The 281759-nt window shown below is 47.5% G+C and overlaps 13 protein-coding genes and 1 non-coding gene across 32 annotated transcripts; 8 read left to right on the forward strand and 6 right to left on the reverse strand.

Annotated features, from left to right (window-relative positions):
* The first annotated feature begins 2788 nt into the window (after window positions 1-2788).
* Window positions 2789-8297, forward strand: THUMPD3 (THUMP domain containing 3). 2 transcript variants are annotated; one of them, XM_058845422.1, is made up of 9 exons: window positions 2789-3096; window positions 3501-3578; window positions 4056-4586; window positions 5230-5360; window positions 5828-5897; window positions 6262-6377; window positions 6563-6673; window positions 6905-7028; window positions 7261-8297. In XM_058845422.1, exons 1-9 carry the CDS (start codon window positions 2890-2892, stop codon window positions 7390-7392), a joined length of 1500 nt encoding a protein of 499 aa, XP_058701405.1. In that variant the 5' UTR covers window positions 2789-2889; the 3' UTR covers window positions 7393-8297. The 2 variants fall into 2 exon arrangements, with proteins under 2 accessions (XP_058701405.1, XP_058701407.1); XM_058845424.1 differs by having other exon boundaries at window positions 6566-6673.
* A 581-nt stretch (window positions 8298-8878) lies between these two features.
* On the forward strand, window positions 8879-11523 carry VHL (von Hippel-Lindau tumor suppressor). Its single transcript, XM_058844870.1, has 3 exons — window positions 8879-9165; window positions 9670-9780; window positions 10159-11523. Exons 1-3 carry the CDS (start codon window positions 8967-8969, stop codon window positions 10350-10352), a joined length of 504 nt encoding a protein of 167 aa, XP_058700853.1. The 5' UTR covers window positions 8879-8966; the 3' UTR covers window positions 10353-11523.
* A 2316-nt stretch (window positions 11524-13839) lies between these two features.
* Window positions 13840-27881, forward strand: IRAK2 (interleukin 1 receptor associated kinase 2). Of its 3 annotated transcripts, XM_058844869.1 has the most exons (14): window positions 14102-14241; window positions 15361-15424; window positions 15560-15739; window positions 18197-18358; window positions 19013-19125; window positions 20508-20702; window positions 21135-21199; window positions 21625-21739; window positions 21995-22104; window positions 22482-22677; window positions 23393-23455; window positions 24475-24675; window positions 24841-25363; window positions 25636-27881. In XM_058844869.1, the coding sequence occupies exons 3-14, from the start codon at window positions 15607-15609 to the stop codon at window positions 25752-25754; spliced, it is 1995 nt and encodes a 664-aa protein (XP_058700852.1). In that variant the 5' UTR covers window positions 14102-14241; window positions 15361-15424; window positions 15560-15606; the 3' UTR covers window positions 25755-27881. The 3 variants fall into 3 exon arrangements, with proteins under 3 accessions (XP_058700850.1, XP_058700851.1, XP_058700852.1); XM_058844867.1 differs by lacking the exon at window positions 15361-15424 and having other exon boundaries at window positions 13840-14241; XM_058844868.1 differs by lacking the exon at window positions 15361-15424 and having other exon boundaries at window positions 13840-14241; window positions 20535-20702.
* Window positions 27882-28699: 818 nt separating this feature from the next.
* SEC13 (SEC13 homolog, nuclear pore and COPII coat complex component) lies at window positions 28700-35110 on the reverse strand. The gene is made up of 9 exons (XM_058844680.1): window positions 34972-35110; window positions 34682-34726; window positions 33622-33737; window positions 33045-33196; window positions 32375-32508; window positions 31405-31538; window positions 30845-30965; window positions 29907-30053; window positions 28700-29557 (listed from the first exon to the last, which is right to left on the reverse strand). Exons 1-9 carry the CDS (start codon window positions 34972-34974, stop codon window positions 29447-29449), a joined length of 963 nt encoding a protein of 320 aa, XP_058700663.1. The 5' UTR covers window positions 34975-35110; the 3' UTR covers window positions 28700-29446.
* A 30-nt stretch (window positions 35111-35140) lies between these two features.
* Window positions 35141-49398, forward strand: LOC131581978 (cullin-associated NEDD8-dissociated protein 1-like). The gene is made up of 15 exons (XM_058844678.1): window positions 35141-35426; window positions 37523-37666; window positions 38896-39050; window positions 39454-39577; window positions 40643-40899; window positions 41476-41581; window positions 42671-42816; window positions 42979-43271; window positions 43651-43792; window positions 44379-45884; window positions 46254-46349; window positions 47019-47188; window positions 47299-47463; window positions 47764-47871; window positions 48064-49398. The coding sequence occupies exons 1-15, from the start codon at window positions 35359-35361 to the stop codon at window positions 48289-48291; spliced, it is 3708 nt and encodes a 1235-aa protein (XP_058700661.1). The 5' UTR covers window positions 35141-35358; the 3' UTR covers window positions 48292-49398.
* Window positions 49399-49516: 118 nt separating this feature from the next.
* On the reverse strand, window positions 49517-51612 carry RPL32 (ribosomal protein L32). The gene is made up of 4 exons (XM_058844681.1): window positions 51298-51612; window positions 50628-50728; window positions 50274-50455; window positions 49517-49689 (listed from the first exon to the last, which is right to left on the reverse strand). Exons 2-4 carry the CDS (start codon window positions 50721-50723, stop codon window positions 49560-49562), a joined length of 408 nt encoding a protein of 135 aa, XP_058700664.1. The 5' UTR covers window positions 50724-50728; window positions 51298-51612; the 3' UTR covers window positions 49517-49559.
* LOC131582379 (small nucleolar RNA SNORA7) lies at window positions 50792-50927 on the reverse strand. Its single transcript, XR_009278326.1, has one exon. It is a non-coding gene; the product is annotated as a small nucleolar RNA SNORA7 (small nucleolar RNA).
* An 895-nt stretch (window positions 51613-52507) lies between the features above and the next one.
* Window positions 52508-56125, reverse strand: MBD4 (methyl-CpG binding domain 4, DNA glycosylase; the record flags this gene model as incomplete). Its single annotated transcript, XM_058844593.1, has 7 exons — window positions 52508-52714; window positions 52854-52957; window positions 53574-53723; window positions 53957-54091; window positions 54380-54454; window positions 54813-55609; window positions 55782-56125. Coding segments are annotated over 7 exons (1683 nt in total), but the record flags the coding sequence as incomplete, so codon positions are not given.
* A 734-nt stretch (window positions 56126-56859) lies between these two features.
* On the forward strand, window positions 56860-87041 carry IFT122 (intraflagellar transport 122). Of its 3 annotated transcripts, none has more exons than XM_058845321.1 (29): window positions 56860-56951; window positions 57195-57261; window positions 58399-58483; window positions 59284-59362; window positions 60107-60183; window positions 60622-60688; window positions 61481-61627; window positions 62302-62377; window positions 62897-63088; window positions 63775-63913; window positions 64509-64711; window positions 65147-65284; window positions 66008-66172; window positions 67029-67226; window positions 68788-68928; window positions 70639-70692; window positions 72904-73065; window positions 75734-75900; window positions 76781-76952; window positions 77532-77634; window positions 79141-79281; window positions 80270-80367; window positions 81246-81346; window positions 82507-82672; window positions 83639-83750; window positions 84141-84269; window positions 85111-85190; window positions 85788-85952; window positions 86618-87041. In XM_058845321.1, the coding sequence occupies exons 1-29, from the start codon at window positions 56911-56913 to the stop codon at window positions 86705-86707; spliced, it is 3555 nt and encodes a 1184-aa protein (XP_058701304.1). In that variant the 5' UTR covers window positions 56860-56910; the 3' UTR covers window positions 86708-87041. The 3 variants fall into 3 exon arrangements, with proteins under 3 accessions (XP_058701304.1, XP_058701305.1, XP_058701306.1); XM_058845322.1 differs by having other exon boundaries at window positions 85791-85952; XM_058845323.1 differs by lacking the exon at window positions 79141-79281.
* Window positions 87042-87911: 870 nt separating this feature from the next.
* RHO (rhodopsin) lies at window positions 87912-93477 on the forward strand. The gene is made up of 5 exons (XM_058844698.1): window positions 87912-90888; window positions 91816-91984; window positions 92099-92264; window positions 92497-92736; window positions 93157-93477. Exons 1-5 carry the CDS (start codon window positions 90528-90530, stop codon window positions 93274-93276), a joined length of 1056 nt encoding a protein of 351 aa, XP_058700681.1. The 5' UTR covers window positions 87912-90527; the 3' UTR covers window positions 93277-93477.
* A 2993-nt stretch (window positions 93478-96470) lies between these two features.
* LOC131581988 (histone H1.8) lies at window positions 96471-99647 on the forward strand. The gene is made up of 4 exons (XM_058844699.1): window positions 96471-96777; window positions 96857-96989; window positions 97067-97125; window positions 97203-99647. Exons 1-4 carry the CDS (start codon window positions 96496-96498, stop codon window positions 97605-97607), a joined length of 879 nt encoding a protein of 292 aa, XP_058700682.1. The 5' UTR covers window positions 96471-96495; the 3' UTR covers window positions 97608-99647.
* Window positions 99256-166504, reverse strand: PLXND1 (plexin D1). 2 transcript variants are annotated; one of them, XM_058844697.1, is made up of 36 exons: window positions 165069-166504; window positions 151274-151450; window positions 148253-148384; window positions 146413-146513; window positions 145616-145745; window positions 144906-145080; window positions 143327-143435; window positions 142471-142573; window positions 139634-139738; window positions 137775-137864; window positions 136848-136941; window positions 134311-134474; window positions 133722-133873; window positions 133540-133639; window positions 130431-130570; window positions 129956-130123; window positions 127980-128070; window positions 127577-127852; window positions 126542-126691; window positions 123595-123709; window positions 122498-122605; window positions 121710-121822; window positions 120433-120540; window positions 119761-119891; window positions 119193-119391; window positions 113142-113288; window positions 112265-112421; window positions 111962-112065; window positions 110942-111005; window positions 110036-110070; window positions 108843-108947; window positions 107918-108081; window positions 106356-106503; window positions 103270-103410; window positions 102380-102454; window positions 99256-101728 (listed from the first exon to the last, which is right to left on the reverse strand). In XM_058844697.1, exons 1-36 carry the CDS (start codon window positions 166404-166406, stop codon window positions 101612-101614), a joined length of 5826 nt encoding a protein of 1941 aa, XP_058700680.1. In that variant the 5' UTR covers window positions 166407-166504; the 3' UTR covers window positions 99256-101611. The 2 variants fall into 2 exon arrangements, with proteins under 2 accessions (XP_058700680.1, XP_058700679.1); XM_058844696.1 differs by having other exon boundaries at window positions 139634-139741.
* Window positions 166505-184315: 17811 nt separating this feature from the next.
* TMCC1 (transmembrane and coiled-coil domain family 1) lies at window positions 184316-260337 on the reverse strand. Of its 7 annotated transcripts, none has more exons than XM_058844818.1 (7): window positions 260209-260337; window positions 256455-256701; window positions 245720-245776; window positions 242380-242624; window positions 197782-198716; window positions 190745-190880; window positions 185521-188450 (listed from the first exon to the last, which is right to left on the reverse strand). In XM_058844818.1, exons 4-7 carry the CDS (start codon window positions 242581-242583, stop codon window positions 188136-188138), a joined length of 1590 nt encoding a protein of 529 aa, XP_058700801.1. In that variant the 5' UTR covers window positions 242584-242624; window positions 245720-245776; window positions 256455-256701; window positions 260209-260337; the 3' UTR covers window positions 185521-188135. The 7 variants fall into 7 exon arrangements, with proteins under 7 accessions (XP_058700799.1, XP_058700801.1, XP_058700802.1 ...); XM_058844819.1 differs by lacking the exon at window positions 260209-260337 and adding an exon at window positions 259523-260172; XM_058844823.1 differs by lacking the exon at window positions 242380-242624 and having other exon boundaries at window positions 260209-260336.
* Window positions 260338-260382: 45 nt separating this feature from the next.
* Window positions 260383-280311, forward strand: TRH (thyrotropin releasing hormone). Of its 7 annotated transcripts, XR_009278255.1 has the most exons (5): window positions 260383-261056; window positions 261681-261883; window positions 267998-268176; window positions 272056-272194; window positions 276587-276727. XR_009278255.1 is itself a non-coding variant. In XM_058844836.1 (4 exons), exons 3-4 carry the CDS (start codon window positions 277780-277782, stop codon window positions 279376-279378), a joined length of 759 nt encoding a protein of 252 aa, XP_058700819.1. In that variant the 5' UTR covers window positions 260444-261056; window positions 261674-261883; window positions 277755-277779; the 3' UTR covers window positions 279379-280311. The 7 variants fall into 7 exon arrangements, 6 of the variants coding, with proteins under 6 accessions (XP_058700816.1, XP_058700815.1, XP_058700814.1 ...); XM_058844836.1 differs by lacking the exons at window positions 267998-268176; window positions 272056-272194; window positions 276587-276727 and adding exons at window positions 277755-277975; window positions 278816-280311 and having other exon boundaries at window positions 260444-261056; window positions 261674-261883; XM_058844834.1 differs by lacking the exons at window positions 260383-261056; window positions 261681-261883; window positions 267998-268176; window positions 272056-272194 and adding exons at window positions 276858-276910; window positions 277755-277975; window positions 278816-280311 and having other exon boundaries at window positions 276628-276768.
* Window positions 280312-281759: the final 1448 nt, after the last annotated feature.

A 281759-nucleotide genomic window follows, 5' to 3' on the forward strand; every position in this document is an offset into this window, starting at 1 on the left:
ACTCACAGGTGCTGGTTACCATGACTCAGAAGGAAAGAGGTTACAGCATTTGTGTGCCACTGCTTGGAATGCACAACCCTGCTTCTAGGGACAAGAGCCTGAAACCGACTTCTTATCAGCTCAAAATATCAGCAATAGCAGGAGTGTTGAGCGGTTAATGCATCCTCTGAATGTGTGGTTTAACACGACAGATGTTGAGCCAACAAGGAGAAGAGTGACAGATCCTCAAGTCCCCAGAGCAGGGTCACACAGAGGTTAACAGAGGTAAATTAACTGAACCCTTTTGATATTGCAATACACTGTGCATCTTGTACATTCCATCCTAGAGAATAATTAAATTGACTTTATAAGAGGGGCAGTTTTTTGGGTGTGGAGGAGAGACTTTATAATTCCATTAGCCTCGGTTCTGGCCCCAAAGTGATACTTGGCAAGTCTGTTAATATGCAAAAGCCTCAATTTGCTCACTAATAAATTAGCTGTTAGGAAAACAAAGCTTCAGATCAAAGGCATTAGTAAAACACAGCTGCAGACTCTGAAGATGCTCAGCAGTGCCCATGGTAACTTCCCAAGGCTGTATATTCTTAGCATCAGAGGCATTTTGGACTCGGGTAGGAGCTAATCAGGTGTAACAGGAAAATACAACAATGCACACTGAAGGGCCACAATGAGATTATATAGTCCTGAATTGTGTTTCCAGATCTGTTAAAAATGACTGTAGGGTTTATTCGTTTTCCATTCTTTAAAGCTCATGCTAGCTCCATCAGCACTGCGAGCAATCCCAGTCTCCTGGCTGCCAAAGCAGACTCAGGACCATAAAGTTGTACCCTTGGCTGGAAGAGGAAGAAATCCCGAACTGTGCAACCTCTTCCCTTCCCCACGCAGATCCACTGAGGCAGCACAGGGAACTGGACCCCATTAGCCCTGTCTGACTGATCTGCAGTTCACACCACAGGCTGTCTACCCACACTTCATTCAGACCTTGCCAGCACCAGTTGAGGTTAAAATCCCATGAAAAATTCTGAATTGTAAACTACTTAATTGTTGCCTCCTTTTTTGTTTAATTATGTATGTAGGACTCTTTTCTTTACTAAGTTGTCTCAAAGTAAGCCAGAAGCAGATGTCAGGTCAGAAGCAGATGTTCTAGGTTAAAAGGTGACCTGAACAAATCCCCATGCTAACCCTTGTTCCTGCAGTAAATCTTGGGCAACCTTCTGAGCAGCAGTGAGGTACGGCACAAGAGGGAGTACCTCCAGCACCAAAGGGCACGCAGCTGGAGGACCACTGAGGAGGAAGTGGCATAGCCTTGCCACAGTGCCCTGAATGCAGAACCTTCCTCAAGAGGTCACAGGAGGGACGAGCCTGGCACCCTCAAATGCATCTTTCTCTGGAAAGCTTTCTTTACTGCTCACTGCATTTTTACTTTGGAAGGGGGAATTTTTGATTTCACTTCTCTGTGCACATATTGCAATACAAAACCACATTTTTAAAAGCAACATTTGGATCCAGGAAGCAGCCTGAAGACCCGTAGCCCTTGCAAACTCAAGTGCTGGATGGAATTTATACAACACATGCCTTTCACTGCATTACAACCCAGATCAGGTCACACCAAATTCATTCTGCAGCTCTGAAATGAACTCAAACCAAGCAGTTTTGCCAGGCAAGGGCCAGCTCGGGAGCTCAGCACCAGGACCCGAGGGGCTGCGGGGACACCCACACCCCCGGAATGCTGGGTTCGGAAGCGGGCAGTGACCCGCGGGCCCTCCAGCGCTCCTAGAGGGAAATGAATGACCCTGTCCCATGGTGGGAACACGGACAGACCGCGAGCCGAGCCCGGCCGAGGGTCCGACACCCGGTCCCTGCAGGGACCGACACCCGGTCCCGGCACCGACCGACACCCGATCTCCGCACGGACCGACACCTGGTCCCGGCACCGACCGACACCCGGTGTCCACACGGACCGACACCCGGTCCCCGCTCGGACCGACACCCGATCCCTGCAGGGACCGACACCCGGTCCCGGCACCGACCGACACCCGGTCCCCGCGGGGACCGACACCCGGTCCCGGCACGGACCGACACCCGGTCCCCGCGGGGACCGACACCCGGTGCCCGTACAGACCGACACCCGGTCCCCGCACGGACCGACACCCGGTCCCAGCACGGACCGACACCCGGTGTCCGCACGGACCGACACCCGGTCCCCGCACGGACCGACACCCGGTCCCGGTACGGACCGACACCCGATCCCAGCACGGACCGACACCCCATCCCCGCACGGACCGACACTCGGTCCCGGCACGGACCGACACTCGATCCCCGCACGGACCGACACTCGGTCCCGGCACGGACCGACACTCGGTCCCGGCACGGACCGACACTCGATCCCCGCACCGACCGACACCCGATACCCTCATGGACCGACACCCGATCCCAGCACGGACCGACACCCGGTCCCCGCACGGACCAACACCGGATCCCAGCACGGACCGACACTCGATCCCCGCACCGACCGACACCCGGTGTCCACACGGACCGACACCCGATACCCTCATGGACCGACACCCGGTCCCAGCACGGACCGACACCCGATCCCCGCACGGACCGACACCCGGTGTCCACACGGACGGACACCCGGTCCCGGCACGGACCGACACCCGATCCCCGCACCGACCGACACCCGGTCCCCGCGGCGCCGCCTCCTGCCCGCGGCCAGCGGCGAACCGGGAGCAGCGGGGCGGTGCCGCGCGGCTCGGAAGCGGAAAGGGCGGGCGGTGGCGGTGCCCGGGGCGGTGTGCCCGCGGCCCGTGGGTGCTCTGCTGGCCGTGGGTGCTCTGCTGGCCGTGGGTGCTCCGGTGCCCGGCAGGCCGGTGCGGGTGGGTGCAGCCCGGCATGGCGGAGGCGGCCGGTGACGCGGGGCTGGCTCCGGCCGCAGCCCAGGAGGGCGCGGAGCTCGCGGCCGTGATCGGCGCCACCGTGCCCACGGGCTTCGAGCAGACGGCGGCCGAGGAGGTGCAGGAGAAGCTGGGCTCGGCCTCCAGGATCAGCAAGGATCGGGGCAAGATCTACTTCGAGGTCCCGGCCCGGAGCCTGCCTCAGGTCCGTGCGGGCTCCCCGCCCCGCTCCGCCCGCCGCTGTTCCCCCTGTGGCCGGTTCGGTTCGGTTCGGTGCGGTGCGGTTTGGTTCGGTTCGGTTCGGTTCGGTGCGGTGCGGTGCGGTTCGGTGCGGTTCGGTTCGGTGCGGTTCGCTGCGGTGCGGTTCGGTTCGGTGGGTCCCAGCCCCTCCGGCCGGCCTGGCTGCAGCTGCTGTATCCGCCCTTGCCGGCGTTTCAGGGGAACATGAAATGATTGATGGGGATCTTAAATCAGTGCAGAGATGTAAACTGATAACTCCCGTGTGGCTAAAGGTGGCAAACCGTAGTCTCTGAAACCTCGACGTAACATGGCAAAATTCTAAGGACAGTAAACACCCTTTGTAATGTCTCACCTTTTCATCTTGACTAGGTCCATCGTCTGAGGTCAGTGGATAATTTATTTGTTGTTGTCCAGGAGTTCAGAGACTATCAATTCAAAGAAAATAAGGTGAGTCTGGGGTTTGGAGTGTTGTTTGGGTTTTTAATTTAAGAGAAGCATCAAAGTATTCTGTTTAACAAGTTTTTCATTTGTGATATTATTCCAGTTCCCTTCTTTGGGCTTGTAAATGGAAGTGAGGACATGTTGTCTAGCATAATTTCTGCAGTTAAATACTTTACACTGGCAAAATCTGGGATATGAGCTGATGCTATGTTTGTAGGTCACAGGCATAGGACAGTGAAGTGTCACTTTGGTCACTTAATACAGTGTTGTCTGTTTTACAAGATAAATCATGGAATCCTGTGAGTCTTGTGATTTTCCGTGTAATTCTGTTTAGTTAGGGCAAAATCCAGACAAAAAAACTGTAAGCTTTGCTTAAACATGTAGTGGATTAATGTTTAATAAACTCCTTTGAGAGTCAAAATAAAGGATAACTTTTTAGAGGATGGAATAACTTCAAAGCACAACTTTTTCTGTCTTTTCAAGGAAGATGCTCTAAAGGATTTGGAAGATTTGGTTAAAAAGCTGCCCTGGACTGATCCATTGAAAGTTTGGGAGTTGAACAACAGCCTGAAAAAGAAAAAGACAAAACGCAAAAAACACGGTCTGCAGAGTCCTGCAAGCAGAGAGAAGCTGAGTGATGGTGGAGAAGAGAGAGGAGCAGACCAAAGTAACAGTAATGACCAGGAGGACTGTGCCCAAAACCCTGTGGAACCTGCTGATGGCCAGGATACAGAGAATCCCCAAGCAGTGACATCCAGAAATGGGGTGGAGGAGGAGGAAGATAATGAGCAATCGGATGTGAAAGTTGAAGTGCAGGCGAGTTCTGAGAGTGGGAGCAAGGCTGGTGACGGTCAGACAGGTGAAGGAGAGGCAAAGGTGCTGAAGTTCCGAGTGACGTGCAACAGAGCTGGAGACAAACACAGCTTCACGTCAAATGAGGCTGCAAGAGACTTCGGTGGAGCTGTGCAAGAGCACTTCCAGTGGAAAGCTGACATGACCAATTTTGATGTGGAGGTATGGTGGCATGCCTTGGAAATACCAATGTTTCTGCAGTACAAATTTTTAGTTCTTGTTTCTGATGCTTAGAGATCCCCAAACTGCCTTCTGGAACTGAAAACTGATAGTGCTGAAATCAGCCTCCTCTGAAGTGTTCATTTCCCTGGCAACATTATGTGTGTCCTCTGATGCAAGCACTTTCCTTGCTGTCACCTTCAGTAAATCTTTCCTCCAATGCATTGTTTAATAGCAGTCTAAGTTACCAGGAAATGCTCCAAATGGAAGCTGGTTTTGAGGTGAAGGGGCCAGAAGGAGTTAACAATAATGTCAGGTGTTTATCTTCTGTCAGGAGAGAGCAGAGGCTGGAAGAATAAAACCAGCACCACATGCCTGTCGGTGATGAGGAACCACTGTTCTTGAGGGGCAGAAAGATCTACATTTTTCTTGCAGGTTTACTAAGGGCTGACCACTGCCCTGGAGTGAGATTTCATCTTTCTAGCTCATGTAGTCCCCACCACAAATATGACTTTTATTGCTGCTTTTGCAAATGGTTTACTGTGTCATGCAGGACTTACAAACCAAATCTTTTTAGAAGTATTTACTAGGCATTCTGTGGAAAGCTTCTGTTACTCCTGAAATTCACTTAAAGTTTTTTCTTTAGGTTCTTCTGAATATTCACAACAATGAAGTCGTGGTGGGAATTGCATTAACTGAAGAGAGTCTCCACAGAAGGAATATCACACACTTTGGACCCACAACGCTGCGTTCTACTCTGGCTTACGGCATGCTCAGGTCAGGGCAGTTACGTTGTATTATGCTCATTTAACAAGTCGTTTTGTTTCAGAAATTAAACCTTTTCTCTCCCTCACTGCTTCTTCAGAAGCCATTTTTGTTAATTCTGAAAGAAAAATAAATGTAAAACCCCTGGAGTTGCTGACATCATGTGCCTTGTAACAACAGTGGGTGTTTCCCAGCCAAGGAAAGTAAACAGTTGCTGTATTAGCCAAGTTTCAAAATAGTGAATGCATGAAATTCACAAAACATGTGAATGTGCTTTCACAGAATGTTTTCACATTCTTGAAAGAATTTCATTGCATTGCTGGTTATAAAATAGTAATTAACTGGTGGAAAAAATAATCACATAAAGTTTTTTGTTAGAAGGGTAGAATCAGAGTGATTAAAATAGTTCACTTTCCCTTATTTACAGAAATTTAGGTTTTTAAGACATTTCTCACAATATCTTTTCTTCTGTTCCTCAGACTCTGTGATCCCCAGCCCACAGATATCATAGTTGATCCCATGTGTGGTACAGGTGCCATTCCAATAGAGGTAATTCTTTCTTGAGTTTTTAAAACTTAATTAAACTTGTCTGTATCTGCAACTCAGTAATATGTGTAAGTCTTCTTGGTAGTGACTGAATAGTAAGCTCCAATCTCACCAATTTTTGAACAGATGCAAATACACTTTTTGTAAATGACCTCATGTTCCTTCCATAGGACATAGCAGGAAGAGACTAAATCCAAAAGTATTTTGAGCTTTAAAGGTGCAACATATAGCTGTTACAGAATTCTAAATTACCTGCCATCCACTTGCAGTCGCTTTGTTGTATTCTGCCACATTTGAGAAATTATTCTGGGTTTTTTTTCATTCAAGCAATGTTGATGCTAATGTTATTTATTATCATTTCCCCCAGGGAGCTGCAGAATGGCCCTACTGCTACCACATTGCAGGGGATAACAGCCCTCAGGCAGTGAAGAGAGCAGCAAACAACATCTGCTCCTTACTGAGGAAAAACGAGAGTAAGGACAGGTGAGAGGAGCCTGAGGGATTTACCTTTCCTGCAGTGTTGTATGCACAGAAATCCACTTTGCATTGATGCATTTGAGTGTCTGGTTCATATTTTCTTGTTTATTTTATTGCCAACATTCTAGACCTCCCCAGTGTAAAAACCTTCTGAGTGCTCTTGTCTGAGGGAACTGCCTTTGCTCTTGCAGCAGCAATGCCCTGGGCGTTCCCTTGGACATCATCCAGTGGGACATCTGCAACCTGCCGCTGCGCACGGGCTCTGTGGACATCGTGGTGACAGACATGCCCTTTGGGAAGAGGTGAGACGAGCTGGGAAGGTGCTGCACCTCGCTGCCGTGCGCTCCCCTGCGCCAGGGCTGCTTCTCCCCAGCTGGGTGCTGAGCTGGGCCTGCTGGGGATGGAGTCATCAACCCTGTGTTAAAAATGAGCTTGAGTAACTGTGGTTCCAAATGAGCAGGTCGATGTCTGAGACACCACCAACACAGAACTGGTGCCAGTGATCACAACAGGGATCTGAATTTATCTTGCAGGATAGGGTCGAAGAAGAAGAACTGGGATCTCTACCCAGCCTGCCTGATGGAGATGGGCCGGATCTGCACCCCAGGGACAGGCAGGGCTGTGCTGCTTACCCAGGACAAGAAATGCTTTGCCAAGGTTTGTTCTGTGAGAGAAAATCAAACCTATTTACACTTGAAAATACATGGAGGGAAAAATTGTAAGCTGTCATCATCACAAAAGATACTCCATGTACCAAGCAATAATTAGTAATCTTAAATTCAGTTTTGGACCTGAAAAGTCCTTTGATGTTGCTATCAGATGTGATACAGAATAATAAAAAATGAAGTTACTGTCTTAATGGCACTCTTTGTCTGTTTTTGGCTTGCAGGCCTTGTCCCGCGTGGGACACATCTGGCGCAGAGCTCAGACGGTGTGGGTGAACGTGGGGGGACTCCACGCTGCAGTGTACCTGCTGAGGCGCACCTGGGAGAGAGCAGAGGAGAGAAGGCCCTTCTGGTGAACTGTGTGGGAGAAGACAAGGGACGCCTGCAGACTGTTGAATAGCCAGCTGCTAAAGCAGATACCCAGGAGCATAGGTCTGCCAGTTTCAAAACCAACCAACCTGTGGAGACATTGGCACACAAATATTAAACCAGGGATCAACTTCAGAACTTGGGCATCAACTTTCCTTGGCTTGAATCTTCTCTTTCATTTTTCAGTTAAACATTTATTTCTTCTCCTTACAGTAGAAAACATGTTGAGGCAGCTCTGGGGGTGACAATTTATTTACCAAGGTGTGTCTTCAAATGCCTATCAGTACTACTAAGAGAGTCAGCTTAAAGGGTTCAGGGGTAGGATCTCTAATGTAGTTTTCTAATTTATACCATTGCTCAAATGTAAACTAATAATAAACCAGTATCTGGATTTTGTGGTCTGATAAGCAAATTCCAGTTGGCAAACAGTATGCTGTGCTACTGCTTCTCTTGCCTGTTACCTCACCTTAGGGCCAATTACCAGTAAATGTCTGATCCATATTTTAGTGTTCCATTACCATGGGTGAGGGGGTTACACACAGCCTTAGAAAACAGTCTGTAGTTACTATTTGAGGACAGAGATTCTTTTAGCAGTTATATTAAAAAGTTGAGGGTTTCAGTGTCTACCATGGATGCATCAACATGGCAATTTGAATTTCTTAGGTAATTTAACTACCACAGCTACACTGCCTCAGTATTCACAAAAATATTGTTGCAAATATTTTTTTCTTCTGTGACCATACTATGATTTCTCAGGCCTCTTACTCTGTTCATCAGGGGCTGAAAACACATTGCTGGTTTGCCCTTTCCATTACAGTGTGTTCATTCTAAGTATGTGTCATTGTTCAGAGGTGAATTAACAAGTATTAAAGTTTTAGAAGATTTGCATAAAGAGTTGAGTCTTAATTGTGTTCTTTTTCTGGTTCATGTCCAGATTCTCTAATATCTACTTAGTTTTTCTCAAATGTTACTGTTTTCATACGTGTGTGATAAAGATCACAGTGTTTGTATGTTTGTATTGTATTATTGCCTGTATACAGGGAACCTACAGCTGAAGGATAAAATGTTTTGGTACCCAGAGATCAGGAGAGGAAGGAACTGGCAGCTTAACTGTTACTGGCTGAGGAAGAATTGGTTTGTGGTGAGCCCAGTGCCTTAGTCACAAGAGCTGTTAAATGAGGCTACTGGGCCATAAGACGTGACAAAGAGCTGACAGTTCTAAGTGACAACTCGCGTGCCAAACGCCTGTTGCTTGCTGTTTTCCTCTGCTTGCTAGAACCTTGTTAAAGCTCCCTCACGGCGCTCTCCGCCCCTCACGGCTCGCTCCGCCCCTCACGGCGCGCTCCGCCCCTCAGGCGGGCCCCGCCCCTCAGCGCGCTCCGCCCCTCACAGCGCGCTCCGCCCCTCACGGCGGGCCCCGCTCCTCAGCGCGCTCCGCCCCTCAGGCGGGCCCCGCCCCTCAGCGCGCTGACGCCGGGGGCGGGGCCCAGCAGGGGCGGGGCCGGCTCAGGCCTGCCCTGGCGCCTGCGCGCGGCGGGGCCGGGGCGGACGCGGGGCCGCGATGGCGCCGCCGGGCCCGGCGCGTCCGGGGGAGGCTGGAGCTGTCCTGCGCTCCGTCAACACGCGGGAGCTCTCCGAGGTCGTCTTCAACAACCACAGTCCCCGCTACGTGCTGCCCGTCTGGCTGGACTTCGAGGGCCGGCCGCGCTGCTACCCGGTCCTGCAGCCGCGCAGCGGGCGCGTCATGCGCAGCTACCGGGGTGGGTGCGGCGGGACCGGACGGGACGGGACGGGACGGGACGGGACGGGACGGGACGGGACGGGACGGGACGGGACGGGCTGCGCTGCACTGCGGCGTCGCGGGGCCTGGGCGGCCGAGCTGGTGGCGGTGAAATTTACCCTTTTGCCTTCCCCCTCACCCCTTTTTCGTTTCTCTCTCCTTTTTCCCTTCTTCCACTTTTACCTTTCTCTTGCTTTTCCCTTTCCCTCTCCATTTCCTTTGCTTTTCCTCTTTCTTTTCCTTTTCCACTCTGCTTTCCCCATTTCCTTTTGCCCTTTTCTTTTTCCTTTTCCTCTTTCTTTTTTCCTCTCCTTTTCTCCTCCTTCCTTTCTCCTCCCCATTCACACCAGTGACTGGGGCCATGGTAGTGGCCTGTGCACATTGAGCTGAGCTGGAGAGCTTGGTCCCTTGTGAGCAGATGCCCTTCAGAGCCACTCATTAAAAAGTTCTATAATTGGCGCATTCCCCCCTTGTTCCGTGCCAGGGCACCTCTGGCTGTTCCGGGATGCAGGGACCAATGACGGGCTGCTCGTCAACCAGCAGGAGCTGTTTGTGGCGGCCCCCAATGTGACCAAAGCTGACATCACACTGCCAGGTAAGGGACAGGACCATGTGTGTCCTAGGGAATTCTGAACTTGGTCTCTTTGGACCTGTTAGGATTAGTGAGAAATGAGATCCTCATGCAATTAAACCTGCTCAGACACTGGAAGAGATGGTGAGGGGTTCTAGGCAGAGCTGTTGTATTGGATGGAACTAGTGGCAGACCTCGCCTTTGAAGGGGTCTCTGAGGGGTTTTCATGGGTGCCTGATGGCAGGAACCACATCTGTCTCCTGTCTGGAGAGCCCAGCCTGTCGTGGGTCACTGCTGCGGGTTGTGCTCTGTGCTCCCTTGCTCAGAGCAGCATCATCGGCACTGGAGCAGCAGCTGAGAGCCCTCATGACAAGGTTGTGTTGTGTTTGTGTTTAACTGCAGTGTTCACCCTGAAGGAGAGATGTCTGCAGGTTGTGCGCAGTCTGGTCAGCCCAATGAACTACAGGAAACTGGACATTGTTCAGTCATTATATGAAGAGCTGGAGGATCATCCTGATATTTGGAAGGATCTTCAGCGGCTTTCTCTGCAGAGGAATGAAGAATTGAGGAGCAAAATTGTGGAACAACACAATTGAGAGTTACTCACTTCATACTCCTCAGTAGCAAACCACTGAGTCTGAGCTGCGAGAGTCGCCAGGAGACTGATGCCTTCGTTTAAAGTTTCGAAACATAAACTCAGTAACTTTGGTGATAGTCAAATCCCAAACACTGAACAGCAGCTGGAGGCATGCCAGTTCTGATGGGTCAGTTAATTTCAGTATTGCAAACTGTAGGGTAACATCAGGGCAGCTAAATGGAAAATATTCATACAAAGTAACTTTCATTGTATTAGAAAGCAAATTACACCAAGGATTAATTTAGCCCAGACTAATGGTTTGAAGTGTCATCGGTTTTGTTTGAGTAATTTGTTTTGATGGAATTTCCCTTTCACATGTGGGCCACAGAGCATGGGGGGTTTGTACGTGAGGGTTTGCAGCAGTGCCTGAGGGTCTGACAAACACGACACCAGTGGAAGGATGATGTGTGACTGCTTGGAGGTTATTCTGCCTCCTGCCTTCCCACGTACAAAGCCATGTCCTATCCGCTCTAGGTCTGACATGTTTGTACTGTCATCATACCTCGAATGCCTTATTTGCCTTTGTCATAGGATTCTTGCCTGGCAGATCTCAGCCACACAGACCAGATCCTAGTTTTGGGACACCCTTGTCCGCTACAGCCGCTTCCCCAGCAGCCTGTACAGGGTTCATAGGAGGTAGATGCTTTAAGTTCTGTCTTTTCCCCTCGCAGTGCTGTAGTCCAGGTCATAGTAGGAGGCCTTTTCAGGGAGCAGGCAGCGCTTGAGCTGCCTGTGTCTTCTCAGGACCAATGGGAGCTGTACTGGCTCACACAGCCAGTTCACAAACAGGGCCATACTAGTGGCAGGCTAGAGAGATAATATTTCTTTGCCTGTATTCTGTTCCCACATCTCAGTGGAATGCGTGAATGCACACAGAGAGTTCAGAGAGTGCTACATGAATTGTCCATTGAGCAAGATGTGGTGCAGCTCAGGTTAGAAACAGATTGGCTGGAGATTGATTACAGCAAGTTATTTCTGTGAATATGTTTCCCTCCAGTTGTATATTTTGAGAGTAGCTGTGAAACCGAGAATCTCAATGTATTTTATAAGTATGGAATGTCTCCCTATTTGTAAACTTGTTTTTCTTACATGTTTGAAGAAATTGATCTTTGACATAAAATGGAAATGCATGCTAGCTTTCTGACTGTAATTCTGTCAGGTAACTCCCCAGTGCCTCTCTGTGTTCCTGTGATACTCTGACAGTTGTGGTTGATCAGTAAACAGACACTTCAGCCTGTTGCTGCAGGGCTGTGTTGTGGCTCTTGTGAGCTGTCAGCACAGCTTCAGGCAGTGTCTGGGCAGGAACGGGGCTAGTCAAGTTCTGTTCTTACCACCTCTCACACATCTCTGAGGGGAAAGTGAGCCCATGGAGGCCTCTGGAGCAGGCATGGGTCAGTGCCCTAGGGAGCCTGAGGGTCAGAGAGTGCTGTACTCTGCTCCTGACCATGCCTGAGAGCAGGTTCCCTCCTGCTGCAACGAGGCTGTGCACTGCAGTCAGCATTGCAGCAATGACAGACCCTGGCAGGATGCTGGCCTGCTCGGCAACTTTTCCTGTAACCTAACTGGTATTAGGTGTTGGGTTTAACAGTCTGTACGTGGCACACTCGTCCTGGGTATTTCTGAGTTGAGTGGGGTCTGTGATTCCTTGTGTTTCTTATTAGACTGTATTCTTCTGTTCTGGAGTGTTCCTTTGGATCAGAATAAAAGATTGGAGAAACCGCAGCTGGCTTTAACATGTGAACATTGGGAAATGCAGTCTCCTAGTAGTTACTCAGATGGGTTAGTAATGAGTAAAAGTTGTAATTTACTTGTGGCAGCTGCGTTAGCCCTGGTTTCAGTCAGCCAGCACGGCCTCGCTGCCGCCCTGGGAGCAGTGGTGAGAGCCAGCCCGGGGAGCGCGGTGTGCCAGGACCTTCTGTGCCAGAGGCAGCGGTGCTCGGCTGAGAAACCCCGGGGAAATAAATGCTGCTGACACGGGGCAGCATCCAGAGGCTCGGGGAGAACACACAGCACTGCCCAGTCCTGCCCACACCACGCTGGAAAAGAAAGGCCTGACAGCAGGAATATACAGGATTGTTCTGGACTCTGTTCGATTTCAGTTCCCCAGTAAAACCCTGCATCACCTGTAGCATTCAGAACAGAACTGAAACCAAACACAGTCGGATGTGTTGTTTCCCCTTGTTCCATGCCGAGGCAAATAGTTCAAATGGTTTCAAAAGTTTTTCCAGTACTCAAGGGAAAGAAGTCTTTTCCTCTTACTTTTATGTAGTTCTTTGTAACACAATTTCAGTCCCATCTTACATCACTTTCAGAAATGTTCCCATCATGAAGGCATTTAGGTGTGTGTCAGAGGGACAGTAAGCAGGGAAAAGGGAGGGGAAAACCCCATAAATGCAACTATTATTGTTGAACTGGTACTACTGATAAAACAGCTCATCCCAAGGCAGTCTTTGAGTTGTCATCTTTTAAATACACTTTAGGTAGTTTTGGTTATATTTTCCCATTCCTTGATCTTACAGCTACAACAATATTGCATTTTTCAGTTTTTCTTTGCCACAGCGGAGCTAAGAAGTTCCTGATTTCTGACACCAGGAGCATAGAAACTGCAAAAGTTTGAAATTTTTATACTGAAAACAAGAGTTAGCTGTACTGTAATATATATGCAAAGTACAAAGAAACAGTGAATTAAAAGCTGTCAAAACTTAAAGCACTTTCTGCAATTCATACAAATTTAGACCTAGGGCTAAATATGAACAACAAGAGCAGAAGGATAGAAGGTTACACTTACGTATCTGCTGGCAGTCTCTAGCAGAAGTATAGCAGGAAAACACTCCTTTTTGCCAGAAGTATTAGTAATATTTACACTGGCAAATTAATTAATTATACATTTTTATCAAAATCACGTTAAATAAATTTAAAAAAAAGACCCAGAAATAATTGTTGACTTTAAGAACATGTTTTAAACCTAATCCTTGACAAGCAAGATCTGTCCCTGTGAGCGCTTCTGAAGTTGCCCCTTCCTGCATACCCTACCGTAGCGCGTTTTCTCGGGCGAGCGCCGGTGTGCTCCGTGCCAGCGAGCCCCGGCCGGAGGAGCCGTGCAAGGAGCACCCTCCGGCTTTTCAGCGCGTTCTGTGCCGGTGCCGTTCCTTCCTCCAGCGCTGTGAGCTCTCGCTGCCCAGCGCTCCGGCCCCAGCCCGCTGCGGAGCGCGGCGCTGGAGCTGTTGGGGGTCCCAGCCCCGCTCGGGGCAATAAACACGGGCGGAGGAGCGGCCAGCGGAGTGTCCGGGGCCGTGGCTCTGCCGGGCTCCGCTGCCGGTGCACCCGCAGCCCGCTCGGCCTGCCGGCTGTGCGCAGCTCCCGGGAAAGCATCCCTGGCTTCCGGCACGTGGAACGCGTGATTTGGCGAGCGGGCTGGGGCACAGAGCAGTCACGGAAAGGAAAATGTGATTCGCAGCCGGGGCCTGACGTCGGGCGGAGCAGGAAGCGGCGCTCGGAGCCCGCCGGGGATCGCCGGCAGCGTCGCGGGCTCGTTCCCCGGCGGCGGCGGCTGCCGGGCTGGGACGGGCTGTGAGGGCAGCCCCGCGGACAAGAGGGAGCTCTGGGGGAAGAGAGGAGGGGCCGGTGAGCGTGAGTGCCCCTGGCCGCGGTCCCTGCGCTGCCGGTGGCGCTGGGGACAAAGGTCCGTCCGCAGAGGGACCGCGGAGCCATGGCCCTGCAGCAGCCGCCCCTCGCCCTCAGAGCGGGCTCGGCCCCGGCGCTGTACATCCACAGCATGCCCGCCTGGGTGCTGGAGGACTTCTGCCAGAAGATGGACTGCTTGAGCGACTACGACTGGATGCGATTCGGTGAGGGGCCGTGGGGCCGGCGCCGGCCGAGCCGCGGCGGGGCCGCGTTGGGAAGGACGCGAGGTTCGGGGGGCTTGGCGCTGTCCCCCGCGCTTCCCAGCGCTCGGCACAGCACGTCCTGTCAACAGGGAATTCCCGGGCACCGCTCTGGTCTTGCTTTTCAAACACAGGTGGAATGCCAGACTTCTGTGGTCCCTTGGCTTTTCCCGGGCAGCCGGGCTCCTTCCCCTCACTCTCCGCAGTCTTTCCCACTTCCCTCTCCACTCACACTATCCCTGGCCACTTCTCACTGCCTGTTTTCACAACGTCTCTCACATCTGCTCAGATGTTCTACTTTTTTTCTTTCCTCCTTCTCTTCATGTATATTTCCTCATACTTTCTGCCCCTGTTTTTCTCCGTCCTGGCTGTGTACAGTCAGTAAGTACAGAAAATATAGTCCCGAGTTATTTAATCTCTTTTCTGTACCCCAGTGCAAGCAATTGTAAATTGAATGTTTTCTTAGTGCCTGCCTTTCTTGGTGCCGTTCCTGCCATTTGACATGACTTCCCTAACTGTGCTGAATAAGCTCTTACCCCAGACGAACTTTCTGATGTAGTGTGGGATTCATCTCCCCTACCTTCAGATGCATAAAGCTGTATTTCTGGTGTCCTTCCAAAGCCAGCCGTGGTGAGAATTCGGGGATCTTTGTCCCCACACGAAGAGCAGAGCCCCGTGCCCGTTTCCTTCAGGCACAGCCCCTCGGGGACTGCAGCTCTGTGGCTGTGTCTGGGTGTGTGTGCAGCTGGGTTTTGGGTGGGTGGGTGAGCTGCGAACACAGCGGGGTGACGGGCACATTGTGTAGGGCCAGCTTGGGCACAGGATCCAAAAACAGCTGCATTTCCCTGACAGCTTTATCTGAGTGTAACACCCGGGTGATTCAGTCACTGTTCGGCTCACCACAGCACAGGGATTTAGGAATGAAGGTGGGAGCGCAGCCACTCCACTGACTGCTGTCACCTGTTCTGGGAGAATCACCTCAGGAATTTAGTCTAACCTTACTTTGGTACAAAGTATTAAGGAGAAAGATTACAGGGAAAATATGCTGAAAAGTGTCTCTGATAGAACAAAATTTTTTTCCAGAATAGTTGAAGGAAGAAAAGGAATAACTTACTTTAGGAACAGAAATTTCTTCATGTCCACATAGGTAATTTATTGTGATCCTTCCTTTTAAAGATATGCAAATGCAAAAGCAAACTGTGTCTCACACCTTAGCCTGCCCTGCTTGCCCTTCCTTGTTTTTTCTAGTATTTAAACAGAAATATCCATTCTCTCCCACCAGCCTCCTATGTGATCACTGATCAAACAGAGCTACGGAAAATCAAGTGCATGGAGAAGACCGGGATCAGCATCACAAGGGAGCTCATGTGGTGGTGGGGAGTGAGGCTGGCAACAGTGCAGCAGCTCCTGGACCTGCTGCAAGGGCTGCAGCTTTACCGAGCGGCTCAGGTCATCCTGGACTGTGAGTAGCTGCCCCTTCCTCCCGTGGCTCTGTGCTGCTCCTCACAGCACCCAGGCCCCTCCTAGGACATCTCCCTTGCTAGCTGAAGAGGCTTTTTGTTAGAAGTCACATCCCATGTCAAATTGTAAAATGTCTCCACTGATCGTGATTGTCTGCTCACTCAAGTGCAATTGGTGGTGCGAGGGAAGAGGTGACACAGGTGGACGGATGGAGAGATGGCATATTGCAGCCCCTGCCAGGATTGTGTCCAACCCAAGAGCAGGTTCCAGCAGCTAGCCCTGAACACAGACACAAGAGAGACAAACCCAAGCACCTTCCCTGCAGGAAAACACTCGCCATCCCTCTGTGGGTCTGGTTTGCTGCCTGTGGTGTGTCAGTATGGCACTGCTTGCACAATTTGCACCCGGTGTAGGTACAATGGGGCAGTATCTGCTTTCCCTTATGCTGCTGTCAGTTACCTTTATTTCTTTTAGCTTATCTCTGTATCTGAATATGCTTACTCAGGTGATCTCTCTTGAGCAGATACAGAGGATATGTTGCTTGTTCTGTTGGGCACTTCAGAAAACTAAGTGGTCCTTACATCACCATAATTTAATTCATTCTTATTTAAAGGAATCAGACGCAGCACAAAAGGAGATCTTTTGCTGGCAGATTACTTCCCAAAGAGTTCTACTTCCCTTCAGGAATTTCTTGCACTCACTAGTCCCACTTCTGAATGTCCATAATGATATTTTCTGTGTTAGTTCTTTAGCTGCAGTGCTGCCCTGACATGCAGGAAGTTGCAAAAGTCATGAAAAACCCTGAAAAGTAGGTTGAATAAGGGAAGTGATGCTAAGTTCTGAGACTTCTGCGTTAGACCATGTGAGGAAAAAAACAGAATACAGGGATTTACCTGCAGAATGCAGCGACTGTCAGTTTTGACTGTAAAATTCGGGATTTCATAGCATTCTAACAAAGGAACAAAAATACCTGAGTGTTCTGAGTTTTAATTTTCAGACCTGGTTTCATTCAGACCTGAATTCATAGGTGGCATTGAAGAAAACAGATAGAAACCTTAAACAGAACATGCCAGTATTGCTCTTCATGTACTGCTGTTGTTCAGCCTCAGTGCCTGAACGTGCCATGGCTTGGATTCTCTCCCACAGTTCAGAACCATGAGTTCAGTGGCTCATGGTTCATACAAGTGGCCCAGATTACAAACACTGGGCTTCCTCCTTATTCCAGGTACTGCCTGGCCTTTGTTTGTACAAGTAAAAGAACACAAAGCTGTTGTCTGATTTCAGATGCAAACAGAGGCCTGGCACATTTGATTCTGAATCAGCAGATAAGATACAAAGCTGTTAGAAAAGCAGGATAAGAACCACCATATAATAATATTTGGGCTTCTGTTTTTTCTGTATAAAAATAAAATATTAATTTGGATTCGTAAGAAAATGTTAAATGTATTGCTGATAAAAGGTGCCAGATAGAAGTTTAGAACTACAACCAGGAAAATGTTACCAGGGAGTAGAAAGCCCTTATATCACCCCTAGTGCACACTGTGCATTTCCAGGCTCCTTTTCAACCTCAGTTTTAAGAGCATTTTAAGAGATAAGAATTCACCTGCTTTGGAGATTTTGACAAACAGCATCTTGAACTTTTGTACTTTATTTCTTCCCATCCTAACTGTAGCCTAATCTCCTCTGAATAATTCCCTCTCAGCTGTACATAGTTTTAAGTTCCTGTACACTGTATCTTTGTACTTCTTTTAATCAGACCTCAAGTTGCTTTTTCAGGACTGACTCTGAGGTTTTGCTGTGTACAGTACAGGATCTGTTAGGGCTGCAATGAATCAATAATTCATCCTTAAAACATTCCTTATATATCAATAAGTTTGGAGCTTTGACCATTGTTTTGTTTTCCCTAGATTGTCTTTGGTTTGTTTCTTCCTGTTGCTAAGTGAAAGTATGACTCTTTCTTACAATACTCCTGTGTATGAAAGTTTTTCCTAGGAATGAACCTAGTCATGCCACTAAAATCCCACAATTGAAAATAGTCCTAAAATGTTTAACTGACTAAACCAAACACAATTCTGTCCATCTTCTTCTCAGTCTCATGACAGCTGACAAAGAACTCAGTGCCTTCCTTAAGTTGGGAGGTATTTGTGATTTGAGATCATTACCTAAAGGATGCTATATAGAAGATGATAAATATATTATTTTTGCTAATTTCTTCTTGTAAGAGACTCTGCATCTGTTGAATAGTTGTTGCTGGTATTTGTTTGAAGCTGTTCCTGTTAATTTTCAGTAGAAGTTAATGTCATGGGTATAGTCTCAATTTAAATACCGTCTAAATTGCTTGAATGTTCATTTTAATGTTGCTCTTAGTTTGAAGTCGGATGTCCTGACTAGGACACTCATTATAGTCAGACCCTATTTTCCCTGGTTATCCTTATCTTCCCTTTGCTCTGTTTTGAAGGGACATCGGCCTCTAACCTCACCAGCTCTGAGAAAGAGCCAGAGCCACCCAAACAGATCATATCTGTACCTCCCACAGAAGGCAAAAGGAGAGAGAAAGAAAATGCCATGAGTTTGTTGCCATCCCCAGACTCCTCCCAGCTGGGAGCAGTCCCAGCAGGCAGTAAGTACAGTACTGGATTCCAAATGTGCTCTGACATGAAATGACTGCATAGCCAAGGCTGCTGTGTGTTTGTGGTCAGGATAGTACAGTGAAGACACTGATCTCCCAGAGGGGCACAGCTGAGTGTTTGCTCTTTTCCTAGCACTGCTGTCTCCTGTTTATTCCTGGCTTTAGCACACAACCTCCTGGTTGTCCTTCCTTTAGCCCCCTTGGCCTTGAGAGATGCTGGCTGTATCTATTCTCTGGGGTCTCAGGATGATTCTGAGGTCTCTGAATGTCCTGCCCCATGTCCCTCTCTTCATTCACAGTAAATCTAGGCCAGCAGAGAGCTGGGCATGGTCAGCAGCCCCTCTGCTGGGAGAGCAAGGGAGAGAACCCCAGCACATGCTGGGGAGAGCATCTGCAACAGCACAGCTTTGTGTCCCCAGCCAGGGCAGTCATCCTGCAAACAAGAACCAGGAAGAGAGCTCCTTGTCTTCACACAGAATTTCACAGTTTGACAGATTGTCAAACTGATTGTCACAGATTATCCTTACTCAGAAAATTAAGAAAAGACTACCCCAGATCTTCATAATTCCTATAATAATAATAGTTAGTTAGTCACAGGTGGTGGTATTACAGAAATAAGGTGTGTTTTCAATGCTGTTATCTCAGTTTCAGGTGCTGTTTCTGAAGGAATCCTGTATTCCCTCCCTGCTCCACCACCTCCCCCAAGAGACCTTTTGAATTCCCTACAGTCCAATCCTCCTGTTTTATCGAGTGTGAAGGTAAATCCCCTTAGTGCTCACTGAGTATAACAAGGAAAATTGCCTTGATGACATTCTGTCTTTTTCCAGTTAAAGTTCATCCCTCTACTTGTACAAAAAATTGATGTAGTGAAAACGTTGAGCTTGATTACAAAGGGTTTGGACTGAATACAGTGCTAATGCTTCAGTTAGATTGCTTGTGGTTTACATCACTTTTTTTGCCAGTGAAGGACCAGTGAGGGAAAAATTTACAGAATTGCTTCCTGCATAGCTCAGAAGGGATAGCATACCCACAAATAGCAATTGAGTTTGGAGGACTCTCACATGTAGATATTACAGAGGACTTACGTTTCTGGTGCGATCACAGGACAGGACAGCATATATACCACTGATTAGTCAGAGCCACATACCTCTTTAATTTCATTGTATGCTTAAAATGTGGTTTCTGCTCAAAACTGGGCTAGTATTGAATTTAAGTCATGTTGTCCAAAGCCTTGTGTAGCTGACAACTGAAAATCTCCCAAGATAAAGGTTCCATCACTTCTCTGAGCCCCTGTTCCAGTGCTTAACCATTACAGTGGGAAAAATTCTCCCCATGCTTCTAATGATTTCAGCATGAAGTATCCTGTTCCTTCCTCCCTACAGTTCTCTCATCTCTCATCTACAGCCTAAGTAGATCTGTCCTGTCCCCAAAGTGTTTCCCAGATCTGTGGGCACACCTTAGTCCCATCATGGTTGTTCTTGGCCTGTTTTCTTTCGTTTATTTTGTCGGACGCTTTAAACCCCTCCACAATAACATGGTCCAGGAGTACCAGCCAGGAGAGAAGACTGACTCAGAGTGCAGTAGTTTCAGAGTTTCTAGAGAAGTTAGTGCTTTGTTTCCCTAAGTTGGGTGCATATTAAGGTTGTGAAAGCTGCATGATTAGGTTGCAGTGGTACTGTAATTATAGTTGGTGTTAGGACTTACCACACTGGAAGCAACAAATTATTGTGCAACTGGTGCTAGATGCTTCAAAAATAGATAGGAAGTTTCAGCCAGAGCATAATTACATTATGAGGGACCCAACTTTCTCATCCAACTGTTTCTTAATATATAACCCAACTATAAAGATTAATATCTTTCGTAAATCAGACTAACCACATAAATACATGGACTTTTAAACAAAACTGTTTCCTGGGAAGGGTGGAAATGCAGATCGTTAACTGATTTCAAGTCACTTCTACTATGCAAAAGTTTTACATCATCCCAACACATCAGTACAGGAATTACCCACACCCTGAGGAGTGATTGCATAGTACTTTCCATAGTTTCATTCAGCAATCACAGTGATTGCTTAAAACATGGGAAGGAAAAAGCATATGAATTATCATGAGATAAACTTATTTCTTCTACAAATGTGTAGCCTTGCAGCTCTTGTACTCCTCAGCAGGAGACGATGGCTGATCTCCCTAGCGGGAGTCTCCTGTGGACCCAGAGGGAAATTGCAAATGCCACAAACAGTTTCAGTGACAAGAACAGAATCTGTGAAGGTACTTTTGCAGATGTCTACAAAGGTCAGAGGAACAACGTGGTGTTTGTCATCAAAAGACTCAAAGAGGTAAGTACAGCATCTTTTTCTAGAAGAGGGTGTGTTATTGGCACGACTTGCCCAATAGCAGTTGTTTAATATTGTGTGGGGAAGGAACCAGAATAGCTACACAAGAGGAGAGGTAAAAAAGAAATTATGTAAATAATTAAACCTAAATTCAGAAAACACACATGATGGATACTTTACTCAAGTGAGTAGTTCCATTAACTGTATACATAGGAGTAGCCTGCAGTATATCTGCCTGCATTGATGATTGGATCGGGGGTGTCTTTATGGCAATTGTTCTAATTGCCAATTAATTGTTGCCTTTTATTAATGTTGCCATCAGTGGTAGTTGCCTGTTTCCTGCACTATCTTGTCATCTAAAGGCTACCAGATCTGTATAAATGCAAAGTCCTAGTAATTACTAATAACATTCTCTTGAATGTTTTCATTTTTCAGCTGGAATGCACAAGCCCAAATTCCACCCAGAGGTTCTTTCATACAGAAGTGCAGATTTGCTTTCGGTGAGTAGTTGGCTTTCAGAGGCAGTGATGCATATCCTGCTCATGGTCTGTGCTGGCTGTTCCATCAGCACTGGGGCATCAGGCACTGTTCTGGGCTGGGGACAAGCGGTCGTGTGCTGCCTGTGCAGGAGCCCTGGGCAAGCAGCACAGTGCCCGGGGCTGCTGCTGGTCCTGGCTGAGCTCTGCTGCCTTGGGATGGGGAGGACACAGTGCCCACCTTGTACCCCTGCTGCAATGTGATGGGCTCTTGCTCAGTCAGCCTCCTGCCATCTCTGCCCAGGACTGTGCTGTGCCTCCAGCTGTGCTTCCAGCTGCAGCACACCATTCCACTTGCCTTGAATTTAGGAACTTATTCCAGCTCAGGAATGTATTTTTCTGCATTGTTCTTACATCATTTGCAAATCAGTGCTGATCTGTGCCTGCAGGTGTTGTCACATAAACATTCTGCAGCTGCTGGGGTTCTCGGTGGAAACTGGATTGCACTGTCTGATATATCCGTACTTGCCCAATGGCTCCCTGCAAAACAAGCTTCAGTTACACGTAAGCAATAGCCTGGGTCTGCCACCTACTTGTGATTGCAAGTCCTCTCCTGGAATTCCAGGAAAAACAATTGCATCTCTTTGATTTCTGAGAAACAGCCAGAAAAAAAAGGTGCCCAAGTGCCTTGGCTGCAAGCACCAGAAAGGCAGCAGGTCTTCTCCTGGAGGTTGACTGGGACTCAGCTAAGCCTTTGCTTTTCTAAACTACCAGTGTCTTATTCCATTAATTTTCAACTTTTTCCTCCTTTCCTTGCAGGAAGATTCTTCTCCACTGACCTGGGAGATGCGAATTAGCATTTCTATAGGAGTTGTCAGAGCAGTGGAGTATTTGCATAATTTTGGAATTCTTCATGGGAATATCAAGAGGTGAGGACTTTGGCATATCAGCACTTCCTTGGTTACCTGGTAATTCAAAGATTTCTTTACCAATCATGGCTAAAGTTTATATAATTTGGAAATGCATTTGCAGTATTTTCTGCTGTGCCTTGTTCTGTAGGGCCTTTACCCTCTTTTGTTTGACCAGCGTCTTTCCTAAATGATGGAAGTAAATTATTTTGAAGTAATTTTTGGGTGCTTGTTTTTCCCCTTCTTGCTTTATAATATTCTTAATCCTTTCAGTCCTATGCAGGAGGCCAAATGTTGGACACTTTCAGTGCTTAGGTTTGAAAGTATAAAACTTAATCTTTGCCTCAAGATAAAGTAATGATTTGACCAATATTTTTATTTGTCTGTCATTATCGCAGCTCAAATGTCTTGTTGGATGAAAATTTTACACCAAAGCTTGGGCATTCTGGCCTGCGACTGCATTCTTCTGATAAAAAATCAGAATATGCCACGATGAAAACCAAAGTCCTACAAGCTTCTCTTACTTACCTGCCAGAAGATTTTGTCAGACATGGGCAGTTAACAGAAAAAGTGGATATATTCAGCTGTGGTGTGGTATGTTTCCTTTTTTACATGCTCTGTTTCCTTTTTTGATGCTTCTAGACAAGAAATTGAATGTAAGAGCAAGTACCTATATGGTTGTTTTGCTGGAAATTTCATATTATAGTTGCTGGCTCTATAGTGTGCTGAAATCCTGATTTTATTTGCTCACACTCCAAATATATCTCAGTTTGTGGCAAAATGAGGTGAATCTTTTGAACAAGAGAAACAAAAATGTTTCTTATTGTAAATAAAATATTACTGCTGATGGCTTAAAACAAATTAGATGCTCAAAATTCTTGCACACTCACCACATGAACTGCTACAAACATTGCTGTTTGTTTCAACTGTTTTCAACAACAAACCGTTCATTTGTAATTTCAGCTAAAATAATTGATAGTCTGTGATGTCACACATCTCCAGGTGTTTCCATTTAAGTAGGAAGTTACTCTGTTCTGTGTGATTTCTTATCTGCATTTAACTTTACTTTCTTCTTAATCTTTTTCTTATTCTTTCAGCATTATGTATTGTACTATAAAATCTGGGCTTGGCTCTGGAGGTTGATTTAAAGTCTCATAAATGCCCTGAGCTGGCATTGTTAAGTCATCTGAAGGAAAAATACAATATCAGAATGCATTGAAAGTTCAATATTTCTTTAGTTAGAAACTTACTTTTAAAAATTATAGTTAATTCTGAACAAATCATTTTATCTTTCAAATGCACTTTCTAGGTCTTAGCAGAGATACTGACCGGGATTAAGGCACTGGATGAAGACAGACACCCGATGTACCTGGTAAGAAAAAGCAGCAGTAATGAACAACAAGACAAATGAATGGGGTTGCTGTCATAAAAAAAAAATTAAATTTTATTTAAATACAATTTGATATTTGTCTGTTGTACATGTCCTGCAGAAGGGAGGTTTAGGAGCACATCCTGTTTCCATTAACATCAGTAGCCTGCCTGCCATTAGAGCAGAAGCACAACAGATATTCCCATTTCACATACCCATTCATGAGTGCTGGTCTGAATTGCATTAGGAGAGACTCCAAAATAAATAAATAAGAGACAGGGCTTTGTGCTGAAATGCTGCTGCATATTCTCTGTCTGCCAGGAGGAGGTGGTACAAGCCACAGTGAGTGGGGAAACCTGGGTAGGCAGGAGCTGCAGAAGCTCATCATCATGTTTATCAGGTGTTTGTCTTGTGCTCATGCCTGGAACTGATATCCTCACCAGTTTCCCAAGCTGAGGTTAGAGCAACATGAACCACTTGCACAAGCAGTCAGAACAGCCAAACTCACTGAATGCATTAAAACCATCTGTAAAGAAAGCAGCCTCCACCTGCATTCCTTCTAGGGGATGTGCTCATGATTTCTTGTCTGGCTGAAGCCTTGAAGGGGAGAGCAACAGTACTCCCACTATTTGCAGGCAATTCAGAGAGGTTCAGAAAATCAAGGATCCTGTGTTCCTGATTTCTTTAACATGTGTTATAAAGGCCTGTGTAAGAATGCTGCTCTTCACAGTGTTGGCTCTTTTTTTATTCCTATATAAATGAGCACAAGTGAAGAAGAGCTGGCCCTGCTTTAGGGAATTTGACATTGGACACATGCAGAGAAAGTCACTGGCCTTTTTCTCTCCTGTGAGAACAAACATTTCAGTCAGTTGCATGAACAGAGATTATTAAAGCTTTTCAGTCTGTGAACCAAGCATTGAGTAGCACTAATGACAAATACAGAGAGATTCTTAGAGATTCAGACAAAAGTAAATGCTTGTGTTCATTTTGCCTTCACTAATGCATCTCCTTCTTTTGAGCAGAAAGATATGATTGCTGACGAAATTCAAACAGCAAAAGAAAGCTCACACTCCAAAGTAAAAACTTTTGAAAAACTGGCTGCCAAGGAAATCTGCTGCAAATACCTAGACAGAAAAGCAGGGTACTTGCTGGAAGAGGTGGCTGTTGATTTTGCATCAGCCATCTGCCTTTGCCTGAGAAAGAAGAATTCAAACATAGCAGAGGTAATATTTTAACTACATGGCCAAGATTTAAGTCTCTTTTTCATCAGGGTATAAACCTACAACATTCATGTCTTGCTTATTTTTTTAAGTGTTGACATAGGGGAATATGTCTAAGCAGGAGTACAGGAATTATTATGCACTCACAGATTTGGTTGTTAAAAACAGGTACTTGAAATTATGGAAATGGCAGAAAACAAATTAAAAGAGCATTACATCTGTGGAAGCAGCACTTCTGGATTCTCCATGAACACTCCAGAAGAAACTGATGATGAGACAGCCAGTCTGAGCATGGATGTGCCTTCTGCAGCGGGAAATAAAGAGGAGAGCACCCAGGCAGCAATTCTGACCAGTGGCAGCCCCTGCACACCATTCATGGGAGCTGTGGCACCTGACACATGTGGCATCTACGTGTCACGGGTCCCTTGTGAATCAGATGAGTCCAGTAGCTTCATATGGAATCCTCCAGAAAAATCCACAGAGGAGTTACCTAGCCACAGCTGTACCAATTCAGAAAACAGGGCAGCCTGTGGTGACAGGATCATACAGGGAAAGCCTGCCCATGGACTGCAGGAGAGAAGCGTGGCGTGTGCCAGAGGTGATGGCATCCTGGAGACAGCAGCTGCTGCACAGGGCACCTGTCCACAGGGAAACACAGACCTGGATGTGTCACCTTCGTGTGCTCCACAAGGTAAAACTTACCATACTAGGCACAAATTACTCTCTTCTCCAGAACTGGTTAGGTTCCTCTTCCTCCTTTTAAACACAAATCAGTAAATCTTTTCTCCTTGGTTATGAATTTACTAATAAATCTAAAAAACATTTAGCGGTTTTCTATCAGATTTTTTTCCCAAGCCAGTTTTGTTGGCTGGTTGTTTTTTCTTAAATTTAAAATTATCATCTATTCCTTAGACAATAGATGCATTTTTTCCCTCAGTATTTGGTTTTGTTTTTGTTTTTCAGCCTTAGCCAGAGAGACATCTTGGAAAATACAGATAAATGATCAAAAAAAGAAGCTCATGGAAAATATTTTGCTGTATGAAGAAGACAAGTTAAACAGTTCCGAACTTTTTGAATCATAAATTGGATGGATTTTTAGCAGTGGCCAGCTCAGAAGAAGAAGTAAGGACTGTCTCCTTGTTAGAAAGATAGTAAAAGTGTACCTTTCACATAAGATTAGGTAGCAGATTTGGATGAGGAACATTAGCCCTGACTGAAGGAAACAAGAAGTACCACATGGAGAAGCACCAGGAAATACCTGTTCTATAGCAGATTAAAACACAGTCTCACTCTGTCCACAGAAATGCCTTCTGCCTTTTCATCTGCAATGGAAAAAGGAATGGCAAACACAAGTGCCAAAATAATTTGTGATTAATTTTTAGTGTGTTTCAGGAAGCATCTGTTGGTCTCACTAAACCACAGTCCCAGGAGTTACAGACCAAAGACTGCCCAGTGGCCAGGCAGCAATACCCTGTGTTGTTTTCCCACTGCATACAGCACTCAGGAGAGCCCAGAGTCACTGGGGCCGTCTTCCAGTGACTCTCTCCTGTTCCATATAATCCTAGTGCACATACTCAAAACCACTGCATTACCAGAGAGGGAGATTTTTATGCAGTGTTTAATTTCTCAGAATGCTGTACATGGCTTCATCTCGGTTTGAACTGGACTGGCCACAGGTGTAAGAAAATAACTTCAGCCACTTTCCTCTACTCTCTGAGCTTCTCTCCCACATACACATGTGACACCACTCAAGTCCATCCTTTCAGTTCACTCTTGGGAGCTCTAACACCACGTTTAATACTTCATCAGAGTATTTCTGGGAATTATTTTTTTCTAAGTGTCCTTTACATGGTAATGTTTCTCATTGTGTTTCACGTGGTAACTGTTGTATATTTTGGATTAATGAAAAGATTTTAATTTAAAAGAGCTTTTTTTTTTTTTTTTAATAGGACATTTGAAACATAAATTGTTGTATTTATTTTGGCAATGGGTCAAATATAAGCTAATAAGGGCACTTGTTGGTGGTTCCACACTCACCTGGCATTCTCAAAGGAATCCTTGTGGGTGTCCCTTGGTTCACCCAGCAGGAGGAGCCTTGGTCTCAGGCCCAGGGATCATATACAAAATAAAAATAGAAACTTGTACACTGGTGTATTTATGATTAAGTGAAAGCCCCCTTAAGAAAGTATCACATTTGTTTTTATGATATTTTTTATTTGTACTATTGCTAGCATATTCCACTTGTGTGCAGTCTAGAAATAAACAGGATTATTATGAACCAAAAGAATTATCAGAGTATGTAGCTCAGCTTACAGACAGGTGATCTGCCTTCTGAGCACAGGGAACAGGGCCTGATGTGCAAAAATAGCTGCAATTCACAGTGCAGTTCAGGAAACAAAAATAAATTAATTATAAGTAATTATTTTCAGTGGAATTGTGTACTAGTATATATTCCTAGCTTTACACAAAGGCCTCATAACTTCTATTTTTGTACAGTACCTAGTTCATTGTATGTATTATTACGAGCAAGTAAAAATATTTTAACTAAAGACCTGAGTACTGGAATTACCTACACATTTCTCAAGTTATTTTCTACACTAAAAACTGGTAACATTCCTTAATTATAAGTGCCTTGGATACTGTCTTTGTATTTACCAGTGTTTGGTTTTTTTTTATTTTACCAGAATCAAAGCAAGATTAGTACTGACATATGAAACATTGTATACTCAGATTTGCCAATAACTGCTTAATTCTACAGGAGATTTAATTGAGATACTTTATGGCGCTGAAAATGTAATATTGTTTTTCACGGGTATATTCTGGGAGACCCATGGTAAAATCCTCATGTCTTCTCCAGAAAGGAATGCACATGGATAGACTGCAGAGCTGAGTGGGGAAATCCAAGAGTTTTAAATTGAGAAATGTAGTTTGTGCACAGTTCTTTTTCACTAAAGTGCTTTAGAGGTTTTGTTCTCCTGTAGTCACCAAATGGAATTGTTATTCTTTGTCTTGTACCCTGATAGTTTTAAAATATTCTGAGGTGATTTAGGTAGTCTTACAGAGTTACCTAAATATTTACCATAACATACATAAGACACTGTGTGGTCTTACATTAGCACTGTTATGTAACTTTTCAGAAAACTTTTTTAAAAAATGCCAGTTTATGCATTACCATTTACTAATAGCTTTGTGAATAAAAAAACCTGGAAAATTCCCTTCTTTCTAGCCTGCTTTTTCGTGATTTATGGCACATAAAATGCATTTCATTCCACCTTATTTGGGCAAAAGCAGCTCAAAGTCACTTTGCTCTCAGTATTTATTAGTACAAACATGTTTATCCAGTCTTCGTTCACTGTCAGAGATCTGATTTTTTCCCTTTCTGATGGCTCTAGAGAAAAATTTCACATAAAATTAATTACAAAGACTCGGGGGATACAGGCGGGCCGGGGCTGAGGGGAGCGGGCCGGGGCTGAGGGGAGCGGGCGGGGCCCTTCCCGCCCTTTCCTCCCTTCCCGCCGCACCCAATCGCCGCCGCTGCCGCCGCCGCCGCCGCCCAATCAGCGCCCAGGGGCGGGGCTGCGCCCTGAGGGGCGGCGGGGGCTGCGCCCTGAGGGGCGGCCGCAACTGCAATAAACGTGCGGCTCTCGCTTTTCCGGCGCTTCTCATAAAACAGCGGCTAACGTTAGCTTAAAAATAACTTCAAAAGTGTGCATCCTTCTTTCTTCCCTTACGACAAATAACGGTGTAAGAACAGAAAAGGGAAGCTGGCACTGCTTACGTTCTCCCTGGCAATTGCCAAGACCAAAGGAAGAGCAACGGCTTTGTAAAGCCTTGTATTTTTGTAAAGCCTTTATTTCCCTGTGATGTACCATCACAGGGAAATAAAAAAAATCCACCAAAAAAAACAAGCTCTTGCAAAGCTAATAACATGGATGGGAAGATGTGACTGTGGCTTGGCTGAAGATAGACTTAAAACTGCCTTGAAAGGGCAGTCCTGTGAAAAGATCATTTAACACAGCACACCAGGTTTTAACCAATAGGATTTTATTCTGTCGGTATCTCAACAAAAAAAAAATCCAAACAACTGAGGTACAGTACAGAATTGTGACTAAAAAAAATAAATCTTCAAACCATGGTTTGATTTATTGATGTTGGTTAAATAACACAGTTTGAGATTATTGTAAAGCAGAAGACATGCATTCCACTACTCCTTTTCATCTTCAAGAAAGCAAAGAGACTTTCACCTGGCCAAGCATGTTATTTTCAGAAAGACACAAGTACAATGTCACTGTTACCAGCAGGGCTGGCTAGCACACTACCAGCTACCCTGAGAACTCCACCAGCCCTTTCCCCGTTTGAAACGAAGTTCTGGTCTTTGAGGGCACGGACTCTTTGTTCCCTTGCATAAAGGAGTTCACACCTCATTGTTTTGACAGCTTGCCCCTGTTCTGTTCAAGTGCCTGAACTCTGACCACAGCACATCCAATCAGATTTGACCCCTAAACCAGAAAAGCAGGAAATAATGCCTACAGTATCAAGGAGTAGTATCTGGCACAGTACTTGGCTATACTGTTTACCTTAAATTTCAGGGAATGTCAATTAAGGCTGATTATCAACATATTGTAGCCTCCCAGTAATAGAGTGCTCATAAAATTGGGTAATTGTTTCCCATGTTCATGTCCAGTTTAGATAAAATCAGTTCTCATCCAGCTAAAGACACACTGCAAATCAGGGACAATGATCACTTGTTGCAGCTGGAGTATTCCATTGTGCATCACTGCTCATTCTGCTGCCCTTCTGTCACAGCAGACACCCCACCTTGGCCCTTGTTCACGTCGCTGATACACGCCCACAGTCCGTCCACCGACTCCTTCCACAGCGTCACCTCAAAAACAGAGCAGGAACAGCTTTCAGCTTTAAACACATCCTGTTTCCCCTTTTCTTGTAGCTACCACAGCATGGATTTGCCTGTAGTCAGATGAGGAGAGTATGAATTGTCATACCCCACAAAATCAAGTTCAGCCTGCATTTCTGCCCTCCAGTAAGGACTCAGAATGCAGTGCTAATTTCCCAAAGGTTAGGGTCTTCCTGCCCTCTTGATTAACCAGAAGAAAAAATGTCCCCATTGCAGCAAAGGAGACTGTACAACAGCCTTGTGTTAAACATGTGAAAGCAGTCTCATCTCCTCTGGAAACAGGCTGCACAGGGGTAAAAGCCAAGGCAGCAGTACTCACTTTGTTGTCTCCTCCAGACACTGCAAGGATATTGGCAGTGATGGACCAGCTCACGTGCCAGACAACATCATTGAACTTGTGCAGTAGCTTTGGTGACCAGGAGTTTCCAGAAGCATCATCACACGTCCAGATAAACACTCGGCCATCCTGCAAAAGCACAGAGACCAAGTTGGCCGGGAACAAGAAACAACCCTGATTTGCCCTTGGAGCTACACTTCCAAATCACAGCTCAGACACCACGCCTTGATGTGTCTGCATGGTTTTGTGCTCAGCACAGCAAGGGGGCTGTCTCCTTGCTAGGTATAAAGGCAAGGCAGGAGTATAGCTCTGATGAGAAAAACTACCAACAATGACTTGCAAATACCAGAGAAGAGCCCCCAAAATACATATGTATCAGCTTAAATACTTCTCCAGAATGTGATTTTATTTTCCAGTCACATGGCAGGAGCTCACTAAGTAGTCTTCTTGTTATAAAAAAAAAAAAAAGATAGCATTTACAGATTAGCAGCAAGAACACAACAGTCAATATGAAGACTGAGGACATCAGAGCTGATTAAGAATGCCAGTTATTAGAAAACAATATTTTTAGAAGGAAGTTCAGTAAATTTGATCCCAGAACACTAAATTACAACATTAGTTGGAAGGTTTTCCTCCTAGTGAGACCATCCTGCTCATGATTTTCAAAACAGAAGCCAGTCTTTCCTATAGAGGCACACTCACACATAAACCTTTGTCCAGAAATGCTTCTATTTGGCTTCTGAGCCTGGAAGGACCAGGAATCAAAGGCTCTTATGCAGAGACCCAGATATAGCAAAGGATTGCCAAGAGGACATGTTACAGCAGCTCTACCCCTAAAATTCCTTTACTAGAGAAACAGGGAAGGAAGCAGATGGAAGTGAGCACAAGTGCCTGCCTCTGTCACTCCAAGGAAACCTCACCTGTGAGCAGCTAGCAATGGTGCTGGTTGGCAAACCTATGGATGGAGCCCAGGCCACATCTCGTACCCAGTCGCTGTGAGCCTCTAGCTTCTGCTCTTCTTTCCACTGACCCTCTTCTTCCCTAAAAACACAACTATATAGTCAGAAGGGTAGCAGCATGAGATCCTTCATCATCTCATGCCCTGCTCAGGAAGGCTTTGGATTGTAGCATTCAGTCCTTGCTCATCAGTACAATACAAAGCACAAGTGTTCCCCACTTCTCCAAAAATCCCTACAGCTTGAACTGACCTCCCCCCTTCCAGGGGACAGAAAGCAGCACAGGCAAAGAGGTTCTGACCTTCAGTTACTGTCAGATATCTGCTATGACCAAAGTGGTAACCAAAGACCATTAGAAAGCCACTAAACATCACAAACATCACTAAGTTTCCGTTTTTAAAACATGTCTCTAAAACAGTAATTCGAAGATGATACAATAGGGATGCTGAAAATATTACTTGAGATTCTAACAGGGACACTCAAAGCCTGAAGTGTCAGGTTTTATCTGGCCACATGGCACTTACTTCCAGATCTTGACCAGGTTGTCACAGCCACCAGATGCAAATCTTTTGATGTAGTTCGGCTTTTGACTGGAGGGTTGTTCTATAAGGCTCCCCGGTACAACAGCAGGAGCCCAGCTAACTGCATTACATCCAATCTACTTAATGAAAAACATCAATGTTAAGAGTTGCCTACTTTAATTAACTAAGATAGATAGATAGATAGACAGACAGACATATAGACAGATGGATGCTCCTGAGGGGGCGAAGAACACATAGCATACTCTCTATTGAGAGTGGGGAATAAGCCCATCTCAGAAAAACTGAAGTCTTGCACAATGCTGGATGAATATCGGATGAATAAGAAATCCAGATACAGCCTAGCCTCACTAAGGCACTTACTCAGAAAGCCTGAGGTAGCTAAGGGTACCTGCACACAAAATAGTCCATTAGATTAGAGATTATGATGTGTAAATAGGGGAGACAGAGACAGAAACTGCAAGGACAAAAGGCACACACAGCTGCTAAGATTTAGGAATACAGGAGTAGAAGGAACTTTTGGTCCTAAGCCGAATTTCTTTCTACTGGGGGCCACTGCCATTAGCTTATTATGTTCTGCTTAACAAAAATCTCCACAATCTGGGGAAAAACAGGAGTCCCACAGTTTTTCCAGCTGGTGCAGGTTATTCTTAGGATCAAGGCTATTTCTTACCAGGTAACTTTCAGCACTGTGTTTAACAATAATGACCAATAAATAGGCATTGCCAGTGGTGTTTAGTGAGCTTCATATATATATATACCTTCATCATATCTCCATTTTAGTGACTAAGAAGTACACCTGCCTACTCTGGATGAACTTAAACTATTCTTGGTTCTGGATGTTTCACATAATTTCACTGCATTTCAGTATTTATCTAGCCAAGCCTCTGAGGCATCACCTTGGTGTTATCTGTAGCACTGGCAACTCTGGGCTGCTCCAAAGGACCAGACTCACCGTGTGTGCATTGCTGATCTTTTTGACTTCCCACTGCCCATCACCCGTGTAGCTCAACAAGGAAATGGCCCCATCAGAGCTCCCACAGGCCAGAATCAGTCCATAGTCGTGTGGTGCCCAGCAGACAGAATTCACTGGGAAGGGCGAGACAGACCAGATTACAGCACCTACCTAAAACTGACTGACCAATTCACTGACTGGTACCAGTGGCACAGTCTCCAAAAGCAAGTGGCTTTGAAAGCTGAGAATAAGTCAAATTTCAGCAAAAGCCAGCCAATTAGCACTGTTCACTTAGTAACAGATCTGCATTGGGAGGGTAAATCATCTGAACAAAACAGTTTCCTTTTTAAAACAAAATACAGCATGATACATGTATTTTTTCTTACTGGAAACAGTATTTTCAAGAATTCAGTTCCCTGCCATCTTTATTTGAAAGCTGACTTATCTGTATAACAACACCTATGGACACATGGTATAAATCAGTAGTGGGTTATCCAGCAGTGTGACCTTAGGAAAATGTCCTGTTAGCGCTGAACAGATTTACTCTCTTTGGTTTTTATCCTTTTTGACAGAACCTCTCTTCCTTAACCCTAACAGATTTACTTCAGTCTTACCCAAATCCCCTCATCTCCCCAGTCTCCCTTCCCAGCTCCACTCTAACTCTCCATACCTGAAGAATCATGTCCTGTGTACTCGTAGGTCTTCTCCCAAGTGCCATTTTCTTCCTTCCAGATAATAACCTTCCTGTCATAGGAACAGGAAGCCAAGATATTCCCATACATAGGATGAGCCCAGGCAACCTGCCACACAGGACCTTCATGCCTGCAAGAAACAACATCCTTTGGACAAGCTGAGAGAAACCCCTTCCAGCTGCAGCTGCCTCACGGATCACTGCTGTGAATGGCTGTTCTGGGAGGGATTAGAGCTCTGACATGAGGAATGGGTAATGCCAGGATGGCAATGTTAGCACCCTGACACAGGGCTCTCACTGTCGCAGAAAACAATTCCAACTTGTATTAGTACATTTTACTTCTTGAAAATCACAGGTGCAGAGTACTAAATGAATGACCAAGCCCCATTGTGTTTCCCACTGGGGCTCTGTCCCCGCCCCAGCTCTGAGAAGTTGTTCAGCACAGTCTTGGAGGAATTCACCCTGGAATTCGACCTGCACTTTGTGCTGCCCAAGAGCAAAAGGACAAAGCATCAAGATTTTGCCCTGATTAACCTCTCCTGTCGTGACAGCTCACCCCCTCAGGTCTGCAATGAGGATCTGCCCCCCATTGCGGACATCGAAGATCTTCACGGATCGGTCTGAGGAGCAGGTCGCCAGGCGTGTGCCATAGTAATCCATCTGTGCATCGTGCTGCAAGAGAGCAGGGAGAGCTGTGCTCAGCACAGCCCGCTGACTGACCCCACTGCAGCACAGCCACCCCACACCCTACACCATGGGGTCCCAACAGTGCTTTAAACAATCCAGACATGCCACAGAAACAACTTCTTTCCCCAGCTGCTTCTTCAATCACTATACAAACGTTACACAGAAGGAATCCAGGGAATTATGAGCAGCAATCCACAGCATTTTCATGACAGGGAATTAGGCTGCTGACTAGTTATGTCAGTAAGCAGTGACCAGTTATGCATTTCTGTTTCTTAAAATGTAAAGTGGATGTAAAAACACTGCTCTTAATTCTATTTGCAACTTCATTATCACTGAACCACAGAATCTTTAAGGCTGGAAAGGACCTCCAAGGTCACTGACTACAGCCTTTGACCTTTATTTTACTACAGCCTTTGATTAGAACTTGTCACTAGACCAGAGCACTGGCTATCACATCCAGTCATTTCCTCCTGAACACCTTCAGGGATGGTGACTACACCACCTCCCTGGGCAGCCCTTTCCAATGCTTGAGAGCCTTTTCCATAAAGAAATTCTTCCTGAAGAACTAGGCTCACCTAACTGGGCTCCTTCCTACAGCAAATTACTCCCAGAAACATCCACGTAAAGGAAAACCATTTTTATCAGCTGAAGTTCTGTACCAGCAAATATACACATATCTCTAGTATTTCACAGAAAGGGGCAGAAACAAGCCCACGCATGAAAATTAAGATTTTAAATAATTTCTCTCTTTCCTCCGAGCCAAGTTTTCCTCTCCACACAGTATAAAATGGCAAGATCAGGATTTCAGACAGCATTCTGCATCCACCACCCCACGCATGTGCTCGGGCACATCTCCGCTCACGGAGAGCCCCCGAGCCGCCGTCAGAGCAGCCGCGGAACCGGGCGGAGCAGCTCCCCGCCACACTTACGATCATGTCCTCGTGGGACGTGTCCACGGTGTTAATGACCGACACCTGCGGGGAGAAGGAACAGAACGAGCTCATCGCACCAACAGGCGGCCCGCGGTCCCGGGAGCCCCAGTCCATCCCCGGCCGCCCAGCCGAGCCCGGTGCCCCGTATGCCGTGCCCGCTGTACCCCGTGCCCCGGACTGCCCGCGCCGCGGTGGGAGGCCGCACCCGGCTGCGCTCAGGCCCCGCACCGGGACGCCGCCGGCTCCCCCCGGCCCCCCGGTCCCGTCCCCGCTCGCCCCCGCCTCACCATGGCGATGGCGGCGGCCCCGCGCTGCTCCCGGCCCGGCCTCTGCCCGCGCGCTCAGACGTGGCACGCCGGTCCGCGCACAACCGGCCCCGCCGCGCCCCGCCCGCCTGCGACGGCGTTCCGCTCGTGCCGGGTTCCGGGGCGGCCGCTGCCTTCGCTGGGCAGGGAGAGGGGCGGGAGCGGGGACTGACCTGGCCTGCCCCGGGCACCCCGAGCCGAGCCCGCCGGGCAGCCAGAGGCACCGCCCGGGCCCGGACAGAACCCTTTATCGGCAGGGGCCGCCGCCCCGGCCCCAAAGCCGTCTGGCCCGGCTCCTCCCGCCGCCTTGGGGCCGCCCGGCACGGCACGGAGCGGGCGGTGACCCCGCGCCCCGCAGAGCCCTCCGCCATGGCCAACGTCTCCTACCACATCTCCAGCCTGCTGGAGAAGATGACCTCCACCGACAAGGACTTCAGGTGTGGCGGCGCGGCACGGCACGGGCCCTGCGGGCGGCAGCCGCCCGCGTCGGGGCCTGGGAGGAGGGAGGGGGCTGCCCAGACACGGGTCCTTCCAGGCCAGGAGCGGCTGTGCAGGGGACCTGAGATTTACATCAGTTTCAGTTATGTCACTTACAAGGTTTCAAGCTGACCGTGTCGTCGCTGAGGGGGGAAGGTAGAAAAGCCAACGGTGCTACCCTCCCTTGCCTAGATTGGTGCTTGATGAAAGTGGAAGGGGGAATAAATCTGGGCAGCTGGAATTCAAGTTGTTATTTGTTTTGTGAATAAAGAACATCGTAGCAGAAATGCTTCTAATTTGTTTTGATAATTTGTGAAATAGTCAGTGCATTAAAAAGGTTGAGTAGACCCCCGTGTCCCTAGGTGACGGATGCTGCACATACTGGCTCTGCTCAGGCTGCTTGGAGAGCTTTTTCTGTGTGATGGGAGGATGTGCCTCCCTAACAGGACTGAGGAGCTTTTATTTCTTTATGTCAGCAGAAAAGTTGACATCGTTTTTAGGGTTAGGCAGATGGCTCGATGTGTAAGGCACTCTATAAAAAGTAATTAAAACTGGCATGTATGAAAGATTTCAGTCCTGAGCATATTGTTTTCTCAGTACCAACCTGGAAGGTGATGTTTGCGCCACACTTGGTATTTTGAAATGTAAGAGAGGGGTTAGTAATAGCCTAAAAGGAGGTTGGATTTTGTAGAAGCTGCTGATGTTATCAGATGTTAAAACAGGTACTTTATAAAGAAGTTTGGGATGGAGCAGTTGTACAAACAGTTTGTTTAAAGAATTTGCAGTTAAACACTCCAAAGGAGATGTGCCCAACGCCTGGCACATGTCATGTGGTAGAGGTATTGCAGGGCCACTTTCCCCCCAGCACATGGCCAAACATGATCTGTCATAGGACCAAGTTTCTCTTGTTCCCCTCTCACAGATGGATCCGTGTGTGAGATCCCAAGGTCCTGGGGCAGGATGGCAGCAGGCAGCGAGTCCAAAGCTGGGTGTGTTGCCGCAGAAGGCTCTGTTCAGTCTGTGGCCATAATTGGTCATGCTGGTTTGACACAGCTGCAGAATGCAGCTGAAGAGCTCTTGCGGAATCAGAAAGAGATTGCACATTAACATCTTAGGGCACATCACTACCGTTTTCTCACTCTGGATTTCAGGCTGGCTATGGAACACCACAGCAGTCCCTCGTTCCAGATGGACCTCGTTGCTGCTCAGGAATGGGCTTGCAGATTGAAGCCTCAAACCATGAGGTGTACATGAGAGCTCCTATGTGCTGAATGAGTGACATCAGAGACTAATTTAAATAGGAGCTGTCATTTTGTAACAAGAGAGAAGGACTTTGTGGTTCCTGTTAGACATCCATTCTGTGTAGGGCTAACATTGGAAAGCAGCTAACACATGATAGCCACACTAAGATTTCTTAGAACCTCAGACTCCTCTACCAGCACCTTTTGTACTTTCTGTTCCTGGGAAAATAGATATTTTCCAGAATTTTTCAATATCCATTTTGTCCCTGTTAGAAAACTGTCAGTTTGGTCTTTGTTTTTCTTTCTAATCTGCAGTGATAAATACTCGATTGGTTTTGCTCACTGCAATCTAAATATAGCATAGTGCACTTCTGAGGTGTAGTTTGCATGGAGTCATGACTTTCTTTTTCATTTTTGAAAGTGATAGGGTTTGTCTATGTTTGGGGTCATACTCTCAGTGGTAAGTTAGCCAGAAAGAACAGAGCTAGGTGCATTCTTAGACCCCAGACTGCTTTTCCTAGGCCAGGTGAAAAATTGGTGAAAAAACCTATCGTGATTTTTATCTGGCATAGTTAACCATCTTCATTTAGTCACTGAGAAAAAATACACATGCTGAGTGCCACTTTTAGAGTTTTTGTTTACCTGACCCCAGTTAAGTAGTTATCTACTTGTAAGATAGTAATTTTCCTTTTTTCTTAGGACAGTGTTGTAAGTTACTCTTTGTTTTCATACAAGCACCTGTTGCCAAGTGATGCAAAGGTGATGCATTTGTGTCTGCACTTCAGCCAATCCACTTTTTCCCTGTGTCCTTTCAGGTTCATGGCCACCAATGACCTGATGATGGAACTGCAGAAAGATTCAATAAAACTAGATGAAGACAGTGAGAAAAAAGTTGTGAAAATGCTTTTGAAATTGCTGGAGGATAAAAATGGGGAAGTACAGAACCTTGCTGTCAAGTGGTAAGAGCCTAGGCAGTAATAACCATGTTCCCTGGCACTAATAAAGCCATCACAGATGGCAGAGAGTGTGTGAGAGCAGAACCTGGCCCTTGACATCTCCCTCAAAGCTCCTTTGGAAGGGACTCTGCCCTCTCTTGCAGGCGCTGCACTTTCTCTCTCTGCAGATACAAGGAGTGAGCACACAGATACCTCTCCAGCAGCAAGGGATGATTTTGGAAGTGCTTCAGTGTTCCTGTTATAAAACTTACCACACAGAAGGCAAATCCCTAAGATTTTATTTCTTCAGAGAGAAGCACAGTTTAAAACTTTGGTCATCAAGCTCTTGACCTCTCTCAGGCTTTGAAATCCAGTGCTGAATTTCTCCATTGTTCTTTGATAGCAATGGTACTAAACATGTGCAGCTCTTTTGGGCTTTAATTTCAGGTTTAATTTTTAATTTCAGATCCAAATCCTTCTCTTCAAGGGAGTTTTCATTAAACTTTATAATACACTTGGATTTTTCCCTGCCTTGACTTTGAGTGGAGCCTGTGCTGTTACTTTGCCTGTGACCATGCCCATATTTCTTTATCCAAATGAACAAAAGCAGTAGGTTCCTCTATTAGTGAATTCTCTGATAAAGGGATCCTGCTGCTGACATGTTCTTTCCCGTCTCTTTCCCCAGCATGGCTAAGTGGGCGTGTTCAGTCTAAAATGCCATTGAATGGCTCAGTTCACCCCAGGGCTCCAGAAAGGTGGGCCATTTAAAGACAGCTTTGGGTTCCTCTCTTTTTTCCTGCTGTGGATCCTCTTCATATTCCCTTCTTTTCAACCACATGCTGCTTCTGTCCCTGTTCCCTATTATCTTTGGCCCTTTCTTTTTGATTCCCACTGTCCTGACTTTTTTTGGCCCTGCTCCTGTCTCTGCCTGCTTTGGGTTGGTTTATTCTGGGCTTTAAAGCAAAACAGTTGGGCACTGAGCAGAGGACCAACTTCTCAACTTCTTTGCCTGTTTATCTCTGGTTGTATCTGCAGTACATACTCTGCAATCTTTCATCTATCCAGAGTGTGATAAAGAGGAGGCCTCAGTGTGGAACTGGGAATATTTCCTTTCTGTGCCTAAGGAGGTGCTTAGAGTGGAATGTCAGTCATTCCCAGATAGGTGGCCAGGATCCTTAAGGAGCAGTGTGACAGTCTGGAGGACATGGACAGTTGGATTAGGCCTTCATCCTGACTGGCTTCTCCTCCTGCAGCCTGGGCCCACTGGTTGGCAAAGTGAAGGAGTACCAGGTGGAGACCATCGTGGACACGCTCTGTGTGAACATGCTGTCAGACAAGGAGCAGCTGCGGGATATCTCCAGCATTGGCCTCAAAACAGTTATTTCTGAGCTGCCACCAGCTGCCACAGGTACACTGACTGTCCCCATTTGTCACTGAGGAACAGAGTCCCAGCCTTTGGCAAATGGGGGGAAAGGTAGAGTCCAGAGCCTAAAAGTTACTGATTCTTTACTCACTTGCCAGAGGACAACCTGTGAAATCAGGAGGAGGAACAGTAAAGCTGAGGTACCAATGGGATGAAAGATGGAATGAAATGAAAACTTGAGCTGTATTTGGAGCTATGCATCAGCTTTTCAGGGGATACCTGAGGCTCCCAGTGATAGGATTGTCCTCTGCAGCCATCTCATTATTTTGTCCTGATTAGATCTCCTAGTGGTGATTTCTTTTTTCAGTGTGCAAGGGAGTGAATAGTTCCTAGCAGCAAAAAGACTCCTTGTTAACTGACAGCAGGAAAAAATATCTCTCTCTCGCAGGTTCCACCATGACAGCAAATGTGTGCAAAAAGATCACAGCCCAGCTGACAGGAGCCATTGGCAAGCAGGAGGATGTGTCTGTGCAGTTGGAAGCTCTTGACATCCTGTCAGATATGCTGAGCAGGTACGAGAGGATTTCCTTCTGGCAGCTGTGCATAGAAGGGGACTGCAGGGATGTGTCCGCTTTTGATTTCTTTATTTCCCTAATCCTATTTCTGGGACTTAAAAACACAGGATTTGGTTGGCTGCTCCTAGGGAATATCTGGGTAGAGCAGGTCCCCAGCAGGGATGAGAGATAACACGCCGAGCCTTTCTGTGCTTGGGAATGGCAGTGCCTCTGGTGATGGATCCCACAGAAGCTTAGCTCACACAAACATGGAAGGGTGAGGGCAAAGCAGGGAGGCTTATTTTAGCCCTATGAGCCCATCATACATGCTTTTTTTTTTTCCTGGCTGCCTCTTTCTCTTGTTGCATAAGTCAGAGTGACAGTGTCGTATGTCATCTGCATGCAGAAATTATTAGCACACCCTTGAGTCATCCAGAAGGACACAGTCAAAAACTCCTCCATGATGGAGACAAATAAGCTCTCCCTGTGTTTACAGACCAAGTCAGTGTTCAGACCCAAATGACAAACCCAGCCTTGTCTGGCACAGCTGGGTCGATGGGGGGTGCCGCGACCTCCCGCACGTCAGCAGCTGCGTGTGTGATTCCTGCTCCTAGCCCTTAGAAAGGCTTTCGAGTGAAAACTCCAGCTCTCCGAGGTGACACCGAAGAAAGAGACAAAGCTTGTAATAGATCTCTCAGGAGGGTTTAATCATCAAGAAATTCCATAATGAATAGCTGGGGATACAGAGAAAACAGAGGGTTTTATCCCTGGGGGCTGGGGACAAGGCAAAAGGGGATAACCAGTGAGAAACAACTAACAGCTAAACAACTAATAGCTTACAACTGTGAGAGCTATTAACCAGGGCTTCTGCCCCACTGTGGCAAGCTGTATCTTAAGGGCTCTCTTCTTTCCAAGGGAGAACAGCCACATCGCTGCCAGATCCCTGGCCACTACACTTCTCCTCCCCCTTCCCACAACTTGCATGAAGTCTCCATAGCTGAAGGATTTTTAGATTTGTACTGCCAGGAGGGCTTTTTTCTGAGCCTTTGACTTTCACCTTGTGCCTTGTTCTGTTCACTGCAGGTTGGGGGGAACACTCTACTCATTCCATTCCTCCATCCTGACCTGCCTGCTGCCCCAGCTGACAAGCCCCAGGCTGGCAGTGCGTAAAAGAGCCATCATTGCCTTGGGGCACCTGGTCTTGACCTGCAGCGGAAACATCTTCTCAGAGCTTACAGAGCATCTGCTGGCAGAGCTGAAGAGGAATGAGTCTACATCTACCACCAGGACGTACATTCAGTGTGTGGCTGGCATCAGCAGGCAGGCTGGGCACCGCATAGGTAGGATGAGCAGCTTGAAATGGTGCTGGGAAATGTACATGCATTTTAGAGCAGTTCCTCTTAGTGGTAAAAGAAAAGTACTCATTGTTCTTAATGTATTAGTGGCTTGTGATCCCCTCTGTGGTTCTGGTCTGGTTCTCTGATCTCCACTGGGAAAGGAGACACCAGAGTATCGCTTTGACTTTGCTTTGCTAGTGACTAAGATCTTCCCCTCAAGATCTTGCAGCACTTCCCTGGTTTGAATTAACACCTCTGTGAACTAAGTCAGTGGATTCACCCCCTTTTAAATGACAGAGGGGATGGCCACATATTGCATTACTTGTCTGAAAGACCTGCCAGAGTTGAGATTGGTCCTAAGAGATCTCTAATCATAGCTCTTACTGTGACTGAAGTGCCAACAAGGTGCTGCAGTCAGGGAGCAGGTTTTACTGGGCTGCTGGCTCCTTGCCCATGAGGTCTGGGGCAGGAATGGTCTGCCTGGCACAGGAAAGAAGTGGCAGGTGGCTGAGCTGTCAGCTGCCCAGATGACTCAAGGCTAGAATGGCTTTTCATTGCTGCTTGCTTTGTTTTTCCCAGGAGAACACCTGGAGAAGATAATTCCTCTGATTGTTCAGTACTGTAACGTGGATGACGACGAGCTTCGAGAGTATTGTTTCCAGGCCTTTGAGTCCTTTGTGAGAAGGTGTGTGCCCTTGGGGATTGCCTCTGCACCATCCAGTGCATCTGTGTCCTCCTGCTGTAAATATCCATATGTTCAGCATCCTCAAGGAGAGCCTTCCTGCAAGTATTCCTGTTGGGAAGCCAGTTGACATATGAAATCTCATCTGCACATGCAGAGTTGGACAGGAATCGTGAGCTGCTTTACATCAGCATGCGAGGCTGTCCTTCTGTATTGGTTTTGCAGGAGTGGGAGTTTTCCCAGTCCTTGGAGTGTTCCTTAGCCAGAGGGAACCGCCTCACTCCTGGTTCATGAAGGGAGCTGAAGGCAGGTGAAGGGGTTGGGCAGAAGAGATGCTGAGCTGCAGCTCTCCTGTCGTTTGGTCAAACATTTACTGCTTGGAAAAGGAGCCCTGCAGAGCTGGTGAGGTGTTCTCCCAGGAAGGGAGGATTCAGCCAGGGTGTGCATGTGTGAATTGACACATACGGGTAACCAAGGCCCACCATCAAACCACAGCTGAAATGCCAACAGTAGATTTATTTCATTACCTTGCTAATAACGCTGGGTGACAGACACATGGGGACACAGGCTCTCTTAGGCTAAGTTATCCCAGCTGAGAGAAGGGCAAGGGGGCTCACTGCCTGCCTCACTCTAACAAAAGGCTTCCTGCATGTCTGTGAGAAGAATGTATTACTCTCCACAGGAATTGTACTCCTGAAAACATGCAGAGGATGAACAACATTAGGTATAATAAATGGAGTTGTCCCACACTGACATCTTTAGCATTCCCAGCTGCAAGGTTACTTTGAACAAAACTATTTCCTCCTCTTCTCCAAATCTTCTGCTTTTAACTCAGTCCTCCAAACATGGCGAAGGCAATTGATTTATTTATTTGTCCTAAGAAAAATTATTGCATCCTCCCCATAGGGGAATGTGGCCTTGCTTCATGCACAGCAGGAAGGAGCATCTTTTGTTTAACTCATGTTATCAAAATGTTCTCATGGTCTGTGAAGCACTTTGTGATCCTTTTGAGAGTAATAGTATTATTTGGATATTATTTGGATATTTAAAGCTTAGTCTCTGATTAACTCTTAAAATTTTCATTTGTGATAGGTGCCCAAAGGAAATGGACCCTCACATCTCGAGTGTGATGGGACTGTGTTTGAAGTACATTACCTTTGACCCAAACTACAATTATGATAATGAGGAGGAAGAGGAAGAGATGATGGAAACTGAAAATGGGGAGGATGAAGAGCAAGGTGCCTGCTTGTGAGGATGGCTGTGCTCAGCAGAACACGGGGTTAACATTTTTCCCGTTCCTGCTTTCTCCTCCTGGAGAGGGCAGCTCTGAGGATCAAGTGATCCTTTAGGTCCAGTTTTCTCATAATGCTGCACCTTGTTTCCCCTTGTGTTGTTTCTAGAAAGCGACGATGAGTACAGTGACGATGACGACATCAGCTGGAAGGTCCGCAGGGCTGCGGCCAAGTGCCTGGAGGCCATTGTCAGCAGCAGGCACGATCTCCTGCAGGACTTCTACAGAACTCTCTCCCCAGCCTTGATAAGCAGGTTCAAAGAGAGGGAGGAGAATGTCAAAGCTGACATCTTCAATGCGTACATCTCCTTGCTGAAGCAAACACTGCCTACCCAGAGCTGGCTGCACTCTTCCGATGCCTCTGGCAAGGATGACGTTCCCCTGACAATGCTTCAGAACCAGGTGTGTGAGCAGGGGGCAGCTGGGTTAAATTGCAAAGCAATGAGAAGTAGGTACCTTGAGAATGTGGCTGGCTGAAGGAGCCCTGGGGCAGGCATCTAGAGGGCCCCAGATCCACAGGGTTGGCTGTTTACTGGCCCAGGGCAAGAGTGCTGGCACAGGAGCGTGGGGGTACAGCCAGCACTGCCCCTCCACCAGCCCTGGCATGTGTGCAAGCTGAGGCAGGGTGGCTTCTGGGTGAAGTGTCTGGCTGGTGCCTTACTGCAGCTGTTGCTCAGGAAACTCATTGAATAAACTGTGGTAGAAATGTACCAGAGTGAGCCTCTGAGAGCAGCTGGGATGGCTGAGGCATCCCCTTCTCATTTGCTTGTGCAAACTGCAGGTTCCCAACATCATCAAGGCCTTGCATAAGCAGCTCAAAGAAAAGAGCATCAAATCAAGACAGGGTTGTTTCAGCCTTCTGACAGAATTGGCCAGTGTTCTTCCTGGCTGCCTGGCAGATCACATACCTGCACTTATCCCTGGTAAGCTTATCTGTGGTCTGGGGTGAAGCAGCAGGGTGGCAAAAATCTATTCTGAACATGTGCTTCTTGCCTGTGTGTTCCAGTTTTATTCCTGTGAGTTATTGTGCTCAGCATTAGGACAAACACATGATGTTCTGCTCTGTGCTGATGTGCTGAACAGCTCCCAGATGAATTCTGGCTTCTGCACTGAAAGCCGGGATAAAAACGTCAAATTCATTTCCTCAGTCCCCTGACAAGATGCTATTGGGAGGGCCTATTCCAGCCTCCTCTGAAAGCAGCTGGAATTGTGCTGTTACCACACTGAGATCAAAAATACAAATGACATTTCTTTTTGCAAGATGCAGGGGCATTTAAAAAAATTCTTTATATTGACTGATTCTTTAATCTGCACCACCACATTTTTCTCTAAGCTCTTTGGCCTGTGGGTTTATGAAGCATCCCACCGTTGGAAGGCTCAGGCCCTGCATTTGCTTTTGGTGTGATTGTATAGTGAATATGAGAAAAGTGTCCTGTGATTGTCCCTGGCTGGATCCATGAACCTCCTTCTTTGGGAAAAATATGACATAGTCTATTTTCTTCTGCACAGGTATTGTTTTCTCCTTGGCGGATAAATCCAGCTCCTCCAATATGCGAATTGACACGCTGTCCTTCCTCCACGTCCTTCTCTGCAACCACCAGCCAGAGGTATTTCACCCTCATGTCAAAGCCCTGCTGCCTTCTGTTGTGACCTGTATTGGAGACCCCTTTTATAAGATCACATCAGAAGCTCTGCTGGTCACTCAGCAGCTTGTGAAAGTTATTAGGCCTTTGGACAAGCCTTGCACCTTTGATGCCAAGCCCTATGTGAAGGATCTTTTCCCTGGTACTCTGAAGCGGCTGAAGGCAGCTGACATCGACCAGGAGGTGAAGGAACGTGCCATCTCCTGCATGGGACAAATCATTTACAACTTGGGAGACCATTTAAGCACTGACCTCCAGCCAACCTTAAAGATATTTCTGGAGAGGCTCAAAAATGAAATCACCAGACTGACAACAGTCAAAGCATTAACCTTAATTGCTAGTTCTCCACTTAAAATAGATTTGAGACCCATCCTAGGGGAAGGTCTCCCCATTCTAGCTTCCTTCTTGAGAAAGAATCAACGTGCCTTGAAACTGAGCACTCTGAATGCTCTGGACATCCTGGTGAAGAACTACAGCGACAGCCTCAAGCCTGCCATGATTGAGGCTGTGCTAACAGAGCTCCCTGTCTTAATTACAGAGAATGACATGCACGTGTCCCAGGTGACCATCATGTTCCTCACGACTTTGGCCAAGGTCTATCCATCCTGTATCTCCAAGATCAGCAGCTCTGTCCTTGCTGAAATCTTTCAGCTTGTCCACTCACCTTTGCTTCAAGGAGGGGCCCTGAATGCCATCATCGACTTCTTCCAGGCACTGGTACTGACAAAGACGGCTACCGTGGGTTACCCGGAGCTGATGAAGCAGCTGACAGCGCCCATTTACTCCTCGGCTTCGGCCGGGGCGTCGCTGCCGCTGCACAAGCAGGCGTATCACTCCGTCGCAAAGTGTGTGGCAGCCCTGTCCTCGGCCTGCCCGAAGGAAGCCCCTGCGACGGTGAACCAGTTTGTCCAGGATGTGAAAAGTCCCAAATCCAGCCCTGCTGTTCAAGTGCTGGCTTTCCTCTTCCTGGCAGAGGTGGGCCGCAGCACGAACCTCAGTGCCCAGAGGGAGCTCAGAACCGTCATCCTGGACGCGTTCGCTTCCCCCAGCGAGGAGGTGAAATCCGCCGCCTCCTACGCGCTGGGGAACGTCAGCGCTGGCAATCTGAAGGAGTACCTGCCCTTCATGCTGAAGGAGATCGGAAGCCAGCCCAAGCGACAGTACCTGCTGCTGCACTCCCTGAAGGAAGTCATCAGCTCCTCCCCAGCTGACAGCCTCACACCTTACGTGGAGGATATCTGGGCTCTGCTCTTCAAGCACTGTGAGTGCACAGAGGAAGGGACACGCAACGTGGTGGCAGAATGCCTGGGGAAGCTGACTTTGGTGAACCCTGCTGAGCTGCTGCCCCGGCTGAGGAAACAGCTGTCAGCAGGTAACGGGTAGGGCAATGGCCAGAGCGGGGAGATGCTGTCTTTTGATGGAAATTCGTTTTGTAAACTGCTTGTGGGTACAACAGGGAGCAAAGCCAGTTGAGAGGAGAGCAGGTAACAAGATGGATCTCTCTGCAAGGGGGATCAGAGGAGCACTGGTCCCCACAAGAGCAGGAGGGTGCTGGGAACTGGGACTACACAAGGAGATGGTGCAGGAGCAGATTCAAACACAGAGTTGATAAGAAGAATCCTCTACTCCCTTATCTCTGTAACACGTGTAACAGGACCAAGGGCAGAATATGTACTGGAGAGTTACAGCAGTGATTTTCTTTCTTGATTTTTCACTGTTTTTCTTCCCTTCTTCATTGCAGGCTCCCCACATGCCCGGAGCACTGTGGTCACTGCCATCAAATTCACGATTACAGACCATCCTCAGCCCATTGATGCTCTCCTGAAAGGCTGCATAGGTAGGCTGGTTTGGACAGGGGTGTGAGCTGGGGACATGAGAGGTTGGGTGTTGTTAGAAGCTCAGGGATTTTCCACTTCTGTATGAACCTCATCTAGTCCAGTTAGTTTTTATCAGTGTTTCTCAGCTTTTGGGATTAAACAGAAACACTGTACTGTGAGTCCTTGCTAAATGCATTGATGCCTCACTCTTGGCCATGTTCCATTGTTTTTAAGTTCTTCCTGCATTTAAACTCAGAATTCCCCACAAAAAGGATCTTCAAAAGTATAGCCTACATGAGTGTTTGATGTCCAGGGAGCCCACACATGAGCTGCTGTATAAAACTGGCCCTTCTGTGTCAGAGAACTTTGATCAGATGGGACTTAAGCAAGAAAAATCTCCCACAACTTTCTTGAATAACAAAGCTTCTGATTTGACTTTAGGGTGAGGTGGCTAGAGTCACACTGTTTTTATGCCCAAATGCAGGATAGTCATGTTTCTTTACTATATCCCAAATGGCGGGAGAGAAAGCATCTTAAATGGTTCTGACAGACTGTGCCACTACTTATTTTGCCATAAATGCTCTCATAACCAGCCTCCTTGAAATACACCCCAATATACTTTTTAAAATACTGCAAAAACGTTGCAGCCTATTGGCTGCAGGATTGACTGATGTGTTCTTATTTTACAGGTGACTTCTTAAAAACTCTGCAAGATCCAGACCTGAACGTTCGCCGTGTGGCTTTAGCCCTGTTTAATTCTGCTGCTCACAACAAGCCTTCTTTGATCCGGGATTTACTGAACACAGTCCTACCCAGCCTGTACAACGAAACCAAAGTGCGAAGGGAGCTCATCCGGGAGGTAACTGGGCTCAGCTGGGTGCCACACGGTGACTCACAGCAGCCTGTCAAGCCCAGATGGAGCTGTTGCTCTGCTCTTTGGTGACACTTGTACTGTTTGTCGTGGTTCAGGTAGAGATGGGGCCATTCAAGCACACAGTGGACGACGGCCTTGATGTGAGGAAAGCTGCTTTCGAGTGCATGTACACCCTGCTGGAAAGCTGCCTGGACCGGCTGGACATCTATGACTACCTGAACCACGTGGAGGATGGGCTGAAAGATCACTATGACATTCGGGTAGGTGCTGTGCCCTGACTGATGTCATTTTCTCTGTGGGGCCTGGGCTGCCATCAGGTTGTGTATGCCCACAGCCCCAGGCTGCTGCAGAGTCCCCAGGGCTGTTGGACCTTTGCAGACAGTTGCAGCACTGCACACACCTGGGCCAGCTGCAGCTCCAGCCCCCTGGCTCCCAGGGGTGCGTTTCCAGCTCTTAGCAGAGCCCCATGCACAAATGCAGAGGAACTCACGGCACAGCCAGGCCTGTCAGCAGTTGGGTACCACAGAGAGCCAACAGCAGTGTATCTCCCCTCCTGGCAGATGCTGACGTTCATCATGCTGGCACGGCTCTCGGTGCTCTGTCCCAGCGCTGTGCTGCAGCGGCTCGAGCGGCTGATCGAGCCCCTCCGGGCAACCTGCTCCACCAAGGTAAGAGCAGGACCATGCAAGGGCCCGGGCTGGGGCTCTGCTCCTGGCCTTCTCCCTCGGTGCTGCTGAGCCACCTACTTCCCTCACTTCCCCAGCTGGAAAATACTCTGCTGGTCTTTGTTACTGTGTTGGTTCTGTGCCTGTACTGGGCTTTTCTAAATGCCAACTGGAAACGGGGTTTTGGATTTGCAGGTGAAAGCTGGTTCGGTGAAGCAGGAGTTTGAGAAGCAGGATGAGCTGAAGCGCTCAGCCATGCGGGCAGTGGCTGCTCTCCTGACCATCCCTGAGGTGGAGAAAAGCCCAGCAATGGCTGAGTTTTCATCCCAGATCAGATCCAGTCCTGAAATGGCATCACTTTTTGAGAGCATTCAGAAAGATTCTGCTTCCCTCCCCACCTCAGAGTCAATGGATGTGAGCTAAGATGTTTTTCCCCACTACCCTCCTGCCCCTGGGATGCCCCAGCCAGACACCAGCTGGGTGGGGAGGAACAAATGCCTTTGAGCTGCTCCCCTGCCACAGCCAAGTCCAAGTCCCTGGGCAGCCACAGGAGAAACTGGGGATGGTGTGATATGTGACAGCTGGACATGACTGGCCTGATCCAGCAGCACTCCTATCAGACACCTCAGAATTGGAATGAGACCTGAGGTCAGGAATACAGCCTCATGTAGGGGAGGGGCTGGAAGAGGATTATTACATTTTTTTAGTCAGTCAGTTTTAAGGAGTGCACAAAACTGCAGTTGTGGTCACATGAACAATGGAAATTACTTCCTCAAATTCTCCTTACCACAGTACAAAGGCTTTTTAATCACTGCACATGCACTTTCTACCTTAAACTGCCCAAGAATGTATTTAGTGTTTAACTAAAAAACATGGCTAAAAACTGGAAGCCATGTCTTTATTAATGGGTTCATCCCACAGGCCTTTTGGGGAAAACTTGCACGTGCCAAGCTGCAGAGGCTGCACAGGGCAGCGGGGTTACCTGACACCCCCAGCCTCCTCCTGGGGCTTCAGTTTGGCATTTGGGCAATATGAAGCTTTGTTGCTTGGCTTTCCTATTTATAGTTTTGACTGCAAAATACCTCAACTGTCTTCCCCAAGGGATGATTAGTGACTGTTTCAGTGACAAATCCTGCTTAAAGCTTTGCTTTGCACTAACACTGGCTTCTCCCTCCCCCTGGAGCACCTTGGTGTTGGTGTCACCAGCCACAAGGGTCTACTGGTCCTGGTCACACACCAGCAGCAGCGCCAGTGGTCAGTGTCAGGAGCCAGGGGTGCAAGCACACAGCCCAGAGTGGCTGCTGTGCTCAAATTCTGCTGCGTGCAAGAGAAAATGCCTTAAGAGACAAAGGTTCTGACAGCTAACTGGAGGATGAGGCCATCATGACACACTGCCCTAGCCATGAACTGCTCTGTGCTTTCTTTTCTCTTTTGACAGAGTGGTTGATGTGAATAGTATTTATAGTGCTGTGTGAAAGGATATCTGTTGTCTGGGTGGTATAGAAAATAAAATACACTTGTGAAGCTGTGTTCCCAGAGTTCACTGACCATCACCATGACACTGCTCCTTGAGTGTCCCTGACAGCAGAGCCCTGGAGCCAGGCACAGGCTGCTGCCCCTCCTCTGCCCATGCAAAACAGCACCCGAGTTGGACTGACACTTTATTAAATACACCTGTGCTGCAGAGGCTGCTACTCGTTCTCCTCGCTGCGCAGTCTGGCGTTGGGGTTGGTGATCTTGATGGCGAGCTGTGCGGCTCTCTCCACAATCACCTTCCTGTTCTTCGAGGACACGTTGTGGGCAATCTCTGCACAGTACGACCTGTTGGGGACAGACAGCGCTGGGCTTGGCTCTGGCAGCACCCAGAGCCAAGGCAAAGCCCTCTGGAGCCATCCCACCATGGGAAAGTGTTGGAGCTGTCCTGCCAGCAGTACTTGGACACAGCTGAGAATGGGGGCACCACTGCATGGGCACTGAACCAGGACTGCCACCCCTCACCAAGCCTGACTCGCCTGGCCTGAAGCAGGAGCTCCCCTCCAGAACAGCTCAGCCTTTCTTGTGAAAGACTCAGTCAAAGGTAGAGGTTAATTTTTGCACTTACTACTTTATACTGAAAACAAGCACTGGGGCAGACCTGTACCCAGGGCAGACTTGTACCCAGGTCTGACCCAGAGCCCCAGTTCTGACCCTGGTTACCAGCCTGGCACAGCCTCGCTCACCACTGTCTTTGTGTATCTTTGCCACGGGGCTGAGACTGCCAGCCCCAAGGCCTCTCTGTGCCCCCACCCTCCAGTGGCATTGATGGAATCATGATGGCATCTGTGCTCTCAAAGGCAGTCACTTCCCTCATTTGACCCTGACCATGCCACCTCTCCCACGTGGGAGTACAGTCCCCATACACTCACTTGTTGCTCATCATCAGCACTTCCAGCTCTTTCACATTGTGGACCAGGAACTTTCTGAAGCCTGTGGGCAGCATGTGTTTTGTCTTCTTATTGCTGCCATAGCCAATGTTGGGCATCAGGATCTGCCCCTTGAAGCGCCGGCGCACTCTGTTGTCGATGCCTCTGGGTTTGCGCCAGTTGCGCTGCACAAATGCAGAGAACAGTTACAAAACGAGACCCCCCTGCACACAGCTGGCCTGAAGGCTGCACACGCTGGCCTCCACACTCTCCCTGCCCTGCTGGGCTTTCCTTCACCACCTACACCAAAGGCACCCCGAAAGTTCTTGTCCTTGGGAGCCTGCAGCAACTCCTCACCTTGATCTTGACATAGCGGTCGGATTGGTGCCGGATGAACTTCTTGGTTCTCTTCTTGACGATCTTGGGCTTCACGAGAGGCCTGAGGGCAGGCATGGTGGCTGCGGGACAGAGTGGGGTGAGCGAGGGGCATGGCCAAGGCGCGGTGCAGCTACCCGGGCCATGCGTGTCGCAGACTGCCTTCCCCCGCGGGCCACAGCAGGCCGGTGAGGGAATGGGTCTTCATCTGCTGAGGCTCTGCCTCCCGCCTCCGAAGCTGGCAGAGCACTGGGAGCTCTCCAGATGCGGTCCTGGGAGGTGGTGTGGTGTCATCCCCGCGGCCCTGCGATGCTCCTGCCCGGAGCCCGGCGCACCGGACAGCGACCGAGACCCTCCGGCTCCGCCCGCCCACGCTTCAGAGGCCCCGGCCCGGCTCATGACCGAGCGCTGCCCCGGGAGCGCGACCGAGGCGGCCCCGCCGCCCGGGCAGGGGCACGGCTGAGGCCCCAGCCCCGCCCGTCCGGGGTCGCCCCGGCAGGCAGAGGACCGGCCCCGGCCCGCGGGGGCCGCTTTCCGCGCCCCGGGGAAAAGATGCAGCGGAGGAAAAGAGAAAGGGAAGGAACGGGTCCATGCCAGAAGCGCCGGGGGCCGGATGGCCCCGATGGCCGCGGATGGCGCGGCCGGGACTCACCGGTGCCGATGGCGCGTCCACCGCGGGCCCGGCCGAAAGAGGGAGGCGCCCCCCGCGCAAGCGCTTATGGGACACGCGGGCGGTCCTGGCAGGGGCGAGTGGCGCCGCGGCCGCGCACACACGGCACCAGGCGCCGGCGAGGCGGCGCCGAGGTCAGGCCGCTGCCGCAGCGAGGTGGCACCGGGCAGGGAGGTTCAGTCCTGCGGGAGCGCCCAGATCGGTGCTTCCCGCCCAGTGCCACGAACAGCGTGCTTGCTATGAGGCTGGCAGGACCTGGTGGCGTCACAGCGCCGGCTGTGCCCGCCGGCCACTTCCGCCAGTACGAGCGGGCGGGCAGGCGCCGCCTGGCGGCGTGGCGGAGCCGATTGCGGCGGGTCCTGGCCCGTCACCGCCCCCGGGTCCCTTCACCGCCCCGGGTCCCTTCACCGCCCCCGGGCTCCGTCACCGCCCCCGGGTCCCTTCACCGCCCCGGGTCCCTTCACCGCCCCGGGTCCCTTCACCGCCCCCGGGCCCCGTCACCGCCCCGGGTCCCGTCACCGCCCCCGGGTCCCTTCACCGCCCCGGGTCCCTTCACCGCCCCCGGGTCCCTTCACCGCCCCCGGGCCCCGTCACCGCCCCGGGTCCCGTCACCGCCCCCGGGTCCCTTCACCGCCCCGGGTCCCTTCACCGCCCCCGGGCCCCGTCACCGCCCCGGGTCCCGTCACCGCCCCCGGGCCCCGTCACCGGGCTCCACAGGCCCCCTTCACCGCCCCCGGGCCCCATCACCGCCCCGGGTCCCTTCACCGCCCCCGGGTCCCTTCACCGCCCCGGGTCCCTTCACCGCCCCCGGGTCCCTTCACCGGGCTCCACAGGCCCCCGGCACCCCCCGGCCCCGGGAACAGCGCGGCGCTGCCCGAGGGTCCCGAGAGCGGCCCCAGCTCCCCGGAGCCAGAACCTGCCGGAGCGACTCGGGGCCCGGCCCTGGATGAGACTGGGAAGGCAGCAGTAGGTGGTACTGGTGGGTACTGGGGAAGCGCCAGGCCCGGGCAGGGGATCTGCTCCCCGCACAGGCGCTCCCCCTCAGCCCGTGTCCAGCAGCTCCGAGATCAGAGCCCGACTGCTCCGGACCTGCGGGCGGTAATGGGGGACACTGGATGGCCGTGCCCAGCGAGCCCCCAGTCCGGGGAGGCAGCTGCGGGCACAGAACTGCACTGCAAGAAGACACAGGCGCTACAAAACACGGACACGTTTATTAAAAATAAAGCAATGACTCCAGCCATGACATCATACAAATATTTACACCCAGAACTGTGAGGGCACCCGAGGGGAGGTGGTGGGGCCAGGTCACACCCAGCTCAGCTCAGTCGATGCTCAGACTCTCCCGGTTCTCCCACAGCCACCTGTGGTACACATTCAACTTGTGGTCCTGTGGCTGCACCTGAGACACAGGGAAAACATCGAGTATTTACTAAAACACCTTAAAATATCTCATGGCTCCAACACTCTGTTGGTTTTCCAGTGCCAGGGGTTCAGTGGGCACAGGTGAGATGCTGAAGGACCCAAAGAGCACCACCCACCTCCTTCCATTCGTTGACACAGAAGATTCTGTAGGAGTCATTGCCGTACTTGCCAATGCCGTGCAGCTCGATGGGATACCGCCACGCCTTGCTCAGGTACTCACCTGTGGGGCAGGGCACAGCACTCAGCACCTGCCCACACAGACCCTGCCCTCACTGCCAGGACACAAGGAGCAACCAGGAAGGACCCTGTGCCACTGTCACATGTCTTCACTTTGGCACATTTCAAATGAAAACCACAAGTTTTAGGTGTTTCCTGGTGAATGCAGGCCAGGAATCCCCACAGGATAATCTTAAAAACCTCTTCAACAAACCACCATAGGAGTTTTAATCATAATCTCTCTCACCATAAAAAAAATTCTCCTCTGCAGGTTCTGACTATAGAAAATAGCAAAATCAGAAAAATCCCAGCTGGAAGGGCGGTCTGGTCTGCAGGTCACCAGAGCAACCCTGAGCACACCACCCTACAACAGTGCTGCAAGAAGGGCTTGGAGCTCTTCAAGTTTCTGGTCTCCTGCAGAACACACCATGGCTGGCATTTCCTTCCCAGCTCAGACTGGGATCAGCAGCTTTGCTTATGTGACACCACTGGATCCCAGATGCTGCACAGAATAACTCACCAACCCACCCAACAGAGAACACACAGAGCAGCATTTGGATCAAAGCTGTTTGTCTTTTGCCAACATAACCAAGATTGTTCCAGATGTCAGGAAAACCCACCTGAGAACCTGATGATGGTTTTGGCTCTGAGTTCATAGAGACCAAGAGGTTTGAGCAGCTCTGACATCTCTTTCCAGTCTGCAGCCCTGGCTACCTCAGGAGAAGGATACTTCTTCAGGAACTCCCAGAGCACTGGAATGGCCATTTTCCCTGGTGAAAGAATCTTGTGAGCAGGAGGCTGGGATGGAGTTCTCCTTCTGCACTATCCATACACTTTCTCAAGTGAGCTTTTCCAAGGCAAGGTACTAACTACGGATTATTATTTCACAGTGACACAAGTTAAAATAAATTGATTCTTTCATTAATGCCATTAAAACTGGCAGCTGTTTCAGCCCTGTAACACCTCCCACCATTCACACACCTACTCCTGCTACTCTACTTACCTGAGGTTTTGTTGAGAAATATGGTGGCAATGAGAAGCTTCCATGGATCATGGAAGAGTGTTTCCTGGATAAGATTGAAAGGAGAACGTGGAGGAGTCCATTTTCTGAGGGCCTTCCTTCTGGGTGCGCTGGGGCCTGTACAGGGGCAACACAGGAATATTTATTAGAAAGGAAAAGACAGCTTTACCTATTTAATGAAAAAAAAAAATTAAAATGAAGATGTCTGAAGCATTTTTGAGAAGGCACTGTGCAGATGGAGCCATGGCAGTTCCCACACAGCCTTTGCAGGGCTGCAGGGGACTGTGTCCCACTTGGCACAGCTGCAGCCAGTGTCAAACTGCAAGGAATTTTCCACATCATCACTTGATCCTCAGCCATCCTATCCCTTCCCAATAAAAAAATGTATTTCCCTAAATACAATACCTTCTTTGCTGTATTTACTGGAAAAATATGGACTTGTTTTCCTTCTTTCCACTTGTGTTCGCGGGACAGACTCTTCTGTAAAGAAATAAAACTTCAGTGTTAGGCAAAAAGACCAGGTATTTTGCTGTCATGTTTCACACACCATTTCCACTCTATGCCATGATGGACACAGAAGGAATTCTTCTCATGTACAGAACACAGATATACCTTAAATCTCCTCCAGATTATTTTCTGACACTGTACAGCTTAAGAGCTTGGCACAGTAAGTTTCAGTTTTGAGTAAATCTGTATTAATTTAAATGCTGTTGGATATAAAGGAGATTTGGATGTCAGAGCAGCTTGACCTGAAGCAGAACATGTGGCCTCAACAGTCAGGAGAGGCCAGGGCACAAGGTGAGGACTGGGATCCCATTCTGCTCTCGCACACACGCACCTGGTGACATTCTGACTGCTGTGAAGCTTGTCCTGTCCCACGGCTCAGCATCCACCTCAGTGTCACATTTAACATCCTGCTCAGCCACATCCCCCGGATCTGGCACTTTCCCTGTCTCCAGTCCATAGGATTTCTCCTCAGAGCTGGCAGCAGGTGTATCACTGGAGCAGGGCCCCTCCTTTGGCAGGTGACCCAGCTCCCTCTGTGAGCCAGCCACTGACCTCAGCCGTGCCCTGGACACTCCTGACAGAGTTTTCCCTCTATCCACAGGGTCAGCACCCACACCCTGGCTGTCAGCTCCACATGTGTCTGCCTGTCTACGGCCCCTCTTCTTCTGAACACATTCTGTCTCCCATGTGTTAGAGATTCTTCTCTGCCTCTTGCTCTTGGCGTCCCCTTGGTTCCTCCTTTCTGAGCCCTTGCCACGTTTCCTAGCTTGGACACTTTTCCTGTCTTCTGTCCCCTTTCTTCTGGTTTTCAAACTCTCTGAGTTTGTGCCTTCCATTACTAAGTCTGTGTTTTCCACAGTAGATGCAGCATCTTCCAGGTGTCCATTCCCAGCCTGGATGTTCTGAATTCCAATCTCAGCACCACTCTGTGCCTGGAGCTCCTGCACTTTGCTCTGACAATCCTCCAGGTCAGTCCTCTCATCTCCTGTGCCATATCCCCTCAACCCTGAGCATGTGCTCCCTTGAGGAGCTGTGAAATCAAAATCTGCTGCTTGCAGTGTTGTCTCCCCAGTTTTCTGTAAATACTCCACAAGTGCTCGTTTTGACCTCAGCTTCTTCCCTTCAGGGCTGTGGTAGGAAAGGAAAGTAAATTAGCAATTACTTTCTCATTCTGCTGCTCTTTGCTTAAAAACAACCCCAAAACAAAGGATAAAACCAGTTTTGGGGGCGATGTCTGAGCACATTTATGTGGTCCTGCCAAGAAAGGCCGCACAGAGCTCAGTGACAGCCCCAGCCTCACCTTACGAAGTACACGTCGATCCTCCCGGCCGTCCTGCCCGCCCGCCTGCGGCTGCTCACCCGCTGCCACCCGCGCGGGACGGCGCTGGGCGCCGCCGGGCCGCGGTCCCCGGGGCTGGGTCCGGGGCTGGGGCCGGGGCTGGGGCCGGGCCGTTCCGCCGCCGCCGCGCCTCGACCGCCGGCCCCGGGGCTGCAGGGGAAGAAGAGCCCGGGTAAGGTCCAGCTGCTGGGGAAGCTCCGGGGACGGCAGGGCGGGCCTGGCCACGGACGCTCACACGAGCCCGGGGCCAGACCGACGCCGTTCTTGCCGCGCTGACCGGGTCCGAACCCGGCCCCGCTCCGCCCTCACCCGCCCGCCGCTCCCGGCGCCGCCATCTCCCGCGCGCCGCTCCCGTGACGTCACGGCACCGCCTCCGCGCCCCGCCCCGCGCGAGCGCGCCCTGCGGGACTGACAGCGCCCCCTGGCGGGTGGCGGACCCGCGGGGCTCGGGCGCAGGCGCGTTGCCCGTGGCAGCGGCGGGGCGGGAGAAGCGGCGGGGAGCGGAGCGGGCCCGGCCGTGAGGGGCGGTTCCGGACGGTGCCGGACGGTGCCGTGCCGAGCGGTTCCGAGCCGTGCCGAGCGGTGCCGAGCGGTTCTGAGCGGTGCTGCGCGGTTCCGAGCGGTTCCGAGCGGTTCTGAGCGGTGCCGAGCGGTGCCGAGCGGTGCTGAGCGGTTCCGAGCGGTTCCGAGCGGTGCTGAGCGGTGCCGAGCGGTGCTGAGCGGTTCCGAGCGGTGCCGAGCGGTTCCGAGCCGTGCCGAGCGGTGCCGAGCCGTGCCGAGCGGTTCCGAGCGGTGCCGAGCTGTGCCGAGCGGTTCCGAGCCGTGCCGAGCGGTTCCGAGCGGTGCCGAGCCGTACCGAGCGGTTCCGAGCCGTGCCGAGCGGTTCCGAGCCGTGCCGAGCCGTACGGAGCGGTTCCGAGCCGGGCCGTGCTGAGGGATGCGGGCCGCGCTCACCTGGCGGGACCGGGCGGAGCAGTGGTGAGCAGCCCCGGGCCCGGCCGTGAGGGGCGGTTCCGGACGGTGCCGTGCCGAGCCGTGCCGAGCGGTTCCGAGCCGTACGGAGCGGTTCCGAGCCGGGCCGTGCCGAGGGATGCGGGCCGCGCTCACCTGGCGGGACCGGGCGGAGCAGTGGTGAGCAGCCCCAGAGGGACCCGGCCGCTGCCGCCCCGCTCCGCTCCGCTCCCTGCGGCCGCTCGGGGCTGCGGGGAGCTCCCAGCGCGGGGCCGGGCCCGGTTCCTCTGCTCGGGAATGTGTGGGCAGTCACAGCCGCGCTCACTGTGCCGCTACCAGAGCCGGCCGTGTGGCACATCTGACGGGCAGGGGATCTGTTTCTATCTCCTGACACGCTCTTCTTGCTTTGTTTGTTTCCCTCAGTATTTACGACCTCGCGTTCAAGCCGGACGGGACCCAGCTGATAATTGCTGCTGGAAACAGGCTGCTGGTAGGGAAACCTTCCTGTCTTCTCTCCCTTACAGCTGTAGGAGCGTGATTTCTTCTGCATTAACTTATGAATATAACATATCTGAAATCCCCTTATCTCTGTCAGCGCAGCCTCACAGCAACATGCATATTAATGCAGGCCAATTCTAAACTGTTCTGAAGCTTTTAAATATTTCTTACCAAGTTTTAAGCTCTATTTCCAAAAGTAATGCGATTTAAGTTTATTTGTGTCATCTCGTCCTCCTGTGCCGTGCCCGGGGTTTGATGAACCTGGCCCGAGTCCTGGCACATAGAGCAGGGGCTGTGCAGATTACAATCTCTGTGACTCAAACCCAAAGCCGTGGTTTTGCATTGTGCTGATAGGAAAGATGTGGGAACATCCATCTCAAGCTGTCGGTGGCTCCTTGGGGCTGCTGCAAGAGCAGCTCAGGATCAGCTGTGCACAGATCCTGCAAAGTTTTCAGATGGGGCAGATGTAGGATCTGCAGGAAGGGGTGGATGGGGTGGAGGGATGATGGATGGATTGTAGAGGTGGAATTCATCACTGCAGGACAGCAAGTGTTATTTTCAGGGCTAACAGAATCACGTATTTGGTGATGCTCCTTGGCAGTAATTCATTGTGCTTAAACATCAAATGTGTAGAAAGATGTTTTAACAGCAAGATATAAAATATAAAAATAAAAGATAAAAAGCCAATAAGATGTAAAACTTAAGTAAAGCTGCCAAACGACCTGTTGAAAAATGTCCTTTGTGCATGTTATTTTCTAGTACTGACTTCTTTTTTTCTAAGTAAGTGTGACGTTACAGAAAGCTGTTTCTGTGCTAGAAAGTGTTTTGTCTTGTATGAACTGTATGAAATCCAAAAAGCAGACACAAAAGAAAGTGCATTATCTGTTGGCCTTCAGTAATTTTGTATCCCAGTCCTCACTCTGGAGGTGTTTTAGGCCAGGTTGGATGGGGCTTGGAGCAAGCTGGTCCAGTGGAAGGTCTCACTGCCCCATGGCAAGGGCATGAACTGAGTGAGCTTTCAAGTCCCTTCCCATCCAAATGTAGTTCTGTGATTCACTGAAGGTTTTTCTTGTGTAAGTTCTTTTGTTTGTATATTTGCATTGTTTTTTTTTTCTCCCCATCTGAACAGGTGTATGATACTTCTGATGGAACCCTAATTCAGCCTTTGAAAGGACATAAAGACACTGTGTACTGCGTGGCTTATGCCAAAGATGGTAAATAGCACCTTGGGGCACAGTTAGCCTGGTTTGTGAAGTGCATCTCTCCCTTTTGTGATTGCCCACTGAAGATGGAGAAATGGGGGTTGTTCCAGTCACAGCGTGTGAGTGCTGGGGGTTTGTTCTTTAGCAGGTGCTGGGGTTTATTGTCCAGTGGAGGGTGTGATCTGCTGTGCAGGTGCCACCTGCACAAGTACCTGTAAGGTCACCTGTCAACCTAAGAGCTGTGCTCCCACTGCTTTGGCTTTAGTGTTAGGTTTAGTTGGTGAAGTGTATATTCATGGGTAGCATGAGGAGAAGGCTCACCTCAGAGATTCTACTACTCATCTGCCTCTGAGTTTTATTCCTGTAATTCCTCTATCCCAGAACTTCCTGATCTCCTGATCCTTCATTTGTGAAGGACCTTCTCACTGCACTCTGCTTCCAGTTCTCTCGTGGTCTACGACTCTTGTTCAGTGGAACTCATTCTGTGGGCTTGGGAGCCTTCCTGCAGCTGCTGCTGTTTGGGTCATGGCAGTTCCTGTGACAGTACCAGTTTAACTTGTCACTGTTCCCATCAATCTCCAGCCCGGGGCTGGACCACACTGGAAGGACTGGTTACTGGCAAGGCCATGGAAGGGTGCAGTGCAGCCATTGGAGCTCCACGTGGCTAAGGAAGCACATCCAGGCACTCAGTGTCAGCCCTTTATTACTTGAGCCTTGTCGAGTTCAAGAACTTCTTGCTCTCTCTTTGATTGAGTATTTGGAGTGAAAGTAATTCTTGTATCTGTGGGATTTAAATTATCTCTAATTCCTAGGAAAGCGTTTTGCATCTGGCTCTGCTGATAAAAGTGTGATAATTTGGACTTCAAAGTTAGAAGGAATTCTGAAATACACGTAAGTGATGCTGTTCAGTTCTGTGCTTCAAAAGCCAATTTGATTATGCACTGCTGCAATTAAAGAGCACAAGCTGTTAGATTTGGGAGAAGGTTCACTAAGGTCAGAGAAAATGGGTGATAGGGGAGGGAGGAGGAAAAGAACAGCTGAAGTATCTGAATGAGGCAGGAAAGCAATTAAAGACATAAAAGGAAGTGGGGAACTCAGAAAAATCTGTGAATTTAGAGGGCTGACAGAGAATTAGGGAAACTCAGAATAGGTCAGAATAAAATGAAGCATAGTATGACCAGTCCTCTGTAATAAACCATAATTCTGGTTCAAAGATCAAATTAAAGATGGGCTTGGCACTTTTGGTATATTTCAGTCATCTGGCTCTGTTTTCAGTCAGCCCTCTGAAGCAACAACTTCATGGTCTGTTTCCTGACTGCACATGTATCAGGAGTTTCTGTTAGCTGGTCACTGCACAGAGCCTGCACAAGCACACTTGGTTTAGGATTTGGATATAACCTTCAGTCTTATTTCACAAACCACAGTTGCTGTAATCCTGATGAAATACAGTGAATTGTGCTACATGGAGACAGTTTTTACAAGGTTTAATACTGATTTACTTTACAGTAATAGCAGATTTACTTGATGTACTATAAACCAGTCCAATTATTTTGACATTTTCAGCTCACTTGCTGAAAGTCAGAAAAGGGACATTTAAGAATGATTTATTAAAATCTGATTGTAACTTCATTCCAGGCATAATGACTCTATCCAGTGTGTTTCATACAATCCTCTCACTCATCAGTTGGCATCCTGCTCATCTGGGGATTTTGGTATGTCTTCTCCCTTGAACTTTTCCATTGAGACAGTGAATTCCATTACAGCTGGATAGCTAAGCTAACCACAGATAGGTACAGCTCTGTAACTCCAGAAGACATGTTCATAAAGCTACCTGACATTTAGTGACACTGGATACTGATTTAAATCACTTAAACTCAGTGGGAAGGGACAGTGTAGCAAGGGGTCACAGGATCAAGTGTGCTGCTGTGTCATTGGATTTTTTTGCAGAGGCCACCTCTGTTAGTTAGATGGATTTTTCCCATTTTATAATAAATAATATGTATTTAAACATCGTTCTAGCAACTTTGATTGAAAAGACTTTGATGCCTCTAAAATCCCAACTGAGTCCCCTGACAGTACTAGTACTAGTTTCCAGTCTGAACACTGGTACATACTTACTTGTCATTGGCTTTTTGTTTTCTTTTGTCAAGGCTTGTGGTCTCCTGAACAGAAGTCAGTCTCTAAACATAAAACAAGCTCCAAGATTACTTGCTGTAGGTAAGTTTTAAGGGCTACCTGTGTAATTTAAGTTAGTTTCAATACAAACCATTTCAAGTAAGATGGAAGCTTTAAAGAAAAGCATATTTCCCTCCTTTTTCAGTAGCAAAGTCTTGGGTTATGCTTGTTCCTATTTATAACCAAATCCTTCTGAAGGTGTCAGAGACATATTCTGGTCTTGAGCAGGTGTCTTAGGTTATCTGTCCGTTGTTGTCTGTTCATCTGTCTTGTGCAACAACAATAAAATTAAGTTAGGGGAAAAATAATTGCAATTTTTGTTTGTAGTTCATTCCCTGTACTGTTGGTGTTTCCACCAGCTGAAGAAGGTATTACCTTTGTGGGGAACCTGAAGCAAGGGTTCAGGTTCTGTATAACTGAAGGCATTCATCTGACTGAAGAAGGGACCAGAATACACCCTAAGCCCCCCTCTGTCCTACACCAGACAGTTCTGTCCAATCATATTCTAAATGTGGCTTTTAAAGCATTTTGGTCTACTCCCAGACTGCCATCCCCAAAATGTATCTGACTTAGCACATGCTACAGATATTGCAGGCTTTAATTTATTATTTTACTTCTGTGTATTAGATAAAATGTTCTCTATGTAGAGCATGCTGTTGCTATAAATGTGGATTTAGATGCATAAACAAACCACAGGGTTACTAGCCACCTCCCAGAACTCCCTCTTAGAAATATGCTTTAATCTACCATTCCTGTGAGTGTGCTGTATGCCATCCTGCCTTCCTGCTGCTTGTTTGTAGTAGTTTACTCTTCAGTATGTATGTGTTTTCTCAGCTGGACAAATGATGGCCAGTACCTTGCTTTGGGGATGTTCAATGGCGTTGTCAGCATAAGGAACAAAAATGGTGATGAGAAAGTGAAAATAGAGAGGCCAGGGGGCTCTTCCTCTCCAATATGGTCAATTTGTTGGAATCCTTCCAGGTAAATAATTGCATCCTTCCTTTATTTCATGCTGAATAGATAATTCTTGGCTCATTGATTGTTCATTTTATCCCTGCTGGAACAGATTAATGCCATGTGTGTTACCTTCTTTAAGTGATTATGGTTTTGGCTTTGCTGCCAGTCTTCAACTGAATGGAGAACCTGGGAACAAGTTACCTTTAGATTGGCAAAGCCCTTTGAGACATCAAGTCCAACCATTCCCATAGCTCTGCCAAGGCCACCACTAACACCTGTCCCCAAGTGCCACATCCACAGGGCTTTAAATCCCTGCAGGAACTGGGATTTGACCACCTCCCTGGGCAGCTGTGCCAGGGCTAGACAACCCTTTCAGGGAAGAAATGTTCCCAGAATCCAACCTAACCCTTCCCTGGCACAGCTTGAGACCATTTCCTCTTGTTGTGCTCATGTTCCCTGGGAGCAGAGCCTGACCCCCCACCTCGAGCTTTGGGTTATTCCAGTAGGGGACTCTGGTGTTGATTTTGTGTCCCCAAGTTGTTTTCCACAGGTTTAAATGACAAACTGCCGTCCTTCCAGTTTGTGACTTTTAAAGAATAACATGAAGTGAATTCTGCTATTCTGCTTGGTTCTGTTGCTCTAAGAAATTTGTTAATAAATTGCTGTAGAATTACTTTTATTTTTTTTTTTTTTTTCAGAGATGAACGCAATGACATTTTAGCTGTGGCAGACTGGGGTCAGAAGCTTTCCTTTTACCACCTGAGTGGCAAGCAGGTATGTCTTGGAGAGTTTATTCAAGAGTCACAGGGTATTTTTGGTTCTATTTCATGTCCCACAGTCAAAATGTTTATATGCTGTTGCTTTATTCGTTACATTAAAGGTCTTCTGTTTTCCCAGCCTTTTAACCATTACTCCTTCAGCTGTTGTTTCTCACATATCAGCTCATCTGCTGTCTTGCAGTTCTTCCATTAAAGCCCTTACAGCCCTGCTGACTCCTGTGACATTGTTCACTGGTTTGTAGAGAATATCTCTGTAGGTTTTTTCAGCTGGTTAGAGGGGTTTTGTGAGCTGTTGAATTCTGAGCAGAATGGTTTGGGACTGGAGGGATTCTTGGATGTATTTTAGAACTGCCTTTGGGAATCTTAACATAGCCAGTGGTTCTGGGTATTGAGAAGCCATGCATGGAGGAGATTAATGGTATCAGTGATAGCACTTGTTGCCTTCAGGAAAGATGAAATTATCCTTTTGTTAATGTTTTTGATTGACTTTTTTTTGTTTTATTTTCCCTTGTAGATTGGGAAGGACAGAGTACTCAATTTTGACCCATGCTGCATCAGCTACTTTACTAAAGGAGAGTACCTCTTGCTGGGAGGTTCAGATAGACAGGTTTCTCTCTTCACAAGGGATGGAGTACGCCTGGGCACTGTGGGAGAGCAGAGCAGCTGGGTGTGGACCTGCAAAGTTAAACCAGACTCCAACTATGTGGTGAGTAGGGACATTTTTCTAACATTTTCACAGGGAATTTGTTACTTAAAGTAAGATCATACATTTTCAGCTGAGTTGCTTGGACATTCCTGCCAAGGCAGTAGAACCTCAGCAGTGTCTCAGGAGGTCCTAGAACTGCCACTGGAATTACAAATATCCCACAAAAGTAAAACCTGAGCTGTAAGAGATGTAAGGAGCATAACACCTGCTCTGAAGTGGTAAGGCGTTTGCTGCATTTTGATTGAAAAAGAAGAGGGAAAAATAATTTAAAATATCAGCTAATAACTAATGGAATTGACCTAATTAATTTCATGATGGGAAGAAAATGCCTACAGGGCAACTGTCAGCCCAGAATGCTCCACTCTTGAGTCCTGTACAAGCGGGAAGAGAATTAAAGCAAACTTAAAAATAAACAAACACACCTCCTCCGCAAAAAATCTAACCCAAAACCCAACCAAACAAAGCCAAGGCCCCCACCCAGGATGGTGGTCTCCATGGTCTGTGGGGAGGTCAGTCCTCATTCTGCATTGCACTTGTACCATGGTTAAATCTGAGTCAGCTGTAACTGGTGTCTGTCTGTTCACTGTGCAGCAAAAGGGACATGGTGTTCATATAAACACCACACACTCTGCCAGCTCTCACCTGTATGTGCCAATTAACTAAAATCATTCCCTTCTTGTGTTCAGGCAGTAGGGTGTCAGGATGGAACAATCTCCTTCTACCAGCTGATTTTCAGCACTGTCCATGGCCTCTATAAAGATCGCTACGCCTACAGGGACAACATGACCGATGTTATTGTCCAGCACCTCATCACGGAACAAAAAGGTAATTCCACACTTGCAGGTAGGCCAAAGCTTCGTGCAGTTTGTTTTAATTAATATCCCTCAGGACACTTGGAGTGTCTGCTGCATCTACCTGACAGGCTGTTGTCAGTTTGACAGTCAAACCGTGTGGAACAGACTGCACAAGGAGAGTGCAAACTTGGAGTGTGCAAGTTCAGCACTGACAAGTTTAATGGAAGATGTGGGGATTGGCAAAGAGACTGGGAGGGACAAGGGCTCTTAAAATAAGGTTTTAATCTCTGAAAATGAGATAAAAATACTATGTGTTATATTTAGCTTTTATTTTTCTTACTTGTAACGTCAAGCATTTGTGCTTACTTTGTTTCTTCATTTCTCTGGCTTTTTATGGCAAGGATTCGAAGTACTGCTCCAGAATGTGCTGTTCATAGAGGGTGGTAAACTGTGACAGGGATAGTAGATTACGTAGATGCAGAGCAGCAAACATGTCTGAGCAGGAATATGCTTGAATTTTAGAGGTGCTCTAGGGAGATTCATTTTTAGTGCATTAGTTCTTTGACTTCTGTATGTTATTTTTGTGTCAGCTTATACTTTATCATTTTGGTGTCTTTTGTTTCTAGTTAGGATAAAAGGCAGAGAGCTTGTGAAGAAAATTGCAATCTACAAAAACAGATTAGCCATCCAGATGCCAGAGAAAATCCTGATTTACGAATTGTACTCGGATGACTCTGCAGATATGTACTATCGGGTGAAGGAAAAGATTATAAAGAAATTTGAATGTAACTTGCTGGTGGTCTGTTCAGATCACATTATTTTATGCCAGGTATGTGCCTTAAAAGCTAGAGTAGTCCTGGGGTGTGTTCAGTGTTGAAGGCAGCTGTCCCAGTCCCTGGCTGGCAGGACGTGGCTGTGCTGTGGAACCTGCTGCAGCACTCGCCAGGGCAGCCCTGCTGTGCCCTGCAGAGCTCCGGTGACTGCTTCAGTAAAACAGGCTCTAGAGTGAATTTGATAAATTAGCACAGAATCCAAGGGTACTTTTGGGTGGAAGAGGACAGCTAGCAAAAGATTGGGGGTGTCTGTTTTTGTTTGCTCACAGGATTGGAAAATCTTAAAGAATTCACCCATTAAATTATTTGACTTTACAATTTCTAAATGTGGAAGTAGACACACCTGCTAGTATAGGTACAGACATCACACATCAGACACAGATTTTTGTCTTCACCTCCAGGCTATGCTTTATCTCTTCCTGTGTCCTTAGGAGAAGAGATTGCAATGCCTCTCATTTAGTGGTGTTAAAGAACGAGAATGGCTGATGGAATCTCTTATTCGTTACATTAAAGTAATTGGAGGACCTCCAGGAAGAGAAGGCCTTTTAGTTGGTCTAAAGAATGGTCAGGTAAGACACATCATGTCTGGTATGTGCCTTTCCACTGGAAATAAAGTGTGTTCTGTGCTCTTAGAGGGTCACTTCAGGAGCAGCAGGCTCTTTAACAATCTAGAATTTTATTTGACAGTCTCATTTTGGAATTAAAAATTAATTACTTCTGTCTTTCACATTCTCTGACAGTAAAATTCATACAAATATGTTTAACTGTGTCTAGAAGTCTGTGGGTTGTTAGTATCAACTGACAAAAATTGAATTCTTGGTGAAGAGAGCAGGTTTGCCTTTAGTGGGGGTTGGAGGTGTGTACTCGTCTCCTGATGACCACTTGTGAGGCTGTGGCTGTTCTCTGGGTGTAGTGCTGTCTGTTTCACACGCCAAGTGGCAGCTGCAAGTGTCAAACTGGAGTCCAGAGTTACTGATAGCAAGGAAGTTGAGATCCTGTGTGTCTTCTGTATGTTATATATTCCTGTATTAAGGAAATTGTGTAGCTAGTGGAGAATCCAGGGTGCATGACATCTGATTCGTCTGTGTAGGCTTGCGACCTAGAGTGTGTTGTAGCAGCCAGTCTGCTCAAGAGACCTCAGACTGGAAGCATTTCCCTAATTTTAGTGCAGTTTGGCTCTGAAAAAGCATGCAGTTTCACACTTCAGACAGCACTGAAGTTTTTACCCGCTGTGCTGTTTCCAGTTGCAGGGACAGAAATGTCTGGAGTGACTTTGTTTCACATGTGCCTAGATCCTGAAGATCTTTGTGGATAACGCGCTGGCGCTCGTGCTGCTGAAGCAATCCACGGCCGTGCGCTGCCTGGACATGAGCGCGTCCCGCAACAAGCTGGCCGTGGTGGACGAGAACGACACCTGCCTCGTCTATGACATCCACACCAAGGAGCTGCTCTTTCAGGTCAAAAATAACACTTGCTGGGGCTTTTTAAAAGGGGGAGCGGCAGGGCTGGAAGAAGTTTGGCGCACAGAACATCCCAAAAGAGTTGCTGTGCAGAAATTCATGTAACTCATTTAAGCTATTAATCACATCTTGTAGAATTTAACTGTGATCTGTTTATCAAAGATCCTACTCCACCCTCTCAGAGATGGTGGAGTAGGAATGAGAAGACAGGAAATCTATGTGAGCAGTAGCTGAATAAAGAGCTCTTAGACATGTGACCTTTTCAGTTTAATTTAGAACTCTGCCCTGCTTCCCTCTGAAGCACTGCAGTTAATGAGCATTTTAGTTTTATCATTAGTACAAACAGAATTAAAGCCTAAACATCTTTGTTCGTTGGGTATTCATAGGCTATAAAAGGAATCATGATAATGCTCTCTTCATTGGCAGTTTAGCAGTCACTTATTAATGTTGATTAAATGTTTCAGAAAACACTGGATAGCAAGGATGGAGTGCTGCAAAGATAGGATGTGCAACTTCTTTTGTGTAGTGGACTAAGAAAGGATCAATTAAATGTGCCAACTAGCAGTATGTTATTATGGAATTTGGTATTATGTTCTACAGATTGATTGTAGAGAAAACTAGTAAATATACATAAAAGGCAAGACAATCATAGCTGAGTATTAAAATGTAAAGTATGGCCCTATGAACCTGTTTAGGAATATTCTGGGCTTTAGGATATTGCAAATGTGAATAATCAGTGTGTGTGTACACATCAGGCTGTAGTGGGTCAAACACTCCAGCTGAAGGAGGCATGTTCCTTAGCAAAGATGTGATTGCCTCCTCAGTTGTAATCCTGAGATGTTTTGCTCATTAGGAACCCAATGCTAACAGTGTGGCCTGGAATACCCAGTGTGAGGATATGCTTTGCTTTTCTGGAGGGGGTTACCTCAATATCAAAGCGAGCAACTTCCCTGTCCACCAGCAAAAACTGCAAGGCTTTGTTGTGGGTTACAATGGCTCCAAGATCTTCTGCCTTCATGTTTTCTCTATGTCAGCAGTTGAAGTTCCGCAGGTAATCCTTTAATCTCATTAAGTGTTGCTTTATATCTCATAAACATGAATGTTAACAGGTGAAGAAGCTTTTCTGAGATTTACTTGTATTTCATTACTAAAACGATTGCAGTTCACACTTTCTTCATTGTTACTTAAGTTATATTGTGTGATCTATTTTATTTTTGTTTCTTTGGCATTAATTAAGCTAACTTCCTTTTTGCTGTTGGTAATTGTTGCTTCTGATTCTCCCTTTCTACTTGCAAATGCACATAATCTAATATAGTGCAGGCTTTACCTCCTGCTGGATTTTTACTGTGTTCTCTCTATATAACTTTTCCCCGTTGTAATTTCATTTTTCTTGAATGCATCAAATACTGTTTTATTGTTGCTTCATCTAGATGTCTTTAGGCAATATTTAAATGGACTATTTTAGTCTGAATGTATAGTACCTGTGTGGTCTTTATATTCAAAATGTAGGGATTGCCTTCCATAAAATGCTGTTTTCTGTGTCATGAGATGCAATAGAAGTCAAAAAAGACAAAGCAAAAAAAGAAGGTGGAAGGATTGTGACTCTGCATCCAAGTGTGTGCAGGATTTGCCTCTGAGAATCGATGAAGGCAGAATGTCCTCTGCTCATAGTGACTAATGGACACCTGTTACAGACCCTCTGTCCCCTGGGGCTCGGGGTTGCCCAGGGTGGTTGGCAGGCACAGACAGGATCACCTTGAACTCTCCTGTCTGCCTTTGGCAAGCTGGAGGCACCAAGCTGCCACAGAATTACTGTGTGCTATCAGAAAGGCAGCTGTTCCAAAGCTGTGCTTTTGGAGAGAGCGAGTACCAAAGGGTGTACAATTTTCAGATAAATTGATAAAAATAACGCAGAAATGGACCTGTGTCATGCTGGGTGCATCCTTTGGGTTGCAAAGGCAGGTTGTTAAGGCAGTGGTGCTGCAGTGCTCCCTGCTCCCTCAGAGGACACATCTCTGTGTGTGTCACCCTGCAGCACTGGCAGTGCTCTGCTGGGATTTCCTTCAGGGCATGTCCCCAAAAGCCCGAGTGTCTTTGGTACAGTCACAGCCTTGGTAGAACAGCTTTGGCCTCGAGGTTGGGGCAGGAGGGTCACTTTTCTTCCCCTGCCACTCCTTCCTGTGTGTCTGGAAGTTTCCAGGGATGTGTCACACCCGGCAGTGGTGCTGCTCCTTATGCTCTTGGCCCTTGAGAACTCACTGCTCCTCCTTTGCTCTGCTTTCACAGTACTGAAAAAGCTCAGTGTACGTCACATTTGGCATGTTCAATTCCCAGAAGAATTCACATTCTTAACTACTTCCTAATATTGCAAGGAACTGAAGATTTCAAAATGGATGCGTTTGGAATGTAATTAACCCAGCTTGTCTAAAGATATGATAATGATCACCCCAGAACGTTATTCTGTCTGTGTACAAAATGGAGATGTTTATTTTCTGGGCAGCTTGTAACGGCTGTGGTTAGAATATATTTTTTCACAATATCTGTAGAGAATTTCACTAATATATCTCAGTATTGTGCTTTCTGATGTGTTTTTCTTCTATGACAATCCTCAGTCTGCACCCATGTATCAATATCTGGAAAGAAAAATGTTTAAAGAAGCCTATCAAATTGCGTGTTTAGGAGTGACAGATGCTGACTGGAGGGAGCTGGCCATGGAAGCCTTAGAGGGGCTGGAGTTTGAAACTGCTAAAAAGGTAAAGCATTTATGTACCCATTTAGCAAAAAGCTTGGGTTTGATATTTATATATATGTGTGTGGTGTGTGTGTATAATGCATGTTTTATGACTGGAATGCAGGTGGTGTTCCTGGGTTACTGTCTTGCTTGTCTTTAGTGTGCCTTATTCCACAAACAAACCAGTTGTTTGTTACAAACTCAGGATTTCGAGACAAGGTTTTGAGCTGAAATCTAATGTATCTCCCTAAATAAATGGCACATTCTAAATCCAAATTTAGAAAATAGGAAGGAAGTGGTTTCAGCTGTAGAATGCGTTAATGGGTTTAGGGGAGCAGAGCTGGGAGAAGCTCGGCAAAGCCCGCCGGGTGGCAGCAGAGGATGCTCAGCTGCCTTTGGCCCCCGCCTTCCTTAGTGCTACCAACTTGCTCTTTTTCCCCCCACATATTTAATGTAACCTCCATACAAACGTGAAGATTTCCTGCTCTTTGTTATCTACCCATTAAGGCTGTGTGAAGGCAGTGGTGATGGGATAGGATCGTTTCAGTCCTTTTCTGTGTGGCGTGCCTTGCTTTGGGGAGTGCTCTATGAGTGGGCATAGACTCAAGAACTGAGTTGTCTCTGGCATAAAATACTTCCCTATTTTCTTTCACCACCTCTTCTCAAGTAGGAGAAAGCAAACTGAGTTCAATGTCATGAATATTGTATGAAAGACAAAACATTCTAAAAATATGCTGAGAATGGTCTGTAATGATAGGCATCTTTTAATAACAGACTTTTTTTTTTTAAAAAAAAGGAAATTAAATGCTTTCTTTTTTTTCTTAAGTGGAGGCATCAGAATAATTCCAGTCTCATGGATGTCTTTATGCAAATAGATACTTCTAAAAAGAAGTTTTCAGTGCCTCCTTGGAATTTTAAAGTAATGCCCTCTTAGAATTAGAGCGGATTAATTCAAACAAAAGCAGCTTCTTGACATTAAAGGCTCTCATAGTTCCTTGTCCAATCCAATATAAGCAGAATATTCTGTGCCCTCTTAAGTATTAGTTTGGTTGGAAGTCTTGAATGTGCAGCCCAAAGAGTTAAATTTCTGTTTTGTGATGCATGTCAGGAATAAGTGCTGAGCTGCTGCAACTTGCACGTGATTTTGCCACTTGAGACTTTGGGTTGCACATTTATCTCCATTTGCAAAGATATTACACTGTCTTACAGTACTTTTATCTTATCGTCTTCTTACTTCCTTTCCTCTCTCTGAGCTCCTTTCATGCTGGATTTTCAGAATGGTTTAAGAACTAGGAGCATATGCAGCAGGCTTTGACAATAGGATCAGTTATGTGCCTTTCCTTGTAACAGTTTCCTGAAATTTCCTTGTCTGTGTCACACCTCACATCAAAATGAAGAAGCTATAAAATAGGCAGAATAACAGCATGTAATATTTTAATTGACACTCTGTATTTCTTGGGGGACTGATAGGCAGGGCTCCCTGTCCCTGCTGTACTGCTCATGTCAGGGCAGAGCTGTTTTGGTTGTTCCTTGTCTCCCTTCCTGTCACAACTCAGGGACCACAGTCACAGTCAGAGCCCTTCGGGTTTGGGACTGCACAAACCCAAACCCAGCAGACTTCTGCCTGTTCTTTTTGCATTAAGACAGCTTGATTCATGCAGAATAATATTTGTGTTTTTCTGGGTTTTCAAGTTAATGCCTTTTACTCTTTTGTTTTAATTATTTTCAATAGGCATTTACCAGGGTACGAGACCTTCGGTATTTAGAACTGATCAGCAGCATAGAGGTAAGCCAGTGTTCAAGAAGGTGCATTTTCTTAAACTTACTACTCTGCCAAAATCAGTACTTTCTGTTTTGGAAGGACTTTTGTTTGGATAGTGCTTCTGACAGTTGGAGATGTGTTTGAAATGAAAAATCCTGATTAGTAGAGGTGACTCAAGTTCTAATCATAGGATTGGAACTTCATGGACCAGAATGTGGGTGTGGGGTGAGAACTTCTGAAACTGTCTTCAGGAGAACTGGAAAAACATTCAATATTCAATTAATAATTTGTAGAATACTACTGTGCTGACAGAGCTTAGTACAGAATACTTTATAAACATGAGTTCATTAAGCTTTCCCTACCCCCTGGAGGTAGGTAATTACTATTATCTCCTCCTTACAGAGACAGAAACAGCCCCAGTGAAATGAAATGACAAACTTGGGGTCTCATGACAAGTCTGTGACAACTGGAAATAGAATTTGGGATTCCATACTTCTGTACTGTGCTTTAATCACTCCTTCCTATTGTTTTCACACTTCTTGATAGAATTTCACTCAGCAATAACTGTCTGTCCTGAGCACTTGAAAATACACTCATCACCCTTGTCCTTCTGCAGAGATGGCAAGATAATGCTTGAGATCTGCTTGGAGATGGCATAAAGGGAATTCCTCTTCCTTGTGTTAATTAGATTTACACCTTCTCTTAAAAGATACATTCCCTCTTCATGTCTGCAGAGCTGTTCTGCTGCTGTCACAATGCCAGCTGGTTGCAGTGAACTTTTCTCTAACACAGGACAGAGGTCTGCATTCAGAGCCCCTTTTTCTGTCAGTTTTCTTTTTTTTTTTCTTTTCAAGGGTATAGGTAGGTGAGAGTGTTCTCTCACCAGTAGTAACCTTTCTTTTCCACATATGCTTCTCCAGATCTGCATTTATTGAGGATATTCTGGATATGTCATGTCATATTCTGTTTAATAAGAAAGAATCCCCCTAAAAATAGGCATAAACTTACTTTCACACATCCTGAAAGTGCTCCTTCTGCAGTGAGTTCTACATCCCCACTTACTCTAGCCTGCAGTGGATTGGAGTCCTTTAAGGCTTGTAGGGGTGTAACTAAACACACATCTTCCATTAATGCCATAGTTTTGTCTCAGTAATGACACTTTTCCTTTCCTAATTGATGACAGAAAAACAGTTGCCATCTCTATTTGGCAAGATTCTGTGGAGTCTTCAGAAAAAGGTGCAACAAGTCCTCTGATTATTCATTTAACTGAGTTTTTGGAGGGAACTCTGAACACCAGCTCAGTGTCAGCTCAGTCAGTGCGACCTGGGAGTGATGGCTGAGCCCCTTTGGCTGCAGAGGATTGAATTTGGATGCTCGTGGACTGTTCTTCCCCTTGCATACAGTTTTCTTTACAGTCAGTTCACAGTTACATGTTTCCATACAATGTGGACTAACTGCAGCAATAATTTTATCCCAGGCAGGGTAGTGGTGTGTGTCCAATACACAGGATAAGACACACACATGGAAACACACACACACCTGTGTGCAAACCTGTCCTGGGTCCCTCACAGTGAGGGTACTGCTGCAGTTTGATTCGTGTGAAGGGTTTCTGCGTGGCTCTGCACTACTGCTGTCCTCACAGTCCCTTCCAGGCAGCCAGAGCAAGCAGTTCTGGTTACCAGGAGAGCAGTACAGGTGCTCTGGTGCTGATCCAAATCCATGAGCTCTTGCATGTGGGGACAGTGGAGGTGTCACTGGTTTGTATCCAGAAGCAGGCTAACATACTTTCTGAATCTATTTATTGCTGGCAGTTATCCTCCTGTTTGTCATCCCACCTGCACATGTTGTTAATGTAGCCAAATTATATGCTGGGGAGATTGTAGGGAGAAAATCAAGAGCCCATCAGATGCCTTTTTCAAAATAGACTGGCATAATGATAGCATGTGTTCATTTTTCTGTGTGAAATCAGGAGAAGTAACTTTTCATCACTTTGGTTTGTATAGTGACATTTAATTTTGCTCTTCATAATTTTAATTAAGAAGGGATTTAATACTTTAATTATAAATTCACCAAAAATGTGGGAGAGGCATAATTATGCTATCCTGTTACAGGTTTTAATTATTAATAGTTAAAATCTAATCCTGAAAATCTAATTCCTCAAAGGCTATTTCTCACCTAGGTCCTGATCATCTGGAATATTTTCTACATCTCTCTTCAGTGTTTCTGTTTTTCCAGGAGCGGAAGAAGCACGGTGAGAGCAACAACGAGCTGTTCCTGGCAGATGTTTATGCCTACCAGGGGAAATTCCATGAGGCAGCAAAGCTGTACAAGAGGAGTGGCCACGAGAACCTGGCCCTGGAGATGTACTCAGACCTACGCATGTTCGACCATGCCAAGGTAGGACTGGCACCTGGACCCTGAAATTATTGATGTAACTGTTTCCCAAGTATGATCCTACAAAAGGTTTGGAAGAAGTGTGGGCTTTGAATTCCGATTTTATTTTCTCAGGTATTTGTTTGGGGGTCATTTGGCTTATAAGGGGAAATGTGTCTCTGGCCTGGGTGTAACGGTGGCATTTTCATTTAGAGTCTGCTGCCAACTCTTTTGGTGGACACCACCAGTAACTCCTGTGATTACATAGTATTATCCATAGTAATTTTCTTTCTTTTAAAACTAAAAATGCTGAGCTTATCATTTCTTCTTCTCTGTTATCTCATTTGAGAGTCCCTTTTTATTTGTTTGTCCTCCAAAGATGACAAGGTAGTACTCATCTTATAATAAAAATATATTTATGGGTTGGAGTAAGTCAGTTCTATATCAATGCATTTAAAAACTGTATAATATGCTAACCTAGAATATTTTTGTTTACTACAAAATTTCTTCCAAATATTGAGTGTCTTGGCATTTTTTAAAACTCTGTTTCCATGTAGGAATAAATGGAATATAATTCTAAAAAGTGATGTTTTTATATGGTGATAAGAAGCATTGCATGGCTTTTAAGTCTTTTGTGGTGTTTTCTTATCAAAATCCCTGAGAATGCATGCGCTGTTTAGTCTCATTCATCACTCATCAGAGCCCTGTTCTGACCAATCCAGGACAAAGAATTCACCATGACATGCACAGAAACTCTTTAGCAGAGATTCCCCAAGCCATGCTGCAGAGAGATCTTTTTCTTCCAAGAGCTCAACAGAAACATTTGGGGGCTTTGCTGATGTAAGCCTGACTTCCGCTATTTTTGGCTGATGAGTCTTTGTTAGCTTCAGTGTTTTGGCTCCTCTTGAACATAAATGTAATTCATACAGGAAAATGTTCCCATAAGTCTTTGTAAGAATCTTTTAATTCTTGGCTGCAGTCATGTCTAAATTTAACCAGTAGAGAGCAAGAGGTTTCATGTCTCCTGTACTTCAGAGTGACTCCATGCAGAAAAATTCAAGGTACTTTATAAGGCAGCTTCTTGTGCAGGGAGTGCACAGGACATGGGAGAACATGTAAAGCCTCCTTGTTTGCCAGTTATTTATCCAGGGAAAGATACATGAGGGAGGGTGTGTTTTTGTCATGTCAGATGCTGCCAGAATTACTCAAAGGGACCCACAGAACCTGGGTTCTTGTGCAGGACTTTGATGAGGTCTGGGTGGAGGGTCAAACTGGAGGCAGAGGTTGGGAGTCCTTTGATATCTGGTCACAGGCTCGTTATCACAGCACCAGATCGCTAATTACTGGCAATTCACAAAAAAACTCTTTATACTGTGGGAAGCTGAGCTTAGCTTTTGATTTTGGGCTTATTTTGGTGACCTAAGCTGGGAGATTGTTTGAGTTGACTCTTCAGTGCAGCGTTCCATATCCAGGGGCTGTCAGGTACCTGTGTGGCTGCTCCTGGAGCAGGGCTGTGCTGCAGGAGGCAGGCCTGGGGCTCAGTCAGAGCTGGCACAGGTGGGGTGCAGTTCTGGCTGTGGCAGGGAACTGCTGAATTGCAGTGGTGAAGCAGATCTGGTGTGTGGGTGCTCCCTGTAGAGGTTTTTGCCCATTTGTTGCTTTGGTTTTGGTTTTTTAAAGCTCAATCAGAATTTGCTAGAAAAACAGAGGATACACAGTTTTCCACTCCCTTCCCACCTGTCATTTCTCCTCTGTTCTGATTTTTCTTTTGATAGAAGCTGTTTAATGGGCAGTAGCCTGTTCTGTTAACAGACAAAATTGCCCTTAATCGATCTTCTGGTGTTGAAGGGGGGTTTTATATTTTTTTCCTGGCACATGATGCCAACAGATGTGAACCATATGGTGCCAGAGCTTTAGTATTGGCAGAAGAAGCTGAACTAACTATTAGAAATATTTCCAAAATGGTTGTCGACACAGGTTCCAGACTTGGTGTTTGCCTTTCTTCCAGAAGTCCGGGCAGTGCATCAGGGCACTCTCACTTTTGAGCAGCTGTGGTTCTGTCCTTATAAAATAACTTCATGGATATATTTTTTAAAATCTCTTATTTCCTGCAAAGACACTTGATGATTATTTCAGCCTTCAGTTGATTTGTGGTGGGGCATCCTGATGCCAGCATGTGATTAACAGGCTGTGCTGTTGTTAACTGAGCGTGGGCTGGTTGTCTTGGACAATGAATCCATACCTGCTTGGCTTGCAAGAGAAAATCTGAAACTTGGAACTGATCTGTTAGAGTTTTTAGATTAGTACAGTTTTGTTTTGGGAGGACCTGTTCCTGACAAGCCTGCAGAAATCATAACTTGTATCCACAGAACCAGGCTTAGCAGAAAGCAAGAGGGACGTTAGTGTTGCCTCTGAGGCACCAGCATTGTCTTCTCCGGGCCTGGCCACAACCTCCTGCTTTTTTTTTTTAATTCAGAGCTGTCTAAATAGGAGAATTGTCCTTGTTTCCTGCCAGTCATGGGGCCTTGATGATGAGCTGCTGAAGGCTGACTCAGTCCATGTTGCTCTCCATGGAGTATGTCTGTCCTTGGGAGGCATCATGATACTCATTTCAAAAGCCTTTATCTATTTTAGACTGTAATGACGTTTGTGACCAGAAGGTAATGCAGACTTTTGTATTGCACTATTGCAGGAATTCCTGGGATCTGGAGATCCCAAAGACACAAAGATGCTGATAAAAAAGCAAGCAGACTGGGCCAAGGATATCAATGAGCCAAAGGCAGCAGTGGAGATGTACCTCTCTGCTGGCGAGCACATGAAGGCCATCGAAATCAGCGGGGACCACGGCTGGGTGGATATGTAGGTCTTTTGTCACCTCAGAGATAATATCTAATAAAAGCTTGAATAAGATACTATGAATTCCACATAATTTTAAAAGAAGACCAAATGTATTTGGTATCTGCCTTTATATCAGATTGAGTAGCTGAAAGACACCTGTGACTAAAAATGTTTTAAAAGTTGCATATGTTTAGAGGGTAGGGCCATAAATATGTTACAAAAACAAATGCATTACAGCAGTGAAGTATGCATGGGTTTGTCTCCAATATGAGATTGTCTAAAATAGCCTGAATGCCTTCAGAGTAATTTTCACAGCAGTAGTTGTACCAGTTGTACCACTGCTGCTGTTGTCAGCTGTTTAGAGTAATCATCCAGAGGGCAGAGAAGTCACCTGGAGCACAGAGTCTTTAGAAATTCTGTGGCCACTCCTGTTGCTGGACATTTCTCATCAATGTAGGTGGCACTTTGGGTCATTTGCTGAATTGCCTTAAGATCTGGGCCAGGCCCCTCAGGCTGGCCTTGCCTCGGCTTTGCTGTGTGGCTTTGCTGTGTGGCACAGGGGGTGATATTTATTCAGGAGCCTGTTGCTCAGGTCAGGGTTGGGGAAGTGTGTCCTGTGCCACTGAGTCATGCAGGATGTGTTCCTCCTCCATCTGCACAGCTCTGCACAGTCTGAGATACAGAGCTGAATGTCAGCAAAGAGGGAAGGAAGGGGTTGGAGTTTGCAAATGGAGAAAGTTATTTGGAATGTTTACTGAAACTGTTTAAACGGTGTTGCATGATAGTACTATTAGGATGTTTATTAAATGTTAACTGATTAAAGGTGAAGTTATGACAATAATCAAAAGGCAAAGCACCAAGGCAGAATCTGAAACATCTGGCTTCTTTCTGCTGAGTCTAGGTTAATCGAAATTGCTCGAAAACTGGATAAAGCTGAGCGTGAGCCTCTGGCCAAATGTGCCTTCTATTTTAAGCAACTTGATAACCCCGGCTACGCTGCAGAAATCTACATGAAGGCTGGTGACCTGAAAGCATTGGTCCAGCTCCACGTGGAGACTCATCGCTGGGAAGAAGTAAGTGTGCCCTTAATTTCTGTTTTGAAAACCACTGCTTCTTACTGTCACTGGTTGCAACAAAAAAGGGGGGCAAATGTCTGGCTCCCCCAGGATTGTAGTGAGGGAGAGGCAGGCGGGCAGGGTGGGAGGCTTCTGCAGAAGGATTCAGAGTATTCAGTTAATTGTGTATGCCAGCATGTGTTTGGCAGTGGTGTGGTTTTCTGAAAGTGAATCTAAACTGCATTTATGGAGATACTCCAATTCCTTTAGAAGATGTATTCAGTAAAAATACAAATATTTTTTGTCTCTTGCAGGGAAATCTACTAAATTTCCCAGATAATCACTTTCAAGTCTTTCAGTTTCAATAGTCAGTCTGTTATTATGCTAAGCTTCTTTTCTTTTGTTGTTGATTGCTTTTTATTTTCAAACATGTAAGTTTCATACTGGAGAAAATATGAATTACACCCTCTATTTCTGTGTATATGTTTCATTGTGAATTTTCTTAGAGCTGAAGCATTGATCCCATGGAATATTTTAAACCCTTTAACTGTTTAAACTATGCACTATTCTAAGAATGATTTTTTTTATTTATATCAGGCATTTGCTCTGAGTGAGAAGCATCCTGAATTCAAAGATGAAGTCTATGTCCCTTATGCTCAGTGGCTGGCAGAGAGTGATCGATTTGAAGAAGCCCAAAAAGGTGAGAATGTCACTGACAGATCCCTGCTCACTCCACATTTATTCCAGAATATGCAGACTCTGCCCTGGCAAATTTTCTTATCAGTGGTACTCAAAACAAAATATAACCCATGTTTTCACATTGGTTTTAAAGTAACTGGAAATCTCCTTACTTTATAGGAAAATGTGACGGATCTATCAAAAATGATGGCATCTAAATATAAGTCCAGATTTTCCATCTTGTTGTATATCTGAATGTGGCATGTAAGAGGTATTTGGCATATAATCTTGACTGTTGTAAGATTTTTATCCCACAAAAATTCAGAATATGGCAGCCCTCTTATAAACGTGAAAAAGCCCTCTTATTACATGAAAAATGTAATTTCCCCTTCTATTTAGGTAATACTGGATTTGTGCAAGTCAAGTTTTCCAGTTTCTTTAAGGTTTTTGTGGGGTTTGTTTGGCTTAGAAGATTACATTGAACAGAAGTGTCAACTTTCGATCCTGTGGAAAGGCTTCAAAATTCAGCCCACAGACCATTGGAGAGACAAGGAGCTGTTGGAGGGAGCTCTGTGCAGTGCCTGGGCTCAGGTGCAGTTCCAGGTGCACCTGCTGTTCCTGAGCCAGCTGGGGTCCTGAACTGCTTGGCTTGGAAGGGCCCAGGCAGGGAAGGAGCTGGGCCTGATCTGCCTCCACAGCAGACGAGTTTGGCAGTGAGTGTTGGAGAAGCTGCTTTGGGGCAGGTGGGAGTTTGCCCTCTCTTGAATGCAGGTTAGAGGCCCCATTTGCTCCACAAAGCTCTGTGCTGCTGAGGCTCAGCAGGTGTAGCTGCCCAGACCTAGAGGAGCTGGAGGTCCTCATGGCACTGTTCTGGTCTCAGAACAGAATGTGAGGTCTGGTTCAAGCTGGGCTGGCTTCACTCAGGGGGCAGCAGTGCTGTGGGGTTGGGCTTTTTGGGCTTGGTTCCCCCTCAGCCCTGTTCCTTCATATGGAGACTGCATTGGCCAAATGCATGTTTGCCAAGTGAGACTTCACAGTGTTACCTGGTACATTACAAAAGGTGCTGCTGTTAGTAAATGACAGAAGGGTGTAGTAGCTGTAAAGTATTCAGCACAGTACTTTCAAAGTATTCATACACACCAGAGCACTGACTTCAGACAATTTATTGTAGTTTTGAGTGAAGTTGTGATTTTCAGTGTTTGGAGGTCACTGTTTGTACAGAGATCTAATCATCACAGCATCTTCTCTCTTTTCTATTTAAAAAAAACCCAGCAACCAGTATTACACATACTCCTTGAGCTCAAGAGCTGCTGAGACAGTGTAAGAGCTTCAAAATGCCTACAGGTTCTTCTCATGTTCCATTAGTGTCACTGCTTTCAAGGAGGAAAATACCGGTGTATAATCCCTTTTATCCTGCCCTGGACAGTGTTTGATATGAGCTGAATAGCCTGCTCTCAATTCAAAAACATTAATTTCCGTTAATTGATGTAATCACAGTGTAAACTCCCCTTTGTTTTGGGCTCTGTAGCATTTCACAAGGCTGGCAGGCAGAGAGAGGCTGTGCAGGTGCTGGAGCAGTTAACACACAACGCCGTGCTGGAAAGCCGATTTAACGACGCAGCCTATTATTACTGGATGCTTTCCATGCAGTGCTTAGACATAGCCCAAGGTGAGTCACCGAAAGGAAGCCTGTGTTTGTTACCTTATTGTGCACGTAGACAAACAGCTCCTGCATTGTGATAGCACTGCTGCAGCTGCTTCACTGCTGCCTGGCTTGGTTTGGGTTTTTTCTGCCGTGCATATCTCGGGCTTGTACTATTTTTGTAGTACCCTGTTTTTCCCATGTGCTAATTTAAAACAAATAAACAAACCAGCAACATCAGCAGTCATAAGACTCCTTCTGAAGTCTGGCTGGGATGAAAACCCTGCCTCCTGGGACCGTGTATCCTCCTGTACCTTCCCACCACACCTATTGTCTGGAGGGTTAATGTGCAAGTAAATAAAATATACTGGAGAGTAAGTTACCTCAAGTGTCTGAATATAGGTTAGGGAGGTTACAAATTATTTCTGCCAACAGGTAAAAACAATTGATTGCTAGCTGTCATCTTGTTTCCCAAGTGTATGTCACTGGGAGAGAGGTGTTAATAGTTAATAGGTGTAGTTTAGTGATAATGAATACAGAAGATTTGGAATACTGCCTTTTGCCGGGTGCTCTAAGTCCCTTTGGTTTTCATTCAGCTCATCTGTCACCCCTCAGGTGTTTGAGATGCACATTTTTCCAAACAGCTTAGTAGTGTATTTGGTATTTGTGAAAGTTTTAAAGACTAATTGTATTTGTGAACTCTGGCATTCTGGAAGAGGTTTCCAGGGATGCACATGTGCTGCTTTCCCCCTGTAGCTCAGCTGTAGCCTCTGGCTGTGTCAAACCCTTGCCTCATCTGTTCTGTGTTTTGCCATGCTTGCTTCAGGCCAGAGGTTTGCTCAGAAGAGTAGCAACTCTGCAAACACATGGCTTGCATGGGTAGAGGGACCATACACGACCTGGTGCACACCTCCTCGGGCAGTGCTGGTGCTAAAATCATAACAGGCTGTTTTCTTCCAGCTGGGTCTCACAGCCTGCTCTTTGAGACTGACACCAATGCCTTTGCCTCCCACAGAGAACCAAGGACAGCAGACTGAAATGTTGAAGAAGTTTCATCACTTCCAGCATTTGGCAGAAGTTTACCATGTCTATCACTTTATTCAAAGATACACTGTAAGATACCCACTTTAGAATTGTGTATTTATGCTTCCTGAGGTTTTCTCCTTAGGGAGTCCAGAAATAACTAGGCCTTTTCAGGAAATTATTGAATGTACATCAGTGATACTGTATAGTAACTTTATTTATTTAACTTTATTTCATTTTATTAGACAGTCTTCAGCTGTCTTGTACAAGAACTTGCTCAGCTCCTTAGGGCTGCAGGTGGGGCAGGGCTGTGCCAGTGCCTGACCTCCCTCCTGCCCATGGCCCTTTTTGCTGGTTGCCTTGGTTTGGTGCCGTGGTACCTGAGCCTGTGCTCCTGCACAGGCCAGGGGCAGTTTTTCCTTAGTCACTGGAAAACAGGGATGAACAGAAGAAGGCATGCTGGCTTAGGGATTTGCACAGGGTGCTACGTGTGTCACTGATGAGCAGTCACGAGTGAGGAGCTCCTACTAATTCCAGCAATTAGAGTTGTGTTGCCATCCTTGTTGGTGCAAGTATCTGTTGTAAAACATTGAGAGCCTTTTCTCTGTGCCCCTGCCCAAAAGAAGACTCTGTGCTGTGGAGTCTTTGCTGTCTACTCTGCTGACTACTGCAGATCTCACAGCGCTAGAGACTCTGCACTGTGGCTGTGCAGACTGCCCTCATTTCTAAATAACCTGTTAAAGGTTCTGTCTTAGGCACACTGATCTCTCTGTCTCTCTTCTGTGTGTATCAAGTATGATATTGGTGATAAAGACATGCAAAAACCACTCATTATGTTCTGTCAACACCTCTTTTCTCAATGGATGAAAGAAACACAGTACTAGAGATGCCTTGTGCTGTGTTGCTTACGGATGTAAGTTGTTGGTTTTCCTGCTTAGAAAAGTGTGTCTATGTTTTTTATACCACAGGAGGAGCCTTTCAGCTTCCACTTGCCTGAAACACTCTTCAATATTTCCAGATTTCTGCTTCACAGCTTAACAAAGGAGACTCCTTTGGGGATCTCAAAAGTGTATCCTTCCAGTACAGTAAAAAAATCTAGAAGTTATCATGTGATACATGAAAGGAATAACTGCTGTTGGTCCAAGGCAGGGATGTCCTGCAGGGAATCTTCAGTGTCAGCTGTTAGTTATTTTTAATGGGAACTGACTTTTGTCCCTTAGGAATAATCAGCATCTTCAAACTATTGTGTGCTGAGCTGCACTAGTTTATTTGTTACAGTTTTGGAGAGCCATGCAAATCAACTAACATGTAACTCTGTAAGGCCACCTGGAACACCTGCCTGGTCTGATGTGTCACCTGTGTCACAGGGGCAAGTTCTAGGACACCACACACTGCAACTGTTGGTTCTGAATCTTGATGGTATTGGTGCAGGGAGACTGACCTGAGACAGAAGTGGGGGAACCCAGGAGCTTTTGCTTTCCACGAGGCTGGTGTGGCCTGTCAAGCCAACATCTGCATGGCTTTGTTAGTGCCTAGTGAGCTCTGGGGAGCATTTCCTAAATGGGCTGTGTGAGCCCAGTGAAATGCACCTTTCTGGAAGAGATGCCAGAAGGTCACTGGATGCCCTAGGGAGGCCTTGTCTTGGTTTCACTTCATTTCTGGCTTTGGATGGGACGTTAGCTTTCTTTTTCATAACTTCCTCACTTACATACAACCTTTCATGAAGTCTTTGATAACAAGCCTTGTGGTCAGTAGGTGTAAACAGCAGTTTCTGTTTCACTCTGGTGAAAGGGAAGGACAGCACCTGGCTACTACATGGGGCACACTCTTTCAAATCACATCAGGTGTATTTACTCAGTGTCACTGGGTTACTTATGCTGTAAAAAATTTTTGGATTTTGGGTTTTTTTTATTGGCTGGGGGAAAATGCACACACTCCAAAATTACTGAAATGTTGTAAATGGAGTCAGAATATTTAACCATAGCAGCATTTATGTAGGGTCAGTCCTTACAAGGTCGTTCCTTACCTTGCTAATAATTGCCCACGGATGTTTTGATAGTCCTTTCACACATGTTTGTAAATGAAGTTCTGTAAATAGATTTCTCTGGTTAAAGCCTGTTTGAAGTCCCAGAGCTGGATATGCTTCATTGCACAACTTCCATGATTGGACAGAATATTGTGTTTTTTGCTAAATGTTGTATGTATTTTTATTCCTTAATTAAATTATAGCAATACATTATTGGCCCTGGCAAAGCAGAGTAAAGCTCTTGGTGCATATAAATTGGCTCGTCATGCCTATGACAAGCTGCATGGACTGCAGATCCCAGACAGGTTCCAGAAATCCGTGGAGCTGGGCAGCCTGACAATCCGATCCAAGCCATTCCATGACAGTGAAGTAAGCTGTAATGTGTTTCATGTTAATCATTAATATGTGGCCTAATCCTAGAATATGAGATCCTGTGTGCACAAAACAATCTGAAATACATTATTCATGGCTCTGTGATATAATTATGTTTCTGCTGGAAACACAGTCCTTTTATTGTTATTCTTCAAGTCAGACTTCCTTCTGCTCCTGAGAGCAAATTAAAATCAGCCCTCTCTTTGTGGGCAGCTTCCATCCTCTCTCTCCTCTCTTGCAGTCACCTTCCTCGCTGCCGATTAATTCTTCCAAGCCCTTTTCTCCCCAGTTCACGTGCTATTATTGTTCCACAGTCTTTGTTTCTCTCTCCAGCTGGAGGTCACTTTCATTTGTCCCACTCTGAGCACTCTTTCCCTCCTCCCTCCATCCCTTCAGTGACCTTCCTTCCGTAAATCTTATTTTAACACCTTTTCTTCTTTCACTGAAGTCTGGCTTTCTGCAGTGTTCTATAAAGCCATGTCTCAGGGAGTACTCACTAAAAATAAATTGCATTGTACCAGTGAACATGCACCTGGCCTCCTGAAATAATAGAAACACACCCTTTAAGAACTGCCTAAAATAACTCTGCTCTTGAAAAGAGAGGAATTAATTGGGGAACCTAAATTTGACCAAATCTTAGAGCAAAAAACTTTGCTTCAGTAAACTTCTCTTCAGCTTCTTTTTGTCCCTGTGTATTTGATGCAGAATTCTGCTTCTCTTACTGCAAAGGCAAGGTGAAAATTTAATTGTTAAAATGGTGAAGACAGCTATTTTTAATGGGAGAACTTGCTGGTTTGTTAAAAAGGGAAACATTTTCAGATGTTGAAGGATCTGATTTCACAGCAGTGCTTCTGCAGACTGGTGCTGGTGTTGTGTCGGTGCTGTCAGCCGAAGGGGCCCATATTTAATTGAAAACAAAGAGTGCAGGTCTGTGATTACCATGCTCTCAACCTGTCTTTTCAGGAGCTCGTGCCCCTGTGTTACAGGTGCTCCACCAACAACCCTTTGCTGAATAACCTGGGCAATGTCTGCATTAACTGCAGGCAGCCTTTCGTCTTCTCGGCCTCCTCCTACGGTGCGTTGGGACATCGGGTTTGCTCATGCTTTGCAAGTAGATAAACGTTAACAGAGTAGGTTGGTGCTTAATTTCTTCACCCTGCAATGTTGTTTGGCCAAATAAATGTTCCTTTACTGTTGTTAAATTGCACTAAGTGGGGGTTGTTGGCTCTCACTGCAGAGCCTTGTTTTATGGCCAGACACTGAAATGCATCCAGTGTTCTGTGAAGGTAAACACAATCCTTTCAGAAATTCAGGGGGTTTGGTTTGCTGTAATTTTATTGTAGTTAATTTGTTTCATGGGAGAAGGTGGGCAGAGCACCACAGGTGTGAAGGAGCACAGTATCTGCCATGAGGCATTCCCTGAGCTCCTGCAGGTCAAACACTTCCTGCCTTTCCCAACTTTTAGAGGTGCTGCATCTGGTTGAGTTCTATCTGGAAGATGGCATCACAGATGAAGAAGCTGTAGCTCTCATTGATCTTGAAGCTCCAAGAGTGAATAAAAGAGAGAATAAATGGCAAGAGATGATGAGTGACCGTATCCTTTTGATTAGAATTGGTTTAGTTTTCTTAGGGAAAAACGAAACGATTTTGAGTTTATTTTTCCCCCTAGATTTAAACCTTTCTTTTTGTCATATGACTTATGTAAGTACAATTGCATCTTGTTTCTTTGTCGTGTTATAGTATATATGGTATAACAACCAAAATATGGTTTAGCTAAACCTAATATTGTTAAGATGCTTTTCCATCAGGACAGTTTAGTTATAATCCTGTTCAATGTTTATTTTTAACAGTGAAATGCCATGCTGTACCTATTCTGTGTGAAGTGCTTTCTGACAAGGATGGGGGGAATCTGGAGTGTGTTGCTTCCAGTAACAGCTTCCTTTAGAGGCTGCTTTCTCTCAGCCAGGGGAAGTAGCACTTCACAACTGTTCCTGTTGAGATCTGGTTTGGAATGCTTTGGCATCCAGAGCTCCCAGTTGCTGGGGGGATTATAGAACATGAGATGTAGAGTACTGCACAAGAACACACAAACTCTGACTAAAGCTGCCCAAAAATGTAACTTCAATAGATTGCTTTCTTTGCTCTGTCATCTGTGGAAGGGTAAGAGCTGATGTCATGCCTGGCTGTGGTCAGTCTCTTCTGGCTGTTCTACAGCAGCCGCAGTGATAAACTTCCCCAGGCACTGGAAATCCCAGCAAGGCCTTCTTGGTACTTTTTGTAGAATGACCTGGGCACTGTCACAGTTTGAGATACTCTGAAGCAGCAAGGGCACTGATCCTGCTGGGGTGCTCTCATGCTGATTCTGTTGGTGCTGCCTATGGTAAGCAGAGCCAGTTTTACATGAATTCTTGTCCTTCCTTAAGACATGCATTCAGATACTCAGAGTCTGAAGCTTGATGACAATACAGATATAACTGAAGATGATGATCCCTTTACAGCAAAACTGAGCTTTGAGGTAAGAACTGTACATGTGTCTACCAACAAAAATTAATAGAAAATTTTACTTTACAAAGCTGCTTTTCTGGTGTGTATGTGGTACAAAGAGAGCTGCAGAGCAGGGAACTGGGAAGAGGGATGGCACTTGAGAGGGAAATGGACTAACCAGTTAACTCCTCCCTTAAGAACACAAACAAGACCCCTCAAAACAAACAAACTAAACAGCAAAACCCCCACAAAAACCCCCCAAACAACAAACAAACACAAACCCTACAAAACAACAAATATTTTAAACCAAACGCTCCTAGAATTTGGTTTGCTCACCATGCACTGGTACAGCAGCAACACACCTATAGAGCAGGCCTTACTGGGAGGGTTTCATAGAGACTGTGAGCATGGCTGTTACTTGCAAGGAATTGTGTTAAAGAGATAAGGGAAGCTCACTGGAAACAGATGTGGCTGGATGCTGAAGGTTTGGATAGAACTGACAGGGAGTTCGGTGGGACAAGGCTTGGGCCAGTTCTGCATTAGCTTCTTCTACTGAATTTTACTTTGCTTCTTACAACTTAGAAATGCTCCAAGGGCTTGTTAACAGCGCTTGTTTGTGCATGTGCAGCAGGGAGGCTCGGAGTTTGTGCCGGTGGTGGTGAGCCGTGCCGTGCTGCGCTCCATGAGCCGCAGGGACGTGCTGATCAAGCGCTGGCCGCGGCCGCTGCGCTGGCAGTACTACCGCTCCCTGCTGCCCGACGCCTCCATCACCATGTGTCCATCCTGCTTCCAGGTACTGCTCCATCCATCCACACCTGTCAGAATAAACAAAAAGCCCTGACCAAACCTGATGGGTGAAACTCTGCTAATCATAGAAACCTCATACTCTAAAATGTACTCAGCAAATTCCTGCGTGAGGCAGAGCAGTGAAACCCCAGCTCTGAGCTGTGTGAGAGACAGAAGAGCAGCTGCCTTGGGAGACTTGGCCATAGCTGAATTTGAGAAGTTGCCCTGAGAGCAAATCAGAGCCTCTTGAGCAAACCTTGGCTGACCAACAGAAGCTGATTTGGATTTATTTCCTTTTGCTCTGTCTCTTTGACTTGCAGCCTGGTCTAGCAAGGAAAACCAGTCAGTGACCATTACTTGTGGTTCAGTCCTGCTCCTGCCTCGCTCAGAAATGACTTTTTAAAATGCTGGAATTCAGTCATGTTTTCTTACACAACTGCCTAATTGTCCACCCTTTTGCAAAATGAGTTAATGGGTTTGTGCCTTCTCAGCAGCACTGGCAGAGGTCTGGGAAGTGCTTGCTGCTCTGTTCCAGGCTGTAGGACCAATTCTCTGTGATCCGTTCTGTGTGATCACAGAATATCTGTGATACTGAGCAGCCATTGAGCTCAGTTTGCATTTTCTTGAGCAGGGTACAGGCTAACTTGTTTTAAATATGTTCTTAATTAACAGATGTTTCACACAGAAGACTATGAGCTCCTCATACTGCAGCATAATTGTTGTCCATTCTGTCGGCGGAGAATAGATGAGTCAAACCAATGAAGAAAACCAGCCTTTTACCTCAACATCAGACTCCCCTGTTGGCTTGGCAAAACACTTCTTAGATCTGTAGAGCTTTCCTAATAACTTTGTTACGTCATCTTGTCTCATTTTGTATGTAAGAGTGGAAGAATCGTAACTATTTTTTAAAATGAAAATGTCTGGGTTTTGTGAATGTGCTCTGCATTTTCCAGACAAGCAGCAAGTGCCACAGAATTTTACAGGAACATTTCTAGGATCAAGTTCAACCTTTAAGTAATTGGTTTTTACTCCAGATTGTGCTCCTTAACACACACCAGTTGACAGATCTTCAAATAAATGGGACTATTTTTCACTATTTATTGTCTCAAAATTTGCTATAATACTTGTGCTTCTGATCTTGAATTTCCTATTCCTTTCTATTCCATTTAGGCAAGAGCAGCATTTAGAACCCTTCAAATACAATCTGAAGAGTTCCACTACTCTTGGCACTGGGGGCATCTGACAGCCCCCCTGAGGTAGGTGCTGAGTCTGTGTGGAATTCACCCTTTGAAGAGCAGCATGTCAGGCTGTGCACACCTGAGCTCTGTGCTGCTGCCACAGAGGGCTGTGCCAAGGAGTGCTGCTGAGCACGGTGTCCCCAGCGTGGTGTCAGTCCTGAGCTGAGCTCTGTGTGTAGTGGGAGGGGACAGACCTGCTGCTGCTCTCTGCCTCATCTGGAGGCACAAGACCTGGGGGGCATCAGTCCCAGGCAGTACCTGAGCCCCTACATTGGCTCTCCCTACAGGTCTGGCCAGGAGAAAGGAGAGCAAAAGCCAAGAAACTCCTGTGTTGAGATAAAGACAGCTTAGTAGCTGAAGCAGAGCTCTGCTTGAAAGTAAAGCGAAGCAAGAAGGAATTTATTCCCTGCTTCCTGGAGAGCAGGGCTCAGCATGAGTAACTCACTTGGGAAGGCAAGCACAAACCACAAATACAACATCCTCCCTTCTTCTCCCTTTCCCTGAGCTTTTATTTTGGAGCACAACATCATCTGGAGTGGCACAGCCCTTTGGCCAGCTGTCCCAGGTGTGTCCCTCTGTTCCCATTGCTGAGGGGCAGAGCAGGGAGAATGCTCAGCCCCGCTGCAGCACCAGTGTGTTCCCACTTCAGCCAGCAGCACACAGCACCCAGGCTGCTGTGGGGGAAGCAAACCCTGTGCCAGTGACAGCAGTGTACCCCCAGGCAGGGGACCACGGTGCCCATGGCCACAGGCTCGTTCCCAGCAGCAGGAAGATGCACGTGGGTGAGCAGCTCGGCTGGGAAGTGGTGCTGCTCTCGACTGGAAGCAGCAGCAGCTGTGGCCGTGTTGAGCTCTGTTGTGATGGCAGCCTGTCTGCTCCAGCCTGCCTTTACCCTCAGTGGGAAAGGCCATGAGCAACTGGCTGAGGTGCTTGGTGCTGGCAGGGCAGCTCCCACGGGAGCACTTTGCACGTGAAACGGGATGTCTGTCTGCGCCAGTTCCTCTGGAAAAGGAGACCCTGCAATCATTGCCGGCTTTCCGAGTCCCTCGGTGCTTCCTGACCAAGTTTGCTTGATTTACCACTTTAAAAACATTCTGTTCTAATTACAGCTCGTCTGCTTTCTGACTCAGCTGTCACTGTTTGCAGTGAAGACTCTGCTATTGACATGGATAAACAATGCTGTTTGAGATGGGAGCCAGGGTGGAATTCAGCTCCTTCTGGAATTGAGCTGGCTGTGCAGTGCCAGTGGGAATGAAAAATTATAAAACTTGAGAGAAAGGCACAAAGACAAAATGGACCAAGACAAAATGGACCAATGCTTTTTTTAAACTCTGTGAATGTAGCCTAGCTTTGAAAAGCGTTTTGGGCTTTTCTGGGCAGAAACACTCTGCATGTCTCATACATGATGGAGCTGTTCTAGTCCAGGCTGCCCTGTGCCATGGAGCCCACCAGCTCCATGCTGAGGAGTCCCTGCAGGTACAAGAGGTCCCACCACAGCACTTTGGTTGGAAGCTGTTGTGAGCAATTTGCCCTGTTCCTGTCTCTCAGTGCCTGTTTGTCCCACTGCTGCATCCCGCAGTGACGCACGGCAGCCCTAAGCTGTGCACAGCAGCTGCTGCCTCAGCAGTGACTTACTGCATCAGCTTAAAGTGTTTTAGGAAATAAACCTTTAATCCCTGCATGGCCAGGTACAAGTGTAAAGAGCTGCACTTGCAGTTAGAAAGTGGCACTACTCTGGCCTTGGCAACAAGTGTGAGAAATTAATTGAGAGGCACTTAGGGTGAACAGTGTGTGTGGACCTGCTGTTAAGGTGAAGGAAGGCCTTTGGGACTGTCCAGAGAATGTGGCCTGCATTGGGCTGCCAGCAAGGTCTGCCCCAGTCTGTGGTGCTGGCACTTCAGCTCCTTCCACCTTCCCCACTCAGAGGGCAGGTTTCCCAGCTTGGACTCTGCTCCAGGGAGAACACAGTGCTTTTTTCCATTAAACTTATTGCTAAGCTAACCTACAAGGAACATTGGTGAAAACTAGGCCAGGACTGGAGGAAGTTTATTAAGGCACAGAGGACATGAACTTCTGCCCACCTTGCACCTGTGAGCTCGAGCAGCTCTGGGATGTCCTCCTGCACTGGATGAGGCTCTGGCGTTCACCTGCTCCTGGCTGTGCTCAGCTCCATTACAGCCTCTGTCATCTGCAAAGGGGCAAAGCAAAGTCTCTGCGCTCACCTCCTGTACATTTTGTCCCACTGCCTCTGAAAAATTAAGATAACGTGTAACTCAGCTGCTGGTTGGCACAAGGAATGTTTCAAGCAAAACTGAGTGCATAGAGTGGTGAGTCAGAGAGACAGAGGGCACAGAAGGCTCCAGCAACAGCCCTGTGGAGTTTGATTATGCAAGGTTTGAGGAGACTGAGGTTGTCTGTCAACCACCATATGAAGCTGAGTGCTGGCTTCAGCTCTGAACGCCCCCATCAGTGCCCTGGTCCAGCAGCCTCTCAGCACCATGGCAGAATGATTCCCATCCAGGACAGATGGACTAGGTTATTTACTGGGTGTTACCAATGCAGGTGGCATGACCCAAATCAGATACAAAGACATAAAAGAGATGGCACAATTGGTAACCTGCCAGTGGGCTGAGTGTTTCACGGTGGTGGTCAAACCTCCACAGCCAAATCCTGAGTAGAGAGGTGGCTGGAGCATGTGGAAGAAGGTTTGGTCATGCTGCCTTCTGCAGCCTCCCACAGGGACTGGCAATATGTGGAGAGGGCTCTCCAGTGGGGACTGGCTGGTCTCACAGATCCACATTCCCCTGGTGAGAATGGGGCTGGGACACTCCTCTGCCACTGAGGGACCACGCCACGCCTGCCCAACCTGGCCCCCAAACCCACAGTCCTGAGGTTTGAACCACACATGTCCCTCCTGTTAGTGGGGAAGGGAAAGGAAGAGTGAGGCTGTGCAAGGGAGCTGCTGCCTGGTTTGAGCCTCTCCAAATGAATGATGCGGTGCAGAACTACCTCTTTTTATATCTGACCATGAGCCACGGTCTCCAACAATGACAGCGCTGGCCAGAAACTGGTGTCACCTTAACACCTTCCCAGGAAAGCTAATTACCCTGGGATGATTATGATTAATAATTCTCTAAACCCTAATCGTGCTGACACCAGTGCCTGGAGCTTACCTTGGTGGGGGCACTTTATAAGAGGTGCCCTGTGGAGGAGAGTGTAACTGGTTCTCCTTGGGGTGACAGCGAAGGCTGAGAGGTGGCAGGAGCTCAGTTTCAGAGACAATTTCCCCCTTGCACTAAAGAACTCCCAGAGTAAGCGCAAAGAGCGCCTCACGAACTGCAGCCATGAACGGGACAGAAGGCCAAGACTTCTACGTGCCCATGTCCAACAAGACCGGGGTGGTGAGGAGCCCCTTTGAGTACCCCCAGTATTACCTGGCTGAGCCTTGGAAGTTCTCAGCGCTGGCTGCCTACATGTTCATGTTGATTCTGCTCGGCTTCCCCATCAACTTCCTCACGCTCTACGTCACCATCCAGCACAAGAAGCTCCGGACACCTCTCAACTACATCCTTCTGAACCTGGCAGTCGCCGACCTCTTCATGGTATTTGGAGGCTTCACAACCACTATGTACACCTCCATGAATGGGTACTTTGTCTTTGGAGTAACAGGGTGCTACATCGAAGGCTTCTTTGCCACACTGGGCGGTAAGTTCTCCTGATTTTCAAATGTCTTCTGTCAGGAATTTCCCCAGATTTTAGGAGTGGGAGCAAAAACTGCTAAAATGATCTTGGAAAAACATGGTACCTGTAATGTCCTTGACCTGCTGCAGTTGTGGACTGAGGCCATTTGCCATGTTTCCAGGTAGGAGCTGAAGAAAGTGACAAGTGACACTATTTTTTAAAACTTTATTTTAGGAGCCACCTGCTCAGTATCCTGAGAACCACAGTGCAGCAATGAAAAGCAGCCAACACCAGATGCTGCAGTTGTTGAATTTGCACATCTCCTTGGCTCACTTTCTGACTTGAGAAATGACAACTTTGTTCCTCCCATTTTGCAGGGCTGAATCTGCCATTGGCTCTGGTGTGGTGCATGGCAGTACAGGCAAGCAGAGCTGGCTCTCCTCCCCATGCCAGCATGGTATGGAACCAAACCGATGTTAAACAGAAATTGGGTGTCTAAAAATGCCCTCCTCCTCCATTTGGCTCAGCCTTCAGCCACAGCTAGAGTTTTACTGGTTTGGTCCTTGTGGCACAGGTTTCCTGGGAAGCCGTGGGTAGTGAGGGGAATCCTGGCATGATGGGCACTGCATACTGGAGTGTGACCACAGGCTTGCAGGTGCGGGTGCTATCTGGGATGGATGGTGGGATCTGCCATGAATCTCAAAACACTGCAGCAAAGTGGTTCCTGTGGGGCAGCAGTACAGTGAGGAGGGGTCTTCTCACTCTGTCCCACCACATCTGCCCTTGACCGTTCTTCGTTTATCTTTCCAAACCCTCAGTGGAGATTAAGCTGCTGCCGGGGTTGTCCTCAGGAACATCAGTCTGAGGAAGCTTCATGCTGCTATCAGGGAGTTTTTCTTTTCCTGTTTCTCAAAGTCCCTGTGTCCCTTTCTGTCCCTCTCCCTGGTGCAGGTGAAATTGCTCTCTGGTCACTGGTTGTCCTGGCTATCGAAAGATACGTTGTGGTCTGCAAGCCCATGAGCAATTTCCGCTTTGGGGAGAACCATGCCATCATGGGTGTTGCCTTCTCCTGGATCATGGCCTTGGCCTGTGCAGCTCCCCCACTTTTCGGCTGGTCCAGGTAAGGAGGGAACTGGACCCAGTGTCAGGGGTGTGGGAGCCTGGCTGGTGGCTCAGCTGTGGCTTCCAGCCGGTCTCCTGTGCTGGGTGCTGACCTGCTGGGCTCACCTTGCAGGTACATCCCCGAGGGCATGCAATGCTCGTGCGGGATCGACTACTACACTCTGAAGCCAGAGGTCAACAATGAATCTTTTGTCATCTACATGTTTGTGGTTCACTTCATGATCCCGCTATCGATCATTTTCTTCTGCTATGGGAACCTGGTTTGCACTGTCAAGGAGGTGGGTACCACCAGATGCAGTGGCCAATAGGGCTACCCCTGTCCCCAGTGCTGGGAAGGGGCCCACACCAGGCTCAAGAATGGTGACAATGAGGGCCCCATGCCATCCATCCATGAAGAGTGAAATACCAAACTTCAGATGTGCAGCTTGGCTACCGTGAGCCCTGACCTTGTGTCCCTACTGGTGCAGCACCCACTGGCTCCATCGCATTTCCGTCCCCTTCTGCCCACAGGCTGCCGCCCAGCAGCAGGAGTCTGCCACCACCCAGAAGGCAGAGAAAGAAGTGACTCGCATGGTCATCATCATGGTCATCTCCTTCCTGATCTGCTGGGTCCCCTACGCCAGCGTCGCGTTCTACATCTTCACCAACCAGGGGTCAGACTTCGGGCCCATCTTCATGACCATCCCGGCATTCTTTGCCAAGAGCTCGGCCATCTACAACCCCGTGATCTACATCGTAATGAACAAACAGGTAACTGGCAGGGTGCCAGGCAACTCCTCTTTTGTGTTTATAACAGCTGGCAGAGCGTTACAGCATCTCAAGGTGCCAGTGGTCTGGAGTGGGGACTGTTTCCAGGAGATCTACTCCTGGCACATGGGAAACTGACTCTGCAGCTCATCCTTGGTGTTGCATAAATCTCACAAATGCAAGGCCATTCCACCTGAAATAATGCAGGTGCTGGGTTGATGGAGGAGCCAGGACGGGAGCAGGCAGGGCTGGCAGCAGATGGGGTGGGGAGCAGGCAGTGGGGCAGGAGACTCCATATAGGCATCGTTCCTCCTGCACCACAGTACTGGGGGCTTCCAAGCAGCTCTGCTGAGCTTAAAGGTGGCTCTGCAGCTAGGGCTGTATGGTGTCTAGGTGTCTCACCCCAGCTTTCCCTCTCTCTAGTTCCGTAACTGCATGATCACAACCCTCTGCTGTGGCAAGAACCCACTGGGTGACGAGGACACCTCTGCTGGCAAGACAGAGACCTCCTCCGTCTCCACCAGCCAGGTCTCTCCCGCATAGGCCCCACGGGAGCAGCCAGTCCCTGGGTGCTGGCCTGGGAGCACAAACTCCCCCACCTCCGCCACCACCTGCCCCTGCTTCACCACAGCAAGGCCCAGTGGGGCACGCTCCTCGCTCCTGGCTCTGGGAACCCTGGGAATAAGGCTGAAAATGTGTACACACGTTTTGTAACTAACATGCAAAGGCTTAGCTCCTCTGGCATAAATCCACACATTTCTTTTGACTTGCTGAGAGCTCATGTCCCTTCTCTGAGTGCAGACTGGGTCAGAGAGCTCTGCCTGGGCCATGGCAGTGCTGCCCTTGCCTCCCTCACCCCACCCTGACACCCCAGCCAGGGCACGTTCTGCATCTGCTGCTGCCGGGGCCGGAGCTGGGGCCGCTTTCTGGCTCTTTTGCCAGAGATGGATCCTGGCCAGTGCTGCTCAGTCACTCAGCCCCATCATGCTCTGTCTGCCCAGAGCACGTTTGGGTGCTGCAAAGTGCCCTGGCTCTGCCAGATGCTCCCAGCTCCAGCCCTGTCCCCTCTGCCAGAAGTCCTGGGAGACCCTCCAGGTTCCTCCAGGGGGTGGGACAGGTACTGGTGCAGGCAGGAGGGCCCTGCCAGCACGGCACAGCCATGCAGCACTGGTGGGGCCAGCTCTGTGCTCTGTCCTCCAGCACTGGTGGGGCCAGCTCTGTGCTCTGTCCTCCAGCACTGCTGGGGCCAGCTCTGTGCTCTGTCCTCCAGCACTGCTGGGGCCAGCTCTGTGCTCTGTCCTCCAGCACTGGTGGGGCCAGCTCTGTGCTCTGTCCTCCAGCACTGCTGGGGCCAGCTCTGTGCTCTGTCCTCCAGCACTGCTGGGGCCAGCTCTGTGCTCTGTCTCCAGCACTGGTGGGGCCAGCTCTGTGCTCTGTCTCCAGCACTGGTGGGGCCAGCTCTGTGCTCTGTCCTCCAGCACTGCTGGGGCCAGCTCTGTGCTCTGTCCTCCAGCACTGGTACAGCAGCACACACAGAGTTTGCACCCTCAGCAGCGGCTCTGCTCCAGGTCCCCCTGCACCCCTTCCCCCCAGTCCTATCTCTCTTCCTTAGGCATCTTTGGACCCCTAGGGCCAAGCCCCCAACAAGTTCACCCATGCCCCTGCCCACTCTGGCTGTGGTGGGCCTGGCCTCGGCCCAGCAGGAGGTTTTGGGCAGCTCTGGTGCCATCGAGGCACGGGGCTGATCTCCCTCCACAGCAGCAGGCACGACCCAGCAGCATATGGCTCAGCAAGGCCGACATATGTTCGAAGCACTACAAGATGGCATATTGCAATTGTAGCACTGTTCTTCATTTTTATTTTTAGTTCAGTTATACAAATAAGATGTTTTTCTCACTGTTCAGTGTTATCAACATTTGAAACTATTTTTGTACATTATTATCCTCTCTGATTTCTAATCCTATGCAGCTTTGCAAGGACTAATAGGGAATGTATAGAGCCCATGCGAGTTAAACCCTTAATAAAGAGCAATTTGCAAGTACAATTCTCTCATTATTTTTTTTATCGATACTTCTGCATATTCAGTGAAATCTAAAGATTAGAGTTTTATGAATAATTCAGTGTTTAGGCTGATGTCTGATTCATGTACTTCAAATCTGGGAGGTGGTTTTGGAGGGAAGAGGAGGAAGGATTTAGCAGTATTTGCTGTCCGTGAGGCTGTGCTCCACAGGAGTGTGGTGATGCCTGGCACTGTGGCACTTGTGGAGGACCAGCCCCGGCACAAGGCCTGGCCCCAAGCCCACAGGCTGTCCTCACACCCAGCTGCTGCTAAACAAGGGTTTAGGACCCTCCTGCCAGCTCAGCCAGGTGCCAGAGGCATGACAGAGCTACCAGAGAGGTGATGGATAGAGCCAGGATGAGGAAATGCATCCAAATGTTCTGTGGTGTCAGCCCCAGCAGCTCTCCTGTGCCCCCACTGTCTCCTTCCTGGGGAATTCAGAAATGGACTGGAAATGAAGCAACAAACAGGCTGGTGCTGGTCTGGGGAGGAGGAGGGCAATGGGTCTATCTCCCAGCTCCTTGCTCCAGAGCTGGCTCCTATTGGCACCTCAGCCAGGATCTGGCCCCTGGGCTCAAGAGGTGAGCACAGACCTTGACAAAGGTCTCCATGGGCAGTGCTTTTCAGGTCCATTGCTGTGGTCTGCTGAGATGGCCATGAGCCAGTCCTGCCATCATGTAATCCCACTTTAAACTTCCTCATGTTTCCAACAGACAACACACACAAAATCCATGTGAGTCCTGCATAAAGCAGGCAGTCCCCACAGTGGGGACATTGGCACTGTTTGTACACCAAAGAGCCAGTGGTGCTTCACTCAGGTTCTCCTCACAAGCACAGGTGCCTGCACGGAGGGGTCATGGAAGTGACAGGGCTGCCCATGTCCAGGGCTGGGAGCGCTTTCCCCTGAATGTGGGATTCAGTGAGTGGGGGAAAGCTGGTGTCCTGCTTGTGACACCTGGGGATACTGGGGGAGAATTGCTCCTCCTGCCTCTGCTGGCCAGCCAAGCAGCTCTTCATTTTCCTCCTCTCACTTGTGGAATCTTCCCCCCCACCCCATTATCAGAGTCCCATTTCCTAGTGAGGCCATACCTGGTAAGGGAGACAGCACATCCCACCTTCACACTGCTCTGGGCTGGTTCCCTGTGCACCCCACAGCAAGTGCTGTCAGCAGCTGCAATCCCAGCACCCCAACACCCAGCTAGCAGCACATAGACACCTTTCATCTGCCTGTTCAGGGTAATCATCCTGCAAACCCCCCATCTCTCATCCTTCTCCAAACCCTCGGCTTAGGTGCGCCCCTTCCCCCTCCAGCCCCTCACAAAGCTTTGGCAAAGGGCCTCCAACTTCCAGACCCAGTTTCCACCAGGGCTTCTACCACAGCAATCAGCAGCTGCCAAGCAGCACCTGCAGCCAGGCTGCTCTTCAGATAAATTGGATGGAGGTGAGCTGGGTGTGTCAGGAGGGTTTGTGGTGCTGTGGGTTGAGGTGCCTGTGACTGTCTGGATTTGTGCACTGCCATGGAGCCTCAGCTGGGTAAGGGGTCTGCAAGTGCTGTGGGGTCCCTTAGAGCTGGAGCTTGGCTCAGGCTCTGGGCTATGATGGCTGGGGGGCTGCAGGGATAAGCAGGGTTGTGGCTGCTTGGCTTCTGGGGGTTTTGAGGCTGTTGGAGGTGTGGGTGTCTCAGGACTGAGCTCCAGTCCCAAATGGTCCCTCTTCCAGCAGCCAAAGCTGCTGGCATAGCCCAGCGCTGTCAGGCCCAGCACCCTCCAACCCTGCAGATGATCAAGGAGGCGCTGCGGGCCCACGATGAGAAGAAGGGTGCCTCTGTTGTTGCCATCAAGCGTTTCATCCTGGCCAAGTACCCCACAGTGGATCCCATCCGCCTCAAGTACATGCTGAAGCAGGCGCTGAGTAAGGGGCTGAGCTGTGGGGACCTGGTGCGGCCCCACAACTCTTCTGCTGTGGGGGCCACTGGCACATTCAAGGTGAGCAGGGGCTGCTGGGGCCACTGGGCTGGGACTGAGGTGCTGCCTGGTCCTGTTGACAGCCCTCTCTCACCTCCAGTTAGCACTCAAGAAATCACGGCACAAGCAGCAGCCGGGCCAGGCAGATCCTGACAGAGGACAGACCCCAAAGCCAGGACAGAAAGGGACCACCAAGGCCCCCCAGGCCCCCGTGGCAGGAGCACGACAACGAGGTAAAGAGCTGCTGGTGCTGTGAATAAGCTCACTGTGCCTGGCCCCTCCTGGGCTCATCTTCTGCCCGTCCTCACAGGTGCCACCAAGCAGCAGCCAACAGCCACCAAGCAGCAGCTGAAGGCAAAGCCCGTGAAGGTGAGTGGGGCCAGCAGTGGGGTTGGGTGGCTCATGGCATAGCAACACCCTGAGGTGCTCTCTTCTCTTCCCTGCAGGCCCAGCCACGAGCAGCAGAGAAGCCCAGGGCTGACAGAGCGAAGCATCCCCAGACTGCTGGCCGCTCCAGGGCTCATGGCCCAGGGCCTTCAGGGCCCCCCAGAGCTGGCAGCCACCGCCAGGGCCCCCAGAAAGGACACTCGGGAGCCAGCACAGCTCGGGCTGCCGAGAATGCAGGAGGGACTGATAGCGACAGTTCTGCAAGTGCTGGGGCAAAGGGGCCCCAAAAGGCCCCCAAGGGAAAGAGCAAGGGAAAGGTGCCCAAGGGGGCACAGCAGGATGCTCCCAAGGCACAGGGAGGTCAAGATCAGGCAAAGAAGCCCCGGGTGACTCCAGGAGCTGGGCAAGGGAAGGCCAGGCTGAAGAAGGCAGCCCCCGTGGCAGCAGACAGAAAGGCCCCATAGGGAGCTTATTACTGCTTCAGCTGGCCTCAGGCCCTTGGGGTCTGGACTGCTTTCAGTCCCCAGGACAGGTTTTAACTCTATGTTCACCTTATCCTAATAAAGCTTCTTCACTTGCCTCATGGAATGGCATGACTGTTGTGGTCCCTGTCCCTGTGCTTCCATCTCTCTGCCAAAATCTGCAGGGCATGGTGGTGAGCTGATGCTGCAGGTGGCTGCCTTGCTGCCTGCCCTCATGGAGAGGTGTTCTCTCTGTCCACGTGTCCCAGCTGTGGTGCCAAGGGGCCACTGGGTTTGGGGGCTGTGTGTGTGCAGGCTGACTGTGCCAGGTGACGGGCAGGGACCCCAAGACCCATGGGACACAGCATGGTGGCATCGCCATCAGGAACAGAGAAGCTCAGGCATGGTCAGTGCTGTTGTGGAACCATGGTGCCCACAGCCTGTGTGAGGGGTCCAGCCCTCTGCTGTCCTGGCTGCCCTTGTGCTAATGCCTGGCTGACCTGGGATTACAGGAGCAGCAGGGTGGCAGGTCTGAGTTCATGCCATGGGCAGATGTCCGCCAGCAGAGGTGAAGCAGCCTGTGCTGTAACTGTAGTAAGAGGAAGACAGAGGTGTCTTAGGGCTCAAAAACCAAGTTTGGGCTGTTACTGTAGCCTCCAGCACAGCTTGTGCTCTTATTACTGGTCTATGGCACAGTTACCACCTACAAATTTATGAGCTCCTCTGGGTCAGTGCATCACACTTCCATTTAATAGCTTCAATTGCCTGAATTTCTCTTGCTAAGCCCAGAGCAGGGCCTTTCTGAAGGTCATGCTGATCATGTAATGGGTTAAAGTCTTCCTGGGTGGGAGAAAGTAAGTGGAAGTAAAATTCTTTCTAAAGAGGATTTTGTTAATCTGCAGCTGGCCTTGCCACTGCCCTCCACGGCTCCTGGCCTTGCTCTGGGGCTTAAGCAAGAGCTGAGCAAACCAGCTTCTCTTAAACTTCAGCCTTGACTATGTTGATCCATCTTTAAAGGAACTGGAACTCGTGTGCCCCCAGGGACAGGGTAGGGAATGTGGTAGCAGTGACTGAGCAGAGTTCATTGGATTCTCAGATGGGGGTGGCCTCAGAGCAGCACTCAGCCATGTGGCAATGTCCCCAACAGCAGCAGGCAGGGGCTGTGTCCTCCCTCTCACCAGCCACCAGGTGTGAAATGCAAAGCTCTCTTGCTTTGAGAAAGGCCAAATAACTTAATGGCTGGATTTAGCTTTGCAAAGAATCGACTTCCTAGTGGAAGAAGAAAATCCCTCTGGCGTCTGGAAAGCACTGCTTTTACTGGGGGAGGGGAAAGATTTAGCTGTGCCGTGGTTGTTACGGGCCCTGGTGTTGGGGTGCAGGGAGGCACCTGACAGAAGTGAGGGTGCCTGGCTGCAGCTGTTTCTGTGGGGCTACTGATCTTCATGTGCCAACTGTCCCTCCTGTGCCTGGCCCGGGAAGGAAGGGTGGCACTGGCTGTGGGAGTGGTGTGGAGAGCCCCAAGGAGTACAAACCTGCTCTCACTGGGCTGCTGACCCCAAACATGGCTCACCTTGCATGTGCAAAACTTGTCTGTGCAGGTGTCTTCCACGTGTGTCCCCCCCGTGTGCTTGGCAGGAACTCACTCCATAGGTTCAGCACCTTGTTTTATTACAAAGATAGGCTTTGCCAGGAGTCTGCCACTTCCACTACACAGCAGGTAAGGGCACTACATCCACAACACATCTTACAAAGGGCTCGGAGGTTCAAGGCAACACTACAAACCCTCTGCTAAAGTTGTTCCTTTAAATGGTTGTAGCAACTACTTTTTCTCTTTTTTTTTTTTCTTTTTTTTTTTTGTCTTTGGAAAAGAAATTAAATAATAAGACAATAGCCCCAATACACGGCCCAGCCACAGCACCTGGAGGCAAACTCTACTTACTCTTGGCTCACCTGTATCCTTTCCCTGTAACAAACAACATGGGGCTATAGCTCCATGGCCCTTTCCCTGCCTCCAGCCAAGCTCAACATTCTCTGCTACCTTGGTCCTTCTCACCCTGGCCTTTCCTGTGCTGGGCCTGCCTACATCTCTGGCTATTCACAGTTTCTGAAAGACAAAAACATCAAGAAATTTTTGTGAAATCACTTTCAAAATAAAATGTAGCCCAGCTACATTCTTAGAGTTTCTATTCTGAAGCCACATCCTCAGCAAAGACATTGAGACCTCCACAGTGTAAGTACTTTTTCTGTAGTTCTCTTTAAAAAAACCTCTGTTCTTCCCCTTTCCCTCCCTCCCCACCTTTAAACATACTGGATAAAGTCTACTGTTTGTTTTAAAATAGATATCTATGTACACATACACAACTCTGGTGTTCTGGTTTCTGACAAATGTGGCATTACTGGAATTGATGGAATGGAGAGCACCTGTCCATGGCAGTGAACCACCCAGGAGTTTTGGTGGACAAATTCATCCAATGCCAGACTGCATCCTAGCCAGCTGGATGACTAACAAAGGCTTCCCTTACACCTTCCTGCAGTGAGGTAGTAACTGTTCCTTCCCTGTGTGGCAGCCCCTGCCGTGGTGGGGCAGCAGCCTCTGCCCCAGCAGGGATGCTGGCTTTGAGCCCTGCGGGGACTTGTGTGACACTGGACACCAGAGCGTCACAGCTGCCCAGGCTGCAGGAGGGAGAACAGGCTGGGCTGGCAGGGTGCCACTGCAGGAACTCACTCCATAGGTTCAGCACCTTGTTTTATTACAACGGTGTCTAGTCTCGGGCAAGCTCCATTTCCCTGCCACTGGGACCCTCTCAGTGACCCCAGCCTGAGCTGGGACACTCTCCACCTCAGTTTGCAGCTCTGGGTGCTGGAGATGCTCTGCTGGCCTGTGTCACTGCTAGGTTGGGTCCAGTCCCTCTGCCTTTAAGGGCTGAAAACAGGCTGGCAATACAGCCAAGCCCCACTTTCTCAACTGCTCTCAGGTACCAGCCACAGGGCTGGGCCCAAAGCAAGCAGAACAAGCCACTTCAGGAGACACCTCTACAGGGCTGGCCTGTGTTTGGTGATGGTCACAGGGAGAGGCAATGTGACCTGGTGTTTGCCCTGTGTGTGGCTTGGGGGGCATGAGCGGTGTTCTGGGGCTGAGGGGGTGCAGTGCCATGGACACACGTGGAGCCAGCGTGGGGACAGGAGCTGGGGGCACGGTCCTGCCCCCACCCCACCCGCCACAGCCGGGCTGGGACCGTGCCTGGGACCGGCTGCTCCAGCTGACCAGGCACCAGAGCCCAGGAAAGGCAGAACAGCCCTCCTCATGCTGACATGGACTGTGCTCCCTGCAGCTCCCAAACAGCTTTCTCCATCAGGGATAAAGTGCTTTCACCATGCCTTAGCTGCTTGGCAAGCAACTGCTTTGTCTCAGCCTCAAGTTCCCTGTGTTACCCAAGTCTCAGATGGAGGAGTGGTTATGTTTACACATACAGTACAAAAATTAAAAGGCACAAATATACACAGAATGCAGCAGATAGTGAACAGCTGATAAGAGTCCCCGGTGTTGGAAAAACATGGATGTTGGAGGGATGGAGTGGGAGCTCAGGCTGTGATGGTCTTTGCTGTCTGTGGTCATTACTCCCTGAGGTGACCCTTCTGCTTTGTGTCTGTTCCAGCCTCTGCAGCCCTGTCCCAAGGAACCACACACAGGGATGCACGGAGCGCTGACTGCTTGGGTGCTGACCAAGGGGAAACTGGTGAACTGAGCTGGCCACAAGGGTCATGCCTCCGCTTCTGGCTGGCAACAGCAAATAAATTATGAGTGCCACAGTGCAGACCAGAGAGTTTTAGCTGCTCAGAAAGGTGTCTTGTGGCTTCTTGTGAAGTGAGGCAAACCTTTAGCCATGGCCAGGCTCACCCCCTCCACAAGGCTGGTTTGAGTGTGACCAAGGTATGCCTGCAGCTGATGGCAGGTTCCCTTGTGGTACTGTGCTGCAAGAAAGGTCACTTCCAGGGCTGCAGCCAGCCTAGGCTTCACTGCAGGACTCATAGATGTTGTCCTCCATGAGTGCAATCACTTGCTCAAATTTATGCTGGAGCTGGGTGCGCTTTGTCGTGGGGTTTGCATCCAGGGCGGCCACGATCTGTGGGAGACACAGGCAGGGTGCTGAGGCAGTGTGGGGTGCTCACCTGCCAGCCCAGCTCCCCCCAGCAGTCCTGTGGAGCCCAAATCCCAGCCAGAGCCCCAAAAGGGAGAGCCCACCCTGCCCCACAGCCCCCGTGTTCACACCCCTGGCACCCCTGCTCTCCTAGTCAGGAGACTACTCTCCCTGGTCAGGGCCAGGAGTGGAGTGGTATATGACAGAAATGCACTGCTATAACAGAGCTGAGGGCACAGCACCAGCCCACAGCTTGCAGGGGGGTGGGAGCCAGCCAGGGCTACAGCCTCAATGGGGCAGGGACAGCAGGTGCAAGTTATTTTGGGGGTGGACCTTATCTGCATGTTTTGCTCTCCTGAAAGGGTCTACACATCTGGTAGCCCTTCTTCAGCCCACTCAAATGCCATTAAGATCAGCTGGGAATGATCAAACCAAGAAGTTGCCAGACAAGGGACAGAGAGTAGGTGCATCTGCATATGCATCTATTACATATGTAGTGCAATTATGCACACTCCTGTGTGGTAATCCCTGCTCCTTGGGACTAGATGCAGGTGTCTGCCTGTGGGGTTACTGCAGCGATGGTTCCTCCCTTCCCAGGCAGGCCAGAGACCGTGTGCTCTGGTACAACCCACTCACCTGGGAGCGGTATCTCTTGGCGTATTTGTATATCTCAGCCATGGCGACATTGGTGTTGAACTCATTTCGGTGTTTCTTTATAAAGACAGAAAAGAGAGGGGAGAACATTAGCAGGATGGAGCATGTGAGTTCCAGCCCAGCCAGCAGGCACTGACTACACTAAAAGCAGATTGTGCCTGACTTTACTGTCACACTGGTATAGCTGGATTTTTAAGGAAGGTGTGTTTGCTTGCATCAGGATGGGTCTTGGTCTTTTCAAAGCCAGCTGTAAAATACCCATGCTGGGCAGCACTGCATACCCCTCTGTGCCCAAAGCCATTTCACATGAGGGGGCAGCACATCAGCTGCACTGTGGAATATCAGCAGAAAAATCCTGCTTGGTGCCCAAAGCTAAAACACCCTGGGGAGAAGTTTGATTTTGAGGAACCTGCGGTGCATCACTGGCAGGACTCTGATCTGGAATGTGTCTGCCAGCTCTCGTGGCTGGCACTAGGGCTGGCTGCCAGTGGCTGCCTGGGACTCAGGGCTGTCCCTGGCAGTGGTGCCTGAGAGCCAGCTGGCTGGGTGGCTGCAGGACTGCAGAAATCCATGTCCAAACTTCCTGGCTTTTTGGCACTGGATTTTGCTCTCAACTCCCCGTGGTGCCAGAGCTAGTTAGGCTCAAGCAAACTCACGGGTGTTTACTGCAGCTCTGGCAGTAATTGAAGATGCTTGGAATTAGGTCAGATGAAGTTTGTGTATGGAAGTTTCAGGCAAAATATCCTTTCTTGTGTGCTCCTTCCAGCATCTAAGCAGTAGCTGATTGCAGCCTATGTGCATTCACTGCTGTTGCCAGGCTCCAGCAGGACACTGAGCCTGCAGACTCAACCCCATCCTCTCCACCCACATACCCGTGACTCCTCGGCAAGGTGGGCGTTCATCTCCTGCTCACTCAGGGGGGGCATGTCGTGGATTTGCTTGTAGTATCTCTGCACTATCTTCCGGTACTCGGGGATCTCCTTGGCATACAGCAATTTGTTGGTCGGGGAGTCCTAGAGCAAGGGTGAGACACCGAAATCAGGCTCTGGGCTGTTCTGGCTGAAAACGTTATTCTGTTTGCCTGAGCAAAGCACTGACATCAGGCAGGGACCCCAACTACAGCTGGGTGCAGGAACAGCTTTGCTTTTGGTCCCAGCTGCCACCGGAGAGGAATTCAGTGCTGGACAGCACTGAGGCACCGAACAGCTCATGGCAGAAGGGCTGAGACACATCGAGGATCTGTGGATGGGCACCATGTGGAGACACAGCAGCATCCTACTGCCCTTGCATGAGCTGAACGTCCATCAGCTCAGTGCCTGAGAAGGGGGTGATGGCTGTGTGCTTTAATTTGCAGCAAGCACAGGCTAAAAGCACACCCAGAGTCAGGCGGGGTGGCTTGCTGCCAGGGGATGCTCTGCAGGTGAGGCAGCACACCTGTGCCAGATCAAACACTTGGGCTCTGTGGTGCTGTCTGTGGAAATTGGCAACAAGGAAAGGGCTTCTGCACGTATTTGCTGGGGTTTCCTTGAGAAGCTACATTGATTTAAGCTAAAGAACAAAGCTATCTTACAAGTTGAACTTCATCAGTTGCTTTTGGATTTGTCATGTAGCTTTGATTTATTTTGCATTGGCTAATCCAGCCTGCCTGGCCTAAATTGAGTGCACATAAAGTAATTAACAGAGAAGACTGAATTCTCTTGATTAATGTCATCTTGGACACAACAGCCTTAACCTCCCAGCCACACAACTGGGTTGTACCAGTGGAGGCACAACCCTGCTGCCCTCCTTGCAAACACAGCATGAATAATTTTAACCTCAAGGCAACCCTGTCCTCCTGATATCATTACCCCAGGAATGAACTTGGCTGACTTCCCCAAGGGGAAGGGCCCCAGGCCTGGGGACACCAAAGGGAGTGAGATCACCCCGTCCTGCCACTCCAGTGTGGGTGTGCGGGACTGCTCCCCAGTGCTCTGACAGGTGGAGAGGGGAGGGGACCTGCTGCTGGGAGGGAGTGGTGAGTTCTGCCCACAGGCAGCATACTTGGCTCTGTCATGCAGGAATAGGGGAGCCCGGGGTGACTCCAATCTGCTGCTGCAATCTGTAGCTTGGCTGATGCTGCAGGGGAAACAGGAAATGGGCACCAGATCCCACAGCAGTTTATTTTCAAACCCAGTGACAAGGCACTATGAGAATATGCTCCACTTACAGAGAGCCTGCTCATAGCATTATGTTTTTTCCTTGGAAACACAAAGGAAAACCATGCTGCCTCTTTGCTAAGTTATTTTTTAATTTGTGTCTGATTTGTCTCTATTATGAAGAGAAGGGTGTCGGTTTATTAACTGCTTGTGCACTGGAGATGTAAGGACTGAGTCTGCTCTCACATTTGAAGTATCAAGAGCAACATACTGAAACCAAGGGAAGAATCTGGTCTGGAAAATGCTCAGTGATACACTCCATGTACATGCAAGCTGATTTTTATGCTGAGGATTTATTCTTCCCACATTACTCAACAATTCATTCACTTATACTATTGTATTCCAGAAAAGTGTTTCCATCTGCTGTCTGACTCCAGCTGACCCCTCTTCCCTTCATCTGCCACTTGACAAGGACAAATTGTAGGTGTTTCGTAACACATGCAAGAAAAAAAGACCAAAACCCAAACAAACAAAAAATCAAGCACTCATTAGATCTTCCTCCAGCATTAACCTCTCCTAACAAAGGCTTCCTGGAGCTCTGGAGCTGGGGGTGTAGCGCCCACCCCCTCACTGCAGGGTGTCCCCCAAGTCACAAACTGTCCCCACCAGCCTCTGGGGTGGGGGGGCAGTGGGGGCGATTTACAGCATTTCTTAACAAAACTTATTTATGTCAGGAAGTTTCAAACGTCAGCACGGTGCTCGGCCAAGGCAGTGGGAGAAAAGTGACTGCACATGGGATGTTTTCCTGCCAGGCAGCCCTGCGGGAGCGTGTGGGGCCTGAGGGTGGGAGCTGGGCCCGCGCAGCCTCGCGTTTGCTCGCAGCAGCCTCAGTTTCCCCGTGGTGTGCAGAGCCCAGCGGCCACCAGCCCCACGCTGGCCACGGCCTCGGTGGGACGGGCACGCTGCAGAGCACAGTGTTTGCCAAGTCCCTTGCACATGCTGACAGGTGCTGTCACTGCCGTGGCCCTGGACAGCCTCACACCTCCAGCTGCGCCAGCCTGGGCTGTGATCCCTGCACAGACACAGCCTGTGTTCAGAAGATTGGCTCACCTCCTGGGCTTCTCTCTGAGCTGAGAGGCTGTGCAGAAATCACCAAGAGCAATGACTGAAGCTTCACCTGGAGCTGTGTCTTTTTCCATCCTGTCACTGGGAGTTTACATTGTCCCTCAGCTCATTTATGGGACCACTTTATGCCAATGGTGTCCCCTAAACCAGCCCTGACTGGAGGATCTGGGCTGCCCATACCCCATATTGGTGTCCTGAGCAGAACTGGCCCCCACCTGTGCTCAGTGTTCCACGTTATGCCCCTCCCTAAGACAACAGCAGAAAATACTTGTCTGCCTCAGCACCAGCTCAGCTGGGTGAGGAAGCGTTTCAGACATGGTGCTGACTCAGCAGGTGCTCTGCCATGGCTGCAGGACAGCTCAGGGAGCTGATGGGTGACCCTGGGCACACAGCCCAGGGCTTGTCTCCCCCACTCTCAGAGGCCCCCAGGCTGGGGGTCCTGCCTTGTGTCCATCCTGCCTGTGACTATGTTCCTGTTCCCTGGCTACGGTTTGTGACAGAGGAGGTGCAAATTTCAAACTCAAGCCTGAACAAAGGGGTGGGCAAGGGAGGGGAAAACACATCCCTGGGGACAACCAAAACTCAGCTGCATGAGCCCAAGCAGTGGCTCCAGCCAGCCATGGGAGGGAGGCTGGGCTGGGGACCTCTGCCCACCTGTCCTTGTGTGTGAGTGCCCGAGGTGCCCTGGCTGGATGTACCTTGCCCAGCTGCAGGTCGGAGAGCGAGCAGGCATCGATGAAGGCCTGGGCGATCACAGACAGACAGGCATCGATGTGGTCTGTCTTGTCAATGTCGAACACAAACTGGGGGTTTTTCAGGATGTTGACCCAAAACCTCAGTGGTAGGCTGCAAAGGGAAGGATCCAGGGACACACATGAGCTGAATTTTTGTGTACCAGAGGAAGAGGGGCGGAAATGCAGAAAAGACAATGATAGAAAGGGAGTAGTAGTGAGGAAAGCTGAGGAGATGGTTTCTGCTACCTAATCACCCTGGTACAGACCCCTGATAGAGGGGCAGGGACACACCTTCTCCCTCCAGACATTTTTTCAGGCTGAAGGACATGGCACATACAGCCTTCTCTAGGCACACACATGTCCCTGCTCCTTCAGCAGCTCCCAGCAGCTGCAGGCCCAGAGAGGCACCAGCAGCTTTGCCTGTGTGGCTCTGTTGAGTCAGGCTTCCCCACTTGCTGCTGTTTGGAGCAATGGTGTCATCTCCTGTTCCCTCTTTCCTGACACTAACCATCATCTGGTTCTGATAGTGAGCCTGGCCCCACAAAACGTATTTCATCTGTAATTTTTTCCCTGTTCTCTCGTCATATTCTCCTTCAGCTATTTCACTGCTGATCTGGCCACAATACAGCCTCAGTCTATTGCTCACCCTTCCTACCCTCCACAGCAGCTGAGAGTTGAAAGTCACTGTAAGTCTTTGCTCTACAAGCCAGTGAAGGTAGCAAAGGGCAGGCAAATCTGTTGCCAAATGGTTGTACCTGCATGCCTGCTCTCCCAGTAAAATTTGGTTTTAATTTTCACATATTGGGCTGGAAACAGTTCCTGTCTCCACAGCCTCCAAAGTGCTGAGCCTCTCCTTGACACTCTCTCCAGGCTCCCTGCTCTCTCCATTTAAATCCTCTGGTTCTTTCCTGCACTATTTCCCCTTCACTTTGTCTCCTCCACCCCATTCCTGCTGCTCATGTCCCTCAGCACCACTCCATCTGGTCCCACTGCTGTGGTGCTCACCAGCAAGCCACTGTCACAGCTCCTGCTCCCAGAGTCCCCTGAATACCCTGGAGACTCAGCCTGGTTACAGATGTAAGTCAGGAAAAGTGCTACTAAAGGGCTGAAAAGGCAGAAAGCAAATGAAAATGATCCAAATATGCTGGGTTTAGAATTTCCATGACGTTTTAAGACCTGACATGGTCTTGGATTCTGTCTCAGATCTTCAGTGCTTGCAGCTAACTCCATTGCTGTCTCCCATCAGCCTATTTCTCCTTTCATTATTTGTGTGTGCCAGTTCTTTCTGCCCTTTGTCTGCCCATGCCTCCTCTTTCAGCTCACTGCTCCCCTGGGCTTCATATTTGTTCAAAGCTCTCCAATCCTATGTTTGGCTTCATCTCTCACAGCTCTCTCTGCCACCCTCCCTGTTTTCCAAGTCCCTCTTCTACTTTTAGCAACCTAATGATTAGTCTGGGACACCAGGGTTTTGCAGCTGCCGCTCCCTAGAGATGGAAGGAAGAAAAGAAGGATTTCCTTTTCCAAACCTGTTGGTCTTCCAGATGTGCAGAGTGTCAGGGTCTGTGATCCCTCTCTTCTCTGCCTGTTCCTCTAGGAAGTCAAAGAAATACTTCACAGCCACGGGTGGTTTATCGTCTCGGATACTGAGAATGGCTTTGAACAAATCATCCAGGAACTTCTGGAGTGTGCCCTGCAGGACAAGGACACAGTGGACCCTGGGGAGAGCAGCAGCACCCAAGCCCAGGAGAACAGCAGAGGGGCTGTGACTGCTGCACACTGGGGGAAACCCTTTGCTGCCAGTTGGATAGGTCAGAAGAGAGAGGGGATGCCAAAGCAGGGAGGGAACAGTCTGTGGATAGCGATATAATAAACTTGCATTTGGGGTTAATTTCTTTTGGCATCTTTGCTGGGATCTCACATCTGTGCTTGTTCTGTACACCACAGACAAAGAAGACCAGAGACTGCTGGCCATCCCTGTGATCTTTGCTTCAGTGAGGCACCATGCTAGGATTAAAGATGGGCCAGACCTGACCTCAGATCACACAGACATTTCTCTTGCTCCCACAGCTGAGCACCTCCATCTCCTGTCCCAGCAGCATCTCTTTCTGGGGACATGGGTTCAGGCCTCATCTCAAGTCCTGAGGCAGCCAGAATCCCTTTTGTCTGCACAGACCCCAGTCCATCCCAGGGAGATCGTGTGGGGCATCACACAGCAGTAAGGATGAGCTGGGAAGCTGGAAGGACCCTGAGGAGCCCAACAGCCTCACTAAACATGCCCCAGCCATCCAGGAGAGGAGTCCCACTGCCTCACTAAACATGCCCCAGCCATCCAGGAGAGGAGTCCCACTGCCTTTGGGGAACGCCAGTCCTGCAGCGCTCCTTCCCTGGAGCTGGTCCCTACAGACCATGAACAATCCCACCTGCCAAGAACAGGGGCAGCCCAGCTCCTACCTTGGTGGAGAGTAGCCGTGTCAGGTAGATCTCTGGAAGAACCTTCTTCCTATGGCTCTGTCTGTGGGACTTCTTATGTTCCACTGATTCATCAGTTGGGAGAACCTGGTCCCAGATAAAGCACATGGTCAGAGCACTCTTCCCTGGAAGTGTCACACTTAATTTTCCTTTCAGGCTACAATTTCAACCACATATAAAATTCAATTAAAAAGAAGTTACTGCTTTATAAACACACCCTTATATGGCTTTTAAAAAGTGATCCATAATACTCAGTTTTTCTGACATTTGTTTCTCCTGTTCTCTTTATTGCCTCTTTCACCACAGATGATGGAAATGAACTCATCCATCTCCCTTTGCACACTGGCCTGCTTGCCCCCAGGGCTCTCACACCCCTGTCTGGGCTGCACCTCGGGCTCCCAGCAGCAGTGCACATGGCTTCTGCACAAAACAGCTTTGCTCAGATTTGGAAAAAGTACAGTATGTAGAAATTCTGGCGTTTTCAAAACAAAAATGAATATTCCACTGCTCAGGTCACTGAATTACTCTCTATAATGCCAAAGCAAGCAACTGATGTGCATTGTTTCACATGTGAACAGTTGTTTTCCCATCCCTTTTTCCCCCTTGCTCTGCACGTGTGTGTGTGTGTGTGTGCATGTGTGCTTCTACCTGAGCATGGAAACACTTGCAGAGAAAAAAACCCCTCAAACCAAGCTATAAAATATTGTTGTTGTCCATAACACCTTTTCTCATGACAGCTTTTAGCAGCATTTAGCACTTGGCGCTCCCAGCACGTTGCAGCAGCAGGAAGCCACGGACCTGCTCAGCCTGGGGGCCACAGGATGCCAGGAGCTCCCAGCAGGTGACTCAACCGAGGTGTCACCGGGTGCTGTCACTGCCACTGTACCATGCCATGCTCTGACCATGCCCCTGAGCTCTCCGTGGCTGCCAGCAGCTCGATCAGACACAGCAATTCCTCTGCCATCCCAGTAATTCTTTATCATGTCCCTTAATCTACAGATAAAGCTTATCTACAGATCACCTTTCTGTGCCTCTTTGAACCCTGCTGAAGAGAACTAATGAGCCCTGATGCAGCTTGTGCATCACATCTGACACTGCAGCCCACAGATATAATTGAAGTTAATAGCAGCCCCACATGCAGCCATCATCCCTGCAGCCAGGAGAGGGATACTTACCAAGTGGAAGTACTTTTCAGTGTCCAGATCCTTCACTGTGAAGAAGAGAAACACAGTGGCTCAGTCAGGGGGGGCCCAAACTGAAATCCACCTCCACTGGTGACCTCCATGTCAGGAGGCATCTGAACCCCAAGAACCCCAACACCAAGCTGGCATTCTCAGCCACAAGTGATCTCCACATTTCTCTTTGTTTTGGGGTTGTTTATTGCATTATGGGGCTCATGGCAAGTAACACTAGGAGGTACTTTAAGGGGGACCTGAGGTCTCCCAAGGGATGTTTTAAGAGAGACTCAAGAGGGCACGAGATAAGGATGAGCACAGGGATGCTCCTGCACCCTGACGCCCTGCTGTGCCCTGCTGTGTCCCACGCTCCCACGATTATTCCCAACCCATCATCAGGGCAGCTCAGTCCCAATCAGCTCCTTTCCACAGCAAGCAAAGGACTCCTGGAGAGCCAGGCTCTCTGCAGGAAGCCTGGAAACAGGGTTTGAAATTCCTTGTTTAATGTGGATTTCTGTCTCACTTGGTCTGTTTTCACTCTGCACAGCCTGAAACCCAGAAATGCACTGGCAAGGGAGTGAATATGTGTAACTGGGAGGGACAGGACTTTTTCAACCAAGTGGTTTTAGATTCTTCCTTTCTCTCACTCTGTCAGCACAGATTGGATGCCAGCTCCCAATGAGGGTGTGAGATGAAGGAGCAAGCACCTTGAGGGCTGGGAGAGCACCCTGCACCCCGTGAGGCAGAGGGAGGAGACTGGATAGCACGTTTAGAACCACCACATCCACAGCGCCCAGGAACGGGGACTGGCAGCATCTTCCAGCATCCCCAGCCAGAGGCAACCCTCTGACAGTGCAAGCATTCCTGCTCAATCAGCAGCAGCAGTGAAGAGGAGCGAGATGTTACCTCTGCTCAGCGTGGTGTCCTTCTTGTCCGTCAAACTCATGGCCAGGGATGCCCCCTCAGGGATCTGTGGAGGAAGGGAAGAACACGGACGGATGATGGGGGCCTTATCAGCGCCTCCCTGGTCCTGGGGAGATCCCAGGAGCTGGGGGATGCTGGGGCAGTCATGGCTCTGCCACAGCATCCCCCGAACCTGCCCTGCCCCCCATTATGTGGAAAGGGAATTTTCAATACAATTACAAGATAGCGAGGTTCTCAAACCCGGTGGGAACTGTGCAAATACACATATCTGAGATACATTTTTGGATGTGGACAGCAGGTAATTCAAAAAGGAAGGAGAGTTTGCCTGTGCAGGTGCTGGTTTGCCGTTCCCCAAAGGGGAGAAGAGCCGTGGGGCTGGCACAGCCCGTGCTGCGGGGCACGGTGCCAGCGCGGCTCGCGGCACGGCTCTCACCCCGATAACCACGCTAATGAGCACTCAGCTCCACTCTTGTTTTCCAGGCACGGCTACAGACCAGTGAGGATTATGCTTCCAGGCATACCAGGGAATATGAAAATCGTTAAGTATTTCTGGTTTCATTTAATTTTAAACAGAAAAACAGTCAAGAAAACAATCTGATTCACCATGTTTCCTCATATTTTTGGCCTCACTTCCTTGACGGTATCCCCCAGCCCTGCTCTCAGAGGAGGCACTGACAGTTGTAGCTGCGATTTCAGCAGGAGTGTGGATCAAGAGCACAGTGATACTAATCAGCCAGGCTGGTGGCCCTTGGGAGTAAGAGCTTTTTCCCCTCCTCTTTCTGTTGTCAGTAATAACTTGTTTTGCATGAAGAGTGTTAATTAGTTTCTGTGTGTTGCAATATTAACGAGATTCTCGCCAGGGCAGATGTCTATTCCCTGGAAGCTCTCATGGAGCTATGGAAACCTCTCTGCTTGTTCCTGAGGATCCTGTTTTCGGAGGGGAACCGTGGCTGGCCCTGGAGGCTCCGAGGCAGGGCTCCCCTGAGGTGTTGGTAGCTTTACCTTGTAATGTGCTAATGTGTTGAGTTTCTTCCTGCCATCCTCCACCACCGAGGTGTCATCAAGGTCCCGCAGGATGTAGCTGTCAGTGCTGGTGGCGAACCACTCTGAACACAGAGAGGGGAGAAGTGAGACCCCAACCCAAAGGAGGCAGGGCCAGGGGGTCTGGGACTGAATGTCTGCCCTGATGTCTGCCCTCCTGTCCACGCTGCTTCACCCATTGCTCCAATGGGCACCAACAGCTGCTGCACAACTTTCAGTGCTTCACCTGTTTTTACAGACTGGTCCCATGCACCTGGTCCTTACCGAGGTCAACATCTTCCACCCTTGGCCACTGGGAGTAGGGGACGTTCTTGCAGAAAGCCTCCAGAATTTTCTCTTTCACTTGACTGAGTGTGTCCGTGTCCATGGCTCTGACACTCAGGGAGTCCATCCCACAGCCTTGGAAGGAGACGTTGAGGTTCTGCAGGCAGAGGCTGTGTTAGGGATGACCTGCCTGGTTCTGCTGGCTCCCAAGAATGCTTGGAAGCTGTTGAGTCTGCACAGCTCTGGTTGGTGTGCCCTGGGCCCCGTGCTGATGGAAATCAGGCTGAACTAATGTGGCCATTGATGCTCTACAGCATGAGAAACACTGATTTACAGCCCCGGGGGCTGAGGGCTCTGTTGACCAAGCTGGGAGAGCACAGGGAGCAAGACAGCAGCCCCTCTCATGCTGTCTTGCTAATGGGGCTTGACCACCACGAGGCAGGAGGAAGAGCCAGCCCCATTACCAGCTGTGTCCTCAGCTGCTTGGCTCCAACTGGTTACTAATGGGACCACCAGAACTCATTGCTCAGCCTCCGTTTGATGCAACGGGCCAAGCTGCACTGCTTGAACCAGCTCTGAGCCTGCTGCAGGACGGGTCTGCTGCAGCGCCTCGAGAGCTCCTGGACAGCAGGACAGGCAGCTGTGGGGGCCTACAGGCTGCCACAGACACCCTCTCAGAGACCAGGGAGGCACAGCTACTGCCTCAGTTGCAGTCCAAAGCTGCAGGGCAAGGAGAGCAACCCTTTCTGTTAGAAACCCTCTCCTCTTTTTGTCTGGGTGTCCCCTCCTGTCACCAGCTGTGCAGACCTAAGTGCTACGAGCATGGCATCTCCGTCTCAGCCCAGCTCTGGGGAAGCCCCAGCATGTGGGTACTCACCCTTGGCTTTGCCTCTATGTTCTCCCTCAGCAGCCACTCCTCGTTGAGGGTGTACCTGGCCTTTCCTGTAATGGCGTCAATGGAACCCTTGTTAATCTGCTGTTTGATGGCACAGATCAGCAGGAAGAAGGGCTCTCCAACTGTCTCCTGGGGAAAGGAAAAAAGTCCAAGTCAGCAAACTGGAGCTGGTGATGACAGGTCCATCAGCAGTGCAGCAGGGACAGGCTCTGTGTGGGCAGCGAAGGTGCCTCTGCACACCAGGGAGCAGGACTAGTCCACCCCAGGTGCTGCAAACACCTGTCGGGGGCCATCGCCTCCCAACTCCCACTTGCCTCTCTCTGAGGCTGCTCAGAAGTTTTCAGACTTGTGGGAACATGAGAGCACAGATGGGGAAGAGGACACAACAGCCAACAACAGCCGCAGGCCATTTTTGGGGATGCTGTAACTGTCAGCATCAACACACTCCATCCAAGCTCTGCAGCAAGCACTGGAGCTGTGGAATGCCATCGATGGGCTGTGCCAGTTTGTGCTGTCTCAGGGGCAGAGCTGGGGTGCTGCTCAGAAGGCAGGGACATCTGCATGGCTGTGCTGAGCGGGGATGCACACATGATACTCGGCAAAATGCAAATGTGCATTAATTTACATGGGAATCACACAGGAACAGGGAGAATCTAGCATACAGAGATGCTTCCTGCAATCTGACAGGGTGCAGACTGTGCAGCATGCTGTACTCAGCAGGACAAGATAGGGCTGATGTCCACAAAAATCCAAGAACAGACATATTTGGGCACCCAGCTTTCTCATGAATGTGTCAGCTGAACCCCTCATTGCACTGCCTGGTTTGCCACTGAGCTCCATGGGAGTGAGCCCACAGCCTGGGCCTGTGGCTCTGGGAACCAGCGTTCATACTTCTCATACCACAGCAGAGCCCTCATCACAGCAAAACAGAGGATCAGGGTCAACAAGCTGCTCCCATGTGACAGCAAGCAAACACACCATTTAACTCCTTACATTCATCAAACCTAACTTCATGGGAGAGAGGTGAACTGTGGCACTCCTGCAGGAAGAAGGAAAAATATAATAGGGAGCATCTATTTGTGATGGGATTCAGCTACACAGTTTAATGCCAAATTCCTCATCCACTTCTGTCTGCTGCACTGATGTGCAAGGGAAACATAAGCTATTTTCTTAAGGAACTCTTCAGTGTTAGAGTACATCCCATTCTCCCTAATGTTCACGTTCAATTTCTTTCCAATGAGGCAAGTGCAAATTCTGCACATTTCTGTGTTCTGAGCCTCCCCCTCGCACACACAGGCCTGCCATCTGAGAGCCTGCTCAAGACAACAGATACCCAACAGTTCTGATATTTCTCAGCTAGGAATTGCTAAATCCTGTTCAATCTGCTTCTTAATTAAAACTTGGTGATTCTTTTATTCTAATTGCCCTATAATTGCTAAAGCAATTAGTTGGATGTCAATTTGGATGCGCTGCATTTGGTGCGGTTGATGATAGGGTGATACAGCAGGGCTGTCAGTGGGCACACGCCGTCTGTGCCAGCAGGGCACTCCCTCTTCAAGGGGAACTTCGTGAATCCTGGGAGCTCCCTGGGTCTGCTGCAGGGGTCTAATGATTCCTGCAATGCTCCTGTGAGCAGGCAGCACCAAATGGGCTCCCAGCAGGGCCGTGGGTGCTGGAATGCAGGAAGGCATGGCTTCCAGAATGTAGACGAAGGTGTGGACTCAGGAAGTGCAGAAGCTGAGGATTGCAAAGAGTGAAGAATGTGCAGAAGACACAAAGAGTTCATTTTGGAGAGAAAGGCAGAAGCAAGATATAACAGGGGGACAACACTGACATGGAGACCTGTTTGTGCTGCAGTACCACTGCCCTCATACTGCGAACCACAGGGCACCACTGGCTGGCCCCACACGGGGTCATCCGTCTCTGACACTGGCCATGCCACCACCAGGAGCCCTTTTTGTGTCACTCGTGAGCAGGGACAAACCTGAGCGGGGCTCTGGAGCCTGCCCATCCCCACTACGGGCAGCTGCAGCCCCAGGGAGACTGCAGTGCCTCCAAAGCCATTAAAAAAGGGCGAGTGCAGCGATGTGGGAGCCCCTGAGGACTGAAATGGGCACCGCTTGGCCCAGGCCAGCCAAGGGGACACAGCGACACAGCTCCACTGCAGAGATGCTATTTCTGTTTGGCTTCTTGGCTTTCAGGCTCAGGAACTGTGGGATGTTATGGAAATCTGCAAAAGTGCTAATCAGACAGCGAATTTCAAAGCGGGGAAAGAAGGGCTGGCAGGCAGGGACTAGAGATAAAATAGCAAACTTGTGAAACCTCCAGCATTGTTCGGAAAACTCATCTGGAAAGGAATCAAAACTGTCTTTGGACTTGGCTAGTTAGGAGAGAGGAAGTTTAACCAGAAGAGATCAGTGCTGATTCAGAACAAAAAAATACTTAAAAAAACACAGTCTGGGGCCTTTTTTTCCTCCTATTGTGAATGTATTTTAATGAGACTTCATTTTCATTTTTGACTGAACTGTTATGGGCCCTTAAAGCTACCCAGGGCACTGAAATAACTGCAGTAATGGAAAGCACAGTTCAGGCTGGCACAACTTGAACTGTTCCACGCACGAGGAGCGTGGGAGGGCTTCGTTTTTATATGCTTGGGAAAACAAAGAGGTTTAGAGCACAGACTGGATTCACATGTTGCTGCCCTATTAACACAACTCTGACAAGTTATTATAGATGTCCTCCCAGGAAGACACTACAGCCATTTCCAAAATGTTTTGGTGAGCCTAGGGTGGGAACAGCACAGAAAGCAGCTGCTTGTCCCAAATGCCTGCTAATTTTGGGACAATTATCTGTTTGCATTCTGTGAAGAACCAAACCTCCGTTCCACATGCAAAACTTGGGTAAGCTTGGACCCAGACACAGAAGCTGAATTCCAGCTGAATTTCCTTTAACTCCACAACGCTGTTAGGAGCCAGGCACAATGGTACCACGGTAGCTTGTGGAGAAGGCTTTCTTTTAAAGCTTTTCCCACCAAAACTCTAGTGCAAAGTAGAGACATGGACCATTTAATCTACGATTCTCACTCAGTTCTGCAGAAGCAGAGTTGTGCATTGATTGTGCAAATGCTGCCCCCGTGCCTCACAGCAAGCCAGCTCATCCCAACCCCGCACACACCGAGCCAGCCCCCCCAGTGGACTCCATCGCCTTCAGGTGCCCTCCACATGTGCAGACCACGAATGCCTGTGGCCGGCAGCTCCTTCCCAGCTGAAGACAGCTCCTTCAAATCATTTTCCCCCAAAACACAAATGGACGGGCTGTTAGGCAGAGCATTAATGCGAAACAAATGTTTTGAGCGTGTAGCGTTGACTTACAAGGGAAAATACAAGCACTTGGAATTTTTCCACTGCACAACGGCAGGGACTTTCACAGCAGCTGTTTCAAATAGACATTGTGATTAATGGGGATAATTCAGGAATGAAAACCAGGCCCATCATCACATGTCTGACAGAGCAGTGCTACAGGCAGGCAGGCAAGCCTTCCTTTTAACCAAGAAATGCCTCTCCAAAGGCAGTGGAGTTTGATCCTTAGGAATGCAAGGCACACGGGAGCCCTTTGGCTATCTCTGCTATTTAAATCACAGTCCTGAGCTGACACCAGCCGTGTGGAAGGAGGTGCTGTCTGTTCCGCCACAGGAGCTCCATCCCCATTTGTGTGGTGGGGAAGATGCCAGCTCTGCTGATCTGGATCAAGCTCCTGTCCCTTTGCACAGCTGGGCTTGTGTCACCCGGGGCAAATTTCCTCTCCAGACACTCCTGTCTGACCAATTCTTTTCCCTTTTCATATTTCAGGAGCAGCTCAGTGTCTCCTCTGATCCCACCTTCTCTGTGGAGCATGTGAGATATCAGAGTCTTCTGGAAATCAACTTCATTGCACTTTCCTTTGGAAACCATTTGCTTTCAGAGATGGGAAAGAGGCCGCAGCAATGCTCTGCACTGCCATGGCTCCAGGCTGGACATGGGAGGCCTGGAGAGGACTGCAAACCCAGCGTGCAGCCTTAGCCCTGCCAAGAGCTGCTGCAGGTGAATGGAAGTTCACATTCAGCCCAACAGCTCTGCAAAGGACCCAGTCACCTCACAGTCCTGCTCCCACCATACCCTATTCTCATCCTCCCTCTGCGGGCCATGAGCAGGGGGAAGCCAGCTCGCAGCTCACAGCAGCACTGCCCGGCCCTGGGGATGGCCACAGCTCCCCCCAGGATGGCCACATCCCCCCAGGATGGCCACAGCTACCCCCAGGATGGCCACATCCCCCCAGGATGGCCACAGCTACCCCCAGGATGGCCACAGCCCCCCAGGATGGCCACATCCCACCCCAGGATGGCCACAGCCCCCCAGGATGGCCACAGCTCCCCCCAGGATAGCCACAGCCCCCCAGGATGGCCACAGCCCCCCCAGGATGGCCACAGCCCCCCAGGATGGCCACAGCTCCCCCCAGGATAGCCACAGCCCCCCAGGATGGCCACATCCCACCCCAGGATGGCCACAGCTCCCCCCAGGATGGCCACAGCTCCCCCCAGGATGGCCACAGCCCCCCAGGATGGCCTCATCCCACCCCAGGATGGCCACAGCCCCCCAGGATGGCCACATCCCACCCCAGGATGGCCACATCCCACCCCAGGATGGCCACAGCTCCCCCCAGGATGGCCACATCCCACCCCAGGATGGCTACAGCCCCCCAGGATGGCCACAGCCCCCCAGCCCCAGCCCAGCTGCAGGAATGGGCAGCTCCCACCCCGTGCTGTGTGTGGAGCTCCTCACCATTACTAAGCCACCTAATGTGCTCAAGCCTTCAGGCCCACGTGATGGGGCTCCACTTTCCTCTTTTTCTTTTTTCCCAGAGAAAGCCTTCTTGCACAATGTCCATTTTTAGCACAAGCTGGAGCTGGATCAGATGCCTCACATGTGGTCTCCCCTCCCCAAAAGGGAAAATCAGCACTTTTTTTTCTACAATGATTAAACTACAGGCACAAAATCTGAAGATTAAAAAAATTTTACTAATTTCCTCTTTTCTGTCCTAACAGGCTGGATATAGGGCTACACTGGCACAGCCATCCTTACCCACTCCTGTAACTCTTCTTTTATTAGACTGGCTAACTGTGTCTGCTGAAATGAAAGATTATGAACTACAAAACCACTGGCTTTAGGACAAAAAGTGATTATCTGGGATAAGAAGACATCACAATATGTATGATGACAATATAGAATCGCTTCTGTGGATGTAGAAAACACTTTGGGAAAAGAGATTTTTTTCAAAGGCTTTTTCAAGGCTCTTCCTGTGGGTATAATGGGGTATCCTCCAATTAACTGCTGTGGAATCAATTAAGTTATTGCTCAATTCTTCTGGGGAATTCCAAACAGAACTGGCAAACGTTGGAGATAAAGCACTGAGCAGATGGACTGCTGATGGCTCTGAGATGCCAAACATATTCCTGCTCGTTACCAAGAGAAGACCGCCAGCCTTCTGGGACAGACACCCCAGCTCTCCTGCTCAGATTCGTGCAGAACCACGAGGATGCCTCTGCATAAGAGGCCCCACACAGCAATGGGCATCGATCCAGAGCAGCCCCTGCCCCGGTGCCCTCGGCCCTTCTGAGTGTTGTGGCTCCTGAGACAGACCAGAGAGCATGGCTGTGCCAGCTGGCCACAGGAACAACACATGACCAGGTGGTTCCCAAACCCTACAGCCACTGCAGTTGTTTTTCAGCTCCACCATGGCTCTCCTCAAGCATAGTGAAAATGCTGATCCATGTTCTGGCCTGCCATGAAGACTGAGCTCACCAAAGCCCTGGGCAGAACTGGAGAAGCAACTGAACTTGAGGTTACTTTCCTATGCCTGAATCATTCAATACATCAGTTTGCCAAGTGTTAGTGACCATTTGAGTGGCACTGCTAGCAAGTGTCAGGTCCTGTCCCCCACATCCCTGCTGCACACAGCAGTGACCCTGCACCCCCTGGCAGGGACTGGTTCTCTTACTCTGAGATAGCTGTACATGCAGATGGACATCCAGTTGGTGAGCATCTTCTCCACCACAGATTCTGTCCTCCTCAGCATAAGCTTGGGGTTTTTGGAAGCTGAAGCATCTATTAGATCCACCAAGAGGTCCTTCATGATGCTGGTGTAATACTCCAGTTTCCCATGCAATGCAATAGTAAGCAGGGAGGCCAGGTTACACCTGAAACACAGAATGGTACAGGACTCAAGCCCCAATCCAACGAGACTGAGCTGCTGCCTGGCACTAAAAAACCCAACACACAAAGGCAGTCTCTCAGACAATTTTCATGAGCCTTCTGATTGGTGTTAGAAGTTCCAGCCCTCATTCAGTGCTGCGGGACCTCAGGCCAGCTTGCACACTCTTACTGGTAAGCCAAATGAGTAAGTGCTCTTGAGGGTTTATGGCCATCCATTTCTAAGAGAAATGTGTAGGCAAGTGTGACTCAACCATCCACTGAAACACACAGCCACAGACACTGGCTGGATTGCTCTGGGTTAGGAATAAATTAGTCTCCTCCAGCTGCCAAGTCTTTGGTTCTGAAGTTCATACCTGTCTCTGACAGCGAAGTCCTTCTGTTGCTCAAGAGCATGGACAAACACGATGAGGAAGTGCTTGTTGTTGAGTAAGGTGGAGAACAGCGAAATTCCTTCTTCCATGTTGGGTCTGCAGTTCTCAGGGATCTGAAGAAAAATTTAGAAAGCAGACTAAGAAAACCTTGCTTGTTGTTTTCCTCCACATTTTATCCCTCTTGATGGCAGGGATGCCCCTACTGAGCACAGAGATGCTAAACAGAAGAGCCCCTCCTCCCTCTACGTGACACAGCCAGCAGCTTTGCTGGCAAGGAACACACAGCTGGGTCAGTGGCAGTGGCCATTCCATTCTGTTCAGCACTCCTGAGGATACCTGAGCACTGTGGCCAGTTTGGGGCTCCCCACTACGAGACAGATGGAGCAAGCGCAGCTGAGGGCTGACAAAACAATTAGTGGTTGTACAAGGAGAGGTGAGGAGGGCTGGGTTTGGTCAGCTTTCAGAAGTTCTAGTGGGAGATCTTACTGCAGCCTCAGGGTTAGGGAGCCAGGAAGGATCCCAGGCCAACGCTTCTTCATGCAAGGGCAGATCCACAGATCTGCCCTCTCCAGCTGGCCAAAGCTGATCCAGTGCTGCTCTGTGTTAATGGTTAGCAACACTCAAAAGCTTTTGTTCTGTTAGGGGGGTACTCACCTTCCACTCCCCCACCAGGAGTGGATGTGTTTCCTGGACCTGGGCGCCCACCTGTGAGCTGAGCTGCTGGGATGGCAGGATGTAGCACTCCTCGTAGAGAGAGGAACACTGGAACCAAGAACAGTGTTAGGGGAGGGCACCTGTGTGCTGTGCACCTCAGGGGAATAAGGTGGAGAGGCACTGGGGACTAAAGCCACCCATTCCAAAGACATGCACGGGGCTGGCTTATGGAGCTTTGGAACACTTTGGAAGAGCCTCCCGAATAAGCAAACACCACAAGGATGGGGGGAGGCAGACGTCTGCACAGACACAAGGCTGTTAGGACAGGGAGACTGCAAATAGAGTAATGTGACAGCTAGAAAACTCTCAGAAGAGAAAGCTTTACAGAAGACTATATCAAAATAGAGGAGTACTGGGTGTTTCAACATATGTAACTTTTAAAACAGATGGGAAAAATGTTTAAATCTCTAGCATTCATATACCAGCCTGAATCTTAGAGCCTCTAGTGTGCAGAGACATGGAGACTGCATAACTGAAAAACCTGAGTAATAGCTACTAATGAAACACTCTGCAGGCATAAATCATCATCTCAGTCCTCAGCACTGACACACAAGTGCCTCGGGGTGAAATACAGCCAGAGCGAAGGGCGCGCAGCCCCGCAGCGGAGCGGCCGGTGACAGGAATGATGGCACCAGCACGTCTGGTGCAGCTCTGGGAAAGGACTCCAGGCAGACAGATTGGGACTGGGTGCCCAAGGCACATCTCACTGGGAGCACCACAGCCCAACCTCAGACCGTGAGGAAGAGACAGAGACATGCAAAGGCCTCCCAAGGACTTGCCAAGCTGCTGGGAATGCTTGGGGGCACCCTGCATGGGACAAAAAGCCCCTCTCCCTGATTACCAATTCACCCTTCAGCCACCCTTCAGCCTCTGCTGAATGGAGTGGGGTGACACTGGAGCCCTTGAGGAGACCCCAGCACTGTGCTTGTGAGAGCTCTTTCAGGAGGTGTGCAATGGCCCCAAACGGGCAAACCAGAGCAACTCCAGGACAAGCCCTGCCGCCAGCTCCTGTCATGTGTGAGCAAGCTCGATCTTGTATGACACCCCAGGAGGTGCGGCTCCACTTCTGATGATAATTAAGGTTGAAATATGTGACAAGTAAATATATAACAGTGGAAGGATTTTGTGACACTGTAAAAGCCCTTTAGCAAAGCCCTAAACTGGTTGAGACATATCTGGGAGCAATGAGATGCCCGTGACACACGCTGTCTCCTTACTTTGGGGAAGAATGTCCTGGTGACAAAGTGCCTGTACTCCAGGAAGGGGATCCCCTGGCTGCGGTTTAGCTCCTTGGTCAGGTCTGTCATGTCTGTCTGCAGCTCTGCAAAACCTGACACAAAGAGATGTGCAGATGGTGAGAGCCCAGTTCACCAGCCGAGACAGGCTGGCACTGGAGAGCACAGCACGTCTCGTCTGCCCCCTCACACCGTGCCCTGGTGGGGGCTGAAGCTGTGTTTCCTCTGAGCAACACATTCCCACCAGGGTTTAACCCTCAGACTGTTCACCTTGCCCCAAGCACCAACAGAACATTCTCTGCCCCAGGAGCTGCAGTCCCCTCAGGACAGGATGGCAGCCGATGTGGCAGGATCGTGGGCTGTGGGATGGTGGGTGCCAGCACCTGGAATATTTCTCCCATTGTTTTATGAGGAGCATGTTGCAGTTTCTGTTGCACCCAAGAGGAAAGCACACTGAAGGTTAGCGTGACCTTCAAGCAACCCTCTGACACCAGAGGGTTACTGACAACTTCTCTAACCCCAGGGCAGAGAGGCTGGTGGCACTGGAGATCAGTGGCTGGCCCAAGCCAGGCAGCAGGACAGTGGCAGGGCCACACTTCCAGCCACTGAGCCTCATTCCCAAACCCTGCCAAAGCTCACAGGCAATCACAGAAATTCTCCTACAAGTAAGTCTATAAACTTCTACACAGCACAAGGTGAATTGCTTCAAGCCTGCTAACCTGGCATCCCACTCCTAGCCATGGTTCCTCGGCACCCAGACAATGACTTACCTTTGCGGATTTCCTCCCGGATCTGTGACTCCATCTCCTCCATCTGGAGCAGCGTTTTCTGCCAGTAGCGCTCAGCTCTGCGGCTCTTTGTGCAGAACACAAAGAGAGCTGGAAAAGAGGAAGAGAATAAGCCTTTTGGACCCGGCCTTAGGAGCAGCTGCAGCTGGGATCAGAGCAGTTCTCTCTGACATGAGTGCAGAAAGCTAAAGCCAGAGTTGGTTTCACACCTACCACCAGACTGGTAACTGCTCAGGCAGTTGTCGATTATCTGTAAATAAGTAAAACCAGCTGGAATTTAATGATTGTGCTGTAACTGTCGTCTTCAGTTTAGGTCTGGGCTGTCTGTATTCAGCTTAACTGTATATTAATGTCTTTCAGCTGATTAATGAATACAGAATTGAGGATGTTTACCACCTGTATTACAGTGTTTGTATCTGACAGTCTTCCCATACCTCCAGAAATATGTTTCTAATGATGTGTGGTGCATCTAGTAAATAGGGTGCATTAGAGCCTTTATTAGAAATAAACTAAATCCTTACTCTAAAGCCCTCATTTGCTGTGAACTGGCAGGTTTCTTGCTGCACAGTCATTCTGGGCATGTGATGAACCTAGCCTGAGGACAAAGGTGTGCAGCACAGCTTCCAGCCAGATACATACAGCAGTGTGCCTGCTTCAGATTTGCAGCTAAGGATGCTGGCTCTGCTCTTCCTACTCGGTCAGGCACCTGTCACTGTTGGTTCCTGATGGCAGGATCTTGGCCTAAGAGCACCTTTGGAATGAGACAATCATGCCTGTGATCAAGATCAGATTCTCACATCCTTCTTTATTTTGTATTATAGTAACTATTAAGTATTTGGGGAAAAGGGTAAGTTTATAAATATCACAGGTTCAAGTAACAGAGCTGAGCTGTGGATTCAGCCAGGAAAAGCTCTGTGCTGCGGGGAGCTGTGTTCTGGTAATAGCTGTGTGCCATACCTACTGCACCCAGACTAGCTTCATGTACTGCACAACTGCAGCACTCAGAGTCACCTTCACACCTCCACATGCAGAGAGAAAAACCTTGCCACAGCCTGGAAACACAGCGTTCTTTCCCTTACCCACGACAGAGAGGACCAGCAGGATGCTGCAGATAACGATGGAGACAATGATCGCGGTTTCTCCTCCCCCAAGGTGCAGCATGGCGATTGTGTAGTTGAACTTTCCAACTTGGATCTGAGGAAGGAGAAGGAGGGAGGAAAAGCAGGAGCTGAGCAGCAGATTGCCAGGGGGCTGGGGGCAGGAGGGACACGGGGCAGCACTCAGCACACCTTCACTCACTGACCGTGCTGGCACAGCCCCCCAGGCTCTGTGGGAGGGAGGCCAGGCTGTGCCTTTCACTGCCAGACCCTGGGCACTGTGTGTGTCCCTGGAGAGCCCAGTTCCCTTCCTGGGCTCTGGGGGATGCCAAGGCCACACCCAGCAGGCTGTGATGCTGCAGTGGTGCCCATTCCAGGGCCACCACAGGGCTTTGGTGGCAGAACTGCAGTCCCCAAGGCCCCAGTGTACCTGCCCCTTTCCTGGAGAGCCCATGGCCCAAGGCTGCCTGCACTGCTCTTATTAGAACATCACTTCCACTAATCATCATCTTCTTTATGACTCTGAACAGCCTTTGGAGCCCTGCTGCTCTTGCCCTTCTCCTCCAAAATCAGAACGACTGCCACCCAGAAGAAGTAGGGTTGAGAAACTTTAAAGTCCTTGAAATACAAATAAACTACGGGAATAAAAATAAATGAGACCATAGACGAGTAATGATCTTGTGGCTAAAGCAGTGAAAGGGGTGTCAGAAGGTGCTGGCTCTGCTCCCAGCCTGTACTTCTTGTAACAAGCACAAACCACTGGAGCTCAGTGCTTGGGTCTCCTGATCTCCAGAAGGGAAGAGGCCAGCACACATCACAGGCTGGCAAGTTACTGGGTGCCTTTTACAAACAGCTCTTTGGGCCCTTGGGATGAAAGGATTCCACAGTATCATCTGATAAGGAAAACTCATGACACAACAGGCTTTCGCTTCTGGAAATGAGAGTTTCACTTCTCCCAAAAAACAAGAAGTGAGAGAAACTTGAGAAAAAAAACGTTGAGGTAGAGAAGAGCTCCAATAATCTTATTCTTTTGATTAATCAAAATTAATCTTTGTTTTCCTGTGTCATGGAACACCTCTGGGAAGGTGCCCACTGGGGTGGAATTCCAGCAGCTCTCAGCCACTGGACCAAAGACATCCCACAAGCAGGATCTTACCACCACCTCCACCACCAGACACAGCTCCATCCTGAGGGAAATCCAGCCCTAGCTCTAGGAGCACTGGTGAGGGTATGGCTGCTGCCAGTGGAAGGCTCCTGGCACTGAGAGCTTTGGTCTCTACCCTGGCACATTGCCCAAGAGCCACGGTGCTGGACAGGGACAGGAGCCACAGCACGGCAAGAACACCTGGGCAGGTTCACTCAGCAGCCTCACAGCCACGTGCTAGCCTCAGGATCTCCACTTTTCCCTCTGAAATGCTGCAGTGAGGCAGCTCCTCAAAGTGTTTTGAGTCTTTTTCTCACCACCAGCTCAGCCTTTTGCATTTTTCTGAGAAAAAAATCCCACATCTGCTGTTTAATTCAATGTTTAAACTGTTTGGTTATGAACAAAGATGGGCCTGAATGTCATGCCAAGTCTCTCTTGTGTAGCTGGACAGCTCTGCTCAACACCCAGTGCGACCCAGGCAAGGTCCCTGCACATGCCTGCCCTGTGTCACCAAAGGCATTTCTCAAGTGTGATAAGGCAGTGGCCACTCCTGAGGGGCCCAGCCACGTCTGTAGATTTAGGAAGGATGCACAGGTATGGCAATTAAGGTACCTGCTAATTAAGCAGATTAATTAGCTGCACTTTCATTGCTGGTGCACTCTGAACAGCTTTGTGATATTTAGGGCTGGATATCACTCTCCTGCTTCCTGGGGACTTGCCCTGATTGGTTAATGTCACCAACACTAGCAAACTCAAAAATTCCTTTTTTTCCACAAAGGGATTCCCCTGTTTCTCAGTTCTTACAAAAAAATAAAAAATAAAAAAAAAAGTAAAAAATTACCCTGTTTAAAATTCCTGTTAAGATGACTCAGGAAATTCTGTTACTTCTGCATTTCCATGTTTCCAATTTGCAACAGAATTTCATACACTTCAGATTGCTGCCAGATAAACTGAACAACCCTGCCAGCACATTGGTAGTGCCTCCTTGTTCCTTTCTCCTGGGCAGCCCAACTCCACAGCTCCCTCCAGCTCTCCCTCCCCTCCCTGCCCATGCCTCAGGCTCCCATCCATCCCCTGCCAACACACGGGCTGGGAGAGGGCAGGGGGGTCTCCCACAGAGGTGGAGGCATTTTCTCTCCAGACACAAAGAGCCATGGTCACATCCCTGCGTGGCCATGGGCTGTGTTTGACATGAGGGAAACTGAGGCAAGCACAGCAGTTCAGTCAAGCCCTCTGGAGAACAGGACAGCAGCAAAGTGTGGTGCATTTGCAGACACAAAGAGAAGCAGCAGCCCTGAATGCTGAACTCTTTGCAGTGAGAAAGCAGCAGCCTTTGGGAGCCCTGAGGACAGCTCACCCTCCTGGTCACAGCACAGGGACCCAGCTCAGTGAAGGCTGCACTCTCATGGCCACTCGTAGCCCTCCTGCTGGTGGGAGCACAGCCAGTGGCTTAAAGCTGTATGGAAATCCCCAAACATATCTCATGAGGGGCAGAAAATCAGTGCAGGTGACAAAACCTCACATGCCTGAGAGCTGGCTGTGCCTGACAGAAGTGACCCTGGCACAGTGCAGACACCCAGCTGCCGGTGCCCCACGCCTTGGAGGGCAGCAGCCCCTCAGCAGAGCTCAGGGCAGCCTCCAGCCCGGCCCCTGCATCCTGAGCAGCCACAGCACGGCGTGCCTTGTCCACTCTTGCCCCTGTGCAGGCTCCTGCAGGGTCAGCAGTGTGTGAGCTGGGCTGTCCTTCCTGCTGTGAGGGGACCCCGCTCGCAGCTCCGCACTCACCGTCACCGGCAGCTGCCTTTCCGAGGAGCTCAGCGACTCGTTGATGGAGCAGTGGATGACTTTGTCTGAAACAATCTGGATCTCACACGAGATCAGGCCGATTTTCACCTGGTACTCATTGCTCTCCAGGCCCAGGCTGTCAGGCTCTTTCTAAAGACAGAAATGAAATCAGGATGTCAGGCTGTAGCATAGCAGCTGGAACTGCAATCGATCTTCCTGCTTTACTTTCCATATTCCCTGCTGTTTTGCAGACCTGGGAAGACTCTCCCTCACCGAGGACTTTTTTCCAGCACTCCACAGGAAAGCCAAAACCAGGCCATTCCCCATTTTCCTGTTTCCCATTCTTCACTCAGCATGGGGCATGGGATGAACAAGCCCCTCATGGAACCTGGAAAAATCTGCTTTTGATCGGGCCTGCTGTGCATGGAAGATAAGGATGTAAGTGCTCATCTGGGAGCAGGGAAGGATGTACAACGGATGGGACAGCCAGGGGATGCGCCTGCAAAGCCTGAGAAAGGGGGAGCACATTTCTGGAGCATGTTGCAAACAATTAGGATATCCTGCAGCAAACAATGGCCTTTGAATTACTACTGCTCATTGTCCAGGCCACTCAGCTTCTGCACCCCAACTTCCTTGTGAGCTGAGCTGAATTCAGTAGCCAAAAGAGAAGAATGAATGATCTGTTTCTGCAGGAATAAACACCTATTGTCAGGCCCTTCTGCAGCACCTGCCTGGTTTCAGGCCAGGGCATTGTAATTCTTTTCCACATGTCCAGTATCTCATTTAGCCCCTTGCTACAACACCCTCCCTGGGCAGCTCTCTGGCATCGTGCCTCAGAAGGCATTCCCAGACCAGGCTGCATCTCCTGGGCTGCAGGCTGAGCCAAAAGCTGTTCCTACCTATCCAGTTCCCATCCACCCCCTTCCCTCTCCTGTGTCTGTGGACAGTCCCTGTGCTGGTCCTTAGGACTGAGGAGCTGCCCAGGGTGCAGGTGGTGGCACCCAGAGAGAAGCAGAGCTGTAACAACCCTCTTACATGTATGACCAGAGTTAAGGGCTCGCCAGGATGGTGCTTGATCCACTTCTCCTTCTTGGCTGTGGAGAACTGGGGGTCAGAGTAGTACCCCAGGCTGAATTTGCTGATGTGCAGGGCCTCCTCGGGGTACATCTCCTCATCCAGAGCCGAGCGCTCGTCCGTGTAGAGGCGCCCGTTGAGGAAGAAATCGACGGGGGCTGGCTTGCTCCCCACAGTAACGTTGGAGGCAGCTGGGGAGGGGCAGGTGATGGCAGTGTCAGTGTGCACCTTGCAGTGCTGAAAGCAGAAGTGTGAGGTGTCAGAACCCAGCACCACGAGTGCTCCCGGCCCATCCACGGGCCAAGGCCACAGCTTCACCCCTTCTGGCAGCAGGCACCACCCTGCTCCACGCCAAGGCACCCACCGTGTGCTCTCTGCCGATGCCACGGACAGCCATGGACACATTCTGCACCAGCCCAAAACCTCTTCCTTCCAGGGTGATGATCCTGCCCCCGCTTTGAGAAGGGAAGAAAGAGAGGGTGACTGCAGAGGACAGTGCAGCAGTGAGATGTGGTGGCTGCATCTTCCTCCTGTCATTTTCTCAGAGATGTTTCCAAGCTGCCTGAGCAGAAAATGTGACCCAACTGCCAAAGTTTTCTTTCTAATTACAGCACAGATACACACAGCTACCACAATATCAGGGAAGAAAGGAAGGAAGGAAGGAAGGAGGAGTAGATGCTCTGGTAGAAAGGGGAGAGCCTCTTCCAGAATCAGTGACCTGTCCCCCTTATTCCCACAGCCCAGAAGAGCAGCCTCTGCATGCCAGGGTATGCAGCAGGCATCCTGGCCACTGGCCAAGTAAGTGACCTGTAAAGCGATGGCCAGGAGACATCCCCTGCCCCTGCCCTGCCCTGCAACAGCCCACACAGAACTGTGACACTTGGAGAGGGAAACATCCCTCATCCTGCATCTTCCAGGAACTTCCCATTCAGATCAAAATGTGAAAGTTGCTGTGTTTTGAATCTGCTTGGCAGGGAATGCACCACATGGGCCTCTCACTGTGCAGTCAACTAACAAGAATATCGAGCAGCCTTAACATGCACAAGGCAGAGCAATGGTGGGAGAACCATCACCACTCATCTGCACCCTGGATCAACCTTCCCCTTCCCCCGTGCCACATTTGACTTGTTTGGAGTATTTGCCAGGGAACAGGCAAGACTCACAAGTCCCATTATCTGAAGAACACTCCAGGCTCAGTGACTCTGGGCACGTGGCCCCAGAGCTCTCTGAAGCTTGGGGATATCACGAGGAAGTTATGATCCAAGTTTCTAACTAGGAGCCTGTCACATCTGCAGACCAGTGTACAACTTTTGCATTGGTTTAGAATTTGGTTATATGGATTATTTTATCAATATGGTAAGAGAAATCAGATCCAGCTGAAGTTTTACACAAGTTACTGGTGCCTCATGGCCAACAGCCCAGCTACGTGCTGAAGTAGCCAGACTGCACGAGCCATGCCGGAGGCTGGAGAGAGCCTGCAGGTATCATCCCTGTTCTCTGAAATTTGGGAACTGCTCTAAATACCAAGGAAGCAGACTAAGGTGACTGAGAAATAGCCCAGTGGTTTCCTTTGTGACTACAGGCAGGACATTCTTCCCTTGTCTCTTTTTAGACACTGCTCTCGCCACTCAGCAGTTGGAAGCCTGCGAGGGGCTGTGCCTGGCTGAGTCATGGCCCTGCCTTTCCCCTAACATTCCCACAGCCTGCAGCCTTGGCATTGTGCTTGGGAACAGAGAGGCAGCTTTGTTCCAGGGGATCAGACCACCAGAGCCTGCTCCTGCTCTCCCCTGGGCGTGCTGCTTTCAGCGATGCCCTGCCGGCACAGCTGCTGGCCTCCCAGATTTCCTAGTCAGCCCTGGCTTTTTCAGGCTCCAGGTGAGGAGGGTGGTATTTCACCACAGTATCCAAAGGAACAGAAGCCTGAGAATTCCACAGAGATGTGAAACTAAAAGCAACACACTTTAAAAATTAAATACTGTGACCTTGGGGAAGGTTGAAATCCAAAATTACAAATCTCATCTTATCCTCTAGGTGTTTTACTGCCAAGAAAAAGCCTCAGGGTCTCACAGAGCCCCCACCTGGGTCTCCCCAAAGCACTCACCGGGTGTGCACAGTGTCGTTACCAAGGCTGACATTTGTCCACTCCTAAATGCATCAAAACAAGCCATGACCAGTCCTGGTGTGTGAGACCTCATCTACTCCTGTGCTAGGGTTACCCCGGAGCACCCCAAGAGCAAGCTGAGGCACCCTCTATACCAGTCCAGCCCAAGGCTGAGAAGCCCCTTTCTCCTGGCAGGACCCTCTCTTACACGGGCTGTCTCAGCTAGGGCGGGATCTCACCTGATCTGGCTCTTTTTGGGGTTGATGTCTGATATAACCGGGTTCTTCTCATACTTGAAAGTGATGTTGTGGCTGGCACAAGACTTGTTCTCGAACTGCACGCAGACTGGCACAGCCGTGGTGAGCTCCGCGGCGGGCATGGTACAGGTGATGGTGCTGTCGGTGCGGCTGCGGGAGGACACAAGGGGTGAGCTGCAGGGAGCCAGAGGCTGGAGTCTGGCCTGAGCAGCCCCTGACAGGCAGATGGCAGCTGCAGATGAGCAGGAGCTGCCAGTCACACGCCAGCTACCTGTTCCTCCTGCTGCCAGGCACTTCTCAGCTCATGCCACGGCTGCCCCATTCCCCGTGCAGACAGAGGCACTCTGCCCCCCACCCAAACCTTCCCTCTGCCTGACTCCTTGGGGGACAATACCAACCTTGCTAATGCTTCTCTTGTCACTGTTACTGCAGTGCCAGCCCCCAGCCCTGCTCCCACCTGAGGTCCGTGCACTGCTTGGAGGAGTTGATGAGGACACGGAGCTCTGAGCCGACATCCAGCCTGCTGCCTCTGATGGTGACTCTTGTTCCTCCCGCCTTCGGGCCATTCGCAGGAGCTATGGACTGCACCATGGGAAGCTAAAAACAAAGGGGAAATCTGTTTTCTAGCCTGCTAAATCTGCAGCTGGATATTCCACACTGTCCATGGGAATTGATTCAGAGTAAGTGTCCAGCACTGCGAGGCTCAAACAGCAGCACAGCAACAGCCTTTTCTGGCAAGGTTTCAGAACAAGAGAAGTGATACAAACACTAAGAAGTAAGATCATATAAAAGCTCTGTGACTCTCAGTGGTCCCTAAATACGGGCTGTAAATGAAACATGGGGCAAAACGGGAGCCCAGGATCCTACCATTCCCTTCAGATTTCCAGCAGGAGGTCCAGAGCCAGCAATACTGCAAGGCCCATCAATAAAAGGAAATTTCTCACTCATTCCCTCCCTCACTGTCTCAGCCCTTCCAGATCCATGTCCTAAATGAAAGGATAATGTTAAAGCCCCACTGGATGACAGCCTTGAGATCGGTAAAATGGCCACCTGGGTTTAGATAATTGAATATCAGACCCCTGCTAAGGAAGCTTCAAATCTGCATTTCTTGAGGCAAGAGGAACTGAAGGGGAAGTTACTTTGCCTCTTGCCATTTGCAGCAGAAATTAGCGTGTATGTTATCTGTGTTTGCAGCCCCTGGAAATCTTCCTGAGATTCATGAGCTGGAGGCTTTGATAACTCACGTGGCGCTGAGCCCTCTTGTCTGCTCACAGGCACCCCAGGAGAGGCTGCTGGCAACATCCCTGCTCCATTTGAGCAGGACAGCCAGGGCACAGCAAATCATGATCTCAAGACCCTTCCCTAGGGCACTGGTGACTCCCCCTCAGACAGACCCATGGGGGCTGCCCCCCTCTCCCCCAGCCCACCCCTGGCTCATGCAGAGCAGACCCCCACAGGCAGGCAGGGGAGCGCAGGCTGAGCCTGCTGTTAATGCCTTGCCTGGCAGCCTCTGCCACACAAACCCATGGATTAACATCTGCCCTTGCCCTTGTCCTACACTCTGATGGTTTCACTCCTCTACAGCCATTTCTTCTGTCGGTTCTGACTGTCACCCATTTCCACCTGATCCGTTTTGCTAATTTGTATTTCTCTGGGTGTCTGCAGGCAGCTGTCTCCTGCCCTTGGCCCCTAACCCACATATTCATAAGTGCAGCTACAGCATCAGCAGAGAGGATTATTCCTGTTCCCCAAAGCCCTTCCCCTTAGCCAGAGCCAGGGGCTGCTGCTCTTGGTGCGCTGCCAGCACCAACCACCTCCATCGCAGCTTTGGCAAATCCAGCTCATCCACAGCCTGCTATGATGTCCTGAAGAAGCCTCTCCCTCCTCCAGCACAATTACAGCTGAATTCTGTCTCTTCTAGGCATGTATAATGGGGACTTTGAAAGATGTAGCATACAAGCAATGTCTGCTATTTCATGAACTACCTTCTTTGGAAGGGCAATTCTGAAAGTCTTTTAAACCATAGCAGTGCCCAAGCTCAGGTCTCACCAAGACCAGCCTTGCATGGTGTAGGCTGCTGCATTTGCATGCCATCAGACGTGAGAGGAGAACCAAGAGTGTTGCTTGGTCTGCAAATGGTGTGAAAGCTACTTGCAGTGTGACACACCTCCATCATGCAGTGTCCCTCCCCAACACTTGTGCACAAGGCAGGGCACTCCCTCACATCTGCTCCAAGCTTTGCTAAGACAAACAAGACAGAGACAGAGAGACAGCAGCTTTCTGCTGTGCCACCCAAGCAGGAATGGCTCCTCTCCTGCTCCAGGGAGGGGCCAGCACAGGGCAGCCACGGACCCAGGCTGAGGTCAGGGACTGGCTTTGTTCAGCATTGGTGCTTCCACAGGTGTTTCCTGAGAGGCTTTTCCTCGCATGTGAAGAGCTGGAGCAGGAGCTGCCCAGCCCTGTTCCACCCTCTGGGCCCCTCTCAGCCAGCAGCCAGCAGTGGGGGATGCTCCAGCTCAGCACACACATCCTGGGAGTCCCCAAACCAAGGGACTCTCACTGGGTCACAGCCACCACTGGCACCTTAATCCACTCCCAACTGCTGGATTGGGGACCGTGGGGATGTGAACCTGGACATCTGGAAACTGGAAACAGGATCCAGGAACTCCTGCTGAGTCTGGCCTGGCAGTGCCATCACCTCACCAGCTCTCCCCATGCAGTGTGCTGGGGTGTGCCATGCATGTGCTGGCTGCATGCTGTGAACTCCCTGAATTAAACACCCAATCTGTCATTGGCTGCAGGGTGGGGGAATCACACTTCATGATCTGCCCCAGATTCCTCATAATGGCCACAAGGAATCAAAGTGTTTTCTGGGGCTCCAAGTCTTCTCCCAGACCAGTAACACATCATGGGCTGTCCTGCCCCAGCTGAAGCTACAGTGGAGGCACAAAGGCTCCAAGCATTCCACATGCCCTCAGCACCCACTCAGCATGGCTGTCCATGAATGCTGTCCAAGAACTGGCTTCATACAGGGAAGAGAAAAAAATGCATGTATTTCTCTCAGGTTTATAGAGATGAAAGGTATCTCTGTGAGACAGCACAGCACAAAGTTATAAAGGGCTTTTCATTGCACAATGACATGGGGTTAGCTTCAGTCTAATCCCTACACATTATTTCATGCAAAAACTAACACAATCCCTGCAGCAAAAAATCAGTTCTAAATAATGTGAGTTCATGGAATGTAACTTACACAGCACAAAGGGGCTTCACAAGTCTCAAAAAATCTCACAGGTTGTAACAGCACTTCAGCAAAAGAGGCAGAAGAAAACCAAGTTCCTTTTTATAGCAGGAGAATAGAGCTGGGATGAGATGGACCCCTGCAGGAGCTGAGTCTGGGAGCACGGCTGTGCTGCCAGCATCCTGCTGGGGTCCTGCCATACCCCACACAGGTGAGCACAGGTGAGGTGACACCTCTCGTGTTTCTCAGCCACCTGGGGAAGGTGTGGGGAGCTGCACACTCACTCCAAGTGGCACAGGAATCACCAAAGGAACGCTCAGCCACTCACCACGTAGGAGAAGCGTTCCCTGGACCTCCCTTCACGGCTCACGTTAACCGTTACCACGTCCGAAAACGCCTCCTGCGCCTCTCCGGTCTGGCACACGACTCTGTGGGTGGATGAGGCAGGTGGCAGCAGGGACAGGGGGGACAGGCAGGGGCACATGCAGGGGTCACGGTCCCCCAACTCACGTCTCAGAGACGACATATCTGCCGGGCAGCGGGCTGCAGCGCACGCCGCCCACCCGCACCGCGCCCAGGATGTCGCTGAAGCGCCGGCCCAGGTTCCTCCCGCGGATGGTCAGCAGCGTGCCCCCCTCCAGAGGCCCACGCAGCGGCTCGATCTGCAGCACCAAGGGGCACATCATAAAGTCAGAGCATCACAGCACCCCACACCACATCTCACCACATCACACCACCACATCACAGCACCCCACAGCACCCCACATCACCCCACACTACCCCACACCACATCACACCACCACATCACAGCACCCCACACCACCCCACACCACCCCACACTACCCCACACCACCACATCACACCACCCCACACTACTCCACACCACCCCATACCACATCACACTACCCCACGCCACCCCACACCACCCCACACTACCCCACACCAGCCTACACCAGCCTACACTACCCCACACCACCCCACACTACCCCACACATCACACCACATCACACCACCCCACATAACCCCACATAACCCCACATCACCCCACACCACCAGACCCCACAGCACAAGAACCTTCCAAGCTGCCTCCAGGTCTTACCTTCCGAATCTCAGGAGGTGGGCAGACGTCAGGGAGCTGTGGGGGCTCGGTCTGCAGCCTGCAGCTGGAGCTGCTCTCACTCCAGAGGCAGCGGTGCCCCAGGTCCTCCCTCCCCAGGCACTGGGAGCAGTCGGCACTGCCGGTGGCACAGTTGTACACCTCCACTGAACCACCAGAGACAAGAGACAGCATGAGCTCCTGGCCTGAGGCTCTCACAGCTCTGCTTAGCCCCAGGCAATCAAACACACACAGCCCCCTGCTCCCACCTCCTGCCGGCCACGTTAATCCCAGGAAAACCCAAAATCCAGTGGATGAGCAGAGCAGTGTGCACATACAGTGAGATGAGGCAGCACCTGGCTACCACCCTGCAGCTCTCCCAGAAGGCCTGGGTGCTTGTTCACACTACAGTATAGTTTAGCACTTTCTTTTCCTTTTTCTCCCCCTTGAAAAACAAGCAACATCCAAACTTGGAACCTTTTGTCAATTTATGCTACATGTTTCCGACTCTCAGCATCCACATGGGAAGCTGCTTGGCAAAGCTGGCTCCATCCTGCCAGGAAAGCAATTCCATTGCTTCCACAATGACAAAAATGGGGTGGCTTGTGCTTTGTACAGTGTTTACAGTTCTTTCCTTCCCCCTGCAACCTCAGGCCATTGACTTTCATTGAATTCTTCTCCCTTCAGATCTGCTCAGCTCAGCTTCCATATGTTTTTCTTACACTGCCTTCACATCTCCATTAGCCGGTGCCCTGGATTACATTTCCTCTCCAGCCTCAAGACTTCTGCCACTGGAGTGTGGGTTGCTCCAGAGATAACAGTCAGAAATGCTCAGGAAACGTGGCTTTCACACCCTTTTCCCCACAGGAGACTTTGTAGGAGCACATAAAACACAGGAACAGACACATTTGGCACTTCTGCTCACAGGAGCATCTTAAGGCACTTCATGAGCAACTAATGAGTCCCTCAGCCTCAACGCTGTGCTAATGAAACCTCACCAGCACCAACACTCTGCCTGTGCCATGCTAACAAAACATCACCAGTACCAAGGCTCTCTCCTATTCCCCACAGAAAAAAAACTTATTCCATGTCATCTGCAGTCCCCCCAGGGAGTTACACTGGCTGGTTTTCCAACCAATAGCAGAGCTTGTATTCCTTCAATGGACTATCAAAACACAGTGTACAATAAAAGCTAATAAATATTGAAATAATAAACACTAACATCAGTGATTTCATTAAAGACATTATAAAAGATGAGCATGTTTGCCTGGCAGATCTCTGTTGCAAGGCAGTCTCTCTGATGTGACTCACACCAGACTGAGCAAGGCAAGGAGGAGCCAGAGCAGCCGAACAGTCCCGTGGGAACTCCAAATATTCTGGCCAATTACGATGGATGCAAACATGGCCTATGTAAACAAGCTCCTTCTCCATGCAGGAGGAGGGGAATTCCACCACACTTTTTCTGCTGTGGTTCCTGCTCCCAGTGCCACCCACACAGAGAACTGAGTCTTCTACACAGCCAAAACCCACTGTCCCACCCCCCTCCTCAGGGTTACCACTGCATTGCAAAATTACACCCTCTTCTTTCTGCAGAGAAACCAGATCCCATGCCTGCCCATGCTGGTATTTCCAGGTATTTTCACTTCCCAAGATAATCCCGCTCCATTCATGGGGATTTATCGTGGGGAAACCTTTCCATCCTGGTCACTGGTTGTTGGAGCTTGTGCTTTTCTCCCTGTCACAGCTATCCTCCAAAGGAAAGCTCTCTTTGGGCTCTCCTTCTCTGCTCCTTAGATAATTCAGCCCCTTCTGCCACAGCTGCTGCCACTGCCGAGGTGTCGGAGCTGGGGGTGCTGCCTCCAGCCAGAGCCCTTGGCAAGGGGCACAAAGCTCTGGCTATGGAGTGTGGCAGCAGCTGTGCCAGCCCTGCTCTGTGGCCGATCCTCTGGGCTCGTCCTGCCTGGCTACCTTGTCTGAGTCTGACTCATTTCGAGTCTGACTGCCTGCCCTCCTCAGTTTGCTGATGTAGCAAGGGCTTTTTTGGGAATCCAGCCATTCTTCACAGAGACAGAGAACAGGCCAGGGGTGAAATGTGCTTACACATTTTATTCCTTCTCAGCAGAAGAAGCAAAAAGAAGGACTCAATTTTCACAGCATGTGGAACCTTGATGCCATGCTCCTGTGAAAGCTGAGGGAAGAGCCCTGCCCCATCCCTTCTTTTCCTTGGAGGAATTCCTCTCCAGCCCACATCCCTGCTGTGACTGAGATCACCAGGTAACCTTGCCTTGCACTGCTGGCAGGTGAAACCTGAGCTGCCTGCACCTCTGGCTGGCTGTAACAGGGATGTGGTGGGTGCCAGTCTGGGCTCAGGGCTCACGTTCATGGGGGTAAATATCCTTTCTGCATGTGCCTGAGAGAAGGAACTGCACTGTGCCCTCTGGAGCCACGGTCTCTCTCCTGCAGCCATAAACTCTGCCCAGGTTTGAGAGTCATTCAAGCCAACCAGATGAGAGGAGCATAAAAATATTTCCAACTCAGACCTGTCATCATCTCCGGACTGTCAATAAATCTGTCTGGTTTGTCCTTCAGCTGGAGGTTCACTGGGAAATGATGGCTTTTTTCTGATGTGTGGAGCTGCACACAAAAAAACAAACAAAAACTTATGAAATTTAGTAAAATAGGAGGTTACACACATACACTACATGGATTGACCTTTCTTCTGAAGCTTCTTTGACCACTGCTCCTCCAGACATGGCTCTTATCTTTAGCAGAAGAAGTGGGACAGCTGTTTTGTTTTAATAATTTTGCTGAAGTCCCAGTAAAGGGCACCAGGACACAGTGCATATTATAGTGAACACAGAGCCCTGGGTTGCTGCTATTTTTAGCAGAAGTGGACAGGAAAATGAGCAGCCTGGCCTGTCTGCGCATTCTCGGTGTGGGGCTGTGATACAGGTGATGTGACAGGAAAGTGCTCTTCTCCAGCTTCCACTTGCAGTATTCTTACTGGTGAAAGTCCAAATGTTTTCTGCATTTTGCAGATGCTGTTTGTCCTCCAACAACCACCTACTGCTTTCCAGTGAGCATCACTGCATTTTTTCAGGCCACTTCCTTGTTCAAAATAAAACCTACAGAAACAGCAACCCTGAAAGGTGGCCAAATTTCTTGCCTGAACTGAACTCTTCCCATTTAGAAAGGTAAATAAGCAGCTCTTTCCCAAGCCCCGGGGCAGCAGGGGCCAAAGGCACTGCAGATCCCCACGGAGCTGGGTGCACAGCACCGCTGACACGTGTGTGCCCTGTCAGCAGCAGCACATGCAGACAGGGTGAATGCAGGAGTGAGAGACGGAGGAAAGAGAGAAAGCAGTGTCTCACTGCCAGGTGGGAGGTTGGGGGTGAGACCCTGCCTGCCCTCGGACCTGATCCTCAGCCTGGGGGAAGCAGGGCTGGCAGCCTCACCCCTCGACTCACCAGCACATGTACACACTCCACAGCAGAGGAGTTCACCCACCGGGCTTCAAATGTCCTGTCTGTCCCAAAATGGCACTCCAGAGCTGTCTCCTAGGAGAGGGAAGACAAAGGCAGAATGACTGCAACAACCATTTTGTGGGTCCATGTCCCACCTTGATTCCGCCACTGGCACCTGAACTCTGTCCAAGTCAAACAGGAGGTCAGTACCCGACACTAAAGGTGTCACAGGAGCTGTGCCCGGCCCACAGCACACACAGACCAGGGCATGTGCCTGCCTGGGCTCTTGTAACCCCAAGAGCTCCTCTAGGCTGGGCTGTGTGGAGCTCCTGCTGCAGTGCAGACTGAGAGCCAATGCTGTCCCAGGCCACCTTGTCCAAACCAGCCCAAACTAAGGCTCAAAGTCACCTTCCTCCTCCTCCCAGCAACTACACAGTGCAAATCTCTAATTCAAACAAGGACCCAGCCGAGAACATGTTCAAAGGCAGATTTCTGTGCTGTTTTCCTGATAACACAAGGATGATATCCTGCACCAAATTATTGCTGTTCCCGCATCGGCAGGAAAAAAATCCTATCTCCAAGCAGTTGATGCTCCACCACTACTGAGGTCTAGCTAGCCTTTGAAAATTGGCAGATCTGATAAAAGACATGGAAGGAAGCACTGGCAGGCTCCTGGCAGGCAGCTGCTGGCTCAGCAAACACACAGGCAGAGTCTTGCCCAGTGCATCTCCTGCAGCTCTGGCTCTGCAGGCTCCCCATAGCCCTGGCCTCATGTCCCTGCCCCTGCAGTGCCCTGCTGCAGCAGAGGGGTCTCTGAGGCTCCCAGCTTCAGCAGCACCCAGGAGTTCCCCCAGAGAGGGAAGGATGAAAAATCCTACACCCAGCACCCTGAGACAGTGAGCAGAAGGTGGTGGAAGGAAGGCAGACTGCCAGAGCCTCTCCTGCTGCCCCTTTCCTGCTGACTCCATTTCCTGTGGGTTCCATGGGCTATTGCTTCCTCCTCAGCCACCTCCAGCATCCAGACAGGAAGAAGGATTTCTCACCCTGATTTTGCTGATTGCAGAGGTCACAGCCTCCTTCCTGGAGGAGGAAAAGGCCTGTGCAGGAAAAGGCCACCCCATTCAGGCAGGAGGGTCTGCTCTGCCCCTGTGCTGAGGGCAAGGAGGTGTGGTGGGAGTGGTGCCTCCACAGCCCCCAGCAGCACCCTCCAGCACACCAGAACAGATCCACCAAAAGAAAAGCTCCAGCAGTTCCAAAACTCTCCTCTCCTGAAGAACAAGGAACCACTTAGCTGCTCAGGATGCTGGAATCATCAACAGGGGCAAGGCAAACCTGGCCCCATGAGACCTGTTGATCTGAGTCAAAATTACTCAGGGCAGATTTCCACAAACAGCAGGGCTTACTCAAGCACTTTCCCAGTGCTCAGCCTCCTTGCCCCAAATTCCTCTGGTTCTTTCTGGCATGCAGCACATCTCCAAAGGCACCATTTGATGTCCACTCCTGCTTTTCACTGTTAGAATTAGTGTGTCAGAAAATTTCACAAAAAAGACTTTTTCATACCAAACAAGCTTTGCAGTGACAACCTGAAGGCCATTTTCACACCAAATGAGCTCTGCAGTGCCAATCTGAAGTCAAACAATGCTGTACTCAAACACTGTGGCTTAGCCAGAGCTCCCTGCCCACCACTCAGCTGTGTCCTTCATTCCTCAGTGCAGGCACTGGGGCCAGGCTGGCATGTGGGGCTGGGAGAGCAAGACACGGGCACGCTCCGTGGTGGAGCAAACACCCCCAAGAGAATAGGGAGTGTTATTTTCCCCAAACACCTGTCCAAACCTTCCCAATGCCTTTAGGAACTCATTTACCTTAGAGAAAGTTGCATTGACCAGTGAGATCATGATGTTCCGAGATACACCCGTGGGCATCGGCTCCAAAAGGGCAGGTACTATTCGAGGACAGTCAATTTTCTTCTGCTAGGTACAAAAATAAGGAAAAAAAGGGGTTAGCTGGGTGCATGCTGAGCATCCTCAGCAACAAGGGAAGAGGAACCATCAATAGTCCTTGATAAGACTCGTTTAACTGGGAAACAGGTACTGCCAGGTGCACAGTGCCCGTGTACCTGCACCTCAGCTGCCACTACAGCCGTGACAGGGCCAGAATGACTCTGAAAGGAGGCACTGCCACCTCCAATGGCAGATCTGCCAGTGTGACCCTCTCCCACCCCCTGTAAGCCATGTCCCAGCCATTGCATGGCTCACTCCTGCCAGCACCTGCAGAGTGCTCCGGCTGCGTGTGCATGGAGAGAGGGCAGGAGGAACTACAGGGGCTTCAGCAAGGGGGCTGCCATAGCAGGGCAGCTGCAGTGAAAGGCTTAAATGAAGCTGAAAAATTATTTTAAAAGGTCATCTGTCTCCCTACTTTTGTTCTCATTTTAAATTGACGTCTCAGACACTGGAGCTGACTCAGAATTCCAGTCTGTGTGACAAACCCGTCCTGTTCTCTCATGAGACGTAAATCACACTGCGAAACTACAGCAAAAATGAAGCCAGATTGTGCATGGCCCCAGGGCACATCCAGAGTAATGCCTGTGACAGTGGAGCCTTTGGGATAAAAGACAACAAATACTTGGTCCATTATGCAGAATCATTTACAGCAGGCAAGATTTCCTCTCACTTGCATTAAAGGTTATCCTGCTGTGGCTCCACTGATGCCAGTGCTGCTGCTGCTCCAAGGAGAGGCCGAGCCTGCCCCCCCAGCACTAGGATGGGATGGGATGGGATGTTCAGACACATCCCTGCAGCCAGACACATCCCCAGGACTGGACATGCAGTCAGGGGAGGTTTCTCTCCTGCCCTCCCCAGACCTAGATAGGGGTCAGGGAACTACTTGGAAGTGCCTGTTTGACAGTGGAAAAAATCTTTCACTTCTGTTAGGACACTCATCTAACCAAGCACAGTTGGTGCTGCCCAAACAAGGAGATTAAATAACAAAGAGGAACGTGATAAGGGAAGCAAAAGAGCAAAGCAAATGACTGGGGAGAGATTTCAGTCCCAAGCCTCTTCCAAGGGAATAAAAAGAGTTAAAATAAAACCAGCACAGCTACAATTTCAAGCAAAACATCCCCTGGCCTGGTGAGTCTTTGCATGTCACCAGAGCTGGCACAGCTTCCCAGAGAAATACACTTTAGAGGACTGATTAACTTGTCATCTTGAAGCCCCTTCTCCTGCTGTTCACCAGCCACCAGAAATAGAGCTTCCAGCTGACTATATCCTTCACATCTGGATCAGAGGAAAGGGGCAGAATGTCCAAGATGCTGTGGATGGAGCTGGTACGATGCAGCTTTCCCTGCAGAGCCATGCTCAGGTGCAGAAATGGTTTGTTTACCAAAAGCTCCAGCAGCAGGATGAAAGCACCGTGTTTCCAGGGCTACAGAGCACCTCTCCTGCAGCTGCTCACGAGATCAGCAGGAGGCACAGAGAGAAAACAAACCCGCCCAAGCAGGTCAGCATCCAGCCCAACTGTACCTCTGGAGCAGGAGATCCAAGGAGATAATGTTAATCCTTTGCTAATCGAGGACTAACCCAGAGCAGTCGCCAGGTGACCCCACAGCCCTGATGTCACCCAGTGTCACTGCTGAGACTGACACAAGCAGTGCCCAGCAGCACACACAGCAGGAGCACTCACTGCCCCAACAGCGTGTGCCAGACTCCCTGCAGCGTCCCCCGGGCTCTGGCACAGGACACACACCCAACAGCAGCTACCATCAGGATGGTTTTCAACTTCCCAGCAGCCATCCAGACAGCCAGAGAAAATGCCAGACACTGAAACGTGTGAAGTGGACAAAGAAGAGGATGCTTCCCCAAAACACCTGGGTATACACAGGCAGGCACAGCTGAGCCCAGCACGCTGCCCTGTGCTGCTGGGAGCTGCCACCTGGCAGGGACTTCTCCATCCCTGTTTCCCAGGGATTTACAGGATCTGGAGCTGTACACGGTGGCTTAAGCTCCACCTCCATGCCCTGCTCTGAGACTCACCCACCTCTTCCCCACTGGAGGAGAGTGGATGCCAGGGCTGGCCCTGGGCTCAGCCTGAGACTGAGGGTGAGACATCTGACACAGGGCTAAACTCCTCTCGATGATGAGCATGGGGAACACCAGAGACCTGAGCTAAGAGCAGACCACTGGGTAAAAGGGATATTCAATTTACAGTGTAAAAGCTTGGCTTGGATCTAGAGCAGATTGATTGCTAAAAGGCCCATTTTATTTAAATTAACTGCAATTTAAATTTCAGTAGTAGGAACACTCTGATCCTCTGGGTATTAAAGCTGCAGTTTGGAAAGGGGAGATTTTCTCCTCTGGATGAGCACCCCAGTGGTGCTTTGGCACATTATTAACATACAGCAGCCTCGAGTCAAAGCTAAGGGAATGGTGGAGTATGGCTGTTTCTTCTTGTACTCAAACCCAGGTGGCCCAGGATGTGGAGAAAGATGGAGCCCACAGGAGGCACCAGGACAGCTGAATCCTTGAGCCAGCTGGCATCCTCCTCACATTCACACCTCGGTGCAGTCACAGCTCACCTGCCCGCACACATCCCCTCCTCAACCCTGGCTGAGGAGGGTGCCCCAACCCCAGCAGGGCACAAGCCATGGCCAGCGAGTGCCAGCCACTGCTGGAGCAGTGAGCAGCAGTTTGATGGGCCTCACCTCCATCTGCAGCACATCCTCACACTGTGAGTGATTGGAGACACAGCTGTAGGCAGAGGGACACCAGTGACACTTCCACCTGGCTGAGAGGCAGCTGGTGCACCTGAAATGGCAAAGGCAAGGTGAGAAAAGCAGAGTATAGGTTGCTTGACTTCTCTCTCCTCTCTCTGGGAGCTGGCAGGGGATGTGGCCTCAGGCCACGGCAGACTGAGCGCCACCCTCCCCTGCCTAGAGAAAAATGATTTTCCCAACAAAAATGCTCCTTCCCCTCCTCTGTCTCTCTGAGGAGCCTGGCATGCTGGACCTAAGACTCTCCCTGCTGTTTGCACAGACATGGGAGCGCTGGTGGGCCCTGTGCTCAGGTCCTGCTGTGATGCTCCTGAGAGGTGGACGAGCTTTGGTGTGCAGCACTACAGACCCCTCGAGCTGATGGAGTCAAGTATATGACTGCTCCCACCCAGGGCTGGAAGGAGCAAGAGAGCACGACCCTCTCTTCCCCAATGCCCCACAGATGCCCCCATAGATTGCTGGGGAGGCCACTTCTGCTGCTGAAGGGTTAATACAACGAGCTTTATATTAAAATATTTTTCATGTTTAAAAGAAACCAAACATGTCCAGATGGCTTGAGGACCCTCCTCTGGCATCACATCTCCCACGATCCTGCCAAATCCTGCCCAGGCCCCCAGCCGCCCACTCGCAGGAGCTGCACTCCCCCATTAACCCCCCACAGGAGGACCCTCATCCAGCTTTGTGCTGGCACCTTCCAGCTTCAAACTGCCCCACCTTTGTCACCCCAGTGCCACCCGTGCCCTGCCACCCGCGGTGGCTCCACTGCCTGCACACTGGGGTCACTTACGCTCTCTCTGGGTAAATGTTTCCAATCCTTTTGCAATCATAGATGGTGAAGTTGGCCCTGATTATGTTTTTGTTGTTGACCCGGAGAGAAGTTTCAACGACCACGTGGTCTGAGAAAATCAAGCCAAAGAATATTGGGTTGCAACAGCCCCTCGCTCACACTCACACTCAGTAGACAAGAGAGACCCTTGGGAAAACAAGAGCTAAATCTGATTTGTTTTCTCTAGGGCTTCCTCCAAGTTGCATTTCAGAACTTGGAGCAGTCATCCTTTCTCCTCTGACCTTCAGCTCTCCCCTCCTATATCAGCACTTCACATTACTCTCACAGAAAAGAACACGGTGACTTTCAGCACAAAATTCCAGCATGCTATGCAAGTGTTAATTAGCAGATTTAATTATTGTCTTCACATACAGTTGGTACTAAATTATAATTTTTAAAATGTGGTAATTAAAACATGTTAGTTATTATGTTTTAAAATCCCGCTCACTTTTCCTGTGCCAACAAACCTGCAGAGAGCGGAAATCCCTATTTTGGCTGTTCAACACACCATACTACCTTCCCTCCCCCCAGAACTGCCTATTTCTTGCTTTTTTCTTTGCAATTTTGCCATATAAGCACCAGGGAGAAGAAACAATGCCTCTTTCAGAATACAGACAATAAATCATCGCACTGGATTCCAGAAATTCATTTGGACATTGCTGTAACCAACAATACAGAGCAGTTAATGATCTCCCATTCTTTGGATAGTTTGGGAGAAAAGCAATGCAGCTTTACAAATGGGCCTAGGAAAAGTGGAATTTTCAAAAGGACTAGCTAAGTCTCCTCTTACTGAAGTCAGCCATCTTCAACAGCACATTCACTCCAGGCTTGAAGGATGAAAATTTAACAAGCTCTCAAGTCTGGACTGAAGCATCAAACTTCTCCAAAGGTGCTGAGAGGGGCTGACTCCGTGGCTAAGTGGCCAGTTCAGATCAGGTTGCCTCAGCCAGCTCAGCTGACTTCAGCCTCAGCAGGCACTCATCTCCTCCGGAGGCAGCTCCATGGAGCCTCGAGACAGGCACCCCCTCTGGCACCATCCCAAAGCAGGGGACACTGGACACCTCTGGCTGGCTTTTGACTGCAAAATGGGGGCTAAGAGCTCCTGAGCTCCTTTAGGTACCCACTCGCTCCTCCTTCTGAACTTCTGAAAGGCAGTGTGCGTTTGGGAGGGAAAGTAAACAAAGCAGTTGAAAATATCAGTATAAAAACTACATTATTTGCCTAGGGCTAAAATGTTTTTGGCTTAGTTCACACTAAATCTAAAGCAGAAGCTCAAACCAGATAAAAATAAATACATGAACTGGCATTTAAATTCTGACGTTTAAAACCAAAATTGATAGATTTGAAATACTATCAATTCATGTAAAGATGGTGGAACTCCTACGCTTCAGAGTCATATGCCCTGTGAAATAGAAGCAGCTTAGGGCTTTTCTTCCCTGTATGCATTAACCGCACATACAAATAAAAATAATTCAAGCCTAATAAAAATGATGTCCACAGAAGTGATTAAAAGGAATGCAGCTCGTTTGCCTCTACATACCTTGGTCATCAGGAAATGCTGGATATTTCTCGTGTGGAAGCAAACTGCAATAAATAAATTGGTTTACATAATCCCCAGCGACTCTGGCTACCGTGTGGATGTTGTTTCCATAGTCACATGAAATATTTGTTCCATTCAGGTTCGGGATAGTTCCATTTATTTGTATTATCAGGGCCTATATTAGACAAAAAAGTCAGCTATTATCACAGGAAATTATATCTAGAAATCGTCAACATTTTAGAAGCTTTTCAGAGGTAGGCAACTCCAAAATAAGCCCACAGACAGGGTCTGTCTTGAAACAAATAGTATTTTGATGAAAACATTTAAAATATAATTAAAATACTTTAAAATAGCAACAATTCAAAATCAGGAAATGAGTTGACTCAGCTGTCTGCATCTGATTGTGTTTGAAATTTTGCAACCCTCCCCTGTGTGTTTGGTGCAGCAGCTCTCAGTGCTTTTTGCTGTAGGCTCGGCTCTGGGCACTGTTTGCCTGCAGACCTGGCAGCCAGCTGAGGCTCCGGGGTGCAGCAGGTCACCCCCAGCTCCCCGAGAGCCTTGGGCTGAGGCAGCAGATGCAGCAGAGCTCAGCATCCCCCTGGCCCACAGGCAGGGCACGAGGAGCCGAGCTGCTCCAGGCGTTGTTCCACGGCTGGGGACCCGCCCTGCCAGCGGGCACCGCGCCCCTTTGGAGCTGGCACCAAACGCACCGGGTGCTCCTTGTCAATGCTGATCTCAGGCTCCAGGATGGTCATGGAAGGGCACTGCTGCACTCCTTCACTCACGCTTGCCCAGAAGTTGGCTCCCGTGAAGTTGGTGCACTCGTGCTGCAGAGAACACCTGCAACAAACAGAGGAACAACTCGTGGTTGATGAGTGATAAACAGGTGATAAAAATGTTGAATTTCTTGTGAGGGAAGCTCCTGAGAAAATCTTGTGTCTGTATCTTTCTCCTTCATCCATGCATCCATCCAAGCCTAAACATTTGCTGCTATGTTTAAGGTGTCTGCTTGCTATGACAAAAAACATGTACCCTCACAGCACCAGTGGGGCAGCAGGATTGAGGGAGGTGGGAAATGGCCAGGCTGAACCCAAACTCAGGAGGAGAGGATGGCATTTTGTCCAACATCTTCAGATTGCAAATGTGGAATCTAATTTTGAATATCCCCTTTTGCACGTGATTGTCTTCTACTGATAGAGGGGATCTGCAGGGGCAAAAGATGGGACTTTTACAGGGTATGGGTTCTCCCAGTCCCATGGTTTGACACCTGAAAGAGATTCTTTGGGCTGGCAGCTGCCTCTGGCATGACAATGCAGCTACGGTGAAATCTTGTCTCTGAAGAACATCCCAGCCCTTTGGGACAGATGCCATTGTTTCTAACAGCACTTATTCTGTAAGGAATGCAAAAAGACTGTTGGTAGCATGACTGTGGGGAAATACAAAAGGCACCAGAAATGCCAGGCTCGAGGGCCAAAGCTGAAGCACACCAGGCCACGGCTGGTCCTACCTGGTCTCCATCGTGCACCACCCGCAGTAGGCGTCAGCGGCAGCCAGGCACTCCGTGCACGTCGAGTACTGGCTGCAGGCAGCCACCTTCACCCGTGTCATCTGCACAACAACAGCACAGCTGCTTCCAAATGTGTCACAGCCCCAGGAACACCCACCAGCCAGGACACACGGCATGGCCACCTGCAGCTGGAGGCCAGACGCCAGCGCCTCGGGCTGCCACACCCTCACCTTGGAGCAAACTCACCCAGCACAGCACAGGAGCAGACCCTGGCACAGCCTGGAAGCTGGAGCTGTGCCACAGCCACCCGGCGAGGGGATGAGCCCAAGGAGCCGGCTGCTGCCCATTGGGGACCCCTGGAGCCTGTCCAAGCCAGGGGCTGTGAGCCCCAAGACAGGAAGGATACCCTGGGGCTTGGGAAACCACAGGGTTTGCAGCCAGCTGAGCTGAGCTGGGCTGAGCTGGGCTGAGCTGAGCTGTTCCTTTTCACCTGGTGCCAAGGCAAGGAGCCATGTGATGACCAGGTCACAGAGTGTGACACTGCACCTTTCAGAGGTGTCAGCTGGACATATCTTCACAGCTTGTCCCTCTCTGTGAAAAGCTCTCACCCAGACCTGCAGGAAGCTCCTCTCCAAATAGAGCCCAGCACGCTCTGGCTGTTTACACAAAGATCAGAAAGCAGCACCACTCTAGAAACCTTGATTTGTAAAAAAAATCAAAGTACCTCTGGGGACTCACTTGGCAGAAGCAGTTGGAAGGGAAAGCATGTGTTGGTTTCTGCTCTCTCCTCCTTTGATCTCTAAACATTTGGGAAGGAAACCTGAGTGGTTTGGAACAGTGGGGACTGAAAATGTGAGGTGCCAAGAGCCCTGAGCTCCCAGCAGGCAAGCACACTCCAGGCTGTGGGCTCCTTGGCCAGAGCCCCACTTCACTCACAGCACCTCACTGCTCCCCAGCCCTGCGGGGCTCAGCAACCCAACCCCAACCCTGTCAAGCTCCTGAGGAGCTTCCTAGGATGCTAACTCCACCAAAGAAAAATCAACTCATCAGATTTATGGGAAAATATCCTTAGTCAGAGGACTAAGACAAGCACCACACCAGTTGTTTGATCAGCCCAAGCAGAAGGCACAGCCCAGCCAGGGGCTGAGATGAGACAGTCGGAGCCATCAGCTAAAGAGGCATCCTGGGAGGGGTCTGTGAAATGATAATGACCAATCTGCAGGGAATTAGAGCTTGGAAAATACAAATGCAACATGTAACATTTGTGGTTGTGCATCTGTTTTGACAGATTAAAATGTAATTCAGGACAAAGCATCAGTGCCTGGAGCGCTCAGCTCTCATCTTCCTCCTCTGTTAAGTTGATGGAGATGGGACCGCCTGTCTGTACCTGCTGCGGCTCTCCCGGTCTCTGCAGAGCCCCCCTGCCAAGCACTGAGCAGAAACCTCCCCAGGGACCACTTCTGACAGGCAGACTTTTTGTCTGTAGGAACCCCTGAAAGCTTTCCTAAAGACCACATACTGTCATTTTTGGGTTTCACTACAGGAACAACCTTTGCTTATTTCTGCATTCCTGTAAGTGCAATCGGTTTCAGTATCTTTCACTCTTTCTTTTTACCTGACCACCACAAAGACCTGATAAGCTGGGCTGCATGGTGTTATCACCCAGCACAGGAGAAAGGACAGGCACTTCACCAGAAAGCCCAGTGACAGCCAAAGCTCTGAACATCTTTGCTCTCACCATTAAAGAAAATCTTATTGTCCCTTTCTGCTTCCAGCTCTGAGCTAAATCAAATGTGTGCTGTGCTCTAAGAACTCTTTTGTTGAGGACTGAAGATCTCACCTGGTAAGAGGTCATCAGGTAGAGGTAGGTGGAATCAGAAGGGTCAAATTGCATGATGGGATGGACAGGCTCTCCATAAGCCACCGAAATGGATCTCCTGCTAATAACCTTCATCGTACTGTCCAGGTTAATCTGTAGACAGAAGAGGCCACTCACTGAGACCATTTTCAAACATTAAGGGGAGAAGATTATTTCCTCTTGGTTATAAATAAAAACCAAAGAGGCATACAGGGGTGCCCCAAGCTGTCAAGCACTGTGGATCTCTGCACACTTTGCAGGCTGCACACACAGAGCTTTCCTGGAAAGTCAGCTCTGTGTCACTGGGCAGGCATAGCATGGCCCAGAAAGCCCCAGCCCTGCTCAGTGATGCAGGACCCTCATCACCCCTGGTCCCTCTGGGAAGGGTCTGGTTGAAGGCTCTACCCCTGCACAGCTGCATCCAGCAGGCACAGCAGCATTTGTGTTGCCCTCCTGCGAGTGGCACCCGCCTCTGGGCCTCATCACATACGTACACACATTCTGTACAGAGAACACTGAGTTTCCAAAACTTAATGAAAAACAGTGAAAATCAGCAACAGGGCTGTACAGCATGGCATCTCCTGCTCCCTGCATATTTGAAAAATAAGTGTTGTCAGTCCAGGCAGAAGAAGCTTCTATCCCTGCTGACTCCAGAAGACCACGGCAGCTGCCACGAGAGTGCCAACTCCTACCTTGTCTCATGAATCACCAGCTGAAGCGCTGGCAGTGATGGAGAAGGCTGCACAGCATCAGCCTGCCTTTCAGTTCCCTGAATGTCTTGGCATTTGACTCAAAAATTCAGTAAATTAAATGTGGCATTGCTGAGAGGAAATAACAATGGGGGCTACAAAATTTCTCATGACAGTCACTTTTCAGCTTAAAACAGAAAGGGGATGAGGAAAATTCTTGCCTCCTTACTAGCAAGGGAAGGCAACAATTGTAATGACCAACTGTGATTCTGTTCTCTAAATGTGGATTAATTAATTAACATAGGTTAATTAATTCTTACACTAGAGCAGCACTGACACACTACGACAGCACAGGCTCAGGCTTCTCTCCTCTTTTCTCTCTAAGAAACACTGAGAGCTATGCAGAAAAAATAGGGAACTATCACTGTGTCCATTTCAAAAGCTGGCTAGCCAGAAGCTAAATTATTCCCCTGGGATCATGCAAGATGAACTGAGCCCTGACATTCTCCACTGCATCCCCTCTCCCTCACTGCTGAGATGTGCTCCACGTGTAGCTGTTTACAGACACCTGTGCCTGGGTCCCTCTGCCTCCTGGACATGTTCATCCTACACCCTCTTCACACAGGCTCCCCCTGGATCTCAGGGGGCTGCAGGCTCTGGGGGAGAGCCCCCAGAGCAGCCCAGGGGCAGCGACCCCAGCCCTGGCACAGCAGGCTGGGGTGGGCTGGAGGACACACACTGCCCTGGGTGCTGGTGGGAGCAGAGTGAGTCAAGCCCTGGGTAACCCCACCACAGCACTTGTCTGTGGCCTTCCAGACATGGACACATCAGGACAGACTCCCTCCCTCCTTGTGCCCTTGAGGGCACTGCACCCTGGCACGTCCTGCCCCAGCCATGCTGCCCAAGCACTGCTGACCCTCTCGTGACTGCTGGACACGGTGCTGGCCCTCACCAAACAGTCCACAGCCACAGAATTGCACTGATTTGCCATACGTGCCCCTGGTAACCCTAACTGCTGCTGGCAGGAGCTGGGCAAGCACCATTTCTGCCCCTCTCCTGTCTTTTCTCAGGCAACAAATCTGAATGATTTGGCCACGCAAAGTATCTTGCATCCTGTGCCAAAGAGCAAGAAGCCCCAAAGGTAGAAGGGCTTCTGGTTATGCAGCTGTGTTGTGGAATTAGATTACAGCTATCTGAGCAAATTATCCCAGCTCAGGGTAGCCAGGAGCCTCTCCCTAATGGAGGCACTGCAGATAAGGCTGGTCTCTCGGAGATGATAATGGAGCAGAGCTGTTAATGCCGTGTGAACAGGCTGCGCTGCGTGTGGCATCTGCCCCCAGCCCTGCGCCTGGCCCAGGGCCAGCTCCCTCCCGAATTACCTGCCCCTGTGGGCAAAAATCAAAGCAGGGAGTTCCTTTGCGATTGCTCCCACATTTCTGCCAGGAGCACTTAGACTCAAGGGAAGAGACTGGCAAGTTTTCTTCTAAGTATTTTGATCCAGCATCCCACATTTTGCACCAGTCCCCCCAGGCAGAGATAAAGCAGGTATCAGCTGTCTTTGCTCCAGGCCTTTTCCCCCTCTTCTCTATGAACTTCTGATACTGGCAGTTTCCCAGACTGCTGTGGCTGCCTGGAATCAAAACTTTCTCTGGCAAACTTCAAGCACGAAGGTTACTGAGAGCTTGGCCTTGTGTCCTGGCTGCAGAACTGGGGCACTGCATCACCCTGCATCACCTCTGGCATGTTATTTACAACAGGCTCCACCATGGGTTCACACCTGCTTTGGATTCAGCTGTGAAGAAGAATTTCTTTGTGATTCCCCTGTCTACATGGAGTCTTCAAAAGCCAGCACCTCAGAGGGAGAATTTATTAAAACAGCTTTTAACAACTGTAATAATGTCAACAGTTAAAATAATAACTAAACATTGTAATTAAAATTATATTATAGTGTGTATATAATCATATTGTTTTAAAATTTTATTCATATAATTAATAAAATGGTTTAATAAAATTAATTAATAATTCAATGCTGCACAATAGAGTTTTCAGCTTAGGGTTCATCAAAAACATCCTGCTCACATGGTAGCCCTGAGCAGTGATTAGCAGCCACCAGTCACCAGGCAGCATGCATCACTGTCCGGGTTATGGCACTACCCAATGACTTCTTCATTGCCCAAAGGAAGCAGGAGCTCAAACCAAGCAGACAACAGATGTCACCCTCTGGGCAGACCAGAGGTGCTGGAAGGGGGAGCCCCAACACCCAGCCCGTCCCCAGCTCTGCTGCCCCACGCTGCTGCTGCTGGGCCCCACTTGCCTTCAGGAGTCCTCCACTGGCCGTGCCCAGGAACACAACGGTGTAGTTGTTGACACTGGCCACTGCCACCGCAGTCAGGCCACTGTAGGTGAAGATGGGGGTGGCTGTGACAGGGTTCACGATGGCCAGTGGGTGCTGAAGGTGTGCGGCTCCACAGTCCAGCTGCTCCGGCTGCAGCTGGGGAGAGACACAAATATCAGTGGGCAGCACAAACATCAGTCCAGTCCCTGCCATCCCCCCAGGGGCAGTGGGGACAGACTTCTCAGAGCCCCTCACTGCTGAGTCACAGAACAGGAAAATGCACCTGGCCCTGGCTGGTGAGCTGACCCACGAGGGCTGGCACGTGGGGCACAAGGCTGATGATAGCAGGGCTTCCACATCGATTCACTGCCAGGTGCCAAGGGGCAAAGGCACTGGTTAAGGACTTGCCATTGACCTGTGTCTATGAGCAAGCATCTGACTTGTTTGGACGAAAGCAAAACAACAGACTTGACTCTCCTGTGCTAAATTAATTAGTGCATTTGCTGCATGGCAGCAGCATTTGCAAGTGGAACTGATGCCTCATATTCCTACTACGCTGCCGAGACACACCCAAGATTTATGACCCCTTCACTCCAAATCCTCTGAGATTCTCATGTAATTTCTGCTCAGACAACTTGGATGGATTCGACAATGCCTGAACATCACAACAGCCTAACTGCCAACAATTCACCTGCAGTCACTCCTGCAGCAGCTTTTCTGAGCTGCAGCGGGTGCAGCTGGAGCCTTCAAATGATGGACGCCTTTCAAGGGCCATTACCACTTCCCAGGCTCAGCCTGGGCAAGCTGTGACCACACTGCCACACTCCTCAGCAGGGCTGGCATTCCAGCAGCAGCAGGTATCTGCAGGTCACCTGTGCACAACCCAAGCCCCAGTTGTGGGAAGGGTCAAAACTCCAGCAAGAGATGCCTGGAGGGTTGCAGCCCACACCCCAAGGACAAAGCACATTTATGCCTGTCTGTATCCAGTCAGAAGACAGATAGTTCTGCCAAAGAAGCTGACAGAAGTCTGCATTTAAGCAGAATAAATGCAGGGATTTGAGGCTGCATCTGTCAGGGCCTGGGAATGCACTTTCCACCAAGCAAAAGGTGACCATCAGCCTGTCCAGCACAGTCCTCCTTCCCGAGCTGCACCAGGGTGTGGATGCCAATTCCCTGGTCATCATTAATGGAACCAGGCTAAAGCTTTGGCTCTCTCCTCTCTCCAGACAGTTCAGAAGATCAAGCAAATCCTTAGGCTTTGCAACAGGAGGGTGAGACTGGGCAGGGTCTCTCTGCAGGGTCACATGCGCCCCATGCCCATCTGTCCCCAAGCCACCACCACGTGTCTTGGGTTGGTGCCACACCACAGCAACACATTCCTGGGGAGAAGTGAGGAAGAAACATGCTAAAACCCAAAAGGTATGCAAAGCAATGGGGCTTTGTATGCATAAGCAAGAGATGGTGCCCCTGCACTGGCAAAAGAGAAGAAGCCCCAGACAGATGCCCACAGGGGGTTGGGGACCTCCCTGTCACGGCCACAGCTGGTCCAGGGAGCAGTCAGCACGGGGACTGCAGGCCATGGCACTGCCCATTCCTCCCCCTTGCGTGGCACAGGACAGTAGCAAACCTCACCAGGAGCTGTGGGTGCCAGCCAGCCCTTGGTGTGTTGGAGCAGCTGGTCAGCAAACAGCCCGGGCTACCCAGCAGAGACACCCCACAGCAACCTCTGCACAGGAGCACGCACCCCTGAGCACAGGGATTGTGCTGCTGCAGACACACCCAGGGCTCATATTGCTGCTCTGGACTAGCACAGCCAAAGTGCCACTAGAGACAGGCTGGGTCTTCAAAAAACCACCCTGACCTTGGTCCTCTGTGCCCCACCAGACCCCATGGCCACTGCTGGCTGCTCCAGACATGGAGTAACAAAGGCTGATGTGAAAAACTTCCTCTGCTCAGATGAGTGCCAAATGGGACAGCACATTCAAAGCTGCAGCTCTGTTCTTAGGGGACCTAAAACAAAAGGATCAAGTTTGTGGATGCAATGCTAAATTCATTTTCCAGTTTTACTGCATCTCATTCTAGTAAAAAGTAAAATCACAGCCCAAATTCTTAAGTGCGTATGTTTGGCCTGTAACTGGGCCACACAACTTTTCTTATATGATACAGAAGACATGGAAAGCCATTCATGTTTCTGATTTAGTTATTCCTTCACAAACAGATACTTAGAATTTCACTTGGGTTTATTTACTTGTCTTAGGGATTATTATCTCTAGCTCCTCTTCATTTCCCTTTAAGAACATCACCACCTGAAGCTTACAAGGCTCCTTTCTGCAGGGAAACAGGCACAGAGACACCTCTGACCACCTGGGATCCCAAGGGATGCTCAGCACCTTCTCTCTATGGCAGCTGTGCAGGAGCTGGGACCAGCATCACTGCCTGCCAGCCTGAAAGACTTGGCCCTTTCTTCTCACAGGTGGCCAAAATCACGGGAAGTCTCTTATCTTCAGCGCCTGCCCGCTTCTAAATCATGCATTTCAGAGCTCATATCAGTGTGAAGTGTTTTCCACAGTAAACAGGATGTAACTATTCTAACCCAGGCCAAGATTTATTTTGGCTGCACACATCCTTCCTCTGAAACACCTTTCTTCAAATGACATCAGACCTTCCAACAAATGGATGGGTAGGAGACATATGGTGTTTCCTTCTCCCGGGTCCGAAGAAGGGATGATGTGCTGTGCTGCTGCTGCCCATACCCCACAGCACCAAGAGGCCAGCTAACTCCATCACTTTACAGTAAACAGGATACAGCCAGGTCACATCCTTCTGCAGACACCAGGCAGTCACCACAGCTGGGGAATTGCACTGAATAAATGGAATAGAAGGCCATCTCCAAGTGGAAGGGGTTAAATCTCACTCCCTCTTAAATCAAGCTGCCCTGTCCTGAAATGGGAAAAGAACAAATGTTTTCTTCCAAAACCAATCTCTTTCTATAATCTGCATTTTAAAACACCCGGTGGGCATTTACTATATTGCCTCTATTTTCCTTTGACATGCTCTGGGTACTGAGTAACTCATAGAACTGTGGGCTGATTTTAGATCCAAAACCTCCTGCCCACAAAAGGTTTGACTCTGCCCCTCTGTCACTGATCAGGAGCCTCTTGGGTGCAAGGTGGGGACAGGCACAGCCAGCAGCAGCCGAGCAGCTCTGCCAGCCCCTGCCACGACGAGGGGACACTGCTGTGCCCCTGCACACTGCAATAAGTGATATTGCTGCAAAACTTCACAAGTGATGCAAATGAATTCAAATCAAGGGGCTAAGAGGATGGTTACTCAGATTAACCCCTGAGTGTGATTGCAGAAACAAAGTGAGACAGAGATAAAAGATTTCCAGCTACATCATAGCTCAGGAGTTCAGCTGCCTTCACAGTGTGAGTTCAGTTCTTTATCCCAGGCCTATAAGGAGCATAAAAAGCAATTTCCCAGAATTTCCATTACAGCTCCCCAGCCCTGGGCATGCAGGATGTCCCTTCGGGAAGGAAGTCTGTTGGAAACAGAAGGGGGAAGAGGAGTGGTGAGGCAGCTCTCAGGAAAACCATGAAATGCGCTGATTTCTGCATCCTGTGTTTGTGACCTTAAAAATAGTTCTCAAGCAAAGCTGGAGCTAATTTGTGACTCAGAAGCAGAGGAAAGCCCTGAGCCCCTGCCCTCCACGAGGCCATGCTGGCTGCGCTGCAGCAGCTCCAGAGCTCCAGAGCGAGAAGGGGAGCCTGGCCCCTTTCAGACTTCGTATCAGAGAGGATTAAAGTGTTGGCTTCCAGCATGCCTGGAGTCCTGGGAAAATGACACAGCCAGCATCGGATAATCCGCTCCAAACTTGTTGATTTGTGGGACTTAGCCATCATCTTCATAGGCTCAAAATTTGGCAGCTGCTCCCACACAACTGACATTTTCAGGCCATTAAAGGCTGTGATAAAAGGGCCCTAGTTTTATCTCTTGCCTTCCTTAACATAAACCATTAGGCTTTTATTAACATTTAGGTATGACTCAGGGAAATTTCTGACTGCAGAGAGAATATTCCGAATAATTAGGATACTGTCGGAAGAGAATAGCAGGACACAGACTCTCACTGAACTGTAGGGACAGGCTAAAAACCAGCGGTGCAATACTGCATAGGAGAATGGACACAGCCAGTGATGCCAAGCCAGCCTGGCTGCATTGTGCTGAGGGAGAGGACAAGCCCTGCTCTGTGCTGGGCAGAGCCCAGGCCAAGCACACACCCCCAGCATTCCCCCGGAGCTCCCCCGTCCCCCAGTTTGTACACACAATCACTCGTTTATCTGCTGCAGTGGCGCAGCAGACCTGTCAAAAACAGGCTTTTTGGGATGCCTGGAGGAAAATGTCATCCTCAGAAGAGGACTCCACTGTTGAGGCACTTGAGATGTAAGCAGTCTCCAGCTGCAGTGCTGCTCAAGGGTGGGCACTAGCACAGAGCTCCTCAGACTTCCCATCATGTTTTTTAGGCAACAGGAGGCAAATCAATGTGCACTTGTGGCCAGCCAATTCAGGCTGAGAATCTCTGGCAAAGTGAACCTGGACAATTTTTTCTCAAGAATTACCAACAGCACAGGATCCACTCAGCACAGCAGACATTCTTAAAAAAAAAACCAAAAAAGGCTTAAAGTGAGACTTGCACTCTGGTTTCACTGTTTGCTTAGACCACAAGTTCCTCAAGTGAGGAGGCAGGAGTTTTGCTGTGTTTTGTCCATTTGCACAATGCCAGCCCTGGGCTAGGGTACTAATGTGACATCAGCAATGGTTTATCCAACACCCCTCTGCTCCCAGCAGCCACCTGCACCTTGTGCCTGCAGGGTGCTATCACCCTCAGAAAACTCATTCTTCCCTCTCTCTGCCCTTCACTCCAAACTTTTCTTTCCTGCCAGCTCCTAAATTTCACTCTTGGCAGCCTCAGGTGGGACTGCTGGCCGGTGTAAGAAAGGGGACAGAGCACAGAGGACTGCCAGAAGGCAGGGCACAGCAAGAACAGGGCTGATGGCTGGGGACAGGCACGGCTGGGTCGGGCCAAAGCACTGCACCTCAGCAGCAGCAGCCACAGCCCTCCACCCACCAGAGGTGTGAGACTGAATGCTGGAAGAGGCCCTCAGTGTCCCAGATCATCTCAGAGGGTAAAACCCAAGCTCCATCTGCTGCTCTGGCATGGCAGCCCTGGGCAGACAGCACGTACACCCACCTCAGCAGGAGGACACAGAGACGGGGACAGGAGCGGGGCACAGCCAGTCTGCTACAGTGAGGCCAAAGCCTGACAACAGCTTCAACAGCCATGGGTCCCTACTGCCATCCAACCATCTCTGAGCCACAGAGGCTCCAGCCTCAGCTCCACAGTGGCACCAAAGTTGGATGCCTGCCGCTGACAGTGTGATCCCCTCTAAGTCTCCTCTGCTCCCTCCTCCAGCCACAACTGGCCCAGCTCACGGCCACCGTCACTCCATCAGCCCCAACCCTGTCATGCTGACCCCGACTGGAAAAGAAAGCTGAAGGCCATGCAGAGAGGTGACTGGCAGGGCCCCAAGACACCCATCCCAGCCCTGGCAGCCCCAGCATGGGTCCCCCTTCCTTCCTCCACACAAGTTGGGGGTCTGGCACCCAACAGGGCTTCCCCCAGCAGGAGCACTGAAACAGCAAATGCAACAGCATGGGGAACTGCTCAAAGCAGAGAAACATGAAAAAGAAGCCCTTTTTAAACTAAAATTGCACATCCTTCATGCCACCAGGAAGACTGGTCAAGCTTATTATGTTAGCCTTCATCCTGCATTAAATACAATACTTCAGATTATACAATCAAATCCACCAGGAACGGGCAAGCAGAGGGATTAACAAACAGGCTCCAGAGGGGTTGTCACAGTCAGAACAGCACATGTTTGAGCAGCAAGAGCTTGTATGTCCTTTAAATTCACCCCTCTTGGAAACTTGGCTCCTCTTCCCACTCCCTGGGGACAAGGGGCTGAGCAGATCAGCAGAGCGTGCCTCATCTCAAGGACACCCACTCCTGCTCAGGAGCCATGAGACACCTCCCCCATCGAAACTGCTCAGAGTAAGATGCTTGGTTTCTTTAGGCTGTATGTTCTTAGCTGTTCTTTCCTTGTTACCCCTCCATCACTCAGCCTGGGTTTCTCATTTACGTTAAGCTTTGGCCTCAGTAACCAACCTCAGACCATTCAAACTGTCTTCCACAGGGAAGAGTCCCTGATGAACCATGAGTTTGGCTCCTCGAACTTTGGTCGTTACTATTTTATTATTGCTAGTACTAACACTTAGCACTTCACATGCTCAAAGTGCTCTGAAGACATATCTGTGCAAGTCAGGGCTGAAAAAAGCATCCATTAAAGTAACAGCTTCTTACCTGGCACAACTGGTCTTTTGCATGTGTCAGTTTAAATCTATTTCATTTAGCAATAGTTTAGAGTAAATGTTTTCCTGTATTTTCTTCATTAGTTCTGCTGAATCAATTAAGCCCCGAGACAGTGAACAGAACTCTAGCCTTCTTTTACACATCCTAAGTAAAACCTGCCTCTGAGAAGCAACGCTGTCCCCTTCTGGGTACCCCCCGTGCATCGCCTGCTCCACAGCCTCAGCACCAGAGTCCTAAAAACAAACCACTACCACTTGGTTGAGGACCCAGCCTGTGGAGCTGAGGAGCTTCTTGTCCCACCTTGCAAGGCTGTGCTTATCCACAGGTCTGATAAATGTGAGAGGAAGGTGCAGTGATCAGCCACAGCAGATCAGCCCATGTGCCATCCCTGTTAGTGCAGGATGCCACAGCCAGCACAGCCCCACTCCTTGGAGACATGGCAGTCCCAGCTCCCACAGACCTGTGTAAGGAGCTCTCTGTGTTGGACAAGCCCCGCTGACACTCAGCAGGTACCAAGGCAAAGGTGAGCTTTGCTATCAGCCCTGCTCACCAGCACATCACATTTGACAAGGGCTCATCTGGGCCTGGCTTGATCTGGGCTTTCCCAGGCTCAACCCGTCCCACGCCTCTGCTGCCTCACTCTGTCAGAACAGCAGCTGCCAGCAGAGCTGCTCTGCAGGTCTTAGGAGGAAGTACTGCTCCCCCTGCTCAAAAACATCAATAAATTCTACTGGCCTCTCAAAGTGAGAGATGCTGCAGACAATCTGCCATCTACTTCACCTGCTGCAGGGTGTTGCAGTCCAACTTGAAAACAACAACTTAAAATCATTTCTTTACCAACCCCACAGGAATCAAAAAAAAACCCAAATCCAATCGAAAACACCCAACCAAACCAAAAAAAGAAATAGCAAAGTAGATCCTTCCTGCAGACATTGCTGTGATCCCCTGTCACACTGTGGCTCCAGGGATGTGTGCCAGGGACAGTCACACAGAATCACTTGGAACCCCAATTCAAATGCTGACACTGCCACTCTTCTGATCAGAGACATCAAGAGGGGGACCTGAGCACCCACACCCCACCATGAAACAAGGACAACAATGATGCCCCAACACAGGAGCTGCGCTGTACCCAGGGCTCACCATGCCAAAGGGACTTTGAGTGCATGGGGTTGTTGCAACACTGCTCTGGGGCAGGGCACTGGGGACAACCACCAAGCAACAGACACTCACCCCTGGAGCCATTCTTCTTCCTCTCATCAAGAATGCCAACCCACATCCACCCCGTGCCTGGTACAGAGGAGCAGTCACACCCCTCAGCCATCCCATTTCCAGCACAGAGCAGCAGCACATGAGCCATCCAAGCCCCCTCCCTGGTGCAGCTGAGGGGCTCAGCCCCTGCAGCTAGGAGCCACTGGCAGCCACGGCCACCCCAGCACAAGCCTGGTGGCCACGCTGCTGCAGGTAGAGTGTGCTGGCACTCGGGTGGTTATAACATTTCCAACCACTGTGGGTTGCCTGGTGTTTACATTAAATTACCACAGCCAGGGGCTCAGATCATTGTTTCCAACATCTCTCTGGGAGAGGATATCAGAGAGTCCCAACAGTGCACCTGACACCTATTGGGATTTACAAGGAATAGTGAGGTGCTTCTACAGCATCCCCAGGCACCCATACACATCTCACAGTGCCTTAATCACTTCTCCAGGTGCCCTCAGCCCCAACAATCTTGTCACTCAATCACTGTAAATGAAACTCTGAAACATCAGAAGGGAGATGGCAAATCCCTTCATTTCCATCCACCGAGGCTCTGCAGCTGAGCCTGCATCCACTGTGGCTCCTGGGGCGTGGGCTCACATCCACACGTGGGAGTCAAATATCTGCCCTGGAAAACCCTTGGCGTTAGCCAAAATGACCCTTTTCCTATTTTCCACCCAAACTGTTACAAGCCTGTTATTTAGTTACAGGGGATTTGACGAGCTCAATGGATCAGATGTAGTCTGAGCACCCAAGCACCAGGAATGAGCAGGTGTGCACAGCCAGCTGTTGGCAGAGCTCTCCAGAAGCCTGTGCGTGCCTGTGACCCCCCTGCCCTGCTAAGGGACGAGCAAATGCTTTGCCTGAGCAGCCAGCAGTGCTGGGCTCCCAGAGCAGGCGGGCACCGAGCCACAGTCAGGAGCCAGTTTCTGTTCCCTAAAGCAGCACAACTTCTGTTTCCAGGCACAGAAACTTTTGCCACTTTAACCAAATTTCCCTTTGCAATTTGGGACCTGTTTGAACTTGAGATGCAAAGCAGGGATGAGTGCTCAGGCCCCCAGGGAATCATTCCCACCACCCACCTTCAGCTCCTCAGGAGACTCCCCAGCTTGGCACAGAGCACCAGGGCCATGCCAGCCCTGGCAGGGGGAGAGCCCCCGGGCACTGCAGCCCACAGAGCTGAGCCTGCCCTCCCAGGAAGGAGGGTGCTCACACAGCTGCCTGTGTGCACCTTGACTGCAGCAGCAACTTGTATTTCCACAAAAATTCCCAAGGAAACCTAACCAACAGCTGACCACAACTCACCAGTACCAGGTGAGAGACAAAACAGGTAGCCAGGGCTCTGGGCTGGGTCCAAAGCCAGGCAAAGCTCACACCGTGGCTTAAAGCCCTTGCTGGGGAGCAGGGGCAGCCTGACCCCTCGTCCCCAGCCCTTGCAGGGCAGTGGGAGGGACACCGAGCTCTCACCGCCTGTAACGCCACATCCCACAGCAGGACAGACAACGGTGACAACCACGGTGCAGCCCTACCGTACCTGGGCAGTGACACCTCGGGGTGGTGCCAGCACCTCTGAACAGCCCACACTGCAAAACACAGAAATTAGGCTTGCTACAAGAATTCCTGCTTCATTTTTGATGAAGAAATTAAGTGTAAATTCCCAGTTTCCTTTCTGTGGCTAATCCTCTGGATTTATTTGAGTAGACGTAGGGTTAGAGCACATTTAGTTTCATGTTTGGAATTTCTAAATTAGTATAAACCAGCACTTCAAAGCAACTCAGCTCCTATAAAACCCAATCCCATGGAGATGCCACAGTATATTTGGACAGTAAGTAGATGTTTTGTCATATTCCCACGTGTACATGAGATTTTTTTTCTTTGGGAACATTTTCTGACTGGTTTTAAACCACATTTCCATGCCCAGGCACACATATATACAAAGACTGTTTATATAGTCTACCCAAGAAGTTAATTTTATTTAACAACCCATTATAGTAGAGCTCACTGGTGGGTATCTCATCATTACACCCCCAAACACAGTGTTCAGTGACCATGCAGGATCTGACACAAAGCCACAAGAGCCAGAAACTTGAGAATTAATGCTGAAACATTTCAATATCCCATGCCACTATGCCTATGGTTTTCAGCAGAGGAAACAAACTGGATTTTCAGCCCTTTCTTTGAGTTGCAGACCCCAAAATATTTCCCAAGAGAGATGTAGTTGCCTGGCCAGCAAATCTAGGCTTAATGAATATGTCTGCTTTCTATACCTCTCCAGCAGTTTTTAGGAGACCGTGCAGAAACCACAGAAGACACTGAGTTTGGAGCAGCTGTGAGCAAGAGATGGAGTTTCCAGTTCAGCTCTTCCTCAAATGAGCTTGCTCATCACAGCAAAGTGTACACACAAAGGTGCCTGGCCGTGTCCCCTGCCAAAATACCCACTGAGAGATGGGGCAGTGGCAAGAGGACACTGTGGGGGCTTTGCCACATCGGGATGTGGCTGTGATGCAGCATGAACGAAGAACAGCCACACAGACCTTTGTTTGCAGTGGCACAGAGGGGGACACTCCTGGGATGCCCCCCATGGCCAGTGCTCTGGAGCCAGCCAGAAGCTGGGGATGGGCTCTTGCTTGCTTTGCTTTCACAATGGATTCAGCACCCCACAGCTGTGTCACACTCCAGCCATGCAGCCAGCATAACCTTCAAACCCACTGGGCCATGATCCTCCTGGGGTAGAATAGCTCAAATATGAGCTATAAACCCACGCAGTGCCCCAAGAATTTGATAAGTTCTGTCAGTGCATTGCTGCAAATACTATTACAGGCAGTTTGCTCCAGAGAGCTCCTACTCCTCTTCCCTTCTGGGGGCTTGAGTCCAAATTCCACATGGGCTTTGAGTGGGCAAAACAGCACAGTGATTCCATGCAAGTATTCCAATTTAGCTGCATTTGCCACAAAATTCATTATAAAAAACTATTTCTGTTGAGGGGAAGCAATCCTAGAGCTCACCCACTCACTGTCGGTGCAAGAAGCCAACCAACCTAAACCCTTCCCTCACACATCCTCCTCCCCCTGAGCTGCCGCTGTGAATTCATCTCCTTGGTACGTGACTTTTCAGCAACCCTCATTGAGGAGAACCAACAGCCCCCACTCCTGACCTAGACCATCCCCCTCTGCACATTTTCTCCTCGTCTCACACAAAGCTGTTGAGCATGTGCTTAATTGCAGATAAGCATTTCCATCAAAGAGAGGTGCGGTTTCCAGGCCAAGCTGGTGGTTCCCATTGCCCAACTTGGGGAATGCAGGCCAGCAGGGCAGCTGGCAAATCCACCTGCCTCATCCACCCTCCGCAGCCCCCTGTGTGGCCAATCCCACATGGGAGCCAAACAAGTGGCTGCCACCACATCAGCCTGTACAGAGACAAAGCCCCTCGGTCTGTGCCAGTCCCCTCAGACCTCAGAGCACTGAGTGGTGAGAAGCCCTGCCCCACATCAGTCAGCTCTGAGCAGAAATGCCATGGGCACTGACAGGGATGGCTGGTGTGTTGAGTGCCCACTCCCAAAACCCCTCACTGGTGGGCGAGTGCTGGAGCTCCCTGGCTGAGCCCAAGCGAGCGCTGCTGGAGAGGAGCATTCAATTAGACTGGAGAGCACACAAGGGGTCAATGATTTTCCTTTCACACTGCATTACACCTAACAGCCCATGGTCCAGACTTGTAACAACTGACTACTTCAGCTGAACACACGCTTGGAATGAATCAGGCCAATATCAGGGTTTTTTCCTTCCAAAAGGAGATTAAAACCCAAGTACTTGGTCCTCAGGAAGAGCTAACAAGCCACACTTACTAACACCAGAGCCCCTGTCAGTGATGCACAGGCAGTGGGAAAACTGGAAACCCACTAACAGGAGGAGAAGTGGAACACATGGGAAGACAGATAGATACTGATCTGCTCTGCCAGAGCAGCTGCTGCTTTAATGCATTTTCCTGCTGCATTTCCAGGTTTGGGACACAAAACATATTAGAGTATTTCACTTGAATGTGGAAATTAATAGGTTAGGTGTTTGCAGCACAAAGAAACACACTATTACAACTCTTCTCTTGACACTGCCACTGTGGGACTTGAAAATACAAACAGCTTGTTAACTTGTTGGCAATTCTAATGATTAAGGAAAAGGCAAAAAAAAAAAAAAAAGAAAGAAAGAAAGGCTCTCCTGACTAGCAGGATGGCTTCCCAGCAGGCTCAGTCAGAGGAATACACTTCAAATAAGTGGGAAGTGTAGAAATATTAGGCATGAACAAATATTAATGTTATGCTTCGTTTATATCCTGCTGTACTTGACATCAAAGGATCTCAAAGCAGCTTTACAAATGCAATCTGACACTACACGAGTTGGGTTTCTGAATAACAATAAATACAGGAGTATGTGGGAAACAGGTACCTCGGGGTCAGTGACTGGTTCAAGGCCAGTGGCACAGCAGCAATGTCAGCTGGTACCACAATCCAGTCTCCCCATCCATCTTAAATCACCACTGGTCTTATTGCTCTCTCCATATGAACGAATTTTCTTGCAGCCTGATCTCGCCACAGTGGCAAACACAGAGGGTTCCCACGACTCCCAATGGCTGCGTAGTGCTCAGTTCTTTTCTTCCCCTGACTCTCACTTCCCCTGTTGCTCATCCTTTTGAGAAGAGCATCCTTCTCAGCCTTTATGGCATCAGTGACAACAGACTCCTGGTCGCCCTCCCTGCCTACCCAGGTAGTACTTGGAGAGGAAGGTGCTACTAGGAACACACATTACAGTGGAACAGGGACCAAAGATGGAGTGAAATCTCATCTGTGCCTAGTCTCCTTTGAGTCACTCATGAATTAGCTGTCTAAATACCTTACTGGATACAGCAGTTGATATTTTCAACATCAGCAGACTGGTGTTAGTCATAATTATTTTCTTTACTGAACAAAAGTTAGAAAAAACTGTATCCCCACAGCAGTCCTGGAGAAGCTGAAGGGTGATGGGTGCTTCTGCCACTGTCTTTCAGTTATGACCAAGCTGTTTGTTCACTTCCCAAGCGCCTCCAGCAGCCCCAGCCCTGATGCTGCCGCTTGACCCGCCTTGGCAGACAGTTCAATCCCGCCCGGGGCTGAGGGGCTGCTCTGCAAGGATGCTGAGCATCAGCCACAGCCAACAAGAACTGCGGGTGCCTTCACATCCTGTAAATAGGATTCCTGATTCCCAGTGAGTCCTCTGAGAGCCGTGACCATGCCAAGATGTCAGGACTGAGCTCCCACTGTTTAACACACCCAGTCTTTGTGGAATTAGCTCCAACTACTAGATTTGCTGGCTGTCAGGCAGCTTGTACTCTGCCACCAGGGAAAAACTGTTCAACTTTGCTAGAGTAGGTCTATGAACCAAGTGCATTAAGACTACATATTTTACCACGGAGTGGAGATGCCACACTAAACACTCTGGTTACCATGGGAAACCTTTCTCTCTTTGCCACTGGCATTGCACAGGGAAGCCCAAGCCCAAATGCTCTATCTCGCCTCTGAAATCAAACAGATGTTTTCATGATCTTTGATGGAGCTGAGCTGCGCACTCATCCCAGAGGAAGAGAAAAATGCAGCGTTAAAGCAGCCCTTTTCTCTCTCTTTTTTTCCCGAGCATAGTGTATTTGTAGTGAAAAGGGAAAAAGGCAACTCTGTCTCGCGCTAACATTGACGGCCACTCAGTAACAAACTGTGACAATGGCAAACTTCTGCCACCAACGCGGGGAGCCAAGGCAGCCTGTGTGCCGTCCCTGGCAGGGCTGAGCTCCGCCAGACGGGACATGGGGCTGGCGGTGCCCACAGACACCCGGCCGCGCGGGGCACCGGCGACAAGGTTAGGGGAAGGATGCTGACCCCGAGCAGGCGGGACGGTCTCCGGGGAAAGCAGGGAGGGCAGCGGGGTGTGGGGCTCAGCTGCCCGCCCGGGGGAAGCAGGGGATGCGCTCCAGCTCGGGAGAGGAGGGGACAGCAGCGACCGCGGGACGGGACACGACGAGATGGGGCCGCTGTCCACCGCCGGCTGCCCGAGCCCCGGCAGGTGCCCGCCGTACCTGTATATTCCTCTTCTCGCAGGCCGGGCCGGTGCCCTGCACCACGCTGTCCAGCACGGTAACCATGCCGGCGGCCGGGCTGACGAAGCAGGAGTTGCGGGCGGCCCGGATCGTCTCCTCGATCTCGGCGAAGCGGAAGACGCAGAGCGCGGACTGCGACCGTCCCCGGGCGCCGCCGGCTCCGGCCCGCTCGAAGACGCCGAAGAGCAGCTCCTCGGGGGGCGGCGGGGCCAGGCCCGGGCCGTGAGGAGCGCCGGGGCTGCGCCAAGCTGCCCGCGCCGGGAACACGGAGACCAGGCGGGTGAAGGCGTCGGCGGCGCCGCCGCAGCGCAGCCCCAGCTGGATGTAGGACTCGGTCAGCTTCTTGGTCTCGCCGCTGCCGTTGAGGGTGGCCTCGGCCGGCTCGCCCAGGCAGATGCGGGCCAGCAGGCTGTGCGCCGGGCTCTCCTTGTCGCCCGCGTTGGCCTCACTGTTGAGCGCCAGGTAAGCGTACGGGCGGCGGGCGGGCGGCGCGGCCCCGTGCTGCAAGAACGCGCGGACGAAGCTGAGCTTGTGCCGCGCCTTGTCGCCCTGCTTGATCTTGAGGATGTTGTCGTCGGAGGGGTTGATGTCGAAGGTGAAAAGCTTGGCCAGGTCGCCGCGGGCGTTGAGGGCACGGATAGCGATCTCGGGCGTGTTCTCGAAGCGGTGGTCCTCCAGGCTGCCGTTGCGGGGGAAGAAGGGGCTGCCGAAGCCGGTGTAGGTGGCGGCCACCAGCAGCCGCGCCCCGCCGCCGCCGCCGCGGCGCAGCACCAGCCCCACGGTGGAGGCGTTGGGGTGGTTGGCCGCGACGTTCAGCATGCTCGGGAAGACAGTGACCGAGTCGCTGCCGCCCGGCGGGAAGCGCACGGCCACTGCCGAGATGTTTGCCATGCTGCGCAGCTGGCAGAGGCCCTGGTAGATGGAGCCGCAAACGACGAGGACGCCCTGCTCCGGGTCGGGCTGCAGGATCTTGTTGTAGTTGTTGGTGAGCACCCTGGGGTGCTCACAGGAGGCCTGCGGCAGCTGCGGTGCGTGGCACAGAGGGCTGTCCAGCACCGGCCCCACCGCCGCCTCCGCCTCCAGCGCCAGCTCGCCCCCCGACAGCTGGAACAGCCGATTGACGGCCGCCAGGTAAACGCGGGAGCCCGGGCCGTCCAGCGCAAAGTTGTTGGTGAGGGTGGGCGAGAGGAACTTGCGCTGCACCTCCAGGCCGGCGGCTCGGCCGGGCAGCAGCAGCGGCAGCAGCAGCGGCAGCAGCGGCAGCAGCGCGGGGGGCCGCGGCTCAGCGCCTGTGGCCGGGACCGGAGCCGGAGCCATCCCGCCGCCGCCGCACGGTGCATGTGCCCGTGGCCGGGCGCGGGAGGGGCGGGCGCGGGGCCGCTTCCTGCGGAGGCAGCGCCCGCCGCCGAGCGACGCCCGCGGGAAGTGGCGGCCGCGGCGGGGGGCGGCGGGGGCGGCGGGGCGATCGGCCGCGCCCCCTCCCTGCCCCCGCCCTCCGCCCGCCCCCGCGCCCGCCCCCGCACCGGTACCCGGCGCGTCCCGGTGCCGCGGGCCCGTCCTGTGCATGCGGTGAAGTTAGGGATGTCTCCCGAGCGGCACCGGGTGGCTCCGGGCGGCTTCGGACAGGGCGTCCCCCCGCCGCCTGAGGGGCTGCTCCGGGCTGTCCCCCTCCTCTCGTCTGCCTCCTTCCCGTTTTCGAGCAAGACAGGCCGGGGGGAAAGCGACGGGGGAAAAAAGGACTTCTCCCAGCTGGGGAGCAGCACGGCGAGCCGGAACAGTCCCCCCGAGGCCCCCTCGCAGCCCCCCGCAGGAGCCGCTCCCCGGGCACCGGGCGGGGACGAGGCCCCAGCCCTGGAGCGGCTCTGCCCGCACGGCTCCTCAAAAGCGGAGCACAGACCGGCCTGCGCGTTTCCTCTGCCCTCCAACGGGCGCCGCTTTAACAAGAAAGACCCAAAGACGTGATTTCCCAAATTACACGCTTGGGATCGTGTAGGGGACAGCCCCTGAACCCGATCCCGTGGGATCGCTCCACCTGAGCGGGTTCGCTCCTGCTGCCCTCCTCCCCTGCGGGTGTGTCAACTGACCCCTCGTCGTGACGGGACACGAGGAGCGCTCCTGGACGGGGCTGTACGGAGGGCACGGTCCATCCCGGGGTGGGGGTAAACGGGCCAGCGCATCCTGCAGCATATTCTTTGTTTGCCCGTGTATCTCACGTCTCTGCAGGCAACATGAAACAGCCCTGAGTAATTACCCAGCCCATTACCCGGCTGGCCTCCTGCCGCAGTATCGTGGCACAGGGCACAGCCGTGGGTCACCCAGGGGCTTGACCCCTTGGGCAGCACACCAGGGTCCCCATGCAGGAGGGGACACGGGTGTGCTGCTGTGCATGGCAAATACCAAGGTCATAACACGCTCAGCTCTATGTGCATGCTTCAAGCTGGAGCATTGGCAGGGCAGAGCTAACAGAGGAGTGGCTGTGGGATGTGGGCGCAGCATCCTTGCCTCCAGCCTGGGTTTCCACCAAGAGCAGAGACCTGGCTGGAGCACCCGTGCACTGGAGGAAAGGCAGCACTTGGTGTCACGGTGCAGCTGCAGCAGCTGTACCAGCATAACACTGAGGGTTGAGCATGGAGGCATCGCACCATCCACAAATAGCTAGCAGCTTTTAAAACAAGGGTGGGAAATAGAGGCTGCTGTTTGGTGACAGCTGCCTGGAAATGCTGCAGAGGTGAGCCCTGGAGGGCTGTCCTCCCTCTCCCCAGGCTGCGCCTTAGGTCCCTGCCCATTCTCGTGGCAGGGAACTTTAGTTATACAAAGCATGTTAGTGAGGCTGATGGGGATTCTGAGCGACTTCTGTTCTGGAGAGAAAAATCCTCTGTTGTTGTCTAATCTCATTTCTACACCTGCCAATTTTCCTTTCCCCTTCCTGTCTCCTCACCCTCTTCAGAGCACTAATTAATACACAACTGCCTTGGCCATGCCATGTCCACTGAAAATCTGCATTGAATTAAATGCTGTGCTTTCTTGCTATCTACCTCATTGTCTCTGTTAATCATATTCTTAATTAAGAATTATTAGCTGTTTTTAAATGTGGGACTCCCAGTTGTTAGTGGCTTTTTTTTTTTTCTTAAACTACAAGTTAGCAATTTTTAAATGTGATCATGTCTTTAATTGCATAGAAATAAACCCCCATGATCCCAAACCTTTAATCTGCCTATTTTAGGATTTCTTATGGCTGCTTACCCAGATAGCAGAGCATCTTCCATGTGAAATCAGCCTTTCAAGGCATATCAAATTAGGTTCCAGATTACAGTGAATTAAAAAAAAAAAAAAAAAATAGGCCAAAGAACATTGAAAAATGTGTGACTTACCCAAAGGTATCCATTACTGGCTCTGTCAGAAAAAAATCTTCAGGAACTCTGACTCCTATTTCCTATGCCAAGCATTTGTCTACACTGATACAATTAAAGACAAAATATTTGTGGTATTGAAGGATTATTTAACAAAGATTTTATTGCTATTGTTGTTAGGAAACAATTTTCTGGTAAGATGTTTTGAGGGGAATATTTTCCAGAAATGATTTCCCATTCCTATTATCTGGGCTGTTATAAGCTTCAGTGATTATTTCAGGATAATGCTCCTAATGGAGTAGAAGAGGTTTTTAAATCTCTCATACACAGATCTCACCATTGTTTTTTGTTCAGGAAGAGAAAAAGATCAAAATTCAACCACAAGCCTCTTGCCACAGAGCATCACCCAGTGACAAACTCCCTTCCTCTTTGACTCCTGTGCAGGTTTGAGGATACCAATCTCTCAGCTGGGGCAGGGGGAGAGGGGCTGTGCACACAAGAACTCAAAACTGCTTTAATTATTGATAAATATATTTACACAGGAACACTTTCCCTTTAGGGGAAACATGAGTTACTCATGCAATTACTCAGGTTATATTGACTCAACACTGTCAAACCCCTGGATTTCATCACTTTAATACAGAGAGTATAAACATCTATTTATTTAGTGGGGGTTATCTGTCATGTAGCCATGGGGTGCCCTGTGGATCTGGGAAGGATGTCCACCCGTGCAGCCAGAGCTGGCCAGGTTTGCCTCGGCAGCTCTTGGCCCAGCACCAGCAGTCCAGAGCAGGGTGGAGCAGAGGTGCTGCTCACCAGGCAGAAATGCAGGAGCACAGGTACCACTGGCAGGGACCCCCAGGGACCTGGGAGAAGAGCAACGTGCTTCATGTCTTTGTGTCTAGCACTGAGTGCATGGGGAAGGCCTGCTCAGGCAGCACGTGCTGGCACCCAGGGCAGCTGCCCCTCCTCTGCCCCACAGGGCCCAGCAGAGAAAAGCCCAGGCTGTGCCCACTGGCACAGGGCACCCTGGCAGAGCTGATGTGGGAGAGCCCTGGCAGTGCAGTGGATCAGAAAGTGCTTCTGCTCTGACTCAGGCAGCCAGTCCCCCTTTCTCTCATTTCCTTCTCTCCCTGCCTTTCAGAGTGCAATTTGGGTCATTTCTATATGATTGCAGAGCAGGTTGGCAGCCGACCACTACGTGAATTCACAAACACTTACAGACATGTTTTGAATCACTTTAGTTGCTTGCTTTCCTCCTCAGAAACCTGTACAGATGGAAAATGGCCACTGGATAGCTGCATTGCGTCAGAGCAAGGGTCCAGTCCCTGTCTTCTCCCCATCCTGTCAGAGGCCATGGGTAGTTATCCAACAGAAGAAGGTAACAGGTAGGAGAAAGCGGAGTGGTCCCCTTGGTCTCCACTGTCCCAGCCCAGAGATGGGCAGAACAAGGCTATCCCTGAAGCAGCAGTTCTCAACAAAGAGAAATTCACCAGGGAAACACAAGGCAAGATGAGGAGGAGCCGAGGAGCACTTGGACACAAAGAAATCCTTGCGTAAAGCAGAGCTCTTCCCTGACCACCACACTTAGCAGATTCTCTCCAGCCATGCCTGTTGCCCTGCCCTGATGCTGTCAGTTGTTTGTCTCCTGACTCATCAGGCTGGATATCAGCAAGTGCTCACTCTGGCACTTCAGGGCACTCAGAAATAGCAGTGGGCTTGGAAAGAGACTGATTAACAATCCTCGGTGTATTTTTGGATGAGCATGGACTGAGACCCCATTTTATTGCTATTAATCTGTATTGCAGGCACTGCTCATGGATGAGGCCAGACTGTCATTACTGGTTTTACTAATGATTTAGCACCCTGGGAGTCTGCTAGGTGCTTAGCAGAAAGACTAAGGCAAGGTCACTTCCCCAGCGTCCTTTAATCTAAACACATGCTCCGGTGTGGTCCCAGGCTCCGCTGCAGACGGCTGTAACAGAACTGCAGGACCACAGCACGCTCTGCTGCCACCATGCTGCTGGCCTCCAGCCCTGTCTGAGCAAGGGTGAGAGGGATTTATGGGGACTTCAGCCACTTTCTGAGTAAAACCAGCTTTTTTTTTTCCTTGAGCCTCTTTGTTTTCAAAGATGAGCCTTTCCCAGTGTAATATAGAGCCTTGCTCTCCTCAGAATGTGTAATGCAGTCATAACCTTGTCTGCAGCGTGCAGCCAGCTGACGTGTTCACCATGAGGGATTTGCCTCCTGAGAGGAGCTGTGCAGACAGAGATTGTGAGCACAAAAAGGTTTCTTTCTGGGTTAATGACATTTGATGTTGGTGAAAGTTCACACACACAGTAATGCCAGGACTCTCTGGACTGGGAGGTTTATCACAAGGCAGTAAAAACATGTCTTTGGTAGCCTGTGCTGGGTTTGTCCTTGGCCCTGTGGGTGGACAGAAGCTTTCACCACTTGGGCCCTCATTGGATACAAGAGCAGCAGGTTTTCCAGTTTTCCCCAGACCTCCCCGTTGCTTTTATTTTCCTTAGAGGCTTAGGTGGGACTCAGCACTCACTTATCCTAGCTGCACACTGCTCAGGGCTGGAGATGTGGCTCTGAGTTCAAATGCAGCTCCAGTTCTGACCTATGGGAATCACCACCTGTGTGTAGGTGGTGGCCAGGGGAAGCTCAGGCCCTTCCACCCCGGTTACACCGACAGTGTCTCGTCCATAGCTGGCTCTTGTCAGCGTGGGCATGGCAGGCACGGGTGCAGGTGTGCATGGTAGGGTAGGGCCCTGGGCCCAGCCAGCAGCAGCCTCAGAGGGTTTCTGTGGGTAGCAATGCTTTCCACACCCTTTTTCCTGGGCTGGCAGCGCTGGGGCTCATGAGGCCCTCCAGAGCTGCGGGGCAGTGCCCACAGCACTATGCACACTCGGGGCAGTGCCCACAGCATTATGGCACAACAGGGGCCATCCAAGCCATGCAAGTCCCATCTGTGCCAGGCCCTGCGTGCTCTGACTGCCTGCCAGCCACGTAGGATGCAGGACTTGGCTCCCAGCAAAGGAAGCGAATTCAACATAAAGCAGAGCATCCCCTCTTGGGATTCCCAGCAGGGGCCCTGCTGATTGCTCAAAACAAAGCTTGGCTGCCTTGGAAGGGAGCCTGACTCCTACCCCAGGGTCCACACATGGAAGCCCCAGCTGACCCACACAGCAAAAGCCCTGCAACAACAACCAGCAAGACTGATCCTACCAGCTTTGTTCAAACATCCTCCACCGAAGCCTGGAGGAAGATTTCCTTATGAAGTCAAGCAGGATCGTGCTGCATGCTCTGCAATGTGCTAACTTCCCCGTGAGCAGTTGCTCAATACATGTTTAAGTAGACAGGCCACCACTACTCGTTAACCAAAACAAATGGGAAAAGGGGAAAGCTTACAACACAACAATTGCTTTCAATTAGAGGATACATCTATTGCCAAAATATGTCAGTGGGATTCGACAGACTACATTTTTAACTGTGTACTACTGAAGAACAGGCTGCATTAAATGCAGCCTAAACTAAACAGGAATTTAATCCCCTTCCCTCCCTTCCCACAGCATAATCATCAGGCTGTAAATATATTATTACAGCCCATAGTACCCTTGTTAATTCCAACCAATTTGACTTACCTCAGTGGCTTCAATGTTATTCTCTCCCATTCTCACTGAGCTTATTGAACCTTCAGTACTGATGCTGGTTTTGTGCTTTGAAGTGAAAAGGGTAAATGTGGTTAATTGTACATTTATTGTTTGTTTTGTATGGCTTAATACAGTCCTAAACATTTTGGTTAACATTTCATGTTGCTTTAAAAGGTATACCATGTTGCACTGAGCTGGCTTGTATGTTTTTTGGATATGTTGTATGCAGACAGTGTGACTCCGTTCTCAACATTTCCCTGGTGATCCCTACAGTTCTAAAGGCTTCCACACTGCTCAGGTACAGGAAACACATTCATTAATCTTAGAGATAAGTCAAAAGTCACACACACATGTGTATAAAAATGACCTGTGCATGCGTACACATTTAAAGTGGTGGCAAGTCCCATGCTGGACTTGGTTGCATTTTGAATTTTGTAGCACAGGAGGAGAGTTCTCAGACAGTTCAGAGTGAATGGATTCACCAATTATTCCACCAAGCTCTTTGCTAAGCAGTTCTGTAACCACCTCTGGCAGGGACACGGAACATGGCCCATGGCAAGCTGCATCTTTTTTCTAGATTGTTCCTGGGACTGAAAAAGGATGTGCATGTGGTTCCCAACAGCTCTGACTGTTCTGGGGCTCTCAGTCAGACACCTACATGAGTCAGGCACCAATTCTGCTTTGCAAAACTAGAACCACAGTGGTAGACCCTGGCCTTGCTCCTCTCTTACTTGCTGGAAACTTGTGGAGTAAGCACGGCAGCTAGAGTGCAGGATCTGGCCATGGGGCTTCAGATGCTGAAGGATTAGTGGTTAAACTAGTAGTTAACCCACCAGTTGAAATAACCAATAAATTCTGTGTTTTTCTTGCAGTTGATGCAAATGAGAGTTGATTGTAAACATCTTATGCCTAAATTATACCTCAGAGAATCCCAGTGACACGGTTGGCCTGGCCTGAATTATTTCAGTGTGAACAAGGCAGACGAGAGTAATTGTCCAACTCCTTTGACTTGCTGGCTTACGCCCTTGCTTGGAAACTCTTGCAGCTGGGCATTAATGCAAGTTCTGGAATGTAAATGCACCTCTGCTCCAGCTCTGGCACTATTAACAAACCTGTTCTCCTTTCATTTCTTTTAAGATAGAAAGAGGTGGGGTTGTTTAAGAATGGGAAGAGCCTGATTGTGGTCTTTATTTCAAAAGAATATTACACTCCAGCTCCAGAATGGGCATTAAGAAACTGGCAGCCAACACTTTTGTTATTATTTTATTATTTGTTATTATGTTATTATTTTGTTATGTGCTTGGTCTCACACTTAATCAGCTTCAGGTCTAACAGCTCTGATCCCATGCAAGAGATGGGGAACAACAGCATGTAAAAATGTGTCCATTTCCATGGGCGGCTTTACTCCTCACATGAAACTTTGCATCTGTTTCACCCTGAGACCTAATGAGACCAGCTCCTGGATGGAGCTTTTTTTGTTCCAGAATTGGACAAAAAAAAAAAACAAAAGAAAAAAGTCACCAAGGTCTACTTCCTCCCTAAGGGGCCATCTCTTCCTTCCCTTCGTGTATGCATCCTCCACAGCAGTCTTTGGAGGAAGGGGGGAGGGAAGCATCACAGAAACCAGCAGAAGTGTGAATGGACTCAGGAAATAGAAAGTAACCGAGGAAGTTGGTCCCAGCAGAGCTTCGGGCAGTAGTCCATGTGTAGGGCATGAGGTGAAGCCGGCACCGAACCCTGGAGCGTTCCCATTCTCACTGCCAGGAGCTGGGCTCGCTCAAACAGCAGGTCTGGGTGCGGTGGGGGAGCCAGAATTTGGAAGAAGCAAAAGCCTTTGTGGCAGCTCCAGCTCATTCTCACATATGTTGTTTACCAGGACTGCAGCTCGCTGCTGTGGGGAGCTGCTTGTTGCGAGGCCAGATTAACAGTTTGTTGGGCAGAGCCGAGGGACTGGCTGGACCAGGAGGAGACGGATTTCGGGTTTCGTTTCTCAGCCCTGATGTGCCGGGTGCCCCCAGAGCCACAAACCGGGTCCAGTGGCCACACAGGTCCCTGGCTCTGGGCACACCCGGAGAGGAGAGGCTGCCTGCTGAGGGGGAGCACTGGAAAAAGGCGTTTGGATTGTACCTTTGTGCTCACTGCCCCTCTCCAGGGAACAGCTGTCTCTTAAGATGTCTAATGATACCACTCCATTCAAGAAAACAAGTAATTATTGAATTTCAGGAGATCTTATTGTGAGCTAAAAGCTAAAACACGCAAACAAACATTTTCTGATTTGAGAAAGGAAGAGACCAGGGCATTCATTTCCCAGAATCACAAGGTGGGACCCTTTCCACTTAGGAAAAAACAAATCTCTCCCTCCTTATCTTTTTCTTTGCTGCAGATTCATTGACTAATGATTTCTTACCAGCTGTAACATTCATCTGCACGCTTAAAAATCAGCCTTGTAAAAGTCTACTTGCCCGCAGTGAGTAATTCTTTTGGTGGGTGAATAATTTGTCTCCATGGAGGGGCTTATGTTTGGTTTATGTTTTTGCTGTTTAGCATAACATGCAGTGGGAATCTACATGTTTTGTATAATTCTGTACTTTACCTAAGTGTTGGGGAAATTCAGTCAGGACTGGGTAATTTCATTTTTATTGTCCTTAACAGCAATTAAATAAGTAAATACAAAATAAAGGAAAAATCAATTTATTATCTGAATCTTTGTTTTTTCTCAAGATTACCCCAATAAAGAATGCAGGAGACAATGGGATGGCCAGGATGGGAAATTTCCATGGCTGATTTTCAGGTGTTTCCTAAAACGTTTTCCATTAAGTGTCTCTAGAGGTCCAGTATTTGTGTAATTATCTGACTTGAAAGAAAAGTCTTGACTTTTCTTTCATTCTTTGATTTCGCTCCTTCATCTAATGGCTCCTTAAGACTCTGAAGCCACATTTTTCTTTACAGAGCACAAGAAACAACATCCCTTTTTTTCACACTTCAGAGAGGAGACAAAAGAGACCTTTTGGCAAAATGTCAGATTGTGTGACTGATAACACCCCCCATCATTACAGACTATGACTTGTGGCCACGTTAGAAGTGAAAACAAAACACATATTTTATATTAGCCACTTCATCCTATTAAATTAGGACTAGTCATTAGCTGGTGGAGAGAGAAAATAATTTCCATCAAGAACCCCGGGGTGGGAGTGTGGTGGAGAAGAGGGGGTAGCATCTGACATTCCCCCTCCACCCTCCCCCAGTTTTCCAGCATTTTCCCTCCAGAGATGCTGGTGTGAAACCAGCTCACATGACAAATTAAAGTGATTCATAACCCAGCTGCAGTCCCTGCTGACAAGCCCCATTGCAGAGCAATCATGCAGATTTTATGTACCCAGAGCCCAGGGAAGGGCCTGGGTCATGGCACACACCACACTTCAGAGCAGTCTGACACAACTTGGCTGAATTCATCCACAGCACATGAAGGCCGAATGGCTTTCACTTGACAGCAGTTAATAATGTGGTTTTGGAAGGGATATTTTTTCTGCTAAATTGAATTTTCAAGACATCACCCTGCATCTTCAGCCCTTATCATTTTTCTGGATTTTTTTTTTTTTTTTTTTTTTTTTTTTTGGCTCTCCTGTCAGTCTTTAAACACACAAACCACGATTACATGGATAAGCCTGCAGTGTGGTTCATTCTGGCAGTGGCTTATCAATCACAGTTAATTTACTTGGGGATCCATAAAGTGGACAATTCAGCTGTGATTCTCTTGTCACCACAATAAAGTTAGACCCATTTCAGAGATGCAACTGCAGCCCCAGGTAGGCACCATGGCAAGTGGAGGATGGCAGAACAGCAAATCCTTCCCCATACCGAGCACGGGGGAGCAGCACTGGTGGCCCCACACTGGCAGAGCCTTTACCAACGTGCCAGGTCCAGGGCCCATCAGGGATCACCTCAGGAGCAGAAGCAGACAGGTCCATTAAGCACATGCTGCTGAGTAACGGAGACCTGGCTGTCCCACACGGTGACCGACCACCACAAGAGCCACAGGATAGAAAGGCTGTGTGCCTCGACCCTTAGGGAACAATTGTGGAAAGACTGAGGCCTGGCCCAGACTTGCTAGTTTTAAGTTTTATCCAACACAGGATACTGGTGCTTCTGCTCAGAGCACAGGAAGGTCTCAGCTGTGGGGAACACCTTGTCTGGACCTCAATCATCCATGTACTGCTGACTGTGTGATGGTTGCTCTGAGAAGACCCCTGAGAAAGAGATATTTAGAGGTGTATTCACTGATGCCTCTGATGAGAGAGAGAAGCTACAGCAAAAATGCAGAGCACAAAAATGAGGGATTTCAAAATCATGACCTAGGCTGATTTCAATGCTGAAGTAGATGGAAGGAACGGAGCTGGGATCTGCTCCCATCAGATGGAAATAAGTTGGACTATTTCCCAGGCAGATTGGCCCCAGCTGGAAAAGAGAAAGAAGGCAAAAAGGGAAGATGGTTCAAGTAGGAGAGCAGAAGCTCTGATATACTGGACATTTTCAAGAAAGTCAGATTAGATATATTATCAAATCAACAGCATTAGATTCAGCTGGCAATATCCTGGGAGCCAAGAGACAGAGATTTTCAAAGCTAATAGTAATTCAAGGTGGAAAAGCAACCAGGCTTTGTGATTTTTATTTCTTTTCTGACCGTGACAAAAACTGATCTACCCCTCATGGGACAGAGGGGGTGCACTGGATGGTGGCAGGTGCTCCAACAGCTCTCCCACCCCTCCAAGAGATCTTAGGCAATGCCATCAGAGACCTTGTCATTTCACCTCCCCTGGCTGGAGCTGGACCATGCCTGGCTGGAGGAGGACTGGCCTCCCAGGCTTCTTGGCAGGAACCCTGAATATTAATTAACACATTCTTAGCCAGAGCTCCAAGCATGTGTTGGAAACTTGGTGAAAATCTTCAGCCCTTCACAGAACCTCCCCTGAAAGAGCAGAGATGAGTTGTCATGACCTGTATGTTGTGACAACTACCTGCACAGTCAGAAATTCTCTGGGGTTCCAGATGCTCCAGGCTAAAACAAACCAAACCTGGGCAAGAGCCCACAAGCTGAAAGCCAGCAATAAACAAAACAAACCAAATCACTGATTAGTGTTGGCTTGCTGCTCCTCAGGAGGCCGTGGGGGGAACAGTGATCAGGGGAGCACCAGCATGTCCTGAACCTCAGCCTGTGTCGGTGACCCGAGGAGTTCCTGAGGCTGCTGGTGCTGAAGGAAACAGAGCGAAGTACAGCAGCCCCTGCTTTGCCAGCCTACAGGATGGGAGTGCACAGAAGGACATCCTTCAGCATTCCCAGTGGCACAGCGGTGGGAAAGGAAGTGAGTCAAGGCTGGAGCTGGCTATCAGAGAAGCAAAACCAGCCCCCTTAAAAACCACGGTCTGATCTCAGACAGGAGGGATGGCCACAGGCAGTGGGAACAGGAAGCATGGCAAGAAAAGCCAGCCAGTTCCTGCTCTATTCTGTCCCCTCTCCCTGCCCAAAGCCTGCACCAGACCTCCCACCTCTGGGAGAAAATAGGAGTTCATCCAGTGCGGTCTTGAAGTGCTGCTGCCAGGGGAGCAGGCAGTGAGTCTTAGGGCCCCCCACTGGCCATCAGGACCTTCTTGGTGCTCAGTCTATGCCTGCAGCCTGGATGTGGCCTGATGTCACTGCGAGGAGGTACTTGGGGCTATCTGCCCCACACCTCCACTGGCTCCCTGAGCTGCTGGTGGCTCATGCAGCACTGGGGCCTCAGGGGGCTGTGGCTGCCTTGGCTACCAAGGGGTACCCTGGACTGACCTCATCCCACCCTGCCCCTGATCCCAGTGCAGGGAGATGCCTCAGCAAGGGGAAAGCCCAGCGTGATGCCTCTGGTCTGAGGGGTGCAGCCAGGAATATCACCACAATCCTGGCTGGCCTTGGCTGTCTCTGAGCCTGTGACCTTTCTCAATGTCTACATCTCAGAAGGAGGCAGTGGTTTACCACCAGCTGAGCCTTGCCATTGCCCTGATGAGATCTGCAGGGACAGCAGATACTCCATGCACATGCTCCAAGGGGAATCTCAAAAATAGAAGGCAACAGAGTGTGGATCAGCTCTGCCAGGTGCCACAGCCACAATCAAACCAGCATGAGGTGTGAGCCAAGCCACTTGGGAGGGGTTTCACCACCCGCTCTCCCCTAGATGCTGGTTGTCATGTGAGGAGTCCTTCAGCGCCTCTGTACTGAGCTTGGGCTTGATGCTTGCATGACTCTGCTCCAACCACCCCAGGGTGGCGTCTGGGGAGGTCCCCAAGGTGCAGGCACCTGCTGCCTTGCTGCCTGCTGCTGCTTTGGGGCCGTGGGCACTGGCGAGCCCTGCACTAGTGCAGGAATTCAGCATCAGGGAAAGAAAATTGAGCATAATTAAATACAAGCCCTTTGTAGCCCAGATAGTAGCAATCCATCTACTCCACTGCCATTATCACTCCTGCTCACTGGTACATCCGTGTGTAAAGCACAATTAGGTAAGCCTGGCAAGGGCAAATTATCTTGACCTACAAACTGCCTTGTGCATGTTTCTGTATCAGGCAGGGGCACCAGGCAAGGCCAGCTTTACTGCTCCTTTGCACAGCCCTGGTGCTTATCAGTCGGTAGAGAGAAAAAGCCGGGGCTATCCCCGTGTATGAGCCCTCCAGTGCCGCTGGCTCCAGGCTCCCTGCGAACACCCACGGCAGGAATGGCTGCAGTGGTCCCACACTGTGAGAGCCGTCTGTGCCCTCGCACAGTCCCTGGAGCCGCCGAGTCCCAGCCCCAGGCTCGTCTCTGCTCTGCTGGTAACCCGCTGTGGGGATGAGTTTTCCCCGCAGAAGGACCCGACTTGTTTGGGGTCAGATGGGAAACACCAGCTCACTCACCTTTTACATTCCTTGAATTCCTGCACGAGGTTCCACAAGCAGCTCCAGCAACTGTCCCTACACCAGAGCAAAACACAATATTATCTTGAACAGCAGAACCTCCTTTTTCTTTCTGTTGATGGGGCGAGGGGGAAGGATTTCAGCAGCTCAATTAAAAGGCCTTTCCCAGCCAGCTCCCTGCATTTCCCAGTTCACAGCTGTGCCCTGTCCCCACTGCCCTTGCTCTGCAGCCTCCTCATTTTCAGATGGGGACACACCTTGCCCCCAGTAATAACTGATGTAGGTAACACCTGGAAAAAGGGGCAGCTCTTGGCAAGTCCTCAGAGGGGGATGTGGCACAAGATTGATGGGCATTTTGCTAATAGAAAAGAACATCTTCAGGCTGAACCTCTGCAGGTTTAACTTGCTCTAGGGACACAGGCAGCTTGTCCTTGCCAGTTCTGTTTGCACTACCATGTGCCTACTGAGCTGGCATGTCTGCCACCTCCAGCCTCCATCACTCTGCAGTGCTGCCACTGCAGGGGTCCCTCCTCCCCAGCCCGTGTCAGGAAATAGGGAATTTATCAATGTAGCCACTGTTCCTATGTTCTCTCTGTTCTGTTCTCGAAGAACCTCAAAATCTCATATGATTTTTCAAATTATTTGTCTCTTAAGAAGCTACCCTGCATCCAAAAAAAGTTCCTTCATGTGTGAGCTCTGTAGGTGGGGATACCTCTCCAATAGAGCAGGGCTGAGACTGGTCCTTGGGGAGCCTTGATCAGCATGGTTTCCTCTATGCTTCTGGGACAAGCCAGCAAGCAGGACAGCACGTTGTCTGGGAGTGGGAGCCAGAGGAAACACCAAGCCTCTAGAGCCAGAACTGGCAGCAAAGACAGCACAATGGGAATGGGAGCAAGAGAAGCAGCAGCAGGAGATCAGGCCTGAGTGCCCAGCAGAGCTGCAGTGGATGAAGCAGAGAGGAGCTTGTGAGCAAATCTTTGTAGACTCCAGTCCCACTTTGAGGAGAGGAAAGGTTCAGTTCAGACAAATGACTGATTTTCACTGTAATCACAGACCCAGCCATGCTTAACAATAGAAGCAAAGCATTCAGCCTTATGTGACTGCTAGTTTGAGAGCCATCAAGCACATCCCACGAACAATTACCCCTCAGAATGTCTGCCTCCAGAGCCGGGAGCAATTAGGCATTGCAGAGTTGCAGCCCGTGTCTTCGTATTCCCTTTCCATGTGGACACCGGAGCTGAGAGCAGTCCTGGCTGCTCTGTGCAGGATAGAGGGACTGCAAAGCCTGAGCAGGGAGAGGCTCATCCTCATCTGAGCCAACACAATACAGGACTGGATCTGAGCAGTAATAACCACTGAATAACTGCTGCAGTGATGCTGAACCATGGGGGAGAGGGGTCCTGCCCAACAGAACCAGCGTTCTGTTCAGGACTTTGATGTGCTGCTGCAGCTGCTGCCCCTGGCCCAGCGATGGAGCGGCCGGGACGTTTGCATGGCAGAGCTATTTGCACGTCGGGGATGTCCCGGAGCCCGGGGCAGCCTCGGAGAGGGGTTTGTATGACCGAGCAGGTCCGGATCTCCATTTCTCCTGCCGCTGCACAACGCTGCTCCGGGATGCAGCAGCGCTGACCAAGCAGTCAGTGGCAGGGCGGGGGGGCTCCGGCAGTGCCCGCAAGCGGGCGGGCAGAGCTGTGCCAGCGTCCCCGCTCCCGTGCCGGGTCCTGGTGCCCGGTCCCGCGGGCTCAGGTGCGGCCCCGGTCCCGGTGCCGGGTCCCGGTGCCCGCTCCCGGTGCCGGGTCCCGGTGCCGGGTCCCGGTGCCCGCTCCCGGTGCCCGGTCCCGGTGCCGGGTCCCGGTGCCCGCTCCCGGTGCCAGGTCCCGGTGCCGGGTCCCGGTGCCCGGTCCCGCGGGCTCAGGTGCGGCCCCGGTCCCGGTGCCAGGTCCCGGTGCCCGGTCCCGCGGGCTCAGGTGCGGCCCGGCCGTGAGGGGACGGCCCGGGGGTGCGGCCGCGGCTCCGCCCGCGCTGCCCGGATGTGGCCGCCAGGGGTCGCCTCAGACCGCGGGCGCCGCGCACGCGCAGTGCCAGGTACCGCCGCCAGGGGGCGCCGGAGCCGAGGGGGTCGCGAGTCCCCTCAGGGCGCGGCGGGACCCCGCGGGTCACTCGGACCGGAGCCGTCGGAGCCGCCAGGGCCTCTCCGTTAATTCCGAGATCAAAAGGGTGCACTCTCCGAGACCATCAGCCGGTCCAGATCCCATCCCTGTAACTTCGCAGCAGCATCGCCCCAGTGCCGCGCAGGCGGTCCCGCTCTCTCCCGGCCGCCCCCGCCTCTGCCCCGGAGGAGAACACGCGTCCTCCCCGCCGCTCAAAGGGGCAGATTTTTGTCTGCATCCACCCACAGGCTGCCCCTACCCGAGCTGCGGCAGCCGCGGGCCCGGGCACTCCCTGGCCCTGCTCTGTGCACTCGGGGTAGCGAAGATTCGGCCCTGCCTGGGCCAGTTAGGCCGTTCCCAGCAACAATCGGCCTTTGCCAGCTGGGAAAGAAATGGACGGGACAGATGGAATTGCCAGCTGATACCTACCTGCCAGTCTGGTTCCAAAGTGGAGGGAAATGCCGATGTGCCCAATGGAGGTGGAAAGCTGATCTGAAACAAGCGAACGATCTTCCAAAGAAACGTTTTCGGAGGAACATACCCCAAGTTCCTGAGCAGTCCGGGACAGGGCTATTCTACCCGTGCCAAAGATCGTAACTGCTTCAAGATGCGTGAGACAACAATCAGGAGGGTCGAGGGATGTTGCTTCCTTGAAGATGTTTTCTGCTGAGGAGTGCTCCATCAGTGAAATGCCACCTACTCCTCATACAATCCCTGTTCTCAGGATCCTTTGCCCAGGTAAGCAGGATGTCAATTTGTAAAATACCCTATTTAGTTCTCAGGATGTGCCTGAGACAAGGATGAGCCATGCCTTCTGGCCACAGCTCCTTCCCAGAGCAAACCAAGCAGCTGCCTCCCCCTCAGTCTGCTCATCCATGTCAGCACCATCCCCTTCAGGGACACGATCAGCAGAGCTGAGGAGGAAAAGGAGCTGGCTTGGCCCAGAGCTCCTGTTCACCCTCAGAGACTGGTGATGTGCACATGTGTCAGCTGTGCCAGAATCAGGTGGAATTGAGGAGCTGCCTGACCAGATAGAGCAATATGGTGTCACACTCATCTGCTTCTCTGTCCTGGCCAGACAGGCTCTCAGGGGTCCTCCTCCCTACTGATGACAATTACAATTAGGCTTAAAGGTGTTTGTCAAAAAATGAATTGGAGCCAGAGGTGTCCTCAGGCTGGTCACAACAGAGCTCTGATAGGTGACCTCAATCTGAGAGAATACTTTTTTGTGTATAGTGGAGGAACTTTTGAATGCCTTCAGATGTCTTGACTGCAAGGCGAGTATCAGCTGAAAGCAGGCAGGGCTACAGGAACAGCTGCACTGAGGAGGAGGGCTGAAAACACACTGCATCTTCACATCCTGTTCTGGCCTTTCTCCTCCAGCAGTATTACTTATTTTTTCCCCTTTGGCCAGGGTTGGCACAAGGCTGGTACAGAGGACGCATATGAGGTGACTCTTATTCCTACTTTCAGAGGGGATCTGGCTAGAGTACAAGAAACTCAGCAGAGCTGGTTTGCCCTAGGATGTTCTATTTCATGCTAACTTAGGCAGCAAAGAACCCTCTTCCCATTCCTAACTCCAGTCAGGAGGGAGGATCCACCGAGGCTGATGAACCACTCACCAACGCTTAAACACCAGTGGATTTGGTGTTTAAGGAACAACTTGAAGACAGGTATTTTGTGGTGGGGGGCTGGCTGTTTGAAAAAATTTCCACTATTGGCACATCAAGTGGTGTTATTTGGCTGGGGAGAATGACTGCTCCAGTGAGAAATATCAGCCAATTCCTCGCCTCCACTGCTGCAATCCAGCATGGCTGTACCCTTGCCATATCCCTGTTTGTCCCCCAGGACCTGGGTGGAGCTATCAAACCACTTCCCACAGACTAATCAAAAAGCTGAGTAACACCATCTAATCCCCTAAATTATCAGATTATATCTGTTGACATGGGAGTAGAATGCCAGTGCTTTCACCTTTGGTCAGCCAGCACCTCTCAGGTGACTGCCCTAAAAGAATGCAGAACCATTTACCCTCACAGCCATGTCCTGTCCTGAGCCAGACAGCTCTAGCAAAAGCAGCACTGTGCACTCGCTTCATCTATAAACTGCTGGAATTTGCATTCTGGTTGTGAGGAGATTACAGGGGGGGAAATCCTGCAAACAGCTGCTTTTGCTTTTTGATCTCTTGCTGGTTTTACAGTACTTGTATCTATGTGAAAATAGAGAGAAGGATTCAGTACCTTTCTCCTTAAAATGTTATTTCCATTCCCTTCTTGGTTCTTTGTTCCTGACACCACATGACCAAAAACCAAGAGGAATAAGTATCTTTTCCATACCAGTGAGGAATCTGCTCACTTCCAGTTTGTACAAATAAAAAAGGATTCAGCAATTCTTCTATGAAACATGGTAGCCAAAACACTTCTGTTTAGAGTGGTGGCTCAACCAGCATTATGCAATCTCTTGCCTCTGCTCAAGGAGAGCAAGGTTTCCGCTAAGGAGTGCTGTCCTGCCAGCTGCAGCCATCCTCATTCAAGCGGAGCCAGGCCTGGAACTGCTCCATCACAAGCTTCCTGAGACACATGGGTGATGCTGCAATTGCACCTGCCTCTGAATACACAGCTCACACAGAGTGGGCCCTGAAATTCCTTCAAGGACAAAGTCCACAGAAGCAAGGGCCCTTCTCATCTGGGACAGGGCAGGTCACAGACCAGCAGTGGGAAAATGAAGGACCAATTTCTGGTTCTTCCAAGACAGACTTCTCAGGTAAGTCATCTCACCTGACTGCAGCCACCTGCAAACTGAGTCAGTCACAGGGAGGCAGGCAGAGACACTGTGATGCATGAACCCTTGTGTGCCCGCAGGGGCCTTGCCAGAGGCTGTCCCAGGCACAAAGGGGCTGGAAGGGATCAATGGGGATCCAATGCTGCTGCTGCTTTCCTCTACCTGCAGAGACCAGACCCTGACACCAGCTTATTCTCGTTGTGCCCTAATGTGTATGGCTGAGGGAAGGATAAAGTCTGACAGAGCTATGGAAAACTTGCTCACTTTTTGAGCTCTTAGGGCTCAGCAGTTTTGACACACCCCTCTTCTCCCCCATGACAGCACCTTTCTCCCCCTGCCCCCACCCCTTTGGAAAGATCCAAAGTAGACCGCTGTTAATAGCTGAGGTCTTTATTTTAAGTTTTTTATATACAGTAAAAGTGCCACAGATAAATCTGCGACAATCAGACAAGACAAATGTAAATCTCTCTCAACAATTAGCAGCTTAAGATCTATAAACTACAGTGTTACGTTCACAAGTGTCATTTCTGTACTTTTCAACCCGTGCAAGTGAGTTTTTCTGTTTATTTTTTTACACTTTTAAAACACACTTACAGCTAAGTCAATTGCCTACAACTATACCACCTGGCATACACAACACAGACACACAGGGTTTGTAATGCTTTAGCCACTTTCAGAATTCACTTAAAGACTGGCAAAACTACCCAAACTTGAACCCTTTGTAGCTTGGCTTCTTTTGTTATAATGTCTTTTCTTTTTTTAATGAAAAAAAAATGCATATTTTCAAAGCTGACAGACAGTGCTTTCCTGTCCCAGTGTAACACACACATAAGTCAACAATTCATCTGATCCCACCTAAGCACGCATGGGATTGGAATAAACCAATAGAGTAACTGCTGGGAGCATGCTGAGTATCATTGAACTCAACTAATGAGACTGAGAAAAAAAAAATAAAAACTTTCATAAAATTTTTTAAAGTAATTTTTTTTGCATCAAGATTTTCTTTGTTCTTTCTGTTGAAGGAAATCGGGGAAACAGATGAACTTCACTTGAACCCTCAAATATTAATGAGGAGGTGCTGCTCTTGGAACTTCCACAGTCCATTATATTTTTCCCTTTTCATGAGCCAAGGCAGTATGTGCTAAACACATCTAAGCAATTTCTGAATCACTTCAGCTCTGAATATAAAATGTTTTGGGAAACATTCTGCAAATCAGAGATGGTCACTAAAAAGTTTGTGTCTACAAAGGAGGCTGTTAAAGGTACTCACACACACACTCACATCCACAGCGGAAACTGTCCTCTACACATCATCCAGAAACACTCCATCAGGAAAGCAAAAACAACCATGTACAAGGAAAGGGAGCTTTAAAGCTAGAATCACATTTCCAACAACATCATCATTAAGCTATCAGAAATCATCACAGACTTTCAAATTGAAAAGAGATGAAAACCCCAAAACGTTCTGCTAGTGCAAAAGGCAAAACACATGGCAGTTGTGTTAGGATATGAGAAGTGGATGCAGCATCATACATGACGTTACTGCAGACAACTTTCTGGAATGGAAGAACCTGTTGAGAGAGAAAGAGACAGACGCTTTGTCCAGACCCATATGTACATGGCCTTCACCAAAGAGTTCCGAGATGTCTATTAAGCCTGCCCCTTCTGGCAAGCTAACAAATGGTATTTACCAAGTATGACAGAGTTGAGACAATAAATGAAATTAAGATGTAAAGAAGAGGGACAAACACTTCCTTAAATACTACAGACACTGAGTGTCCAGAGCCACTGGCTTTTAACTCCTTCCTGATCTGACCACATAAAAACCTACCTTAAGCAATTCTAGTGTGAACAAAACTCAGGAAAAGAGCTACAAAGGCCAGGTTTCAGAAAAAAAGACGACAAAGCATTTCAGTTATGTGCCAAATCAGTTCTTACTGTTATTCACACATTTGTTTCTGACAAAACCTGCATAATGGGAACCTGATAGTTAACCAAGGAATGTGAGTCACTAGAGAAGAGCCTTGCTGGAGCCAGGAGCAAGGGAGGGAATGGCTGCACACCTCTACTCTGGCTGTGGCACTGCAGAAAGCACAAGCAGTTTTTGGCTTGAGTCAGCTGCAAATGGCAATCTGTGTTTTAATTAGGACAGGAACAGATTAGTGCACATGGTGACAGAGAGGTGTACTGGGATCCCTGGGGGAAGGGCACTGAGTTTCCTGTGACTACAGAGGAAAAGAACCCTTGGAGGAAGAAAGATTGGACAGTGGAGGGCTTGCATTTGCTGGCAATGAGAAAATACGCAAGGTATTAACCTTGTCTGGGGACTTTCTCAGAACCCAGAATCTGCATCATAGCACAATGCCTGTGTGTGAGTATATATCCACTGTACGTGTCTCATACATGCCTATGTATGATTTCATAGTTTAGGTCACTTGGGCAACATCTGATTACTAGAAGGAAGTTGATCCTGGAAGGAAAGAAAACAGCTAAAGACCTAACTAAACACCATAAATGGTTTTGACAGAATCCTAGAGGTTTTTTAGATTTCATGAAGACAAAGGATGAATCTTGGCACTGTTATGGTTAAAGGGACAGCAGTTAAAAACCAGCACAGAATGAACGCAGATTGCCTGGACTTGAGGGCTGCCTGCCTGTACCAACAGGTCACCAGCAATGGCACATTGTGAGGACTTGGGGTTACATTTGAAGCTGACATTTCCTTTAGAGATTTGCAAAGGTGTCTGCTGGCCCCTGTGGCTGAAAAAGAGGATGACACACCACAGACACACAAATAATCTTACCAGACCCTGACAGAAGGAAAACTTTGGTTTCATTTTTCATGTTTTCTCTTTTTCAATTCAAACTATTTTTGAGATAACCATTCTGTTAAGTGGACTGTTGAGTCACTATTTCTTTCCTCAAAAGAACCTGTCTTTTCCCTAGGAAGAGATGAACAGAAATTCCTTGCTCTTATCCTTAGGCCAGGAATGAGAGATGACATGCAAACAAAAAATATAAACATACAATCCTTCACACGTGGAAAAAGAAAAAAAACCCCTGCATGACGAAAAGGTGTGGAGAAGACAGATGTTTTCCATGATGCTGCATCTTTATGCTCAGGAGGACAGACAAATGGCATATGGACAGTGCTGGGTTCTACAGGCTGACACTAGAAACTATTCTCTGCCCTCCTCAGAACTGCTTCAGGACAAGACGGCTCACAATTATTCACGCATTTCTTCATTTAAAAACATCACTTCTTTATTTGAAAGAAAAAAAAGTAATGACCCTCCCAACCCCTTCCAAAAAAAGCCCCAATAATAATAATAATAATAATAATAATAAAAAATCCTATTAGAAACAATAAGGAAGCACTGAGAGTTTGAGTATTACACTCTTCAAGTATGCTGTTCGGATTTTTTTTTAAATCTGTGAATATACATATATTAAAAAAACCTTAAAAGTGCGACCAAGGGCTTCTGCTTAAAGATAAGTACTTCAAGGACTACTTCAAAATACTGTAGCATGACTGTGCAGTTACTGTGTATGGCATGAGGCTTCCACTCCATACACTCAGACAAGTTAGCCAGCCTTACAGAAAGTTACTGAAGTCAGGTTAGCACAAATGGCAAACCCAGATGCTGAGCAGGGAGAGGGATCCACACGTTGTCGATTTTCTCTTGTTAAGGAAAGAAACCACTCAACGCATACACTCGGACATGGAATGTGGGCAGACTTCACAGTAAAAGTTTAGTGTTTCAGGTTTGCTGTGGTACCATCATTCAAGGCTGTGCACTAGACTGAGCTTTGCTCATCTTAAGCTAACCACGTTCTCTTCTTCCTGACAGGTTTAGTACAGTAGTTCAAGCCACAATTTAAATTGCCCATTGGTATGCTCCAAATTTCTGTATTTTATTAATTTCTTTTATACACTTTAAAGAATCTTAAGATTTGCATCCAAAGAGAACCATGCTACATAAAAATTATCCAGGATTCTCACCAAAAGAGTTCTTGAATAAAATCTAAAAAATACTATTGCAATGCATCTTGCAGAGAAAAAACGTTATTCTAAATGTAAACAAATTCACTCGGACACTTTAAAACTTCAGCGGAGTAGTTGCTGACTAATCTTTGCCACACTTGCTCACCAAGAGCGCGAGGAGGGAGCGGCACAGCCCATTCCTGCCACCATCATCTGGGGGGAGACAAGAATCGTTCCAAGTAGCCGGTGATGGCATCCCAGTGCTTCCACAAAAAGGCAATGAAAACCACTATAAATAAAGTGCTGAACGTCCTATTGCGAGTCTTCATCAGGGGCACGACGCAGTTGGCCACAGTGGAGACAAAAACGAGGAGGACAGCCATGACAGCCAGCAAAATGTTGATGAACTTCCCCAGTAGGTTCCTGGCCGTGGCATTCTCCAGCCCCTCCAACTGCACCACTTGCTGCTGCTGCTGCTGCAGCTCCATCTTGGAGATGCGCGTCTGGCACGCTTCCAGTGCCTCCTGTGGACAAGAGCACATCGTGGGTCACTCAAGCTCACAGCTGTTACCTCACCAACCAGGCCAAGCCAGGACCACCATCCCCACACCTCACACTGCTCATGCACCAAGCTCCCGCCCTGCAGCAGGAGCAGAGGAAGCAGTGCCATTTCCCATATCTGAGGTGAGAAGCCCCTGACTGGGCAGCCCCTCACTGCAGCCTGCAATACACCATGGGACCTCATCCACATCCAGAAGGCTTTACATGGAGATGCCAGGCTGGGCAACCTCACAGCTTCTGCCCAGAAGAGGGGGCCTACCCAGCCACCTGTTCACTTCAGGCTCCAAGAGGCCTCTCAGAGCACGAAAGTGCTGTGCCTAGCCAGAAATCTTCATCCTCTTCTGGGATGTGCATTCCCAGAACCTCAACTTCCATCACCTTCCTTGCAGTCACTTGTGCATTTCTGACCCCTTTGCAGAAAACCATGTCAACAAAAATAACTACTAGAGGCTCAGCTGCATTCTGCTTGCTTAGTGAGCTCTGAGCTCAAGGAAAGGTCTGAGGGGCACTAGGGCTGGGATTACACAGCTGCCATTGCAGGAAGATCTTCTCCAGACTGCACCAAGCTGCAAGCTGTAGCACTGGTACAGCTCCTGCTGACTCTGTGTGTGAGGGCTGGGGAAAGACATCTAGAAGGGTAAGAAGCATGAGATTTATGGAACTGCCTACAGGAAGAGGCAAAACAAAAGGAGGTGGAAGAAGACTGCCCTGCACAAATCCGCCTCTCTAAAGCCCCACTGACTCAGGAAGGATTTGTCAGGAGTTTTTCACCAAGTTGAACCCCAACCGGACCAACCCAACCTGCACTAGAACACTGGTGACATGCAACGCAGGGGGCTAGGGAAGAGAGAGGTTTTCAGGCAATTGACACCAAGAGGGACTTCTGCTCTTGAAGATACCAAGTTAAAATATTTCTGCTAATCTTCCCTTTTCCAGACACACAGGCCAACTGCAAATATGATATACAAGTCTGCAGCAGTCCTTCCCAGACTGATCACCAAAAAAGGAACCAGGACTGTTCCTCTGCAACATCAGCTCATGCTCTTAGTTTTTCACACAACAAAACTTAACACTTCTCTTTCCCCAGCAGTGATTAGAAATAGGCTGCCCCAACTTTTAAGTTTACACTAGAAGCACTGAATCATAAAATGAAGATTAAAAAAAGCTGTCGAGAAATCCCCACTTCAATCTTCCTGCCATCTGAATTTAGTGAGGAGAACAAAACCTGACTGTTGCAGCACTTCCCCAAGGGAGAGCCTCCTGTTTACACTGCCAGGGGCCATTGTACCACTGTCCACAGGCACTGATTAAATTTAACTTAAAGGTCATTGTCACCTGTTACATTTCTCATTGCATCATGTCTGTGGGGGTCAGTGAAACATGAGGGCTTCTCCTTGGTTAAGACCCCTGGCAGGGGGTACACAGGGCAGAATTGCTGTCCCAAACAGCAGTGATCAGGAGAAACGTTTGACAACAGGAGTTGCAGCTGGTGTGTGAACAGCACAGCCTGCTTGGTCTGAAGAGGAAATCACCTGGCTGAAATGCCTCAGCAGGAAAAAGGTAGAGCTCAACCTACAACTCTCTGCTCACACTACAAATATTTCCCATCAGCAATCAGAACTGGCATAAAACTACCACAGCAAGTACTTAAAATGGTCAAGAGACTCATTTCTGAATAGGTCCTTCTGTAAGGGTCAGCAGCTGCTTTCCTTTGTAGAAGGGTCTCCAACTTCAAGACCTCTGTTTCATAGCCTTTTTTACATACTAAAGGAAACTTTTCTTTTAGAAACACCTTATTTCTTCAAAGCCAACAGAAAGAATTATTTCCTGACTCAATGCAGTACACACACAAAGCCATTTTTCCTTAGATGTATGTGACCATTGTTGTACAATTAGTGACACAGAACCACACCCCAAGGCCCATGTACTGGGAGCACTAAAAGAAGTGTTTGGGTCATGGCCCGTTGAGTGTCTAATAGAAAGGCCTGCACAAAGAGTGGGTTCTGGGTCCTGCTGTGCTCCAGCTGAGCAGCAGGTTCCCTCTGTGTGAAGCACCGCCCTGCTTTACAGAGGAGGTTACCTGGAGAGATAGCCACAGGTCAGAGATGGAATAAGGACCTTTTGGAATGCAGCAGTTTAGCAATAAAGCTACAAGGATTGAAATCAAATATTGAAGCGCAGGCGTACTTCAAAAGTGAATGAGTTCCTGGAAGAGCAGGCAGAGGGCACGACTTGGCTCCTTGCTTCTGTCACCCACCTGGATGTCCCGGGCTCGCTCGTAAGACTGATAGGCAATCTTTTCCTCCATGCTGGCCAGCTCCTGTTTTAAATTGAGGATCTCGTTCTGGTGGAGCTCAGTCAGGTCATTTAACTGCTCTTCAAGTCTTTCACATCTACAAATGACAACACATGGTACAATGGCTTTAATGAGAAGAGGATGGCAAAATGACACCAGTGACAACCAAGCAATGAAGACCATGGCCTGGGCACTGAAACCAGCATGGCTGCATCAGTCAGCACACAGCACACTCCAGCACTAATGCCCTCCTGCTGGGAGTTAGTTCTTTCTACCAGGTAAACTCTGTGATACTGTGATACTGTTCTGTATCTGGAGAAAACACACAGTTACATGGTAACTGTTGAGTGATGCAAGAAATAAAGGACAGAATGAGAATAGAACGAGATTTTCACCAAACTTCTGCGTAAACCAAAGAGCTCCCTTCTAATACCATAAACTCTTATGAATTTTCATCTACACTTGGAACAGTAATGGGTATAAAAATGACACGGAAATGACATGTGACTGATGCCTCAGAGAACATGCTATTACTGTCTGATCTCTGCATGAGGTCACATGGATCTTTGATTTGTTTTTCCTTTATCTCCCACGAATGATGCAACTTAACAAGCAAATACCATCATATTATTTGTAAGAAGGACACGTGAATCACTAACCTGCAGGCTTATTTTTCAGTTTGCTCCTGGTGAATGGACCAGAAGCAGTCCTGAGGAAGAGGGTTGCTCAAAAAACCCGAGTTACAACAATTCTGAGAGATAAAGTTTTGCTTCTACCTTAGAGAGTTTTAAATTAACTGATGTGGTAGCTCTGATGGTAACAAAGGTATGGGCACGGCTGTGGTGGCCATTGGGCTTTCTCCACTCTGATTTCCACTGTCTACTCATTGCTGCAACGGATGGGAAAAGCACACAGCCCTTATCATCTGAATCTTCATACTAATAACCAAGACATTTCTAAGGAATTAACCACAGAGATAATTCCTTATTTAAATTTTGTTTTTCTTCTGACTCCACCTGAATTTAATTCCTACAAAAAACCCACAAGATGAATAAGAAATATTTATCTAGAATAAAGAATTTAATTGCAGGTTCTGAAACTGACACAAATCCTGCTTCTCATTTTTTTCAAGATTTTTTTTTGCTGTTTCAGAATTTGTAGTCAAAAGCTAGCCTTTAAAAACAGTCTCAGAGTTTTATTTTTATAGACAAGTATGAAAAGGATTTTCATTTATGTTCCCAATTAAATATTACTTTAAAGTAAGGAGGAATCACACACAGCATGACAATTTGCAGCCGTAAAATGCATGTGGTCAACCAGCAGTGAGACCAAGACAGCTGCCAGCTGACATGGCTCAGCCCAGAAAGGTGCTGGAAGAGCTGTGCAACTGTGCCAGGACACACCAGAGAACTGGTTTCCCAAGACTGACAAAGGAATGGCCATGTAAAGAATGGCTAATGAAAAAGGAGCCCAGATAATTAATACTGCCCTTTGTTCCCACACAACTTAAAACTGATAACAACTTGCCAACAACCAAAAAATCACAACTAAGCCCACTCCAAGGGCAGCATCAATTCCTTGAAATATATTCCGTTTGTTTCTATATTACAAAATTCACCAGTGTGTTTATTACACAAAAAAGAAACTTAAGCATTTCTGAAAATAGCACGATTGTGCTTTTTAACCTCCTCTCACATAAATGCCTTTCATAAAGCAGTTGCTGTTGCCAAGCAGCTCAAGTTGTATTCTCTAACAAGAAACAATTGTATTTTAATAATTTTAAAACTACCTCAATCTACAGGAAACATAAGGAAACCCTGCTAATCTGTATAGTTAAGAGTTTAAACAGAACACAATTAGAAGGGCTGGCTCAAATCTTCCTGCCCTGAAGACTGCAGAACAACCAGGTCGTTCCCAACCCACATTTCACTCCCTGCTCAACCCCAGAACTGCTGCAGTTCGTATCCAAGAACCACCTGCACTTCCAGAACTCACTGTGTCAGGCAACTGCTAGAACTGGGTCATTTAAAAAAACACACCCCTGCCCCCACTAACCGACCCTGAATTATTTTTGAAATAACACATCCACCATTCAGCTTCTTTCCACTTCTTGTCCCAATAGCTACAATTTAGAAATTTTTTTTTTTTCAGCTGCTTTCTACTGGTGTTCAAATTTAAAAACCAACGAGGGCTTTATATGACTTACAGAACCAGGGTTTCCCTGTTGAAAGCTGGTTTGCATTTAAGTGGGAGTATTACAGAAATAAAAGGGATAGACTACTTGCCAAGGGGGGTTAAGACGAAATACATCCATCTAACTCATGAGTGCCAGGGTCTACTGAACAAACTAAACTTGTTTGTGAATATAGCAGTGTCCTGAATAATCAAATCCCACTTCACTTCATGTATGGAAAATGCCTCTTTGGAGTTCAATAACTATTTTGTTACTGTTAAAATGTGAAATTTCTCCTTAAAAGAAAAAGCTCCAGCCCAGAAACTTCTCTGTGCGAATGCTGCCTGTCACAAGTATCATAGAGATCATCAGAGCTGTTCCTACGGACACAGTAAATAGATGGGGTGCTTGGCTTAATTGTGGGATATGGGAACACTTTATTTCAAATAACTGTGCTGACTTTTCACACATTTTCTGAGGCTCACTGCATGGGAATCGGGAAAGTGGTCTGAAAAAGGCTCAGATACACAATTATGACCATCTAATTTTTTTAAAAAGCTTTAAGGCATTTTAAAGTAATAACTGCAAAATACACAGCTAACACAGCACATGGAAGGGAGGAATGTGATAAGAAAAGGCATTTGATCTGCACTCAGTGCTATGCTGAGTAAAGAAACTCTGATCAAACTAATGCTACAAAGACATCTGCAGTAAACTGTGGATGAAGTTAAGTACTTGTCTTCACATGTCTCTCAAGATGGACCTTTTTATAGCTGTGTCATACAAACCTTTGTGTAATCTTTATTTGTCACTAAATACTTCTTTATGCTATTGAACACACTTCCAGAAGTGGAGTGCACAGCTAAAACCAGTAGTTATTTGTAGTATGCTCCAAAATCTTATACCTAGAGGATACATGAAGGACAGAGCTGACTCCAGAGAGGGAGCACAAGCTGCTCATGATACCCACACACATCCCTGTACTTCCAGCTCCAGCCTCCCTGGAAGGAGGACAGAGAGCTTTGCAGGGATGTTTTGGTGCTGTCCTGGCTGGGTGAGCACCAACTTGGCCCAACATGCTGCCTCCACTGCCTGGCCGCACTCCAGAACAGCCTTGCCAACTCTCCCAGACCTCAGAGGTTTAGCTCCTTTGGTCTATTTTAAAACACATCATGAGGACAGACTGAAGTGTGACAATTAGACTACATCAAAACCCAGATAAATGGAAGTACCAGTGACTAGACTTTTGGCTGAAGGATTTCTTCTGACAGGAGCATGGGAGACTTAAATGCCCTTTTCATGGCTGTCAGGCTTGGGAAGAAATCCAAAACCTTAGACTGGCCACACTCCAAATATGTGAGCTTATGATTTTACCATGTACAAACAGGTTCCTAAAGGGACAAGCAAGATGAAAACACTCAGCAGGAACTTTATTTCAGTCTCAGTAGCACAGTAAGTCCCTGCTTGTATAAGTAAACAACTGCCACTTTCCAATAATGAGATAAGCAACAAGCCAGTTCAGCGTCTGCTCACGATGCATAAGAAAACAGTGATGGCCAAGTACTGTCAGACCCTTCCTTCCTCGGTGGCTCAGCCCCAGCAGAGCAGAGCAGAGCAGTGCACAGCAGAGCAGAGCAGAGCAGAGCACAGCACAGCACAGCAGAGCAGAGCACAGCAGAGCAGAGCAGAGCAGAGCAGAGCACAGCAGAGCAGAGCAGAGCAGAGCAGAGCAGAGCACAGCAGAGCAGAGCAGAGCACAGCAGAGCAGAGCACAGCAGAGCAGAGCAGAGCAGAGCAGTGCACAGCAGAGCAGAGCAGAGCAGTGCACAGCAGAGCAGTGCACAGCAGAGCACAGCACAGCACAGCACAGCAGTGCACAGCAGAGCAGAGCAGTGCACAGCAGAGCAGAGCAGTGCACAGCAGAGCAGTGCAGAGCAGAGCAGTGCAGAGCACAGCACAGCACAGCAGAGCACAGCAGTGCAGAGCAGAGCAGTGCAGAGCAGTGCACAGCAGAGCAGAGCAGAGCACAGCACAGCACAGCACAGCAGTGCACAGCAGAGCAGAGCAGTGCAGAGCAGAGCAGAGCAGAGCAGAGCAGTGCAGAGCAGAGCAGTGCAGAGCAGTGCAGAGCAGTGCAGAGCAGTGCAGAGCAGTGCTCCAAGCCAGCATGTGCTGGGCAACACAGCCCAGCCTGGCCTTGCCATGGTGCACCGGGGCAGGAGAACTGGAGCAACTGGACAGGTGAGTCCCTGCCTCAGAGACTAGGGTTAGCAAACCAGCAGCCACATGGAGTGATAGACAAGATTTGGAAGCAGGGAGAAGGAGGTCATGGAAAACCTGTGAGGCAAGCCATGGCTGATAAACAAAAACTGCATAAACACAAAGAGGAAAAAAGATCAGAACCTGCAAAACAGAGGATGATTTAAGAAAGAGGAAATGGACAATGACCAGGTGAGAAAATGTCATGGCATGTTCTTTGTTTCAGTTTCCAGGTACAATGCAAACACTCAGTGTCACCTGACAAGCAAAAGGCTTCTCCAAAAACTTTTTTTAAGCTCCAACTCAACTCTGTGTTTGTTTTTGAAAGCTTCCCATAAACTGAGCAGAGTTAGGAGGTATTTACAACTTTTAAAGCAAATTATGATTAATCTGAATCACCAGCATACCAGCATCAAACCACAACCTCCTTTCCTTTCTTTTAGTTTTTTTCCGAAAAGAGCTGAGGAGCAAGAGGGGTTCCAGTTGGAGGAACAGGTGCCGCCCCTCCTCTGTCCTTGGACATACCATGTCACCTTCCACTTCTAAGGTGATGTTGGCTTTTATCATTGTGAGGGTTCAAAATGCAGAAGCTATAAAAACAAGAATCTACATTTGTACAGTCACGAAGTCATCTAACCGTGATTAACCCATGAGCTCTTGCTGATCATGCAGTTACCCACATAGACAAGGGCACTGAGTGTGGTTTGACTGGTCCTCTTTAAAGGTCACACCTTTAATTAATTTGCATCAACATTCCAAATGACAGGTCTAAATTACTATCTTAAACTTTTATAAGCCTAATGCAGATTCTCCCTGCTTTTCACTCTAGGCTGCCTTGGTTAGTGCTGGGGTCTGTGCTGACCTCAGGGGAGTGCTCTGCAAAGGTTAATGGCACATGACAGATGTGACTTCATGGTGTGCTAGTCTGGGACCTACTTGAACCTTGCTCAGAGGTGTTGGGCAGTGACCAGCTCGTTTAGCTGACAGCACACATCAGTCCCCAAGGTCTGCTATTGTATTTTCAGGCCAATCCTTCAGCTGTGCTGTGCTTGCATTTAGCATTCCACTATGAATGGCTGCTGCTGTATGTGTGAAACAACAACCTACACAGCAACAGACAACAGCACCTCTCTGCTGCAGAGCAGAAGACCCAGCTCCACGTTGCTTTGGGATGACTTGATGACACTGAGGCACTAGGAACCAAAGCTACTGTGCTGGTTGCTGGTTTCAGTCAAACTGCTGATAGTTGCAAAGCAGGATTAGAGAGTGGTGTTGGTCTGGCTTTGTTTGCCCAAGCTCTGAAAAGCACACTGAGAGCCTGCTCTCTCTACCAGATCCCAGCAGGCTAGCCTTTTCCAGAATTTTTCCAATGATTTGGCACCAGCACGTCTAAAGAGCTGTAGGGCAACTCCATGTTACGCTGCACAAACCAGTGCAGCAAGTGGCACAGGGCACTTCAGCAAGCCTGTACACACCCCCAGCAGCTCCACTGTGCCTTTCAGGTTGTGTTTCACATCCTAGCAAAGTCATGAACACCATAAAGAACCTCATGACAACAGCCTGCTGTCCTTCACCAGAACGAGGGCTTGGGCCTTGCATTTATTATTTAAAGTTTAAGAATCCTGTCTTGGATGCCTGCAGAAGGGCAGCTAGTAACTCTTCCCTTCAGAGCCTGGAGTCAAGTCCTTGCTCCCAGCATGTGAGGGGGAGGATGTCAGGTGTTCTGTTGGACAGCACAGGGCAGTCTGCAGAGCGCCTCTCTCACCCAGCAAGGAAAGGGAATTATTCCCTCAGTACCTCTCCAGGGGCAGTTTTCCTCAGAAGAGAGGTGGGGGCAGCCAGCCAGGCTGCCTTCCTGAAGCCACTGTCACCTCTCTCCTGTGAGTTCATCAGGGGTCAGCAGTACTGCAGCAACTGCTCCACCTTCCCATTCCTTCCAGTGAGGGGAAGGCTGATGGAAACTTGAGTTACCTGCTTCCAGAGCCCTATAATCTCCATGACACGAGCACTGTCAGTATCTGACACTTAATTCAGCTTCATTTCACTGAGTGCTGCCACTGTGGGCTGAGCAGAGAAGGGAAGGGATATCTTAGTTTTGGCACACAGGCAAGATTGTGTCCTTTTAGAGACCCTGAAGAAAGCTGGAATGTTCCTTTCTCTGGTAGATATGGATCTGAGTTGAAGAAGGCAGGGTCAAATCATGACCACATTAGCTCCCTGTCATTTGCTTTGATCCAAACCTTAACTGTCTGATACAGGTAATTTCATCAATGTACTCCTGGGTTTGGGACACCTTATTAGACCTCTTCAGCTTCACTTTTTATCTTGAAAATACTTTGAAATAACCTTTTTCCTTACAATCTCTTTCTTGTACAGAGAGCGAGGTGAGCAGCAAGATAGCAATACTTATAAAAGGCAGAACTGGGAGGGAAAAGTCCTGAGAAGACCACAGAACTATCCATTTGAATCAGGCTGTTGGGAAAAGCCTGCTGAGCACTACCATCCTCAGCTCTGGTGCTCTGCAATCACAGCACTGGATTGTCAAATGAAGTACCACAGCACATACCTGTACCGCTCCTCCTGCAAGGTCTGCATTATCAACGTGTAATCCCTCTGGTAGCGAACCTTAAGGTCCTCAAATGATTCTTCCAGTCTTGCCTGTGTCTCTCGAATTTCTTGAATCTCATGCAGTACTGCATCAAACCCTGAGCTCTGCATATCCAGAGTGTTTGTTTTGGAGCTGGAAGCTCCCACAGGGCCCCCTGTTGTGCTGTTGGCTCCCACGGAGCCTGACGTGGCACTGGAACAATCCTCTTCACTGCCATATTTTGGGCTTGACTGAAAGTTCTGAATAACACCTAGAGCCTTGCCTCCTGTCCCATCTTCTTGGCCTTCTTCTAAGGAGTCTTTCAGATTAGCAATGTTGTCTGCACTCCCAAACTTGTTCCTTATGAGGGAGGCAATCTCCCTGGGTTTGGAAACCACAGCTCCTGCTGCTGAATGTGTAGCCTGGGAGAAACTGGAAAGCCCACCTTTTACACTGTCTACCACTCCCTCACTGAATCCAGTGACTTTTGCTCCAACATCTTTCAAACCCTGATGCATATCCCTGAAGACATCCTTTGGCTGCCGAGGGATCCCATTTTGTTCAATTTCTCTCAGCTTTCGATGATAATGTTCCAGTTTCTTCTGCAGCTGCAAGATGGTCTGGGCTGACTTTTGATTTTTCTTCTCAAACACTTGCTTGATGCGGGCACTCTGCTGCTTATCTGCATTGTTGGCCAATTTCAGGTACTCTGCCACGTTGTCATCACGGGCTGTTTGCTCAATTTTGATCTGCTCTGTCAGCTTCAGTATCTTCTGCTGCAGGTGTGTGATGGCCACTTTTGTCCGCTGCGGATCTGGGGTCCCATCAACAGAGTCTGCATTGATGCTGCCATCAGTGCTGGAGGCCACGGCACTGGAGGTCTGCGCCAAGCTGCTGACTTCCAATCGCTCAATCTAAGCACAGAGGGAGAGAAACATGAGTGCTAATCAGCAGCTTCACCAACAGAAAGCTTTCCTTCTTTATACCAACCAACTGGGCAAATGGATATAATTCTGAAAAAATGTACATTTTTTCAGCTAATCAGGGGACAATATCAATCAAGAGAGCTTCACATATTTTACACACATCCAGCAAAAGTTGAAAAGAAAGTAAAACCTCTCATATTTGACTCCTTAATCACCTAAACCTGGCATGGCAACAATTCAAAACCCAAGCACAAATGTGCACCCCAGCTTGGCAGACCAAGCACTCCAAGACATCAGTACAAGGACAGGGGCTCAACTAGCTAGAGAGTGAAGAGACTGAGAAGGCAACTGAGAGCAGAACCCACACGGTTTAACTGTACAGTACAGCCCACCTGAGTCTTTCCTAGTGCTTTACCTGTCTGAACAGCAGCAACAGTGAACCTACAACCGATCTACTACAGTCAGCGCTTCTAACACAAAAATGGAGCCTGAGAGGCACCCGAACGCTCGCCTCGCCACGGCAAACACTGCGAGCAGGTGTCTCCGAGTGGGAGGAAAATAGCGAGTTTCAGAGGACAACCCCCCCGCCCTTATAGAAAAAAACAAAACAAAACCAAACAAACAACCCCCCCCCCAAAAAAAAACCAACCAAACAAACAACTTAAACTCTGTTTCACATTCAATCCAACTCGCCAAGTACCCGCCGCGGAGCCGGGAAAGCCCGTGCGGGCAGGTGCGGCCGCACCGGCCGCTCCCAATCTGGACATTCCTCCCTGGAGCCGAGCACGCTCCGAAGCCGGGTCGGGCCCCGGTGGGACCCCGGCCGAAGAACGCCCGCGGCCCCCGCCGTACCTTGTCCCGGCGGGGCAGCAGCGCCCGCTCCCCGTGCATGGCTCCGCCGGCCGGGCACGGTGCGCGCCCCGCCCGCCCCCTCGCGGCACGGAGGCCTCGCCGGGCCGGGGAGCCGCGGCCACACGCGTCCCGCTGGGAATCTCCGGTATTAATACCATTATCGTGACTTTTGGATCCCGCGGGCCCCGAAGCAGCGCGGAGCCGCTGAGCAGCCGTGACTGCTGCCCGCACGCTCCGCTCCCGTCCCCGCGGCTCGGGGGCGAGCAGCCGGCAGCTCCCCGGCCCATTCCACTGCAACAGCTGCCAGCTGACCCACAGCCACTGCCCCGACGCAGAACCATGTCCGTGTTTGCCAATACGCGCTTTACAAAATAAAAAACGCTGTTACAGTTAACTACCCCCTCTCTCGATTCATCGTTCCATATTTAATGTAAAAAACCCCGCAGGCTGCAACACTGGCCAGCGCCGGGGGTCAGCCAGGCTCCTGCCCATAACCCTGAGAGTCTCTGTTTGCTATCCCACCAACAGGAAAACCAGACACCTGCGAAAGCAATTGATTAATTTTCTAGAAGAGTTCAGATGCTGGAAAACACTGAATATAATTTCTCAGTCTGCTGTGACTCCTGAAACATCAACTGCTCTCTTAGGAGGGTTTAGTTGTAGAAACCCTGGAGCTCTGGATAGATGAATGGAAAATTGGTGCTAAGAATTAGTATTAATCAGTGGGACCAACACTATGCATGATATCACTACTGCGCAAAGAACGTATTGTTTCTGAGATGCTGGGACATGCATTTGGAAGTAGTTCACATTGTTGAAAATATATATTCTTGGAGTTTGTAATTTCATTATGATTTTTTCCAGGGCTGTCATTGATCAGATTTCTCCCTGTGGCCTAGATGAACACAAAGACCCTGCCTGTGCAGGGCATGCCTGGCCTGGGAGCACCAGCCAGCACCCATGGCACAGCTCATCGTGCCTCACCCACAGAGCAGCTCCACCAACCAGCCGCCACCCCGAGAGCAGCACAGCACAAACTATCTGTGCAGCACACCAAGACAATCTTATCACTGTTAACTGCCCATGAACCAAAGGCTCCTCAATCCATTTATAACTATTTCTACCTCCTTCAGAGCAAGGACAGACATACGAAGAAAACCAGAAAGATCCACAGTTTTGAGGCAAAACTTCCGCAAATTAATTTACTATAACTTTTTTTTTTTCATAATTGATTTTCTTCTGGGCAGTGGTAAGGCTGAGTGAGCAAGGGACTGACCCAGTGTCCCAGAACCAAAAAATTGCTCATCACCAGTTCTTCTGCAGCCCAGAGGGTCTGAGCTGAAATCTGCACAGATCAGTGTCACAGAACTATTGGGGCTTCAAAAGAGTTTCTATCAGCTTAATTTACTCCAGGTTTGGTCTAATTAGTGTATGTATATGGAAAATTACCATAAATTACACTAATAGTACACTCTTCCTCTCATGACACAAGTTTTGTGAGAAAAAAATTTGGTAGAAACTTTCTCTTCCCCTTTTTAAAGTCAATTGACTTCATCAAATCTGCCCAGGTTATCTCCCTATACCTGTGGTAGAAAATGAACTAGAACAGCAGTAATAGAATAAACCATTCTATTGGGATAATTGCTTTATAATTACCAGCTTCATGGATTTTATTCTGAAACAACAAAAAGGGTCCTTTCCAATTCAAGTGGGAAAGACCGGGCAAAGTGCAGTTCTGGAACAGAACAGAGATAATTTAAGTACTTTGTCCGTATCGACAAGGCTTTGTAAAGGGAAGGATCAGCACAAACTGTGTCCCTGGGAAATGCTGATGACTTATTATTGAATTTGTGATGATGGTCAATCTGTCCTGAAAAAATGCTGGTAAATTAAATACTATAATGATTACTGCTTGTATAAGAATAGAGGTTACAATTCAATAGTCAATCTCTCTTGCAATACAATTTTCCATTATATTGACAGTCCAGTTAAGGGGAGACGTGTGCCCTCCCACCAGGAGGTACACTGAGAACTGCTTTGGCATTATGTCACAAACCAGATGAAATCATGTGAGGGCCTTATGCTTTCTCTCTCTCAAGATCTGACCAACTTCTCAACTGTTTATGCTCTCAGGCTTTCCCTCCTGTACAAGCTTTCCAATGTCTATTCTGCAGCACACAGCAAAAAAATAAAACACCTCATGATTCTGCCCGATTGGTGCTGCTGAAATTAAATACAGCAGCTCTTTTAAAGGTATTTTGCTGTCCTAAAACTCTTCCAGTAAAAGCATATACCGGTCTTTCACCAAGAAGATGGATTTTTGCTTTTAAACACTCAGGGCAGCTGGCCTAAGCAAACAGCAGCTTTCAGAGCAAGCCTGCTGCAAGGGGGCAACTCCTGCCTCCTCCTCCCTCCCCTTGAGAAGACTGGAGCTACACAAGTGTGACTGAAAGTCAAGCTACTTACAGTAAACATATACAGGGCACAAAGTGAGACAGGGGAGCTCAGAGTGAGACTGCACAGCCCCACAAAGCAGCTAACAGCACTTGAGGTGCCTGGGTTAATCACCTTCCCAGTGACTGCACACCTGACTGGCAGCTAAAACTAACCATGAAAACATTCAGAAGTTGTTTTGCTTCCTTTTCCTATGTGCTAAAGGAAATACAGTCATACAGGCAGAAAATCTATGAGATTCATAGTCTTAGGTTTCAGACTTCCTGTTTGGAAACACGACTCATTAACAGCATCATTAGCGCATGGCAGGTGCAGGGATGGGGACAGGGACTTGGCCAACCCCTCTACACGAGGTGGACAGATGGTCTCCAGCCTCAGGCAGGCACAGGAGCACATACTCAAAATCTCTGATGGCAGTTACAAGAGACTTGGTTTGTTAGTAAGAGCTCTGATTAATGCCTTACAGGAAACAAAAGTCACAGGGGGGAAAACCCCTCACCATTCTTTGTGCCTGACCATGTCTGCAGAGTAAGAGCCCCCCAGGCCCCACTTTGTTGCAGCTGCACTAAAACACCCAAGTGCACATTTGAATAAACGCATACAGAATCCTCAGCAGGTACAATGAAGAGATACTTAATCATAAATTACTATGAGGTACCTTTAACATACTAGATTAAATGGCATCAACAGCCACAAGTCACCTCCCTGCATGCCACCTGCAGCACATGACTCTTGCAACACATGGGTCAAGGTGGCACCAGCTCCACTCTGTCATGAGCAGTCAGTGCCCTGCTCCCCTGGATCCAACACAGTCATTGTATACGGCACATCTTACCACAGGTCCCAGAGGAAACAAAGATGTGTCACAAACTCTGCTGCCTCATCCACTTGGGTGATGCAATAAGCTTTTTATGACCTACAGCTGATTGAGAATTAAGAGTTGTTTATCCAATGCGTTGTTTTTTAAAGGTTGTTACTGAATCACAAATCAGTTAGGGTTGAAAGGGACCTCTGGAGTTCACCTGGTCCAACCCCCTGCTCAGGCAGGGCCACCAAAAGCCAGTTGCCCAGGACCAGAAAGCTTTTGAGTATCTCCCAGATACTACTTCCACATCCTCCATTTGTGGATCTGTTTGTCTCCTGTAACATTGCCACACATCTGATACCACCAACTCTATGGGTCAACTATTTATTTTTAGTTGCATATTCCTACAACTGCAAATCCTGCGCAACAGTAAGGGAGAATATTTCTGTTCATTCATCTCTCAGGTAAATACAGACAGAAGATCTAAATACTGCTGCACTGAACCATCCCTGGAGACAACTGCTCATTCACATGAGGATTCATTTACGAATCTACCTTCCACCTTCCCTCAGCAAATGCTCAGAGTGCATACATGCTCCTGCTCCACAAAACATCTGCCTTGGCTTTACTGTCAAGACAAAGAAAAAGGAAAAACAAAGAACAGGTCCAGTGTGATTCCTTGTGACTGCAGTTATCCTGCAAAACTGTATTGATCAATCAAATCTGCAGAAGCTGCAGCAGCTTTGCTTTTTAACACCTCCAGTTACTCAACCACAGAGACCTATGGTCATCCTTGACAGCAACTGAGCTGTCTCTAGCATGCTCCTAAATCCAAATCCATATTAAACCTGGCTAAGGAAAGCACACAAACAGATGGACAGTTCAAGGGAGTCTTGCTGTGTGTTCTTCATAGCACAGCTCATTGTTTAGATTATAAACTGGGGGTTTCTGAAAGTTGTACAGCCTTTGCCTATGGGCAATTAACCCTCAAAATGGTGGGAAGATAACCATGGTTATGGGTTAAAAAAAACCCAAAACAGTGAGAAAACAAAAAATGAAAAATTACTCTGAAAAATATCCAAGAAAAAATTCCAGTACAATGTCTCTGCCCGCCTCAGACAACAGCTTGAGCAGGGAACCAACACTGTACCACCAAGAGGAAATGGCTTTACACCTTACTCACAGTAGTTAAACAGTCCTGAGCGATGACTGCTGCAACAGGAATGCGCTAATGGTACATGTGCCAACCCAGAGCCCCAAAAGCCTCCCTTGGCAGAGAGGGGAGAGGGCAGGTCCCTGCCCGGACAGAAGGGCTGTGGGCAACCACAAAGGGCAACATTGAGCATTCCCTTTCTTTAGGGGCATCCAAGCCAAGCAGCTCCCTGCCCAGCCCTGTTCTGGCACAGCCTGGGGACAGACAGGTCCAGCAGCTCTTTCTAGAGCCAAGGTGCAAGCTCGCTGGGAACTAAGTGATGAGGTGCTTGGGGATGTTCTTACTACTTTCCCAAATGTGGTTCACCATTAGGCCCAACACAGACTGAGCAGAAACATCTCTGGAGAGAAAGGTGACCTGGGACTGCTTCACTGGTGCAAAGAGCAGCACCCCTCAAGCAATGGCCTGAGGCACACAAACAAACCCTCAACCACAACTTGGGATTTGGTAAAGCAACTGCAGGGTGACTTGCCCATGGTCTTGTACCTAATTCAATATGAAATGGAGATGTGACTTCATGTGCCACATCAAGTGCCAGAAATAGTTTAGCTGTAAAGCAGCCAGCTTTCTTTTCCTCAGAGCTGTCAGCAGCATAAATTCTTCCCAAAGCAGACCAGTATTCAGCTGCAGCCCTCGCTGGTATTAGGAGCAATGATGAAAGATGCTGCTGCCACACGGCATCATACTCGCTGTACCAGAGGCAGCTTCTGCCACAACACCACACATTCCACAGGGGAGCTCCAGCGAAGCCTTGTCAGTGAAAGCAATTGCTGGTCACAGAGGCAAATGTTTCACTTACTAACTGGTTAAGAGGCAGCTGAAGCTCCAAAGCTGACCTCCACCTTTCCCAGCTGTGGTTCAGGCACATGCATCCCTGATGCAAGGAACACTGCACAAGCTGTTCCCTCAAGCAGGACTGGAACATGTGGGACCAGGCACCAGCTTGGCCCACAAGTACTTATTGACATCCCAGAGACAAAAGGGACTGACACAATGCAGTGTAACATCTCCCTTAAGAGGCTGTCTATGGCCCTTTTAATTCCTTTTAAAAACAGCATTGCTGCCAAAGATATCACCTTCTTGACCTCAAATTTCTGAAATCTTGACAAAAGATATTTTTGAGCACAAAAAAAGTATGGCTTGATGGCCCAATTCAGTAATGGTTTCCTAAAGCTAGACTAGTCAAGCAGAGAACCACTGGTGTTGACTGAATAAACAGGGTGGTTTATTCAGTCACCCTCATTGAGGGTGAGGGAAGTCCAAGGGAATGGATACAACAATCTTATTAGAAAAATAGGAAATAACTGAATTATACACAAGAGCTCATGGGAGATGATAAGGGATGACACAGCAAAAGATACAGCCAAAATAGCATCCATGGATGTTTATTTTAGCAGCTCCTGATTTCTAATCAAGGGGGGAGTGCCAATCAGGCCAGAAGTTACAACAATAAGGATAGGAAATGAGGTAAAGCTGAGCAAAAGTTAAGTATAGGAACCAGCAGAAGAGGGTGGATTAAAAAACAAGTTTATACAAGCTTTTATAAGAACGTGACTCTGTAAAATGATGTGTGCTTTTTTGTTTGGTTCTGATTTTTTTTAATCTCATCCTATTTTCCCTAGTGTTTGAGCCACAACTCACTACCTGAGAGATAAAATTTTTGTTAACACTTCCCAGAGAGTAAAGCAATTTTGGTTTTGGTTTTTTATGCTTCAAGCTGCTATCTGATGAATAGATATTATTATTGCATGCTATATATTAATTTGCAAAGAACAGAGTTTAATTTTATGGTTGCAAGTTAACTTTGACTTGCAAAGCATTGGAGCAAACTGGGTCTGAAGTATGGAAGGACAAATATCTCTGCATGATCCTTCTGCACAGAACAGCCCTGTGCGAGAGCAAAGATTCTCCCCTTTTCAGGGGATGCATCTCTGCTGAGGTTTAACATGCACATCCCCTCCGACTGTTTCATCTAAAGGGCTCCACCAACTGTACTTCTACACTTCCTTCATTTTTTTATTCTTAACTGTAGTATTTTCTGCAGGTATAACAGAGTGTGGCCATAACCAAAACTCCTCCCTGAAGTTGATAGAATCAATGGTTCATACACTATTAAGTATTTCAAAGCAACAGGATTCATGCTTCCTGTGAATATACTGCTTTGCTTTTCCCATAGAGCATTTCTTGACATACTGTTTCCTTATTTAAAGCCTTTGTAGTACAACATACACATAGTACCAGCTAAGATCACACTTGTCACAGCTACACAGTATAGCTGCTTCAGATTCCTGCTTTGTTCAAAAGCAGCTCGTTTGCTCCAAGTGCTGCAGGTGCTCCCGCATTAGCACCAACGAAATCTTTACAATTGCTCCGAGTGGCAAACACAGCTTGTCAAGGACAAGACAGAGTGAGCAAGGGCAGTCCCTTCAGCCCTTCTCAGGGCTGCTGGCACAGATGCCTTCGGAAACCTGGAAGAGAACAGTGAGCAATGAGACATCAGAGAGGAAAATGCATTCAGGGGATGACGAGCACCTGGCAGTCTCAGGCAACAGGGCACCTATCCAGAAATCCACAGGGAACACTGAATTAGGTAAATACTGAAATCACTATGCTGCTTTCAGTATTGCAAAAGATAAGAATCCTCATTGAGAACTCCATTTAGAGAGAGCCCTCAGTGCAGCAGCTCCTCAACACACGGTGGAAAGCTGTTCAGGCTACCCTGACCTGGCCTAGCGAGTGCAGAATGTGGTGTCCTGTGCTCACTACTCCTCTCTTCAGCTCTCAAGAGGTGATGCAGTAGCCTGATGTTAGGTGTGCCAAGATGCAAAACACACAGATCTGTCAACCTGGGATGAGGAACATCTGTAACCCCCTGGGCTTTCCTGCTGCCCTGCACCACCACAGTCTGTCCCTCTGCGACTCAGCAACAGGCATTCTTCCTGAGAGCCACCAGTGTGTCACTTCTATTATGAAGACTAATGAATGCAGTGAGACAAAGTACACATATAGAAGATATTATTTTCCTTTGGGAAAAATCTATGAGTTAATTAAATAAATGTATTAGACATCTGTGTTTCAAACACAACAGGAATACTATTCTACCTCTCAACCACATCTTCTGCAGACTGTAACAGACACCAGGTAAACCATCAGCCACAGCAAAAAAACAGTTTGGATCCCAGATTTCTTTTTCCCTCAAACACTGGACCACAGAGCTAACTGCAACAATTCAAAGACAAATAGCTTCTATTTTGCATTGCAGATCAGAGCATCAAAGACCTGACTGTCTCTCTTCAGTATTTAATAAATAGGGGAGGAGGGGATGATACAGTTTACTGTTAACTCAGACTGAAAAAGGGTAATGCTGAGCTACACAGTCCAATGAAACCAAAGAAAAATACTTAATCAAAGGTCACTGAGTCTATGTGAGGCAGCACACTTACTCCTTTTTACCTGGAGAAGACTATGGTTCTGCAGTTTGTTTACTACTACCTGAAAATACATTTTGCACAGCTAAAAACAGCAAAACAAGAGGTGACATTAGAAAAGCTGCCAGTGAAAATACTTCTCTCTGACACTGGGCTGCATCTACATCTGCTGGATCTGCATCTCCCACCTCTTTCAGCACTCACTGTACAAACAAACCAAACCCCAAAACAACAAAACCAGAAAATCCTAAAAAGCAGCACCACATTTGATCTTGTTTATGGATTGTAACACTCAGTCAGACAAGAGCCTTTTTGCACTTCCCAGCTTCAAAAGCAAAGAACTGTATTTTAAAAAAAACACAACCACTGAAATTCAACAGCAGCGCCCAGAGGAAAAACGCAGTGCTTCCAAGGCTGATGCACAAAATGAGGTCAAGTTCTACTGGAGATTTAAATAAAACAGCCAATCACGACAGCTACAACTGTTTCCCCACAAGCTCCTCACCTTTGTGGGCTCGCAGAAGTCCCTTTGACAGCACACGCAGGTACAGCAGCACCACATCAACATCACGCTGCAGCCATGGGCAGCCCCGGCGCCGGGCACTGCCCGGGCACTGCCGCAGCCATCGGCCGGACCGAGCGCCGGCTGCGCCGCTGGAGCGCTGCTGCCGGCCGGGCATGGCTGGGTGCCGCGCCAGCCTGGCCACTGCTCCTTGGCAGGGAGCTCTGCTCCACGCTCCGAGCAGGACCAGGACAGGGATTTAAAGCTACAGGGCTTCACAGGCGCTGTGCAACACCTGACACTATTTTAAAAACTATACCTTTGAGTCAGAAAAATAGTGCAGGACAACAGACAACCAAATCAGGAGCAGATCAGTAGGGTCTGAGTGACACAGCTGTTCCTCAGCAACACAACATAACAGACCTGGGAGCAAGGCCAAGCAGAATTGACACTGGAGATTCAAAGATGCACAGCAGGACATAAATCCACCTATAAACTATAAGCGCTAATTACAGCAGTGCTCAAACACTGCAATTTAATATTTACTAAACAAATTTTTCAGAATATTAGTGTGATCTCCTGGAAGGCTGAAGCTCTAATTAGAAAGTAATTGTCACAGAAGGATTCCAGTACACAACAGAGCCAACATAGCAATGTTATCACAGCCAACTCTGGAGTAAGAAGAAACCTCAGCACCTCTTATTCCCTACCTACATCTTCTTTGTCAAAGAAAATGTGTTTTACTATCCTGTTTTGAAGAGGTAAAGCAAAGGCTTATCACGCTGTTTGACAGCTCTGACCCACAGCATCTTATACCACCCATCCCCACTGCTCAGACTCCTTTGTAAAAAGCCACCCTCACCACCACGGCTACTTCTCCCCTTGCTCTTCTTTGTCTCACTGATATTTTGTTTGCAGCAAATATTAGCCCTCACTCAGGACAGAGACAAGAGGATCCAAAGACAAGCCATTCATAATCTAAGTTTGGGATCTTCAGAACCATTATCATTTAGAGTATGCAAGGTGCTCCCAAGACTGAAATACCAGGAACTGCCAAACCTGACAGGAATGCAGTGGCCTTTTAGGAGTTCCCCACTGCATGAATCCTGCAGCATGTCTGCCACCCACAGTATCAATACAAGGATGAAACTTTCCCATTTTAATTTATGTCTGTCCCTTTGAGGCAATGACTCTTTGAGGCTCTGACAGACATCACAGTGCTAGGGTTTGGTAGGTTTGTGTTTTTCTTAAATAATTTTCTTCACTTGCAGTAATGCACAGGTAATGGAAAGAAATTCTGCACTGAAATGTTAATTCATAAAATATAAAGTTCAGGAATGTAACAGAGGAGAAACTCCTGACTGACTCAAATCACAGGTAATGTGGAAGAAAATATCCCTACATGCAAAATTCAGTTTTCATTAGGAAAAAAGAGAAGAGGAATTAAAACCCAAAAAAAACCATGTTCTGTAAGAACTAAAATTAGAGGAAGAACAGCTGAAAATCCATTGTCTCAAATTATATTGGTATGTCAGGGGGCATTTGAGAAAGCATTATGATGAAACGGCAAGTGCATTGTACAGGCCATTTAGAACGAACAGGAACTGAGAATGAAAACACTCCACAGAGCAGGAGAGGTAACATCTGATTCGTGAAGGAGACAGTTAAAGGTGGAGATGTTAAATGATACAGCCCTAAAAGCATTTCTGTGGTAATTTCTGTGATGTCAGAGAACAGGACATGAAGGACAATGGATGAGGGAACAGGCAAGAGGAAGGTGGATCTCAGAAGAGTCTGTGGTGCAATTCTGCGACTGGCTCACCTGCAGTCCCTATCCCCCCACTGCTGACAGGTGCCTGCTGTACCTGACCCTGCAGTGGAAGCTGAGGAGGGGGCAGGTACCAGCAGAGCTGTCAGCAGCACTGCTCCCACCCTGCCCCGTTCTGCTCTGCTGCAGCACTGGGACCTGGCACCTGGCTCTGCGCCTTCGGAAGAGCCCGGGAAGCAGCGCTGCAGTAACCAAGGCCAAGATGTGCAAAGAACACGAATGAGAATGAAACTACCACAACTGACCATATTATCATGAATTCCAAGCTGCAACATACTGCAAACCCCAGAAACGACAGAAAATCTAATTTAACTGACATTTGCATTGCTATTTCTCTGTGGCTATTTTCAGGGTTAAATGGCAAAAAGGGTCTCTAAAAATTTATCGACATACGGGAGTATTAGATATTGATATTCTCTGACTATGAGTACACTAACAAACACATTCAAGCTGTCAAAAAAGGCTCTTAAACAGGAACACTGGTATTAGTTGCTGACCTGTACCAAACGAGGATCCCAGCCCACATCTGTCCCATCTCTGCGATCACTCACTCACCCAGGGTGAGCAGCAGTCTCATCACAAATGCACTGACTGCACTGCACAACACTGCAGAGAGCTCCTGGTGTCATCCGCTGTGCCCCAGAGCAACACACAGCAAGAACCAGACCAAGAGGCATCCACGCTGTTGCAAGAGTCGCGTGAGAAATCTCCATTAAAAAAAAACACTGTCCACACTAAATGCAGAAACTGAATAATTTGTATTCTTACACAAATTCAGAGCACACACTGGATCTGGAATCACAATCTAACACAAGAGCAACAGCAAGAAATTTAGTGCAAAAAACAGAAATAAAGTCTCTTTTTCAAGGAGCTGTTTCAAATTCATATGGCAGATGTCCCACTCAGAAAGCATTATTTATACTGAAAAACCTCCAGATGCCCAAGACATTTCTCTGTTACCAACAGCAGATCTGACTTAGTAGGAATGAGAAGGAAGCATGGTAAAATTGCTTGTGCAGAAAGAATACCATTAGACTTGTTTAGGAAGCAGTCGATGTTTGGTACAACCCAGTGTGATTCACATGAATTTTACTATAATCCAGATACATCATTTCACCATATAAAGCAATAAACAAATCCATGAAAATCCATGAAAATATAGTCATTAGTCTACTTAATATAATCAGAGAGCCTTCACAAGTTTTATTTCTACAGAGCACTAAAACCAAACCCAACCTACCAGGCTGAATTTCACCACCATTAAGAGGACTCATTCATCCAGAAGGAACCCATGTTTTTCTCAGTGAGTTCTTATGGCAACAGAGCACTGGTGTCCCATGCTGTTAAAAGGAGACTTCTATACGCACAAAGGAATAAAAACATCATAAAAAGAGCATAAACAGGCACTCTTCCATGCAATTAAAACTCAAACAGCTCTGGCACGTTGCAATCCAGCAGCAAGTCTGTGCAGGTGTCACTGCTGCAGGAAGTCCAGCAGCATTGCCACCCTCACCTCCCTTCTGTGACAGCCAAACACAGCAGGAGACAGTGGCCACTGCAGCTGGAGCCAGATGATGGCATCAAGCCTCAGCTACATGGGGGAGCACAGACATTTCCAAGCGCCTCAGCCAAGAACCAAGTCTCCTAACTTGAGCCAGCACTGAGAATGGCAGGGAAGGGATTGGGCACTAAGCACCCTTCCCTGCTACAAGTGTTCTCAGTAGGGAGATGCAGCCAGAGGCAGCTTGCACCTTGTTTACATTCTAGACTATTTCTTTACTGAAGTTACTCAGTAAAACTAGAAAGAAGACTAATTGCAGGGGTGGGGGAAAAGGAAATTTGATGGAGCTGAAAAACTTACAGCAATTAGATGCTCATATGACCCCTGTAACACAATGAAAACTCTAGGACCTCTTAAGAGCAAAAGGTTTAGGGGAAAAAATACAGCAGGGGCTAAATCCATTTACGAGGAAAAATCTGAATGCTGCCAAATATTAAGTAATGCAAAACATTAAGTGACAGAGTGAGAAACCAGCAGAAAACTCAAGTTCCAAGTTGCCTTTATTGACTAGAATGTTGTAGAGACAGTGAAGACTTAATATCCCAATGGCACTCCTGGATCAATAACCTCAGTGATAGGAAGGCTCTTGCACAAGGCTTCCTGCTTTATTCTGTGGTGATTAGTAAATTCCTGCACAGTTGCAAGACCCCAATCACAGAGCCCCGGTCTTGATCCATACTAATCCCCAAACTGAAACCCACCAGCCTGCTCCCATGCTTACTGCCCAAGACAAGGGCTGAAGCCAACTGAACATTCTGCTGGCATATACAAATTATGAACCTGTGTGTGATTATAAATGCTACAATAGCCTAATCATATGAAGTACCATTTGGGCCAGTAGCACTTTAAGCTAATACATTATTTAACATTTATCTTCTAATTTAAGATCCTAGACTTCAAAGACACTACACAGAGCTGGAGTTTCCCTCCTCTGTACACACCCACTGGAATAAAGCCAGTTTTGACTATCTCTTTTGCAGATTTCTCTCAGAGGATGCTCTGCACAGGACTTGCTTTCTTTTTACTAGTCACAGATTCTTGCCCCAGTTTCATTCACCAGAAGAAAAGCAGCCTTCCCTTTTCCCACCCCTGTTTCCAGAAGTACTCAAAATGTTTCCATTAGCACCTGGGGAGGGGGTGTGCAAGTGAGAGAGAGAAAGGTTAAATCATAAATCCCGCATTCCACAGCACTGATGTGAAGTGCAGCCAGACTAATGGGACTGTTTATAACCAGTTCAGCACAAATCACCACTGTGAGTCTGAAGGAAAGACCATGACAGGCTGAGCTGATGCAGCTCAGGACTGGGGTACCAACAAGGGCAGCCCACATCCAGAGCAGCTATCACCTGGCAGATGTCCCCAGGGACCATGCTGGAGAGGGAATGGCTGCATGGATGGGCAGGTCACCCTTCAGGAGGCATCAACACCAAGGACATTTTCCAAGGGCTTTCTTGTGATCACTGCTGCATTAAGTCAACTCACCCGCACTAACAATGAAGAAATCCAGCTGCTGCCTGCCAGATTGCTACTAAACCAGATCTGCATACATGGTTAAAAGATGTCCAATTAGAAATGGCTTTCTCTAAGAGACACTAAACAGTTTGTCTATTCCAGCTACTCATGTGATGATCCAAAGCCTCACTTTAATCTGTTCGTACTGATTAAGCTCCACTTCCAAACACAGAATGGAACTTTAAAGAATTACATCCAAAGGACATGCAAAACTGCACTAAATTCCAGTCCTGTCTCCTTTTCATTGCTTCAGGTACAGGAAAAACTGACAAGTCCAAGATAATTGTCTACACCTTGGTCTGGCATTAGCAGACAAGGGCTTGCCAATGGCTGCTGCTTCATGATCATTGGGATCCGCTTCCAGCCACAAGGGAAAGCAAGGGGAAAACAAAGTTAAACTTCAGCAGGCCTGAGACCTGCACCAAGGGCTTTGAACTTTACTTTTAGTCTTGGTTTTTTTTTAATAAGCAATGAATTGGTTAATCTGTTAGAAATCTGCATATAAAACATGATCTTTCTCCTTCAGGATACATAAAATCATAAAGACACTTAACACACCATCCAAAATGGCTCCAGCACAGCAGAAACCAAAATGCCCAGTCTGCATACAGGATTAAGTTTATCAATAAAGCAACCTAAAAACTGCAGACTGATTAAATAGAAGACTTCCAAGAAGACTTGGTTTGTCATTTCTCCATATTGCTGGAATGAACATCACCAGTGTTCCCCCCAAAAAAACACATTTCTTTTACTCTTAATGCTCTGTTTTGTCCAATGACAGCTTAGGAAGGTACACAGCTGGGGTTGAAATTGCTTTCATTTTCTTCAAACAGAATTCAACTTGCCAGTTTTCAGTTTTGCTGCACATCTGTAAATCAAAGTGATTACTTCTGGTTATCATGTGAAGCTTTTTGAGCTACTTTACCTTCTCGTATTTTTATCTTATTAAAATAGTAGGGGAAAAAAAAAATCACAAAAAACTAACCCAATTTCAAACCCACAAGAAACATCTTCTCACTCTTCAGCAACTGTCTTGGTGGTGGAGTTTTGCCATTCAGTGACTGACCTCCATTAAAGTGTCAACACAAACCCACACTGAAACACAGAGCTGGCTGTGCATCAGTCACCACACCTGCAAATGTGAGTCGTCCTGGGCACTCTATGTCTGAGGCGGGATCTAAGATTTAAGGTTTTGTTTCTACCTTACAATGAGCCCAAAGTGTGCAGCAAGCACAGGACATGATGGGTTACTGCAGTTTAGCCAATACAGGCTTGTTTGTTAATTCAATAATATACCTGAGGCCTCACACTCACTAAGGTGGCTTGGATATATTGAATTTGACAGCACTCCTCTCAGCATAAAAGTGAAACCTCTTCTCTTTAACCCATATTTCCTTCAACTGCAGGAATATGAAGAGCAGAAAATCTTTGTTGGAGAGGTATTGAAGACCCAGATACCTGCAGCTAAGATGACAACACAAGAAAGCTGAATTTTTAAAACCAAAATATTAGTTATTGAAATAAAGCACGTACCATAAACCATCTGAAACAAAATTGACTAAAAATATTTTTTTTCCTTTTAAATAGATCAGTCAACACATATCCAGGCATCCTAGCCTGACACTGAAAATGACTCCTATAAAAATATAAGAACCCTTCCTTGTAAAGCAGCAAAAAAATCCAAAAGGCTTAGGGTTTTCCTTCTACTCCCAGCTCACCTTTGAATTCTGCCAGTGGCTCTACACACTGGGCTGGCTGCTTTGCAGAGCTCCACAAAAGGCTCCCAAATAAAAAGAAAATAGTTTGAATGCTTTTAGTATTTTCACATTTCTTTGTCCCAACAATGCAGCTCTGTCCTCTGGGAAGGAGCATGCTCAGGCTGAACACTGAGTGCTGTTTTCCCCGTCCCATCCCATGGAGCAGCCCCGATGGACAGCACTGCCCCAGCTCTGCAGGGACACCCGGCCCCTGCTGCAGCCCAGGACCGCCCGACCCCAGAGCAGGCACAGCCTGCACCCAACAGAGTCACATGCACAGGCCCTGCACACCAAGGGGAAACCAGGGAGCTCAAGCCACAGCTGACAGCAGCAGTGATCCCAGCAGGGACTGGATTTCCTCTGCACCAAGGGGAGGGAGATCCTGGGGAGGTTCACCACTGTTTTCTTCACAAAACACCTGATTTTAATAGACCAAAATATTTCCACTGAAATATGCAGGTACACTTTCAAAGACCAGCACATTTCTCTCCTGAAGAACAGGGAGTTTCCTAGAACTGTCTTAATATCCTGATAAGATGCAGCCTTTAAATGCTAGAGGTCTTAAACATTAGTAAAACTTAGTCATGTTTCTTCTGCTGTTCATATTCCCTGCTGTTCACTGAATCCATGCATGGTGCCTTCTGACAAATTCTCCACATTCTGTGCTGTTTGGGACAAATTCTAGAAGACTTTGTAAAGGACTCCCATGATGAAGCCACACCTCAAAGCTCCCTAGAAGAAATCACCATAACTGGAGAAGCGTTAACCATACTTCTGGTATTAAAAACCTTTTCTAATCACTAAATCATTCAAACCACAGACTCTTTGCACTCATGGGGAGTCTCCCAATGGGCAACTTTTACTGCCACATTCAGAACAGATCAAACACTTAAAATAAAATCAGCATCTCAACAGTGCAAGTGACTTTCCTTATTTTAATGTTGAGCATAAGCTGGGCCACAAACACTGCTTGCTGTGGAGTAACAACAGGAGAAAAAACCTAAATCACTCAGATGAAAGGATGGACAGGAGACACTTGATTTCAATCCTTCAGTGTCACAACACACAGAGCTTGCTGACTGATTTTTTAAAAGCAAACTCCAGCAGCACCAGCAACAGCAAACAGACATGCAGAGCCTGGGTGTTCCGTGGTGATCCAAAGCTCTGCCCAGCAAACCAGCCACATCCACAACCCCAGCAGAGCTGACATCCAAGAAAGGAAAAAGTGACAGGACGTACGGTTCCAGAGGCAGGCAGCGAGTTCTCCATGCTGAGTGTGTGAACCCAGCACCCCTCCACTGGCCAAACACGCTGTACCACAGCACTGTGCTGGCAGAGTCCAGACCCAGCCCTGCCGGGCTGAGCTCTGCGCCTGCACAAAGCAGGACCTTGTAACACGATGCTGTAGTGCCCTGGGTGTCTTGGCAGGAGCCCCAAATGTGTGTTTGAAAAAGCAACTGCAACCCTGAACAAGCGAGGCATGAATGTGCTGCAAGCAGAGCCACAGAGGCTGCTAAAAATACTTCATCCCTGACCCTGTCAAGAACACATCTCAAGTGAGATTCTAGTTTTCTGAAGAATAACAAAACCAAAAAGCAAAACAGCTCTGCTAGCAACCGTCTTGGAAGTCTATTTAAAAAAACAAGCAAAACCCCAATGTACTCTTGAACAGGAAAACACCTCATGTTTTATTTCAAGGGGAACACTGCTGAATTGAAGGACGTGCTTTACACCTCTTCTAGAACTCTGGGCCAAGGTGCAACCTCAAGATCTCTTCCCCTGCAACCTGCCAGAGGAGATTGTTGAGGCTCCTGTTACAGGTTAAGGAGTCAACTGCAGACAAATCCAACCTGTGCCCTGCTGAAGACACCCTGTGCATTGTGCAGTCCCATGTGAGATAGATGAACACCTGTCACCTGGCCGGTATCCTGCAGTAGGTGCCCTGTACCATTCAGGAACCAGAGAAGAACAGAAGGAACTGTCAGACTGGAAATGGCTAAAAAGCACACTGCACCTGCTCCATCCCTCCAGCAGGACAGACACAAGGCTCTCCCGGGGAGCAGGAGGAAGCCACATACAGAGCCACAAAGCACAAGGTGCTGGACAGATCCCAAGCAAAATCCAGGGGAAATACTTTAAGATGAGGCTTATATTTAATGTGTGGAGTAAGCACAGCAAACAGACCCTGTATGTTTTGAAAACCGTTGGGTGGTGGTCTGTACGATGTATTCTTCTGGGGAAGAAGTGAGAGACCATCCTCCCACAGGGGACTGCCTTGCAGGTATACAACTGTGCTCATCATCTATTCACAACAAATCTAGGCTCAAAAAGAAAGCTAAAGAGATGTGAATTTCTTCACGGAGCATGTTTTCACACAGATTATGTCCTTTTAACTACTTATCAGCCTGGCTGGCTCTACTGTGGTCATTCAAGAAATGCAGAGGTGAAAACCAAGTCTAAGAGACACTCCACTGCATATCCCTCATGGTTCCTCGGTCACAAACAGGTACATGAGTACAGGAGAGCTACATGAGTCTACTTTCTGGATCAGTAAGAACTATCTGCTTAGTAGCAATCTGACCTGATTATCATGATGCTGTTTCAGGGGAGGTCTGCTCTGTCACATGCTGTCCCAAAGGTGGCCCACCAGGATGCACCCCTCAACAGCAATCTACCAACCACTCCCACTGCTGACTCTGACCCAGCAGCCCTGCTCAATAGCAACATCTACAAAGGCCTTCTTTAAGAACAAGACAATGAAAAAGGTGCAAGAACTGCAGAAATACTTCAAAAATCTGGTAACAACAAGAGATGGTTTTATAAAGGACAGATCTTGTACTCCTCCTTCTGCCCTCCCCCAATGCCAAACATGAGCTTGGTTTTCTGACTTAACTGCTACCTCACTTGGGCTGACAGTTTGGGGAAATAAATGCGCTACCAGCTTAGGCAGTGAGCCTACTTTTGGTCTGACAGCAGTCCCTATCAGCTGATCAGTAACTATTATCAGTTTTTAAAGGGAACCTTGTCCTATCTTCTTGCTCAGCAAGAGCACAAGTAGTTCCAGGACTCGCATACTCTAAATCCATACTTGGAGTGTGAACCTTTGCAGAAGTCACCACAGTGGATAGCTTGCTGATAACCCTACAATGCATCAGAATTATCACAATATTTCTTCTGTTCACACTGGTTTAAACTTTTTTTCTGCCGAATATTTTGAAGGCAAGTCCTTTCTTGTGACCACCACTTTATTTTTTTCTTCATTAAAATTTAAAATTTTCACCTGTCTCAGTCTAGGTTAACTCAAAGCATGTTCTAAAAAAAATGGTAAAAATTATTTCAGGAGCCTCTGGTCTAGCTCAAGTTGGTACATTTCTAGGGTTTACTGCAACAATGCATTGATCCCAAAACATACATTCATTCATACATTCATTCATTCTTAGTCTCGACTCACCACACAGGCTCTGCCTAATATTTGGTCCTGATGACCGCTCAGATGGATGGTAAGGTCCCACCTGGGTCACAATGAGGCCACACCAATTGGATTACCTCCCCAAATCACCATTAAGCAGCATTAACAGCTGCAGAGCCCTGCCAGAGCACCGCCAGTCTGGCTGGGACAGCAGTCACTAGCTGCCCAGCAGGACACTGCCAAAACCCCATCAATGACAGCTCCCCATGCACGCAAACACTGCATGGGCTGCTCCAAAAGCCTTTGTGCAACAGCTGGGGTTACACAGCAAATCCCACCCAAAGCACCATCTCTCTTTTCCAGCTGTGCAATCCCTGGCATTGCTCTCACAGAGGGAATCACAAACACAGCAAGGACATACTGACAGGCAGTGCTCGCTGTCCTGCCTTCTCTGTCCTGACTGCCCCACCACTCTCCCCATCCCAAAACTTGGCCTCAAAGTCAGCAATAAAACTTTTCCAAAAGTACCTAGTTGTTTTCTGCTTCCTGACTGGAGTATTCCCACACATTTTTAATGACAACTGTCATTGGTTAGCTGGAAACGGCTATTGTAAGATAACAAAGAGTATCCACAGAGGACAACACATAAACCTCACCCAGAAGACAGTCCAGAGCAGTGCATGAAAATACCCTCTCGTAAGCAACTCTGCCAAATAATTGCTGAAAAGTGTCTCAAGTTGTTAAAAATAGAACCAATTTCTGCACTGGCAGATGGAGCTTCAGTCAAAATATCCACTGAGCCACTTGAATAATTAAGTGTTCCTTCCCCATGGCATAACAAAGTAGCTAAAGCAATTTACTGCCCTTTCTAAAAAATGGAATAGAAATACTGTTTGATAATTTTTCAGCAAAGAAATGAACAACAAGAAGGTTTACAGCACTGACCAAGAAGCCTCTAGCTGAAATGCTGCACCAAGTCATCAACACCATTCTCTACATATAGAAAATTTAATCTCTCAGATAATTACCTCCTGAAACAGAAAAGTAATTTTATCTAGAAATCAGGTTTACTCTGGAGAAAGCAGAAAGACTCTAGACTGGGGATCTTCAATGACCAAAAAGACAGGGTCAGACAGAGGGACAGAGGGCAGCTGATGCACAGTAAGGTTTTAAAAAGTATATGTACAGTTTTCAAACAGCTACTTGTAAAATGCAGTCCTCATGATAATACAAACCCTGTATTATTGCCCAGACCTCTCATATTTCACAGAGTCAAGTTTTTCTTTTCAATTCTTCTTAGATTTCACAGAATCACAGAATGCTTTGGGTTGAATTGGATCTTAAAGACCATCTAGTCCTAACTCCCTGCCAGGGGCAGCTTCTCTGGGCAACACATTCCAGGTATTCACCACTCTCACAGTCAAGAATTTCTTCCCCATTTCCCACCTAACCTTGTTCTCTGTCAGTGTGCAGTCGTTTCCCACTGTCCTGTCACTTCAGGCCCTTGCCCAAAGTCCCTCTCCAGCTCTCTTAGAGCCCCTTTAGGGGCTTCCCTTAGGCACTGGAAGACTGTCCTTCAACAAATCTTAATAACCTTAAACACTTTTTCTCTCTAAACTTGGAAGTTAAATAATGTCAAATTTTCATTTACCTTGTTAAAACTATTAATTCTGCAAGTTTAAAAAATACAAGATCATATTCCAGATGGATGAATTAACAAAAACATTTTGTAACAAACACTGTAAACGGAAGCCTGGCCATGCTGGGCCGCGACATGAGCAGGTAACAGGAGGATGATCATTGAGCCACGTCCAAGGTACTAAAAATTTTCCATGAGATGAACCGTGACAAGAATTCAGGCATGACATCTGGAAACTACAGAACAGCCTGAGCAGTTAGGCTGAGTGCACTGCAGCACGCATGTGTTTGCTAACACTACAAATCCCTGGCAGACAAGCAGCTGAGCCAGCACTCAGGTCTCCTCCCCAGCTTCCCCCAAGCTCACTAAGCAGCCCCAGCAGCAGGAGAGGCACATCATCTTCCCAAATCCAAGCAGCCTGAGCCCCTGGGAATGAGCCTGGCAGCAGCAGGGAAAGCCAAGCTCCTTGGCCTCTGCTGGAGCATGCAGTCCCTGGTCACCCAACCCCGTCCAGCTGTCAGCATGAACCTGACCACAGCCCCAGGAGCACTTCTGCATCACAGCCAGGTAATGGGCACCCCAAAAACCCACACAGACACAGAGCAACAGCAGACTGCACAGTGCCTAATGCAGGCACTTCCTTAGTTAAAAACACAACAGCATCAAACTTTATCTCTTCCATTACCCTTTTTCCACCAATATATACATTTAAGTGTATTCTGAAAGGGTACAATTTTAATATTTAACAACGGTTAAACAATAAACATTTGGCTGACTAAATTCTAGCAGCTCTCCAGTGACACCTGCAGCAAGGTCAACTCTCTGCATTTCTGAGCAGTAGTAGTGAGTTCCATATTTCCCAAATTTTATCAATATTAGGACAACATGAAACCTAGCAGAGTCCTGACTTTCAAATACCTAACAAAATAATTCTAGGCTCATGTAAAAGGATCCTCTTTGAATCTACACAGTTCTCCTGCCTCCATCAATACAGAGGGACGATAAACTCACTGGCACAGGCTGTCAGTGCAATGCTAAAGCTGACCTATTGTCTCTCACAGTTATCCACAGTTTTTCCCCACACAATGAATGAAGGCATTCTCATAGTATTTTACATAAGAAAACTCTTGAAGACTATGTAGAAATTAAGTAATTAAATCTGAAGAACTAGAAAAAGGCAACACTTCTCAATGGTTTTGAGAACATTTGTAAGGGAAGAACAAGTGTCCCTCCAAATCAACGTCTGACAACCACACTCTCTACATGGGAGGGATTTCCCTTTAAAGCAGATGTTTCATAAACACATGACGTTCATAATTCAGTGTGAAAAACAGCTGAATGACAGCTGATGAGTTCTGAAACCAAAAACCTGCTGCAACCAGCTTTCTGGTCTTGCTAGCCAGCCACACCACAGGCATTCACTTGGAGAAACCTGCAGCACTGAGGCCACGGAGCTCGGTGGTGCCCAAGTCCTGACAGTATTCCATGCAGTGTTATAGGAGAACACCTACCCAGGGACTCCTCATCTGGGTATGGAAAAACAGGAGATTCACCCACACTACCATGCACTGTGACTGAACTGCAGTGGCTAGGGAGAACTCCTTGCCCGGCAGTTCACCACTCAATTATTTAAATCGACAACACAATGACTTCTTTGCACAGTCTTTAGCTTTTTTTGCTCTCTGTTGGCATTTCTTCTTCCTCTTTACTTTTCACGCAAATTAGTAAAATCCTATATTCTTTTTGGTGGGCAGAAAACAAACTTTAGTCCCACTCCAATACAGCAGTTCCACACACTGATGACCTCTGGGCAGCAGTTCTGCACCAATATTGCACATGCTTTGCAGTTCAGGCTCCAGTGAAACACCACCTCCCCATTAATTTGAAACTCATTTCCTCTGCACTTGTTGTCAGTGTCAGCAGGCTGAAATAATTTATTTCTGACAACAGAAATATTTCTTTCCCCTGTAAGTTTTTGTTCACTATCAACAGGACCCTGGGACCTCTCACAGCACAGTGTAGGCAGCGGGTCTCAGTGCACATCTGAGGCAGGCACACCTGAACAAGCATAACCTGTGCTGGCACAAAGGCCATCCTGTGCTAACTGAAGCACTCCCTCAAATTTTCTTTTCTTTATGAGAAGTTAGTGATTCTAGAATGGAGACTTTTACTAGTTACAAACTTTCCAAACATGACTTCAGCGTTCACAGACTTCCCAGAGTTAAGACTACAAAATGTACAGATAACACAGAGAAAATATTTTTCTGCAGTTGAACATTTACCAAGGGCACTCCAGGAAAAAAAAACTCAACAAAACCCCTCTTGCAGAAAACCTTCAGTTTGCATTCTGATGATGTTGGATTCCATTATTGCTAAGTGAGTGTTCTTTGAATGCCCTACCACAAAGCTCAAACAACAGCACTTAAAATATGATGCTAAAGTCTTTTACCACTCATATTTCAAATCCAAATACAATTTTCTATTTCATGCATACTAAAATCTTCACAGCAAATCTTTGAAGGACAAGAACCCTGCTTCCTTAGCAATTCTTCCTATTTTAAATTGTCTTAAAGCTGAGAACTCAAGAAAGGAATGTTTTCTATGCTGAACACCATATTCAAATACCAGCTGGTCTCAGGGAGTTTCAAACTATGTCTCAAGTTAAGAAAAAAACAAAACAAACAAAACCAACAACAACAAAACCAACCAACCAACCACCCAAAACCAAAAAACCATCTTGCTCCTTTACTTTTCCTGTCCATAAGAATAGGTTGCTGTAAGGTGAGCCAGTCAGCTCCCTCCCCTTTTGGGAACACTAAGCAAATATGACTGAAAGGACAGGCAAATCCCATCTTTGAACAACCAGAATTCTGTGAATGAAACCTCATCCTCTTCTCTGCTTAAACACAACTATTTACAATTAATCCCTGATAAGAATTATTTTGGAGGCCATCATCGCATTCTTTCTCCCAAGAGGGAGTCCCAAACTGGATATCATGTAAATGTGGAGAACTAACTCCTCTTGAGCCCATTATTCAATTTCCCCTGAACTTCCAAGGCCCTCCTCCAGCATAAGGGCTTTCCTGTCCCTTCTGGAAAGGACCTAGTTTACATCTTTATCCCTGACTGTCACATCCAGAACAGAAAGACTTGCAAAAAGCCAGCTGGTTTGTCACAAGGAATTGGGGGGAAAGGGGCAAATTCTACACAAGCCAAAATCTCTATAAAGGACCTCTAAAGATAACTAATTCAGAGTAAAGATACCAACACTTGTAATGCTTCTCTCGATCCCTGATGGGAGGAAATTCCAACTGTTATTGCCATCCAGCCACATGTAAGCACCTATTATAAAGTATGATCTCCTGTAAACTGCCATAAGCTGCAGAATTTCATTATTACAAGGAAATATGGATTTATGTAAGCTGCATTCCTTTATAGTCTGTGTTTATAGCCTTTTACATCCAAAGTCTATTTGGCAATGAGCCGTTACATGCAATTTGCTGAACCCTCAGCTGGCGTGGATAGGGCTGATTGTCTGGATTATTAGTAATGCTTTCTCCACAAAGAGAAGTTCCCAAATCCTACCTCTAACATCTCTGCAAATATAGTTTTACAGACCCTGTTAACTACAAGTGTAAAAGATGCTTCAAGTCTATTTTACTTCCTCACTGTCATGGCATTCATGGAGCTGTTACACTGACACAGAACAAACTCTTCAGGAAACCTGATATTCCCACTTGTCCACAGAAGCTCATTTTCCTTTTGTAAGATGAATATAATATCTCTGTAACATTTTCCCACACATTCCTCTAAGCAAGATGATGCAGTGGAAGCTTCTTGAGAACCCACTATGCCTACAAAAGTTCACAGCATTTCTAGTCACTCTTTCCACATCAGCATGACCAACAATGCTTAGAGATGTGTTTGTATGTTGCCACCTCTCAGCTTTGTGTAAACAAGCCTTTTGCCCTGTACACCATGCAAAATACCTGCAAGAACACATTCAAACCCAAGTAACATGAGGGGCAGCACACTGCGATGCTCCGGCTGGCTTGTCTATAACAGGGCACTCAGACAACATGAGCAAACCTAATGGTATCTTTCCCTTAGAAGCAACAGGAAATTTCTGAATAACTGCCCTTGAATTGATTGTGAGAAGTTAATCCCCTGCACGACCCAGGGGAGGACACACACCTGAGTTATGGTGAGGTGTGTCTGGGACAGAATTGCAGCACACCACAAAGGCTGCAGTGAAAGTGAGCAACCTTCTATCAAATTTTCCCCAGCAGTAACTTGCATCACATCTATCAAGAGAAAAAGGTTAATTTAAAGGTAATCCACTGAGATACCAATGTGGTAACAAATATGTCCTTGTAGCTCTCAGAAGGTCTCATCAGATCCAGCTACCCCACTGGCCTTGCTCAGCCATGGGTACAACAGTGCCACTCCAGTTCCATGAACAGGGCAAACTTGAAGAGCCACAGGGAAACTGTGTGCCTGCAGCTCTGTTAAACACGAGAATCAGGTTGAAATGCATCAAATTTCCAAATCTTCCTCTTTTTTCAACTTTTCCCCACTGTTAAGTGTAGCCATGCTACAGCAGGTATCGGCTCTGAAGACAGTTTTACTGAGAACTCCCTGAGTACTCGGTAGGGAACAAATACATTCTGTCCTGTTGTATCTGCCAGAGACTAGAAGCAACTCAAGAGGTAAGAGACCTGAGGAAGCTGAGGCAACACTGCAGGCTTTTTTACTGTGTCAGTGACAAGGAGAAATGCAGCCTGTGCTGTCAAACACAGTCACCCCCTGTCATCCTCACACAGGTGAGCTGCTTTTAGCTCAGCTATTCCCAGGCTATTTCAACGTAACACACTGAAGTTCCTCTCCCATAAAGAAGCTCCCCAGACATCTGTGGCAACAGAGAGACTGTTTAGATGCTGATAAATCCAGATTGCACTTGAGAGCAAAAGAGTTTGGCCTGAAATTATGAATATTTTAATGTGCTGGTTAAAGGAATGGAGCATCAATCACAGTTCACAAAAATTGCCTTTCTTGGATTTTTCTTTCTTTAAATTGAACTTTACTTGGCTCACTGGAATCTTTCCCAGGAAAGGAGTACCTTTTGAAAAAGGGGATGCATGATAACCCAGAAAAACATCCTCAAATAAAGTTCAATTTGTCTCCATTATTCTTTTTTTCATAAATACAGCTAAAACATCTGAACAAATTCAAGTTGCATAACAGATGGATACAGTTTTGTACTATCACCCCAGCAATAAGGGATTTCTCCAAATGCAACACATCAGCAACAGCACTTCTTGAAATCTTGGGAAACAGTAACTGCAGGGCCTCTAAGGACTTCCAAACAGTAGGAGATAGAGAGCAGTTTGAACCAAAATACTTTGAAAACACTTTGGCTTCTTAAGGAGGAATGAAAAAAAAAAAAAAAAAAAGGCATGGAGACCTCCCACAGAACCAGAGGATGACAAGGTGAACAAACCAAATTTGGCCAGAGGAAGACATTTGTTAAACCACCCAAAAAAACCCCATCGAGTATTTTGCCTTTACATCTTAACAGTAAAGGTGCAATAATTGATGACTCAAATTCTTAAGACATACAGACATTTAATATGGCAAACTAACACAGAACTTAAGCAGTAACCCACAAATAATAAGCAGTGTTTTGGCATATGCGAAATAAGAAGTAATACTTGAAGATAGGTCTGTGTAAAAACTTTCTGAAATTCCTGATACAAAGTGGTTATCAAATGTAAACGTTTCATGAATTAAGATACAGTTAAGTGCTTATATAGCCCTCTCCAGAATAGTATTTTGAAATTGTATAGCCATTATGTAAATAAGAGAAAGGCATTAACCTCATTCATAGAAGGAAGATGGAGACTGGGATAGCTGAAATGATTTGATGGAAGCCATGCAGTGCAAATAGCCCCATGGAAAACCAGCTCTTGAAGATTAAAGCCTGGATCATGAAGCCATATTTCTCCTTCCTGCATGAAGTCCTACTTTTCCTTTGCTCAAGTTTTATAAGAACTGGTGGCAGCATTTTTCAGTTCGCAGCTCTCAAATCTGCACAGTCTCATTCTATTTGAAACCTCCACCATTAAATGGGGTTAGAAACTGCAATCTTGACCTTGCAGCTGCATAACACAGGCACACCACGTAATAATGTCCAATTGCACACAAGAAGCAGACACGCTCCGGGAGCAGGTGCTCCAGGTCCTACAAAAGGATTTTCCAACTCTGATGTCTAAGTCAGTGTCCATAAAAGAACCAAGATTTTCACACAAGTAACACTAATAAAGTTGGTATTGCAGTCTGGCAGTCATTGCCAGCTGATAAAGCTATCAGCAAAATTATACATATTTTCTATGCTTTCCTTCCAGCAGATGAAAGGTGCTTTGTATCACCATTTGCCTCTCTTCTGCCAAGGACTCCAACACACTTCTCAGTCCCATCTAAAGTGCAGCGAGGAGACAGGGAGATCCAGTCTTCATCCTACATCCAAACTGAGATAAACATAATCTCTTCCACCTGTTCATACAACTATACTTTTTATCTTGGTAAACAGAGACCAAGCTCTCGTTTTCTCCTTCAGTTCACCATACTATAAGAGTCATGCAACTTTAACAATTAAAACACAGAAGTTAAGAATACGTTGGGGCCAGACAAGTGTTTAAAGTAGGTTTGACACAATCAGAGCTAATGCAGTGCAAGACACAATTGTGTCAGACAAAACAAAAATGGAGAGAGCCAGAAAAACAAATTGAAAACTGTTCTATAGTAAAAAATCAGTGCAAACATTTTTCCAAATCACCCTGCCCACCTAGAAAAACAAGCATTCAAATGAAGTTATCCAAATGAGTTCATTTTAAACTATTCTGGCTGCCCTACATAAATAAAGCTTAGATACAAAGTTCCTTACTAACTAGATCAAGTCTCTTTTGAGGGGAAGATTAAACTCCAGAGTATCTGTGGAGACTTATACTGCTTGCAGACACAGCTTGACACATAACAAGGCAAATCCTTAAAAGATGCAAGTTTCACTTTTCCCTGAAATGGTCACAACAATTTCTTTAAGACGAGGAGATACTAAAAAAAAAATAATTATAAATGAATTAGAAAGATACCACATTATTGCAAAGCTGTAGCTTTTCCCAAGACAGTTTGCAGGATGTGAATTCTGACCTATTTTAAATGCTGATAACAGCATTTTAGAATTCCAATGACTGCATTTCAAAACATTTACAAATACACACACGGGGGTGGGAGGGACGGAGGAGAGCTTAAATGTAAACTGAAAATTCAGCTCGCCTTTTAAGAGTCCAATACTGTAACTCCTACATCCAGAGTCAAGTCTGCTCACTGGGAATGGTGTACAAACGATATACAAGAGGGCTGTGCTGGCAGCTCTAGAACCGTCCGTACCTGCAGTGTCCTACACAGACTCGCTTTTTTTTACTCAAGGATGGATTTTTCCAAATGTTTTTCCAACTACACACATTGTACTGATTCGGTGACAAACCGCAAGACTACAGCGATTAACTATTGTTTCTCTTAAGGCAGTTTCCTGAAACAAATTTGAACACTTTCAATTATTAAGCAGCAAAACGTGTACACGGCAACTCCTTTGTTCTGAAGGCCGTGTTGCCACTGAGGGCTGCTGAGCACGCACAGGGCAGGGCACACAGCCGTCCGTGCAGGTGTGTCACCCCGTTAAGGACCTTCTGCCCAGGACAAAGCAGACGCGTGAGCGCTGTCCCGGGCACCTCTCGGGCACACCCGTTATTCCCTGGGCCCCTCCCGCGTACCCCGGGCCGAGCGCTGAGGCTGCGCTGATGGCCACAAGCGGCACGGCTGCGGTATCAGCGGCCCCGGGCGGACCCCCGCCCGAGCCTTTGTGTCCGTGCCGGCGCCAACAAAGGCTCCCGGGCCGGGCGCGGCTCTGCCCGGACCCGCGGCTCGCACCCACCTTGGAGAGCTGCCTGCGCAGGCTGAAGCGCTGCACCATGGTCCGCCGCGGGCCCGGGCAGCGCTCAGCGGGGCGGCGGGCGAGGGGCGGCGGCCGGCGGCGCTCAGCGGGGACCGCGCATCCTCGGGCGCCGGGGCCGGCACCGCGTCCTGGCCCAGCGCTGCCCCGAGGAGCCCGGCGCTGGGCCGGGCCGGGCCGAACGGGAAAGGATAGGGTAGGTCAGGGTAGGGTAAGGCAAAGCAAGGCAGGGCGGGGCAAGGCGCTCCCGCCTGCCGCTGCGGGGGGCGGGCACAGGCACCGCCCCGGCACCGCCCCGGCACCGCCCCGGCACCGCCCCGGCACCGCCCCGGCACCGCCCCGGCACCGCCCCGGCACCGCCCCGGCACCGCCCGGCCCGGCCCTGGGGGGCTCTGGCGAGCGCTTCGCCCCCCCGGGATCCCCGTCCCCGAAGGGCGGCCCCGCCCCAGCGCTCCCGCCGAGCCCCCCGGACTCGGGCCCCACGCAGCCCCCGCTGCCTTCGCACTCTGTGGCACGGGAGTGCCAACTCTGCCCCGGGAATCAGCACAGAAGACCCCGCTGCAATCGCTAGAAAATAATTCAAGAAAGTATTTATCTCTCCCTGCCATCAATGTACAGTAAAGATGTGTGGTAAAACAGGTGCACTTGAAGTGCTTCAAATGCCACAAGAGCGGCTTTCAGATCCTGAAAGTGTTCTTTCTCCACTCACAGCACTGGTGAGTGAGAGACACAGGACAATCTCGCAGAACAGGGATCTGCAGGACTCTAACCTCGCCTGGCAGCAATGCTCCGAGGGGCTGCATGAGTCCAGCAGACAGGATGGATACACACAGTGCCAGCCTGCGCTGTGCAGAGGGGCCGGCTCTCAACGCATGGGCTCAGGGACCTGCCAGGATGTTCATAAACACACGAGGTAAGCTGAAAACTCCAAACACAATGAGGAGCTCAAAATACCTGGAAACAAGTCTGTTTCTGAAGTAGTTCTGTTTCAGCATTTTGGTTTTGGATTTCATAGAATTTTATTTCCAACTCATTTTGTAATTGCCTCCTGCATGCAATAGGAAGGGCTTGCTTTTTGCTCTATACTGAAATGGCCACGGCATTGATCACTCTGGTACATGGCATTACCTACATAGGAAAATAGTTTCTCAATAACTATCAGCAAAGTTACTGGATAGGGAACAGCTCCCATGCCACAGCATGTCCCTGATGAGTCTTGACTCAGCAACAGTGCTGGATTGTCCAGGACTGTGCTGCTCACTAGCACTCTCCTCAGGCCTCAGCTTCACTGGGCAGCAAGTACTGGCACAGTGGCTAAAAGGGATCCCATTCCATGCTCCAGCTATGACAAATCCGAGGCCCCAGATAGCACGGTATGTAGGGTTATGGTGTATACTTGGCTGTTAGAAGTCAGTCGTGCATTGACTCCATACAAAATCCCTCCCAATGGCAGGTACTAGGCAAGTACAAGTTACTGCCGTGCATGACTGCATAACCTTGTAGAAAAAAGAAGGTGTCTTAGGTGAGAATATTTGCCTTGTTAAGGAAAATGTTTCTAGACTATTTTTAAAGTCATCAGGTGATCTGGACACCAGAGATAGAGGAGACATTTGCCGTTGGGCCGTGGAAGGTTATGAGAAGGGTCAGTGTGGTTCTTTAAATAGACTTTGAAAGGAAAGTTACAAGAAGATTAAACAGAGGTATTTATTTCATAACTGTCATTCAAAAGTGATGCATCAATAGATGCATTCTTCAGCACCAAAATCCCAGCTGTGAAATGAGAGCAGGATTCAGTAGCATTCTGCCCCATCAGGGGTAACTCAGGGGTATTGAATGCAGCTAAGTTCTGTAGAGGGGAAGTATTCCCTGCCAGAACTTGGACTCCTTTTCAAAATGTTCTCCTTTTTTGAAATATATAGACAGTACATTACTTCCTGTTACCAGGCCTCAGTTTTGTGATTACCACAGAGAGCTGACCGCACAGAAAAGTAAAGGGACTGGGACACTAGAAACACCTCCTTGTACTGGCAGAGGAGACACCAGATGCTCAATTCTGCATCTAGCAGCTGCATCCTCCTCCTCCCTGAACTGGGTCAGCACTTCTTGTTCTGCAGTTTGGCTATATTCAGAAGCCTCATGCACACCGTTCAATTCCTACTGCAGAAAATCCATACCACCACCTTGAACAGCCTGTGTGCCAGGAAAGCTCACATGCCTACTGCTGCAGAAAGCAACAGGGCAAGTGTGTGTAAGATGAGAATGAGAGTGTGAGTGTAGGAGTGTGTGAGATTGTGAGAGAGTGTGAGAGTGTGCACACATGACACAGTCACCACAGCACTGGAGTAAAAGGCTGGAGCCAGGACAGCCAGCTGGCCATGCCACCTTATCTGCTGCATCCAAACCTCCCTGCTTCCAGGCTGCCTGACAGCAGATACCAATGGCTCTGGGCAATCAGCCTTGCACCTGCTGGCCGTGGTGCCCAAGATCCTGAGGACTACCTGGTACCTCCACTGTCCTGCAGCTGGGACACAGGGAACCTCATTTCCTCCACAGACACTCAGCTCTCCCGTCCCCACCAGGTTCCTGTGGCTCAGAGTCTGGGTCTGAGAGATACAGATAAGGAATGGAGCCAGCTTGGCTGGGATATAATCCACATCAGACTGAGATGGGACTGCCAGATTAGTAAAATTGATGATAGCAACATTCTCTTTTGTCTCTGGAGCCAAGGCCTCACATTCAGCATTTCCAAACTAATGTTTATGATCTTCACAGTTAATTAATGGCTTCTGCTCTGAACACATGAAGCTCTTTGCCTTAGTCTCCTGTTGCTGGGCTATTGTCAATTTTTTTTTTTTTTTTTTTTTTTTTTTTACCTTCCCATAGAAATTCATTCCTGTGTAATAGCTTAATTGGTGAATTCTTCTGGCTTTATTCAGGAACATGATGGAGAAAATAAAGATTTCAGTAAAAGGCACCAAATTTTATTTTCAAATTTAAAATTAACTTGACATAACAAACTAGTGCCTCTGGTTGATATCCTTTAATTCTAATTGTGTTTTGTGTTCTTATGAATCTTCTGTACCTTGTAACATTTTCTTTTTAAAAATGCTCAGTAAGAATAGAATTACTTTTTTTAATATCCCTCTCATGGAGATCTTCCACAGCTTTTTACTTGTAAATCAAATACACAGTTTTTAGCACCATATAAAGCTAGAAGAAATACGTTTGTATGAATGTTACATCAATGCTTGACACATGTAAATGAACAGGAAGGCATCTTCCTGATAACCCTTTACAGAGGGGCCTTTTGAGATAACCAAAAGAAGAGATATTTTCTTAATGCAGAGTGTTTGGAAGATTAAAATTTCATGTCTTGAAACCTACACATTCTCAGGATCAACCCTTTCAGCTTATTTTATATATATTTCAAAATGAAACACTTGGAGACACCTCAGTGCTGTGGACTGATGACAGCGAGCCGCAGGTCTCTGCATGCAGCAGGGTGTGAGCTCCCCCCGAGTTCGCTCCCCTCGGTCCAAACTGCCCCGCTCAGTCCCGGGCAGAAACCACCACCGAGAACCGCGCTGGTGCCACACCTCCACCTCCACCACAACAGCCCAGCACCTGCTCCTGTCACTGCCTGCGAGGGCACTGCACACAACATCTCACTCCATCCCGCTGCTCTGGGTGCAGACACCTTCCGCTAAGCCTCATGTAACCTGACCATGAACTCTTCCAGGTTTGGGGTCTATCAAAGCCCTTCACGTTTAAGGATCACCAGAAACTCACATATTTAAAAGATGCCATGTCCTTCTAAGAAAATTCTCATCAAGTTCATAAATGAAGTTGATTGAGAGAAGCCTACATCCCCTACTGCAGCACCTTGGCTGCTGACAGGTGCAGCAACCAAGCTCCTCTCGGTCCTGAACACGGCTAACCCAGGCCTCCACATCTGCTTTAGTTTAGGCAGTCTTACTTTGGGTAAGACTCACCTGTTCTGCCCAGATTCAGTGCTGGCAAAAAGTGGGACATGGACATAACACTGCTTAGAGTAAAAATTACTTCAGTTTTTTCAGGGACCGTATTTCTGTTCCTGGCCAGCACCAGTTTGCTGCTTGAATACAGCAGATTTCCACTTCTCATGAGAAAAGTCACAGCATTCCCATAGTTGTAAAATATTTAAACATGCTCCAGTAAAATATCCTTCCTTCCTGCACACCATTTGGAACTAGGAGATTAGATTAGCTCTTTTATTCAGGCCTTCCACTGGCAAACTGCAAAAGGCAGATAAACACACACAGTGGTGCCACAACCCTTCCTAATCCTAGCACCCTGGCAGGCTGTCATGGTCCACTCACTGTCTTCCCTCTCTGCCACCCTCTTCCTAAATGGGCTACTGCAAAGCCCAAGTTTTATTATTTTAACATTAATTTCCAACTAAATTACACTTAGAATTTCTACATAACTGTTTCAGAAAGCACTCATGACAACTTTGCAAAAAGGATGACAACTAAGATATACATCACAGTCAAATCTACAATTAGAAATTACTTAAAATGTTTTTGAGTTGCCATGGAATTTGATATTAGCACAGTAACTATCATAGACAGTGTTGGTACAGTGAACAGGCAAACAAAGCATTGACTTTGGTGACATCCCCGCAGGTAAAGACAATAGGGATAAAAATGTTTCGGCCCCTTTCCCAATGGCTCAAAATCACAATTTTATTGAATTTACACCAGTACTAAGAGGGATTTGGGGATGATCTTGGATGGTATTCTACGGTGGAAGACGGGGACCAGTCAAAAACATTGGTGACACATCTGCAGTGGTTCTGTGACCTGCTGCAGCATGCACCTATCTCCAGAGCTTGCTCCATCAGGTCTGCAGAAGATGTAGCACTGAGTTTTAACAGCACTGCCTACAGAGGTTACATTTTTAGCCTTATAAGTGAGCAACCAAGTAACCTCCCAGCGAAGGACTCCAGTTGTTTACAGCTTGAGGTGTTAACACCTCCACCCTGCCCAGAGCAACATCACTAACTGTAGGAGCTGGAGAATGCTGGAAGGGCGAGTGTAACCTGAGTGAGCGAAGGGATTATAAAATAAGAAGTGTGTGTAGAACATTTTAACACCAATAATGTTTTTCCTTCTGTAAAAAAATTAGATCCGGACTAATAATGATGGGACCCTTCAGATTTCAGTTATACTAAAATTAAATTATCCCTTCATAGGAACTGTGCAAGTTAGGGCTGGTTGAACATGATTCAGTTGCATATGTTGAAAGTGAAAATATTTTTAATGAAATAATTTTTAGTATTTCTAGTCCGTTACAGCCAAAACTACAAAATGTTTTACTTCAATCAGTTACAAAAAAAAAATTAGCAAATGCTCACCACCAATATAAGTTGAACGGGAGAGCCAACACTAGAGTATGGTGCTAAGATTGCTTGGGGGAAATGGGTTAAAGCCAAAGTCATCTTTCAGAGATCCGAGATATACTGTTCATAGGCACAGCAGACTTACCACATGGTTTTAATGTTATAAAAACTCTATATTTTGCCCTTTCACAGGTGATTGTCCCAGGTGTATTGCACGGTGTTTAGGACAGAGCAATTTGCATAAAGTTTGTGGCAAATTTAAGACTATTTACAGGTGGAGAGAAACTGTTCATTCTTTCACAACTGTGCTACGTATACTGAAAGGATGGCACCTTACTGTCTTGTTTATGTTATCATGCAGTATGCAGACCAGTGTGAGCACTTGGAAGGAGTCACTGTAAGTAATTAAGAAAAGCAAGTTTATTGCTGGTAGTTTTTTGCTACACATGGGATCGACATCATCTGGAAAATATTGATGCAGCTGCAAGCTGAAGACTGTAACTCATGCCAAAAGTATATATAATCATTTTCTAAAATGTGGACATTAACAGAATATAGATTTTAATATGGATTGATAACCAGAATCCAAAAATATTTGAAATATTTATGAAAACTTATTGTCAAAACTGACAAGTGGATGAGGACATGTGAAGCTGTGTCAGGATACAGTAGGACTGAAGTGAGTGGAGCCTTGAAAAGCTGTTCCATAAGAATTCCACTGCAGAACAGTAAATCCTTTCTCTCATCATTCCTGTAGCCCTAAGACAAGCAAATGGCAACCTGAAAATGTCTGGGCCTATGGAGGCAAAAAGCTGTAAATCCACCAAACAACTTCATACTAAATTAATGCAAGTTGGTCTGTCTTCTCAGTGATGCCAGAAGGTGTCAGCCAAGGGCTTCCACCAAACATTCCAAGCCAATTCCCTCCAGAACCTGAACTGAATAACCTGACCTCACTACAGCCATGCTCCAACACCAACTGGTGTCATGCCCTGGTGGCAGCAAACCATACAGAGACCTCAGCAGTAAGAATCCAAATAAATGAGATTCCACGAGGCCAGATGCCTGCTCCTGCGTGTGGGTCACAGGCATGGATACAAGTCCATCTGGACACAACTGCTCACCAAAGTACCAGTAACTTCCTATCTCTCAAACATCAATGTTGTTCTGGTTGTGACACAAAATTAATTACCCCACAAAAAGCTCTGTAAGTACATAAGACCCAAATGAGATTTGTGCAGACTCAATCATTTCCAAACAACCACAGTCCTGATTTTCTCAGCTCAGTGGGTTGCCTCTACAAGAAAAGATTTATGCAAAAATATTTAGACTGCTTGAAATAAAAGCCCAACTGAAGTATCTCAGTAAGATTCCAATTATTACACTTTCAATCCTATGACAATCTCATTTCTCAGCTTCTATACAAAACCTAACATGTGGCAGGATTATCACACATGCAAATATATGTAAATGAGATATTCAGAAAAATCTGATCTGTTGCTTTGGGATAACATTTTGCCCTTCTATTTCAACAACAAATTGAGAAGACAGAGAATGGAACAATACTGTGAACTAAAAACATTTTGTGTGCAGCAGATTATTAAGAACTTACTCTCCCTTATGCCACAAAGTACTCAATGTCCTTCATTCCCACTGAGAGTGGAGGACCTCATCACCCCAGAATCAGGCTCATCCAAAACTCATTATTCTGCAGAACCATACAAACATGAGTGAGTTAACACAATATCAATCCACGTACAGGCAGTTAAAACAGCAGCAGAGCTTTCCACCTTTAACTGAAAGGGACTATTGCAGCCCTTGCTAAACTGACAGCTGCTCCAGGCTTAACCTAGCTCTTCACATAAACCAGTGCTTAAAGAAGAGATTGTATTATGCTTTCGTTGTATGCTAAGAGAACTGCTAAATTCTCTGAACAGCCTGAGCAGGCAGCTCTGCTGCCTCCGTGAGCCCCAGTGACAATGCAGTAACACTCCAGCCCTTGGCCCAGGGGCTTTGCAGAACAGACAAGAAATAAAGACTCCTCTCTCCAAAACTTTGCAGCATCCACATATAAAACATGGGGAGGGAAAAAAAATACCAACACCTAGCCAAGCCAACCCCCCACTTGAGTTAACAATACAAGACTTTGAGGAGATCACCCTCCCGAGCTAGTGGGGGCAGTGTGTGTGTAATGGGGTTATTGACATGAAAAGGGAAGTGTAGGTGTATCTAATCAGTGGACAGCTGGAAACTGACCGTGCCATGTGAAATAAGGAGGCTGGGGAAAGATGAAGCTCCTGAAAAAGGAAGAGTAAGACCTAAGAAGACATGCCAGAAACTCCAGTTCAGGAGTGAAAAACACACATTGGCTACAGCTGTTTTTAAAAATGCAACTTAAATGACAAAATGGTTCACAGCACATGGGGAAAGATGACTTCCATCTGGTTCATATAGCTGGAACAAAGACACCAGGAAAAAAAGGGGTGAAAAAATGGTGATGGGATAGGAGCTTTAAGATGTTAAAACAGTCCAAGACAGAACAAAGGCAAGAAAAACTAATATTTGTTTAGCAACTTTTCCTTGCACACATCACTCTGCATGTGACGCAGGCAGAAAGGGGACTCTGAGGAGCAGGCTGGAGAACCCAGCTCTCCTGCATCTGAGCCCTGCCTTTCCACAGCTGCCCCATGGTGGGAGGCTGAGTTTCTTAGTATACCAAGAAATTTAATTGCAAAATTTCCTTTTGCACTTTAGCAATTTACCTCTTTGTCGTGGTTTTAAAGCACTAGTTAAAAAATCAGTAGAAAACTTACTCGTTTTTTGCCGTGAGATATGGATTAGAAGAGCAAAACAGGCTTAAAGTTTAAAAGGAATAAAGAAAGTTGATTAACAAAACTACAAGGATAAGAAACCAGAATAAAACCTCCAGAAACTTTTTCCCCACTACCCAACTATTCTCTTGTCTGACAACATAGAGACAAAACTTGGTGGTTAAAGCAGTCTCAACTTTGCTACAGTCTTTTCAGTGCTCTTTATAAAGAAAATGAGTTTTCTTTTGTCATTCTATGGAAAGTTTTCTACAAGAAAACAATTTTTTAATGGATTTTTATTCCCCTGATGCCAGCTGCCTGGAAAACTTTGCCATCAGGCTCTCTTTCTATTTCACACCACTCTTAAGTGTGTTCACAGACCATGAACTCAAAGAGTGGTATTTTAAGAATAAGTTACTCAAAGGAAAGGTTTTCTTCATCTGTCTGTGTGGTCATCTCTGAGAACAGAAGTTTTTTCATTTTTTCTCTGGAGGGCCACAAGTCTTCAACAACTCTCACTTTTCTTTCTTCGTTCCAGCAGTTCATGAGATTACAACTACTTCGCTATCTGCTCAGCTTTATCAATGGATTACTTTTGCTTAAATCTACACTTTGAAATACTTCATTCTCCCTGAAATACTTTTTTATGAATTAAAGGAGTTTTTTCAAAACATTATTGTTCATCTTCATAGCTTTAACAAAAGAATATTTCAGCTTATAAAAGCATCTCCTCTCCCTATCTGAAGCTTAATTTCTTCTTTCACTGGCTTTAATAGTTTATGTTGTCTCTTTACATGTTGATCACTCTCACTTTCTTCTCTCTAGAAAAAAGATTAAATCTGCAGGTTTCATCTGGGTAGGGGAAGTGTTAAAATCTGGCTCAAATTGTAACAGGTATTCATGGTCCCAGATTTCAGCTCAGCAGCACCCAGGCCGGGGCCACCCTGGGAAAAGCTTCAACCACCCCACTGGAACAGGAGCCGGAGGCTTCCCGGGAGGCTGCAGCAGAGCCCAGCCCCGGGCTGAGCCTGGGGGAAGCTCTGCAGGCTCCATCCCTGCCCTGGAACCAGAGGAAGCTCTGCAGGCTCCATCCCTGCCCTGGAACCAGGGGAAGCTCTGCAGGCTCCATCCCTGCCCTGGAACCTGGGGAAGCTCTGCAGGCTCCATCCCCTTCCCCTGGAAGCTGGGGAAGCTCTGCAGGCTCCATCCCTGCCCTGGAACCAGGGGAAGCTCTGCAGGCTCCATCCCTGCCCTGGAACCAGGGGAAGCTCTGCAGGCTCCATCCCTGCCCTGGAACCAGGGGAAGCTCTGCAGGCTCCATCCCCTTCCCCTGGAAGCTGGGGAAGCTCTGCAGGCTCCATCCCTGCCCTGGAACCAGGGGAAGCTCTGCAGGCTCCATCCCTGCCCGGGCCGCATGGCCTGTGTGGGGAGAGGTGAGACGGGAGCCAGCTGCAGCTCCATTACCTTTCAAAGCTGGAAACGAAGAAAAGCCAGAAATTCCCAGGCTTAAGTTTTTAAAAGGTGGTGTTCACAGGTTGATCTCACCTTTCAATACACAAAACTACTGTCAATTTTCAGAAATGGCCAGTTATTGGCCAGGAGAAAGAATTCTCATCAGCTTCTAGCAGCCTTAACTTCCATAAGTGTCTCTTATTTTTTTTTCTCCTTAAATGCCAATCCATCACTCTCTTGAACATGGCCAGGCTGATAAGGGTTTTTTTTCCTTTTTCAAACTGTTCAGACACAGCACTTACTGTTAAAAATAAAATGTAACAGCACTGAGTAGGACCAACTCAACGAGCAAATAAGTCACAAGCTTTAGCCAAGTTCTATACAGCATTTATCTAGGTAGCATCAAGCAGAAACTCCAATCAGCCTCGCACAGAAGGATGAAGCTCAGGGCTTGACTCCACAAAACATGGAAGGTATGGAAATAGTCTGGATGTGTTTAACAGGTTCAGTAGCAAGCTAGACCAAAGTGCGTGGGCTCCTGCTCATCCATGCCTGACAAAACAGTTCTGCAACAGGTAATGCTCCCGTAATTCCAATAAGAAGCACTGACAATTTCACAGCAGCCCACAGAAGCATACAGAATAATGCTCTGATAAAATAAGCCTCTGATAAAATATAACTGAAGGCTAATTTCTCAGCAATCCAAGGCTGCTGAGTTCCTACATCTACTCACAGCAAAACCTTCTGCAGTCACAGTCAAATCTTACAAGCAGTAAGGGTGCATGGCACACAAGGGTGTGCAGTGCCTGAAGCTCCCTGACTGAGCCCATCATCTCCCACTTAACGTTCTAGTGAGCAGGTACAGAGCATGTGAAGCAAGGAAGAGTAATGAACATTTTCTTAAGTGTCATAAATCTGAATACTGGGAGAAAGAAAGACAGACAGAAAGAAAGACAGAAAGACAGAGCAGGAATTCCTGCCACAACAGCAGTGCCAACACAGAGACACAAGTGACATCAAGGCATGGGCACAGCCCAGTGCAGTTCAACACCTGTCACCTGACAGAGCAGAGGAGCCCCAGAACCACTGGCACACATCCAACACCAACAGGAACAAGCTGTGCTACAACAGGGGGAGGTACCAGCAAAGCAAACAATGACAGAAGACAGGAATCAGAAAACAGTTATATTGCTTGACTACAAATCCTATGTTATGTAGTTCTTACCATTATTAAATCACAACTTTTCCATTCTTTGTGTGTTTCTGTGTTCCTTGTAACTTGTATAGTCCATATGTTCACAACAGATGGATCAATGCTGTAGCTCAGTGACATTCTTCTAATTATAGATGGATTTATGAAATTCTTAAATAATTTTGAAGGAAATACTTCCCGCTGAGGGAAGGTGAGTCAGTGTAGCTTCACTGTCAGCAGCTAACACTGAATCCAAGGAAGTGAAATTGGTATGGTTTTATTACAAGGAAAAGGTCAAGAATTTATTTAAAAGATAACATCACAAAAAGCTGAAGAAGACAAATAGGCAAAGTGTTGAGAAAGTGAACGTGAAACAACAAAAAAATTAAGTGGAAGTTAGATGCAGAGACAATCCAGAAGATTGTAGAACCCAGGGATCCAGAGGACTCTGATGACTGAGCGTTATCTGCCAGACACTTTAAATAAATTACTTCTTTTTCTTCAGCTTCATTATGTAATCTAGTCTCAGTGAGGTAAAATAAAATAGGATAATGTAGTGTTAAAGTAAGACTGTGTGAAACAACTTCAGATACCTCATAACTTAAAGACAGTGTTTAAAGTTTGAATTTACATCAAACTTTAAGTTTGCTCTAATGATTTCAGATTTTTTCTGTCTCCTTACTGATTCTCATTTGAAGTGTGTTGTAACTAATTTTCCAATAAAAATTATTGAATGAAGAGTTAGTTTTTGCAATTTAACAACTCATTAATTTATAGTCAAATTCCAGCAGTGTGGAAGCCATGCTAAGCTGGCTTCTCCAAAGGAAACAACACTGACATCTGTTACAAGGGTGATTTACTAAATGACTGCATTATGCTTTACTGATTTCACCAAATCACAAACCAAGAAGCTCTGCTAATAATCATATCAGTGATTAAAAATTTACTTGGAGCTAATTTACAAACGCATTACATCTCTAAACTGAAAATTCAGTAAAAGCTGCTATATATTATTTAAAGCTGTACAATCATCTGCATTTAACCTGCAAGTTGTCTCCCATTAATTTGTAACTTTGAGCGGCATCAACATACTTTAAACCTAGTATGTACATGCTAGACACATGCCATAGCCAAGACAGTACATCTCAGACTGAAATAACAGCATAGCCGATATTATGTTAATACACAAACACACACTGTGCTTTTCACGGAATATCAGATAACATTCTGTCGCTTGCCGTGAAAAGAAACCAACATTTGTATTTTCCAATTTTTACTTTGTGTTTCCTGTGCAAATTAAGTCAAGGGTAGTTCAAGTGATTTTTACAGCTCCCAATGTTATGCAGATTGCAAAGCAATATAGCAGCAGTCTTAACCTTCCTGGCTCTTGGAGGTGTGAGGGGATAGAGATCCCCATTTTTGCAAGGTGGCACTAAACTACTGAATAACTCTTCCAATCCTTGTGCCACATTGTGAGGTAGTGCTGCTACATGCTCTTAGAAGAGAAAATGGGGTACACACCACCCAGACCTGCCAAAATTTGCCAGAAAAAGAAAGAATCCAACTCTCCCATCCATCTTTCTTCCCTCTCCTACTAGTCTACCTGCTAAAAGACAAAAGGTAGCAACAGAAAACAGATATGTGCAATGTGATTTCTGTACAAGAGACTGAGACTCTCATCTCCCTCTCATTTTAGGTCTCATTCTCCATAGCATATTTCCTTGGCCATGCAACTTTAGACCCACAGTATACATTGTTATTGTCTGTCACAAGATGGTGCAAATATTAAAATGCAGCTGGAAATTCACTAAACTTTACCAAGGGTCAACAGGTCATGGAGGTCTCTGATGGTTTAGCCCCCAAAGGTGGCCTTTCCTCCCTCATTTTGTTTTCCTCTTTCAGATTCCAGTCCTCCTCTCTCCAGCTGGGAGGGGAGAAAGCCCGTGCAGCCCCTCTCCCTCAGGCCACAGCAGCGAGGATGGTTCCCCACTGGGGTGATTGCCTGATGAGCCCAGGGACCCCCGTTCCAGCCACTCCCCTGTACCACATGCTGCTCCAGAGAAACGGCAGCTGCAGGGTCCAAGTGGCTGCTTCACCTAATCACAGGCCCTTATCTGCCAAAAACAGACTCCTAAATTTGTTCTCACACAAGAAACATCATACACAAGATGCTGGAGCAGAATGCTATCAGATTAACAGTCCTCATTTTTCCTGTCACTCCTGCCAAGTGATCCCAGTGGTTTCCAAACTTTGCACACTGAATCAGTACAAAACTTTAAAGCATGGACTCCCAATACACGTATGCTTATTTATAAACTATATATATGTACTACTCAACTAATACAATATGCTTATTTTAAAACATATACAGAAACTATAAAGGAAAAGAAAGATAAAACAAACCAAAAAGTATTTCCTTCCTGCACTCCAGTGGACTGTCCTATACACACTCCACTTTGGAAACCACCAATCCGGGCAAACATTTCATCAGACAAGCTGCATAGTTGGGAGAAAAGACAGCTCAGTCCAGGCCTTTCCTCATATTCCCATATTATTTATCTAATATGCTTAGGCCTGTTCAGTCTCCCTGCTCATACACAAAGAAAAGGGACTACAGTTTTAAATCAGTAAACCAGACCTTGCTTTATAAACTCCTATTGCTGGATTTGAGTGCTAAATCAAAAAACTATTTTCCCTAAAATTCTCCTGAAACAAAGATGGCAAGTTCACTCACAATTAAGAGGCAGTACACAAATAAACCTGAAGCTATTATGAGTTCCCTTTCTGAGGACTCTCAATGGCTTGACTAACTGCAAAGTTACCCAGGCCAGGAGAGTGCATGCTTTTCACAACTACTTCATTACTATCTCTGTTGTTTTAACAGTTGGCAAGAAGCAAAAGCTTCAGATACAGCTCCAAGAAGACTCCTTCAATGTTTCTTGCAAGAGGAAACAACTTCTTAAAGTACATCCAGCCTTCATAGACCCCTTTGTTATTAAGGGCTGTTTTTCAGGGGACCCTCTGAACCAGTGTCCTGAGCAAACTAAAATTAGCTAATCAGAAAGCTAGTCTTTCAAAAAGCAAACAAAAAAACCCCATCAAACTCCAAGAACACTTCAACTAAATTGATCTGGGAAAAGGGAGAAATAGTAAGACAAACACTGCTTCTTGATATCATCAATAAACTGATACGCACAACTTTGCAAGAATATGTCACAGAACAGAGACGGTCATTTCAGTGAATGCTTTTCCCACATAGGCAGGACAAACTGAAGGGGTGATCCCTCATCAGCAGAGCAGCCAGGCTGATCTAAACCACATACAAACAACACAGCACTGAGGGGTTGGACAGTTGTGCAGGCTGCAGGCCATGTTCCCAGAGCCTCTCACAGCATAAAAGACCAACAGCACTGTCCACTCAAACTGGAATTCTTCACTTTTATAAAATACACAAGAAAATGGGAGAGGAATTAAAAAAGCCATCTAGGTAAATGGAAGGTTTAGTTGCAGGAGCTAGTTAGTTAACAATTGCCAAGGAGGACTACTCTGGCTGCTACTCAGCCTATCACTCTTTGTTTGACTGTGGTGTGGCATTCAAACAATCTAATGTGTTTCAAACGTAGCTCTCATTTCACTGATCAAATACATATAAAATCAGCCACCTGCCATGTGAGAAAATGACTAATGCTTGCATCTTTCAAGCTCTTCGCTTCACCACTGAAGAAGCTTTTGAACACATCACCATTTGAATTTGCTGAAAGAAACCTGCTTTTCAAAACAAGATTTCAAAGGGCTTAAGAAAACATACAAGGAGATGATAAAGATCAAAGATAAATCTGAGTAACTTACTGCAGCTGCTGTGGCCTCCTCTCCACCTACATAGATAGAAGAAGCAATCTCCATCACAGACAAGTTTGTGGGAGCATCCGTAGTGGATGATGATCTGGGCCGTCCCGATTGAATATCCTGAGCAGACCTTCTGTTGATCTGCGGGCTTCCTTTCGGGGCATCTCCCTTGCCCCACCTGCTGTGCAGGCTGGTCCCTCTCTTCATTTTGGGAGGCACTCTGATCTGCTGAAGCACCCGGTTCAGAGCTGTGGGGTGGGTGGAGACACCATCAATTTCAGCACAGACGCTTTGGCTTTCCAAATCCAGGTCAGGCTCCAGCTCAGCCTGAACTTGCTGGACATCGTGTGGAGAAACAGACGACCTCCTGCGCTGATGCTGGAACAGGTGCTTCAAGCCTTGACCAATGACATTAATGTTCTCCAAAGCATTATGCGTTATTTTGGATAATTTTTGCTCTGATTCATGTTGTTTTTTGGTCTCTTGATCTTGGGATTTGCCTCCAGGATCAGGGTCATCAGACAACTGTTCAGTGCCAGACGGCTCCATTGATGACACCCAACAAGTTTATTTGACTATTCATACATAAATACGTCCCCTTTCTTTAAAAGGCTTGTGTTTATTTTGAAAATGCCAAGATTGCCAGCCAATTAGGTGTGTAATTGCTTCAAGAATGACTACACATGCAGCTGTGCCACGGTGATCTCATGCTTATCTAATGTTAAACAAAAGAGTAGTCATTATTATACATCCATGCAGCAAGTGTGGGTTAAAAATCCAAAGCTCAAAACATGCTGTTAACAAAATAAAATGTATCAGTCCTTGGAGCACCCCTCCAGGTGGCATTAGCTGCATCTAGGCTGTAGGCTGAAGCCGAAGCTTGTGTGAGACAAGTCACTCATTGCCTGGGGGGAGAAGCCCAGCACGGAGGGTGTAGGAAAGCAAGAAAGGTAAAAAACTGTTCAAAAGGGGGAGAAGCAAGGAGAAATCAGTGGGGTTTTGTTTATTTAGAACGAGCCCATAGTAACATCTAACAGAATATGAGGTTAAACTTCTGAAGAACATGTTAGTCACTTTGGCAGAATTAATTTTGCTCTTTGACAAAGATCTGATACAAAGACCCTAACTTAACAACATTTAATACATGCAAACAACCAGAACAGTTCCAAATGAGTTATTAATTTCCAAATAGTGAGAAATGGTTTATTACAGCCAGCATCCATGATGGCACTGGAAACTAGATGTGAAAATCTGTCTTCAAGCAGAACAGGCAAGTGAAATGCTTTCAATTGGCAAACTCTTGTCCATAGCTCTCAGAGGAAACAAGAATGCCTTTTGAAAAGTAGGTTAAGCAACCAATCTGCAAGGGATCAGCCCCAGGTATGTGCAGTTCAGCCTCTGGCACAGGAACTGCGCAGCTGTTCTTGGAGAGCTCAACCCGAGTCATTCCCTGGGCTCAGGCAGGCCTGGATTACACAACAGTGCAAACACTATGGGAGGTCAGCAAAGATACAGGGAAGGAAGGGAGGGAGGGAGGAAGGAAGGACACAGGAACTGAAAGAGTTTTACATCAGCACCATGAGATCACATGCTCAGAAGCTGACCACTGTTTTCTGCAGGAGAAAACTTTGATTAGGCTTCTATAAATACAAAAACCAGTTCACAGAAGTCTACCTCAATCTTGGCAGAAAGCAGTTTATGCTTTAGAAAAGAATTATTTGAAACTCAGCATATTTGGGATTTGAGAGTGTTCATTTCTATGCTAAAACAGCTGCAGAAACATAATGCATTAAGTTTACAATTGGAGTACTCTCAAATTTGTGCATCTGAAGCCTAAGACAATGGGTTAAACAGATATTCCAGAATGCTTTCCAAATTGCCATCCAAAAATATCAGAAGAGCCGCCCGTCTCTCTTTTTTTTCAAGTGCCACTGCTATCAGTTGGAGGCAAGAAGAAACTCAGTACTTAGAGAAAGCAGAACACTGAAATCATGCAGGATTTTATCTCAGTACTTTGAAGATGCTACAAGCATTGAGTCTAAATGTACTGGCCAGTTTAAGCAGTAACACCTTAAATGCAAATGAATAAACTACATCCAAGAAAAATATATTTACCTATGTTCATGCAGCAATTGTGTGGTGGAAGAAAAAAAGATGTGCCAACGACATATACTTAACACTTTCTTAAATGAATTCAAGCGCCTTTATGTCTAGTAGTATGCTTTCGCTTTTAAGCTTGCTCTTTCTTAATGTGTTTTTTTTTTCCTCCCTCAGGTAACAGGTTTTACAGAAAGTTAGACTACAGGTCTCCACTCAATTAATGTTTTGGGACAAAAAATTGCAAAACTAGATGCTCATTTTTAACCAACAGACCAGATGGTTTAGTGAACAAAACTCACCATCTAAAAAAGCAAGAGTCTCAAAACTATTTGGTGTATAAAATATAAACCAGACAGCTGACCCATAACTGCCTTTTTCATTTTGGCTAATTCACTCAGTGTTTATTTTTCAGTCAGGACTCACTGAAAAACTGCAGTTATTATCTAAGATGACCAGTATACTCTCCAACCAGGAGCTCTTTGATCTCCTGCATGCTCTCTATCCACATTATCACTGGTAATGTTGTTGGTCTTAAAGAACACCACTTGAATCTAACTAGACTTCCATGAATTATCTGCTAGAAAAAACTACCCTGCTTAAATTAACCCTATGTCAATTTACAAACCATCCCACAGTGAGCTCACAAATAAGGCATGGCCACCCCTGTGTATCCTGGGACAGATTTCTGAAATTATATGGCCTCTGAGAGGCTCCTAATGAGAGCTTTGTAGTCATCCCCTATTTCTATTTCCACAGGGTCAGTCTGTTGTGAGCCTGAAATGAGCTTTGCAAATTACACATCTGGTATGAAGATCCCTACAACTACTTACCTGTTCTAGTATTTACTTTTGGGGGAAAAAAAAATACTCTTAATGTGAAAAACTGTGATTATTCAGAATTAATTAGCACACTTATTTGCATTAGGATTCAACTTTTGTGCTCACTTTTGTTTTCTCTACTTATAACCATCTTTACATTCTGTTAGTGGGAGGAAAGAATACTTTATAGTTCAAAAACATACATTTCTTATTTGTACAAGAATATACTAGATCAGGAACAAAATTCACAATTCTGTATACAGACAACTGAGCAGATGTTATAACATTATTACATCCCAGAATATTCTAATACAGTCCTACATTTGTGCAATTATTTCCCAGGAGCCCTGGGAAACAAAACAGTTCAAAAGGAAAAACTGGCAAAACCAACATTAGATAACAGTGAAAGATAAACTTGTACTTGCCTCCATCATTTGCCCTTTAGCATGGCTGACCCACAGCAGTACCTCCACTGAACAGAACTGCAAAAGAAATTTGGTATGAGATACAATTCTGGAAATGGGAGGAAAGATATATACGTGAACAGCAAAGTACGAGCATGATTCCAACTTTCAGTGTTTTTATTTTTTTTTTGTAAATTTTTTTTCATTGAAATGCAAGCACCCTTGGAAGCTGTCCTATTTCAAACTCTTTCAAATAACTAAAGGGATACAAATATGACTGAAGTTAAAACTGAATCTTGTAGAATTAATCAAGAAGTTCTCATGAAAGAGCATTTTTTCTCAGGGTCTATGGCCACTAGGTCATGCTGAAAGCAGAGGAAGATGCCAGGGATGCAGCATGCAAGGTCAGTCTGCACCTTAGAGATTTCATTTTCTTCTCCTATTTAGTCATTCAACACTCCCAGCGCAGGTCAAACAGCTGGCTCTTATTTCCCTGGCATTCACCTCACAGGAGGTAAATGCTCTGAGCACTCAGACACAGCTGCCACAGCTCATGGCAGCGGCTGTCCCTGCCTGTACACTCCTACATCTGTACCAAAGGCCAGGAGACAGGAGGACAGCTGAGAGCAGACACGGTGACCACAGTTCTCTAGCCAGCCTCACAGACGAGTCTGAAACACAGCCAGAATGTTCCAAATTAACTCAACCAGTTCTTGAAAACAGGGAGTACACTATCTTCAGAGGAACACTACAAGAACTCTGCACAACTGGCACATTTTGACTGTTTTATTCCACATCAGATTCCCACCTCCAAGACAGCAAGAGAGGAAGAAAGATCAGATCCACTGAAGTGGGATGCTAGAATATGAAGAAAGTGATGACAGCAAATATTAAGAACTTAGAAAAAATGAATACATTTTTCAAAAAGATCTTCATATAGAAGTAATTCCATTTCTATACTAGCATGAGTGGAGAACTAAGCATAATGTGTGAAATACTGGTCACATGAGGTGTCACTAACAGAACTTCAGTCACTCTATTTTTCATCTTTTTTTTAAGTTTTAATGTTATTTTTTATTTATAGTAACTGTAAGCTTTTGTCAGCAAGGTCTTCAGAGATATGACCTACAGCACTACAGGACCCTGCAGATCCTGTGTGCTTTTGGCTCAAGTTGTTCCACAGCTGGGACAGTCTGTGTCCCAGAGTGCCCACAGGTGGGCACTGAGAGGCATCAGCAAAACTACCTGTACTGTCCCCCATGTCAATCACAGCCCTCACTGACACACCACCAATTTTCTGGCAGCAGCTCCATTTTCTTCTGAACTTTGAGAAACTATTGCACAGGGCTAATAAAAATTCCTTCACTTCCTGGTACTTACAAAGCATAGACATGATCTTGACTTTAATTTTTTCTGCCGATTCTTCCCACTCTTTCGCATTGCTTTATCAAATACTTTGTAACATAGACATTTAAAAAAATTTGACAAGTATCAGTCTAAAAAGACTTAGGTGCATCAGATTTTATTTAGACTTTATTCATGTGAATGTTTACTTTAAATTAATCAGTTTAATTAATTCCCTTCAAAACCACAGTTCCTTGTAAACAAAGAAAACTCTGAAGCTACCATTGAAAACCAGTTCGTAGACAATTTATCTTCAGCTGAAGTACTTGTTTAAGAAACAGAGTACAGGACTGCAGAAATAGGGAATAAAAATTATTTTCAAGGAAAAGAAACGGGAAAAATCCTGCCTTTTCATAGAATATTTCAAATATCTTTTACTTATGCCATATTTGAACACCATGAACCCTTAACAATAATGCTGAAGTAAAATTACCTATGTAATCCTCACATTTCTTTTATTCCATAAACAGGTCAATTTAACAGCTCATTAAAGACTTATCACAGTTAGCAGGGATCATTGAGACAAGATGCTTCCCACTCATCCTATTTGGTAAAAAAAAAGCATTTTTCAGTTGTTTCAGAATAGAAGTAATTTTTACTAAGAAGTAGTCCAGCTTAGTTTGAGAAATCCCAGATTATTTTCAGAAACCCATCCCAAAATGGAATCTGTATGCAGGCAAACAGTTTAGCAAGAAAGACTAAAGAGGCAACAGTCACACACTGGAAAACCACCTATTACAGGAATTGGGCACCCTAGCAAGTAATTTATATCCAAAGGAGGATATTTTAAAAGCATCATTGCTCAGTAGAGCAAATAAGGAGAGAAAGCTAGAGAGACAGCTAATCCTATCAGAAAAAAGAGCTCATGAGAAACCAGAATGGGTGTGAGATTAAAGGGAATTGTCATCTGGAAAACACTTAAAGAGGAAGACACCAGTAACAGAGTAAGTAATTTGACTCAAGAAAACAACTGGATAGAAACATGATTACCCAATATGTGGAGAAATGTGTACATTCAGCTGTTACAACAGAACAATTTTGAAAAAGTCTGACTGGAAACTTTGGGCCAGAATGGAAGAAGACATACAATAAATAATTAAATACAAATACCCTAGGTAAATTGCAGAATACAGGCAAAAACAAAACAGAAAACAATACTAATTTTAATGGAAAAGGTACCTACAGTTTCACATACATAATTCTTCCTCATCCTCCTCCTCCAAAATTCACCCAAGAAAATATGTTTTTGAATTTTACTTAAGTCCGAAAGAAAACCACAAACATGACATATAGATACACAAAGACTCTCCCCTGGCCAAGACCAAAAAGGGAGTATGGCTGAGAGAGCTGTTAAAGGAAAAGGCTGGCAATGTGTTTAGGTATGAATTACATGATTTTTAAGATATTCAAGGACAAAAATGACACTGTGTCTGATCCCATACAAAACATGAAATGTTTCTCCTAAAATCCTCATGAGCCTGAAACAGCTCTACATAGTCCAGGCACTTGTTCGTTAGAGGTGAGTATGTTACAAGGAAAAAGGAGTCAGAGCAGGTCCCTGAGGTCACTCAGACATTAAGAGTTGTCCTCCTCCTCCTCTCTGGAGCAGGGGTGGGGAGGGAGAGTCACTTTTTCCCATGCCTTCCCATACACATTAACAAATAGCAACTTCAAAGGCTTCATCAGCAGACGCTTTTGTGCTTTGAACACCAAAAAGAGTTCACCATTTCTACCACTGTATCCATTAATGGTTCACATGTGCAAGGGCAGCATGCTCAGACATACCAGAAGGTGATCTTTCAACATCAGCCTCTTCTCATATCCACATCCTCTTGAAACAGTTCCTTCCTATAACTGTGTATTTAATACTGCTGACCAGCAGAACTAATGTACACAGTTTATGTTCATGAAAGCTCAAATAATAATACTGCACATAAGAGAAAACTTTACTTATTGTCACTCACAGAGCATATGCCAAACATTCTATTAGTGAGTGACAGATCCCTTTCTCCTTTCAATTTCTTTTTAAGAAACATCTTCCTGAGTACACCCACATCAGACTCAAATACCTTCAATATCACCTGTGGGCAACCTCTACATTACTGATGCCCTGTGGGAAGTATTGCGTGTCCACTGCTGTCAATGTAGACTAAAAACTGCTGGTTCTTCTGCAAAGTTAGGAGTTTACATCGAAGTACCACAGACAACATCAAAGATGAGCCTATTTTCCATGTTTATTTGAGTAATAACTCAAAGCAGCTTAAAGTTGAGTGACTGGTTCTCAGAAATGGTTCTGCTGCTTTGCAGTACAACCAATAGCCACTGACATCTTTTCCACTCCTCTCTGAACATTCAGTAATTCAGTGGTTACACTATTTGAATCAAAGCTATCAAGTAAAGATCAAGACTTCTCCAAAATTACTAACCATGCAGACGTACCAATACATAATCATTCAGGGTTTGCAATATGTTAAAACCTCATGTGAAAACCAAAGCAAAACGTTTCAGCTGTATTTCTATAGCTGGTGACCTGTCCATTTATGAGAAACCCTTCCCAACTGCTCTGCTGCATCTAGAGCTGGTGTGCCATGGAGTCTGACTGTGGGGCAATGCTGCTGACTCCCTAGCTTAGCAGAGCTTCATCCTTAATTAATTCCTCAGCTACATAATGTATTTCTAGGATTATATTACCATAACCTGTGAGCAGTTTGTGAATTCACCCTTGGAATGCTCCTACATTGTGCTGAATTACTATTATTTCCCTAGTTTTCAGGTGAAAAAGCCCCCCACAGAAACATCAAGAAGCTGCCTAAAGGTTATGTGACACTTTAACAGCAGAGAAACAAACTTAAAATTTACTCTTAAAAGGTTAATGTTATACTTCCATTAATTCTCCTGTTACTACCTTCAGATTCATTTATGAACCATGAACAGCAGTATAACTGGAACATCCTCAAACCACTTAAAAATATTCTTTCCTGGAAAAGGCTACATATAGGCTATTTTCCATCAAATTAACAAAATCAGTGTTTTGAGAAAGCTAAATGAGTGTTAAAGAAATAACTAGAGTCTTCTGATTAGTTGACATTGACAATTACATACATCATATACATTTTTGTGAAATTTTTTTGTGAACATACTTAAAAGTTGGAAGACAACACTAAAAATGCAGTCTGCAGGGATTTTAGAAGAAAAACAAAATGGACGAAGAGTTATTATTAAGACAGTCTGCTCTACTAGGCTTGAGAGGAAACCTGCAATTCAGAACTGCATGGTCTGCCATGAGAGGGTTGACAGTTGACACTTCCACTTAATTCAGTGGCCTATTTCAGAAAAGTGACATCCTCACCTACTCTTCGCCAAAACCAAATTGAAGCTAAGCAAACAGCAGCATTTCCTCAAAAACATCTCTGCTTTTTGCGGAAGAGAAAAATGTTGCACCCGTATTTACATGTTCTACAAACAAGTCCAGCGCACACTCTGAACTCAGGGCTTCACTGAGAACACTGAAGAGACATTTCCAGCCACAGTCCAAGCAGAGATCTGAAGATGTCCTTTCCAATACAAGAAGTACTACAGAAATAGCAATTTAAGGAATTTCCAACCTCTTTTGTCCCACGGGGCACACTTTCAGAACCACAGCGTGGCATCCCATTTTAGCTTTTGTGGGCACATATTTCTAGGGCTGTGATATGAACCAATACAAAAAAATCTTCTCTTATTTGAAGGAAGACAGGACTGAGGGACAAAACTGACCACAGACCCAGTTATAACAACCTTGGGATAAGATTAAAGAGAGGAAGTATACAGAGTACGCAATTACTCCAGAATGGTGTTCTCAAAAACCTTCAATCTGATGCTATGGCCACAACAGCTACAGAAACAGGAACTCACGTGAGCCTCAGCAAGGACTCATCAGAATACAAGTGACTTCACTTCCACAGTTCAAATACTGCATTTTGCAAACAGAGAAACTACCGTCCCCAAAGGAAAAGACTGAAGAAGTCACATATTCAAAACAATGGGTCTGGTCTTCCACAAAGAATGGATTTAATTCCTTGACACATCTCAAATATTTTGTGGTCAGTTGCACTCTTACTATTGACTTTTCCTATTAACATTTGCATTATCTGGATCTGATTCTTTAGTCTCTGGAAAAACGCAATAATACTAGGCCACGCCAAGAATTTTGGCAGGATCTGTCCAGGAGAGGAAGGGGTGGCGGGGAGAGATCAAAGCTGCTCTTATCTCCTCACTGCCTGTCTGCCAAGAGACACTGCCACTTTCTGTGTGTCAAAGCTGGCTCAAATGTCAGGAACAAGAGAACCACAAAGTGAAAATACAGGTATTTTCAATCCACTTCCAAGGGAAGACAAAAGGTTATACTACAGCTATTTCTGGCATTAAAGAGAGACTTCCAAGCATGCTAGCAATACAAAGAAAATAAGAGAAGGCCTCTCATTTTCACTCCTAGCAGAATTATCTGTGATAATGCCAGCAGAGAAGCTGGCAGGATTTAGCAACTGGTTCTAAAAGAAAGGTTTATTCCAGGCTTGCAGTTGTAAGGAGGTTAAAACAAGTTAAATTAGCAGGCTTGTAAAGAAAGATACCATCTACCACCAACCCACACCCCACGCTATGTGTGATTTTAACATGTACTCTTAGCCCTGAATTCTGGAAAGTATCATATTTACAATGACTTTACAGTGAAAGAAGAAAGTAGAACTAACCTCAGACAGAGTGGTAAAATACTCCCCCTGATGACTCAAAACCAGCTCTTTCTTTCTCAGTATTGTTTAAAACGTGACACAAATCTGGCAAGACAGAAATTCCAACCAGAAGTCAATAGTCACTGTTAATGCTCCAACCATTTATGCTGTTCAACCACTGACAGCTTCATCCTGCTCTTCAGAAGAAAACTCTCCCTCCTGACCCTTCTTCAAGACTGCTGGCCTAGGGAGCTTTTACTTAAGTGAAACTCTTAAAAAATTGTATTATTATAATGGTAGTGGCCTTAATCTGGGGTTGGTTTGTTTCCATGGCCTTTTCTAATCGAGCATTAGCACATTACTCCCTGCAAGACTACAAACAAGATGTTTGGGTTGCCTATCAAACACTGCTTGAAGCCCATCAGTCAGCACTTGCAGGAGGCTGGGAGGACCTATCAGTAAGACTACCCCATCCACACCTCCTTACCTGCTCTCAGTGTTAAAAATCTGTTATCAGCTGTCAACAGACGTGCATAAGGTGTTTTGACTCGACTCATTACACCCACTTCTCCCAGTCCCAGGCAGGTTCAAGCAGAGCTTGAGACAAGGAACACTATAACTGCAATCCTATGTACCCTAACGGGCAGCAATATCATCAGCCTGGCCTGTGTATCTCACAGACACCATGTGAGCAGAGCCATGGACACCTGCCCTGCAGCACACAGACATGCTGCCAGGACTCTTTTCAGGTGCCAAGGAACCAGCCCAGCACAGCCACAACACTCTATCCCCTCAGAGCAACACCACTTGGAACAGGACCTGTGTTAGCCATCCATCTTCTACCACAGAGACTTGTGAATTCCTTGCTTTGCTCACTTTTTGGACCTCTGCAATAAAAATACTGATGCACATCTACAGTCCTTTTCTTCTGTTAGATTTTATAATGCATTTTAGAGACACTCACAAACTGCACAAACACAGCACAGCAAAGCAGCCACTCACAAATATGCTGCTCTTCAATATCCACCTCCACATCCAGCTGCACAGAGACAGTAATTTGGTATAAAGAAATTGGGCTTGACTACTTTGTTGCCAATGGGAATCAAGTAGTCATGCATTTAAACCTCAGCCAAAATCAGAATGTTTCCTCCCACATTCATGGCAGAGTCCACATAAAAAAAATCCACAAATCTTTACCCAAAGCAGCACAAAAAGGGAGCAGTCTTATTCGAAATAAGGCTGAATTTCAGTTACCACTGAGAAGGTGCAGGCTTATGATCAGAGCCAATACCAAGACCCAAATTAATGGCTCCTTACAGAGTTGTGCAACTTGGGTTTCTGCCAGAGCACCTGTTTGCTTGCTGCAGAGCAGCTTTGCAGCTGGTCAGGCCCCCAGTTCAGGCACATGGGCGGTTAAAAAACACCAGCTACACAGGGTGGCTCCTCCCCAGGTGCAGAGCTTCCTGTTTCCCTTTGTTGAACCTTGTGAGGTTCCTGCCTGCCTATTCCTCAACCCTACCCAGATGCCTCTAAATGGCAACAGATTCATCAGGTCTATCAACTTCCCATCTTGCATCACCTACAAAATTCTTCACCTGGCCCTATTAATATGTTTTTAATCAAGAGACTATAGTACTGGACCCAGTACTTCTCCCACAGAGTAGAATTGTACCTGAAGCGTTTAAAGGACTTTGGTAAACCAGAACCAAACCTTTCAGCACAACAAACCAGCTGAGAACTAATTCCTGCAGGAAAAGCATGACCAGCACAGGAATCGCTCTGCAGAGCAGCAAGCAGCCACTCATACACCTCCCTGTCTGCTCTTCTTACCACAGGTGCTCTGCAGCCCAAGCAGTCAAACGTAACCAAGTTAGTCTGTTATGCAAAGGCTCACATATACAGAGTATCTTCCTCCACAAAACATTGAATATTAATCCGTAGCAACCAGAGCTAGAGGCTACCCCAGCTGAAAGCCCGCACAGGGAAGGACCCCAGCCCCACAAACCTCGGAGGGACTGGCTTTCACCAACAGAGCTTTTGCCTTACTAGTCAGTCAGCCACCATTGGCCTGAATGGGCTAAGTTCAGTCTTAACAGATTCTGACCCAAAGTCACTCTTTGCTCATTTCTCCCATTTTAACTGCTATTCAACCTCAGGATCACAGCAAGGACACTCACTGCTTCTCACAGACAAGTGACACCGACCCCTTATGACCATGATCCACTAAAGCATGAGATGCTTGTTCAGCGGGCAGCGATTTACAAAGATGGAGTGCTATGGGTGCAGCACTTCCAGTAATCCCAGAAAAGGCCACAGTCCTTTTGCTCAAAACTAGTATAACTGGGAATCATGAAAAACACATTTATTTGCCCTCAAGATAATCACCATGGCAACTGGCTTCCAGGAAAGTAATAGCCAACAGCTTCAGTACAAAGGCCACTATGGGATTTGTTAAGGACACCGTCAGCTCACACAAATCCAAAATATACTGGAATTTGCTAAATTTATGCCTGAAGAAACTGTAAGTAGGTATCTGCAAACTTCCTATCATAACCCATCCCACCAGCTGAATTAATGGCAGTACCATTTATCAACACTGCAGCATCCTTTAATGCTCCTTGAACTTTTTAGACACCCTGTAGAGCAGTTTTAATGCAATGTTCTCTAATATACACAATTTCACCTTTCAGACCACTTCTTTACATCAAAAGAAAACTTTATCTTATACTCAATCGCCTTGTCACTCCACACTTTAGTATTCACTTTTAATTACGTGAGTTTTAATAATTAAACTGCAACGTTTTTCATGAAACTAAATGTTTTACAAAGGTAGGTCGTACCTACATCTTACAGTTAAGGAAACAAAAAATAATAATGTGGTTAGGGGTATACACTCAGGGAGACATGAAATCTATGTATTCTTACAGGTATTCAGAGATACTGAAGGAATTGTTCTATTTTCACAGAATGGCAGCTTATTTTGGAAATGTGTATTATTAATTCATAGGATTACAGAGATCATAACTTATTTATATGCAACAAAAAAAAAAAATGCAGCAAGTTGGGTTACAGAATCCACATCCCTGGTACACTGCATAAAGTACCACTAAGGTGGCAATAGGCAGTTCAGCAAACCACTCCTGGTGTGTTCCTACAGTTTCCATGAAAGCAGCTTACAGGAAATAATATTCCTCCTTATGTGCCCCATGCTACTTTTGCACATTGCCACAGCCAAATAACACTGCCCAGGCAGACTGAGAAACACATTTAATGTGTGCTGCACCAGCTTCTACCCACTTGTACCAGAGAATCTCACCAAGATGCCAATCCCTAGCCCCAGCTCTGCTTGCAGGCAAATGATGGAGTGCACGTAAGGGATCCCCTTCCCAAACACAGCACTTCACTACCCATCACAGTTCACACTAGCACTGCAACATGGCCCATGCATGCATGCATGCATGCAACATGGCATGCCTTCCAGTTACAGGAACACCATCAAGCTGTTTTAAGCCAGACAGGGAGGTAGGTCAGATCTGTGTCCCTCCAATATCATCTCAGCCTGAATCACTGGAGCTTATCAACAAAAGCACGTGTGCTGTCTGCTAAATACATCCTGTATAGCAGCAATGTGGCATGATGAACAATTCAGTCAGGTAGCTACTTTCAGCAGAATTACTTTCCCTTTTTAAACAAAACCCACTAATGAACGTCTCTCCTGGAAGCCAGAGTGGTGTGTGTTTGGCTGCCTTTCACTGTAACCCACCATTAACTGACAAGACCCCCAGTGCCCTGGAACATTGGCATCTACATCACAGAAGGGATAACTGCGTCCAAGTACTTTACAGAAGGAACAGATGTTAGCAGTGAACACTGGCCTCCTCTAAGCCCATACAGAGGCAGTTAGCCAGCTTCCCCATTCCAGGTTTATTCCAGGAATATGTATGGAAAACCAAAAGCCTCCAGAAAAATACAACTGTGCGTGCTGGTGTCTTTCTATGCTGCAGAAATAGCCAAGGTTGTCCATCTCTTGTTACCTGGGAGGGACAAACCCACAGAGCAACAAGGCAAATCCCACCCAGCTCTGCTACTCTTGTACATCACCGGCATATTGTGTAACAAGACTGCTCCTTTCTGGGAGCAGAGACCACTGTTCCAGCACCTGTGCACAGGAAGGCAAGCAAAATATCCTTCTTTCCTAACCTTCATTCCAGATGTCTCCCAATTCTGGCAAGTACTTTGTAACTTTGTAACTTCATGTGAGTGCTTTATCTAAGCAAATAGAGCAACCACCATGGTCTCTCATTTCAATGACTACTACGTGTCTGTCACATATCTCAAAGAAGAAAATTTCTGCAGACCATGATGGTATTTAGGAACTTAGTGGGTGAGCAGTGAATGCAGCTTTTCTCAAGACAATCTTTTGAGTACTCCCACAGCATGTTCAACCAAGGTCACCCTCCATACAACGCTGCGTATTCTGGTGCTCCTACAGCCTCACTGTGTACATGTACACTCTACTGCTAAAACCACGCAAAATGGTGCACATCAGCCTAAATCTAGAATATGTACACCTAGAGCTCTCTTTGCCCTAACCAGATGGCCTTTCCTTTCCATGTGCTCTAAGTCACAGCAGGCATACCTACCTCAAAAGTACTCAGGGTAGCTCATCTCTTTGCATAGATATGGTCACAGTTGTAATCCAAATGTCATCAACAGACGTCTAACTTTAAAAAAATTTAGAAGTATAAATTCCATAGGAAACAGGAAAGTCAGAGGAGGGAAGAAGATATGATTTATCAACTTCTACATTTGCAGACATCTGCAGTCAGTACTGTAGGTCACTTTCAGAGTAAATCTTGGCAACAAAGCTTCTTTGTAGAGGAGAAAGACCTGCCAAAATTAACAAGCATAATAAGAAACACCATTAATATCTGATAAACAATAAAACAGCACACATACTCAGAGTCCCCTTCAGAGAAAATAATTAACTCATTTGAAATACAAGGTTTCTGCTAGCTTTGACGTATTTAAAATAAATAAGAATATTTATTTTATATTATATTTAAAATATTATAAATATTATAATATTAAATAAAATAATTTTTATATTTATATTAAATTTAAAATAAATAAGAAGCAGCCTCTGAAGTTACCTCATATTCTGACTACTTTAACCCAATAAATCATTTCAAGGAGGGAAATCCTCCAAGCATTCAAATGTTTGATCATATCAGAGCATGCAACAATACATCACATCACGGATTGCCCTGATTCAGACAAACCTTCCTGGCTCACCAAATGCCTTGATAATCACTGGGTATTTTCCCACAGGAGTGCTTGTGTGACCAGCATCAGAGTAAAGGATTAAGCCGCTGTCCAAAACGAGGACCCACACAGAGTGTGATGGAAGCCCCAACACAGCATGCACATAAAGTACACGCTTGGGGAGTACCTGCATGGTGTAAACATCCAGGAGTGGTGGCAAACTTCTGAACTTCTCAATTAAGTTAATAAAATGTAAACTTCTTTGGGGCAGAGACCTTCTGTTCTGTGTTTACATTTCACATGGTGTGTCAGATCTAGCTTCCAAATCAAAGTTCTCAATTTTATTTTGATAGAAGTGTTTTCTATTTTTGGTACATGAGTAAGATTCTTCTCTATAAAGAGTCAAATAGATCTGCAATACCATAAAATGCTTCTGAAAGTATGAAGACATTAAATTTTGCAAAAACATGTTTAAGTCCACACAATTGCTTGTTTCCTTCTTTCCTTTTACCTTAACACACTTGGCTGGAAGAACAATTTTGAGAATTTGAAGCTTAAATTCAAGCCCAAAGAATCAGCTCATTGTGCTGTGACAATATCCAGGGTCTTAACTGCTTACTAACTTAGGGGAGTTAAGTATTTTAAGCATTCAATCATAGCTGAATACTATGGTTCTAGAAGTGCAGACAACGCAAGTCTAGCCTGCCACCTTCACATTCCATTTCATTCAGCCATCTTCACTCTTCCCAGAGATGCCAGTTTATCCTCTAGAAAACACTGTGCTGAGCTCACAGATTTGCTGACCTTGGAAGGGACCTCTGGATGTCACCTGGGCCAATCAGGGCTCACTGCCTACAAACCACTTTAACAAGTCTGGCTATTGAGACACCCCCCTGTTCCTGGCCCCAGACAGGTAACACAAGTCCCTGGGAGCTCCAGCCCTCACAGAGAGTGCACAACTTCTGTGCTGAGCAGCATTCAGCGTGCCACAGCAACCAGCCTTCACCAGGCCTTAGGGGACAGGCACAGGGAAAACCACTCCCTGTATTTTAGGGTGAGGAGACTCCAGGTCTATCAAGAGGCAGCCAAACTGGCCAGCTCAGCTGAGAAACACCTTGCACCTGGTGAATCCAGGTGCCAAAGCCCAGCTCTCACTGACAGATAGCTACAGACCCACCTGAGGACAACACGCCATACCAGTAAATGTGCTGGGGAAGCCAGTGGAGAGGGAAGACTCCTCCCCCCAGAGCTCTAAGCAAAAATTCCTACAAATCAAGCCCAATATATTGTAACACCAAGTCTTTTTGAATGCTTCAAAAAACAATTCTCAGAAAGACCAGAGGAAACACTAACATGAGGTTTGCCTGACTCCAGTGCAGCCACAGTTGCTGGCTCACAGTCAGGCACAGGCCATTCACCCAAGCAGCGGAGGAGCTGACTTGCTAGATACGAGCCATTTCCTGCAGAATACACCTCTCTAAACACATGGAAACAAAACCTGTCGACTTCCAATGATTTCTACCTTGTATCTGAATTAGATATAGGTTTTAATTACAGGAACTTTAGCCATGATTAAACAAGATGTGAGACAGCCCAAACCATGACACACAACTGCTCAGAAAACCAAACTCAGCAACTTTTACGTGGTAAATGGAGGAGGAAAACCCCAAACTTTATGGAACCTGAAGTTCCAATTTATTTCTAAAGCAAATTCCACACAAAGTAGATCTTTCTCCATGTTCAGTTTGCTTCCATGTTTTGGATAGCTTCCAGACCAGCTGGGTGGGTTTATCAAGCAACAGAACTAGACACAGTGGATACAAAGCTCCGACAAATTTGTTCATTTGGTGCCAGAAACTGGTGTGGCTGAGGAGTTACTGAGCAGCACAAATCCTGCAAGCTGGGGAGCCCCAGTGTCCCCAGGCAAGAGAAGGAATAGTGCCCCTTGGCACCAAGACACCAACAGCCTTTCCAGTGGGCACTCACTAGTCTTTCCTTGCCTCCAGACACCTCCAGATGGACGAAGAATTTACCCTTAGAGAAGGATCGAAATCAAACATCAAGTCACCTGCCACATGTAAATCTTGAGTAAGACAGTCACTGGTGAGCATCAGGGACAGCGGCACTTCCTCCCCGGGCTGAGGAAGACCCAGTGGCACTGGCTCAGGTCAAGGCATCACTATTTCAGTGACCACACCAGCAGCCTGGACTGTTACTAAGGGGTTCCAACCTGCAGAAACACCTGATTTTAAGGTTTGTGGATGATGGACACTGTTGACTGATGCAGTGGGAGTTACATTACTCTCTTCTTTCTCCTCCTCCCCTAGCCTTTCCACTCAGATCTTTGTACCTTCAGTTCAGACTTTTACAGCTCCTACCCACCAAGAAGCCTCATTAGGTTTCCCTATTGATAGAGCTTTTCAGTTAAAGAGATGCTTCCACCCACCATGGGAGTTTTGCTGGCCACTGCATTTGTCACTAATGCACACCAGGTACTTCTGTGTCACCAGTGGCAGCAGCTGCACACACGCCACAGCGTCAGCTCCAAGTCTCGTCAGTTTTGGCACTCGGAAACCTTCAAAGCTGCTCCTTTTCTTTAAAGGCCTGTCACTGACCATCTGATTTTAAGCCGGCAAATTCTGACCTCGCCATGAAATAATTCGTGCCTTAACGATCTCAGCAAAGGCAGCCAAGTCGAGTCGGAATCGGTGAAGCGAATACACGCCTCAGTAACCCCTAAATCAGCGCGCGGGCGGCGGCGGTGCCTCGCGAGCCCCCCGCACCGGGGCCGTGCGTGGGGCCGCCCCCGGGAGGGGCCGACACTGCCGGCCCGGACATGGCCCCGCGCAGCCCGGGCCCTGCGCCCCGAACGACGGCCCGGAACGGGGCGAGCGGGCAGGCGGGGCCGCGAATCGGCCAGAGGGTCCTAAACCGGCCGCAGGAGCGGCGGCGGCGAGAGACAGCGCGGCCGAGCTGCGGGTGTGGGGACGGGCGAGGCGCTCGCGATGGGCGCACCCGGGGCCGGTCCGGCGGGGTCCCCTCACCCCGTCCCGCGGTTCCAGGTGTTCCCCCTCCCCGCTCCCGATCCCGTTCCCTCTCCGTTCCCGATCTCGCGGTCCGCCGGTCACTCACCGGCCGAGCGGCGGCCGCTCCATCCCCGCGCGCCGCCACCGCCCGGCCCGGCCGCGTGACGTCGCGCGTGGGGCGGGGCCGGGCGCGCGCCGTGCCGTCACCTGCGGGGGAGGGCCCTGCGGAGGCCACGCCCCCCCCCACCGCGCCTGCGCGCCGAGGCCCCGCCCAGCAACGATGCCGTGGTCACGTGAGGGCTGGGCGGGGTTGCGCTCGCTCTCGCTCCTGGTCCCTCTACCGCTCCCGCTCCCTCTCCCGCTCCCGGTCCCGGTCCCGCTCCCGTTCCCTTTCCCGCTCCCGTTCCCACTCCCTCTCCCTCTCCCGCTCCCGTTCCCTCTCCCGCTCCCTCTCCCGCCGCCTCTCCCTCTCCCGTTCCCGCTCCCGTTCCCGCTCCCTCTCCCTCTCCCGCTCCCGTTCCCGCTCCCTCTCCCGCTCCCTCTCCCGCTCCCGTTCCCGCTCCCGTTCCCGCTCCCTCTCCCGTTCCCTCTCCCGTTCCCTCTCCCGCTCCCGTTCCCGCTCCCGTTCCCTCTCCCGTTCCCGCTCCCTCTCCCGTTCCCGCTCCCGTTCCCGCTCCTGCTCCCGTTCCCGTTCCCGCTCCCGCGCGCTCTGCCCTGCCCTGCCCTGCCCTGCGCGGTCCCGCCCGCGGGGGACGCTCCGGGCGGCTCTCGGTCTCTGCTGCGGTGCCGGGCTCTCCTCGCGTTTCCGGACACGGCTCTTCTCTGCTGGCCCGGTCCGTCTCCCCTTCCCGCTGGGCCCTTTCGGAACAGCCGTGGCACAGCCACGAGTGAGCTCCCTTTTGTGGCTCCTCGCCGTGAGACCCCGACACCCCCGCGCGGATGTGACCCCCACACGTGAGTCACGGCCCCTTCAGCCATGAGTAAAGCCACCAGCTCCCACTGCCAAATACCCTTGGCTCTGACCTCTGTGTCAGAGGAGGAGGAAAGGATATAGTCATGCTAGGGTTGGCTTTGAATAGTTACTATGGCTTGAAATATCCTTTAAAGGTAAAACACATGCATTTCCACCACAGCAGACACTCCAGCTTGAGGTATCTCAGAGCAATAGCATTTTCCCAGTTGAGTATTAAAAGGGCTGTCATTTAATTTTCTGGCTCCTGTGACTAAATTTCTGTAGGTTTGCTCTCATAGTCTGGATATCCTAGGGAACCTTCAGTGGAATTACAGCTCATTGTAACTTGGGGGATGCACTTTACTCTCTAGATAATGGTGTAATTCCACAATATAATGAAAAATACACTTCCATTTGCAAGATGCTCTGTCTCTTGTAACTGCTCCAACGCAGCCAAAGAAGTTAATAAAAGCAATGAATGCAAATAGTGATAAAAATTTAGTCTTTTTCATGTGGCATTTCCAATAAAGTCAGCCTCGTATCATTGCTCTTGAGATAGGTAAATATGATCAACCTCCACTGCAGATGGAAGTGCTGTAATAAAAACACCTTTCTCAAGTGTCCAGGTACAAAGCACCCGAGGCTCAGAGGGTACAGGTCCAGCCCAGCATAATGCTCAACATCAGCAAGGAGCACCTGGCCCCCACAGCTGATCTGCACAACTTCTCTGTGTGCAGCAGCATTTGTCCTTGTTCTGTGACTGGATTGCTGTGGATTCCCGGTGCTGTGCAGAGAACTGGAATGAAACCCTGGACAGCTTTTCCCCTTGGTAAGGCATAGTTACTGCACGGAGCGTGAGCAGACTACATGCAATCTCCTTCTTCTCCCCAGCGCTCGGGCTGGGAACGGGCAGGGAACGGGGTGGGACCGGGCTGGGACCAGGCTGGGACTGGGAGCGGGACAGTTGGGACCAAACTACGACTGAGCGGCACCAGCAGTAGGTATTATGGACACACACTCGGCCAGATCGCACATACCAATAGCTCCAGGGACAGGGCACACTCATATTAGGACTGAAACACCTGTTTCAGATCCATTGTCCAGGCCAGACTTTCATACTGGCCCTTTACTGTTTACTACTGACCCGTAATCTGCACTTTAATTCGACACAAGTATTATTTTCTGTAGAAAACATCAAAACTCAAACTTTGTTGATCTCCTGTCTGAGAATCAAGAGAGAAATGGTTTAATCCTTCCATTGTACAAAAAGGGAAGAATGCCTGAACTGAGGAAGTGGGGAACTACTGAAACCTTTGGTAGCAGGTCACTGTTGGACGAGTGGGGAAGGCACACAGCACTGCTGCATCATAGCATAGGTTTCAGGATCCCATGTGGGCTGGATCTACAAGTGAAATAAATCACAGCATGTGTCTCAGACTGGGTAGCCAAGTGGTGTCCCTCTACCACAGAAAGGAGTGGGCAGGCACTGCTCCTGCTGTTGTTCCTGGGAGTTTGTACTGCCCCTCTAACGTGGTACTCAGCTACGTCATCACCACCGACAATAAACCAAGTGCTAGTACACCACTCGTTAGTCTGAACGCCTGTAAAAGTACCCAACAGCACTACATCACTCAGAGTGACTGTGTCCATCCTTGGAGGGACCACAAGAGCTTCATTACCGGTTTGCACGCTCCTGTCAGCAGCTGCTTTTGTCATCTATGTGTCCATCCTGCCTCACACTTCATGTCCATATGGAGGTTATACAAGGAGCTAAGCTTGTAACACTGAATTACAAATATGGTGGGGGGGAGGAAGTAGTAAAAGTGGAGTTTTATTCAAGTCAATTTAGTGCTAAGATGGATTTGGGAAACATAGATTCAGGTCAGTTAGAAATCAATAATCAAACATGACTATTATAAATTCACAAATACATTTCTGCATTTTTTCCTTGCAAAGTTCTTTGTGAACTGCAATTGAAATACCTAAGAACTTTCTATCCACTAAAATGCTGGGATACAAATGAAATGTGGAAACTACAGGCCTTTGAGTTATTCAGGCCCAATGAGCTGGTTCAGGGAACAGACTGTGAAGGACAGACTTGTACTGAGCATGTTCTCTCCATTTTCAACAGACTGCTGGGGTAGGCTCAGCTTTGGCAGTACTGTGTGACCTGAATATTCAGAGTCTGCCTAGAAGCACAAATCAGGCTGGGAAAAAAAGAAATGCAAGAATGTTGGAGTCTGAGACAGAATGCAGGAAAGTCCTTGTTTTCCACTTCTCCCTTGTCTTCCATTTTAAATCTGTATATGAAAGAGAAAAAGGGAGTAAGACTGGGTGAAGAACTGCATTATGCACTGTGTGCTGTGACATGCTGAATATAGGGGAACTGAGGGATAGCCCAAGGTGAACAACTGATGCTGGACCTTATGATGAATTTAGATCATTGACTTCAGATCTGGATGACAACATCGGAATTTTGGATATTTAAATCCAGGATTAAAATTACATTCTACAGATTTTTAAATGGTACATCTAGGGATGCACCATATTTTATAGCCCTTAACTGTCTTCCATTTGGACTGCTGCAAAAAGGCTATGCAATATTATGTAGTTCAATTCCAGTGCATTAATGTAAAATTACCTTTGACATACTCCAGTTAATTAACCAGCATGGAATTAAGTTTGGAGTAAAATCATATCATAAGAACAAAGTGTTTGTTCTACATGAGGTACTACTGGATCAATAGGTAAAAGGCTGAAAGGAAATGTAACCTATCAAAGAATAGACACATTTTGCTGGAACAATGTGTTGCTATTAGGTATAATTGGACAAACAGTGGTGTGATCCCCAAAGCCTCAGCTGATCATATTCCCCAGAGTGCAGTGTCAATTTTGGGGAAAAGTGCATTAACTATGCCTTGCTTTATTATATTGCTGATGTGGAGAGCAGGTGTGAGAAATCAAACTAGTTTGTTATCTTTGCTTGCTTTGCAAATGAACTCTTAATTACTTTGGCTCTTATTTCCATACAAGATCTAACTTTTTGATAATTATGAGCAACTTGGCAGCTCCCCTTTCCTGGCCCAGATAAGTAGCAGGTCCAAAAGACTTTCAATTCCTAATACTAATACATTTAATTTATTTAGGTTTTTTTTCTAAAAATGCAGATAACACCACATCCACCCTTGACAAAATAAGCAAAGATCAACAACGCAATTTGTTGCCATCCTAAAATTACTTGCACTGAAAAGCAGGTCTTATTACATCAGGATGAAAGCAGAGTATCATTTCAGTCTTTGTCATGGGAATGCCTAGCTCTGTGCCAAATTCTGACCCTTCTTGATCCATCTGATCAGTGTGCTGAATTAAATCAACTGGGGCTGAGCAGTCCCTACAATTTATGTAAGCAAGAATTTGGAGCAGTGTGGATAGGAAGAAAGAGGAATGAGAGTGTCTTTTCAGTGATTATGTGCAATTAGATCTGATTATGGTTAACAGTGACACAGATAACACTAGTCTAACACCAGCTGCCACAATTCTACTCTCAGTACCTCCTGCTGCGTGGCTGTGCTGCAACCTTTGCACCACCAATTCATTCTAAAACTAGTGAGTTCTTTGAATGAAGAAAAAAATCAGAAAATTATCACCAACTGCTGCTTAATTTCAGGGTCACCAGTTGAGTATTCTAGTTTTCTCCCTGGTCTTTCTGCTCCCCTAAAGGTAGTTTGTTCACTGTGACAGATGCCCAAAGGAAAAATGCTCCCCTGCTGAAGAACCCTGGTGGAAGCATGCATGTCACCTGGCCAAACAACTCAAACTTCATTCTTTGCTCTTCAGTGGCTAAATTAGGAAGTCAGAGTGTTCTTGTTTTCAAGTCTCATATGAGATGTGAGACTTAATTTAAAGACATCTTGTTCAGTCAGAAGCACCTAAACTGTCATTGATTGTTTTTCCTTAGTTGGATATGTAAGTCTCTTTAAAAACACAAACTGTTTGTTATTTGTGCTCTGTTCCCATTGCTAGGCAGGCTACAGGGTTTGTGTTAACATTATTGGAATAAGAAAAAAACAGGTTTGAACAAGCCAAGCCTAAACTCTTACACTCCTGAGCATCAGGAGAAGTGCCACGGAATTGAGACAAAGTTGTTCAGGCACAGTCACATTAATTAGAAACATCTGCAAGGACCCTGGAGAAAGCCCATCTGGTTGGAAAATTTCCATCATCATTTGGATGCTGAAAATTCAATAACACAAGGACAATATTACTTTATACCAGTTAAAGATAATAGGATGGCTATAGCTCCCCTTTGGTTCACTGGGCTCAGAACAGCACAGCAGCACCTGCAGGCACAACCCTCTTACCAGGGTTAAGAAAACTTCCCTGTCTGACCATCCAGGAGCCACTCTGGCATTCACACTTGCACCACCTGAGCTGGGACCGAGACCCCTTCACAGCTGTTTCCCCCACTCTTACACAGTCAGACCAGGTTTCCTTACCTGGCTCAGACATTAATGTATTTTCTGAAGTAGATAAACATTATATAAGCAAAGACCTTTTAGCAACCTTTAGTGATATCAAGATAGCACAATATCATTCATTTAACTTAGTAATTTCACTTGGTTTCCTAGGAGATAGCACTTGAATTCTGCTACAATCACAAACTTACTCTACATCTATACAGTTTCAAGGTTTGAAGTTGATTCACACGCTATACTAGGGCTCTACTTCTGCTCTCAGAAAAAGAGGACAGTACCTGGTTCAGGAGGCTGCCATTGTTCCATATGTTGTCAGATCTTCAAAGGACCAAAGTGACCAAGACAATAACTACTTGAGCAAACCTGGCTACTTCCTTTGTGTTCACATGGGAAAGATAACCCTTTGAAAATGTCACCACTTAAATGTAAAGTCACTGCCATTACATTGGTTTTAATTTTTTGTGCTGCCAATTTGTCAGGCAGCTGAGAACTCTGAATAGCAGAAGTTAGTGGTAACAAAACTTGTAGTCAACAGAACTTGTAGTCTGCTAAATTATTAAGTAGGAAGGTCCAAACTATATCACCTTGTAGTTCATATTCTGAAGCAGAAGTCCAAATAAACCATAATCTACTGTGTAATCAAATACTGTTTCACCTCATAAGGTCCCTAAACTCTCTACTACTGTAGATCACTAACCTTGTAATTAAATGGTCTGTACCTTCCTGAGGCTGAAAAGGACTTAGTAACCTTTCAATTTAAGTCTGCTACAGAGTGAGATCATTGCACCTGTCTTGACTGGCAAAACTGGCTTCTTTATCTAAACCAGGAAAAGAACAGCCTAACTCAGAGCCCTCTTTATGTACAGTTCAGAGCTCCTCTGTAAACACTGCTGTCCTGGGTCTGGCTGGAACAGAGTTAATGCCAGTTCCAGGCAGCCTGCATGCCAGAAAGTGCTCCCTGCAAGACCCTGCTCTTTGGATTTGATGCCATTTTACATCTATGCTGTATGGAATGCCCTATTTAACACCAAGGTAAAGCCTACTCTTGAGGGTATCAACAACTGATAAGTTCTAGCCCCTGTAGAGGGATGCTAAGTTTTCCTTTTAGAAGGCAAAATCCACATTACTTGTCATCAACACTAGAATTCTAGCACTTTAAGTAGAGAATATAACTTTCTCTTGGTACTCTCACACACATTTTTTTTTTTCTAAGTTAGGTACCTGTCTGACACTACAGACAGGAAATAGAAATATGTAATGCAAACACTTTTAAATGGATCTCTGCAATATTACCTCTGTTCCTCAATTTACACATGGTATTATGCCAGTCTTGATGCAGGAGCCTTAAAAAATGTTTTTACTATTGGAAAACCTGTCAGATCCTGAACCTGAGGTGATGTGCTCATATGAAGAAATTATAAGAGATGTACAGAACTTTTCACTTTGCAGAATTGTGTGAAGACCTTGTGCTTAAATAGATCAGAGCTCCTCCTGTCCATCAGAGAGGTGACAAAGGCATTCAGAACTAAGGACAGGGCAATTTGCTGGGCTGAAGTCTCCAGAGTCTTTCCATCGCGCCATGCTAAAGAGTAGCTGGACCATCACTGATAAAACCAAGTTTCAGCTAGAGATGTGAAATATTAATATAGCACAATTTCAGTATGAATTGTGTTCAGTCTGTTACTGAACTATGTAACAGACTCACAGATGTAAGTATCCTTAACTTAGCATTCATCCAGAAGAGATTTCCAGTTCCTCATTACAGACTCTACTGACCAATAGATTACCTTCAAGTAAATTGGTACATACCTTCATCCATCCCATGCAGCTGCTTTGCTCTGTACCGAGCCCCAAGCAGAACTGAAAGTGATTCCAGTGAAGATGGAGTTACTGTTTTTCAATAAAAGCACAAGTAGTTGTAAAAGGTCAATCAGATTACCCTGGTGTTGTCTTAGAGATAATTTGTTATCCAAGTGACAATAGTAATGTGTTTGTAAGTACAGTTAGCAATCAAGGGCACTACCAACTTATCAAGTAGTCCATGGCATTTTCATAACTTGCCCAAGCAATAAGACCTAAGCTTCACTTATTTAACATCAACAGCAGAAGCTCAGAAATAATCACAGATTATTGTCAAGATCATCCAGAAAGTATTTTAAAACAGTCTGTCAGCTTCTTTGTCTTGATAAGCTATTTCAAATGTCAAAATATTGGGTCATATCTTTGCATAAAATCTATAAAATATAATGTTATGAAAGCTTTAATTTTGCAACTTCCATGATGGTCTCTGAATCACTAATGGAAATGCAGGTCTGAAAGCAACTCCCAAGAGGGTTTTTTACTTTTTCTAGTTGCTTTTTTTACAGTTACCAGATCTGTAAGCATTTGCTAGGTTACCTATAGATCATCACAGAGGAAATTTAACAAAAGGATTGCTTTTATTAATGTCCTTTTTTCATCCTTTATAGGTAATTTCAAACCCTGCAATTCTCTTGTACCACATTCAGGGAAGACCATCACCAGCCATTACAGGAGTGCATTCTAGAATTCCATCACACCGTTTGGGTGCCAACATAGAATATTTCAAATCTGACAGCAGCTTCAACAAGAAAAAAAAAAATCTGGAGGAAAAAACTGTTTATTAAAGGCATAAGCCATTTGTAGAAAGAATCCTGTGAAACTGCTGATATTTAATATATGTATGATATTGTTCTTGTCACCATTGACCACACCAAAGCTTCACCAGAGTCCAATTAAACATGATTTTTCTATTCACTATTTTCTTTACTTAAATTTGCATGCCAGGCTCATTGGGTTTGGTGACTAGGCTACTTGCTCCCTAGGAAAAACCCCAACTAATTATAATTAACAATTTTTACTTCTCTTGTCATGATTTGTGACTTTGAAAGCATGTCACAACCATCAAAACTTACTGTATTGTATCACTATAGCTTATATTGTGGACTGGGAACACAAAACTCAGATATTTAAGGGTCTACCTAATTCCAGTTACAATCTATGAAAAGTCTGATTTTAACTACAGTTGGATTTCTGCCTCAATGAGTCACTGACAATCACAGAGCAATTCAATGGAAGAGACAGAAATAAAATCAGCTCAGTTCTCAGACTCCATTCTAACCAAATAACTATGTGGTCTCCCAGCTTGCTGCTTATAAAACACAACATACATGCTGTAGTCTGCATCTGCAAACCATTCTCCAGCTACTTTTAAATGTATCTTTGTTCATGTGCAAGCTCAGCTGAAAACACCCAGGGGAAAAGAATGACACAAAACCTGAGAGGAATATAGACTTTGTGTCTCACAGCCTTCTCAGCAGAAGCAGGTGTTAAATGATTCAAGGAACTTTTACCCCAGTGCTACATGTTCATTCACTCAGCTTCCCTTGGGATGCACAGTCTGACAGCTGGACTGATGCGAAGAGAAATCCACAAGAAGCTCACAGAAGCCATTTCTAAAAGTCAATACTACTCCTGGTCTCAGCAGATACCTCAGTGACCACATACATGTCTTTATTGTCCCATAAAGAACAATGTCTAGTATTTGTCTGATAATTACAATCCCTGCCCCCAAAATAGCAGCTGAATACCTGCTGATTCTCACTTTATTCGGTTTGCTTGTAAACAAAGCCATTAACCTTCCCCCATGGAAGAGTCTATCGTTATTACAATGACTCTGAAAGTTACAAAGGTGAAAATTAAATAAAGGTCATTGTTATGTAGCTCATAGTACAATGTGAAAATTGCCTTTCTTGAACAACTTGTTGTGGAGATCTTCCTCCCCCTCCAAGTCTCTCAGTTGCACATCCAGCTCCATCTAAATGACTGTGCACGATGGGCAGGGGAGCAGTTCTGTACTGAGTACTCTGTGAACTTCCCTCATATTAACCACGTAATTCACACAACCCACCAAAGAAAGGACTCCCAACCTACTGTGCTCTGCACAAGGCACACATGGCAGCATATCAGATCTCTGGTGGCTTCTGTGGTTAGTCAGGTACAGGAGGTAGCGCTTCCCAGTTGTCTTCTAGCCACACCTCTGGTGCCACAAATCCATACCTTTGCTACAGTGAAGGCTTGGATTCTAAGAACTTCCAGTTTCACTGGTATCATTAGTAATGGTTGCAAGTGACAAGAAAAAAAATTCCTTTAGCCATGTGCTCTGCAGACACAGTGTGATTAATGGACAATACCAGAAACAGTGAATTGCATCATTACTATTTGCTAATACCTTCCTATAAAAGGCCTGTGCTGGAATCAGACAGCAAAACTTGCACATGCCTTCATCCTACTGATGATGGCAAGTGACCAGCCTTCTTAAAAAGCTTCCCTTTTCTTGCACAAGGGAAGAAATCCATGCCAGGATAAAATGACTGTCTTCTTTCTTTCACATCCTTTTGCAACACTGCAGTAAAGCTCACTAATCAACTGTAACCTAGCCTTGATTAGCTTGGTGCTGATTTACAGCTACCCAAACTCTTGAAATATCATATTTACAGCCAACTGACATGATTACTCCACCCTCTCATTTCATTATTTCATACACCTCCAGGTGCATGTGTAGATGTATGATAGGTGTAGGTGCACACATAGGTATATGCATATACACCTAGATTTCATTCTAACTCTCTTGGGAAGACAGTTTCCGATTTCACTTCAACATAGTACTTAACAGGATTCTGGTCTTCACTGCTGCTGTGCTACAGGACTCTTAAAATCAGTAGCTGAAAAGATAAAATCTCTAATCTTACTGCAGGAACACTGTCGGCAAATTTAAGCCCTCACAAAATGAGTAGACCAAATAACTTAGTAACTATTCAGAAAAATAAAGGTACTAGAAAAAAACCACAGGAACAGTTCATTAGTAAAATCCAGCATAACACACATTCATCATCACAGGCACACAGGAACACCTGAGGAGAAGGAGCAGTACCTGAGCTGTTACCCATTTCAACCAGATCACCTTACATTACTGGTAGTAGAAGTTAACTTCATTAGTCAAACCAGATTCCTTTTCAAAGTTCCTCTCTACATCTGATTCCAGGATGCTCCTCCAGTAGAAGAGCTGTTCTTTGATGTTGTGTATAGATAGGCACAAACACATCTGCCTTGCTGAGGTGGTCCTGCCATGGGCTCATTTCCCTTTCTTAGCAGATCAACATAGACAAGGGTAAATCACATTTGTGCTGCATCCTTAAAGCCAGGCTTGAGGTCACTTTAAAGAATAATTTATACAAATGGACAGCTGTCTTTTACAACAACTGAAAGCAACAATAAGATATATACTTCTATAATTTTAAAAGCTGCTATAGAAATATCTAAATTTCGAGACTACAGTGTTCTACAGTCAGGCACAAGGGACAGTCCTGGAACTTTTCATTCTGCTTTTAAACTCTCTTCTTACTTGTGCTCTCCAATTCCCAACCACTGGGCATGCACCATGTGTATCAAGCTGTTGCCGCTGGAGATGAATAGATCACACGGACACAGCTCAAGGTGTGGTGAAAAGAAGAGACAGTTTATTTCTTCTCCCAGGATTTACAGGTTTCTGACCATGGCCAGGGATTGGATGGTCAGGATAACACTTTCTCACTGCACTGGCCATGAGAGATGCCCATCACAAGACGTGTAACAGAAGGAATGCATACATATCTATATTTATAGTTACTGTCCTGGGAAAGTCTTAGAAAACCATGTCAGCAAGCTCAGAAGCTGAGTTTTCAGGGCGACATCAAGCCTTCAGGAGCTTTGGAGCCTTGTACCTGACAATTGAACCAGCCAGGACTGGCAGGCAGACTATCTAAATATGCTCTGTGCTGATTGCTCCTAGCGAACTGGCTGCAAGCTGAGGATTGTGGACTTGAAAATCCAAACCAGCACTTTCAAATACTTGGCACCAAACATTAAATCTAGTGTAAATCTTAGCAACTCTACTTCACAAATTTCTGCCTCTTCACACCCAATTATGGCCTCACTGTCATAATTAGTATGTGTTAGCAATGAGTGTACGGGAGAGACACAGAGCAAACCCATAACCATGTCACTTCTTTAATTTCTGTGGAAGTAGTGATCTTCTATCTACAACCACCCAGCTGACTTTGCAATTTACCTGATAGTGTGAATCAGTGTGCTTCTGAAAAGTAAGCTGAATGTTTTCTATCATCCTAAATCAAAATTTCCCAATTCTTTCCCCTATTCTTGCTACATGATGAAACTTGCCCCAGTTCAGACATAGTATTTCGGCAAGGTGAACTGAGCTGTAAATTTGCTTCATCTGATGTCTAAATCCTTGTTGGAAGTAAACAAGATCTTGAGTCCTGTCATTAGCAGCTGTGAAAAAACAACAGGCTGGGCAGCTGGAGGTTTTTTGGTGCTTGGAGGCATAGAGTGATGCTTGTTTCATTAAGTGACATTACTTGGTTTGAAAGATCCTGGACTGTGCCTGAAACAAGAAACAGGGCACATAAATATTCTTTCTGATGATGGCCAATTTCTTCCCAAATTACAGGGTTCTCTTGACTAGAAGACTATAGAAATGACCCTGCATAAACATCGTGGAGATAATTACAAAATAAAGAACCACTACAATGAATCTATTGATATCTTTAATTCCATCCATTCTGCCACCATCCCAGAAGGAACAAACTGTGAGTTAGTCTGACTCTTAAGTATGCAATTAAGTCTGTCAAGTTTTGGCTCCATAGTATGGTGTTTAATATTGAAAAATCTGTCAGTAAACCAATATGTGGCATTAATGTCATAACGCTTTGGGTTTGCTTCCTCATGGAACAATAAAACTATTTAGCTGAGACAAGCAACATGTTATTTATACACCTTTTGGCAACAGTTTTAATGCTATGTGTGATACTGCCCTTTCTTTCTAATATAATAGTTCCCTTTTTGGATTGAAATTGATGAGGGGAGCTATGTATGTGTTCCATGTGGAATTTACTCCGTAATTCTATTAAGGGCTTCCTCACAAAGAAGTAAATGTTCTCAATCTCCTTTAATATTCATCCTACTCATTATTTAAAACAGAAAGCCTAATTTCTCCATATATTAAGTTTCCTCAAGGGATTTTCTATTAGTTTCAGTGAATTCAAAAACTTAGGCTTCAACACTTTTATGTTTGCAAAACTATGAAACTCTGGGGCTTACAGTCAGAGCAGAAGGTTTTGCCATTTCTGGAATTTTTGAGAAGGAGGTGTCAATTGTAGGTTACACAGCCTTCAAAAGGGATCCTTTACACATCCTTACCATGTTTAGGTCATGCTTCATCACTGCTAGCTGATGCTGAAGTGCCATTCAGCATCAGCTAGCAGAGCTCCCAATAATTTCACCAAATCTCCAGGCCAATTCCTTCACCCGGCTCTAAATAGACATCACCCACAAAAGGCCCCCGAGCTCACATCACAAGCAAGTGTTTACCACTACAGACTCTTGCACTAAGCAACAAGAGAAGTACCGTGGTGGGGGCTCAGTGCTGGAAGAAACAGAACAAGGTAAACGAGTTACCTTAATTTCCCTTCCTAGATTTTATATCCACAGCTAATGAAAATGAATGGGGAAGCTGTCCTTCTTATCCCTCAAGGGTTTTGATTTTGTGATGACTTGCAGCAAAACCAGCTGGGCTGTGATAAGCTGTTCTGCTGCCCACAGTGAAGCCCACCTGGCTGGGTATGTCTCCACAAATGGATCTTTTTTGCTAACACTGGTCATGACCACAGTAGGCTGCATTTCAAAAAACTCCTTCATGTGTCATTACATCCACTCAGTATTGTCTAGGTCCATTCATTTACTAAGCAAATGAATTTTGGGGACTAGCAGATAGAAGTTGCTTGGAACCCTGCCTCCAGTAATGATTAATATTTAATACAATGTTTATAGATTAGGTATAATATCTTCTATTGTAGTGACATCTATTGCCATGGAAAGATGACAGTTTTGGGGGATCACAAGTCCTTCTTTAGTCTTAAGAGGAGAGACAAACTTTCAGATATGAATGCATTTCCTCAGGTCTAAGAAAGGTTTGTTCTCCTGAAGGCTTGCCTCCCTTGTAAAACTGTACTATGGGTCTAATATTAAACTATCTAAAGACCTTTGTGGCTGTACACACTCTGGCACTCTGATGTCATTAAAATAAAAATGAAGAAAAGCTGGAATTATACCTCTCACAAAAATACAATACATCCTCCTCCAGGGCAAACTAGTTACCTGTTCTTACACAGGAAGGATCACGTTAGGAAGATCACATGGAAAGAGAGAGTTGTTCACCTGTTACCAATATCCATCTTCCTAATTTTCTGCCTGAGTAGCTCAATCAAGGAACAAAGTGGGAGGAGTGACATAAACAAACTGTGCTTTTACATTTTCCAGAGAAAACAAAAGAGCTGATTTGCCTCTCATTTCTGTTAGCAAATAAGTCATCCCTAATTCACAGCACTGTTAACAAGAGGAAGTTCAGACAGAACAGCTTAGATTTGCAGTCATTGCAAGAAATACAGTTCAGGAAATATCCAAGAGGATAAAGTTATTTAAAGAGATGAGAATATTGAAACTACAGCCCTAGTGACAGTGTACAGTTGATAAAAATTAACGGGATGCCTTAAGTAGTCAGTGGAGGTATTTCTCTCATTCTTGCACACAGAAGTAATGTCATGTAGGTAACCCTTTAAATGAGAAAGATGTGTGTCTTGTGAGGGTCTACCAGAAACCAAACCTGTTTTGAATAAACGAATGCTAAGTGACCAGATTCTGGTCTCACTTCCTAACTCAAACTATGGCTCTGTGACAAAGGGCAAATCACTTAAAATTCAGCATCTCCTAGTGAAACTGGTAACAAATGCAGTGAGCCACTAATTCCAAACAAGAGTAGTTTTTATTCCTATAGGTAAAAAAAAGTAGTTCCCATAACAACTTCTACATTTCAGGATTCCTGGAAGGATGGCCATACTAAAAATGAGCAATGTACTTTATTTACTTATCTGCAACAGTGACAAGAGCAAAGCAGTCAAAGTAAGATGTAAAAATTCAAAAATCTGCCAAGGAGAACTTTCTGCCTGACTTCACAATGTGAGTCTAACTGCACTAATGGCTGACTAACTGCACAAAATGAATGTCTATATACTTTAAAACAGAGATGAGACTAAGGTTAGCAGCAGATTTTTTCATTATTCACTTTTGAGATCTATTTAGGGACCAACTGTGTGCCCAGTGACCGCCTGAACGCTAAGGCCCCATTCCTGTGAACACCAACACTGAAATGGCAGAACCAAGCAGAGGCACTAGGCTCCTGGGGATGTGTGGTTAGTGACTGCAGTCAGCAACACAAACAACATGCAGGCTGGAGAGGGGAGCAACACAGACCTCAGTCCTCAGAGATCACATGTACGGGTCTGACTCTGGCTTCAGGGAGTTGTCTGCCTCCAAGTTTCTTCATTTAGAAGCCCCTTGAGAAGCTGGGGTTCCCTTGAGAATGTTTAAAAGAAAAATCAGGAACTTCCTCCACAGAGCTGATAAAAAAGATCAAGGGACTTGATGCACACATGAGAAAATAGAGCTGTTGGACAAAGGGGTTGAGGATCACATTGGTGCTGAAATGCTGTATTTAGGTGTGAAATGTGGTAGTTCAATACCTCTGTGCAATTCTAGAACTTATCACAAACTTAGATGTGGACTGGGAGCCAAACCCTCTGCTGACACAAGTTCTGGGCAAGTCTGGGGTGTCAATGCACTTGTGACAAGACAAAAAAGGTACAGCTTGGAACACTCTGGAGTTTGAGAAAACAAACTCTCCCTCCTACCCATGAATTCATCTCAGTGCCATGAGTAATCATGTAGTGAAGGGGAGGAAAGCACATTTACACTTATAAAATAAAACTCCAGAAATCTTTTAAATAGGAAAATCACCTGTGGGGAAAATAAAACTGAAAAAAAAAAAAAATGTAGCTGGAAAAAAGCAAAACAGAACTCTAAAAGGAAGGATATTGTATTAAAAACAGTTTTCTAGCTGTGAAATAGGAAAAGGACATTTTTCATTAAAAATCCCCAACTCTTTGAAGTGCTTAATTTTAACTTTCTTCCTTCAAACAAAGCATTAAAACTCTCCTGAACCAGTCCAAAATAAGATAAAATAAATCTGAGCAAAGAGGCAAAGCTGGCCAGACTGGAAGTCCTGGGTATTGCACTGTGAATATAATTTTGCACCTGCTGAGGAGCTTTGCATGGGAATGTAATTTTAATACAGGACTTCACCCCTGCTCTCTAAAGGCAAGCTCAAAAGTGTCAAGAAGAGGTTTTAATGAGAATGAAACAAGACAGTTTCATCAATGCCCATTTTCATTTGTAGGGCAATATAGTAATTGTTTAAATTCAGGTGTTGTACCTGAGAGACCTTAAGGAGTTACAACACCTAGGGAATGTGAAGCAGTTGTGCCCCTGTATCAGCAGTATCTTAAGTAGACAGATGAATTAAAGACAGGGAGTCATATTTCCAGTTACAATAGTATAATGCTTTTTGAAGCACAGAGCAGCAACATAAACATGCTCTAATATTTAATGCTATGCACTGCATATTCTAAAATACCCTTTGTGAAAGGCTATGCCAAAAAAATATGGAATTGTGAGCCAGAAACTGTATAGTGTCATTCAGAATAAGAAGCCATGGTATAAACTTATTTAAATAGAATCCATTATATTTTTGCCATTGTCTTTCCCCCCTAACCTAATTAATTACCTACCTCTCTGCTTTTGCTCCAAAACACTTGCTTAACAGAGGACAAACAAGCTTAGTTTTGTTAAGCTCCTTTTCCTCATGCTGAGTTACATAAAATTCAACATAATCTCTTTAGAGAATGGGAAAATAACTATTTCTGGGAGTTGAGCATGAATATATCGGGGCCAGCAGATCACTGTGTGAATCTTAAAATGCATTCAAAATGCAGCTCTCTGAGAAGACCAGTAAAACAAAAAAAAAAAAAAAAAAAAAAAAGAAGAACACATCATATCCCCTAATTTACCTGAGAGCTGTTTGCATAAAGGGTCCAGAGGCAGAACAGTATAAGTACAGAGACGTGAGCCATGCAGAGAGCACACGGCAGCGCTTCCGTTGGACACTCCGTGTGCCTGCAGCAGCAAAAGGACAACTCTGAAGCTCAGGCACACAAACAGCTGTAAAGCACTTGGCAGATGCATCAAGCAAAAATCTGAAACTACAAATCAGGTAATTTATCAAATCATTTCATTTTTAGCAGAGTCTACCTTTCTGTCTAAAGATTGCTCTGTGTCAAATTGCCTGTATGATGTTCTTAGGACTATTGCTCAAGGATTTCATCAGAACTGATAAAAACCTGCCAATAACAAAGGTAATGAACTCATTTTCTCTTTGGAAAATTTGTAGGACTTCATGAAATTGTGCGTTTCTTTTATATTCTGAAGATATAATTAAGCTAAATGACTGCTATAGTAGTATTAAAGATGTATCCCATTCTATTGAAGGAACTCTGCTTACTGTAAAATTAATCCCTAAGTGTGTTAGGAATTCAGTGCTAGCTAGAAGAAATAGAAAAATACTTGGTATCTGGGCAAGAGGTAATAGAGGATACAATTATTATTATTATGCCTCTGAAAAAAATATAAGGTACTTCTCTCATTTCTTTCCATCCAAGAAATCTCCCTGCCCCACAGAGCATAACTGACATCTTAGCCTGACAAATACCCAGGCACATGGATACTTTAAATGTATAGAGGAAGATGGGGTTATTAAAAAACTAGTGGGTTATTTAGGTTTGGCTTTAACTAAAGGTGGAATGGAGGTGCTGCTAATCTCAGTATTTTAAAATGAACCCTTAGCAAAGGGAATTGCCTCGTGGGAATAGCAGGTATAGATGCCTGTGCATACAGAGTTCAAGGGGGAAATTACGTTTGCCCCTTGGCAGAAGGCAGAGTAAAATCACTGGTTTTCAGAATCACCTGTGCCTCAGGAAGTTCATATCATATTAATTCTGCCAGAAAAAATATCAACTACTTGGCTTTAATTATGAAGAATTTAGATGCTTTGGAGGATAAAAAACAAACTGAGAGGTTAGTAACCAAAATGAGGAAAGACCCTAAGAGAACTGCAGCAGTGCCATATTTATTTTTCAGTGTCTGGAAAAATTGCTGTTATTGCTATCTTGATCCTCCTCCCCTGTTGTTCTCTGTCCAAAGGAAGTTGCAGGAATCCTGTCCCACAATGCCATCTATCCAGCTGCCCCTGCTACTCCTCTGCTTGACCTCGTGTGGTGTTTGCTTCAACGGGGGACACCTCCTTCCAGAGGAAAGGGAAAACATGGGAAAAAGTCCCCTGGATGACATCCTTGCGAGACCTGAAAGCCTCACTCTTCAGTCTGTCTTCAAGAAAGCTGAAAAGGAAGAAGAGATTAATAAAGGTATATATCTCACTGGGGACACCCATTTGGTGATGGGATAGCACTTGGCTGAGATCACTAGATCCAAGGTATGATTTCCAGGTTCTAATGTTCATACTTAGCTCTGGAATTAAGGGGAGGGAAAGGATAAGAGGGTTGGTGCAATACACTGACAGACAGTTTTTCACAGATGCTTTCTTCTCTAAGATCTCTTTGCTCAGGAAAGACTGTACTATCACTAAGCAGCTGCTGCATAATAAAAAGGTAGAAGCCTGTCACAGAAAACCTGCTTGTCTGGCGGGTACTTCCCTAGGGAAGAGGACCCATGAAGGACATTCTGCACTTGTGGACTCTGTACCTAATGTAAATTCGAAGTGGGGGTGCTGCCATTCACCTACTGCCTTAATCCACTGGTTCCTACCCCCCTACAGAGGCAGGCTTTTTCCGTGGCTGAGAATGCTAGAGGTTGCTCCAGTGTATGCACCTCCCACCTTGTAGATGCTCTGCTACCAGTAGTCACAGCAGTGGAAGATTAGACTCAGGGATTGCAAGAAACAGCACAGAGGTGCACAGGAGCATAGGGCCCTTCCAGAGTGGAAGATGAGCTGGCCCCAAGTGCCCACAGGAAAAGTCATCCTCCCTCTTCACATCAATGCTGAGAATTGGTTGTGTTGATCCAAGACCTGAAATGTTAAAAAGAGCTTAAGAATGAGTAAGAGATACTAATAGTGTTATGACTGGTAGCTGGAAATACTGAGTTGGCTTTCAAAGGACAAGAGATTATGATCCTGCTCCACAGATTCCTATAACAACTTCCTTAGGGAGGATTATCTTGTTAACGTTATTCTTTTCCTTGGTCAGAATCAAATGCCCCTCTGTTACAATGGCTTTCCAAAAGACAACACCCTGGGAAAAAGTATCTAAGTAACCTGAAGAAGAGACAGCATCCTGGAAAAAGAGATATTGTGGAAGAGACATCCTATGGAGACATTCGGAAGAGGCAGCATCCAGGAAAAAGAGAGATGGAAGATGACCTTGATGTCTATCTGGAGCTGAAAAGACAACAGCCTCCTGGCAGAAAGTCACAGTTGGATCGGTTTGCTAACAGCCCTAGGGCACAGCTAACCTACATGGATGAGTTATCCAAAAAAGAACATCCAGACAGAAGGTATCCAATGTACAAGCACCAGCGTCCTAGCAAAAGAGGCTGGAATTATGAGGTAGAATACAGTGAGAAACACCAGCATCCTGGAGAAAGGCACTGGAATTCTGCCAGCTCAGATGACACAGGCCATCAGGCGTCATTCACCTGTCACAAAGGCAGCTTGTTGCTTGATTTAGTAGATGTTAGCAGAGACAGGGTAGAAGAAAAGCGTCAGCACCCAGGAAAGAACTCAGCATTGGAGAGTGAAAAAGAGGAATGAGAAAATAATTGTGTAGCACTTGCATTTGGTGTAGTAAATTGCCAGATCACCAAAACATTCTGTTCACTCATTTTTGCCTTCCTGTTGCTGACCTCTGCACCTACCTTTCAGTGTGTTAATGTCCCCATCCAAGTTAATGGCTTTGTCACACACTTAAAGCAAAGGAACTAAAGGACCCATCTGAATGGAACAGGCTGAGAATCTTCAATTCCCCCACTTTAGGAAGAGTGCTTATTTTCTCAGGAGCCCAGACCCCAGAATAATCCAACTATGTGTTCCTAATTGACTGAAACAGGCTTGTAAATTTCTGTTCTGATGCTACTGAAATAGAATAATTATACGGTTTCCTCTCACCTCAGTGAAATCAGTAAATAGTGAGGGAGAAAAAAACATATGCCAATTGTTTCAAAATTAAATAGAGCAGTTTTTCAGTTCTATATGATAACATTCTGGACACCTGAGTCCTTGTACACTACAATCTGTCCAGACAGTAAGCACTAGAGAGAGACAGGAACAGTTTCAACTGGAACAAAATAAATGAATGACTTGATAGTCTGACTTGGAACTGGCACAGGAAAACCCTTTTCACCTAAGATGCTACAGAGTGCAAACGGTTAATACATCCCTGGACATCTAAAGCACAGCAGTGATCCCCCTGACTGTGTACAGCCCACACTAGAACTCCCACCCTGGTGTGTCCACACTTCAGTCATGCCCCTTGAAATCATGCCTTCTCCTCAGACATTTAATAATAAAGCAAGAAGAAATCCTTTCCAGTGAGGATTTCTGACTTCTCTCAAAGGAATGCTTTTACTTTCTGTGGTCAGACTTCCAAAAGTGTTTACTTGATATGAATTATTCAATAAACATAAATAGTCAACTCTGGTGTCCTTATTGGTTATGCAAACACACTGGAATAGCATGAAAAACATACAACCAACTCAAGCTAAATAAAATAACATCAAAAGGTGTTCTTCTATGTATAATCTCCTTGCGTGCTGGTGGTCAGCACATGATTGTACTTAAAACTGTTTAACTACTGAAGTGGACGGATGATAGACTCCCTTTTAAAATCTTTCACCTGTATGACACACAAAATTATGCATCTGGGCTAAAGTGGGTCTAAACAATTGATTTACTGGTTTCTGCAATTGATACACAGTTACTGAGCACACTGAGTTACATCACTTCCTGTACATTCAAAGAGATTACAGCACATCAATATTTTGCTAGGATGTTATTTTTATGAACAAATGAGTATATTTTCCATCAACATTCATCCTCAATACCATCGAGATGCATTAGCTGACTTGGAACTCCTCCTCAGTTACAGAAATCAGTTTTGCAGAAGCTTTTGCAATTTAGCTACCCTGAAGAAAAACAACTAATCATCTCACAAGAGTCACTGAAGCTGGATGCCCACAGGCTGATCAACACTTAACATGGTCTATCAAACAATTTCTAACTTTGGAAGTAAAATGCCATTCAGTATGTGACAATGGTCAGACATCTTCTATTGACAGGTTTCTAATAAACAGGTGCTGAAGACGTCCTTAGAGAAGATAGGTGGGGACATTCCATACACTTCAATTTCCTGCAGCACATTTTCTATATATGATGCTTTTTAGAATGTGTCATTTGCATTTTATCAGGGAAAAACCTATTTCTCTGAAGGATATAATTTCATATACCTTTTTTGGCAGTAAATGAATGCTTCTTAAACCTTGGGGAACACTACTTGCTCTGAAATCTTCAAAATAAGTGAAACCCACAAAAGAAAAATAATCAACTGGGTAAACATGGGTGACATCAAGGATTACATATTTCAAAAGTTCTTTTTTCTAACTCTTGTATCTCAAATTGTCCAGATTCTTGTTTGGATCAAAAGGACATTTTCTCCCAGTGTCTGCATGAAAATTTCATCTCTATTTATTAATTTCTTCCAGTTATCTGCAGCGTTGCAGACATACTAACAGGCAAGTACACTCTTTCTCCTACAGACATCATTCTCAGAGCATTAACTGCCACTGGGGATTTCACACTTTTGTGACTATGAAGCACACATAAGCACAAGTTCCAAGTTAAGTATTTGTCAGATTTATCTACACCTTAAAAGCTTTTTGGCTCTGGAGTTCAGCTAAGGAACAAAGCAGAAAATAGCCAGCTGTTATCCTACAGTGTTATGCTTCTTTGAATAGTAAATATCGTGCAATCTCTTAGCAATATGAACAACACACACGTATATATATATATACTGCTTAGTTATAAGTCAAGAATTACTTAATTGCACATCTCTCTCATCATCTTATTTTTATTGTATACCTTCCCTTCACTGTAACTTTTTATTAAAATTTAAGAGAATTTAATAGCGATGTAAACAT

The sequence above is a fragment of the Poecile atricapillus genome, chromosome 9 (genome assembly GCF_030490865.1).
Source record: "Poecile atricapillus isolate bPoeAtr1 chromosome 9, bPoeAtr1.hap1, whole genome shotgun sequence".
In the NCBI taxonomy this organism is placed as follows: domain Eukaryota; kingdom Metazoa; phylum Chordata; class Aves; order Passeriformes; family Paridae; genus Poecile; species Poecile atricapillus.

Bases quoted from the DNA above. Each gene is read 5' to 3' on its own strand.
- THUMPD3 (XM_058845422.1), top strand. From the start codon at position 2,890: ATGGCGGAGGCGGCCGGTGACGCGGGGCTGGCTCCGGCCGCAGCCCAG. The intron at 3,097-3,500 runs GTCCGTGCGGGC...CATCTTGACTAG, and splicing joins CGGCCCGGAGCCTGCCTCAG to GTCCATCGTCTGAGGTCAGT. The intron at 5,361-5,827 runs GTCAGGGCAGTT...TCTGTTCCTCAG, and splicing joins CTGGCTTACGGCATGCTCAG to ACTCTGTGATCCCCAGCCCA.
- VHL (XM_058844870.1), top strand. From the start codon at position 8,967: ATGGCGCCGCCGGGCCCGGCGCGTCCGGGGGAGGCTGGAGCTGTCCTG. The intron at 9,166-9,669 runs GTGGGTGCGGCG...GTTCCGTGCCAG, and splicing joins CGTCATGCGCAGCTACCGGG to GGCACCTCTGGCTGTTCCGG. The intron at 9,781-10,158 runs GTAAGGGACAGG...GTTTAACTGCAG, and splicing joins AGCTGACATCACACTGCCAG to TGTTCACCCTGAAGGAGAGA.
- IRAK2 (XM_058844867.1), top strand. From the start codon at position 14,103: ATGGCCCTGCAGCAGCCGCCCCTCGCCCTCAGAGCGGGCTCGGCCCCG. The intron at 14,242-15,559 runs GTGAGGGGCCGT...CTCTCCCACCAG, and splicing joins CTACGACTGGATGCGATTCG to CCTCCTATGTGATCACTGAT. The intron at 24,676-24,840 runs GTAATATTTTAA...TGTTAAAAACAG, and splicing joins AGAATTCAAACATAGCAGAG to GTACTTGAAATTATGGAAAT.
- SEC13 (XM_058844680.1), bottom strand. The intron at 33,197-33,621 runs GTGAGCTGTCAC...TGTTTCTTGCAG, and splicing joins CTCATTGCAGACCTGAGGGG to GCATGAAGGTCCTGTGTGGC. The intron at 30,966-31,404 runs GTAAGTGCCATG...TTGTGTTTTTAG, and splicing joins AACCTGGTCAAGATCTGGAA to GGAAGAAGAGGGTCAGTGGA.
- LOC131581978 (XM_058844678.1), top strand. From the start codon at position 35,359: ATGGCCAACGTCTCCTACCACATCTCCAGCCTGCTGGAGAAGATGACC. The intron at 39,051-39,453 runs GTACACTGACTG...TCTCTCTCGCAG, and splicing joins GCTGCCACCAGCTGCCACAG to GTTCCACCATGACAGCAAAT. The intron at 47,872-48,063 runs GTAAGAGCAGGA...TTGGATTTGCAG, and splicing joins GGGCAACCTGCTCCACCAAG to GTGAAAGCTGGTTCGGTGAA.
- RPL32 (XM_058844681.1), bottom strand. From the start codon at position 50,723: ATGCCTGCCCTCAGGCCTCTCGTGAAGCCCAAGATCGTCAAGAAGAGA. The intron at 50,456-50,627 runs GTGAGGAGTTGC...GCATTTGTGCAG, and splicing joins ACCGCTATGTCAAGATCAAG to CGCAACTGGCGCAAACCCAG. The intron at 49,690-50,273 runs GTGAGTGTATGG...TGTCCCCAACAG, and splicing joins GTGCTGATGATGAGCAACAA to GTCGTACTGTGCAGAGATTG.
- IFT122 (XM_058845321.1), top strand. From the start codon at position 56,911: ATGCGGGCCGCGCTCACCTGGCGGGACCGGGCGGAGCAGTG. The intron at 73,066-75,733 runs GTAGGACTGGCA...GCACTATTGCAG, and splicing joins GCATGTTCGACCATGCCAAG to GAATTCCTGGGATCTGGAGA. The intron at 83,751-84,140 runs GTGCGTTGGGAC...CCCAACTTTTAG, and splicing joins CTTCTCGGCCTCCTCCTACG to AGGTGCTGCATCTGGTTGAG.
- RHO (XM_058844698.1), top strand. From the start codon at position 90,528: ATGAACGGGACAGAAGGCCAAGACTTCTACGTGCCCATGTCCAACAAG. The intron at 91,985-92,098 runs GTAAGGAGGGAA...CTCACCTTGCAG, and splicing joins CCACTTTTCGGCTGGTCCAG to GTACATCCCCGAGGGCATGC. The intron at 92,737-93,156 runs GTAACTGGCAGG...CCCTCTCTCTAG, and splicing joins ACATCGTAATGAACAAACAG to TTCCGTAACTGCATGATCAC.
- LOC131581988 (XM_058844699.1), top strand. From the start codon at position 96,496: ATGGTCCCTCTTCCAGCAGCCAAAGCTGCTGGCATAGCCCAGCGCTGT. The intron at 96,778-96,856 runs GTGAGCAGGGGC...TCTCACCTCCAG, and splicing joins GGGCCACTGGCACATTCAAG to TTAGCACTCAAGAAATCACG. The intron at 96,990-97,066 runs GTAAAGAGCTGC...CCGTCCTCACAG, and splicing joins GGCAGGAGCACGACAACGAG to GTGCCACCAAGCAGCAGCCA.
- PLXND1 (XM_058844696.1), bottom strand. From the start codon at position 166,406: ATGGCTCCGGCTCCGGTCCCGGCCACAGGCGCTGAGCCGCGGCCCCCC. The intron at 133,874-134,310 runs GTAAGACCTGGA...TTGGTGCTGCAG, and splicing joins CACCTCCTGAGATTCGGAAG to ATCGAGCCGCTGCGTGGGCC. The intron at 128,071-129,955 runs GTGAGATCCCGC...CCCTTCTCAAAG, and splicing joins CCCAAAAAGAGCCAGATCAG to CGGGGGCAGGATCATCACCC.
- TMCC1 (XM_058844816.1), bottom strand. From the start codon at position 242,925: ATGGAGCCGTCTGGCACTGAACAGTTGTCTGATGACCCTGATCCTGGA. The intron at 190,881-197,781 runs GTATGTGCTGTG...TGTCATTTGTAG, and splicing joins TTGCAGGAGGAGCGGTACAG to ATGTGAAAGACTTGAAGAGC. The intron at 188,451-190,744 runs GTGGGTGACAGA...TCTTGTCCACAG, and splicing joins AGCGAGCCCGGGACATCCAG to GAGGCACTGGAAGCGTGCCA.
- TRH (XM_058844831.1), top strand. From the start codon at position 260,383: ATGCCGTGGTCACGTGAGGGCTGGGCGGGGTTGCGCTCGCTCTCGCTC. The intron at 261,057-261,680 runs GTGAGTCACGGC...TCAAGTGTCCAG, and splicing joins CGCGGATGTGACCCCCACAC to GTACAAAGCACCCGAGGCTC. The intron at 261,884-262,242 runs GTAAGGCATAGT...TATTTTCTGTAG, and splicing joins CTGGACAGCTTTTCCCCTTG to AAAACATCAAAACTCAAACT.